The 214834-nt window shown below is 35.2% G+C and overlaps 7 protein-coding genes across 10 annotated transcripts; 5 read left to right on the forward strand and 2 right to left on the reverse strand.

Moving 5' to 3' along the window:
• The first annotated feature begins 37074 nt into the window (after window positions 1-37074).
• Window positions 37075-44276, forward strand: LOC128558350 (toll-like receptor 3). The gene is made up of 3 exons (XM_053547286.1): window positions 37075-37218; window positions 42843-43373; window positions 44105-44276. Exons 1-3 carry the CDS (start codon window positions 37214-37216, stop codon window positions 44274-44276), a joined length of 708 nt encoding a protein of 235 aa, XP_053403261.1. The 5' UTR covers window positions 37075-37213.
• A 72-nt stretch (window positions 44277-44348) lies between these two features.
• Window positions 44349-78456, reverse strand: LOC123555219 (uncharacterized). Its single transcript, XM_053547287.1, has 7 exons — window positions 78217-78456; window positions 72540-75411; window positions 70698-70770; window positions 64995-65201; window positions 57059-57235; window positions 54194-54307; window positions 44349-45352 (listed from the first exon to the last, which is right to left on the reverse strand). Exons 2-7 carry the CDS (start codon window positions 75237-75239, stop codon window positions 44349-44351), a joined length of 4275 nt encoding a protein of 1424 aa, XP_053403262.1. The 5' UTR covers window positions 75240-75411; window positions 78217-78456.
• An 870-nt stretch (window positions 78457-79326) lies between these two features.
• Window positions 79327-114871, forward strand: LOC123553875 (uncharacterized). 2 transcript variants are annotated; one of them, XM_053548703.1, is made up of 12 exons: window positions 79327-79855; window positions 95659-95848; window positions 96655-96781; window positions 97668-97810; window positions 99048-99171; window positions 99926-100011; window positions 100799-100925; window positions 102888-103010; window positions 103347-103467; window positions 110777-110865; window positions 111697-111796; window positions 112162-114871. In XM_053548703.1, the coding sequence occupies exons 1-12, from the start codon at window positions 79816-79818 to the stop codon at window positions 112215-112217; spliced, it is 1326 nt and encodes a 441-aa protein (XP_053404678.1). In that variant the 5' UTR covers window positions 79327-79815; the 3' UTR covers window positions 112218-114871. The 2 variants fall into 2 exon arrangements, with proteins under 2 accessions (XP_053404678.1, XP_045199520.2); XM_045343585.2 differs by lacking the exon at window positions 79327-79855 and adding an exon at window positions 95083-95387.
• On the reverse strand, window positions 103542-106804 carry LOC123553876 (uncharacterized). The gene has a single exon (XM_045343586.2). It carries the CDS (start codon window positions 106687-106689, stop codon window positions 105418-105420), a length of 1272 nt encoding a protein of 423 aa, XP_045199521.2. The 5' UTR covers window positions 106690-106804; the 3' UTR covers window positions 103542-105417.
• A 5013-nt stretch (window positions 114872-119884) lies between the features above and the next one.
• On the forward strand, window positions 119885-181825 carry LOC128558676 (uncharacterized). Of its 2 annotated transcripts, XM_053548706.1 has the most exons (5): window positions 119890-120159; window positions 121081-121174; window positions 121768-121836; window positions 123472-123508; window positions 181034-181825. In XM_053548706.1, exons 1-5 carry the CDS (start codon window positions 119941-119943, stop codon window positions 181038-181040), a joined length of 426 nt encoding a protein of 141 aa, XP_053404681.1. In that variant the 5' UTR covers window positions 119890-119940; the 3' UTR covers window positions 181041-181825. The 2 variants fall into 2 exon arrangements, with proteins under 2 accessions (XP_053404682.1, XP_053404681.1); XM_053548707.1 differs by lacking the exon at window positions 121768-121836 and having other exon boundaries at window positions 119885-120159; window positions 181034-181055.
• Window positions 137074-209344, forward strand: LOC128558675 (short-chain collagen C4-like). 2 transcript variants are annotated; one of them, XM_053548704.1, is made up of 5 exons: window positions 137074-137346; window positions 201317-201552; window positions 203568-203637; window positions 203948-204016; window positions 205643-209344. In XM_053548704.1, the coding sequence occupies exons 2-5, from the start codon at window positions 201346-201348 to the stop codon at window positions 206128-206130; spliced, it is 834 nt and encodes a 277-aa protein (XP_053404679.1). In that variant the 5' UTR covers window positions 137074-137346; window positions 201317-201345; the 3' UTR covers window positions 206131-209344. The 2 variants fall into 2 exon arrangements, with proteins under 2 accessions (XP_053404679.1, XP_053404680.1); XM_053548705.1 differs by lacking the exon at window positions 137074-137346 and adding an exon at window positions 198688-198744.
• On the forward strand, window positions 138911-144616 carry LOC123539670 (THAP domain-containing protein 6-like). Its single transcript, XM_045324389.2, has 2 exons — window positions 138911-143368; window positions 143715-144616. Exons 1-2 carry the CDS (start codon window positions 143176-143178, stop codon window positions 144593-144595), a joined length of 1074 nt encoding a protein of 357 aa, XP_045180324.2. The 5' UTR covers window positions 138911-143175; the 3' UTR covers window positions 144596-144616.
• Window positions 209345-214834: the final 5490 nt, after the last annotated feature.

The following is a 214834-nucleotide window of genomic DNA, read 5'->3' on the forward strand; positions in this document are numbered from 1 at the left end:
CGGTACACAACACTGTGCATGTGGTCCAAATTCGCAAAGCTGTAGCTTGAGAAATGTGAAAGTAGGTCACTAGATTAATTTCAAGGACAAAGTTCTTTGTACACAAAACTATGCGTGTGCATCAAGTTTGAAGGCTGTAGTTTGAGAAATTTGAAAGTAGGACTCTAGGTCAATCTTAAGGGCAAAGTTTATTTCGGTACACAAATCTATGCAAGTGGTCTAAATTTGAAGGCTGTAGCTTGAGAAATGTGAAAGAAGGTCACTAGGCCAAAATCAAGGTCAAATTACACTTCAGAACATAAATCTATGCATGTGGTCCAAATTCAAAGCCTGTACTTTCAAAAATGTGAAAGAAGGTCACTAGGTCAATGTTAAGGTCAAAGTTTGTTTTGGTACACAATCCTATGCTTGTGGTCTAAATATGAAGCCTGTAGCTACAGAAATGTGAAAGTAGGTCACTATGTCAATCTTAAGGTCAAAGTTCATTTCGGTACACAAAACTATGCAAGTTGTCCAAATTTGAAGGCTGTAGCTCGAGAAATGTGAAAGTAGGTCACTAGGTCAAAATCAAGGTCAAATTTTATTTCGGAACACAGAACTATGCATGTGGTCCAAATTTGAAGCCTGTATCTTCAAAAATATGAAAGTAGGTCACTAGGTCAATGTAAAGGTCAAGGTTTGTTTCGGTACACAAATCTATGCATGTGGTCCAAATTTGAAGGCTGTAGCTTGAGAAATGTGAAAGTAGGTCACTAGGTCAAAATCAAGGTCAAATTTCATTTCAGAACACGAAACTATGCATGTGGTCCAAATTTGAAGCCTGTACCTTCAAAAATGTGAAAGTAGGTCACTAGGTCAATGTAAAGGTCAAGGTTTGTTTCGGTACACAAAATTATGCATGTGGTCCAAATTTGAAGGCTGTAGCTTGAGAAATGTGAAAGTAGGTCACTAGGTCAAAATCAAGGTCAAATTTCATTTCAGAACATGAAACTATGCATGTGGTCCAAATTTGAAGCCTGTACCTTCAAAAATGTGAAAGTAGGTCACTAGGTCAATGTCAAGGTCAAAGTTTTTTTCAGTGCACAAAACTATGCATGTGGTCCAAATTTGAAGGCTGTAGCTACAGAAATGTGAAAGTAGGTCACTAGGTCAAAATCAAGGTCAACTCGTGTCAAGGTTCATCTTGCCACTCAAAACCATACATGTTGTCCAAATCTGAATGTTGTAAGTTACTGACAAGAAGATTTTAAAAGCTTTTCCATATACAAGTCTATATGAACCATGTGACCCCCAGGGCGGGGCCATATCTGACCTTTGGGGGATAATTTGAACAAGCTTTGTAGATAACCACTAGATGATGTCACATACAAAATATCAAAGCCCTAGGCCCTGTGGTTTTGAACAAGAGGTTTTTCAAAGTTTTTCCCTATATAAGTCTATATAAACCATGTGACCCCCAGGGGCGGGGCCATATTAGACCCCAGGGAAATAATTTGAATCATCTTGGTAGAGGACCACTAGATGATGCTTCATACCAAATATCAAAGCCCTAGGCTCTGTGGTTTTGGACAAGAAGATTTTCAAAGTTTTTCCCTATATAAATCTATGTAAATTATAGAAATAAACAAAGGGCCATAACTCATTCAAAAATTGTTGAACCAGTCTGATTTTCAGAAGGACACAACTAGGGTACCAATACATCATTCTGACAAAGTTTGGTCAAAATCCCCCTTGTAGTTTCTGAGGAGATGCGATAACGAGAAATTGTTAACGGAAGGACGGACGGAATGACGGATGGACGGACGGAAGGACGACGGACCACGGACGCAGAGTGATTTGAATAGCCCACCATCTGATGATGGTGGGCTAAAAACAAAAAAGTAGGTAAGTAGGTCAAGCTCAAAGTCAAGTGACCCCTTATTACTTGGGGTCATCAGGTAATTATAATAAAACAGTCTAGGAAATATGATCAGAAAATTTTTAAAGTATTTTTATGCCCCCAAAGGGAGGCATATAGTTTTTGAACCGTCTGTCCGTCTGTCAGTCTGTCCGCAATTTTCGTGTCCGGTCCATATCTTTGTCATCGATGGATGGATTTTCAAATAACTTGGCATGAATGTGTACCACAGTAAAACGACGTGTCGCGCGCAAGACCCAGGTCCGTAGCTCAAAGGTCAAGGTCACACTTAGACATTAAAGGATAGTGCATTGATGGGCGTGTCCGGTCCATATCTTTGTCATCGATGGATGGATTTTCAAATAACCTGGCATGAATGTGTACCACAGTAAGACGACGTGTCGCGCACAAGACCCAGGTCTGGAGCTCAAAGGTCAAGGTCACACATTAAAGGATAGTGCACTGATGGGCCTGTCCGGTCCATATCTTTGTCATCGATGGATGGATTTTCAAATAACTTGGCATGAATGTGTACCACAGTAAGACGACGTGTCTTGGTAGAGGACCACTAGATGATACTACGGGTACATACCAAATATAAAAGCCCTATGAACTGTGGTTTTGGACAAGAAGATTTTTTAAGCTTTTCCTTTTGGTTGCCATGGCAACCAGAGTTCTGCTTGGAATTCAATTTTTTGAACAATTTTGAAAGGGGGCCACCCAAGGATCATTCCTGTGAAATTTAGTGTAATTCTGCCCAGTGGTTTTCAAGAAGATTTTTTTAGAAACTGTTGACGGACACACGACGCACTACGCACAATGTACGCCGGATATAGAGCGGTCACAAAAGCTCACCAGGTGAGCTAAAAAACAATGCTTCACATAAATCATGTAGAAAATACAGCCACAAGGTTGTCCTAAGAAATGACCAAGTAACCTACTTTTTGATCTAGATCTTGGAACTTTACCTAGCCATCATTAAGACAAACTTTCTGACCTCATATGAATTTTTGAAATATTGAACATGATTTTTCTATGACTTCATCTACTGACCTATTATTTTACTTCTGAGATGACACAGTTTCAAACTTGACTTATATTGCATTAACACAAACATTCTGACCATGTTTCATACAGTCACTTCTTTCCCCGGTTTTAGATCTGGCAGTCCTTAAAAGGGATTAGAGATTTTCATTTGTTTCTTTGCTACTTGGGGTTTTTACACACTACTTTATTTCAGTCAAGTGACAAGTTGTTTAACTGTCACTGTACCATCACATATTACTATAAACTCCATATATCTCCTTTTGGTATTGTTGCGGAGTGGTGTCAATATGATCCGGTTGGGTATCAGTCAGTGGATGGTATCAGATAAGGATCTCGGGTTGTTGTTATCAGTCAGTGGAGTGGTGTCAGATAAGGATCTAGGGTTGTGGGTATGTCAGTGGAGTGGTGTCAGATAAGGATCTCGGGTTGTGGGTATGTCAGTGGAGTGGTGTCAGATAAGGATCTCGGGTTGTGGGTATTAGTCAGTGGAGTGGTGTCAGATAAGGATCTCGGGTTGTGGGTATGTCAGTGGAGTGGTCAGATAAGGATCTCGGGTTGTGGGTATTAGTCAGTGGAGTAGTGTCAGACATGTATCTTGGGTTGTGGGTATTAATCAGTGGAGTGGTGTCAGATAAGGACAGACAAGGTTTGACAAATTTTTGTGTTATTCTGACAAGTATGTTCAGAAGAGAAGATGTTTATGTAAGTAGAAGAGCCATCAAGTGATTTATGCGGAAAAGTTGTTATGCCCCCCTTCGAAGGTGGGGTATATTGTTTTGCAGATGTCAGTCGGTCCATAGACCATTCTGATTCCGGATGATAATTCAAGAACGCTTGGGCCTTAGATGATGAAAGTTAATATGAAGGTTGGTCAATACCAGCAGATAGCCCTTATTGATTTTGAGGTCAGTATGTCTAAGGTCAAGGTCACAGTGACCCAGAACAATAAAATGGTTTCCGGATGATATTTAAAGAACGCTTAGGCCTAGGATTATGAAAACTGATACGGAGGTTGGTAATGACCAGCAGATGACCTCTATTGATTTTGAGATCAGTAGGTCAAAGGTCAAGGTCACAGTCATCCGGAACAGTTTACCGTTTCCGGATGATATCTTGAGAACGCTTGGGCCTAGGATCATGAAACCTGATAGGGAGATTGATCATGACCAGCAGATGACCCCCTATTTATTTTGATGCCATTAGGTCAAAGGTTAAGGTCACAGGGACCTGGAACAGTTAAACCGTTTCCGGATGATAAGTTGCAGATGCTTTGGCCTAGGATCAAGAAACTTGATAGGGAGGTTGATCATGACCAGCATATGACCCCTATTGATCTTGATGTCAGTAGGTCAAAGGTCAAAGTCACAATGACCTGAACCAGTTAAACCATTTATGGACGATAAATTGAGAACCCTTGGGCCTAGGATCATGAAAGTTGATAGGAAGGTTGGTCATGACCTGCAGATGACCCTAATGACTTTGAGGTCAGTAGATCAAAGGTCAAGGTTACAGTGACCTGAAACTGTTAAACCGTTTCTGGATGATAAATTGAGAACGCTTGGGCCTAGGATCACGAAACTTGATAGGGAGGCTGATCATGACCAGCAGATGACCCTATTGATTTTGAGGTCAAAGGTCAAAACTTTAACCAAGGCCAACGCCAGGGTAAGTAGAATAGCTCAGACTATTCTTTGCTTAGTCCAGCTAAATATGCTTCAGATATTGACCAAAGCATTTTCCTGACCTTGACATTTGATCCCTTGAGACAAAAAACATTAAGGGGGACCTGCTAATCTTAGGCAGTAATTCTGTGACGTTATAAAAGAGCAGGCACACACATTCTTTAAAGCCTAAAGGTCAGTGTGAGGTTGACCTTTCACCTTTTGACCCATAAAATAATACAAATCATCTACTGACAAAGGCATGCTTTGGAGGACTTTAGTCAGCAGAAACAGTGTCCAGCCTCAAATTCACAATGACCTTGACCTTTTGCATAATGACTCTAAATTAACATGGTTTATCTACTGGACACAGCTACCATTCTACAATGTTCTATGAACTGTTTGAATACTGTGGCCAAACATTCTCAAGTTATTGATAAGAAATTATTTTCGGTCTCAATGTCACTGTAATCCTCACCTTTGCCCTGCTGAACCCAGATATATTGAATCATCCTTTTACCACAAGCAGTCATCCTATAAGTTTTGTGGAAGTAGGTCGAAGTGTTCTCAAATTACAAATCAGACTCGTGAACACAAAAAAATTATCTTATCACCACTGCATTAACACTGTATTCAACAATAACATACAGATCCTATTCTTCATTCTTTTCTAACGGTAACAACATGGTCGTAATACTTATACAGTAATAGCATGGTCATTTTATAATAAACAAAACAATACCTATCACTAATGGTGATGAATACCCCCAGACAGCAGCTTATTGTCAGAGGAACATGGGTATTGAAAATATGATACATTGCATTTGTATATCGTACAGGGAGAAAATGTACAAAGATGCACAAAATATGTTGAGCACAACAATGTAAGTTCAGAAAGACATTACAACAAGAGGACCATGAAGGCCCTGTATCACTCACCTGACCTGTTGACCTAAAGATCAAGAAGATTAACATTCTGACAAAGTTTCATTAAGATATGGTCATAGATGTGGTCTCTGGAGTGTTGACAAGCTTTTCTAGATTAGACCTGATGACTTAGTTTTTGACCCCACATGACCCAGATTCCAACTTGGCCTTAAGATCATCAAGAAAAACATTCTGACCAAGTTTCATGAAGATAAAGTCATTAATTTGACCTCAAGCTTTACTTCTGATTTGACATGGTGACCTAGTTTTTGACCCCTCATGACCCAGATTCGAACCTGACCTAGAGGTCATCCAGATAAACATTCTGATCAATATCCGTAAGTTTCAAACTTGAAATTAGGTTTCTAGAGTGTTAACAAGCTTTACCTTTGATCTGAACTGGTGATCTAGTTCTCGACCCCACTTGACTAAGATCGGAACTTGACCTAAAGATTATCAAGATTAACATTCTGACCAAGTTTTATTAAGATATGGTCATAAATGTGGCCTCTAGAGTGTTAACTAGCTTTTCCTATCATTTGACCTGGTGACCAAGTTTTTGACCCCACCTGACACAGATTTGATCTTGACCTAAAGGTCAGCAAGGTTAACATTCTGACCAAGTTTCATGAAGATACAATCATAAATGTGACCTCTAGTGTTAACAAGCTTTTCCTTTGATTTGACCCAGTGATCTGGTTTTTGACCCACCTTAACCAGATTTCATGCTGACCTAAAGATCATCAAGATTTACATTCTGACTAAGTTTCATGAAGATACAGTCATAAATATGGCTTCTAGAGTGTTAACAACTTTTCCTTTGATTTGACCTGGTGACCAAATTTTGACTCCGTATGACCCAGATTTGAATTTGATCTAAAGATCATCAAGATTAACATTCTGACCAAGTTTCTTGAAGATATAGTCATAAATGCGGCCTCTAATCACTAAGGGTCATCAACAAGCTTTTCCTTTGATTTGACCTGGTGGCCTAGTTTTTCAACCCAGATGACCCAATATTGAACTTGTCAAAGGTTTTATTAAGGGTAACATTCTGACCAAGTTTCATTAAGATTGAGCCAAAATTGTGACCTCTTGGAGTGTTAACAGTCAAATTGTTGATGACCGACGACAACTGATGAAACAGTGTTATCTTTTCTACAATAACCTTTTCCCGCTGATTATTATTAAGATCGACATATCTTCTGAATGTCACGTATAATAAGGAGTTAGTTTATAATATTTCGGCGTGCCTTCCATGATGTGCTTTCAGTAGACTGCGTGTACATAAGGATATATGTTGACGTTATATTTTCCTGTAAATAGAAATGCCGAACTGTCTTTAAGAAATGCTGAACTGTGTTTACAGTTACCAAAATACAAATTAAAAAAAAAACACAGACAACTAATTTTTGATTGGCCAACACGCTTGTCATTGTAAGAGTAAACGACAGCTTGTGACTGTGACATATATATCGTGGCGATATCAAACTGTCGGGGTTTTTTTTGTTTGAAGTTTTATAGTGAAACGCGGGCAAAGCGTAAAACGGGATAAATGTTCCTAAGGTATAATAACTTGGTATGTACCATTATTGTAAGTCCTCTATCAAATGGTTCCGCTTGGGCCTTCTGGGGGCCGCCAGAGCCAAAATCAGGAAACTTTAAATGCTTTCTTCTGATGAAACACCCGATCATCACTAACTTTGCCTTTAGCTTCCTCAGTATGGTCAGTTCTCAAATCTGTTCATATGAGTTAACATAGCCCGTTTTATGATTTACAATAAGCGGCTTCGGCCCAGTTTGGCCTCTTGTTAATATTTGAACCTCTGTTAGCTTTGTCATCATTCCTAAAAATCGTTTTCGTGGAATGAAATAATAGCATTTTATTACGTTTATATTTAAATAATGTAAAACATAATCTAGTTTTTTTAAGTACCTCAAAAAGGTTTCGACAATCAGGTTGACATACGACTTTTCATTTTTAGATTTAGTGTGTACACGTATTCAATGTTAAATAATACGACATCCTTCATGACGTTGCCTTTGAGGTGAAAGTAGCATGGTTGTCTGTTTGCACAAGAATCAAACACTTGCCGTGCAGGTGATCACAATATCAAGAAAAATGGTCCTAGGCGGTGTTGTCTTAGTATGACAGACCCTACTGCAGTCTGTTATAGCCGACGCTGCTAGTTGGAAATACCATGTTTAAAATATGGCATATTTCTACTATTATTGATCTTGGTTTGAAACATATCTGTTTCAGACTTAATGAACCTTGATGAAATGCTCATGTTTCACAGTCTATGCTACATATACACGCACAAATGCCAAGCGTTGACTGATTTAAAGCACTGAGCAAAGCAACACAGACAGAACCGCACGTCTCAAAGCAGGTCAGCCACAAAAAGAAACTAAATAGTGAAAAGATATAGCAGTTGGGATGATTAAAAAATACATCAACAGGTACGTTTTGATTATAAATTTTAAAGATATAACTATGGGAGAATTATTCATCGGTTTAAAAGAGATTCGGACATGCCAACCTTATTCTTAATCCTTTTCCAACTAGTTTGACAAGACAGATAAGATAAGATAAGATAAGATAAGATTTATTTAAAGTCGGCAAGACATCGAACAAGTACAACATAAGCTCATGTGAGCTTTTGAACCGACTACAGATTAACATATGGTATATATTAAAACAATTGTATAAAAGCTGCAATGATAATATGGGTTTTAGTGTTAACGAGTTAAATAGCATTTAGCACAATATACCACTAAAATATCTAAACAATCTTAAACTTTGACATATGCCTATATACGATGTCACTTAAAAGGAAGAAGATAAATCACAGATAAATAAATTTAATAAAAGACTCTTGTATAAAAATATTACCATAAGTAAAAATGGTTTTATGTCTAACATTAAGATCCATGATTAAGGTTAGTAAAAGATTGGCAGAAATCATAGCTTACAATATAAAAGTACAAAGCTTGCAACAAACAAGTACAAGAGCAAACAAAATACATAAGCAAGCGTGATGAAAGCAAAAACACATAGAAAGACCACTGACTGTAAGTGAAAAACATCTAAACAAACACAATCACGTGTACAACACAATTATAGCTAGGAAAACAGAATAAAATGAGTAGTTTGCAAAGCAGAATTACAGTACTCTATAGTAAAATTGTATCATACAAAGAAAAGTATAAAAAACAACAGTAAATCCCCGCCGGGGTAAGCTCTAACATGAGTGACAAATTACCAGACTGTATAAAGTAAACATATAAATTGGTTCACTCTGAGATATCAATACATCAACGTACCCGCTTGGACAATATTCGAAGGGAGAGATAGACAATGTGACAACCATTATTTTACATAAAGTAAAGTTGCAGTGAGAATTTATTTGACAGGGATTACTTTTATTTACACTGTCATGTGTCATTATTATGGTGGCTGATTTCTGCCATTTCGTGTTGGCGTGTTGGCAGGGCGAAAACACGACAGCACGAAAACTCGACAAAAGCCTAATTTGTCGAGTTTTCGTGTTGTCGTGTCGACGGGGCGAAAACACGATAAATTTTACGCGAAAACCCGACGTTTAAAGGGCACCGACACGACAGATTTATCTGCCGAGTTTTCGTGTTGGCGGGTATAAATATGTCATGTCGGCGCCCTTTATTTGTCGTGTTTTCGTGTTTTCTTGTCGGCGGGGCGGAAACACGACAACACGAAAACACGACAAATACCTAATTAATACATTATTTGTAGTATTTTCGTGTTTTCTTGTCGGCGGGGCGAAAACACGACAACACGAAAACACCTAATTAATACATTTTTTGTCGAGTTTTCGTGTTGTCGTATTTTCGCCCCGCCGACACGAAAACACGAAAACTCGACAAATTAGGTATTTGTAGTGTTTTTGTCCCGCCTACACGAAAACACGACAAATTCTTTTCAGACATCTCTTATAAAATGTAGAGTAATATGAAGAGTATGTGTAATTGACCTGGTTCCAGAAATATTTCATTGGGGTGCGGGGAGCGGCAACAGTTAAAGAATGATGGCGGCATCGGCGACCCGAGAGGGGTTACGTACGGAAAGGGTTAAACCCTCATGTTAGGTGGGTCAGGGCGTATCTGCCTTTAAATGTTTGAAATATATGTATAAAATGGTGGCCTCTGCTGCATTTTTGAGCCCAAATTTTGAGGTTCGGGGGTTGGGTATTTCGTGTGAATAAGTTAATCTTCATGGAGGCCCACGCATATATGTAATTATTTTCTTGTTGTACAGGGCCGGGTCCTGGGTAGGGGCCGATGGCCATGCCATCCCCAAACCCCAACCCAAACCCCAAAGTGACCTTTACTCGTCATTGTTGCACCCAACCCAACTACTTTGGCAAAGGAATAATATTGTTTTCACAATTTAGACCCAAAAATGCAACAGAGGCCATCATTTCATTCCTATATTTCAAAAATGTCCGTGAAGATACCCTCTGGCCCATAAATCGGAGGGCATGACCCCCTAACATATCTCAAAGTTTGGAAAGAAATGCAGCAGAGACCACCATTTTATATCTATTTTTCAAAAATGAGGAAAGAAAGACCCTGTGACTCCAGGTGGGGGTGGGGGGCGATAACCGTACCTCAAAATGTTTACCAGAAGCCAACATTTTATATATGTATTTCAAACATTTAAAAGCAGACACGCCCTGACCCACCTACTCCACTCGGTTCGCCGATGCCGCCTTCATTCTTTAACTGTTGCCGCCCCTCGCACCCCAAAGAAATATTTCTAGAACCGGATCAGTAATACATATACTTCGTTTGCTTAAAACGATAACTGACATCTGACATATTATTGTACTGTTTTATAATCTCCAATTTCCTAATGCATCTTTAAGGAATATAAATAATTTTTGAATTGGCGGTTCGTTCCAACAGAAAGAAAAATGCTTCTAAAACCCTTTGCCACTGGCTCCAGAATAACTCTACATTTTATAAGATATGTCTGAAAAGAATTGGTCGTGTTTTCGTGTTTTCGTGTCGGCGGGGCGAAAACACGACAACACGAAAACCCGACAAATACCTAATTTGCGTACATTGGGATGTATCGGGTAAAATGTCGGTGGAGATTAAAATTTACCATGCATTTGATTTCATCAGTTACGTGTTTATAATAGCATGTAATTCTTTTAGATAATCACGTTTGTGTTCTATCCTCATTAAGGCAACTAAGGTATATTAAAAACTACAAAATCTTTTAGTTGATTTAGTGAAAAAATCAACTTCGCTGGTATACCAGCGAGAGTTTGTAGGATGTTCTGCTGTTCTAAAAATAAACGAATGTGTGTTTACCTTCTGCAAGTCATGCATACTGATAAAAACATACATTCTAGCATAAAACTGCTGTTATTTTCACTTTTCGGGGGTGTTTTAACAGGAGAAAGCGTGTGTTAACAGAGAGATTCTCGCGCTCACGTGCTGTTATAACACCTTTTTATATATTCACGTTCCTAGGCAAAGCGTAAACGTATTACGGCCCCAAAACGGATAACTCAAAAGGAAATGACATCAACGTGAAAAAAAAAACAATGTAGACTTTGCCGCGCATTTCATGAAAATTTAATGACGTTGAGGGACAATATATTCATTTACCTGGTTTTTACGCGTTTTATGCTAGAATAGCGTTAGCGAAAGTATTTTTCGTGTTATAAAATCTTCAGAAGCCCTCGGGTACCAACCAATCCCTCGGGATTCTGCAGAAGTTATAACACGAAAAAACATGCGTTATCCACACAAGAGGTTTTTACTTTGTCTTGTTATACCTCTAAATATTTTCTTGAATGTTACTATTGCTTTATTATAACTGTTAGATTGTGCCGAGTTCAACCGGGATATTACAATTTTAACTGAATAAAAATGTACACAAATACTGTATTGTACATATTGTTAAATAACTTAGTGGTCAGGTTACCACAATGCTACATTTGTAATCCCATTCACTTGGTTTTGTTTACAAAGAGTAAGAGTATTGTCTGTTTGCCACTCCTCCCGGGGAAATTGACAGGTTTAAACTTCTTTCTCAGAGTCATCTTTGCAAAAAAGTATAGAATCAGACTTTTGGATTAACTGTTGTAAAAAGTTAAAAATGTACAAATATGCCAATTTTCTGAAAAATTCGTTCTACTGTTTTTATATGTTTTTCTAATGGGTCCCTGATGTTTAGATTGCATAAAGTAATAGAAAAGCCTGCCCTAACCCCATCTTGTGGCTTATATACCCCAGTTCTCCTTTTAACATTTTTAAATTAAATTAAATAAATAAACAAATTTAACACTTAGTTCGGTGTGCCAGCATGAAACCTCTTCAATGTTTTGTACAACCACACATTGACTTTAATACGTCCGTAATTTCTGTTTGATCACTCCATACAACTTTTGGCGGCGTATTAACATTTCAACTTGTTGAAATATTGTGGCTATTTAAGTGAGTTTATATACAAATGGCCGCTTCGAACCCACTAGTTTTGCTTTTTTATTCACCGTTTAAGCTGGTAACCCCACTAAATTGTGTTCTCGTTGTCAAGTTGTTTTAATTTCTGTACTTATTTTTGAGCATGCATTATGCAAGCATCGGAACATACAATGATATAAGGTATTCGCGTTTGACCAGACTGCCTTCCTGTCCTTTTTATGAAGATTCTCAGATTTGATATCAATTTTGATTTCATATTAATAGCACTAAAATGGAAATATATTTAGGTCAACGTCAACAATCGAATATTTGGGAAATACAATATATATATTGTGACAGTGGTTGAAGGTGATAAAATGTCATAATTTGATAAACTGTGTAATGACTAATCGCTATATACGTGAGAAGTAGGTAGTTGTGTACATACTTAACAAGTATTACCTTTAATGGCCGCCAATTTTAATTTGCCACGCCAATATGTGGCAAAAACAGCAAGTACTTCTGTACACGCTATCTTAAAAATTCTTTCGCAAAAGTAAAGTACTTCAAATTCTGATGCACGCCATACTTTTCAATTTGATTTTGTGCCACCAACAAAGCAGCAGTCAACATTAAAACTTAACTTTCCCATGGGAAATGCTATTTTCCCATAGAAATGCGGTCTTTTCCCATGGGAAATCCACTTTCCCATGGGAAAATAACTTTCCAATGGGAAGAACATGTGATAAATTTTCCCATGGGAAAGTGGATTTCCCATGGGAATTTCCCATGGGAAATATATTTGTTTCTTAAAATGATAAATCATTATCTTTTAAACTTATTCTACACCAGGCACATCATAACATGACTTTGGAAAAAGTTATTTGTCATTTTATTATTTTACAGATTTTCCCATGGGAAACCGTTCCCATATTTCGGCCATGTGAGGACGTTCCTATGGGAATCATTTCCTATGGGAAGACTTTTAGATTATTCCCATGGGAAATATTTCCTATGGGATATATTTCCCATGGGAAATATTTCCGACGGGAATGAATTCCGGTGGGAATATTTAATATAAAATAAATCATGTGTATAATTTTCCACAGAAAAATACTTTATAAGAAACTGAATATTCTAAACTGAATAATACATTTTTAGATATGGAAGTCTTCGATACTATCGTTTAAACTGGCATCAAATGGGAAATAGAGTATGTCAGATGGGAAATAGAGTATGATCATGTGTCTTCTACAGGCGATATTTCTTTTCACATTTACCTACTGCAAAATTACATCTAAACCACACTGCTGTGATCTGGAGTTACTTCTCGTACTAACCCTAATAATGCTGGACACGTTTGAGTCTCTCTTTGCGGCCAGTGTAAATCATGATCAACTTGCACATCCGTGCAGTCTGATCATGATCTGCCCTGTTCGCCAATCAGTCGGTATCCTTTTGTAAGCACCCCCTTAAACAGTTAATTGTACTGTCCAAAGTGAAAGATGGACAAGTTCGTTATAGAAATTCAGCGGGGTAAGGGCTAAAATAGAGTTTAATATTCTCTCTCTTCCTTATACGTTCTAATGCCAAAAAAATATCCAAAGCGAATAAAACAAACACTAGCTTTAATTTAAATCCCAAAGTCATACTCATATTCATTATGCATATTTCCTATAACCTATTTTTGTGTTTAGCATACAATAAAAACACTGTAAAACTACAAAACAAAAAAAAACAACAGTTTCTTTATAGTTTGTCTTTAAATTTAACAGAAATCTTTAAATGATTGTAAACATTTAAGAAGATGACATAATTCCTTTCAATTGTTTTCCCGCGAAAATATAGTTCTGGGTCTGTAATGAGACATGGAATCTTCTCTTTGATGCTGGTATCATGGAAGTGTGGTATTTTTTAAGTCTTATACAGTATAGTTGAGTTTGAAACATACAAATAACCGGCTTAAATTTGAAATAAAATTTACAGGTATGGTCGTTTAATTCACATGCATGGTGCAGGCAATCAGATATATAACTGGGGTACTATGAATTTATAAAAGAGTTTAACTTAATTCTTTCTTCAAATGTTTGGAAAAGGTTGTATGTACATTAATCTTCCTTTCTCCCAGTGTTTTAACTTTGTACTTATTACATATTTAGCATTTTAATTTTTCGTTTTCTCGGATATCTGCAGGCCCAGGCCTGCAGTGCCTCATAGAAGCTACGCCACTGGTTGGATGAACAGTAAGGCAAGTCTACTGTGACGTCATTCAGTTTTATGTCATTTGTGATGTCATTTTCAAATCGGACGCGATAGAAAAGTGTAGTGTGTTTTCAAAGCAGTAGTTTTATGGAAATTAATTTTGGAAAGAGTGATATCGAGGATAATTCTTTGAAATACAGTCAATGGGAAGGAAGAATTTTTAAATCGTAGAATACAGGTTATTTTTTTTGAGCCATGCGTATGAAAAATGGTGTAATCAACGCATTGTTTCATATGTATGGTGCAATTGATGCCTGAATATCAACTAGAGTGCCACTAACTGAGTGTAGAGTGGTGGAACCTATGCTCGCGGTATTTCGATGAATACGCTCTCTGCAGAAGCACAGATAAAAATATTTCATCATGCTATGTTCAACACCGACCAGTGGTGAAATGCCTTTACAACAAACGTAGCGATAGCCGCGCGTGCCGCTCACGTGACGTATACAGCAGCCGATACATTTTACGCAATCTGTATTCGTCGCACAAATCTCAGACAAATATGTCAAAATAACCCAACTAAATTTAGTTTTTTAGAAATCATGCATTACAGTCAGATGTAAGATACATTTAAGAGCAAGATGTGATGAATGTGACGCCTGGCTACACTACGAGTGCCTGTCGAACCATGAAAAGATCGATGTTGATCTTAGTATTTTGACAAAGTCCAAATGGCTTTTTCTGAGATGTAGGGAGGAGTAATTTTCCTACACACAAAAGAAGTGTCGGAAACATTAGTGAGTTATTCACGGTCGTTGTTTGAATCATTAATACTTGAACATTCTGTTTTTATATAACATTATTATACGTTTATAAGCTTTTTCCTAATAGTGACTCCATTTCTGTAAGGGAAATATACACATAGAGGCACATACTAAATTTTATCCTCATTTCTTTTGTTTTTCACATAATAAATGAGTAATGTTCTAAATATTATATTCGCATATGCTTGTTTGTTCATTTTTAGCCTGCTGAATGTTTTTTTTTCGCCCTTAGTTTAATAGATATAACATACCGCCAGCATAGGTTCCCTTCAGGGCGAATTTTCACTTTTTCACTTATGCCGTGTCGATAGCTCACGAGACGACTAAGTCACGTGATGACGCACATCAACAGTATGTTTCGATAATAGGAGGATAACTTTATGTTTTTGTATAGGCAAATCGAAATAATAATTTTTTCTTGTTTCTTAAAAAGATAATATATGTACAAAATACCGCGAGCATAGGTTCCACCACTCTAGTTGTTCGACATAGAGCAAAAATGAAGTTGTATTCCGATTGGACGGTGGAAAAATAAATGGGGAATTGATAATTTGTAAATCGCACCTTGGGATACAGTTAACTTGGAATTTGCAAGTTGCATGTGAGTAAATTTGTTTTCCTTGCATTTGAAATTTGTTTTGAATATACGAACTGTCCAATCTGTTGATCTTTCAAGGTACTTCAGTACAAACGACGATTATTCATTTTTAATTCCATTTTGAGTTGCTCCCCAAGTAATTCACGTGAACTTTCATGTTCTCCTCCTTTTTAGAGAGTAAACGCCAATGGCGGTCGATTTTTTACAACAGTGAGCTGCCGTTGGAAAAATATATTTGGCATTCATTTAGCAATTCGAGTACTTAGAGAAAAATCCTTGAAATTCTCGAGGGTGGCTTTTTTGTAGTATAACTAACGCTATTTACTTTACCGATAGCTGCACCAGTTTTGTCACCATGCATCCAAGTTGATGTTAACCGATGGGATGGGACAGACTTTAGTTACACGTTTTATAACATGCATAAACTAATAAGTAGTCACTGGGTTAATAAAAACAGCAAATGTAGTCAAAATAGGACAGTACAAACAAGAACACATACGTTACTTTTATACTTATTAGCTTACAAAGTTTTCTTAAGACTTAGTTCACTTATATTCATTTTTTGACACACAGGATGTACTTAAGACAAGAAAGGTTATCATATAAAGAAACGTGAACGCCTGTTTAATTCATTCAGCTTTATAAATAACTAGTAATAAACAGAATACGCACGGTTTCATTGGTTTTGTGTATCAGAATTCAGAATTTTGACACGATACTAAACGTAGCCGTACATGCTGAAAATTATAAAATAACTTTTTTTTAGATATTTACAGCCAGACATTGATTATTGTAGAGTACAGGAAGTAAAAAACTACAGCATAATATGGTCTACAATAAGGTTCATAGAACGTGTAAGAGTTGCTTTGAATTATTTAAAAACATGTGCGACTATACATGTATTTTTGGGGATTGATTTTTTAAAATTTTAATCTTGCTGCATGCAACTGATCCCACACTAAACCATTTGTGTTGGACATAGATTAACCCCAAAAGGTTATATCTGGAAAATGGTGGCCCATGATGGTATAAATCCCATTTCAATCCACAAAGCATACCTAAAACGCGCAGTCCAATGAATGCGTAACTATACATATTAAACAAGGGGTTATTTATCTTCCACCATGCACCAGTCATAGTGTCTCAATATTTCTTTTTGCAGAGACACTGTGCGTATTTTATTTGTTTCATCAACGTTAAGGTGAAGAAGGTGTAATGAGCGGGATTTTCAAAAAAAAGTTACATCCTAGATAACATACGTAGATAACAGCAAAAGTTGATCTTCACCCGATATACAATTATTGAAAAGATCAAATGCACACTTTTTACTCAAATGACGCCGAAATTTCACCTTTAAGCCTAGTCGGAAATAATTGTGACGTTGCCGTTTTCATGGCGATTAATTTAGTCTCGGGGGATTCATTTTATTTAAAACGTTTCTTTTTTCCATTTTACATAATATGCCAGTCGAAACCTACACGGTGATGTAATTTTCAAATACATACTCCCGCTATTCGCTGAAGGAATGCTTATTTTATGCAAAAATCATGCCAAAATCTTTCTATGAAATTACTGTTTCCATGCGGAATGACTAAGTAGTGTACAAAAACTGGTCCATATAAATTTTTAAAAAACTAATATTATCTTTTAAATTTATTTTATTGTAAAATGAGCAAATAAAAATCAGGGGTCACCGACTTCGTTTTCGCAGTACTGTCATAAACTTTACCCTACCCCCATTTTCTCGTGCATTTTTCAAACATAAAAAATCATAAGAAAATCATTTGATAAATCAATGAAATATACTTCTACCAGATAAATGTTTGCCCGCAACGACACTGACTGCACGCGAGTTTGTTAAGTGATAAGTTTGAGGCTGACTCTATGAAGTTGTAGCCATAAATCTTAGAATGTGTTGTTCCAAAATCTGACCTCTACGGAAATGACGTTTCTTGTATAAATTGGGAGCATGCATTTCCTGGTCCATAGAATTTTTTAAAAAGTTACACAATTATTTTAAAGGCATTTCTCAGCAAAATAACGAAAAAAAAGTCCTTGACTACCGACTTCGTTTTCGAGCTATGAAGTCGCAAAAAATGATAAAGTCTCAAATGGTGCTATGAGCGGCGTTTGACGTTGCGCATTTTCCCGCTTTTTTGACGTTACGCAAACGTCTTATTACTAAAACTGTGTATGCTGTTTGCAAATAGATATTTAGCAATTCCGTTTTAAAAAATCTAATATTTTCTAAAACATACTTTCATTCTTGTATTTCCAAATCATTATATTTCATAGTTGTCTTTATCACGTGAATATATGTGGTCATTTTCAAGTTACCTATTTAGATTGTACAATTGTGAGACAAAACACAATTATTAAGCAAGTGCATATACATGTACATATACAAATATATTTGGTCGGAAATAATCTGAATTTTCATTGTGTTCTGTGGTGAAAAGAAAGCCGTACATTTTTTTTTTGCATGAAATGTTAGGACATATTTCAAGAAGATGTGTTTTTAAGTGTATAATATACGGTGCAACTGGTGGTAAATGATTTCTTTGCATAGAGAATGTAACATTATGAAATATATCTTTTTATGTGCCCTGTCCAAGTTATGTTTGGTTGGGGCAAGTAGTGTTCCCCTCGCCCGTCCGTCCTTCAGTCCGAAATAGTGTCGAACTTATCTAAGAAAGTATTGATCCAGAGTAATCAAACCTTACAGGATTGTTATCAGTTTTTCAATTTGTGTATATAATGTTTTAATTTGATCTCACACAGTCAGACCGGTGTTATGGCCCTTGACGTAGTCGAAAATATACATAAAATTGTGCCGCATGTATCTTATTAAGTGCTTCAAGATTTTTGTTACATTTATTTAAAAAAAAAATGATAGAGAAATGAAACCATATAGGAATAATATGCAGCATGTAAAGTTGTAACATATTCAGGACTGAGCGACCGCCAAATACTTGCTTTTGCTATAATTTATCTTTTGGAACTATTGCATCTAAAAAAACCTGCTACAGAGATGTTGTCAGTAATAAATCTTGAGCAAGTTGATATCGTTAGGGAGTTCGAAAACAATTACAGTTAAATTGTCGGTAAATAATTACTACCTACAATACAAAACAAAACACAAACCTCAAAAGTTTTTCAGAACTTTATATTTTATGCATCTGATAAACTGCTATGGCTGTATGTTATACAGCAATGATATAAAATGTCTAATTGATAAATAAAACTTATACACATCAGCAGTCTTCAAAATATATATGAATTTTGACATGCCTTTCATAATTCTCTAGTGTACCCATTATCATATAGAAAAGACTTGCACATTTAAGTATGTTTTCCGACTGCTTGCGAACCCGTCGCGCATCTTCGGTTTTTTTCCGGAAGAATGCTCCGAAACGAGGCTATAATTTATGAATAGATGCAAACACCAACGATAATGTTTACAAACATAGGGAATTCAACATTTTTGTAATTCACAAAACTTCATGAAAATCAATCTTATAATACAGGTAATAAACAGCTATACTACAAGTTTTCTGGGGGATAATTTAGGCCCTTCCGAAATAAATGTGTGTTTCAAAACTTCATACGCAAACGTATTCAGTCAATCTTTTTTTCAGCATAGTTTTAAGAACATAGATCTAATATATGACACTGTCAATTTGAAACTAAAAAAAATGTATATCTCACATTTAAAAATAACCACCCATGTCAGCCAAAGAAAATACAAAAAAAAAGAAAGAAAAAAAAATATCATTCGTTTTTCTGCACATGTTTTGACTTCAAACGAATTGTGCACGGATAGTGTAATGTTTAGTAGTATATTTCAAAATGTGTAGTCTTTTTTAAAGATTTATTCTTTTTTATTCGTCTTTATTTGGCACCTATAACCACCAAGATTATCCAGCCGAGAATGAAAAAAAAAAAAAAAAAAAAGTTTCAAGTTTAGTTTCAAGTTTCAAGTTTATTCATTTAGTCATGGCATATTACATGCATGAGACTATAACAGTATAACATAACAAATAAAACATCAGTGTGGTTTCTTGTTGGTTTTTTTGTTGTTGTTTTTTTTGTATTTTTTGGGGGACTATGTAGTTTGGGTATAGTCACACTGCGCTGCCCACAAGGTGCACTTCTAGGCATTGCTCCAGGCATGGGCAGACATCAGGTTACAGCCGCCGACATTCCATAAGCCAACCGGGCAGTATATGAGTATGAAGAATTGAAACATGTCATGTGAGGTTTCGAACCTTTACCATTCGGCTATGGAGGCCTCTCTTGAAATTATGTAGAGAGTTCAAAAGTATGATTAAAGTATATCATGAAAGTTACTAAATATAATTACCGCAAGTTATTGTTTTGACCGATTGTGTGATTTGATTAATAAACTTTCTCTCAATAAAGGCACTGACCTACAAATTTTGGCTAAAAATGGTCTTTCTTTAAAATTGAAGTTCGGTCATACATACTATGGACATTAAAATTCGAGTTTTTATTTCTAAACTATCCTTAATCTACTCAATCAAGGAAAAAAGTCGGGAATCGAACCCTGGCCGCCACGGCAATGAAAATTTTCCTGCTGTCTTTAACAATATACACCACGGAGGAATATGTATACAATGACCCTTGAATGTAGATATTTAATAATTAGGCAGTTTACCTCAGTAAAACGTTACAAACGGTTTTCAATTTCCAGTGTAAAAGATAGTTAAGACAACTAGTTCTCATGTGTTTTAATAACATATAATCTGTCAGTAATTTATTCAAAGCTTTCTTAAGAGGTGTTAGCATTAATTTCTTGATACTGGTACCTAAAATTTCTCTTTTTTTTCTGTTGTCGTATGATCTCAAGGACAGTGCCTTTAATAATCAATATTTATTAGGTGTTATCATCATTTGAGCTGCGCCGTGAGCAAACCAACATAGTGGCTTTGCGACCAGCATGGATCCAGACCAGCCTGAGCATCCGCGCAGTCTGGTCAGGATCCACGCCGTTCGCTTTTAAAGCCTATTGCAATTAGAGAGACCATTAGTGAACAGCATGGATCCTGACCAGACTGTGCACAGGCTGGTCTGGATCCATGTTGGTCACAAAGCCACTATGTTGGTTTTCTCATGGCACGGCTCAATTTCCTTTTTCTACATTCAGGTCAAGCATTAACTAGTTACAGGAAATTACTGTAACTACATCTAAAGCATGATTTAACATGATAATAAACTACTGATACTTTTTGTTTCAAACACTCATTTCTACTTTATTTGCATATTAAAGATGATACATTTATGAAGTTTATTAAGGTATAAAGTTCATTAACACCTCTCCCTTTCATCTGGTAATAAAAGGTACTCATTGGCAAGCACTTCATTATACAGACTGTGAAGGTCATAAAGGATATTCTATGATCCAGGGCACTGGAGTCAATCAAGGGTTATGTTACATCATGAACACATTTGCAATGATCTCTAATGAGATGGTGATTATTATAGCTGGGATGAAAACTGCCTAGCTCAGATCGCATTAGTACAGTCGTTAGAGTCTGAGTAGACTGGCTCCCGTCCCTATGTTTGTTCTTATTTACATATATCAGTTTTCTTCATTAAGTGGGAAGTAACTCCGGAAGGTTGTATTTACATCGACATTTTTTATTGCCCCTGGCTCCAAACATAGGGACTGGTGAAAGTTGGCTACTAGTGTCACACAAATTTGTGAGACAAATTCCCATTAAATTCTTTCAGTGACAATCAGCTGCTATTACTGTGACCTGTTACCTAAAGGTTTCATGTGCTAACCGTCATTTAATGAGCCGCAGCTAATTTACCGATTTATGGCCTGCCCTGAGCTTGTATTGGCTTATCAGACAACGGGAATGTGCTTTTACATATTTATTAGAGGATCTGTGATCTTATAATCAAGAATTAAATAATATTAAACTTTATTTTTAACGATGAAATGGATGAAGCTATACTTAAAAGTTCCAAAAGTTGCAAAAGCTTAACTTTTGAAATTGCCCCATTTGCATTTGCTTTTTTCCATTATAACAGCACACAATGGACCATTATTGTTGAGTCACCTCTTGTACCTAGCCTGGCTCCCTGGCTGCATGGTTATTTTTTATATTAGTACTGGAAACATTTTATAAGAAATTTTTAAGCCTCTAAAATAGTACAGTTTTATCTGATGGCTGAACCATACAAACCTATGTTTGGAGCCAGGGGCAATAAAAAATGTTAATGTAGAAACATCCTTCTGAAGTTACTTCCCTCTTAATGAAGATACCTGATATATGTAAATAAGAACAAACATAGGGACGGGAGCCAGTCTATCTCTTGTACCTGAAGTGACGTCCCATAGCTCTGACATGCACTGGCCAAATTATGCCCCCTTTTGGACTTAGAAAGTCCTGGTAAACCCTTACCTAGCTAAATGTCTATAATGAACTTGTCCATCTTTCAATTTGGACAGTACCATTTACTGAAAGGGGTGCTTACTGACTGGATAGCGAACAGTGCAAGTCTTGATCAGACTGCACAGATGAGCAGGCATATCATGATCTACACTGGTCGCAAAGGCAGAATCAATCGTGTCCAGCATGATAAGGGTTAAAGTTTTGCGTGCTTGTTCTCATCTCCAGAACTAATGATAGTATGTTTTGAATTGAAACTACACATGTGTCTTCAGGTTTATAAAACTAGGTGATAGCATCAAGTTTCATAACTCTGACATGCAGTTTGGCTGAATTATGCCCCATTTTAGACTTAGAAAATTCTGGTTAAAGTAAATTTTGCATGAAGTTCCCATCTCAAAAAACGAATGCAGATACAGGATTGAAACTCTATAGATGTTTTAAACTTTTAAAATAGTGTAATATTCCTTCTTCTGGCAAAACAGTTTGAATAGTCGAGGCTCGAGCACTGGCTGTCTTTGGGACACTCAAACACAAAGACCGAAAATATTAATAAGAATATTTATAATTTAAACTCTCTATAACACATCACAGAACTGATTTAAAACTTTGTGCAAAATTTCATTAACTTAAGAGCTTTAAACTATGAACTCCAGCGTCTGTCATGTTGCCATTGGAAATAAAATTGAAAATAATCTATTGGCTTGGTGTCATCTAGAACTGGCTGTAACTGAAGACATCCCACTGTCGACAAAACAGATTTCAAGGCGCTGAGCACTTTTAAATTCACCAGCACCTTTCATTATTTGTTGTTGTTTTTTTCTTTGTTTAATAAAAAATTCATTTAAAATACAAACTTTTCTCCGTTGAAACAATATTAATACCAAACAGTCGCTCAGTTTATATGTACCAGTACAAGTCTGTTTTTTCTTGACCATGAAACAAGTGTTTTCTTTTCTGTTTTCTTTCATACCTCCACATAAAATACATTTGAACTTTTTTATGTGCGGGTTATTTTTACCATAACAGAAAACACTTTCTGTAGTTGGAGTTTCCATATTTAACATTTAATAAAATCTAAAAATTCATAAAACAGATCATGAGTTATGTCACCTCCAAATAATTATCCACATACAATATTTCACACTTACATTAACTAGTAAACTGTTGAATCATGAATGGTCTCAATACTATACTCTTCTAGAAAAAACAACAACTGATGCTTTCTCAAATGACCCTTATCTAACTGGTAAGGAGAACTTGTCATTACATTGGATAGTTAATTACTTTACAATTTATAGGGTTCTTAGTAGTTAACAGTTTACAGGGTTAACCTAGGGTTACATTGGCCAACTTTCACCAGGCTGTATGGTTTAAGCACCTTCTCGAGACAACACATAAAATACAAGAATGTAAATAGTTTAGAAAATAAATCAAATATTGCAATAAATGCCATTTATCAGCACGCAATTAAAAAGTCAACCAGCAATGTTCAATCACTGTGACACATGTACCGGAAACGCGAGTAGGACCACAGAACGCTGTAGCGCCCTAAAATAGGAACCCTTATGTATGAGTTACTAAGTCCTACGTAGGAGATACTATGTCCTACGTAGGAGATGCTAAGTCCTACGTAGGAGATACTACGTCCTACATAGGAGATATTAAGTACTACACAGGAGCTACTAAGTTCTACGTAGGAGATAATAACTCCTACGTAGTACTTAATATCTCCTACATAGGAGATACTATGTCCTACGTAGGAGATATTAAATACTACGTAGGAGATACTATGTCCTACGTAGGAGATACTAAGTACTACGTAGGAGATATTAAGTCCTACGTAGGAGATATAAGTCCTACGTAGGAGATACTATGTCCTACGTAGGAGATATTAAGTACTACGTAGGAGATACTTAGTCCTACGTAGGAGATACTAAGTCCTACGTAGGAGATACTAAGTACTACGTAGGAGATACTATGTCCTACGTAGGAGATACTAAGTACTACGTAGGAGATACTAAGTCCTACGCAGGAGATACTATGTCCTACGTAGGAGATACTAAGTCCTACGTAGGAGATACTATGTCCTACGTAGGAGATATTAAGTCCTACGTAGGAGATAGTAAGTCGTACGTATGACAAATTTAAATCTCTCTGCTGGCACCAGGACGCTTCCATACAATTTCGATATCTAGTATCAATGGCTGCTTTTTCAAATTTAAAACAGAGTTATCTATTGTGATAAATGGTGCTCATATCAACCAGCATCGCATCTTATTTGTGTACAATGTCAAAAATTCTCTATGAGTAGGTTCACTAGGAGGATCATCAACGCACAATACAATAGTGTTAAATTTTTCAAGCTGTTCTGTTAACGTATGTTTAAAAAAATGATTTTGATTTAAATTTACTTTATGCATCGATAACATAGCTTTCGATATCTTTATTAGGCAGAACCTTGAACTACTCATTGTTGGTTTATGACCAACAAACCAGGAATTAAAACGGCTCTCTTTATACGTCTTGTGCCTTATAAATGTCAGAGTTAGAAAAACAACTGGATGACAAAAAAAACATGTTTTGGTATGTTGTCTGGTATTCTGGGATCCTGTAGTCTATTCAATGTATCAAATGAAGGCTGCTTAATTTAGTGCTAGGGAGTGTCATTCATTACCGCTTAACACATTCGAACAGAGTGTTCTATTATTCTGCTTGGATATGTTCTATGCTTCCGAAAGACCTTCTTAAGACATATTATTTTCTTTGCTCGCAAATGTTTCATTTTGTTCAAGATCATAAAGAAAAAATCATAAAGACTGCTTGATGAGGTGTATTAAAGACATTACTATGAACCAGATTGTCTTCAAGCATAGCGAGTGTTCTCCCTGACGATTTGACCGAATAAATTTTCCCTGAAGATAATCGATCTCAGCCTTACATTCGTCGGTATAGTTAATAAATACAGAATTGGTTTGTTTTACTGAATGTCGTTGGATAACTAAAATACTGTTGCAAAACTAACAAGCAAATGTTCAGCGTTTGTTTGCGGTCACTGAAGATTATTGTAACATTTGATCACTTTCTCCTTCGAAAGAAAGAAGTAACACAAATGTGGGATTGTACTGACATAATTTACAGGAAACTCACCGCTTAGGTAAATAGGAGAGCGCATATCTACGTATCGCGGGGTCGTGAGTTCGATCCCCGGGCGGGTATATGTTCTCCGTGACGATTTGATAAAAGACGTTCTGTCTGAAATAATTCGTCTTCCACCTCTATTTCATGTGAGGAAGTTGGCAGTTACACGCAGAGAACAGGTTTGTGCTGGTACAGAATCCATGATAACTGATTAACTGTCCGCCATGTTGCGCACAGAATTGCAAGGGGAAATAGTGTATCTCGTTGACTGAGTTAATAGGAGGAAACAGTGTATGTCATCACATCGTATTCAACCTGTAACACCGATTTACGGTAACGGCGCCTAGTGTGCGGTTAAAGTAGCGTTTGAAAGCGCTTTGAACGACATGCAGAGAAAAAATTCCTTCTGATATCGCACCTACTTCATTGAAAAACGCTATTATCATACGGTTGAGAAAAGATAACACCACTACATTGTATCGGGCGTGTGACTTGGAAAAGGGCAAACGTTTAAACATTCGTGAGAACCAGCGTCGACAAGTGTTCCTATCGCATTTTTTGTGTGTTTTAGACAGATAAATTATAGCACAATTATTTACGTCGACCAAATTCGGGATTTTTAAAATAAAATTGACCAGCAATAACAAAAACGTATTTTGCGAGAGATTTTGACATGTTTTAAAAAGAAACGACGGGTGTGAAGCTGAACCATAAATAGTAAGAATTGGTGTTCGGTACCCATCAGCTAAACTTTTGAGTAAAATGTAAATATCTTTTACATGTTACACCTTTTTTTCGCTGAGTTTACTTCTAATGTTTCATCATTTACAAAGCACAACATATTTTGTGCTGAGAAATAGGAAATTTTTGTTCAAAGTAACTAGTAATTGTCATTCAACTTTTTTTATTTTATATATCATGCTTACTTAATAAGATACGAGTCTTATATACAAGAATATTACAAATGTAAGAGTTTAATGCATACGAAGGGGCAAATCGTGATTATGGAACAGATCATAGTATTGTTGAGTGTGAGTGATTAAAAGTAGCTGGTTTCCAATCATTTGCTTGAAAATTAGCTTTACATTCTAGCCTGACTAATAATTCCTGCATGCTAGAAGGTCATCCACCTTGTCTGCGATCGATATGTATGTATCTAAGTTATTTATAGTCACCGCTAGATAAACGTTTAGAGGACGAAACAAATTTATTTCAGATGACTGACTGAATGAAAAACAAACGCAGAGTAAATTTCTAGAGCATTACAATATGTGTTGACATGACAATGTATTCTCACAAATTAAAATAAATACTCATTTCAAAAGGGGTGGCACAAGTATACCTTTATTAGAACAACTTGATTTTTATTGGATAACATACGGGATAATATTGTCATCACAAGTCTTGGCATTATTAATTAAACTTTTAATACAGATATCCAATGCCCATCTTTATTTACTTCTTATTTAGAAATCCCTCACCATATGTATTGAACTTTACTAAACACATGAATTAAATGTATATACAGAGCTAATTTTATAATGTAACGTCAGAAGGTAACAATGACTTGCTTACAAAAGTTCAAGTTTTTCAGTGTCAGTACACATTCATCTACAAAAGTATTAATTTTCAATTCTTTCAATGTACATAACTGATTTGCTCGACTTTTCAAAGAATAGGTAGAGCTTTTGGACTCGCCCATGCGTCGGCGTCGGCGTCGGCGTCCTGATTTGGTTAAGTTTTGGTATGTAAGCTGGTATCTCAGTAACCACTTGCTTGTGGGAATGAATTCTTTACAAAATAATGCCCCTTGTAGGACTTAGAAACTTTTTTATTAAGGTTTTATATGTAAGCTGGTATCTCAGTACCCAGTGATTGGAATGAATTGAAACTTTACATACTAGTTACCTGTGATGATCTGACATGCAGGACACAACCCTGCTTTGCATTTTTTACAAAATTATGCCCCTTTTTCGACTTAGCAGTTCTTGGTAAACTTTTTGTGTGTAAGCTGATATGCTCAGTACCCACTAACAGGAATGAATTGAAACTTCACACAATTGACCTTGCCTCGAGCTGGTATGCACTGTACATGCTTCATAACCCTATTTCGCAATTTTACGAAATTCTGCCCCTTTTACGACTCATATTGCTGTTGAATAGTCGAGCGTTGCTGTCCTCCGACAGCTCTTGTTCTTTTACATTTACATACATTATACGCAGGCATTGTGCATACTTTCTAATATAAAATTCCGGTTTAGTTTAGCTTTAAACCTTCATGTAGTAAACCATATCACTAACGTAATCATATGCGCGTGCAGTTTGCGAAAGTCCATTACAATTATCTTTTTTAATGGATGACGAATATTACCTACGTAAACCATGTATTATTAGTTAAACATGCTAATAATTTTGACTATTGAAAAGCAAGCCATTTACTTAGTGTTTTGTACTTATAATAGCGTTTTAGTGAACACTTTCTGTGGTGGGAAAATGAACCATTTTATTATACAGTGTCTTAGTTGTCATTCTTCAGGGTCCATCTTCTTTCACAAGCGACTTACCAGCGTGCTATCCGTTACTGTCACGTGCATCATCATCAGTGAACCGTCGTGAAATTCATTACAACAAATTACTACCTCGGATTTACCTACAAATATATTTCTAAGCGTGACCGTGTTTGATTTTATCTCCGCCTGTATTATTTTAACCACTGTATTTTATTTAGTCATAATAAACACGATCATTATTTTTGGAGTTGTTGAATGCACATATTGAGTGTTTCTAACATGTTGTATTAGTGTTATCCACTTAGTGGCTCACGCACACTACAATAACCACTTGTCACAGCATTCCATGCTGTAAAAGAATGTAAAACGATAACGAAATAAGTGATTTTTAAGCGTATAAAGTGATTCCTGTTCTAAGACCTGAGAGTTGAGTTCTAAGAAACACATGCATTCAACCGTACTCGCTCCGTGTACTGAATGGTTAATATACACTTAACAAAGATTATTTGTATAAAAATAATTTTGCTGACCTAAAAATACAATAAAGTAGTTAAATAAATCATCAGGGATGCTTTTCACATTTGACTGAAATTATCAAACGTATAATCATTGGACTTCCGTTAAAATGGCGGATTGAACGCTTTCGTTTCGCGCAGGGAAATGATATGAATTTATATTCTTCCGTGGATCCTTGGGAGCTGAAATGAGAAATAAGAGAAGACAAAAAGCCAAGTTTTTATTGCTGATATGTAAGGACACTTTCTGAAATTTATTGAACTTCATTGATGTGTGATTCGCTATTGATATTGACATCTAGAGCGTGACGTTATAGTTGACTATTTTCAAATCCTCGTGAAAAACGTTCAACATATCCGCGCGCATAAATATTTTCAAAGTATACTTCTCAACAAAAGTTACACCGCTATATTATGAACTCTCATATAGGTAAACCTGTAACTGGCAGTCAGTTTTTATATGTATGAATACATTGAGGGTATTCTACATGTATATAAATGTAAATAATTCATTAAAGCGGGTTTGTCATAGGTGTTAGTAAGAGTACGTACCAAACTTATTTTGACAAAAAGCCTCTTCTAAAGTGAGCTTGTCACAGCTTTCTATTCTTGGTACACATAATTCAAGTATTCATTGATATACCACAATACCTAAATGTAAATCATCCATTCTAATATGATTGCCTCTGTTAAAACACTCTTACGCTAGAATGACGTCACGTTTACGTGCGGTGACGTCAAATATTTTGTTGCGACCATGAAAGAGCGCTTCTATATTTTATCTAGTGTTTGAGATTACGGGCATATTAGAATCGAAATAATTTATAGCACAAGCGTGCTTTAACACTATTTATACATTCGGGTGGTAATACGTCGTTCAAATAATTTCTACCTAGTCATTTGTTATACATATATGAATCCAGTTTTGATATACTACATTATATAAATGTAAATAATTCATTAAAGCGGGTTTGTCACAGTTGTAAATGAACTTACGTATCAAACATGTTTTGACAAAAAGCCTCTTTTAAAGCGAGCTTGTCACAGCTGACAATTCACTTGTTGATAGAGCTAGTTGTTACACATAATACAAGATTTTCAGTATTCATTGATGACATACTTTTTATCACAGATAACTCTGGAAAAATGCTGAAACTGGAATAACAGGAAAAATGTTTTTGGCTATCAAATCGCTCTATTTATCTGTGTCCTCATGTGTAAGGGTTAATTATTTTAAAACAGAGTGGTTCAATGTTAACTGTGGAGTAAGACAGGGTTGTAATTTGTCACCTATTTTATTTAATTTGTATATCAAATATCTGGTTTTCTATCTTAAATCATTAGGCATTGACATTTAAATTAATGACTCGTGTATTTGCATTCTTTTGTACGCTGATGATTTAGTCTTATTAGCTGAGAATGAAAAGGATCTCCAAACATTGTTAACAGCTTTGACTGATTGGTGTTCGCTTAATGGCATGCATATCAATGAAGCTAAGAGTAATATTGTACATTTTCGCCCTGTCTCAACTCCTAGATCTGAATATGAATTTAAATGTGGTTTTAAAAGTTTACAGTTTGCTGATAGATATACATACCTAGGGATATTGATACATGAATACTTTATAATATTACAGCTAAACATGTTGCTCAGAGTGCTAACCGTGCACTGGGTCTTCTTATTGCAAGATGTAAGTTAATTGATGGGGTTCTATATGATGTGTTTACTAAATTGTATGACTAGATTGTTTGGCCAGTTATTTGGCGAACTAAATCATTATCGTGCATCAACGCTGTGCAAAATCGTGCCATGATAATCCATATTTTGCAGTAGTGTGAGAAATGGCTTGGCAACCTTGTATTGTCCGTCAATGGAAAAATATTTCAAACTACTGGTGCCGCCTTTCTTGCATGAATCATACCGGGCTGAGTAAACGTATAGCACTCTGGGCTCAAAATAAATCTGGTACATCTTGTAGAAATTGGTACTTTATCGTTAAGAAACAATACCAGCATCTGAAAGTTAACAATTCTTGTAACCTGAATGACAATATAAGTAAGAATTATTTTGTAAAACTGGTGGACGAAAAATGTATGGATTTATTTGTTGTTGATTGGCTCGAGTCAGTTCATAGTCTAAGTGGCAGATCTGGTAGAGGTCGCAACAACCTTCGAACATACAAATTTTTTAAACTGGAATTTGACACTGAAATGTACTGTAAATTGATACTGCCTTTTAATCACAGGTCAGCTTTCAGTAAATTTCAACGTTGTGTTGCGCCGCTTATGACTGAAACTGTAAGATATATGAATCTATGTGTGAAAATTGCACTTCTCCTTTTTTTTTTTTTTGATATACAGGTAGTTGAGGATGAAAGCCATGCAGTTCTAGACTGTTCATTGTATGATTGTAGGTTTCCCTTCTTAGAAAAAACCTCTGTTGTTTGTGATAACTTTAAATTGCTATCTGAGACAAACCAGCTTATAACACTGTTCACTAATCCGGAATTGATACGTTTATGTGCCAAACCTGTTTTAAAATATTACAACAACGCAATTTTTTATCTTTGTAAAAAGTGATCTTAATGTACATGATCTTCTTTGTAAAATTATTGTGTTCTGTAAATATTGCAAATACTTGAGTACACTTTGACATTATCAAAGCAGGTGTGGATTTCTTCATGTAAATTGTTTAAAAGGTACTCTCTGGTTTTAATTATAGTAATATAATAGTTTAGCAACATTTACAGGGCGTAAGTTTCTTACTAGGAGTGTTATCATACCTGTATATGAATAATGATTTTTAGTCTCTTATAATTCTTTAGAATGACTATGTGCATTAGATTTTAAGTATTATGAATGTAAAATACGTATGTACATAGATGAAAGTTTTTATCGTAGTTCAGATTATCACTGCTAACCAGTTCACCCTTGATCTGATCATGGATGATATCTGCTTTTTAAGGCATTTTTTATAATGCGCATATAGTGCCACGGTTTTCAAATCTCAGTTTCTTAATAGTACTTAATTTATGACAGTTTTTTTAATATAAAGGTTAGCAAAGGTAATCTGACTTTTATGCAATGTAATTAGTCTATGAATGTAATCTGTTTTTGTGTCTCTTATAATTCATTTATTGAATGACCAATAACATGTTAGATACATTCGCTTATTATTATGTCAATTGTGAAAATTGTAACATGTATGTTGGATGAGTCTTAATTAAACTATATATATCTATAGATGACACTCAAATAAAGATTAAATGTAATATATGTAAATTCATTAAAGCGAGCTTGTCACACATGTCAATTAACTTGTTAACAATACTATAAAAATCTTGACAAGGAATCTTCTTTTCCTATTTAGTGGTATTAGTTTTTATACATGAATAAAAGATTTTTTAGTATTCATTGATTTACCACAATATACAAATGTAAATAATTCATTAAAGCGGTTTTGTCACGGCTGTCGACCAACTAATATGTTTTTCTTGTTGACAGTTCCATGCATATTTTGACAAAAATTCCTTTTATTAAAGCGAGTTTGTCACTTGTTGATAGTACTTTACAGATTTTGCTAGTTTAGCTTATCCACTGTTATTCATAAATACAAGAATTTAAGTATTTATTGACAATAAACAAAAACACATATATATGTAAACTCAAGTATTCATTGATGATATACAATAATATATTTTATATGTAAAATCATTACAGCTAGTTTGTCACATATGTCAACTAACTTTTTTCTAGTACTATACAGATTTAGAGTAGTTGTAATGATAAATAAATACAACTCGTTTTATGGCATATCTTACAATGTTTATATTTTGTCAACTTGTACCTTATTACTTTATCACTTATTTGTTTGGAAATACAAGTCTGCAAGAGTCTTCTCAGAAATATACAGTTACCAGAGGCAAATATAACGTTTCATTAATTGTATAGTAAAATTATCATTAAATCATAATTTCAATCATAGTTGCACTTTGAATCTTCAGAAAGTTCGTGTTCATCTTATGCAAGAAAATACTCTTTAATATCACTCCCTAGGAACTACTTCTAACTTCTCTACTCTCATTAGCGCTCATATTGTTGTTCCAATTTTTATATACTAGACTACATTCTCATAAATATTATATTTAAAGCTTCACTGTACTTTTGCGAAACAATTATTTTGCCTGTCCAATTTAGGAGAAGAACTCTATAAGACTTGTCTTTCATTCTAATCCTTTCCATCAACTGTACTTGTAATGTTTGTATATAAATACCATAATGTATATTGCTGGGAATAAAAATATGTTTAAACCAAACGTTTAATCGAAAGAAGTTAATCGTTTGACTTCCGAAATATTATTTTATTAAATAAAAAAGGTAACGTTTCTTGCCTAACGTGGGTAGTCAACGAAAGGAAGGATGATAGAACAACTTATTTCCAGCCGAGCCCATGGCAGGCTTCATATTTACCTCCCCAGCATTCAGTCTAGGCCGATACTGCTGGAAACAGTACAGATTTAAGTAAATCACACAGCACGGAACACTAGTTGGGATATCAGCCGCGACCGGGAAAAATAATAATTGTTGTATCGAGCCACGGCTATAAGTTTACATACGTTTTTTTGAAACCCAAAGTTGAATGGAAAGGATATGTAACAAACAAAACCCTTACGGCCGGAAATTCTAAATTATTCCACTAGAAGTATGAGATCAAAACCTCTTGTCTCAGTTCTTACAACAATTTTTTACTATAACTAGTGTATGTTATTTTTCCCATTTATTGATCACTTTGACTATTACAATTTGAACCTCTTTTGACATGTTTCATACAACAATAACACTCATGCTCATTCTCAACAAGCTACAATGCATAGAACAATCGTCCATTAAAACAGAAAAAGTAGAAAACCACAGGTCGCCCAACAGGACATAAACAACAAGAGCTGTCGGAGGACAGCAACGCTCGACTATTCAATAGCCTTGTCAATAGAATGAAAACAACAGTCGAAAAAGGGGCATAATTTTGTATAAATACAAAAAAATGTTATGAAACCTGCACAGTGCTTATCAGCTCATAACAGTGGACAAGTGTGTAAAGTTTCAATCCATTCCAATTAGTGGGTACTGTGATACCAGCTTGCATATAAGAATTTAACCAAAACCTGCTAAGTTAAAAAAGGGGCATCATTTTGTAAAATGCAAAGTAGAGTTATTGCACATTTGCACTGAATGTCATATCATCACAGTGAACAAGTGTGTGAAGTTTCAATCCTTTCTCAATAGTGGATACTGAGATACCAGCTTACATACTAAAACTTAACCAAAAACCGCTAAGTCAAAAAAAGGACATATTTTTAAAAAAAACACAACTGCAAATGAGTTATAGTGAGTGAGTTCGGTTTTACGGCGAATCGACACAAAATGGTCATATATCGCCGAGAAGAAGTCATATTGCAAACGCCAACTGTAAAGCATAAACATTGATGTAAAAATGTAAAGCATACCTAAAACATCCATGTAAAATGTAAATAACACTATCAATAATGTAAATTTAAACATATCTTAAAACATCCATGTAAAAATGTAAAGCATATCCAAGATTAGCCATGTAAAAATGTATATACGTATGTGTTAAAATATCAGCTGCAAACATAATAATATTGCAAGATGTAAATAAAAATATGAAATGTTACATTTTTTCATATATTCCTACCTGCTTTAAAACGATAAACTATTTCCGACTGAAACGTTTTCAAATAACTCTTTCAAAGATTGAATGTCATAATAAGCACTGCGTTGTGTAGCAAAGTCCAAACAGTCGATTAAAATATGTTTAATAGTTAGCGGTGTTTGACATGGTACACATTCGGGTTGATCTTCTTTATTGAAACGATAAGAATGAGTCAAACGTGTATGACCTATTCGACAGCGAGAAAGAACAAAGTGAGTTATGGGACCTGCTTAGCGCATGTCAGAGCATGACAGTGAACAAGTGTGTGAAGTTTCAATCCATTGCCATTAGTGAGTACTGAGATACGTGCTTACATACAAAACCTTAACCCAAAATTTCTAAGTCGTAAAAGGGGCATACTTTTGTAAAAAAGCAAAATAGGGTTATGGAACCTGTGCAGTCTAAGTCAGTTTATCACAGTGAATAAGTGTGTGAAGTTTCAATTTATTCCTACAAATGGTTACTGAGATAACACCTTACATACAAAAACTTTACCAAGTCGGGACGCGGACGCCGACGCCGAAGCACGGACGAGTCCAATAGCTCTACCATCTATGAAATGCTGCAGGCTTGGTTTAATTGAGCCGGTTAATGGACGGTAGTGGAAATGCAAGCTATCGTCCACGCCCTCTAGCTTACACATGATATAAAGTACAAGAATATAATTTAGAGACACCCGACGGCGGTGCACATGGAATCTTTAATGATACTCGGAGTACAATTCCATGAAAAAGCGGCATATTGTCCCCATTTAAATGATAGTGTTGCCCTAAACGAGAAAACGATGAGCAAAACTCGGGGAAACTGAGGTTTTGGAGCCTGCATATATGACAGAAACTGCCAAAGGACAAAATAAAACAAGAGGGTAATGATGACCCTGGATCGCTCACCAGCGTAATATGAGCTACATGTTTCAAATGTCAAACTGATGATTTTTAGAAATTTTTTGGAAAATTTTCCGATGTACAATCAAGTTACCCCTGGGGCGGGGCCAATTTTACCCCGGGGGTCATCATTTGAAAAATGTTTGTAGAAGTCTAATAGGCAATGTTACATATCGAATATCTAAGATCTAGGCCTTCTGGTTTATTTTAAGCAAATTTATGAAGATTTCCCTATGTACAATCAAGTAACCCCTGAGGCTGGGTCAATTTGACCCGGGGGGGGGGGGGGGGGGGGGGGTCAAAATTTGAACAAATTTTGTAGAGGTCCATTAGGCAATGCTACATGTCAAATATCTAAGCTCTAGGCCTTCTGGTTTATTTTTAGAAAATTTTGAAGATTGTTCTATGTACAATCAAGTAACCCCATGGGGCGGGGTCAATTTGACCCCGGGGGTCATGATTTGAACAAATTTTGTAGAAGTCTACTAGGCAATCCTACATGTCAAATATCTAAGATCTAGGCCTTTTAGTTTATTAAAATCAAGTGACCCCTGGGGCGGGGTCAATTTTGACCCTGGGGGTCATGATTTGAACAAATGTTGTAGAGGCCCACTAGGCAATGCTACATGTGAAATATCTAATCTCTAGGCCTTCTGGTTTATTTTAAGAAAATTTTTGAAGATTTTCATATGTAAAATCAAGTGACCCCCCAGGGCGGGGTCAATTTTGACCCCGGGGTCATGATTTGAATAATTTTAGTAGAAATCCACTAGGCAATGCTACATGTCAAATATCTAAGCTCTAGGGCTTCTGCTTTTTGAGAAGAAGATTTTTTAAGATTTTCCTATGTAAAATCAAGTTACCCCTGTGGCGGGGTCAATTTTGACCCCGGGGGTCATGATTTGATTTTTTTTGTAGAGGTCCACTAGGCAATGCTACATGTGAAATATCTAAGCTCTAGACCTTCTGGTTTATTTTTAGAAATTTTTTGAAGATTTTCATATGTAAAATCAAGTGACCCCTGGGGCGGGGTCAATTTTGACCCCGGGGTCATGATTTGAACAACTTTAGTAGAGGTCAACTAGGCAATGCTACATGTCAAATATCTAAGGTGTAGGGCTTCTGGTTTTTGAGAAGAAGATTTTTTAAGATTTTTCTATGTAGAATCAAGTGACCCCTGGGCGGGGTCAATTTTAACCCCAGGGTCATGATTTGAACAAAATTGGTAGAGGTCCACTAGGCAATGCTTCACACCAAATATCTAAGCCATAGGGCTCCTGGTTTTTGAGAAGAAGATTTTTAAAGTTTTTCCTTTTGGTTGCCATGGCAACCAGAGTTCTGCATGGAATTCAATTCTTTGAAAATATTTTAAAGAAGACCATCCAAAACACATCCCTGTGAAGTTTCATCAAAATTGGCCTGTTGGTTTAGGAGGAGATGTTGTTTAAAGGAAAGTGTGGACGGACGACGGACGGACGTACAACGGACGGACGGACGCCGGACGGTGAGCGATCACAATATCTCACCCTGAGCACTTTGTGCTCAGGTGAGCTAAAAAGCAGGTGCGATTAAACAATACCCAAAGCTATTAGAGCGTGAGTATTGGAACCTCCCAAGCCGAAATGTTCAAGCTGAAAAATTAATCAGTACACTAACACAACATAGCTCTAATACGCTGGTTTTTCATATTTTCAGTCTTTAAATTTTATTTTAAATGTCCTTTAGAAGCATAGAACGCAACCAAGAAAATAAAACAGACCTGATTTTGTTTAGAGGTTCTTTTGTTTGTTTGTTTGTTTGATTTGGGTTTAACGCCATTTTTCAACAGTATTTCAGTCATGTAACGGCGGGCAGTTAACCTAACCAGTGTTCCTGGATTCTGTACCAGTACAAACCTGTTCTCCGCAAGTAACTGCCAACTTCCCCACATGAATCAGAGGTGGAGGACTAATGATTTCAGATACAATGTCGTTTATCAAATAGTCACGGAGAGCATACGCCCCGGCCGAGGGACGAACTCACGACCCCGCGATCCGTAGACCAACGCTTTTACCTACTGAGCTAAGCGGGCGGGCTTGTTTAGAGGTTCTGATAGGTTTAACAAAGTAGGATTCAAAAATGACCTGTTGGGCGGAAGTTGTATACAATGTCATAAACTCTGCAGAACGATATCCAGTTAGTTTTAAATAAATACCGTTTGCTTTGTGATATGATTGCAATAACTTATCCTTATCAGAACAGTAATGTTAAAACTTGATTATCAGCTAAAATAATCCAACAAGGAAGTGAAAATCAGTAAGTGTTTTCGTTATCAACAGGTAGATTGCACAGTTCCCAGTCGATAAAACTAAATTGGATATTTACCGTTCTCAACTGATAAAACTGGATATCTAAAATGAGGTAGGAATTGTTTAAAATATAAATTGTTTAATATGTTATTACCTTTGTCATAAACAGTTTCTCAATTTATCCTTGTCCAGGATCGGGAATGTAACAGCCTTTCCAACCCAATTGACAACTAAGCATTAGCGAGGTTTCTTATCTGCGCTGTCCTGAGGATTGGGAATATAACAGCCTTTCCTTCCTTGAAGGTGCTGATGGAAATATCTAGCTCGAGGGTAACTATTTAGGTGGTAACGAGGCTGTGTCGGCTTTTCTTTTGCATACGCATATCTATTTTACCAGATTTATTTGAAAGTTTATCATACGGACAAGATAATTTGACATGTAGATGGATTTTGGGTCTGTCTGATGCAGATTTTGGTAACATATCCAGGCGTCCAGGTTAGTAAATATTGTCCGAATGAGAATAGCTACTGCGCACGGACATTTGTATTTCACTATATATATTCATCATTCAAAACAAACTGCTCAAATGCGGATATCATTTCTGATTTACCCGCCCGCTTAGCTCAGTAGGTAGAGCGTCGGTCTACGGATCGCGGGGTCGCGAGTTCGATCCTCGGGCGGGGCGTGTGTTCTCCGTGACTATTTGATAAACGACATTGTGTCTGAAATCATTAGTCCTCCACCTCTGATTCATGTGGGGAAGTTGGCAGTTACTTGCGGAGAACAGGTTTATACTGGTACAGAATCCAGGAACACTGGTTAGGTTAACTGCCCGCCGTTACATAACTGAAATACTGTTGAAAAACGGCGTTAAACCCAAAACAAACAAACAAACAAACATTTCTGATTTATATCGTCTTAAGTTATAAACTACTATTACAATGAATGGACACAAGATTTCAGATGTTGATGATTTCATGATTCAGAAACTTAACTAATACTTAAAAGGTTTATCAGATATGATACTGTATCAAGTTTAGTGGTGTAAGACAGTTTATGTAATCACATACACTTCTATCGTAACCTAAACACTATCATATACAAAAGTATCTTCAATTTTAAAACGTCTATAGCGGATTAAACCCCGCTAAATAAATCTTTGTGGTGTTTTAGTTTCTTAGATTTCACTACCTGGTAATATGGGAATAAGTTGCGTAAGTAAGTGAGTTGGATTTTACGGCGGATCGACACAGAAAAAATCACATATCGCCGAAAAAAGTTCTGTTGGAAATGTAATTAAGTCTGAAAACAACTCATGTAAAAACATATTAGAAGTGTAAAGATATTAACTGAATAATTAATAAAGTTGTATAAAGTGTGAATTAAAATATACACAAGTTGCAGTGTCATTGCAGATGTACACTGAACCATTTTAAAACCCAACACTTATTGTACATAACTCCAGTTTTTGGCTTACGTTGTGAAACAGATATTTTAAGAACGTCACATAAGATCTATATATACTTGAAAATAAAAACTGATTTTATTGTATTTTTCATTATCTATTGAAAACGATTAAGACACGCAGACATATTAACATTGAGCGTCAGGTATAAACCAAACAGCTCTCCAAATTTTTTTCGTTATCATTTTCGGAAATGATGCGAATTTTTCTAATACATTTTGTGTATTTAGAAATATTTCACCAAAACAACATGCTGTTTCGTTTAAACTTCAAAAGACGTATTGAAATCCACCCGATAGAACGTGGTACTTCGAAATTCCTGTTTGTGCCGTCAAATCACACCTATATACTTGAGATAGAAAAAGATCCGACATTACACAGACTAAATGTTTTAGGACCGACAGTTATTAAGGGAAGGAATTTTAATCATTATTGACCTCATATTTCATATCAAATTTATTGCTGACTGGAAACCATGATAAACCCATTTTTTTTACTCCGTTTTCACGCACAAATGATTTCAAAATTAAACATTAGAAAATATCCGAAACAGCTTTATCATTATTTTGATATCAAACATATTGCTCCAAATAGTCGCAATAAATTTTGATTGGACGTCAAAAGGTGCTAATTCTTTAAGCGGTTCTGCACTCAGTATAAAACAAAATGGGGGTTTTTGTAAAGTATCTTTTTTATTTTTGGTGATAAAGTGCAGGAACCTTCAAGAAAGCTGTCTGAGGAAAGAGCTTCAAACTTCTTTATGCAACTTCCTCACTTCTAAGTTCTAACTACCTCGCTTCTGACTACTGACTCCAATTTCTTCTCTTCTTTCTTATAACTTGCGAACTTCTCATTTCTTACTTACAGTTTCCGCACTTCTTACTTTTAACTTATTGACTTTTGACTTCCAACTTCTGCACTTTTACTTCCAACTTCTGACGCCCAATTTCCACTCTTTTGGCTTCCAACTTCTAAGTTCTAACTTCATGTCTTACTTTCAACTTTGAACTGACTTCCAACATCTGACTTTCAACTTCTACACTTCTGACTTCAAACTTCTGCCTTTCTGACTTATAACTTCCTTACGTCCGGTGTCCATGCTACTTTTTTCTATACTAAGAAGTAAGAAGTAAGAAAGTTGGAAGTCAGAAGTCAGGAAGTTAGAAACCAGAAGTGCAAAAGTTTGGAGTTGGAAGCTGGAAGTGCGTAAGTCAAGTGGGCCCAGTTGTTCGAAACTTTAATCGGCTGTTAAACTAACCGCCTGTTAAATTTTGATTCCAAATATGAGGCAAGATGTGAATCACTAGTATGATGTTTTAATTTTACTGTAAAGACGTTTCAGTGTTGATGATCCTTAAATTATAATATGTTTTAATAAAACTTCTAAAATGTCGAAATGTAACTCTAAAAGTTAATCGACCATTAGCTTAATCGCCTGTTAAAGTCTCGAACAACTGGGCCCAGGGCTTACATAGCTTTTAGCTACTTTTATACTACAAATGTAGCGGAATAAGTTCCCTGTGGAAAATATCGACATGAACTACTCAAGTTTGAACTTAAAACTTAAAAAACAATAGCGAAACTCTTCCGGTGAAAGCTGTTTAACTCAATGAAGACTCATTGTTACACGCTTAAACTTACCATTGTTACAAGCCACGTATTGTTCAATATTGTACGGTATTTTTTATACAAATACAAATTCATAAATTAATCATACTGGAAGTTTGATTTTGATGTTGGAAAGTTATAGACTTGTCTGTACATTAGGGGAATCAGCATGATTTGCTTTACTTTGTCGTACTAGTTTTATCTAATCAGAACGGTGTAGTGGTTGCGTTGTGGCCTGTCACATAGGCTGCTGGGTCTAGTATTGAATCATATTGAATTGAAAACATTACCTTAATAACGGACCGTTCCATTATCTAACATACTAAAGATAATAGGTAAGGGTAGATTTCTCGGAAGCACAGAACACCAAAAACACAGCCCCAGAGCCACGCATTTACATAGTAGGCCCACAACAAAAAGAATCTGTAATGGAAAAATATTTCAGACGGGTTGCTTAAAACATCCAACAAGTACATATGAATTTATGCTAAATATTGATGGAGGGAAGGAAATGATAAGGGGCGAAATGGGGCCGGGCTGGGGGTGTGGGGGGTGGGGGAATCCAAAGGGGAAAGTTGAACAAAGACGAACAACTACGATCAACTGAATAAAATAGAAAAACGAGCAAGCAACACATAAGAAAACAGTAGGGCACCGTTATAGACTCACAAGCATACAAACGCATATAGTAAACATCATGTAGTACGTGGCGACGTCACGTATCAACATCCTTTACGTCGTTTGTTTGTTAAGAATTTATTGCAAAATCTTCCGTTTTCGGCACATTTTAAAATAAATTTATTAATAGTAAAAGCGACAACTGAAGATTGTAATGGGCAGTTGAAGAATTTTCTTTATATTCTGAGTAAAGAAAATGTCAGGAAACATTGATTTGACCATGTTTCACATCAATTGTTCTGATATGACAAAGTCAAAGTAAGTGTCTTAATTTAAACTGACAATAAATTAGCATCCGGTTTAGCAGGAAGTAAATACAAAATATCTAAATAAAGTGTTTATAACTCATCGTACTGTAAAATACTTTATTTATCATGCTCACAAAATGTTAGTTACGTAAGCCACGTCATTGTTCTCAAATTATTATGTACGTCACTTCCAGCAACGTTAGAAAAAATGCTATCACTGGAAGAATATCTCGAACTAGTTTTTATCAACAGACCTCTGTATCTACGACTGAAAAACACAATATATGATGGAAATTCAATATCACTAGTAAAACCGACGGTGACTGGGTACTTGTTGATAGATATCAATATTATTCTAAACGTAAGTGTCTTTTAACTAGCTGTCTGAGAATAAAGATGCATTTCTTTGAACATGTGATCAAAGTAGCAATACCAAATGTTGAGAGCTGTATAAACCGAACATGAAACTCTGACGTTAACAAGTCAATGACGTCATTCAGAAATATGCACTTATATCAATTCCAAGTCAGCAATCTAAATAAAGACATATGTATATGCTAAAAAGATCTGTACCAACACGATATTAACAATTTGTATTGTCAAGTTTCAGCCTTATGCCTTTTTTTCTAAGATAAAAGAGTTAAATGGGAGTTAAATGTAACGTTAAATGGCGTGTTTATACATGGAGACAACCAATTGTTTTCCCATATACTTTCACTATACTCTGAATGGCAAAATACAAGCACTATATATTTGGCATATATTAGGTGAAGACTAATATACTACACCATGTTTCTATTGTAAAGATAGTTGTTTGTCTTTGTTTTTAAAACTTTACTGAAAAGAGCGTGACTGAATAACTTTACAAGTGCAATTCATTTGGTTTTTGGTACTTGAAACATGTGTAGATGTTAAGTTTTGATAGCGGGAATGGACGGTAGTTTGATTTTCCACTACCGTTCATGAACAGGCTCAATTACCGCGAGCCTGCAAGATTTCCATTTATGTCATGTTGGGCTACATGTTGTTTTCCACCTTTCATATTTCATAATCACAGCAGCGTTGTTCGTGTTGTAAGGCGGTCGTAAAAAGTATTCCCGTATATTCCGTCACAGCTGTTATATTTCGATCTCTTCAGATGATTCTGCACGAAATTTATGTTGTGTTACTGTACTGATTAATTTTTCAGTTTGAATATATCAGATTGTAAGGTTCTTTATATGGCCCAACACACCCGCTTTCATAGCTTTGGGTATTTTTCAGTCACCCTTTAAATATGGTGCCTGTTTTTTATTTTGTCTTTTGGCAGTTTCTGTGATATGCAGGCTCCATGACGTCAGATATGTACCACCGTATGAATGCATGTGCGGGTGTCTCTAAATTGTAGTCTGGTGTTGTAACATGTATAAATGTTGAGTTCTGCACAACTAGGAGCCAGAAGACGTGGACAGTCGTTTGCATTTCCACTACCATCCATGAACAGGCTCGACCAAAGCAACGTTTTCATTTATGTCGTGATGTGCGACCTGTTGTTTTTCACTTTTTTCGATTTTTATACGTCTAAATATATAACAAATATCATTCAGGTCTTAAATATATACACAGCCATAATACACTATTTAAGAGATTTGCTTTAAATAGACTGCTTTTTATGAAACACGACTATTCGTTTGCGATCTTTGAGGCAGTCCCTTTTGCATCTCAGTTCTCATACAACTGTTTGCTCTTCCTTTCAGGATTTGCTGGTTTGTGATCTTGTTCGCCTACGGAAGTGTGACATTTGGCTACATGACTATTCACAATGATAATAATGACAGAAGAAAAGTGACAAGGACATCTGACAATTGTGAGCTGTTGACCGTTGGCTCTACAGAATTGTATGCCGACTACAGTTATCGGGGTCTAACAAAAGTACCAGACCGTTTGCCGAACAATATTACATGTTTGAACATGGTTGGGAATATTTTAACTTCTTTAGCTGGATCGCCTTGGGGAAAGTACACTTCTCTTCGAAAATTATCATTGGCAAGAAACCGCATTGACGAACTTAGAGATCGAGATTTCGTCGGTTTGTCAAACCTTGAAATGCTCGATTTAAGTTTAGATAAAATACACTACCATGCGGTCCACGAATACGCCTTTAGGCATTTGGAGTCACTAAAGTATCTCGACCTTAAACAAAACATTACAAAATACAGCAGGGTGGAAACATATCCACAGTCATTGCAATATTTACGAAAATTGGAATTGAATTTTGATATTTTTTTGTTCTTTTTGCTTTATAAATGTTTTCTAGATAATATAATGTGCTATCTTAAAAACGTTTATTTCAATTATAACTCGTTGTTACATGTAACAGTCAGGAAAATTTCAAAACCAAACTTAATTGGCAACTTTTGTTAGAAAACACTATTCGGAGAAACATTTTTCAAAATGGTGGATATCCTGAAAAAAAAAAAAAAAACACCACTCGTACATCCTTTAAAATATTAAGAATTTAAAAAATCCAATAAAACAAGTGGAATATTGGAATATGTTCAAATATGGCAAACCGAATATTCGAATATTGATTTCAGTATTCGTTCCCATCCCTAATAACTACAGAAATACTTGGAGGATCCAGCTGGTTATTGAACTTGGTGGAGATATGCTGCCCATAAATATTTTGACCAATAAACTACTCAATTTAGAGGGAGGACACAGTCAGTTTTTGCAATTTTGAGTAATTCAAGGCCCATAACTGCAGAGCTACTGACAATAGCTGATGGTTATCAAAATTGGGTGAGATGTTAACACTGGGAAAAAATGCTCAAGTTAAAGAGCACAAACTAAATTTTTACAATTTAGAGTGATTGAAGGGCCATATAATTCCAAATCCACAAGGAAAATTTGGTTGGTCATGGTACATGATAAAGACATTATTCCATAAACATTGTGACCAAGTTTGGTGCACATTGGATAAGAATTGCTTTAGTACTATAGTTGAAAACTTAAAAAGGATGCCTTCCCCAGCCTGCAAGGAGTTTCTCACGCTAGGTGTTGTTTCACGGGCATATATAAATGGGCATAATTTAACCAAATTGACAGAAAGGTTTGTGAAGCCTAAGTCTTTCAATATGCATTATCATGGGGAAGACATGCATGGAATTTCTTTTAATTTCGATGAGTAATAACTGAGATATTATCTTCCTGCATACCATTAACATGCACAACATTGAGCAACAGCTCTTGTCACAGCTAGGTTAAAGTTGAACAATACCTTCATTATAATCATTCACATCATGTTGAACTGTCTGTTCTTGCCTGCACTTTTCCTTCACTTCTTTGTTGTAAGGCATTTTTACATCTTCATTTGCATTGTCATTTAACAGCTTCTCTTGCATATCCTGGGATGCCACCTCATTAATATCATTATTTTCAAAGTTTCCCATTACTGAATTATTTAGCAATTGAGATTCTCCAAAACTAACTGGTTCAATTAATGGTGTTCTGTCATCTCCCAAAGTCAATCCTTCACTATCGCTTAGGGAAGGTAAATCTGCAATACCGTCATAACTGTTACTATCATTTCTCAGAGTTTTATCATGTTGAAGTCTCACTTCACCTTCCATGTTGTCACTGGCTACTACATGACATGTAAGTGATTCACATGTCTGTTTTTCTAAATCAGTCTTTGTCACTGTACATGATTTCGCTTTTTTACTTTTTATTTTGAAATGTGTCCATTTCTTCCTTCTACACCTTTTTCTTACTCTCTTCTTGACTGTCTCATCCTCTCCAACCATATCCTCAATGTCATTTTGCTCGTATGAGCTTTGATCACTTTTATATTCCATGTTCCGCTTTATTTCATACCCAAGATTTTTAAGATGCCTTTTGCCTACCATCTTTCTCACAGAAGTTTGACTCGTTTCTTGTTTTTCACTGTCACTTTTACCTCTGGCGTCTTTATCTCTCTGTCGTGATTTTCTGGCATTGTTAAACTTTAGTCTAATTTTCTGTAATGTCCTCGTTCCTTTAAGTTCTTTATTAACTTTCTTCAAAGCACTCAAAGGTGCTGTACAATTAGAATCAATGTACTCATCCAGTATCTCCCTGAATATTCTGTTTTCATTATCAGTCCAGCGGAGACCGTCTCTAAAAGTAACAGCTGGATGCATCACATCTCCAGATATTACTAACGTCTTAAGCTGTGTTAATCCATCAAAGCCACAGTCCATTTCTTTTGCATCAGTCTGCCCTGTCACTTAAAAAGATAAACAAGAGCTGTCGCAGGAGACAGCGCACTCAACTATTTCGATGCTGGAGAGTGAAACTAGGGACAACTGAGAAAACAGGAGCTGTCACTGGAGTGTTTATGGACTCCAATGGTGGATGAAAATATTGAACAACAGCTTGAGTTTGTGTCAGAAATATCAAGTAACAAGAGAGGTAAAGATAAAGTGTATCAAAACACTATACAAGTATAATTCTAAGCAAAAAGGGGGCATTATTCATAAAATATTGGTGCAAGAGGTATGCATCTTGTGTCCTATAATGTGGGTGATGATGTGGAACAATTACTTCAAGTTTGAATCAAATGCATTTCATAATATGGAGATACTGTGAAATCATTTAAATTCGCTGACATGAAATTTCGCGCAAACGTGAAAAAGGACTGTTTTGCGCGGGCTTTAATTTGCACATTTTCAATTTTAGTAATGAAAAGATATAATTAAAAAATAATAATAGCACGGTCTTAAATTCGCGCATCAGTCCTAGCACAAAATACGCAAAAATTTGTCCTACGTGAATAAAAATGATTTCACAGTATAGTGAAAATGCATCAAAATTAACCTTAAATTCTAAGTAAAAGGGGGGCATAAATCATATAAAATTAATGCCAGAGTTATGCACCTTGTGTCATATGAAGTGGGCGATGATGTTCAACAATTATTTTTAAGTCTGAATCAAATCCATTCAGTAATAACAATGACAGAGTGTAAGTGCATCAAAACTTTAACCTGAAATTCTAAGTAAAAAGTGGGAATAATTCTTGAAAAATTTGTGCAAGGGGTATGCACCTTGTGTCATATGATGTGGGTAATGATGTTGAACAATTATTTTAAGTTTGAATCAAATCAATTCAATAATAATAGAGACAGAGTGAAAGTGCATCAAATCTTTAACCTGAAAATCTAAGTGAAAAGGGGGGATAAAATCATGAAATATTGGTGCCAGAGTTATGACACTTATGTCAAATGATGTGGGTGATGATGAGGAATAACTATTTTAAGTTTGAATAAAATCCATCTTGTAATTACAGAAATAAGAAGAACAAGAGCTGTCTCCATAGGATGACACATGCCCCCGATGGCACTTTGAATGAATAGTTATGGCCGATGTTAGAGTTTAGGACCTTTGACCTACGGACCTGGGTCATGCGCACGACACATCGTCTTACTGTGGTACACATTCATGCCCAATAATTTAACAAGAGGACCATGATGGTCCTGAATCGCTCACCTCTTCCCACATGACCCAGTTTTGAGTATGACGACGTTTTTTCTATTATTTGACATAGTGACCTAGTTTTTGAGCTCATGTGACTCAGTTTTGAACTTGACCTAGATATTATCAAGATAAAAATTCTGACCAATTTTCATGAAGATCCATTGAAAAATATGGTCTCTAGAGAGGTCACAAGGTTTTTCTATTATCTGACCTACTGACCTAGTTTTCGAAGGTACATGACCCTGTTTTGAACTTTACCTAGATATCATCAAGGTGAACATTCTCACTAATTTTCATGAAGATCTCATGAAAAATATGGCCTCTAGAGAGGTCACAAGGTTTTTTCTATTTTTATACCTACTGGCCTAGTTTTTGACCGCACGTGACCCAGTTTCGAAACTGACCTAGATATCATCAAGGTGAACATTCAGATCAATTTTCATGAAGATCCATTGAAAAATATGGTCTCTAGAGAAGTCAAAAGATTTTAATAATTTTAGACCTACTGACCTAGTTTTTGACCGAAGTTGACCCAGTTTCGAACTTGACCTAGATATCATCAAGATGAACATTCAGACCAACTTTCATACAGATCCCATAAAAAGTATGGCCTCTAGAGAGGTCACAAGGTTTTTTTATTATTTGACCTACTGACCTAGTTTTTTAAGGCACGTGACCCAGTTTCAAATTTGACCTAGATATCATCAAGGTGAACATTCTGACCAATATTAATGGAGATCCATTCACAAGTATGGCCTCTAGAGAGGTCACAAGGTTTTTCTATTTTTAGACCTACTGACCTAGTTTTTGACCGCACATGACCCTGTTTCGAACTTAACCTAGATATCATCAAGATGAACATTCAGACCAATTTTCATACAGATCCCATGAAAAATATGGCCTTTAGAGAGGTCACAAGGTTTTTCTATTATTTGACCTACTGACCTAGTTTTTGAAGGCACGTGACCCACTTTCGAACTTGACCTAGATATCATCAAGATGAACACTCAGACCAACTTTCATACAGATCCCGTAAAAAATATGGCCTCTAGAGAGGTCACAAGGTTTCTCTATTATCTGACCTACTGACCTAGTTTTTGAAGGCACGTGACCCAGTTTCGAACTTGACCTAGATATCATCAAGGTGAACATTCTGACCAATTTTCATGAAGATCTCATGAAATATATGGCCTCTAGAGAGGTCACAAGGTTTTTTCTATTTTTAGACCTACTGACCTAGTTTTTGACCGCACGTGACCCAGTTTCGAACTTGACCTAGATATCATCAAGATGAACATTCAGACCAACTTTCATACAGATCCCATGAAAAATATGGCCTTTAGAGAGGTCACAAGGTTTTTCTATTATTTGACCTACTGACCTAGTTTTTGAGGGCACATGACCCAGTTTCGAACTTGACCTAGATATCATCAAGGTGAACGTTCTGACTAATTTTCATGAAGATCTTGTGAAATATATGGGCTCTAGAGAGGTCACAAGGTTTTCTATTTTTAGACCTACTGACCTAGTTTTTGAAGGCACGTGACCCAGTTTCGAACTTGACCTAGATATCATCAAGGTGAACAATCTGACCAATTTTCATGAAGATCTTGTGAAATATATGGCCTCTAGAGAGGTCACAAGGTTTTTCTATTTTTAGACCTACTGACCTAGTTTTTGAAGGCACGTGACCCAGTTTCGAACTTGACCTAGATATCATCAAGATGAACATTCTGACCAACTTTCATAAAGATCCCATGAAAAATGTGACCTCTAGAGTGGTCACAAGCAAAAGTTTACGGACGGACGCACGGACGGACGGACGGACGACGGACACCGCGCGATCACAAAAGCTCACCTTGTCACTTTGTGACAGGTGAGCTAAAAATCCATGCATGAATGACAAAAATATGGACCGGACACGCCCATCAATGCACTATCATGAAATATGACCTTTAACGTCTAAGTGTGACCTTGACCTTTGAGCTACGGACCTGGGTCTTGCACGCGACACGTCGTCTTACGGTGGTACACATTCATGCCAAGTTATTTGAAAATCCATCCATGGATGACAAAGATATGGACCAGACACGAATGCACTATCATGAAAAATGACCTTTAACGTCTAAGTGTGACCTTGACCTTTGAGCTATGGACCTGGGTCTTGCGCGCGACACGTCGTCTTACTGTGGTACACATTCATGTCAAGTTATTTGAAGATCCATCCATGGATGACAAAGATATGGACTGGACACGAAAATTGCGGACAGACTGACAGACGGTTCAAAAACTATATGCCTCCCTTTGGGGGCATAAAAAGAGAAAGTGTAAAAAAAACTTTAACCAAGGTAGGGACTCGGAAAGACGACAACACCGGTCAAGTAGGATAGCTCCCTTATACTTCGTACAGTCAAGCTAAGAATGATAAACATTTTGTTTGTTTATCATTTTAAATTCGTTTTCGGATATGTTAATACAATAATTGATAAACAGATGCCCCAAAAAATACCTGAAAACAAGTACATGACATATTCTTACTACAAAGGTTGCAACATTTTCTTCTTTACGCAATATTTTGTAGACAACTTAAAGTAACAAGCATAAGGAGTACATTTATCATTTGAATGTCCATTTCTCAGTAATATACAGTAATAATTCAAATGCGGTTATAATGGAAACATATTCACAGATAAACATGAATACATCAGCATAACAAGAAACACGGCAATGCCACAAAACCAGGTTTTCAACACTTTTCATAAGAATAAACAAGTATACTGAATCACAGTGCACCACTTTAAAGCACAACCCTAACCCTAACCCTAAACCCTAACCATAACCCTATTTTTAGTAACAATGACCTTGACCTTGATCCCAGAAACCCCAAAATCAATCCCAAGCTACAACTTTATATAAGTTTTCTATACACCAAGTTTCATCATGATAGCTCATTCCTAAGTTAAGTTATTGACCGGAAACCCTTTTTCTATTTTAAGTAACAGTGACCTTGACCCCAGAAACCCCAAAATCAATCCCAGCCTTTGTCTTGATATAAGCTACATACATACAAAGTTTTATTCAAATATCTTTACCGAAACAAAAGTTATTGACTGGAAACACCAGTTTGACGACGCCGCCCATCCGCCCGCCCGACTAACGACATACCCCAATCTAATAACTCAGGTTTTCAACGAAAACCTGGTTATAAAAGTATCTTGCATAAAAAGCAACTTGCACTCTCTGTAAACTAGTGACATAGAGTACATGACTGTCAAAGAAAGGCTGCTTGCTTGATCCCGCTGTGAGGGAAATGTGTTCCTCAAAATGATTTTACCAGATGTTGAAGCCTTTCCATCTTCATTAGGTGGGGGGGGGGGGGGGGGGGGGGAGGAACAGTATTCTAATAATTTTAATAGTCTTGGTAATGGATGAACCAATAAACATTCATCAGTGAAAAACCGCTTGCTCGAGCATCGATGACTCAAGCACACAGGATTGCTCGAGCAATTCATGTACTGCCAATTCCTTTCTATTTTCTATGTGAAATTACCATGACTGGGCCAAGCATTAATAACTCGACTGCTCCAGCATGACACATGGTCCCTGTGTATTAATTTACTCTTTGTTGCTTCTGGCAAACTTGAACATGTGTCAAACTTTTTCATCCCTTCGGTGGTCAAAATGAATCTGTTAATTTATAACTTCTGCACACCATAAGAATTGCATGCATCTTTCTATTTCTGGACTATCTTAATTGTTTGTTTCTCGGTATATTTGATCTGATAATGTAAGTATTTTTTCCTATATAACTCATAAATATAACAGGTGACCCCCAGGGCAGGGCCTCATTTCACCCCAGAGGCATAATTTGAAAACAAGAGAACCATGATGGTCCTGAATCGCTCACCTGTCCCCATATGACCAAGTTTTGAGTATGTCATGGTTTTTTTCTATTATTTGATATAGTGACCTAGTTTTTGAGCTCATGTGACCCAGTTTTGAACTTGACCTAGATATCATTAAGATAAAAATTCTGACCAATTTTGATGAAGATCCATTGAAAAATATGGCCTCTAGAGAGGTCACAAGGTTTTTCTATTTTTAGACCTACTGACATAGTTTTTGACTGCACGTAACCCAGTTTCGAACATGATCTAGATATCATCAAGGTGAACATTCTGACCAATTTTCATGAAGATCCATTGAAAAATATGGCCTCTAGGGAGGTCACAAGGTTTTACTATTTTTATACCTACTGACCTAGTTTTTGACCGCATGTGACCCAGTTTCGAACTTGACCTAGATATCATCAAGATGAAGATTCTGACCAACTTTCATAAAGATCCCATGAAAACTGTGACCTCTAGAATGGTCACAAGCAAAAGTTTACTCATGCACGGACAATGGAGGCTGCGCGATCACAATGGCTCACCTTGTCACTTTGTGACCGGTGAGCTAAACGCTTGTTAGAGATCCACCAGACAATGCTACATACCAAATATCAAACGCCTAGGCCTTGAACTTTCAGACAAGAAGATCTTTTTTCTTTCTTATATAAGTCTATGTTAAACTTGGTACCCTGAGGGCAGGGCCTCTCTTCACCCTAGGGACATAATTTGAACAAATTTGGTAGAGAAACACTACGCTTTGTGGTTTTGTACAAGAAGATTTTTAAAGCTTTTCCTTTTGGTTGCCATGGCAACCAGTTCTGCAATTAAATTCTCTGAACAATTTTGAAAGGGGACCGCCAAAGGATCATTCCTGTGAAGTTAAGGAGTATAATTCTGCCTAAGTGGTTTTCAAAAAGAAGATTTTTTTTAGAAAATGTTGACAGACAGACGACACACGACGGACATCGAGCGGTCACAAAAGCTCTAAAAATCGGGCAAGTAGTTTCATACAAGAATTTTTTTTTAAAGTTTCCACTATATACAAAATTATAAGGAAAGTGACCACGCACTCTAGCAGCCATGCTTTTGGATGAATCGGTAATGAGGGTGACATGAGGACCATTTGTATGAAACTATTTCAAAATCAAACCATTGGTTTAGGAGGAAATATCGTTTGAAGTTTTTCTTTTAAAGCTCTGGCAGCCCCTATGTGCAAACAAGTGGAACCCCTTTAACAACTTTGGTAGAGGACCACCCAAGGAACATCATGGCAAGGTTTCATCAAAATCCATTCACTGGTTTTGGAGGAGATGTTTAAACACAAATGTTGACGACAGACGGACGACTTGGCGCACACACGCATGACAGATGACGGACGCAGCATGATAACAATAGCTCACCATGAGCACTTTTGCTTAGGTGAGCTAAAAATTAATGCACTATGCACGTTTTTTTGTGTGTATGTGTCGATAAACAAAAGTAACGGCGATGTAAATTACATATTACAATAGGTCGCACGTGCCAGTGAAATGGAAAATTACCGGCATGACATTTTGATATTTTTATGACTTTCTGATAAATTCCAGTCAGTACTGAATAAAAACAAGAGCTGTCGGAGGACAGCAACGCTCGACTATTTAACAGCCTTGTCGCTTGAATGAATAAGAAAGTCGAAAAAGGGGCATAATTTAGTAAAAAAGTAAAATAGGGTTATGGAACCTGCATAGTGCTTATCAGCTCATGACAGTGGACAAGTGTATGAAGTTTCAATCCATTCCCATTAGTGGGTACTGAGATACCAGCTTACATATAAGAATTTAACCCAAAAACTCCTAAGTTGAAAAAGGGGCATAATTTTGTAAAATGCAAAGTTGAGTTATTGACCCTTTGCACTGCACGTCATATCATGAAAGTGAACTAGTGTGTGAAGTTTCAATCCTTTCCCATTAGTGGATACTGAGATACCAGCTTACATACAAAAACTTAACCAAAAATTTCTATGTTGAAAAAGGGGCATAATTTTGTAAAAAATCAAAATAAAGTTATGGGACCTGCTTTGTGCATGTCAGATCATGACAGTGAACAAGTGTGTGAAGTTTCAATCCATTCCCATTAGTGAGTACTGAGATACCAGCTTACATACAAAACCTTAACCAAAAAATTCTAAGTCGAAAAAGGGGCATAATTTTGTAAAAAAGCAAAATAGAGTTATGGAACCTGTGCAATGTAAGTCAGTTTATCACAGTAAATAAGTGTGTGAAGTTTCAATCCATTCCCACAAGTGGTTACTGAGATACAAGCTTACATACAAAACCTTAACCAAAAATTTCTAAGTCAAAAAAGGGGCATAATTTTGTAAAAAAGCAAAACAGAGTTATGGAACCTGTGCAATGTAAGTCAGTTTATCACAGTGAATAAGTGTGTGAAGTTTCAATCCATTCCCACAAGTGGTTGCTGAGATACCAGCTTACATACAAAAACTTAACCAAATCGGGACGCGGACGCGGACGCAAACGCGGACGCCGACGCGGACGCCGACGCATGGGCGAGTCCAATAGCTCTACTATTCTATGAATAGTCGAGCTAACTAGAGCTATCACTAAAGGTGATGAATGTACCCCCTGCATGCACTGACACAGTACACTGCAATTTGACGCATACAAGACTGCATAATTATGTGGACTGTATATATATAGACTGTATGTATACAGTATAGTAACAAAAAACAAAGTCCCATAACTATGCAGAATATTTATCTAAAAGAATGTAACATGCACCATGCACAACTAGGGTTGATACTGATCACTTGTGTGCAGTTTCATTAAATTGTGTGTAAGGGTTTGATAGATTAGGCACGCACAAGATTGCATATGCAGACTGTATATACATAGTATGTTAACAAGAAACAAAGTCCCATAACTCTGCAATTTTTGTCGCTGAAAGAACCTAACATGCCCCATGCACAACTACTGTTGTTACTGATCACTTGTGTGAAGTTTCATTAAATTGTGTCAAGGGGATGAGGAGAGATGGTTCGCACAAGATTGTGTCTATGTATATAGTATAGTAACAAAAAAACAAAGTCCAATAACTCTGCAAATTTTTTTTCTAAAAGAACCTAACATGCCCCATGCACAACTACTGTTGGTACTGATCATTTGTGTGAAGTTTCATTAAATTGTGCCAAGGGGATGAGGAGAGATGGTGCGCACAAGATTGTGTCTATGTATATAGTATAGTAACATAAAAACAAAGTCCCATAACTCTGCAAATTTTTTTTCTAAAAGAACCTAACATGGCCCATGCACAACTACTGTTGGTACTGATCACTTGTGTGAAGTTTCATTAAATTCCGTTCAGGGGATAAGGAGAGATGGTGCGCACAAGATTGCGTCTTCGGACAGACGGACAGACAGACAGACAGACCTGAAACCAGTATACCCCCCCTTACAACTTTGTTGCCGGGGGGTACAATAAATAACCGATGCAACTTGAGCATTTTGCTCATCCCCTTGTGACCTTGAGCAAGCGGTATCTCACTATACAATTTCAGAAGAGGTGACTTGAAACATAAAAACTTATGTTGCAAATTTGTCTCAGTCTTTGAAAAGTGTCTACAAAACCATTCAAAAAGCATAAACACTTATGTTGCAAATTTGTCTCAGTCTTTGAAAAGTGTCTACAAAACCATTCAAAAAGCTTACCAAAGTCCTCAATCTTTAACTTCTCTTTTAGTGAGTGACGTTTTTCTCTATGCCTGTTCAGTAAACTAAGACCGGTAAACTGCCGTGGACAGTTTGAACATGAGAATCTTTTATCTGTTAAATATATAAATAACACGACACATATAAAACAAGTTTGTAAGCAATTTAACATTTAAGTACCATCTAACATTATATCATTTGCATACATGCACTATATTCACAAAAGAACATAATGTTTCTTCTTTTTTCACAAAAGGTATCTTCAAAGAATGTCAATCATGATGCAAATATATGTGCCAGATAATATGATAATTTTGTACACTGTCTTAATACAGCCAATTCAAACTAGACTGTATGTTGCCAATGCAGTAATTTTGTTTATTACATACCTACTTAAAAACTCTATTAAGTTTGGCTGGAACCTGAAACGTCAATGTTTTTCCATATTGACTTTCAAATTTCATGTTGGGTGTGTGACGTCAGTTTATGTATGCCGTCACGTTTCAAAGTTCTTTAGCAACAATGTTTTCAATATCGCTCAGGCTTAATAACAAACTTCAATCATTTATACATGTATCCTAATTTTAAGTATAGATGTGTATGTAATAAATTATTATTAGATTTGCAACAAGAAATATGAAAATGTTCTTTCACAGAATAATATTTCTCTCCTAGAGACACACAGTATTTTCGCTGCAGAACATGTGCATATTTCTTGATGCGAATCTAATTAGAGCTGTCCCAGGAGTGACTAATTATATCCGCACAATACGGCCTTGTCGAAGAAGTAAGCTAATGCCAAAGTTGAACCTCATAATCAATAGAGGTCATCTGCTGGTCATGATCAACATAACTATCAAGTTTCTTGATCCTAGGCCAAAGCATTCTCAAGTTGTCATCTGAAAATGGTTTAACTGTTCAAGGTGACTGTGACCTTGACCTTTGACCTACTGACCTCAAAATCAATAGGAGTCATCTCCTGGTCATGACCAACCATCCTATCAACTTTCATGATCCTAGGCCAATGTATTCTCAAGTTATCGTCTGGATATGGTTTAACTGTTCCAGGTCACTGTGACCTTGACCTTTAATCTACTAACCTCAAAATCAATAAGGGCCATTTGCTTGTCATGACCAATCTCCATATCAACTTTTGTGTTCCTAGGCCCAAGTGTTTTCAAGTTATCATTCAACTGTTCCTGGTCATTGTGTCCTTAATCCTTGACCTACTGACCTCAAAGTCATATCTGACCTGTATTTTATGATGTTACAACCGTGTACCACTATTTAATATCCTAGGCCCATGCATTCTCAAGTTATCATCTGGAAACTGTTGAACAGTTTCGGGTCATTGGGACCTTGATCAACTGACCTCAAAGTTGGTCTTGTGTTTTATGTTATTACACCTGTTTACCAAAATTTACAAGCCTTGGCCCAAACCTTTTCAAGTAATTATCCGGAAACTGTTTAACTGTTCCAGGTCATTGTGACCTTGATCTTTGACCTACTGACCTCAAAGTCGATCATGACCTGTATTTTATGATGTAACACCTATGTACCAAAATTTATTCCAGCATAAAACTGCTGTTATTGTCACATTAACTGGAGAGAAAATGTATGTTAACAGAGAGATTCGCGTGCTTATGCGCTGTTATTACACCTTTCTACATATTATGCACATCCTGTGGCAAAGCTTATACATATTACGGCCTCAAAAGGGATAATTCAAAAGGAAATGACTTCAGCGTGAAACAAGAGATCACAGCGTGATCTTAGTGCCCACTATTGAGCCGTTTTTTTATGTTCCAAATTTCAAGACTAGCTCAAGGTCAAAATTCATTTCGGTACACAACAATGCGCATGTGGTCCATGCGTGTGGTCCAAATTTGAAAGCTGTAGCTTGAGAAATGTGAAAGTAGGTCACTAGATCAATTTCAAAGTCAAAGTTCATTCCGGTACACAAAACTATTCATGTGCTTCAAATTTGAAGGCTGTAACTTGAGAAATGTGAAAGTAGTTACTAGGTAAAAATCAATGTCAAAACTTCAATTCAGAACACAAAACTATCCAAGTGGTCCAAATTTGAAGCATGTAGCTTCAAAAGAGATCACAGAGTGATCCTGGCACCCACCATTGAGCCATTTTTAGAAGTTCCAAATTTCAAGACTAGCTCAAGGTCAAAAGCAAGGTCAAAGTTCATTTCAGTATAACTGTGCATGTGTTCCAAATTTGAAAGCTGTAGCTTGAGAAATGTGAAAGTAGGCCACTAGATCATTTTCAAGGTAGCGGTAACTGTCAAAGGCCTAGGCCCTGTGGTTTTGGACAAGAAGTGTTTCAACATTTTTCCCTATATAAATCTATGTAAATTATAAAAATAAACAAAGGGCTTTAACTTATTCAAAAATTGCTGAACTGGTCTGATTTTCAGGGGGACACAACTAGGGTACCAATACATCATTCTGTCAAAGATTGGTCAAAATCCCCCCAGTAGTTTCTAAGGAGATGCAATAATGAGAAATTGTTAACAGACAGACGGATGGACCACGGACGCAGAGTGATTTGAATAGCCCACCATCTGATGATGGTGGGCTAAAAACAACATAGACATTACTGTTCGTGTTATAACATCTTCTAAATCTCTCGGGAATCGTTGTAAATCTATAAGTATAGTCTCAATGCAGCAACTACATGTGCCTGGTGTGCTAAAAACAAGTTTTAAACACTTTGTTTTAACGTAATTCCAGAATAAAAAAAGAGTGTGGTGTATTTTTAATATATTGAAAAAGTAAAGGCAACTAAAATTTAAAATTCAAAATTTAATGTGCACTACTACAAGATGTAAACATGATAAAGAATAAGCTGTACCTGTATGTCTCTGTATATGGCTATCAAGCTGGACTTTGTATCTATATCTTGCCTCACAGCCAGGCACAGAACAAACCCATAATACCGTTAAGTCATGGACTTTATCTATATGGACTTTGAGGTGATCTGCACGTTTGAAGGTGGCATCGCACGCATGACAACTAAACGGTCTGGACCCTTGAAATATAATGTAATATTGTATAATTATACCAGCATGAACATTATTCGACAGGCCTTTAACAAGTAAAGGATGTAACATGCATGTTGTACCACAGTAAAGTGGTCTTAATATTTCTCTACGGCCAGTAATAAAAAAGTTACAATAAAATCTATTTATAGTAATAACAAAGGGACGAAATTCTAAAAACAATGGTGCCTCAGAGTGGTGAACATTTGGTCCAAGTTACATCAAAATCCCTCCATGCATGAAGGAGAAATGCTCTGGACAAAGTCATTTTTGACTTTGACCTTTGATCTCTAAATAATTATGTCCTTGACCTTAGACCTAGGGACCTGGTTCTTGCGCATGACAATCTGTCTTATGTTGGTGAACATTTGTGCCAAGTTACATCAAAATCCCTTCATGCATGAAGAAGAAATGCTCCAGACAAAGTCATTCTTGTGTCTGACCTTTGGTTTCTAAGTGTGACCTTGACATTAGACCCTGGACATGAATGAAGAAGAAATGTTCCAAAGTCATTCTTGTGTCTGACCTTTTGTCTCTAAGTGTGACCTTGACATTAGACCTTGGTCCTTGATTTTGCACATGACATGTTGTCTCATCCAAGGGAATATTTTGCTTGACAAAGTTATAGACCGGACAGGAAGAAAATCGTATTGACCTTTGATTTCAAAGTGTGACCTTGACCTTTAAGCTAGGGTTCTGGGTGTTGCGCATGAAAAGTCGACTCATCATGGGGAACATTTATGCCAAGTAATATTGTTATCCCTTGATGGATGACAGAGTTCTGGATTGGACAGGAAAAAAACCTTATTGACCTTTGACCCCCAATTGTGACCTTGATCTTTGAGCTAGGGGTCCAGGATTTGTGCAGGACACATTGTCTCATCATGGGGACACTTGTGCCAAGTGATATTAAAGTCCCTTAATGAATGTCAGAGTTATGGACCTGACACGAAACAGACCATGTTCATGCTATGTTAACATTTGACTGCTAAGTGTGAACTTAACCTTTGAGCTAGGGGTCTGAAAGTTGTGCATGACACATCATCTTATTATGAGGTACATTTGTGCCAAATCCCTTCATGGATGGGAGAGTTACGGACCAGACAGGAAAAAAGCCCTGTTGACCTTTGACATCTAATTGTGACCTTGACCTTTGAGCTAGGGGTCCTGGTTTTGCGCATGACACATTGTCTCATCCTGGGGAGCATTTGTGCCAAGTAATATTAAAATCCCTTCATGGATGGGAGAGTTATGGACTGGACAGGAAACGAGCTGTCGGACAGCAACGCTTGACTATTCAACAGCCTTGTCAATTGAATGAATACAAGTCGAAAAAGGTGCATAATTTTTTAGAAATGGGGAAATTATGGAATCTTCTCAGTGCTTATCAGCTCATAAAGTGAACAAGTGCATGAAGTTTCACTCCTTTTCCATAAGTGGATACTGAAATAGCAGCTTACATACAAAAACTTAACCAAAAACTGCTAAGTCAAAAAAGGGGCAAAATTTTGAAAAAAAATGCAAAGTAGAATTATGGGACCTACAAAGTGCATGTCAGATCATGAAAGTGAACAAGTGTGTGAAGTTTCAATCCATTCCCATTAATGGGTACTGAGATACCAGCTTACATACAAACCCTTAACCAAGAATTTCTAAGTCGAGAAGGAGGCATAATTTTGTAAACAAGAGCTGTCCGATGACAGCGCGCTCGACTATTCGAAGCATTGATTGAAGAATGGGGTCAAAATATTTCCACGGATATTCAGACAAAAGAAATAAATAGATTAGACAAACAATGTTCCTGTATTTCTTTGATTTCGATAACTCTTGCACTAAATGGCAATGTATGAGCTAATTTCAAAGTCCAAAAAGGGCCATAATTCAGTCAAAATAGTTATGTACTCCTGTCTACAGATGGAAATCATAATGATAAACAAGTGTTCAAAGTTTAAAAGCCATATGTCAAATAGTTTTGACAAAACATGGACTTGTATGAAAACAGAACCAATTTAAAAGTCCAAAAAGGGCCATAATTCAGCCAAAATATATGACAGAGTTATGTACTCTTTCTTACAGACAGACACTATTATACTAAACAAGTGATAAAAGTTTCGAAGCCATATGTCAAACACTTTACAAAAAATATGAACTGGTACGAAAAACTTAACCAAGATTTCTAAGTCAAAAGGGGCCATAATTCAGCCAAAATCCCTGAAGGAGTTATGTACTCTTGCCTATAACTGGACATGGTGATGGTAAACAGGTGTTGAAAGTTTCAAAGCTTTATCTCAAAAGACTTTGTCAAAATATGAACTGGGACGGAATATTAACCCAGATTTCAAAGTCAAAAAGGGCCATAATTCAGCCAAAATCCTTGATGGAGTTATGTGCTCTTGCCTATAACTGGACATGGTGATGGTAAACAAGTGTTGAAAGTTTCAAAGCTTTATCTCAAAAGACTTTGTCTAAATATGAACTGGTACGAAAAACTTAACCAAGATTTCTAAGTCGAAAGGGGCCATAATTCAGCCAAAATCCCTGATGGAGTTATGTACTCTTGCCTATAACTGGCCATGGTGATGGTAAACAAGTGTTGAAAATTTCAAAGCTTTGTCTTAAAAGACTTTGTCAAAATATGAACTGGTACGAAACACTTAACCATCATTTCTAAGTCAAAAGGGGCCATAATTCAGCCAAAAACCTTGATGGAGTTATGTGCTCTTGCCTATAACTGGCCATGATGATGGTAAACAAGTGTTGAAAGTTTCAAAGCTTTATCTCAAAAGACTTTGTCAAAATGTGGACTGGTACGGAAAACTTAACCAAGGTGTGACGCCGACGCCGTGGTGAGTAGGATAGCTCTACTTATTCTTCGAATAGTCGAGCTAAAAAGGGCCATAATTCAACCAAAATAGATGACAGAGTTATGTTCTCTTTCCTACAGATAGGGACTATTATACTAAACAAGTGATAAAAGTTTCAAAGCCATATGTCAAACACTTTACAAAAAATATAAACTGGTACGAAAAACTTAACCAAGATTTCTAAGTCAAAAGGGGCCATAATTCAGCCAAAATCCTTGATGGAGTTATGTACTCTTGCCTATAACTGGACATGGTTATGGTAAACAGGTGCTGAAAGTTTCAAAGCTTTATCTCAAAAGACTTTGTCAAAATATGAACTGGTACGAAATATTAACCCAGATTTCTAAGTCAAAAAGGGTCATAATTCAGCCAAAATCCTTGATGGAGTTATGTGCTCTTGCCTGTAACTGGACATGGTGATGGTAAACAAGAGTTGAAAGTTTCAAAGCTTTATCTCAAAAGACTTTGTCAAAATATGAACTGGTACGAAAAACTTAACCATGATTTCTAAGTCAAAAGGGGCCATAATTCAGCCAAAATCCTTGATGGAGTTATGTGCTCTTGCCTATAACTGGCCATGATGATGGTAAACAAGTGTTGAAAGTTTCAAAGCTTTATTTCAAAAGACTTTTTCAAAATGTGGACTGGTACGAAAAACTTAACACAAGGTGTGACGCCGACACCGACGCTGACGCCGTGGTGAGTAGGATAGCTCTACTTATTCTTCAAATAGTCGAGCTAAAAAGCAAAATAGAGTTACAGAACCTGTGCAATGTAGGTCAGTTTATCACAGTGAATAAGTGTGTGAAGTTTCATTCCGTTCCCACAAGTGGTTACTGAGATACCAGTTTACATACAAAACCGTAACCAAGAATTTTTAAGTTGAAAAAGAGGCATAATTTTGTGAAAAAGCAAAACAGAGTTATGGAACCTGTGCAATGTAGGTCAGCTTATCACAGTGAACAAGTGTGTGAAGTTTTAATCCATTCCCACAAGTGGTTACTGAGATACCAGCTTACATACAAAACCTTAACCAAATCGGGACACTGAGGCCGACGCGGATGCCGATGCATGGGTGAGTCCAATAGCTCTACTATTCGTTGAATACCGTAGTCGAGCTAAAAAGCCCTGTTGACCTTTGACCTCCAACTGTGACCTTGACTTTTGAGCTAGGGGTCCGTGTTTTGCGTATGACATGTCGTCTTATCATGGGGAACATTTGTGCCAAGTAATATTAAAATCCCTTCATGGATGACAGAGTTTTGGACCGGACACGAAATTGCGGACGGACGGATGGACGGGATGACGGAAAAGTGCATTCCTAAAGTCCTCGAAACTGGTTTTCAACCAGTAGGGGACTAATAAAGAACAAGATACAATAGTTTTGTACTCAGCTCTCAATGTTGTCAATTTTGAGATACCTGGGACACAAACTTGTACGCCCTAAATGCACATTTTTGTTTTAGTCGAGGCCAGAGTGAAATCCCCATCCCCCCAAACATTTGGTGGCACAACTTCACAAATAAGATAATATTCCTTATCAATATCATGATTCTTGGTGAAATATGTTTTTTAAAATATATACAACACAAACTTTAATAACACTATATATGTATTTAAGGGCATAGCTTGATGTCTTTCTCACATAAACAAATACTTTACCAGAAACACAATTCTGAACCCAAAGCAGTAAAAGGCAAGTGATTCAGGTCAGCAGCCGTCACCTCTCAGCCACTGTAGCCTCAAGTGTGACACTCACCTTGTTTAAGCAAGCACCATTGGTCTTTCAGGTAACACAACATCAAATGATAAAATGGCATGAGAACATCAAATCATAATGAAAGTTTCATAATAGTTTATATAGCAATCCAATAAAGTACTTATACTACCAGACAAAAAAAGTCCCCTGTGACCTTGACCTGTGAGCTAGGAATCAGGGTCATACATACAGCACATTAGCTACCGTATTTTCCGGATAATAGGCCGCTGCACCGTATTAGCCGCAGCCATATATTTTACCTATATCAGAAATAAAATTTAACGTATAGGCCACTCCGGGATATTGGCCGCGGCCTATACGCCACTAAGCGGCCAACATAACCATGTCGTATAAAAACTGTCCTCGATAAATAGTCATTGAAATCGGTTGTATTTTTAGGTAATTACACTTTGTAATCTGTCAGATGTAGTGAACTGTTAAGTCCGAATGTAAGTTTCTTGAGCTGTTTATAAAGGCCCTCTCGGCAAAATTGTCCATTCTATACATTTAACATGATTCGACTGGCTTTCAAAGTGCAAGGGAAAAATTAAAACTGTTGCATAGGCCGCATGAAAGGCCCATTTAGAAAAAATAAATTGACGTATAGGCTGCTTCGACGCATAGGCCGCACCCCTGAAAATTTCACTTTTTTAAACGTATAGGCCGCGGCCTATTGTCCGGAAAATACGGTACTTAGAATGAATGTGTGTGACAAGTTATCGGAATATCTATTAATGCATTATATATCAACCAAAAAGGATCTTAAATAATTCGCCACATAGTGTGACCTTTTTCCCCCCAAGTTAGGGTTGCATACTGCAATTAAGAGGGTCATTGACGCTAAAGCCCTCAATTGTGTACATCGCTTTAAGTGTGTTTGTAAGACATAATGGTACAACTACAGAGTTAGGTTTTTTTGTATGTAAGACTGTGTTTTATATACATGTCACACACATTTTTTATCCTAGGGCAAATAATTTGAACAATGACGGTAAACAGTAAAACCCTGATATCAGATGCCAATTATCAAGGCTATAGCTTTTTTGGATTCAGAGAAGAACATTCTTATATATAAGCCTATACATGTAGTAAGTACATATCACACACAGGGACATGGCTATTTTTGAACTTAGGGCAATCATTTGGACATTTATGCTAGAGAATCAAACCCTTATATCTCATGCCAAATATCAAAGCTCTTCTTCAGAAGATTTTTGAAAACATATTTTTAACTAAAAAGACCCATATTTTCAATGAACCGGAACCATTTGAACAATTTTGAAAGAGAGCTACCCAGAGATCATTTGTGTAAAGTTTCATCAAAATCCATTTGTGTGAAATTATTTTAAAATCGGGCCAGCAGTTTCACACTAGATCACTTTAAAAGTTTCCACTATATACATATAGGAAAAAGTGACCACTCCCTCTGGTGGCCATGTTTTTTGATGAATCAAAATAATTTTAATAATCTTGGCAGATGGTCACACGAGGACCATTTGTGTAAAATCATTTTAATACTGAGCTAGCAGTTTTGCACAAGGAGATTTTCAAAATTTCCACTATATACATAATGGAAAAGTGTCTACGCCTCTGGCAGCCATATATGTTATGAATCAAAATAACTTGAACAATCTAGGTAGAGGGTCAAACAAGGACATGTTTTTTTGAGGAATGTCATACAAGGACAGTCTGTATGAATTTTATATAAGAAGATCTTCTAAGTTTCTACTATTTACATATAGAGAAAAGTGACCACGCCCCCTGGCAGTCATGTTTTTTGTCGAACCAGAATAATTTAAACAATCTTGGTAGAGTGGCAGAAGGTCACACAAGGACCATTTGTGTTAAAATAATTTTAAAATCTAGTTAGCAGCTTCACACAAGAAGATCTTAAAAATTTCCACTATTTACATAATTATATGGAAAAGTGACCATGCTTCCTGGCGTCCATGCTTTTTTAAGAATTGCTTTAATTTTAAGAATCTTGGTAAAGGGTGAAATAAGACCATTTGTGTAAAATTATATGAAAATAGGGCCAGTAGTTTCACACAAGAAGATTTTTAAAGTTTCCACTATATACATGCAGGGAAAAGCGACCACATCCTCCAGCGGCCATGTTTTTTGACGAATCAATAAATTTGAACAATCTTGGTAGAGAGTGACATAAGGACCATTTGTGTGAAATTATTTTAAAATCAGACCATCGATTTAGGAGGAGATGTTTTTGAAGATTTTTCTATTTTTAGCTCTGATGGCCATGTTTTTTGACAAATCAATATTAGTTGAACAATCTTGGTAGAAGGTGGCATAAGGACCATTTTGTGTGAAATTATTTCGCACGACAGACAACGGACACAGCTTGATCACAATAGCTCATCCTGAGCATTGTTCAGGTGACCTAAAAAGAGGCACAATTTTGTAAAAAAGCAAAATAGTGTTATGGAACGTGTGCAATGTAAGTCAGTTTATCACAGTAAATAAGTGTGTGAAGTTTCAATCCATTCCCACAAGTGGTTACTGAGATACTAGCTTGCATACAAAAACTTAAAACTTAAACAAACTGGGATGCAGATGCCGACACTGACACACGGGAGTCCAATAGCTATTCTTTTAATAGTCAAGCTAAAAACATATTCTCTTCTTCTGGTGATCTTCCAACCAAGCACGACAAAGTTCTAGGAAAAACAAGATTTTTGAACACACAAATATTCTCAGACAGAGGGACAAACATACATACACATCCATACACAGACAGAGATAATACTATATACACCAACTCAATATTTTAATGGCAGGGGCATAAAAAGATAATGGTCATGTGGTATTTTCATTGATAACACAATTTTGGAAAATATTCAAAAACAGAAAACCAAAATCGTTTAAGCCTACTTGTCACTGGTCAAAAAAATATAAGCCTATTTGCCAACAATTATAGAAAACTCTGACTTTTGAAACTGCTGGTCTTAAGTGATGCTGAAAATTTTTATCGAACAGAGTGGAGTTGATTCATGGCATGTTTTGCATTTCCACTGAAAGGAACCAAGCTTAGCTCTAAATCATCTGAATACTGGATATAAAAGATGACATCAGGTCAACAAATCATACATAATCTTAACCACAACATACCTTTATGAACAAGCTCATGTCTGTCTAATAAATGCTGATTTCTAAATTTCTTTTTGCAAACAGGACACTGGACTTGTTTCTTGCTTCGATGTACACTGGAAAGATGACAACTAAAGCTAACTCTGGTAGTATACTCCTTTCCACACACTGAACAAGGAAATTTTCCTTTCTCTCCATGAACATAGCGCTGGTGATTATACAAGCTATCTGTAAAACAAGAGCTTATAAACATGTATTGCCCCTTGATGCATTCAGTAATTGCACAAGGACCAGAAATTATTTGGTCACTGTGTAGTTGGCGTTTGACATACTGACCTCAAATCAATAACAAGATCTGGTAGAACACAAAATATCTCCCTTGATGCATTCAGTAACTGCACAAGGAACAGAAATTATTTGGTCACTGTGCACTGAACATTTGACAAACTGACCAAATCAATAATTATGTGTCATTTACCAGACATAAGTGACCTCTTTATCAAATGTTATTTTAAACCAAAGCATTCCCTAGTTATTTGGAAACTAGAATGTGTCTGTAGGACACTGGGTGTGCCCCCCCCCACCCCCACTGGTACATTTGTCACAAATAAGGAGAAATAATTCAAATGTTTGCAGTCTTAATGGGGTATAGCCTCAACAAACATTTTATGAAAAGGATTCATTATTCTAGGCCATATACTTTTTGAGCTATGAGCATCACAAACAAAAAATCCACTATTTTGGCTATTTCAAGGGCCGTAACTTTGTAATAAATGCTAAGATTCTCAGGAAGAATGCCAAGTGTGCAAGGATACATCATGATGAAGACCTAAGCAAGGTGTCATAAATTTACATCAAATACTTTCTGAGCTAGACACATAATTAGGTGAAAATGTGCATTTTTTACTATTTCAGGGGCCATAATTTTAAAAATAGGGGGTGGAGCCAGCCAAAAAATAAGAGGTGTGCAAGTTTATATCATGATAAAGACTTTATATTACATACTTTTTGAACTAGGTGCATCACAAGGAGAAAATGTGTATTTTTGACTATTTCAGGGCCCATAATTCTTAAAAAGGGTGCGGACCAAAATGAACAAGAGGACCATGATGGTCCTGAATCGCTCACCTCTTCCCACATGACCCAGTTTTGAATATGACATCGTTTTTTCTATTATTTGACATAGTGACCTAGTTTTTGAGCTCATGTGACCCAGTTTTGAACTTGACCTAGATATTATCAAGATAAAAATTCTGACCAATTTTCATGAAAATCCATTGAAAAATATGGTCTCTAGAGAGGTCACAAGGTTTTTCTATTATTTGACCTATTGACCTAGTTTTCGAAGGTACGTGACCCTGTTTTGAACTTTACCTAGATATCATCAAGGTGAACATTCTCACTCATTTTCATGAAGATCTCATGAAAAATATGGCCTCTAGAGAGGTCACAAGGTTTTTCTATTTTTATACCTACTGGCCTAGTTTTTGACCGCACGTGACCCAGTTTCAAAACTGACCTAGATATCATCAAGGTGAACATTCAGATCAATTTTCATGAAGATCCATTGAAAAATATGGCCTCTAGAGAGGTCAAAAGATTTCAATAATTTTAGACCTACTGACCTAGTTTTTGACCACACGTGACCCAGTTTCGAAACTGACCTAGATATCATCAAGATGAACATTCAGATCAACTTTCATACAGATCCCATGAAAAGTATGGCCTCAAGAGAGGTCACAAGGTTTTTTTATTATTTGACCTACTGACCTAGTTTTTTAAGGCACGTGACCTAGTTTCAAACTTGACCTAGATATCATCAAGGTGAACATTCTGACCAATTTTTATGGAGATCCATTCACAAGTATGGACTCTAGAGAGGTCACAAGGTTTTTCTATTTTTAGACCTACTGACCTAGTTTTTGACCGCACATGACCCTGTTTCGAACTTGACCTAGATATCATCAAGATGAACATTCAGACCAATTTTCATACAGATCCCATGAAAAATATGGCCTTTAATGAGGTCAGAAGGTTTTTCTATTATTTGACCTACTGACCTAGTTTTTGAAGGCACGTGACCCACTTTCGAACTTGACCTAGATATCATCAAGATGAACATTCAGACCAACTTTCATACAGATCCCATGAAAAATATGGCCTCTAGAGAGGTCACAAGGTTTTTTTACTATTTGACCTACTGACCTAGTTTTTGAAGGCACGTGACCCACTTTCGAACCTGACCTAGATATCATCAAGGTGAACATTCTGACCAATTTTCATGAAGATCTCATGAAATATACGGCCTCTAGAGAGGTCAAAAGGTTTTTCTATTTTTAGATCTACTGACCTAGTTTTTGACCGAATGTGACCCAGTTTCGAACTTGACCTAGATATCATCAAGATGAACATTCAGACCAACTTTCATACAGATCCCATGAAAAATATGGCCTCTAGAGAGGTCACAAGGTTTTTCTATTATTTGACCTACTGACCTAGTTTTTAAAGGCATGTGACCCACTTTCGAACTTGATCTAGATATCATCAAGGTGAACGTTCTGACCAATTTTCATGAAGATCTTATGAAATATATGGCCTCTAGAGAGGTCACAAGGTTTTTCTATTTTTAGAACTACTGACCTAGTTTTAGACGGCACGTAACCCAGTTTCGAACTTGACCTAGATATCATCAAGATGAACATTCTGACCAATTTTCATGAAGATCTTGTGAAATATATGGCCTCTAGAGAGGTCACAAGGTTTTTCTATTTTTAGACCTACTGACCTAGTTTTTTATGGCACGTGACCCAGTTTCGAACTTGACCTAGATATCATCAAGATGAACATTCTGACCAACTTTCATAAAGATCCCATGAAAAATGTGACCTCTAGAGTGGTCACAAGCAAAAGTTTACGGACGCACGGACTGACGGACGGACGACGGACACCGCGCGATCACAAAAGCTCACCTTGTCACTTTGTGACAGGTGAGCTAAAAATAGGAGGTGCTGAAGTTCATATCATGGTTAAGACTCATGCAAGGTTTCATGAATCTATATCAAACACTTTTTGAGCTAGGTGTGTCACAAGGTGAAAATGTGCATTTTTGACTATTTCAGGGGTCATAACTCTGAAAATAGGGGACGAAAAATAGGAGGTGCTCAAGTTCATATCATGATTAAGACTCATGCAAGGTTTCATCAATTTATATCAAATACTTTTTGAGCTAAGCGCATCACAAGGTGAAAATGTGCATTTTTGACTATTTCAGGGGCCATAACTCAGAAAATAGGGGGTGAAGCCAGACGAAAAATAGGAGGTGCACAAGTTCATATCATGATAAAGACTCATGCAAGGTTTCATCAAGTTATATTAAATACTTTTTGAGCTAGGCGCATCACAAGGTGAAAATGTGCATTTTTGACTATTTCAAGGGCCATAACTCAGAAAATAGGGAGCGGAGCCAGACGAAAAATAGGAGGTGCGCAAGTTAATATCAAGATTAAGACTCATGCAAGGTTTCATGAATCTATATCAAACACTTTTGAGCTAAGCGTGTCACAAGGTGAAAATGTGCATTTTTGACTATTTCAGGGGCCATAACTCTGAAAATAGGGGACGGAGCCAGACGAAAAATAAGAGATGCTCAAGTTCATATCATGATTAAGACTCATGCAAGGTTTCATCAATTTATATCAAATACTTTTTGAGCTAAGTGCGTCACAAGATGAAAATGTGAATTTTTGACTATTTCAGGGGCCATAACTCAGAAAATAGGGGGCGGAGCCAGACGAAAAATAAAAGGTGCGCAAGTTCATATCATGATAAAGACTCATGCAGGTTTCATCAATTTATATCAAATACTTTTTGAGCTAGGCGCGTCACAAGGAGAAAATGTGCATTTTTGACTATTTCAGGGGCCATAACTCAGAAAATAGGGGGCGGAGCCAGACGAAAAAAATAAGAGATGTGCAAGTTCATATCATGATAAAGACTCATGCAAGGTTCCATCAATTTATATCAAATACTTTTTGAGCTAGGCGCGTCACAAGGTGAAAATGTGCATTTTTGACTATTTCAGGGGCCATAACTCAGAAAATAGGGGGAGGAGCCAGACAAAAAATAGGAGGTGCGCAAGTTAATATCATGATTAAGACTCATGCAAGGTTTCATGAATCTGTATCAAACACTTTTGAGCTAGGTGTGTCACAAGGTGAAAATGTGCATTTTTGACTATTTCAGGGGCCATAACTCTGAAAATTGGGGGTGAAGCCAGACGAAAAATAGGAGGTGCGCAAGTTCATATCATGATAAAGACTCATGCAAGGTTTAATCAATTTATATCAAATACTTTTTGAGCTAGGCATGTCACGAACTTCGGATGGACGGACGGATGCACGCACGGACAAGACCAAATCTATATGCCCCCACCACTCATGGGGGGGGGGGGGCACAGACCTTGATATTTAATCTACTGACCTCAATATCAATAGGGGTCAGATGCTGGGCATGATCAACCTACCTATCAATTATGGGTCATTTACCAGTCATAAGTAAACTCTGTATCAAATATGATCTAAGACCAAAGCATCATCCGCTTCTTTGGCAAAAAAGTTCTGTTCTGGGTCAATGTGACCTTGACCTTTAACCTACTGACCTCAAAGTCAATAGGGGTCATCTGCTGGTCATGATCAACCTCCCTATCAAGTTTCATGATCTTTGGTCCAATCATTATAAAATTATCATCCAGAAACAGTTTAACTGTTCAGGATCACTGTGACCTTGACCTTTGACCTCAAAATCAATAGGGGTATTCTGCTGGTCATGATCAACATCCCTATTAACTTTCATGATCCTTAGGCAAAAGTGTTCATCAGGAAATTGTTTTACTGTTCCGTGTCACTGTGACTTTGACCTTTGACATACCGACCAAAAAATCAAAAGGGGTCATCTGCTGGTCATGATTAACATCCCATGATCATTAGGCGCAAGTTTTCTAAAGTATTCAAGATTACTGTGACCTTGACCTTTGACCTTCTGATGTCAAAAACTATTGGGATTATCTGTTGGTCATGAACAGCTCGAGTGTTCTTGTGTTATAATATGAAAATTGTTTAAATGTTCCAGGTCACTGTCACCTTGACCTTTGACTTACTGACCCCAAAATCTATAGGGGTCATTTGCAAGTCATGACCAACCTCCCTATCAACTTTGAGTTATCTTTCAGAAAGGGATTGGTCTATGGACACACCGACCATACAATGTACCAAACAACATCTTTAAAACAATATACCCCCTCTTTGAAGAATGAAATAAAGAGCTGACAATGCTGTTTATGTTATGGCAGGCAGTTCACCTAATCCATGTTCCTGGATTCTGTACCAGTACAAACCTGTTATCTGCAAGAAACTGCCTGCCAACTTCCCAGATGAATCAGAGGTGGAAGACAAATGATTTCAGACACAATGTCTATTATCTAATCATCATGGAGAACATATGCCTTGCCTTGTGATCAAACTCACAACCAGACATCTATTTATGTGCTCTCTTCAGGTGGGCTGATAAACATCTACATTTTTTTTTAAATCAATACAAGTATTTATCTGGCTGTGTGATGATGTCATAGAGTTGTGTAGAGTCTGCAAGCATACAATCTATTACTTTATGGTATACACAGATGTTAACAATTGATAAGCATTTAACTGGAAATGTGTGTTCACTTACATGTAGATGGGTATATTCCTCCACAAACTTCACAGGGATAAGACTGGGATGTATGGTAATTTTTCACATGTGCCTAGAGGAATATTATAATATATTTACCACATTTTATAACATTATAGTATTAATATTTCATTAATTCATAATGTCTAGCAATAGGACAAGACAATCACTATTTGATACAACCTCATTTCTTTAATTACAATTTCTTTATATATATAATATATATATATATATATATATATATATATATTCGGGACTGAAATGGTAAACCGGTTAACCGAGTACCTGCTCGGTGTTCCAAGTATCGATTATGACATTTAGTAATCGAGTACTCAAAAATACAAAAATAAAGAAAAAGACTAGAAACATGTCAATTTTAACGTGGCCGTTTAAAGTGTCTACCTGTCATCTTTTTGATCAATTTCCCAGATTATACAAACACGAAGGTGTGAACTGATGCAGAATGGCCAATAATGATCGCTGAGAGGTATCACAAGTTTGCAAAATCATGATCAGTTATGCCGCTTATTTTAGTACCGCTTCTATAATAAACAATTAGAAAATCACACCACACCTCTGTGCAAATGTTAAAATCAGTGGTATATCATAAAGAACATTATTCTTTATAATTTAAAAAGTAAACAGTCAAGTCCAATTTTTTACCGACTTCACAGATTGTTAACATTTTATTGGTTGCTGATATATAAAAAAATTACAATAATAAATGAACTATTAAAATACTCAATTTTCATAATTATGTCTTCATGTAATTATTTACACCTGTATCCAACATTAAAAAAACCCAAAACAAAGCAGTTCCTTCAAAACCAGAATATCAAAGTGGCTGGACACAAGCTTCCATTATGTTATTTTTTTTTATATTAATTTTAATTAATTAGAATCTAACTGAATTAAATTTAATATTAATTTTGTCCTAAGCTACTGGGAAGTCCATCTGTGCCTAGAAAGGCTCCGACAAGACATGAGGCCAAAATGGGCTTAAGTGCTTCAGACCAAGGTTAGTGAGTGAACATCCATTACGTATTCATTAAAGTTCTTTAAATGTCTTTCACTGAGCTATGAAAAACTATTCAATTTTGACTAAATTTGAGTTCAAACAAAAATGTTATGGACCAAATTTGGTGAAGATCCGTCAAGTGGCTCATGAGGAAAAGTTTTTCTAAAGATCTATTCATCTTTACCTAAGGTAACCACTGCCTTCAGCCTAGGGGGAAACATATTAAAAATTTTATGCAGGTCCATGCAAGGATCATGACGGGCTTAGATAAACAAAGGTCCATCCATTGGTTCATAAGAATTCAGACTTTTCTATTGTTGAGCAAACTTGAGAGAGGTCTTTACCCCTTATCCTGCTAAATTTTTATAATGAACTTCTCCATCTTTCAATATGGACAGTTCCATTAACTGTTAAAGGGGTGCTTACAAAAAAAGATACTGACTGAACGGCGAACAGTGCAGATCTTGATCAGACTGCATGGATGTACAAGGCTGATCATGATCTACACTGGTCGTTGATGACTCAGACTGATGAAAGCTAGGTTTACATTTACCTACTTTTTTCTAAGGCTGTATATTTCAAACAGACACTGGTTTAACCCTTACCCCGCTGAATTTCTATAATGAACTTGTCCGACTTCCAATTTGGACGGTACCATTAACTGTTAAAAGGGATGAATACCAAAAAGATACTGGCTGAATGGCAAACACTGCAGGTCATGATTAGACTGCACAGATTTGCAGGCTGATCATAACCTGAACTGGTCACAAAGGCAGAATCAATTGAATCCAGCAAGAGAAAGTTTAATGACATAGAGGTTATACCTTCAAATATGAAGCCTTTATTTGTTTTGAGCAAACAGTACATTTTACGAGGTTCTCTTGTTTCTTCCTGTTGTCTTCCAGCATCTCATCTTGCTTCCTTTTTTCATATTCTTGAAATTCTTTCAAAAATTCTGGCATGTTTGTTTTGAACAATTCTGGATTTATATCTCTGAACTGTCTAAACAAAGTACGAGTTGACTCGATTTTGGTTGTTTCCCTGTTACTTGTTACTTTGGCATCTTTTTGCACTTTTTGCTTTTCCTTGACTACTTTCTTTCTTTTTTCAAACACTGGAGCAGTTTTCTTTAGAAGCTCTAGCTGGTCACTAAATTCCTGTGTGATATTAATCTCATGGCATTCGTAACAATCACTGACATGTCTGATAAAATCATTCCTAAAGAAAAAATGTTTACATGCATTACACATGAGCTTTAGTTCTGGAAATGGCTGTATGCTAAAACCACAAAATTTGTATTTTTTCTCTTGTGATATTTTAATTTTGACCACTCTTGAACCTGGACTACAATTCCTTTTCATAAACCGTAAAAGTAAGTTTAATCGATGCCGGAACTTAGAATTGTACTCGGGCTGTTTATGATGGATCTTTTGACTGTGTCCTGCAATCGCACCTTTAATGAATTTCTTCAAACAAAATTGACACTGTACATACAACTTCTGTCCTTGAATCAACTTAAACCCATACTGATAAAATACAAATGATTCCTTACTAATGCGAGGTACATATAATTCAACCTCTTTTTTTCTGTCTCGATTTTCATTGGTTGATTTCAGCTTGCAATCTTTACCATCTTTTGTAGCTAATTCTTCAACAGTTTTTATATTATTTTCATTTGCACCAGTTTTAATAAAGTCTGATGAAGAATGTCTTTGACTTACATGCTCAACAGCATAGTTACCCTCTACTATCTTTCCTGTATTTGTGTTGAAATGCTGGTTTTCCAATTCTGAATTAATACTTTCTGTCCTGTCTGAATCACTGTTTTGGTTTTCACCTTCATTATATTCTTTATTATAAACAACTTGCCATTCATCTTGCATCTGATTAAACTGAACACCATGAGAGTTTAATTTCTTAGAATAGTTATGCTCATCCTGAATAACGTCTGTTTCTGCGATATCCAGCTTATGTGATATATTATCACCTTCTCTGTGACCTCTGTCATGCATATACAGATCATAACATTGCCTGCTATAACTGGTCCCAAGTTCTTGGTTACCATTATTATCCACTTGACTAACACTGACTAACTCATCAAATCTATCATCATATATATTAACAGAATCTTCTTTTATATCTTCTAGTTCTTTCATGTATATGTTTTCCAGCTCAACATATCCATTTTTCTCTTTTCTGCAATGCTTATTACCTATAAGCAGAACAGGTGTAACATTGTATTGAGTATTTTCGTTGGGAACTGTTTCAAGCTTCTTGTTTTCAGAATCAGTGATTGCTTCACTAGAATCTTTTGAACATTCAGGAACACACGAGTCTGTCCAATTTACAGTAACTGATGATGTAGGTAGTGATACTACTCCTGCTGAAGAGGGACAAAACATGCTCTGTTTTCCTACTCTTGCATCAGATTTCTGTTTAGCTGAGCTAGAGTCATGTCTCCCTAAATCAACTTGTTGTATTCCATCTAGCATTATGGAAGGTAAAGAAATATTTAAATAATTAGGAGAACTGGTTTGTGTCTCTTTCTGAACTTGTTTAGCATTACTTCCTGCAATATCATTAACTGCTATTTCATTACTTTTCACATTATTACTTGAACATCCTATTCTAAAAATCATGACCTGCGATCCATGAGCATTATTTTTAGCAGTACTCTTTTCTAGCATTGTTTTTGGAAGGATAGCAACAGGTTTTTGAGGTTTTGCTAATTTTTGCATTTGACACGATTTGCGTCTACCTTTCTGTTTGTCTGTACATGCATTTTTCACTGGGCTTTCAATGACTTTTCTAGCCTGTTCTAAACTTTGTTGTGGAAACTTTACAGCCTCGCTTTGTCTTTTATGTATGTCTGCATGTGCTCTATTCACTTGTTTTCCAATGATTTTCACAGAATGGTCTAAACTTTGTTCAGAAAGTTTTGTCAACCTGTTTTCATCTCCCTGTATGTCTCCATGTGCAATATTCACTTGTTTTTCAATGACTTTCATGGAATGGTCAACATTATCTTCAGGAGGTTTAACTGACACATTTTCTTCTCCATGTATGTCTCCACACGCAATATTCACTTGTTTTCCAATGATTTTCACAGAATGGTCTAAACTTTGTTCAGGAGGTTTTGTAAACCTGTTTTCAGCTCCCTGTATGTCAGCACATGTAATGTTCACTTGTTTTCCTTTGATTTTTACTCTTTGTTCAAAAGGCTTTGTCGACATACTTTCTTCTTCTTTTATCTCTGTGCATATATCTTTCTTTGGGTATTCACTTAATTCCTTAGACTGTTTTACATTCTGTTCTGCAAGCTCTGTTGACTTGCATGTACTTGTTTGTACATCTGAACATGTACTTCCAGCAGGCTGTGCAAGCAAGAGACCATTCTCTGACAAATATACACTGTATAGGTATCCTGGTTTATTGACACCTTTAATAAGATGAGAATGCAAGGTACACAAAGAAGAAAAAAACTTCTTACATGCATCACACTGGGTTGGTCTGTGACAAGACATGACAATGTACCTGTAGTTGCACCATAAATTGCTGTTCTTTGTACTATTCTCTTGTTTTGACTGAAAAATCAACACTGTCTTGATTTCCTTGAGTGTAATATGTTGGAGCCACTTGTCTAATTTGTTCTATTTCAAATCCAAAAAAAGATCAAAGTGTCTTCATTTACGTGCTCTGAAACATAAAAAAGTTAATAAAATTTGTGACATAATCAGATCATGTTTTAGATTAATATATTAACATTTTAAAGATGTATGCATTTACACCAAACTAGTTTATATTTTACTGTTGGAATTATGAATTAACATTGCTTGTATTACATAAAATATATTTAATTAATTAATAAGCAAAGAAATACTGACATACATGGTATGACAGACAGGTCTAAGACAATGAGATAGAAGGTTTTGCACCCAGGGATACACCGATATACTTCCATGAAAATTTCTGATTTCTGAATAATTTAAATCTAAATGTAATGTAAAATCATTTCTAATATACCAAAGAGCTATAAAAATAAACAGATCGGCAACTTCAAAGGCATATAGAGCAAATCTCGCCAACATCCCATGGCAACTGAATGAGATCTTGTTGTAAGCGTCTGTTGATCACGATTGATCAAGTCAGCAAACGCTTTGAAATAAGATCACTTTCGGATCGTTTGTTTATAATGATAATGGTGCTTTTTTAATGTTATTAGTATTTTCTACATGGGGAATAAATGAATTTTTGATTGGACGTCTGAAAAATCAACAGTTTTCGTTTGAAAAATGGACTCGACTCAGTTTAATATGCACTGGGTGACTACCGCCAGTTTTATACTTCAGTAAACGTCTGTTGATTTGATCATGATTGATAAAGTTGGCAAACGCTTTGAAAAAAGATAACACGCTAACACGAGATGACGTTGGATTATCCCCAGTTGCCATTCTGTATTTTATAGTTCTTTGAATATACTAACTTTTACTAGGTGCATTTTGACGTACAGTATTTGTCTGAGATTTGCGCTATGAAAACAGATTGCATAAAATGTATCGACTCCGGTGTACGCCACATAAGCCGCACGCGCAGCTATCGCTATGTTTGTTGTAAAGGCATATGATCAATGGTTGATGTTGAACATAGCATGATAAAATTTTTCATCGGGCAGCACAAAATACCCAAATCTACCAAAATCTTACCAAAATCTACCCAAATCTTGACAGGAATGATCAAATCTTTGTAGATTATGCATTTATTTAACATATTTTAACATAAATACATCATTTTGATGGACTATACCGAGAGCTAACTAGAAACATCGGTGTTGAATTGAAATTGCTCAGTATTTGCAAATATCACCGTCAATTATTCTTACACAGTGTACGAAATTCAGATTTGAATCTACACGCCCGTTTGGGCTACCAGATAGGAAATTTTCCAGGTCCAACACAAATTTCACTAGCCCGAACTTTAACTCCAGTTCTCCATTTAATTTTTGAACCATATAACATTTTGTTTTACAGACATCTGTGCATGTTTGAAGGAATAAGAAAAGACATTTATGTTTGCCATGTATTCAAACAATTTTAACTCTGGATACTTCAGTCAAGATCAGCATCGCCAGAGTCCCAAATCATCTGACATGTCACTCCTTGCCAAACAAAATCTAACCTCAACACCCAATTTTTTAGGATCCGCACTACCCAACTACCGCTACTCAGACTGTTGACAATTTGCATGATGTGAAAATGAGTGTCGTATATACACACATGCTGATAGCATAATTTAAGCTCTGTCTACTTCAGGTAATCAGGTACTTGTGAGATTTTCGAGAGAAGTGTGAAAGCGAATCAGATTATCCATTACAACAGAGGTGGTTGTATTAAGCCAATTAGCGCAGTGGTTACATCTTTGACACTTTGCGTTTGATTGTCAACACTTGCAGTGCAAAAGGCAATAATTCAATAAGTGTTCCTCACTCTGGACAATGCATGATGCATTCTTGAACAGTAAGTGTTTGTAATGGAGATCGTATGAAATCACTATGCTATACACATTTAATTTGCATGTTTGTTTTTTTTAAATCACATTAGGAAAATTTGGTAGCCTGGTCGGGCTCGTGTCTGCGGAAAATCGGTAGCCTGAGCTGAAATTCAGTTGCCACAGGCTATCAGACTACTGCAAATTTCGAACACAGCTTACATGGGTGGTGAACGTAAGAATAATTGACTGTGATATTTACAAATTACCCCATCTGGGTTGTTCTTCAAACATATTTTTTTTTTTAAATTTCATTTACTTCAAAACTGTGTAATAAAGGGAAAAGATAATAGATCTTTGTCATTATTGATGAATTATATAAATGTTTTGCAATCACTGTTTTGGATGACAAGTGCGACGGGATATGATATCAGCATTCCTGTGTGCTTATTTAAATATCTGTATATTATAATACAAATGAATGTTGGGGACTTCGGTTTCCCTGGATTGAGAAGTATTTTCTCGATCTAAGCACTGTCTCTTGTTCGAAAGACAAACTGTCATTCAGTCAAATGACTGTATTTAGCTTAAGTGTTGAAATAGCATAAAACAACCATTACATTACAGTGGCATTATTAATTCATTTAAACTACTTGTTATACCAAGTAAATTTTACAAGAAGCACATATTCATATGAGATTGCTTAAGCATTATAATGCCTAAACGAAATTCTCAAATAATTTCAATTTTGAAAATTTTAAAAGGAAAGATAATTTTCTACCTAAATTGCGCACTCGAAAGTGCTCAGAGTTTTAGTTAATCTTTCGATCTAAAGACATTTTGTCTCTCGATTGAGAGACATATGTTTAGATTTAGAGAATGTCTCCCAATCCTGGGGTGAAGTCTTTGACCTGTGCATGTGTAAACAGGATAATTTTCCTTTCTGTTATATTCTTGTGTTTTTTAAGTGTGCTTAACTTCTTTAACCAATGCAAACTTTAAAAAAAAAAATCTTACCAATATCGACTATTTGACTTGCAGCAAAGTATTCTGTAAACTTCATGAAGGCATGTCTTGGAAAGTCAACTAATGAAAATATATATTTGTATGTTTTAGTGACATGGGACTGCTCCAGTGATAAGACAATTTTGTCCGTTTCAGCAACAGATGATAGTTTTCCAATAAGGTCTGGCTGCTCTGGCATAATGTCAAAATTTTGTGTTGTGTCTCTTGCTTTAAGCGATTATTTATGGATTCTGCATTGTTGTTAGTCCAAAGTTTTGGAATTGTCTTGTCTTTTAAAGGTTTATAAACTAAGTCGCATCATTTCTCTGCTGAGAATTTTTCATAATATTGTTAAAATTTTGGGAATTTGTTCAGGTGTACAAATCGTCTTCATGCTGGAGATTTTCACAAGGCCACTAGTTTCATAAAAAAATGGAAGTGTCTAGTCGTCCGGTAACCAGACGCCTAGCATTTACCCTGGGGATTTTCTAGTCATCTGGTAATAGATTTCTCAGTGAATAAGCAGTGTTCTGGTTTAATTTTATCTGATATTTATTGAAGATATCAATATCTATATGCAAACAGAAATTTGTTTGAATACATACCAAAGTGTATTTTAAATTTTCTCGATAAATTTACTGCCTTTTCAGCCGATAAAATGGAAGTTTACAAAAATCAATAATAACGAAATGAACATAGGTGGATGATCGTGTCATTGTCATCTTGCTCTATTATTAGATGAGCACCGAACTATGCATTGGCATTATTATGTTTTCTATTTGTTACTCTTGTTTTTATTACGAAATTTTATTATGAGTGTATGTCTGAGACATAAATAAATAGACGTATTTTTGGTATTTGAATGTTTGCATACAACAGAATGACAATATGAGAATAAAAAACAATTAAGTTACTTTAATATAGTTCTATAAATAAACGTCGGATTTCAATATTTTACGATTTTGACATTTCATATAGTCCGACGTTTTATCGAAATTATAAATTTCCCTTTAGAGCATTCCGCAAAACATCTTGTGGAAGGTTTTACAAGTTCACGATGGAAATGACTGAAAAGCAATAACTAAATACCAACAACGGACAAAGAAACCTATTTTACACACCAATTGAACATACTGTCTTACTGAAAATATTGAAGATCTGTCCGCATGCTCAAAGTGTAATTTACATCCATGCACTTTCACAACACAACACGCAACTGTCAAATCTTCTTATTATAAAGAATGATTTTACACGAAAAAATAGTCTCATGGTCGGTTTTGAAAAAAAATGCGGCCGGTTACTAACGTATTGTCTATGTACTAGTATGTAGTATGCATATGTTTATAACTGATGGGTGTAAACCAGCATTTATTGATTTCAATTTAATTAAAAGTTATTTCAATCAATTATTAGTTCATATCAAAGCAGTTTGAAAGGCTAGTCCACGTGTATTCGGCGGTACACATGCGCTGAATAATGGCCGCAGACTTTTCACTAGTGCCGTATGCTAAACGTATTTTTCGTCTAAGCATGTATAATTGATTCTATATATTTATTCACTGTTGTATTGTTCATGATATTTCATTAAATTACGCTAGAAGAATCTGTGTAATGTGTCAGGGAAGTGACTGGAGGTGCAGTTTTAGTTACGGTAAACCAATATATATCGTGTTGGAGATTTTCCTATATTACACTTCAATAAAATAAGGTTGAAATCTGTGCTATGCAAACGGCTGTCATTCGATTAAACTTGACACAGGGACATGTTGAACGTCCAAATATTAAAAGGCGCCCTGGGCAAGTTTAATGTTATTGAACTAAGTTAAACTTAATGACCTAAACCACATCCATGTAAATAAAAAAAGAAGAAAAAAACCAGATATGATCACTGAGAAATCAATTACCGGACGACTAGAAAATCGCCAGGGGAAATGCTAGTCGTCCGGTTACAGTTTGTTCGCCAGTTCCGACGGACATTTTATATCAATGCGCGTAAATTAAAGAGAGCGATTTGCACTGTTAATATTACAATACATATTAATTAGGTGTAAAGTCCTTTATTAAAATCAATATTTATTTATTGTCAAATATATCAGTATTTATAAAAAACAGATGAAGTTACTCGCAGCCGATTTATCTGGTTCCGTTGCATGTTCGCCGGTTCCGTCGTATTTTTATACTTCCATGTAAATTAAGCGAGGGGCATCCGAAAGGAAATTTACAAATCATTTAAGATAGCTCAACACTCTTAAGTGCTCAGAAGTGCAAAATACAAATCAAAGTACACATCAAAATATATATGAAAGCCTGTTCTGTTATTATATCATCTTGGAAAAAATAACCCAATAGAAAGTTATGTTTGAGATGACAATAAAAATTGTAAGAATATAGCGATCTACAGTAAGACTATTATTAAATAAAACCAACAGTGAACACTTTGTGAAAGGTAGGTGTGTAATATATCTAATACAAATATGTATGATGAGATAATGCTGTCTTGCTTTGGTGCGGGTGCCAGCTATTAAAGCGTTCACATCAAGCATGCATGGAAGGCCAAGCTCAATAAAGACCGTCAGCTGAATCTTAAAATTTTAAACATTTAAATTCCTGTTTGTCAGTTTAAATGTGAATTTTAATATATTAAAACGGATATGGTGGCTTTGTCAGAAAAAAGGTCCAATGAGAAGCAACAGTCATACCAGAGCTTTCATCCATGGTCTATGAAATGCTAATTAATTAATGGAAGTATGTTTAATGATAAACCAGATACTCATGAACATGGGGGCTATGACGATGGCTTTAGTCTGCTGTTTTTGGAATCTGAGAATGCAATGTTTTATGTATTTCAAGAATAACAAGAGCTGTCCATAAGACAGCCAAGCTCGACTAATCGAAATATTGTCACAGAAGCTGGAAATTATTACCCAAAATGTTAAATATCAAAAGAGTTTTAAGTTCAAAAGGGGACATATCAGAGTTATGGGACTTGATGCTATCAACTAGTTTTATAACCCCGAAGAAACATGTTAAGTTTCAATTCAATATCTGCATTAGTTTTGGGGATAGTAACTTGCATGTAAAACTTTAACCAGAATTTTCTAAGTCCAAAAGGGGGCATAATTTGCTCAAAATACATGTTAAGAGTTATGGAACTTGACCCAGTGAGGTAGGTAATTGATCTAGAAAAAGAATAAATAAGTTCCAAATCTATATGCCTTTTAGTAATAGCTGTATGTACTTGCACGCAAAACTTTAACCAGAATTTTCTAAGTCCAAAAGGGGGCATAATTTGGCCAAAATACATGCCAGAGTTATGGGACTTGACCCAGTGAGGTAGGTAATTGATCTAGAAAAAGAAAAAATAAGTTTCAAATCTATATGCCTTTTAGTAATAGCTGTATGTACTTGCACGCAAAACTTTAACCAGAATTTTCTAAGTCCAAAAGGGGGCATAATTTGGCCAAAATACATGCCAGAGTTATGGGACTTGACCCAGTGAGGTAGGTAATTGATCTAGAAAAAGAAAAAATAAGTTTCAAATCTATATGCCTTTTAGTAATAGCTGTATGTACTTGCACGCAAAACTTTAACCAGAATTTTCTAAGTCCAAAAGGGGCATAATTTGGCCAAAATGAAGGTCAGAGTTATGGGACTTGGTGCTATCAACTAGTTTTATAACCCCGAAGACACATGTGAAGTTTCAATTCAATATCTGCATTAGTTTTGGAGATAGTAACTTGCATGTAAAACTTTAACCAGAATTTTCTAAGTCCAAAAGGGGGCATAATTTGCTCAAAATACATGTTAGAGTTATGGAACTTGACCCAGTGAGGTTGGTAATTGACCTAGAAAAAGAATAAATAAGTTTCAAAGCTATATGCCTTTAAATGATAGCTGTATGTACTTGCATGCAAAAACTTAACCAAGGTGTGACGCCGACGCCGACGCCGACGCCAGGGTGAGTAGAATAGCTAGACTATTCTTCGAATAGTCGAGCTAAAAACCACTTTTTTACATGTGTATGCCTTTATTTCATACATATCATTTACAGCAAAACATGTTTAAAATTCTACCTGTGACAGTGTCATTTACATAAAGCAAAGTTGATATAAATTATATAGCATGAATAATGTAGTATGAAACAAACTTTGGCTAGAATGAATGGAAAACCATATAATGGTAATACATAAAATGGAGAAATGATAATGTCATTTTTTCTTTCTTTCAAGAATACATTAAAATACAGGTCCTTGACAATTTATATTTTCTACTAGCTGGTACTTCATCATTTAGACCTAGTCTTCTTCTCAGAAATCTCAAATCATGGAAGTCTATATCCTTGGATGCTATAATTACAAAACTACCATCATGAAATTTATTCATATATAACTTAAGGTATAGGTCCATGTTTCGGCGAAAAAAGTTCGAACGTCACCAAATCATAGAAAGAAAGCATTGTTTAACATGAAAATATAACAGCATATAAAACATTTATATTATTGTACAAAACCATTGTTAATTTATTCATAAATGTATTGAATTCCGGAAAGGGACTACATGAAGGGGCCACACTTCTGGACAGTCCAGCGCCTTTAAAAACTCACCATTTTTAAAAAAGCTGTTACACGTCTTCGTTTTGATGCATTTGCAACATCGTGCGAGTGTTTAAACTTTACACAACTAGGTAAAACATCGTTTTGACAATTGTTTACATTTATTTCTTTACAAATGGCATTCTTATTTAAAGGGGGGCAACTCATTTAGAATATTTTAAGTATCCAACTCCGTAGGACAGAACAGTAAAACATGTATTGGACAGATAAGTTGTGTGTCAAGATGCTGTTCATTCGCTAAAAAAATCTGTTGCTTTGTGATATACTGCTAAACCTTAAAAATCAATATTGACGGCCTTCCAATGTGATTTTCTTTATCACTTTTAATGCCTTCTTTTGTGCAGCTTTAATAATAATACTCTGTGCAGACCAGTTTTGAGGGGGAGGGGTTCTGTTGCAATTAGACATTGCATCTAATACAAACCAAAATATTACAAATGTGTTAAAATGCCTATAGTAACATAGCAAATATGTCAGGTGATATTACAATTTTAACATTTGTTAATACTGCCCAGACAGACAAACAGACAAGCTTAAAAGCAGACTGGCTCATTAGAATTTAATTCAAGAAGGCAAGTTAATGTTTGTAACATATGCTTTGCAAAGAATAATGGAATCAGCTGTTTTTTGGTTCCCCCTTCTGGAAACCTCTTCCATACGGCATTTCATCAACACATCCATTGGAACTGGAGAAAAGCGATACATTGTAAACTACACATGTTTAGTAACTTCTGAAGATATTTTTCAAGATTTTTTTTCTGTGTTAAATACAGACAAAATAAAAGAACAATCTGATAAAAAAAAAAAAGAAATGGAATTTGTTTCTTACAAAAAATAACTGCTTCGTGTAAAATTTTCTTTCAAAATGCGTAACTTGGACACCGTCAATTTACACCCATTTGGCGCAATATAATTCATATTTTGTTTAACTTTAAAACAACTCTGAGAGATGAAATTTCTAGGAATAGTTACTTGTTAATGGAGGATAATAAAGCAATAGTTTGATCATTGATATCTTATTGTTTACTCGATATTAATTCCGAATTCTTCGGAACCGACGGAACCGGCAAACTAACTGTAGGCCTACCATCATGTGTTATTTGCATGGGTGAAAGTATGGAATATTGAAAATCCTGAAAAATTTGCTGGGGGCTTGGGGGCCATTAGGGCCCCCGGTGGTTCCAGGGCAAAGCCCTGGTAGGGGGGCCAGGGGGGCAAAGCCCCCCGGAAGCTTCTGAGAATTAGTGACTTTGAACGCTTAGAACAGCCCTATTCTACCCTTATATGTGTGCCAAAAATTTACTTATTATATTGCACAAAATGCATGATTTTCAGTCAACAGTAACTTTTCTAAGTCAAGGACTTGTTTCAACTATATACCCTCAACATATTTTTGTAAGATTCAGACTGAAACTACCTGAAAATTCTAGCAACATTTTTGTTTTTTCATGCCACCATATTTTAATGTTTTGGCACAACATTCACAAAATGCAGACCCTGCAATATCCGGTTTTCGTAGCCAAAGACCCCATCGATCACCATCAGTGTCACATTCAGATAGCCAAGCCCATCTCCATTTGTTACCATGTTTGCTTTCTAAGTCCTAAGTATTGTACGCTGGCGGTAAAAACATTATTTTTCACGCACTAACCCGTGCAGCACTAATTACGGCGTGTTAATCCCCTAAAGAAATCTTGATCTTCCTCCTGTTCCTTGTGGAAAGATTGATACTTAGGAGATAAAAAGCGTGCAAACCGTAGAAATCAAGACATGCGTGTGCAAGTCCGTGCAAACTTAGACGCGGCAACTTTTAGGCGCACGTGAAAGTCATGAAAAACGTGAGTGAATAGTTATATAAACGGTCGTCTAAAATGATGTTTTAAAACAAACAGTTGAAGTAAATTTCGGTACGTAACGGGATCGAGCAATCATCACTGCAATATTTTTTATAAAAGTGACTTTTCCGTGGTTGACGCTTGTTTTATAATTGGAACTCTTTACAAGGTGTGTATAATAAAATCCAGACATCACGAAAGTTGCCAAAAATGGCCGACATTCGGTCCTGCACTGCCGGGACGAACATTAAATATGAAAAAAAACAGGAATCTTGCTTCCTTTTATCAGTATGCAGCTGTTAATTATTTTTCTTGTATCCTATCTGATCTAGATTGCTTTGGATTCGAAAATCCCGAAAAATAATTATCAACCCACCGCTGTTCAAAGCGGAAAAAAACATTAACAATTATCGGTAAATATTCTGTTGATAAAATAAGTACTGGCCTTGTTTTTGTCATCAGTTAAAACCCCCTTAAAGAGCTAAAAGAAATGTGTCGGTATCATGGCATCTGGAGATCAAAGTTGCCAGAGATTGTCATGGCATTACGTCATGTTTTCGCGCCATGTGACACATCACTGTCTGATCGTACCGCCTCGGTTCTTTAAAACAGTAAAAAAGTATCTTCTTTAATTTTTTTAAAAGCGAATGTGCAATATCCCGTATAAACTGACAGGTAAATGTGTCAAACGACCTATTTGCCCTAAATTTTTTTACATTATTGTTTGAGAAGAATATCTCACATAGTGTCGTGTCAAAAATAAATCTACAAATATTCATTTACTTATCAAACTTATTTAAAACCACAGCGACAACATACTGCTTTATTTTAAAACCATATTTCTATTTACGTTCACAAGGTCACGTAACCTATTCTGCCGCATTACACAGAAATCTGTTTGCCAAAAATTGTTTTACTCATGTAGTGAAATAGCTGCCGCTTTTTTATTATTTTAGATTTTTTAATTCTGTTTTTTGTACTTTCTTGTCAAAAGTCTGAATTTTATGACCATAGAATGTAGTATTTATTTACTTTTAGAAATAAATAAATATTTAAGATCGCGCTGTTTGAAATTTTACAAATAAATGTATGAAAATTCGATCGTTTTTATAGACTTTTGCCTACATTTCTGTCGATATCTTATTAAAATCGTTATAGAATTCAAACTGTATTACTTCTCAAGCGAAGTTGAAAATTTGAAGCGATTATATTAAAAAATGAATGCACTACGCACGTTTTTTGTGTACGTGTCGATAAACAAAAGTAACGGCGATCTAGCCTAAATTAGATATTATTATTACGATAGGTCGCACGTGTTCGTGGAATGGAAAATTACTGGTGTGACGTTTTGATATCTTTACGATTCGCGGGTAAATTCCAGTCAATCCAGGTTATTTTTAGGGATGTAATTTCTGCATTTGGTAAAGTTACGAGGTAAAATCCACGCGTCCGATCGGATGAGCATACAGAGAGGTCCACTCGTCCCTATCCCGACTTTAACTCACCAATACTCGTACAAGACATAACTCGCAATATACGAGGCGGCTACATGTGCATGCAAGAAATCGATAAATGCATGCTGCAGACAAAAGTCCGTGCAAATTCTGACGCGCGGGAACTTTTCAGCGCATGTAAAATTTATGAAAAACGTAACAGTTGTTTTCATTGAAGTACAGCGCCTATGCGGGCCAATCAAAATTGTCGTTACATATTGACGATATGCGAGATGCGCTGCAAACAGCAAATATGATAAACAGAGTCGATTGTGTTTGTCGCCGATTGACTGATTTTTCAAGCTTTGTTGATTGATGACACAATACCAACACCCTCCCCTCCCCCCCCCCCACCCCCCGAATTTCGACACGAATTTCGACCCGGATTTAGAAGATTTGGAAAAACGATCCCGGCCGAGATGGAAAATCCGGAACTTCCGGAGTATTCCGGAAAACTTTCACCCATGTATTTGTTTTACAAATACATTCTCGATATCGACATTATGGATAAAATCCCGTTTTCCGGTATTAACCACTAATAAACGCCCGTTCCCGTTTTCACGGTGAGGGGGGTATCGGCCATTACGCTACATGGCGGTAGTGTTTAGATTATCCTTTTTTAAAGTTTTAAACAAAGAAAATGAATAAAAAAAGTATTTGAGATTATCATTAAACATTGTTGTAATTAAGATATAGCCAAAATATACTCAAAGTTTACTTTATTTTTGAAATTTTACCTTTTATTCTACACTGCCACTTCCGTGGCTTGATACCGAAGGTGTGAAATTATTTGCATTTTTCAAGATAGATTATTTTTGCACAAAAAATGTTGCCAAAGTCGTAGAATAGTATTTCCATTGTGAGAAAGTAAGATCTTTCATAAATTCTTATCTTCTGGCAAAAATAATCGCTAATATTGTACACGGTCTTTATATCGGTTAATCTCGCCAATCCCCCTGACCCTATGTACGGAAATACCGGAAAACGGGATTTATCAATAATGTCGATATGGTCAATAGGCTCATGGAATATTGGGTATTGTTTGGTTTTCTACTTATAACTGTCTATTTTTAAAAGACATTGCTGTTACAGAAAAATCTCCATAAATTGATTGTTCTGTCAAAGCTAGGTAAGATTTGGGTATTTCGCGCCGCCGATTTCTCTGTGCTTCTGCAAGAGTTCTATTTATCCAGATGTCGCGAGCATAAAGGAATACCGCGAGCATAGGTTCAAGCACCTGTCACAAACCAATCAACTTACCTATGGGCAAACTGTGACCAAATGAATGTGTGAAGTAAGCTTTTACCATAAATATAAATTTTGACCATTTGACGAATTTGCAATTGTTTAAATCAAAGGGAGTTAACTGTGAAATTCATAGTATTTGGATCCGTCAAAAGGTTACAACACACTAAATTGTTCTACAGACAGGTAGCAGGCTACACTTCGAAATTTGCCCCCACCCCCAATATTTGTAATAATTAGAACTTCGTGATTTTGGATGTTTGTAAATTAAGGTGAGAGATAATGATTGTTTATTCTTTAGAAAATTTAAACAGCCGATACAGTACATATAAAATCCTGATGTCAGTTGTAAAACTAAATTTTAACTGCTGCTAGCTTTGTATAAATCGATGTAGGTCACAACCAGTTAAATAGTTTTCCCTATATATTCTATATAAAACTGACATTTTTTTTAAAGAGCTTCCAAACATAGCTAGACCCATTTCAGAGAACAAATCCTTACCTCATTTAAAAAGAGTTATGATAAAACTGATATAAAATGAAGAGAAAAGTAGGGGTCGTGTATCTTCTAAGAGAGATTTCTCTGGTCACATTTGCTTACTGTAAACTGACATCTTCTAGCCAGAGCTGGTTTTTGCCCTATTTCATAAATTTTCACTATGATTTGCATGCAAATTACACACTAACACTTTGAAATATACCAAATGTCTCCTCTGAAAGGTATATATTGGCAAAATTTAGAGTGTAAATGTGCATTTTTAAAAAAAATACACCAAAAACAGTGAAAATGTGATTTTTTGGTTTTTATCTCTTTTTTTTGCAGCAAAAGTTCAATGAAATGCTCATTTTTTACCAAAATCTGACCAAACTAGTCCATTTATATCAATATCTGGACAAATCTCAATTTTTGCCCACATTTCTTATAGATCACAACCAGTTAAATAGTTTTCCCTATATATTCTATATAAAACTGACATTTTTTAAAGAGCTTCCAAACATAGCTAAACCCATTTCAGAGAACAAATCCTTACCTCATTTTAAAGAGTTATGATAAAACTGATATAAAATGAAGAGAAAAGTAGAGGTTATATATCTTCTAAGAGAGATTTCTATGGTCACATTTTCTTACTGTAAACTGACATCAAAATCACACTGCTGTGACCTGGGAGTACTACTCATACTACAACTGAGATTCACTTCACCAAATGCAACCTGCTGTCACATTTTCCTACCAAAATGTCACAAGTACATCCACAATGAAATTTAAACAGAAACTAGCTTTAATTTAGACCTCTGTTGCCATGCCAAGTGAAAAATTAGTGTTCAAATACCTGGCAGCCATTACACAGATGGCTCCGACGCTGGTTCCTTTAGTATAGTTAGGCCATGAGCCTTACGTAATGCAATTGAATCGCCCCTATCTACGGTGTTCCGTTTGGACAATCGTGACTTTTTATTTAATACAAAACCGCGATGCACAATGGTACGCTGACGAAAACGCGATGGCGTGATGGCACGATGATGAAACAACGACTGTACGATGGTGAAAACGCGAGGGCACGATGATGAAATCGCGGTGGTGCGACGGTAAAATGGTGAAATGTCGATGTAATATTGCATTTTCTTCATTGTACCATCGCGTTTTCACCATCGCACCATCGCGTTTTCATCATCGTACTATCGTGCTAGTGCATTTTCACCATCGTACCATTACATTTGACCATTGTGCCATTGTGTTATCATCATCGTACCATCATGGTATCACCATCGTACCATCGCGTTTTCACCATCGTACCATCGCATTTTCATCATCGTGCCATCGCGTTATCGTAATCGTACCATCGTAGTTTCACCATCGAATCATCGCGTTTTCACCAGCGTACCATCGCCCTCCGGTTAGAAATGCGTAGTCCCGTGCACTTGTATTTTTGTCAACAATAAATGAATGTACCTCAATATTTTTTTGTGAGAAGAAATTTACCATTTAGTCTCTGCTGTTTTGTAAAATCTTTTACAAAGTGTTCAGTGCTCAGTCCATTAAAACTATAAAATCTCCAAGGCCACGTCCTTTATATTTTATGTATGCATGAAAGGAAATAAAAAGCCGGGTGTAATAGTCACATGGTATTATTCAAACTCAGTTATACTGACTAAAGTTTAGGGTTAGGTTTAACATAAGTTTAGTATTGTACACTCAATGTGTGCGTACACTCAATGCGGGAGATTTAATGCCGACCCAATTCTTGAACCTGAAAAGTCAAGTCGACCTCATACTCCTTGACTTTTCAAAGGCGTTCGATATGGTCAACCACGAAAAACCTCTCTACAAGCTGCATTTCTATGGTGTAAGGGGTCAAACTCTTAAATGGATTAAAGCTTTCCTTGATAACAGGTCACAGTCAGTAGTAGTTAATGGGTTCACATCAGGCACCATACCTGTCTCCTCAGATGTTCCCTTAGGCTTCGGTCCTCGGGCCGCTCTGATTTCTTATCTATATCAACGATCTACCTGACTTTGTTAAACACTCTAAAGTTCGATTCTTTGCTGATGACACGGCTATCTACCTTCCTCTGACTGTCTCTTCTCATTCAAGCCTTCTACAACAAGACTAACAGCAATTGGAACCCTGGGAAACAAAATGGGACATGAAATTCAATCCATCTAAATGCCAAGTATTACAGATCGCTAAACGTAAAACACCTATACCAACACAGTACCTCTTACACAATACCATTTTACAAACAGTACCATCTGCAAAATACTTTGGCATAACTATATCACACAACCTTACATGGAATGATCACATTGACAACGTCACCAAAAAAGCAAATCAAACATTGGGTTTTCTAAGACGTAACATCAAATTGCACTCAGAAGGGTTAAAATCACAAGCATACAAAACACTCGTACGGCCCCAGCTTGAGTACAGTTCCACTGTGTGGTCCCCCACTCTGATACTCTGATGGATCAGCTTGAGTCTGTGCAGCGCAGGGTTGCACGCTGGGGCCAAGTGTGCATGATCACGACCGTACATCCAGTGTAGACAACATGATGACTTCCCTAAATTGGCGACGCATTTCACTCCGTCGCATTGAACAGCGCCTGGTTATGTTTTATAACATCTTGCATAACCAGGTCGCCATCCCACTACCGGACTACCTAACACCCAATACTAGATTTTCCAGAACCAGAACCACTCATTCCCAGGCATTCGTTCAATTATCACCCTCATCCAACTGTCATAAATTTTCATTCTTCCCTCGTACAGTATATCATTGAAATGCCTTGCCTTCAGATGTTGTCAACTCGTCTGGGCCAGTGTTAAGTCAGGCTGTAAGCCAGATTGAGCAGATCGCCCTGTTTTAACCTGTTTTTAACTATTCTCCTTATGGCTTTTTACCACTACTTTTTACTCTTTTAACATTCTTGCTAGCTGAAGCGCAAAGTCTAGGTTCCCGGCATGTGTTTGACTGAATAGAAGACAGATAGATAGAGTCACCTTGGCGCGGGAAATTCAAATCACGGAAGGGCTCCGTGCTTGTTGATTGATACCCAGGAATAATTTTACTATTTTGTGGGAAAAAAACCGATGTGGATGGGTCCACATTCCGTTTACATCCTGTAGTTCAGTAGGGACTATTAAATTGAGAAATGCAATAAAATTAGGCATTGTTCCTGCAGCGGGATCATTGCAGGCTGTTCAAAAAGTGCAAAAATAATGATTTTGGCATGCTATTTTTAATGGATGGTGTAAAACTTTCGTTTCGTTTTCTTGTATGAGAGTCTTGATTTTGCCATTAATTAAAAGCACAAAACATGCACGCAATTTATAAAATGGCCACCCTGATTCTGCTCATTAGGGAAGTGCAATATTGAGGCCGTGCCCAAAATTTTTTAATCTAAGTATACCCTACTACCACAGTTTAAGGACGGATTACACCAAACCGGAAGTGACTACTCAGTGTTACTTGTGAAGTAGTCCAAAATGTAATTTCATGCTATGGATGAAATCTGGAAGGAGGTGACAGTTATATTTTTGGCTTAGTTTTATTGCTTTTTGTAATGAGGAAAGATCTAGACCATTTTCATTGTGAATTTCCTGAAATAAGATTCTTTTTCTTTGCGAAAAATGTCTACATACGCTTAATTGCTAAACGGCTGTTTTCATTGGGGGCATTTTTAGAGGGTGATGTTTCTCAGGACAGATTATTTCTCTTATATTCAACATAACATGTCCATATTTTTCTATCTTTGATAAGAAGACATGTCATACTAAATGACCATGTACCATGGTTTTCATATCGTTGAAATGCTGTAAAGTGCTGAAAATGAGTTCTGAATATTTGATTGTTAACATGAAATAAAGAAGGAATTGAATTAGTAGACTGTAACATTAAAGGTTACAATGCAATAGCTGTTCTTCTTTATCTATATAAATTGACATATTTCCAAATGACCGCAGCACACACCAGGGCCCATTTTAAATGACTGTAGCTGATATTGTCTTGAAGAATATTGTCAGTGCAGAATAAAAATCAAAAGAAAAGTGGGGTTCATGTTTGATGCCAGAAAACATTTTTAGTCAAACACACAATCTGCAAATAAGCTAAAAATGAATGAGACCACAAATTGTAGTGGTGGTGTATGATCTGAGTTTCCATGAAAAAATCTGTCATACTGTTATTTCATTATAATAATGCTACCTACAATCAAGCATAGATTTTCCATTTGACTGTGTCTAGCACACATCAGGACACGTTCTAAATATCTGTAACGTACATTTTCTTGAAGAATATTGTGTCAATGCTGCATAAAAATAAAAAAAAAATCAAAAGAAAAGTGGGGGTCATGTTTGATGCAAGAAAATTATTTTTAGTCAAATACACAAACTGCAAAATCAGCTAAAAATGATACCCCAAAATGTAGTGATGGTGTATGATCTAAGTTTCTATGAAAATCACAATGACAAATGTTTATTTGATGAAGTGGCCACTGACCCACAATCTATGTGATCAGAAATGAATTGCTTGCATTTGGGGAAGGCCGTAACGACGTGTTATAACAGACGAGTAAGGGAAAATAGCTGGTGGCCTGTAACCTGTAAAAAAGCTGGAACATGTTATGTCCAAGTTCAATACAGCTAAAGCTTACGGTCACAGATCTGTCGGAAATTATGTTAATAAAAAACGTTTCGTGCAAAAATACGCGCTAAAAGATTTGAATATTTTGTTTTAAATTTTAGTCTAATATTGGAAACCCATGCTTTTTTGACTGAACTTTTTTCGGACCAAAAAGGCTCATTATCATGTAATGCCCAAAAATATTCAAAATCAATCGACTTAGCTTTTATTTCTTATGGAATTAATCACATTTCTGCGTTCAAACATAAACTAATGCAAGTTACTCAATCTTTTGTGAAAAAATGCAATGAAATGATGATAAGGCCTACTTTTGGATGTGTGAATTAGCAGGTACCTTAACAGAACTACCAAAATAATTTTAAAATCCAGCAAGTCTTTGCATTTCACGCTTTTCGTGCACCGTTATCTTATCTACAAAAATTTTTAATATTACTAAAATACTTCTTCGAGAAAGTCTGAGAAGTCTGCAAAAATTGATCTATAAACACCAATTACATGCACATGAAAAACCTGACATCCTTAACGTGCAATACATGCCTGCAAAGACGACACATCCGATCCCATTTGTACACTGTTCAATCCTCTGGAAGGGAGCTCAGTCACTCCAGAAAGAACCGAGAACGTACTGTGCGACACCAACCTAAGTACTGTGCGATACCAACCTAAGTACTGTGCGACACCATCCTAAGTACTGTGCGAAACCAACCTAGGTTCTGTGTGAAACTAACCTAGGTACTGTGTAACACCAACCTAAGCAACTCTGGTCCAGACCCTGAAATTGAGCGTATCCTGTCAGATTGTGCAAGTTAGCTGTACAAACACTGACGATGATCTACGGCATGTCACTTGTATGGACCGTTCCTGTTGGTGCTATTCCAAGGTTACCGCAATTTTCAAGACAGGTGCTCGCCAAGATGCTGCGCACAATTTATGGACCAGTCACACGTAACCAGAATCTGCTGCAAGCTGCTGGGGCATGTAATATAATGCAGCATCATTAATTAGCCAGATGATCCACCAAGTCCTTGATAACTGCAAACTGGGCTTCTTGGTACGGCCATTTGATGAAAAAGTCGACCACTATGGCATCTGGGAAAACACGTACACATCAACGGATATATTCATTCCTCAGCAGGAGGACCAAGTACCGCTTGGTGTTGTAATGGAGACTAGTTCCGAATGTAGTTTACGCAGTTAAGTCTCTAGAGCAGCGTTGTCTGTCATGCTGTACAGGTACACCTTCCGAAGATAGCACTGCATATAAGTAGTGAAGAGTGAAGCTATCCTTCTGCTATATTTTTCCATTACGGTTTCTGTTTGTTGCGGGCCTACTTTGCGATACATATCTCTATGACTGTGTTTGGGTGTTATGCGCTACAGGGAAATCTACTCTTACCTTTTATTTTTTCGTGTATTTGTAACAGAACCAGTAAATATTACAATACCTTCTACCCAAACGTTAGACTAGCCACTAGACTGATAATAAGGAATTTGTAACAAAATGTCCGACTTTTGTGATTTTTCTTTTATTTCATGTAAGAGTGACAAATGCCAGTCTATTTTCAAGATATTTTTCTTAGAGAACTGATTGAACATAGCCATGAGAAAACCAACATAGTGATAGTGCGTTTGCGACCAGCATGGAGCCAGACGAGCCTGTGCGACCGCGCAGTCTGGTTAGGATCCATGCTGTTCGCTCTCAAAGCCTATTGGAATTAGAGAAACTGTTAGCGAACAGCATGGATCCTGCGCAGTCGATCCTGACCAGACTGCGCGGATGCGCAGTCTGGTCTGGATCCATGGTGGTCGCAAACGCACTATGTTGGTTTTCTCATGGCGAGGATCAAAATGTTTAGTAAAATCTAAAATGTCATAAACTAATTCTATCATCTGTCATCGAACAACAGAAATATCCTTTTAATAAAGCCTTAATTGAAATCATCATTACCCCTGTGATAATATCATTTAGAACTGTAAACATTCAAGTACATTTTCAAAGAAAAACTACTTGAATGTTTATCATCTTTATTCATTGTTTCGTAGGCCACAAATTGAGCTCTATATTTAAGGATCATTTCCTACATAGAATACATATTACGATGCACTATCAAAATATTTTTTTCAATAACAGCATCTTGGACCTTCTGAGAAAAAATCTAATAATTGTAACTGATGACATGTAGATACTACTATTATACACTGTATTTATGGACACTACAGTTCCTATTTCACCAGAGATTAAAATGAACTAGTCAATGATGCATGTTTATCTGCTATTATATCTGAAGGAGTTTAGTATTGAGGATGAACAAAACATGCTGATGAATATCAATAACTTTCACATTTTAAGCAATTTTCAAATCAAGTATAATTGAAAGAAATGGTTAAAATGCTAAACAAGATAATCCATGTATTTTCATTTGACATTTGCGACACTTACAAATGAATTTCTGTCCTGTTTTGCGGTAAATATATCATTATCAGTATTTTCTAAATTGTTATCTAAGGCGAATGTATACAATGTTGTACATGTATTAATGATAACCAGCACATATTAATGTGTTCACAATATGTGAAAGTAAATAATAATAAATTCATACAGTTCAGATTATAATGGATTCAATTTTGAAATAACGTTTTGTTTAAATTAACTACAGTTCACAAATGTATATCGGTGCGCGGAGAGGATTGGAAATACAAAAGGCAAAAAAACAAGCAGTTCATCTCCCTTTGTATACATGTGAATATTTGAAATCACATGGAAATGTTTGAGGGTACATGTTCAGCAAGAGCCTGTCGAACCATCTTTGGAGGAATATTGGTTCATTTGTGTCTAGGGATTTTCTATATATTTGGTAAAAACGTTTGGTTTTTTCAATTCACTTGTTTTCTTAAACACTTAACGTGTATAAATATACGACTGTCTCTGAAATACGTTCGTCAAAACATTCACTAACGACTGTACAGTTTGACTAGTATGGCTTTTGCCTACACTCAAACCGCGTGTTACTGATCTATGTGTCCCTATACTAGAAGTGACTGATGTATACTGACGAATTTTAACTACATGTTTATTCATACTATGCCGTTTGCATTTAGACTACATTTTGTTCTCTTTATATTTAGGTAATATAAGTCCATATATGATCTCGTACCTGCGTAACAGAACCAGTGAGCATACGTTGAGCAATGTGGACAGTTTGTGGATTAACAACGCCGCACAGGTCGTTACGCCATTCGCAGTAACTATTGGTGGATTGATTGACAGACGTCTGGGAGTTAGAATCGCTACGGCAACCGGTTGTATCATTTTCTGGTAACGTAGACCGAAGGTTAAACTACTTCTTCATTTAGGGTCTCTTAAAGTAAAACGTGACAAACTCCGAGATACATAAAAGCAAACCTTGGTATCACTATACAAGTACATGCCAGTCAAGTTGGTAAAAGTGCAAACATTGCTCGTGCAAATGCTAACACTCTGAGCATTAGTGTCGATGAAAGACTGTATATATATATATTCCATAACATATACATTTTAACATTAGGAAGCATGGCTTTTATTATACAGAAAAGTATTCATTAACTATATAACGTTAGATCTAATATGAATACGAGGGCGAGCTCGGCCAGTATAAAAAACCCAGCATTATGAAAATTTCGACGTTACGAGCTTTGAGTCGTGATTAACTGAAAAACTCGCCCACTATAGAACCCATAAATGTTTTTTAATTTTTAGACGGCATATTGAAAACTATTGTGCTCTTATCCCCACTTTCGCTTCAGTGACGACTTTTATCAGCTCGTAACCTTTGCAGTTATTACAACTGGAATTAACACTTGAATTTACTAAACAGGATCCGTGTTTTTTTTGTGATTTATATTAAGTAATAAATGTTATAAACTCAATATTACCGTGTAATTGATTAACATAATCTTAATTGCTTTCATAACTTTACACTGAACAGTCGTATTGAACTTTGACTGTCCTAAGTCCACTAACCATGTAATACATACTAACATAGGTCAGGCAATCGTTTATTACTAACATTCAAATAAAGTCATATTTCAGAAATTGTATTACAGACTGTCATACGAAAGTCTTGGTTTTATTAATTATTTCAGTTCCGGAGTTGCACTCACATATTTTACTATCAAGAAATCTCTTGTAATGGTAGCTTTGTCCTACGGAGCTCTAGCAAACTTCGGGTCTTTTATTGCATATGGACCACCAGCACAGTGTGCTGTAAAGGTAGTATCAGTACACTTCGCTTACGTGTCATAGCATTTTCCATAACATAGCCTGATAAAATATGTCTAAAGCTTATGAAGCAGCATTTTCAAAATGAAAGTTGTTTTAGCTGTTACGCATATATAAATACTGTTCGTCCGTCCACTCACAACCCCCATCCCCGCCATTTTTCCGGACGATAACATTTTGATAGATGACATTTGAAGAATGAACAGTGCATTAGACCCGTTACACAATCGTGAATACATTACAATCAACCTCCTATAATAGTTTATGTTTTTAAAGCAATGACCTTACAAATGTCAATAAGCTTGGCGTAATGGTAAGTGACAATTAGGTAAAGAGCAGTGCATAAAACTTTGAACAGTTTTAGAACTATATAATTGTTGTACTTAATTTATGAAAAAGATGTTGGTGATATTAAGGCTTTCTCCAAGGCTGCTTTCCAGTTTTAACGACAGTAAAGTGGTTTTAAAGGAGTTGGAATCATATTACTGACGCATATCCAGTTTGCCTCTTGTATGAATGTACAATGCATACTAGTAATGCCCCATTATAACTCACAAAACTTTATTGACTGAATATTCTTTCAACAGTTTCATATAGGTTTTCAATGTTAGCATTTATAAACATATTTATCATTATTCTTTTGCTTGCCAGTTACATATTCTGTTGATATCAGATACGATATGAGAGCACCTGCTCAGTACGTGTACCTTTAGACAATTTTCTTAATGCTCAAAACCATGAAATTTCTTTTGCAGTATAAATATTGTCTTAAATTACTCTTCCTTTGATATTGTAATGACTTTTGCCTCCACACTTGTAAGAAGACCACCATTCGAAACGGGTATGTCATTTTATAGTTTAAATCTTTTATACTTAGTGGTTTCCTAAAAGACCTGGTTTTGCTGCCGGGCTGATAGTGTGCGGTTCTGGAGGCGGGGCTCTGATTTTCAACCAGGTCGTTACAATGTATATAAATCCAGGTAACCTATCTCCAGATCTTGAAACAGCAGATGGGGAAAAGTAAGTGGATAACATTTATATAAATAGAAAGTATATTCTAGGTCTTGGCTTCAAGCAACGACCGACTTGTTTTAAAACAAATCAGGGACAATAACTCTTGTCGTATTAGATTCGAAATCGAAAAAAATGGCACCGGATTGATAACATTTAAAGCAGCAATTCAATATTTTGAAAAGTTTGTCGGTATTTTAAGCCTCTCCTCTTCCCCCAATAAAACAAACAGTTGAAAAGTCATATTGATATCAGCAAAAAAGTTTATTTTCCACGTAATCATATATTAACCTTTGTCATGCTTAGTTGTTTCAAGCAAGAGCTGTCGGAATGCCAGGGACAGGCGTTCAATAATAAGCGAATGATTAGAAGGAGTTTAATGGGTGTAATGAAACCAACATCGAAAGCTCTACCATAATTCTTTAACCTGAAAGCAACAACGATGGGAGCGGAGACGCCAGGACTAATATAATTACCCTAATTATTCTTCGAATAGTCGACTGAAAATGGTAGCAGGCCATTAGGCCTATAAATACTCAAACCAAATATCAATATCAACTCAACGTGGCTTTGATATGGCCGCTGGAGGAAGGACGGACAGACAGACAGGCGGACGGTAGAACACAATAACAAAGTCACAACTGTATCCCTTTTCCGCGAAGGGTAAATGTGGTGACATTCATGATATTATCACAAGTGATCGCATTTTTAGACCAATTAAAGAAGTGTAACACATATAACTAAACTTGCATACAAAACATTTGCGAACTTAGACCTACCCTGATTCATATTTGAACAAAGTGTAACAGGTATCCAAGAGTGTTGTCGTATTAGTGGCGATTGGAGGACATTGTTCCTTAATAATTTATATCAAGGAGTTGACTTTTTACTGATTTTGTAGAATAAAAAATAAAAAATTAAAGAGGTGTCCAGTATTGAAAACAACTTATGACGTGACAGTAGTACATGTTTAATCCTTGGAAAAGCTTGCAATATAATTGAGCCGCGCCATGAGAAAACCAACACAGCGCGTTTGCGACCAGCATGGATCCAGACCAGCCTGCGCATCCACGCATTCTGGTCAGGATCCATGCTGTTCGCTTTCAAAGCCTATTGCAATTAGAGAAACCGTCAGCGAACAGCAGCTGGGTCTGGATTCATGCTGGTCGCAAATGGACTACGTTGGTTTTCTCATGGTGCGGCTCAGTTTAGAATAAATATATTCATGCACAATACATCTTTACAGATATTTCACAGACAAGGATGTATTAGACAGAATACCAAAAGTGTTTCTATTGCTGGCAGGGATCTATGTTTGTCTACAATGTATTGGAATTCTTCTTTTAACAACAAGACCTACAGACACGGAAGTATGCAACTTTGAATATTTACTTCATGCTTTCAGTGTACATTATCGCTAATGTCTATTTCCAGATAGCAAAGTTTATAAAATGAACCAATGTCGTTCATATTTTTTTCTGTATGATTCCATATCCTGTATGGTTCCATATCCTGCCAGTTTTTAGTTTTGTTTGTTTTCGGTTTAGTATCGTCTTTATGTAACAGCGGCCACTTAATCTTATCACAGTTCTTATAGAGTTTGTACCAGTACAAACTTGCTCTCTGCAAGTAATTGCCAACTTTTCCACATGGAGCTATAGGGACGAATGCTTTGAGACATAATGTCTTCTGTCATGCATATCGCCCTAAGATCGAGCTCACAACGACATGAACTATATATCCGCGCTTTTTCTATAGGTATAAACAGGCAATTTTCCATAAGCCCGCTGGACGAGTTTTTCAGTACAGTACGGATTAACGCATGACCGTAATTGCTTGGTAACTGTGACGCCAACAAACATTCTGTAAATTGATACACGTGGCACATGCAACATAGCAACTTCCATTTGTTCGGTTTAATACAATGAAGTCATATGCTGCAATGGCAGATGGAAACCTGAAATATCATTACAAATGCACACTGTCATAATATGTGTGAATGTGTTTTTTTCGCCCTTTGAAATATGAATTTTTATATGGATATTTAGTTTGCTACAGACAGTTAACCAGTCTACTACATGAGCGCTTACCTATGTGTAAGTTTCAGTGTAAACATTTTTTCAGTTGGCCCGGAGGTGCCAGTATAACAGAGAGAAGAATGAGCACGACGGAAATGAGGAAGATTCACCGCTGGTCGATGTCACACACAAGTAAGAATGATATTCTACCAACAATTACCGACACAAACTATAGTGATACACTTAACGGTGTTTTGGAAAACTTATAACTAACATCCTATATGTATATGTTGAATAAATTCATCTGCATGTATTGTCAAGGGCGATCTAGGATTTGGGGTCAGAAGGGGTAAGATCACCACAGAGGACCTTTTAATAAAATTTGATAAAAATAGTGAATCTGTTTAATATGTTGGCCTATCCACACGCCTGCACGATCTATCGCCGGTAGTACTTCCGTACTGACGGATTGCCTTCCGGTAAGGCATAAAACTGACAAAACACTGGGGAAGAAAGGAAAGTTGTAGTAGGTTTTGATCTTCCTTTGTAGCTCTGGAGGAGTCATTAAATAATATAAGGTGGAGTCTATCCATTATACATTTAGTACACCAAACGTCCCGATAATTGATTCATTAGAGTTTTATATTTGCATGCACTGCACTGTTGTGCAGAGACGTTTAATGCACGTAAGACTATCATTTTGACTACTTCTCCAGATGTGAAATAAAAATAGAAAAAAACCTACTGCAACTTTTTTCCAGTGTTTAATTTTTTTGCGATGACGGATGTCTCAGTTAAGCTCGTTCTATGATTGTGCCAAGTTTCAGATGTACAATAAAGACATATTTTTATCAGATCATTCTGAGCAGTTCACGCTTTGGCTTGAAATGAATTTCAATCCTTAACTTCTGTAACTACGCGTATTTTTTTAAGTGGTAAGGACAGACCAGAAAATTGGAAATATTTTATCTTTTTCCAGAGCTATAGAGAAAGTGCAGATGAAGACGGTTTTGTATAAGATGCTAACTGATAAAAATGCCTACATCTGGTGGATAATTTTGTTTAATTTGTATGGAGGAATGACTATAGCAAATGGCTTGTACAAGGTAGAGACACCATTACTTTCTATAAACCACTTGATACAGCGCGATACGGGGCCTAATTCTCACAATCAACCTAAGGTTAGTTTAACTAGCCAATTAATGACTAGCTAATGTTCTGGCAAGTGGTGGTAAGCCTCGATTAGTTAAACTAACCAATGCCCACTATTACCCTGGAACTGCAAGCTTAGTTAAACTAACCAATGCCCACTTTCACCCTGGAACTGCAAGCGGCGGTTAGTTAAATTAACCAATGCCCACTATTACCCTGGAACTGCAAGCGGCGGTTAGTTAAACTAGCCAATGCCCACTATTACCCTGGAACTGCAAGCGGCGGTTAGTTAAACTAGCCAATGCCCACTATTACCCTGGAACTGCAAGCGGCGGTTAGTTAAACTAACCAATGCCCACTATTACCCTGGAACTGCAAGCGGCGGTTAGTTAAACTAGCCAATGTCGATTATTAGTTAAAGTAGCAAATATTCACTATTTACCTAAGCGGCGATTAGTTTAACATGCAAACAATGGAGGACGAACAAGAAAATATTATATCTATTTATTGGCATCTGACCATTTTTAAAGTTGGGACACACGGGGAGGACGTATCAAACATACAAAACCCCTTTACAAATTGTATCCTATAATCTTATTACCGCTGACCATTCGCCTATGATATTGTCGTTACTCAATAATCTCTGTAATTTATACATATCGGCCTGATTTTAAAGTATCTGTTGAACTAACCTCTCAGTTCGGCATGTGCTTTTGAATTGGTAAGTTACCTATATGCTAAAGTTAACAAGCCAGTGTTGGTTATTATTTCGTATTCGTATGTAAAACACGAATCGTTTGGTATTTTCTGCATCATAGGTCTACATTAATAAATATACTTGCAGTGGTCTAGGTTTCTAAACATAAGAAATGATATGTCCCAATCAGTGATATGTCGTTGAAGAAAATTATTGTTTTGAGTTCAGATGGAAGGAATTATATCACGAGCGCGCAGCCCGAGTGATATACTAGTATCTATACGCATATAAACGAGAAACAATGATTTTAGTCGAAAGCAAATCACTGGGATATATTATTTCGATTATAACACGATATCAAAGATTGCTATGTACATCCTTGACGGCATCTACAAAATATTTGCCTGTTTTGTGTGGGTTTCTTTTCCAGCGGAGTCTTATCATGGAAACATTCAACTATTGGTACAAACTACAAGCCGTTTTATTTATATTTTAATCATTTAAAACTACTCGTTCATACATGGAGTGAATAAATCGAAATTCTTCAGTTGCATAGAATTCGATATAATTCATGTCTTACATTGAAAAAGAGTAAAAACCATATCAAATATTTCTAAATCCGTGTGCCATTTCTGTTTTATCGTAGACGTTTTACTATTTCCGTAACGTTGATTTTGGTTTTACACTGGCCCTTGGCTCATGTCAGTAAGTTTATACGAAAGGTCATTTTTTGCAGAAAACATAGAATTAACATTGTTGGAATCATGTGAAGTAAACCCCATATGATATAGTTTAATCATATTTTATTGTATATATACATACTCTATTCACACATATACAACAGGCATACATAAATACATCAATGTAAATATACAGAAGGGTTTGACCAGAATTTATCACAACACTATCGTGGGCCCTCCCCTGGACTCCATATGAATACATCTATTATGTATGATATTCCATTTAGCTACCCATGCACAATATGAAAGTAATGTATTTTGTTGAGTTAAAATATAACATCTATTCATACAATAAATGGTACCTTTGAAATTAGCCAAAGTATTAGCCGACAACTCGGACCAATTGTTAGGAAGACCCGGACCAAGTTGTTTTGGATTCCGAATCTAAACAGTACATTAATGCAAGGAAGACCTATACTAAATTTTAATATTTACAATGTAATTTGTTTTAAACAATAACTGAAATAAATGTCTTTTAGGTTTACGGTCAAACTTTCATCGCTGACGATCATTTTATTGCACTGATTGGTTCACTTTCTGCTGTATTCAACTGTGTATTCCGACCAGTCTGGGGAATGATGATGGACAAATATGGCTTCCAGGTAAGAGATAATCGGTGTACCGTTTTCTGTGTGCACGTCGTTTTCATTTATTAAGGGTGTTTTTAAAGTGTAACAGAAGTAATTTGCGAAGAGATATCACGGTACGAATAGAATTGAAAAGAGCACTCGATGTTTTTTTCTTTATGAATTTGAAGGTTCAGTTTATCACAATTGATTTAAAACATAATTCATAGGACACAGGAATAAAATAACTTAATCTAAAATAACTTACAATAGATATTGTATTCAATAGATGATTAGAAACTCCTTGAAAATATCGTTTGTTACGATTTCTTGTAAGAGAGTATGGGTTTCATGTTTTTTTTCCATTCAAAGGTAGCGGTAAAGCTTGCGTCCGCATGCTTCGTATGTCTTAGTTGTACCATTATGCACACAGAAACACTAGGCAAGGTGGCTTTTCTTCTTTGGATTTGTGGGATGTACGGTAGTTCCTGTTGTAAGTACATTAATGCGCTTTATTCGTTTCCGATTAAAAGCATCAAGTCAGTTTGCGTCAGTGTTATTAAATAGTGTTTGACCTTTAGCTTGCTGACAGCAAGTGAGTGATTTTGCCTTAGCGCCCAGTGCAGACCAAGATCAGCGTACACGTCCATTCAGGTTGATCATAGTCTGCACTGTCCCCTATTCAGCCAGTAAATTTTTAGTGAACACCCCTTTAAATGGTGTTGTACTGACCAAATAAATTAATTTAAAAAATAATACTAAAGACTTTATTTAAGGAGGAAGCACAGTTGGTCTTGGACCAGTCTTCCATGTGGACCTCCATTCTAGACACATTTACATGATAGTATTTACAAAACATGAAAAAAGTTAACCATCTGTATTAAAACATCATGTGAAAAAAGCATTAATGTCCAAAATATATAATCATGTGTACATCTTGTGCTTTCAAATTTTTAACTTCTTTTAAATATTTATGTACAGACACAGATTTGCTAATAGAAGTTTAAGTTTATTCACTGATGAATAAAAGAAAAAATTGACACAGATATCAAACATTGAAAGCAGTGATTAACAAACTAAGTGTAATTCTAAAATAAAATGTACAAAAACTATGTTGTCTGTAAAACAAAAAATATAACACTTAACGCAAGTAAGAATAAAATGATTTACAGAATAAATACAGAATAGGATGAATAATATCTTGTTTTAAGATACATTTTGTACATCTTTTTAAATTCGCTAAGGGTAGGAGCATATTTAACAGTGTCAGGTAAGGAGTTCCAGATTTAGATTTCCTGTACATTTCAAGATTAGGAATATAGAATAATTCTGTTTGTGATCTAAGATTTCGTGTGTGTATATCTGAAATGCATTGAAAATTTGGTAACATCCGCACAAGACCTGTTACAGGACATTTATACCAACCTGTAACTCTGACATTTTGTTGGGAATATGAATAAAAAGTCCCCTTTTCACGGCGGAGACCCAGTTGTGTTTATTATGCATTTATTCACTGTAGGTATTCGGAACGTACACATCCATCACACATATTGCTGTCAAGTTTTGGTTTTAATGGGATGTGTTCTTTGAACATTCTTGATGGATTGTTTTCCTTTGATTTTGGTTTAGTTTAGTTAAATCATATTTTATGGTAATTATCACACAAAACATTATGGTCAATGACATAAAGACAATTATATACAGATACATATGTAAATATATATACAACAGCAAACTATCATTACATCAAGATATATATAATGCTACTACTGTATACATTAAGAAATATTCGGTAACTTTGCAAAGGTGCGATAATACAAAAAGGTTGGAATTTGATTTTGGTAGTTTCTATTTAGGAAAAATAAACACTCCGGTAGCCATAGTAAGGTTTTCAAACACAGTGTACTACATGAAACGTGATGAAAATAGTTATCAGTATCAGATATCATATATTATGTATAATTTACCAGAACTGAACAGACGCATATAAACTACCCGCATGTAGAATATAACAGATTCTATGCGAAGCTGACAAATTCAAATGTTACTGAAGAACATGATTCCTGTAAGTGTTAATCGTCTTGTAAACAACATTCTGTAAAAACCATAGCTTGAATATGTACCATCACCATGTTAGTGCAATAACGTTACATAATATAGTATTAGAAGTAATTTATTTAAACTAATTGAGACACTGAAACTATAAGTTGTAATATATAACACTAGATAAAATACAAAATCAGACTACAATAAATCTCATGGAACTTGATGACACATACATATAAACATGTGTTTTTCTTGTTTGTGTAAATACACTGTAAGTATTTAAACTTTAGTTAAAAGAAAACTTCAATTATTTCGCGTCTGAGGTTTAGCTATTACAGAATTATATCAAAGTTTTGCTATGTCGTAGCCATATTGCATGCACTTTGTTTCCTTGGCTCTAATCATCTGCAGAAACTAAGAACCCCGTGAAAATAGTAGAACGGTCATTGTAGATTCTGTCATATTCCTCACAGTTGTCAACATATACAGTATCACCTTTGCTAAGATGCAGTACTGCTGCTGCAGTCGCTGGGTAGGAATTAATTGAATCGTGGTCATGTTTTCTCACATACAGTTCCATTACTTGTTGCGAGTTTTCAAACATTTGGCAATTAAAATTGTCGTAAGGTGGATCATTCCTAATAGACAACGTGACCACAAAATGATAAATCCCGGGAATACTGCACGTAAATTTCCCGGTTGTACTGCTGTAGTCATTACCAGTGTTTTCTATTACGGTAGGAAATCTAACCAATCCAGTGGCCTCCCCAGCAATTCCGTATGCCATAAATGCTACTCTGTGACCTGGACAGCGCTTTAAAACACAACTCCCAGTCTGCCTAGTGTTACCCTCACATTGTCTACCAAGAACGGAAGGTGAGGGACTAGAACATGTCCTTGATCTTTGTGTAATACCACTTCCACAAGAAACGCTGCAAGTACTCCAATCACCCCAGTGTGTCCAGCCACCATTTATTCTCTCTTTCACGACGATGTCATCAAGAGTTGTTATCTTCCTGTCTGTATTGCTTAAACGCTGATTCAGGTGATTTGTTATGTCTCTTATGTTTTTACTTATTTCTAGCTTAATGTCATCTTGAAATGTAGATACATTTATATGCACATTGCTGACTAGGTCCTCTGTCTGTCCTTTAATTTCCGTTAACTTTTTATTTATGCCCTGCTCGAAAATTTCTTCAGCTGTACTGATATTTTCAATGCTGTTACCAATTCTTATAGTTGTTTCAGCTTTGAAGTTCTCGAATGTCTCTTTCATATCATCCATTTGGCTTTCCATACTTGAAATAAATTGCATTCTTTCTAGCTTTTCAGCCGCTATCGTGTTCTTCAAGATAATGTCCATATTTTTTCCTTTGTCTTCTTGTGTTTCTCTGACTAAGGCATTAAGTTTCTTGTCTATATTTACAATATTTGTTTCAATTTTTGCAAGACGGTCCACAAAAAGCGTATTAGCTGTTCCCGGTGATGCAGATAAAGTTCTCTGTCTTGCTTCTAATTTACGAAGTTTTGCAGATTCCAGCTTTTGTTCTAACAGAACTTGCTGGACAATTCCCTTGAGGACGTCAATCTCTTGGCAGTCACAGATTTCATCACAATTTATCACAAAAATATTTATCGCTAGAATTGATAGATGAAGTAAAAGAAACATGTTTCCGATTTATTTATATATAAAGACAAGCTAAATCAAGCAGAAGTCAAACTTATTTTACTACTACAAGCGTACTGCTGAATGATCACCACGCAGTGAGAATATTTAAGGAAGACTTATAGTACGAGGCCTAGGTTTTATAAACGTTCGGTTTGTATTCCGGTGCTACGACGGTCTTTCAATAAATCATGCAACTGCCTATATATATACATTTAGAGTAAAAGTACTGCTTTACGCTGTAGGATATTTCTAAAGAAACATACGAAGCAAGGATAAACAAATTCTATAGATAGGTTTTTATTTTCACGTGACATATATCCTAGGTACGTTGCTGCGATGTTCTCATATCTGGAGAGGAATCAGAGATGACCGCAACTGCAAATATCACTTTTTATCATTTTTGTATACTGCAGGCTTTTCAGTAAATTATAGAAATATTAGAAAGAATTAGAGTGAAAATGCATTTGGTATTTTCACGGTGAAAATGTCACTTGTAAGAAAACTATGAAACGTTTAAAACACGAAATAAAAGGAAAAGCTGTTTGTTTTACTTTTAAGACCAAAATATCTTTCACTTACAATCCCTATCATATTATTCGCATTCATGTCTAGGTCTTTCGATCCTACACTGAAACCTATATCCTCTATATATTATAAGAACTGGCCTTAGCCGTGAACTAACCTAATTACAAACATCCGGTATTCCGAGAACATCACGCGATTCACTGACTTTGTTTTTGTTCAAGTGTTTTAACCTTGTACAATGTTGTTTGTACCTCAGTCACACATACGGCGCGGAGAGCTACGTCTAGCCACGGATAGAAACGTAGTAATCCGTATCGATCCGTACCGGAGCCGTACGGATTGGTACGGATTGATACGGACTACTACATAAAGGTACGGCTCAGGTACGGATCGATACAGATTACTACGTTTCTATCCGTGGCTAGACGTAGCTATCCGCGTCTGCATATTCGAAAGATTTCATCGTTACAAATAAAATCTAACTGAAAAAGCAAATAACAACAATGTCATGAAATATCGCGCGCAAATGATATTATTATTCTGCTCAAATAATTTCAATTCAAATGTTGTCATCTGGTATATGAACAAAATTATTGATAAACAAAAATACGTGAAAATTACGTTGTATGCCTGAATCATGTTTTAAAACCTAAACCTTTTTTTTTCATATAACTCTATTGATATTAAATATTAAGAAAATGCCCATTTTACAATGACTATTAAACAGTCATCTGGTTGCAAAATATTTTTATATACATTCATACTTATACTGGTGTAGTTTCGGTTTACAAATAACACTCGAGATGCTCGTTGTTTAATTGGTTGGTTTATTTTGAGTAATTTGTATAAACCCAGCTGATATTCCTACTTGAAACATGAACTATCTGGAGAACAAGACCAAAGCTGATTTTTCTAAAGCCTTGCCACTTTTTTGTAAAATGTTAAATGAATGAATACAATATAATATTTATAAACAAATGCAAAGGGACATAAATTTTGCTGAAATGTAAGTCATAGAACTTTCCCCAATTATGATACTACTACTTACATACAAAACGATGTCAAAAGTTGCCGAAAGTCGAAAAAGGGCATAACTTTGTAAAAAGTCAAAATAGAATAATATACGGTGTCCCGTTAGGACCATCCTGCTATCGCTGGCACCTCATTTATTCGCGATGCAACGACAATACATCACACGATGTTGCTGACAGTACTAAAGCACGATGATGATGAAGTGAAGGCACGATGTCGGAGACTCGATACTACGATGGCACGATGGTGATGAAGCAATGTTACGACAGCACGATGACGCGATATTACTTCGCATTTTCATCATTGAGCCTTCGGTTCACTCCATCATTATCGTGCCATTGTACGATCGTGTTATCGCAGTCGTGTTATCACCTGTCTGACATGTCAAAGGGGTCAACGGTCATTGTAGAGTTTTTGCGGCCATAACTTTGACAAGTACTGAGCAATCTTAATTTTTGTGCATAATTGTTCCCCCAGTGAGACATTGCTCTATCACCGTGATGTCATCGTAGTATCACGTCTTCGCCACGAAGATGATAACACGACAGCGATGACACGATGGTGATGTCAGGACAATACGATAACACGACGATGATGGAGTAAATGCACGATGACGAAAACGCGAAGTAATATCGCATCTTCGTCATCTTGCTGTCGTAGCATCGCTCCGTCACCATCGGATCATCGTAGTATTGCGTCGTCGTCATCGTACCTTTGCGTCTTCATCATCGTGCCTTCTCTCCATCAGCGATAGCACGATGGCCCTAACGGGACCCCGTAGCTATGCATGTTTGATCACCACAACGAGCAAGCGTTTGTAGTCTCAATTCATAATCACTTGTGGTTACTGTCAGATACAAACTTTGCACTTAGCCAAAAACTGTCATGTTGAAATCAGGGCTAAACCTTGTGAAAAGATTAAACCCATAATGTATATGTCAGATCATCACAGTCAAAAAGTGTTTGAAATTTCTGCGAAATTTCTGTGAATGCCTTTAGCTGTTGCTAAGGGACAAACGTAACCAATTGGAACGCTGAGACAGACGAATATATGGTTGCAATAATGTTATTATACAATGTACTAGTATACGATAACAGATCGTAACGTCAACAATATATATAAATGGAATTTTTGGATGACATGGTTGTAGGATCGTACGGTCGTTTTGCATGACCCTTTACTTTTTTTCTAAATTATATAATGCAATTTTTGTTTTAAACACTTCGTAAGATACAGTCGCACCTATCTGTTATATGTTTTATTCTTTGATGTTTTTCTAAATAAATAATAATGATTATTTATGATGATGATAATTATTATAATCATATCTCGCACATATAGTGGGAGAGACATATTGATTTAGAGTTGTCAGTCCGTCTGTCCATCTGTCCGTCTGTCATAAAGTATGTCCCCGCAACTCCTCCGATACCACTTGACGGATTTATACCAAACTTCACAAGAGTGATCATTTTCAAGCTTAGTTGTGCTTTTCACATATTTTTGGTTCGATTAGTTTTACCGGAGTTATGGCCACTTCTCTTACATAATTAGAAGGATTTTCAACAAGCCTTACAGGAGTGATCAGTGCCAAGTCATCGACATGTTCAGCTTCTATGATTTTAAGGGGAGCCCTATAAGGGGAGCAACTTCTCTTATGTGCCATTTGGCAGATTTCTACAAAACCTTACAGAAGTTATCAGTGCCAAGCCTTGTTATACATACCATTGGCATGTTCTGGTTCAGTGATTTTCAGCAGAGTTATGGCACTTGATTTGTCATATCTACAGTGTTTACACTACTTGCTGCATACAATTAGACTGAATTTCCCCAAACCTCACGAGTGATAAGTGTGATATAATCGTCATGTTCTGATTAAATGATTTTCAGTGCAGACCCTTGATTTGTAAAATTCTTTGCTCTGTGCTACTTCTATACCACTTGTTCGAATCCACCAAACTTCACAGGAGTTACCACTGCAATGCCTAGTTGTGTACTTCATTAGAATGTCATGGTTCAGTGATTTCCATAGGAGTTATGGTCTTCATTTTGTGGCATTTTGCAATTTTCGCAGGGTAAGTTGTGGTAGACATACGTTCCTCGTGAAAAACAATCTGTAGTTATCATTGTTACAAATCATAGCAATTAATGCATGCAATTTCATCAACAAGATCACACAGTTGGTCAAAATAATGAATGGTGGGTAATTTTGTAGGGTAACTTCGTTACTAAGCTTATTAATGATAATGTTATTTATTTACAAGCATACAAACGTATGTTTTTCCATGGAGAAAGGACATTTGAGATCACTCTCAAGTGAGTCTCCACACAGCAGAGGTGTTTCGTTTTCCGTGCCAATGTAGATGCAAGTTACGGTTCATGCATTTCGTATCGGTACCTTGTTAAGTGATTTTTTTTTATAGAATTTTACGCCTCGTAGACAATTGTTTTTCAGGAGTTTCTGTCACTTTTCCGTCTTGTAAATGAGATAAACCATTGTAAAAGTTGTATCCTATCTTTATTACCATTTAGGTGTTATGTCCATTGGCCCAGCAACACTAGCAGAGTTATTTGGTGTGGAGTATATGGCCATCAATATGGGATTCACGTTCAGCGCTGTGGTAAGTGTTTGACATTTACAATAATTAAATAACAGAAACCAGAAAAGGATTTTTATTTGTCTTATGCATATGAGGTTTACACATAAAAAATCCAAATAGAAAGGCTGTTCAATGTTCTAAATAAAAAGCCCAATTTACTAATGTTTTGTTCGGTATGACCGACTTTAAATAGCTGTCCTAACTATATATGCTACAGACAAATGGAAGCAAACTGTTTGCTACATAGAATATGTATAAAAAGGCATATTGTCTTTTGTTTGAATAAACTATCTATCAATCTATACCCTCAATCAATCCACTTTCGTTATCATCGGTTCAGAAAGAGAACTACAGAAATATTTCCGACAAAAAATACGAAATGTGTCAAGATTCTATCATTTTAGAATTTGTTTTACAGTGTGTCATAACTACGGTAATATTATTAATTCATTACTTTTAAGCAATTTCTGAAATCATGACCCGTGTCTCCATATTGAACGCCCTGAAAAAAAAGCCATACTTTCATCGTTGAATACCTTGAATCCATGTTTTTTCTTTTGTCGAACGCTCAGAAGTACATAGATTCCCTTTTGAACACTAAAACTATAGATTCATTGTTGAACACCATGAAAAAGTACATGATACCTTAAAAAGAAAACATGAATTTCTTGTTGAACACCCTAGGAAAATATTTTGCTTGCTGAGCACATGGATTCCGTGTTGAAACCCCTAAGAAATGAAAAACACACTCATCTTTGTTTAACAACCTGAAAATGTAAATTGATTTTTTGTCGAAGCTCCTGAAAAATCATTTCATAACTGTACTCCCTAAAAATGTACTGTATATTTTAGACAGCGGCTGCACTGACAGTAGGTTTTATTGGGCTCGATCTTCAGAATATTTTAGGCTGGCACGGACTATTTCTACTGACTGGTTTCATGGGTGCTACAGGTATACATTGCATGTTGGTACGACGAAGCAGTCATGCTAAATTTCTACTTTTGCGAAATATGATAGACGTTCACTAGATTTCTGACCAGATACAAAGTTAAAGAGTTCTGTCTGACCGGGATTCCAGCCCGCGGCCGTCTCACCCCGTGACCTCCGGAAATGGCGTGAGATGGTCTGCCACTGCACTTTCCCATTATGTGTATTTGTAGTGTTCAATTAGAACAAATCGTAAACAAAAAAGAAACAAGAATCCAAACTTACTTACAGTAATTACTTCTCGTAAATGTCACTTACATACTAGTATAGAGTCCGCGTCTTTTTTCATAATCTCAAGATGATACTTCTAGCTTGATTTAAAATTTCAGCATTTTTCGTCACTTTCCTTTTTGATGGACGAGATGCGGAAGGCAACCTTATATGAACAATTCATTGGTCAAAGTGGCGGAAGAGTTTCAACGGCTCAAGATAGACATAGTTCTAACACAAACTATTCAAGTATCAAACAATATATCATGGACATTTTTTAAAAGCATCTCAATTCTGAACCAGTGATGCCAAATATCTAAGCTCTAGGCAAAGGTTTCAGACAACAATTTTCTTTTAGTATTTCCTGTATACGTTTGTGTAAACGAAGTGAACCCCATGGATGGAGCAAACTGATACGGAACAACTACACAGTGCTACAAGCCAAATATTTAAACTCCGTTCGTACGGTTTTAGAGGGCTAACCTGCAATTGAACAAAACGTCAGGACATGACGAAATAAACCATTGTATGTTAAAAGAGACAGCATAAAAATCAAACAATTCAAACACCTTTCAATATCTTATTTAACATGTCTACAAAAATGTATTTACCCAAATTACTGGAAAAAAGGTAAAGTCATGCTATGTTCTTTTCCCTTGCGGGAAGAAAACGTCCTATTCCTCTGTTTGAAAATACTCAGAATTTGTCGAACATCATAAACATCTTGGCGTAAGGCTGTCCAAAGATATATCTACTTGGCATGAACACATATCTAATAAAATGTAAATTCGGCATAAAAAATACTAGTATCTATGAGAACGTTGACATTTACTTTGAAATTACAAAACAAATGGCCTTAATGCTGGTACTTCACACTAATGATCTTTATTCATTTTTGGGTCGAATAGCATTTTCTTTTTTTTTTCGAAACACTCGTAAATGTGTCATTATTAACAAAGACAAAAACCCACCTACCTCGATTTTGTATATATTGACGCGCAACACCAGCACCGGACGTCGCGCAACCCTTTTTAAGCGTATTCACAGCGGGCATTGGATTGTGCGTTTACCACCCGTGCTTGGCCCACGTACCATTTAATTATGTTGATACTGCACGAGTTAACCCATAACAGTACCCGCTGCTTCGATGTGGATGTTTTCTACTTCGTCTTTTTTTTCATAACTCGCACAGTATGAGAGAAGCATATTCTAGGACTGGTCTCAAATGTGCTATAAACGAAACTGGTTTCTCTTTCTGATCGTAGAAAATACAAAAATTGATTTTAGTTTACAAAGGAAAAACGTGATATCTAGCCAACAGATTTACTCGATTTCTTCCCATTGAAGGGAATGATTTGAACCCATATAATTTAAGAAACAATGTCGATTTTTTAAATTTTAGCTAGGTGTATTGAAATTTGTTCTCGGTCCACTATTTCCTCTGCAATAAAATTATGGAATGAGCTGAATATCGAAACTCGCCAGCTGCCAATTCTTTCGGCTTTCAAAAATAAACTTAAAGATATTTTAAGCCTTTACAATTCCCTTCTTTTTAATTAATAGGGCGTAAAAAAGTTTGTTTCCGGTATCCCGACCTAACCTAAATTTTGGACCCGACCCTCAATGTTTTTATGGCCTTGGAGAATATTTTTTTCAACTTTTTAACAAAAAAAAACAAAACAAAAAAAAAAAAAAATCCGACCCACCTAGCCTGTTTTTTAGGCCTAGGTGACAAACGCTGACGCTACACGCCCGAACATGAAACAAATGTAGTAACCTTTTGTAATCCAAATGGATAAAATTGCGGATCCGAAACGGAAGATGCAGAATACGAAATCTTTAGATGTACATGTTTTTTTTACACCGAAGAGAAAAGCTTCTTGCGAAAACAAGATTATTCCATCCATCAAAAACACAATACTTCATAATGTTACCCCTATGTCCTGTTGTCATTGTTATCTTAATTTCTGAGTCTTGTGATTTCCGTGTAGACATTCTGGGATGTGGAGAGCGTAGCAGTTTCTTTTTCTCTTTAACAAAAGTATCATTATCATGATTATATAATTCGAGATCATGTTATTATTATCATCCTTCTTTTTAATTTTATTAGTATCATTGAAATACATTGTGATATTTTTAAGGAATTTTAAAACTAATGCATTCGATCATTTTTCATTTGCTATTAGTGCTACGCATTTAGGAAGAACTAAATTCTTATTGTAATAACTTATATTCACTAGTTGTTTATATCATTTAGATTATCTTAGAAAGTAAATATCAACTAACACATGTTTGGAAAGGTCTTTGAATGTTGAAAGGTTTGAAAGTAGAACTAATCATATAGCTTATGACCCGTCTAGAAAACAATATAAGCCACTAAAGAGAGTAACTTGTTTATTGAAGAAATAATTTTTAAATAGGTATATATCACTTGAATGTTATATCAATAGGTAAAATTTCGTAATAGCCAGTAAAATGGTGTCAAACATTATGTAAATTTTGAATATGTCTGTTTGTATTTATAGCCGTTACTGGAACCATGCACAATTATATTAGTGGGCAGATACAGCAGGTCCTCCAGTTGCAGAACATTCCATGATTCTTTAGTATGTAAGGTGAAATGCATTCATACACGAGACTCTTATCACAATATTAGTAAATCTAGGATCGAACTCATCATCCCTGGTTTTGTAGTCAGATATTGTTACCACTGGACCGCTGTATACGCTCTTACATTTGAATATATTGTTGTGCTACCATTTTATACTCGGTGAACATATTTGACTCACCTGGATATAATGTGGTTTCTATTAAAATCAAAGGAATCAATTATTTTGCTCCTTATTGAAATCATTTACGAATCACGAATTATTTAGGCAAGGTAGCCAGGGAAATAAAATATATACGAGATATTTGTCTCACCAGCTATACGTTTTAACATAGGACATTTTACATCGTATGTCAGCTAGTCTAAGACATAGTCACCTTAGCGATTGAACCAATTTCATTGTTCGAGATACTTGTGTTGGCACACACCTGGGTCTTATAACTCGTATCCTGACAAAATGGTTAGCGGTTAAAATTTACATCTTAGTGCTGACCCGTCCCGATGTGTGCATTGACCTTAAATATTTGCTACAAAACAACAACAAGTTTCAATTTATGTTGTTCTGTAACCACGTCAATGCATGTTATACAACAAATGAAACGTTTATCAAATAACAAAATCAGCTGATTATGATTTTACATGGCTACAGTTTCTATTTGTGGTGAGCCTGTATTGCGTTGTATGGCCCTGGCAGTGTTTGCTGTGCTCTGTGCTTCCGGGAAATCTAACTTTAACTGCAGTATGCTGAAAATCACAGGCATTTTAATTTTCTCAGTTGATACATTTGGATCTGACGCGAACCGTGTCCACCACTTAGAACGTTACCTTGAGCATACACATGCTGAGACAAATCACGTGTTTACAACGAAGTTCTAATTAATTTGAACATAACGTATACTATTTACTTGAAACAACCATTAAAATAAATTATGTTAACTTCTATTTTGCCCGTCTCACGTAAAGCGCTATTTGGAAATTGTGAACACCCTTCCTATATAATACTTTATAGTCGCTTAAAAACTGATAAAGTGAACAAACATCACATTACCTAACTGTAAATGGGATTGGTCAACTAGTACATTCTCGTCCGGGATACATTTGCTTTAATTATGACATTTTTCGTAAGTGGCGTACTTTACTCGTCCAGGGTCCTCCCCAAGCTCTTGATTTATTTTTTATTTATGCTACATATAATAAATGCTACAGTTTCAGAAGCTGTTCCATATTATTCTTTTAATTCATCACCTCAGTTTACTTATATAAATGATATGTTTAGCGTGATAAATTGCTAAAAAGTGTACCCGGCTATAATTCCACAGAGCCCAGCTATAACAAAATCCTGGGGAGAACCCTGTCGTCCACCCTTAACAACTTACTATTATTTATTTATTCAAGTCTCATCCATATACAATTAGTTGCATAAAACTATACAATAATTTATATTGTATTTTGTAATGGACACCTTAGTAAATTGTTGCCCCGGGGCGGTTTCCACGTGATCGTGCGTGCGACGCTTGAGGGTGGCTGTTGGCGCAAACTGATAACATGCAGCGCGTTATTTATATTTAGTCTCATTTCGCACCTTAATTTCACTATCTTAATTTGAATTTAAAACTAGAAATAACTTGAAAGAAATCATGCTTTGGTTTATAACATGTTAATTATCGGGGAAATGAATTAGTATATGCTTTCAAATCCTGTAGAACATAAGTGCTAGTATCACAGTAAACGCATTGTGGAGCGTATGTAAAACGCACAGTATAGCGTATGTGCTGGTAATCCCAATAAACGCATAGTGGAGCGTATGTGCAAGTAATCTCAATAAACGCATAGTGGATCGTATGTACAAGTAATCCCAGTAAACGCATAGTGGAGCGTATGTGCAAGTAATCCCAGTAAACGCATAGTGGAACGTATGTGCAAGTAATCTCAATAATTGCATAGTGGAGCGTATGTGCGAGTAATCTCAGTAAACGCATGATAGATCAGACGTGCTAGTAACCCCAGTAAATGCATAGTGGAGCATAAGTGCTAGTAATCCCAGTAAACGAATACTAAAGCATAAGTGCTAGTAATCCCAGTAAACGCATAGTAGAGCATGAGCTAGAAGTCCCAGAAAAGACATAGTGAAGCGTATGTGCTAGTAATCCCAGTTAATGCATAGTATAGCATAAGTGCTAGTAATACCAGTAAACGCATAATGGAGGGTATGTGCTAGTCATCACAGTAAACAAATAGTAGAGCACAAGGGCTAGTAATTCCAGTAAACGCATAGTGGAGCATAAATGCTGGCAATCCCAGTGAACGCATAGTGGGGCGTATGTGCCAGTAATCTAAGTAAACGTATACTAGAGCGTATGTACTAGTAATCCCAGTAAATGCATAGTAGAACATAAGTGCTAGTAATCCCAGTAAACGCATAGTGGAGTATAAGTGCTAGTAATCTCAGTAAACGCATAGTAGGGTATAAGTGCTAGTAATCCAAGTAAACGCATAATGGAGCATATGTGCTAGTAATCTCAGTAAACGAATAGTAGAACATAAGTGTTAGTAATCCGAGTGAACGCATAGTGGAGCGTATGTTTTAGTAATCCCAGTAAACACATAATGGAGAGTATGCGCTAGTAATCCAGGTAAACGAATAGTAGAGCGTAAGTGCTAGTAATCCCAGTAAAAGCATAGTAGATTACAAGTGCTGATAATCCCAGTAAATGCATAGTGGAGCGTATGTGTTAGTAATCCCTGTAAACGCATACAGGTAGTGAAGCATATGTACTAGTAATCCCAGTGAACGCATAGTGGGGCGTTTGTGCTAGTAATCCCAGTAAACACTTAGTTGAGCGTAAAATTCTAGTATTCCAAGTAAACGCATAATGGAGAGTAAGTGCTTGTAATCCCAGTAAACGCACAGCAGAGCGTAAAGCGCTAATAATCCAGGTAAACGCATAATAGAGAGTAAGTGCTAGTAATCACAGTAAAGGCATAGTAGAGCGTGAGTGCTAGTAATCCAAGTAAACGCATAGTATAGAGTAAGTGCTAGTAATCCCAGTAAACGCATAATAGAGCGTAAAGTGTTAATACTCCGAGTAAAGGCATAATGGAACGTAAAATGCTAGTGATCACAGTAAATTCATAGTAGAGCGTATGTTCTATTTATTCCAGTATAAGCATAGTTGAGCGTAAATGCTAGTAATCCCAGTAAACGCATAATGGAGCATAAAGCGATAGCAATCCAAGTAAATGCACAGTGGAGCGTTAAGTGCTAGTGATCCCAGTAAATGCATAGTAAAGCGTAAAGTGTAAGTAATCCCAGTAAACCCAAAGTGGTGCATAAAGCGCATGAAATCCCAGTTACCGCATAGTAGAGCGTAAAGTGCTAGTAATTCCAATAAATGCAAAGCAGGACATAAATGCCCTATTATGCGTTTACTGGGATTACAAGCATTTACGCTCAACTATGCTTATATTGGAATAAATAGAACATACGCTCTACTATGTATTTACTCCATTTTGTGCATTTAGAGATGTCATTAAACGCATAGTAGAGCGTAAAGTGTTAGTAATCCCAGTAAGCACAAAATGGAGCGTAAAATGCTGGTGATTCCAGTAACGCATACTAGAGTGTAAAGTGTCAGTGATCTCAGTAAACGCATAGGAGAGCATAAAGCGCTTGAAATTCTAGTAAGTGTTAGTTACCCATGCAACGCACAGTCTTGTGTAAAGTGCTAGTAATTCCAGCAAACGCATAAAGGCTAAGTAATCCCTGCAAATGCATAGTGGAGTATAAAGTGTTAGCAATTCCAGCAAGCGTATAGTTGACCGTATGTGCTAGTAATCCCAGTAAACGCATAATAGAACATAAGTGCTAGTAATCACAGTAAACGCAGATTGGATCGTAAGTGCTAGTAATCCCAGCAAACGAATAGTGGAGTGTAAAGTGTCAATAATCCAAGTAAGCGCATAGTGGAGAGTAAGTGCTAGAAATCTCTGCAAACGCATAGCAAGGGCCGAAAAGAAATTTGTGATTTTGTAGAGTGTATGGTGAATAGTAGAGAACATAACTTTTAGACCAAGTAAATCACACAAGCGTAGGTTAGTTAAAACTGCTATAAACGCCAGCTGTTGCCTCTTGGTCTTGGAGAATGCTTCAAGATGAATTTCCATATGCTGTATGTTTGTCAATGAAACCCTAGTAAGGGAGAGAAGTGGAGAAGGGTGGAAGAAAGGGGTTCTGGGTGGGGGCGTTGAGTGGTGGTGAATGAACTTTCCAAAACCGGATGTGGACGTGAGTCTAAGAAATCAAATATCTTTAGTTTAGTTATTTGAAGAGCAATTCAAATTATTGCCGGAGGCGTCACATGAACCTTTTCAGTTGAGTTGGAATTGCTTCACCTGCCCAGTTCGCTTCAACACCAGTGTTTGGGCGTAATCCTCATATCTGAGACATTGGTTTATTTGAAATTTTATAACTAGGTTTACGGACAATATCAAAGTTGTCACGCTGAAGATTGGAAATAAACTGCAAAACTAATGTCAAGGACTTTGACGTCGTAACTGTAGAATGATCGGATCAAGTGTCAAGAGATTATATAAGTATGGTTTGGCCAATAGTTTTGCAGGAAATAGCCAACGAGGAACACTAAAATGAATCATGGTAATCGATTCGATGTAGCCTGAAAAAACAACGCATATGACACAGGGAAGTACTTGAAGTACTTCAGTTACCGTATGTTGTCCTAGTTTTGTCACAATTTAATTTAGAGTAAACATCCATATAATGTCCGAGTGCTTAATTTCGTAGCACCCCGATATCCCTGAGTTAGTTAGCTGAACGGTAAGAAACATATAAAACGAAGGACAGATGAAAATAAACTGGAATCATTTAGAACCGTCAAATAAATACTTCTTCTTCGAAAAAAATGTTATAATATTTCTTTGTTGAAAAAATGTCAAAGGTTAAGTTCATAAAAAAACGAAACGAGTAATACCGTTGAAACAATAGATTTGGCAACGGAACGGCGTTATTTGAGCCATGCCATGAGAAAACCAACATAGTGGCTTTGCGACAAGCATGGATCCAGACCAGCCTGCGCATCCGCGCAGTCTGGTCAGGATCCATGCTGTTCGCTAACAGTATCTGTAATTCGAATAGGCATTGAAAGCTAACAGCATGGATCCTGACCAGACTGGTCTGGATCCATGCTGGTCGCAAAGTCACTATGTTGGTTTTCTCATGACACGACTCATTTTTGTTTTTCATTTTTACTTTTATTTTCATCATTTTACTAAAATGGATTCTGAACAGAGAAAACCTTTTACCTCATACATGAAAAAGAAAATACGTTTATGTGTGTTCGCTGTAGGAATCATGTTTTTGATGTCTGCTATACCGTACAGTGTTTTATTACATCGGGAAAACGGAAGTAGAATTAACAAAATTCTAAAAGATATGGAAACACTTGAATACCGGATGTCCTCGCAAAATTTGGACTTCTCGCTGAAAAGTCAGGTATGGTTTTTGATAGACCATTGTTTGCTTCACCAGGCATTCTTCCCTGGTTTGCAAGAAGCAGTTATAACTAGATTATTCATCTTTCATATTATTTACAAAATAATTCTAAAGTGATTATAATGTTTATTCTTTAAAAATAATGTCAAAGGGCTTATTAATTCATAAGAAAATAGCCAATAAAATACTTTTGGCTTTAATTTCACTACAACTCGATACATTATGAACAGAAAATCGTACCTAAGAATGATAAAAAATCATGCAGTTTTTTTTTTGAGAAATGTACATATGTAAAGCTGCCATGGCTGGTATTATTTTTGCTTCTCGTTAAAATGAGTTAAAAATTAGTTCAACAGCCCGATATAAATTTTTTAGAGTTTTACAAAATAACAAAGCTGAGCCTATTTAGAAATTCAAACTTATGTTTATTTTTATTTTTTAAATTTGTTTCAATTAGTTAACACAAAAAACTATAAAAATGTATTTTTTTACTTCTTTGGTTAACATTCAATAAATCATACATGTATACACTTGTCCCAAATGAAAGAAAAAGAAGAAATATCCGACACTTAGCAATTTACTAACAAAGACAAAAATGGCATTCACAATGTAAGTAAGTAGGTAAGTAAGTAGGTAGGTAAGTAGGTAGTTAGGTATGTAGGTAGGTGTAAGTAAGTATAGGAATGGAGGTTGGTAAGTAAGTTAGTATATTTTGTAAGTAAGTTACTAAGTAAGTAAGTAAGTAGGTATTACTAAGTAAGTTACTTTAGTAAGTAAGTCAGTAAATAAGTGAGTGAATGAATGGTTACTGTAACAAACAATTAATATACCTACTTACTTAAATACTTATCGTATGAACTACAATGCATGATATGAATGCACATAATTAATGAAAGTCTTACGAATTTTAATATTTTTCAGCAATTTGAAAGAGGTAATCAAGCTGAAGACAGAAGAAAGAGGGATGTGGATGAGCATGAAGAACCGAAGCATGTACCTCATTTATATGAGTCAGGTAATTCAACTCATGATGATATATATTTCAAATTGACATTATTTTATTCACATAAGCATTTATTATGGTACTAGTCCAAATGTGTAAGGCCGAATTATATACGACTTATTAATATTATCAGGAACAAACGAAACGAATACCTTACTCCGTTCAAACAAAAAAAAAACAAAAAAAGAGACATTTAGAAATGATTCAACAAAGATTTTTACATGCAATCTGGGATTAAATTGATTTCTAAAATGTAAGCAATGGTCATTTAATTTCAGAAAATTCCCATGTGTTTGTCTTAAGTACTGTGGTAAAACTTGCTTATCATCCCTAATGTACGGTGTTCCGTTAGGGCCAGCGCCTGCTCCCTTTGAACGCGAAGCGCGACAGTACGATGGTGACAACACGACAGTACGATGGCGAAGCGCAACAGTACGATGATGATAGTCCGTCGTACTGTCGCATTTCGCCATAGTACTGTCGCTCTTCACCATCGTTCTGTCGCGTATAGGACTTAATCACCTGTACATGTATGTCATAAACTGTAAATAAGAAATGTAAATATGTCAGCTCCTAGAGTTTATTTATGTAATTATATATCGAAGGTGGTGCGCTATATGTAAGATGGGGACGAACATCATGTCCAGACAATTATACAGAATTAGTATATGACGGTATGTATTTGCGATTTATCTAGACTAATATTTGGGGTTTAGACCAGCTACGACCTTGTTCTGATCTAGATAAAAGACCGATGGTTATTCCTATCATTTAAAAAGGTGGATTGGTTTGAATTAAAATGTTTTTTGGAGCTGTCATTGTGTTGGTCCATGGTCTTTGTTGTATTTGGCAAAATTATGGACCAGGGCAGGGTCGTTGCTGATCCAAAGACTAAGTACCTGTGGATTAATATAAAAACAGAAGGATTAAAACATTGCTTCTTAGGTTTTTTTTACTTGGTTTAAACTTCTAACATGACTCGATTTGATCTCCATTTAAACAAAGAAGGATTCAAGCTGTGTATATTCTGCGATAAACAACGGTTGACGCGCGGACCGGTAAGAGAGCATCATGACGTCAATTATGACGTCAAATTGCCGCATGACGTCCGATACATTACTCCTCGGGTAAATGAAGTCCAGCATAATATCTATCAAAATATGTCAATGAGCATGTCAGAATGAAAACAATCAAGGCCTTCTTGTGATGTATCGTCTAATTTACCACGGTTCATCGTTCAAATGCTTCAGTATTTAATTCAGTTCCTACGCATCTGAACTTTGAACCGTGATAAATCAGACGATAAACCACTCGAAGGCCTTGATTATTTGTTAATTATATCATAACACTGTGATCGTGACCGACATGTCAACGTGACAAACATTTTTTTTATGACAAAATTTAATATGACCGCACCGGATGCTGTCCTTCCAGCCTTACTATGACTTTAAGAATTCAGTATACCAAATAGTTAAACATTTATCATCCAGATTTTCGGTCAGCGATAAGTAACGCAAATTTCGCAATGTCTTTTTCAAATAGCTTTAGTTTGTACTCACATGAAAAACTGACAGGTTATAATATCTCGCCCAGGTTACCTACCCTCTGGCCGCGTAATGATTGTTGTTTTGTCCAGTAACTAATTGTTTTGACAAGCTGACTAAATAGGAATCATGACATGTTATTTACTAATGGACTTTCTGCGTGCCTTTCTTCGGGAAAAACAATTTAGTCATTCTGGTAAGCAGATTTCCTTAAATACCACTAATTTTGAGATAGAATTTCAGTATCATTCTGGTACTCGGGTTAGATACGTATGTCCGATACACGCATAATGAATAAGTTAGGCTAGGACCGAGGCACTTAACGTTGAAGTATTTATGTCGAAGAATAGGAGTTCTGTTAATAACTGAGAATATGTTAGAGAATCATGTTAGAGAATTATGAATAAAGACAGTGATGTATATATTATCGTAGAACTTAGTACAATATTAAATAGTAGTTGAACAGTTGTTGTTGTTGCTGCAGTTTAGTAGCTTGAACCTTTAGACCCTGTCACACCACAATTAATCTGTCAAGCAGCCTGTAGGCCTCGTGTTTGAAACCCGGTGCGGCAGCCGAGATCGCATTTCTCCATATTACACCAGTGCTGTCTTGTCGAGAATTGTAATATGACTCAAATATGTTTACTGTTTAGCTACACTCGAGTCATAATGAATTCATTTAGATCAAATGTACCGTTTAGTCAAACTTAAATACATTGTTCTACATCAAACCTTTATCACATTTTTTTTGTTAAATTTCTATAGATATTGTGGGTGGATCTTGGTATGGAACAATATTAGGGTAAAAATTGTATGTTGCTTTCGTACTCATGTAAGCCACTATTTTACACAGTGGCATCAACATTTTGACATTTGAAAATGCATCTTGCATTCTTATATGCCCATATCTCTATATCATACTAGTATAGTTACATGTGACCTTCTGCATAAGTCTGCAATATTTATCTTGTTTTTGGACATGCTGCAGTGTGACATGCTACATTCGATGCATTGGCAGGTGGTAAACTTACATCGTACATTATGCATGCATTTCTGTTGTATATTTGCAGACGATAAGAAATAAATTGGTTCCTGGAATGTGTGGATGAAACATTTTAACTTTGGCGAATGTGCTAACGTATTGCGATTTTTTCTATCTTTAATGAAATTAGACATTTAAAAGTTGTGTTATTGCTTCACGTTTCTGTTATACACATTTCTCGTGAAAAGATGCTCATTCGAACAAATGAACGGTTGACCACTTTATCCCTAAGTTTGCACTTCACATGTCGCTAAGCCGAATACAACATAGCATAACGCAGCATGCAATGTAGCATGTCATGTTATTGCACCAGAGGGCGCTTCGTGCTCGGGAGCTTCCGCTAAACCACGGAAAAATACGACACTGCGTATCGTGGCTACGTGTCCGGTAACCGGACCTTTAAACCTGTTTGATTTGTCATGGCGTCCATTAATCAAGTTAGAAAAATCCGGTGTATCATCAAGCCTGTACACATGTTATTTTATTGTATAAAATATAGATTCTTGTATTTTATAAGTCTTATACCGTTCTCTAAAAGTAGCATTAAAAGCTATAAGATCCATGAACTTTTTTTTTCATCCTTGAAAGCCGCCCTTTAAATTGTTAGTCATGTTATATATCTGTATTTCGCACTCTATAAATAGCTTTACATCATGGTGTAGTGGATGCAGCGTCCGCCTTGTAAACTATATATCGCAAGCTCGAACCGAGCTGCCGACATAATAATTTTTTTTTCTTGTGTCCGGTTCTTTTTAGTTCTGAAACATGATAAACATGATGGAAAATGAACATAAGGATTAAACACCATGAATGGCTGACCCATGGATTTTGCGAACCATCTCAATAAGGTGAACACTTGGCCTAAATTGCAAGAAAATCATTCAAGTGGCAAACAGAAAAGGAAGGGACAGGAAATTGAAGGCTCAAACATTTAAGTTGTGACCTTGACCTTGAGCTGGCATTGGTGAATTTTGAATTCTGCACATCGTATTGATAAGGTGAATACTACAGCCAAGTTATCATAAAATCCTTCAAGGGGTTAAGGAGATAGCGGACACAAAACGGAAGGCTCAAAACTTGACCTTGAGTTGTGACCTTGATCTTGAGCTGACAATGCTGACTCTGAGTTCTGCACATCGTCTTGATGAGGTGATCAATTGACCCAAGTTTCATGAAAATCCGTCAAGGGGTTTAAGTAATAATGAGCAATAATCTGGGAACTTTAAGTACACATTCAAGATCAAAGAATCTGGTGTTTAAATTGTCTTTTCCTTGTAATTTATCTATTCAGAAGGTAAAGTTTGTTTTCGATTACTTAATACTGCAAGATTCTAGATTTGAGCATGAAACAAAAAAGTTAAGGAAATACCAGAAAGTTGCAGTCATCTTTATATTTTTATATTCATAATTGTACATTATGTCAACACAAACAGATAATTAACAAATAAAAGGAAACACATATAAATTCTCTTTAAAAATGACATAGCATAAATCTATTATTATACAGTATGATATAAATGAATAACTTCTTAAAATCTATCTTTTACTTGCAGACTGTTAAAGATATGCATGCTCATTTAAAAGCAACATCGCGTATCATATACTTTGTCCGAGATAAAAAGGTCCGTCACATAAAGTTAGATCCCGACAGAAATGTGTGTTAAATTGTCTTTTATAAAATTGAAGGTACTGACCTCCAAAAATACTTTTCTTTCACCGAACCCGGACCGCCGCGGCAATAAATAAGGTTTTCGCTGTCGCTACCAATAGCGCTATGGATGATTTTGTGTTTAATGCGCGTTAAATCGAGGCAGTTTACCTTGAGTAAAGCATAACAAACGCTTTTCGATTTTCATCGTAAAATTAGTAAAAACAACTATTTCTCATATGTTTTCATTATAGTCTGTCAGAATTAAGTTTCAAAGCATTCTTCAGAAATATAGCATTAATTTCCAGATTTCTAGCAAAAACACGAGTGCCATGATGGCCCTATATATCGCTCACCAGAGTTAATCTGGCCTACTGACCTAGTTTTTGACCCCACATGACCAAGAGTTGAACTTGACCTAAAGATCGTCACAAACATTCTGATTAAATTTCATTAAGATTTGGTTACAACTGTGGCCTCTAGAGATTTCACAAGCTTTTCCTTTGATTTGACCGGGTGACCTAGTTTTTGACCTCACATGACCCAGATTCGAACTTGACCTAGAAATGATTAAGACAAACATTCGACCCAAGTTTAATAAAGATTGAGTTACAACTGTGGCCTACCGCCTCGGTAGCCTAGTGGTAGAGCGTCCGCTTTGAGTGCGGGAGGTCGTGGGTTCAATCCCCGGCCGCGTCATACCAAAGACGTAAACAATGGTACTAGAAGCTTCCTCGCTTGGCGCTCAGCATTAAGAGTTGATAGTGCTAGGACTGGTCAGCTTTGTGTCAGTATAATGTGACTGGGTGGGGTATCATGCCACGTGTCTACGGCGTGATATTCCAGTGAGGCAGCACTATAAAGTTGGGCATTGTGCTCACTGCTACAAGTAGACACCGTCGTTTATATGACTGAAAAATTGTTGAAAAAGACATTAAACCCGAACACATACACACACACACACACGCACACACATACGCACACACACACACGCACACACATGTAAACGCTATCAGTCGGGGATTTAAGTTATAAACCTACCAACTGGGAACTTCTTTATTTCTGCAGCTGCAGTCATCATATTTCTATCAACTCTTATTCTTATCATTTTTAAATTATCCAACGCTTTAGATTAAAGCTATCTTCAATTGTTAAGCAATACTTTTTTCCACATTTAAACCAACTGAGGTAAATGTGTAACAAACCGGGTGTTTGTGTACCGGCGAAATGTGGAACTGTGTATTTCAACAAAATGGGGAATTAGTGTAAAGACTAAATGAGGTACAAGTGTATAACTAAACGGGTGCGTGTGTATAGTTGAAACGAGGAACTAGCTATTAAAATGGTGTATGCGGAAGCACCTGTTACATAACATATATATGAGTAAGTCAATCGAGGGATTTAATTTGATTTGATGGGTTTAACGCCATTTTTAAACAGTATTTCAGTTATGTCAAGTGGGTAGTTTACCCACATACCCAACTTTTTTCTTCTTAGGCGTCTTATCAAGCCATCCGCAGCGGGGTGCGAGAACAGCCGCCGCAGAAACTTTCCGATATCAGACAGACCTGAGATTTACATTGAAATATAGAAGGATTAAATTTTGTTTCGACCATTCTTATTTCCTGTTCTGACATTTAAATTTATCACTGTTCCTACCATAAAATTCATTTTCTTATCTTTCCACTGGTGTATTTTTTTATTAATGTAACACTATTTCTTCTTGCTTCCAATTTCATTTGAAACCAACCATAGTATTTCTCTATATAACCTATATAAAATGCAAGCAAAACACGTTTTTCGCTTACTTTAAAGGACATTTAATACTGTTTCTCCTCTGAAACAAATTTTATCACTGTTATGACGTGAAAGTATAACAAACAAAAATAATGATGATATAAAAATATTTAAAGTAATTTAATAGCATCTTGCTTCCATTTGCATTTAAAAACGGCTAAAATTGCACTTTAGCCACTCTGTCCAAAATGTCCGAGTTATGTTCGGTTAGCTGATAAGATTCTCTGTCTTGCTTGAAGTAGTAGAGGCAAAGATATTAGAACTATTATAGCTGGAATACCATTGGAAAGCTTAAGTTTTTTGGCTGATTGTTTAAAAAATTAAAAGATAAAATATTGCCTTTATCCCATTTTGCGTTACATGTCGTTTATTTTATGTAAAAAAAAGAAAATGGTGTCAAAAATTACTGTGTATTTCGTTAAAAGTCAGTCATGTGTCATTGTTACAGTCAAAAATGTAAATTGTCTCAACCACGTGTCATTGAAATATTCGATCTTAGAATATAACAGATTTAAAATGTAAAAAATTACAGTTTATAGTTTTGTAAATTGTACATCCACGCTTCACTGTGACTGACAGAATATATCGGTTGCATTTTTGTAAAAGTGAAATTAGTGCGTGCGAAATAAAAATAGTATAACGTGCACATTCAGTATAGAATTAAACAAAATCAGAATTCTAAACTGTTTTACAGGGTTTTCGCTTCTATTACTGTTTATCACAATCGGATCAGTACATAACAGAATAAATCACAGCTATACCAACATACGACTGTATTAATTTTACTGTTATTATATGTATTACCAGATTGCTATATGATATAATGGACTAATACATAAATTTAGCACTACTGGAAGTATATAAAATATTCTATTGATTCGAGTGTTTAATTGTAATTATCATGTTTACAGTCGAACAAATAGTTGTCAAAACTTTTCTAAGTTTAAATGTGAACAATGACCTGACATGACATATCTTTTAACTTGATATCTTTTTATTTAAAATAGATTTTAATATTACAGTAATTTTGATTTTAAAGTAAAATATCATATAGAATGTTGGCTGTTTTGCTTGTTATATATAAGCGTGTAATGTGTTTCTGATTAATAACAAAGTAGCTGTCAGCATGACAATATGATAAAACTTCTGTTAACACAGCAGGTATCCGCGCCTGTATAAGGGTCAGCTATAAAAAGAAAAATTTCATGATGAAAAGAAATGAAAGAAAATGAACTGGATGTTTAATTAAATCATCATATTTCTATCCTAAAAATATATCCTAAAACGTTGACTTTTTCGAAATTATTGAATACTTTTGATCACAGAATTGCGAGTTTACACAACTGCATGCAGTGTGTGCTATCCATACGGATATATACAACCCCAGATGTTCTGTTGCGCAACATATCATACTTGATTAACTAAGCAAATGCAAATGCAACAGTGGTCTGATAAACCTAAAATTTTAGTACTTAAAATTATGTGACCAGTGTCTTAAATTTTTATTCTTTCTGTACTGTTACATACTGTAAATACATGTGTTTAAGTTGCTGCAAGTTAAAGTTTCCACAATGCCAGACTGCCTTAGTCCATTTCATAGCCTGTACTCAAAAATGAACTTTCATTTAATAAAATCGAAAGAAAGCCTTGAAGCAAAATGTTATTTTAACACTAAATGTTACAAATCGAGTTTTAAAAGCTTTTGATGAATCAAAATTTTCTTATACGGATATCTTTACAATTTAAATGTTTTTAATTAAAATTTCAATCACATATCACTGATGAAATGATTTTTTTATCATTACAATTCATATGATCATAATTACATCATAGCTATCTTTTCATAAGGTTGGTTATTATTTGAGGTGATCATGAAAATATTTTATCCTGTAAAATTCTTGCATTAATTATACGGACTCCCATTTCGTCTTTCCTTTTCTTTTATAGATGATAACAACAACACTGTTTATTTGTGAAAAGTAGCCTGGGTTCCAGTCTGTTGATTTTTCATGTGTTTCTGTTCTACTGTTAGAAACTAAACGGGCCAGTAACAGCAACTTTCTCATACACATAAGATAGCGCGTATGTTATGACAAAGCAAAAATTATCACCGACTGAATCTCAGGCTAGGTGATAAGATACGTTATGTTACCAAACGGGTAGATAAGGGGAGAAACTCGCATATCTAATTCTTCTTATCAACGGTAAATACAGGGTACTGTCCCTTGATGAAAGAAGACTTTAGTTTGACATGAACAATCGTTCCTGGAAAGATCCACTACTAGTACCCATCCTCCGTAAGAAACTGTTATCTGCCTTACATGAAGGGATACGGTCGGTTGCAGGGATCGATCCCATGCCCCTTTATCAGTGAGAGATTACAGTGAGTTTAAGTCAGCGACTCTAACTACCCGAGCACATAGGCGGTCAGTCAATAGAGGAAAGTCTATATTCTGTTTGTAAGTACATGTAGTACGTCAATCCTTCAACATTCTATCAAAGTTGTCTATGTCAGATGTTTACATTAAAATAACTGTTTATGAAAAGACATAACAGCTAACAACAGGTGATAATTGTTAAATTTTTGTAAAAGGTTTTACATTTCAAAATTTATATCTCCAAGGTTTGTTTAATAAACACACTTGTTGGTAAGGCTCTATGGGTAGGGAAGTGTGAAGCTCAGTAAAATGACCTCAAGGGGAGGGGTGCGATCAGGACTGTTTATTACAATAAGGCTGTTGTTATTATTATTGTCATCATTAATATTGTTGTAATAACTATTATTATTATCATTATTATGTACAACGCCATTGAATATATCATTGTATAAAAATAGACGTTTAATCATATTATTCACATTCAGTTTCAGTTTTTAGAACAGTCGAAGAACGAACTAGATGCATAATGCAGAGATATAATATAGCACAAAACAGCATCTGTTTGTATCAATTTTATGTTTCAGTTACTTTGCATTGCTTATAAGAATTGTTGAACTTCGATATTAAGTAATATTGTATATTGTAGTTCCTTCTTCATGTTTTAACTAAAATTTTCCATTAGGCATTCACAAAGCTGTGCTAAGCAGCAGACAATTTTTACTTCAATTCTGTCTAAATAAAAGAACCGATTTACAGACACAATATGGTAGACCAATATGCTACCATTTGCAGTTGTATTCTACTCGTTCCTAACACGCACGCTTTGCTCAGAAAGTAGAGCGTCTGTCTACGGATGGCGGGGTCGCGAGTTCGATCCTCGTGCGGGGCGTATGTTCTCCGTGACTATTGGATAAACGACATTGTGTCTGAAATCATTAGTCCTCCACCTCTGATTCATGTGGGGAAGTTGGCAGTTACTTGCGGAGAACAGGTTTGTACTGGTACAGAGTCCAGGAACACTGGTTAGGTTAACTGCCCGCCATTACATGACCTAAATACTGTTGAAAAACGGCGTTAAACCCAAAACAAACAAACAAATCTACTCGTTCCAAAGACAGTATTAACAGTCAAAACATATTAGTGGTTCCTATAAAAATCATTCGGATTAAGGAAATCATGTATATTCAAGTACAACAAAAAATAACAGGCAACTTACCACTGAGATTATCTCCCAATCGGGGTAATATTATAATAAACATATTTTTCAGTTGTTGTGTTCCTACCTTTGAAATATTGTATTATTATACAACTGTATATACATTGTATACATTATATGAATTTAAACTCTAGTGCCGTTTGCTATTTAATCATGATACGTTTCAAAAAAGTAAGGTATTACAAAATTAAGACGAAAACAATAGAGTTATCGAGGTAATTAATTTGAATAAGATAGCACATAACCTTAAATCAGGAAGTATAACAGTGACAAAGCATTTATTTTTATCCGATAACAGGCAAACGAAAACTTGATTTTCTTAGAAAAAGACTTTTGCGCATATTTGCAAAGTAAAATTTCAGGTTTGATATGTGGAAACCAGAATCAAATATCGGAGAATCGTTCATTCAACCTCCGCAGTGATACGCAGTCCCTGATTTTTGCATGAAAATCGTTATTTCTTGCCTGAGAAAGTCGCAATTAATATTAACAATTATTAAGAATTAAAGAAATGTTCAACATTTTTGGTTACCAATATATTTTTGTATAAGAAGTTTTTGTTTCTGTCTTATTTTTAGAAAACCAGGCTTCACTAGTACGTTTACTTTACACAGTTAATCATTCAGAATTTGTGAGGGTCATAGGTTCGGATCCCATTTCCCAATTTTGTGACGATTTTCCTTTTTGAAACTGAACATGATTTAATTGCAAGCAATACTTACTAGAGTTTCAATCACGAAAATGTATATATAGTATAATTACAAAGGTAGGAGAATGAAAACTGAAGAAACAGCTGAATTTACCGCAATACAAAGTATATTAGTATTTTCTATCAAATGCAGACGTATGTAACACTTTCATGTAGTAATGCTCGTGTAAAAATCATTTTGATCAAGGAAGAGTAAAATGAATTAGTCATAGGTATTTTAAATGCATTTCATATTGTTTTTGTTTTATCTAAACCGTATTTTCATGATTATGATATATTTGTGTTTCCCAGATAAAAAAAAAGAAGTATTTCAATGCTATTAATACCTGTAAAGCATATGTATGCCACTGTCAAAACTAAAATAAATGTTCTTGCACCCATAATAAATACAGCGTTAGTGTGTCATCGAATAGGGAAATGTCTTATTTTGTGTTGGTCAGTTTCATGAATAAAGTATCTATCTATCTACATCTTTCACCCAACCGTCGATTTCCGACTATCACTGGGCGGCGCTGTCAGAGAAACAGTTGTTAAAGAACTGATATGTTACAATGTTAAAAGAATAAAAGCTAAAAAAGACAGTATGCTACAGTTAAAATGGGACAGAGGCAACAGAATTACATACTGACCACCGCCAGCCTCTCTCTAAAGATACTGAGACTGGGGCTAGATTTAACATGAGTTGGTAGGGAGTTCCAGAGTCGGATGGTCCTAGGGAAGTAGGAGTTAGAAAAGTACTGAGTGTGAGACATGGGGATTAAGTAATTTAGGTTTCTAGTTGGAATAAGATGAGATTGGTCGACTGCAACTGTCTGGGTCCTTATTTTATAAAACATTACTAATGAATTGTGTAACCTTCTATATTGGAGTGTATTCCATTCTAAGGTTTTCAGCATTTGTGTAACACTACTGGTGTAACTGTAGTCATACATGACGTACCTAGCAGCTGACCTTTGGACATTTTCGACTTTGCTAGTGAGGGTTTTTTGCCAAGGATGCCAGACGCTTGAACAGTACTCAAGTTGAGGGCGGACATAGGTGTTATAGGCAGCAATTTTGACCTTTTTATTATCAGTTTTGACATTTCGTTGTATGAAGCGAAGAGTGGAAGTTGCTTTGGAAGTGATACTGTCAATGTGTTTGGACCAGTTTAGATCTTTGGAAATGGTTATGCCTAAGTATTTAGCTGCCTCACAAGTTTTTAACTCTATGTTGTGAAGTTTGTAGGGTAGACTACAGGATTTTTCTTTCTAAAAATTCTAAGGACTTCACACTTGTCCGGGTTGAACTCCATGGACCATGTCTTCTCCCAGGTTTCTAAGCTAATCAGGTCTTGTTGCAGAGATATACTATCTGAAATGGAGTTAATGGTAAGGTATATTATGGTGTCATCTGCAAACATTCTTGCGTTACATTTGACGGAATCTGGTAAGTCATTGATATATACCAGGAAGAGACATGGCCCAAGAACAGACCCCTGGGGAACTCCAGACAGTACAGGAAGTTCACTGGAAAAATGACCATCAACAGCGACTTTCTGGAGCGGTTGGACAGGAAAGATTTGACCCATTTGGTAATTTGTGGGTTGACACCAAGGCTTTGTAGTTTATAAATTAGTCTAATGTGATCGACCTTGTCAAACGCCTTGGAGAAGTCCATGACAATAACATCTGTTTGTTGACCCTGTTCAGTGTTATTGTAAAGTTCCTGAGTGAAATTAATGAGCAGTGTCTCACAACTGTGACCTGATCTAAAGCCGTGCTGGAACTGGCTAAGTAGCTTATGCTTGTCAAAATAGGTCATAAGATTGGAAACAACAATGTGTTCAAGGAGTTTGGAAGCAATGCAAGTTAGGGAAATTGGGCGATAGTTACTAGGTTTAGACTTGGGACCTTTTTTAAATACGGGGGCTACGGTGGCTTTTTTCCAATCACTGGGTACTAGGCCAGATTCGAGAGATAACCTGTATATATGGGCAAGTACAGGAGCAATTTCATGGTGGAGTTCTTTTAGGATGCGTGGGGATAATTCATCAGGTCCTGAGGCTTTATGTGGGGATAGGCCATAGAGCAGTTTTTCCACACCTTCAGTGGTGACCTGGATCTTATTCATCATGGAGACTGGGGATGAGAGGACGTTGGAACATATATGCTTCAGACTAAGGGGCTGGGGAGGGGAAAAGACAGATTCAAATTGTTTGTTTAAGATAGTAGCCTTTTGGATGGGGTCTGTGTAGGTAAGACCATCTGATTTAAGGGGGCAATGCCGACATTTTCTTTTTTGTTGTGCTTGATGAAGCTGTAAAACTTTTTGTTTTTACCAGGTTGTGAGTCATGGTCAAATATGACACTTTCCATATATGACCAGTATTGGGCTCTTATTTGCTTCTGGATAGAAGACTTAAGGGATTTGAATCTTTGTTGGCGGCTGAGGAGGGAGATTTGTGTAGTTTCTGGTACAGTTTATCACGCTTATGTATAAGCCTGATAATTCTCGGGGTTAACCATGGCAAGTCGGCACGGGGTTTAGACATTTTAGATGGAATGTGTTTTGACTGGGATTCATTAAGGCAGTCCTTGAATGAATTCCACGCTACTTCAGGGTCTGAATGGTTTTCGGTGAAAAAGCTAGCACCAAAAGCCTTCATGTCAGATTTTAGCCCTTCCCAATTAGCCTTCGTGTAGAGTTTTATAGGGCGTCTAGGTTGGGTTGGGCGGCCCCTATTAAGATTCAATTCATGAAATATAATATCATGATCCGAGGTGGCTAGACTCGGTAGGGATTTAACCAAGTGAACATGGGATGGATGGTTTGTAAAGAAGAGATCAAGGGTGTTGGATAACCTAGTTGGGATCTTAACTATTTGTTCAAGATTATAATGGGAATATCTTTCAATAAATTCTTCATAAAAGGATCTGTTTTTACAAGTTTGTTTAGGGGACTCTTTTGACCAGTCAATGTCGGGGAGATTGAAGTCTCCAAGTAGCCATACTATGCTGCCCTTGGGTATTTTACTTAGGGATAACCAGAGTTGGGATAGGGAGTCGGCATCTAACTCTTGGGGTTTATAGTAGGCTCCGACAAAGATATCTTTAAGGCCAGTGATGGTAATTTTGGCCCAGGTTATGTTGCATGAAGTCTTGAGGTCTGGTTGTTCTTGGCTGATCAGTGAGTTAGATATAGCTATCATCACTCCTCCACCTTGACCTTCACTCCTGTCATCCCTATATACCTTATAATTAAGATTATAAATAATCTTATATGTAACAATGAATAATGTCGTTATATATTTGAAAGCTTTCTATTCAATAGAAATCCCTTTTTGACACAGCCCCGGCAATAAAACTTCTGTTTTCAAGTTTCGATTAACGATTAGTACATGTGTGATAAGTTATGAAGATATCGGAATTCATTCAATGCATAACTTATTGTATTTTCTGACACCTTGCAGGCGCGTAGCTACCTATACGCCAGTACGCCCTTGAATCCATATAATTTTGCCATTTTTTTTATTTTTTATTTCTTTTTTTACATCTTTATCCTAGATCTAGACTGGATGTGTTCCAGTTTAAGTAATTAGTGTACTATATATATAGGTGTTAGTTTTAGAACATGTCCATGGCCGTAGCGAGAGACTAAATTTTACCGAGGCAACTGAGTACGCACATTTGTTCATGGTTGTTGGGTAAATTTGAGCGGTAAGGCAAAGGGACGACAGTCAGATGGGTTAGTTAGGGAGGTTGTGTCCAACACTCTCTCCCATAGGAAGGTTTGTGGGGGATCCCCCAAGAAAAGTAGATAGTTTGATAAAAACACACTTTGTTGCGCTGTTGTTACAATTAAAAGAAAAAACATTACCCGTTTACTCCGCGATCTACCCCGAGTACTTATACCGATTTGTGGTTCGTTTGTAATGTGTCTCTCTTGCGATGGAGGTCACAAGACCTACTTTTTGGGAGGTGTATGAAGAATATTCTTCTTGATGACGCTTATTCGAGTAAAATTAAATGTAAAAATGTTCAAACCATTTTCCCTATTAAATTCCGTCTAATGTTGCTCTCATGCTGAAAAGGATAATAAGTTTTCTCTAAAAAGGTTCTTCTTTCATACAATGACTAGGTGGATATCATTATAACTCACAACAGAGATAAGTGCAAAATGCGTATCAAATCATCAATACATTATTTGTGACGTTAACTTAGAATTAAACCTCATTAGGTTGAAAAAGAACATTCAAATATATATTAATTGATGATTACAGCATAAATGAAGTTCCATCAATTGATCATGAAACCACATAACCCCGCGGCATTACCTATCGTCTGCATATAACGCTTCAACAGTAACTTAGCGCTTCATATTCTTCAAAGTTAGTGAAAATAAACCGCACGGTTGTCCCATCAATGATATTTTGATAAAATGAAATACATATGATATAAACTAAAATGATAAATAATTAAGTTTCAAGTGATTTTGCTTTTGGCACCAACAAATTCGTCGGTTTATTTTGAATCTAAACCATGCTTTGAAATCAGATTAGGGTTGGAAAAAAAAGAATTTTTATTGTAGGAAAGTAAACATAAAATCGCCAGAAAACGTAGGATGTAAACTTTTCTTGTGGATTTTTTTTGCTCCGGTTGTAAGTGCCCAAGTACAAAATGACGATGCGAAGTGCGCGAATTTCAATTCGGAATCCGAATGTTACACGCATGAAAAATGCAATCCTTGTGAATGTTTGGTAATAACTATTTGGTACGTTTTAACACGCCTATTTTATTACATATATAGGGTGTCAAAGCGTAGCGCAACCAGTTCTGAAGCTATTCAGCGGGAGGATGTGAAAAAGGGAATCCACTTCCCTTTGTGCAGGTCAGTTGAATCTCCCCAAGGGTGAAGATTCTGGGAAAAGAAAGCGACTGGTCAGTATGACCGGAGTAGATCTATAATGCACATGGCAGGCACGTAACTCAACATACTAACATACGCACAGACACATCGTCATTTTTCGACAATAAAATATAAAAAAAAAGAAAATCAATAAATAAAATTTAAAGGCTGAAGAGATGAGGTGTAAGATGAAATAAGGATTCAGAGACTTTTTGTCACGCATTTAATGTTAAACTGCGATAGATGTATACATTACATCCTGCCGTAGCGGTCACCTACAGGTATTAATTAAGGAGCTATTCTAGTATCATAACTTTTTATTATTATAAAATACTCGTACAGTTTTGAAGGAATGGTAAGTATAAACGTGCAACAAGAAGTTTCTGTCTCTTAATATCATTAGAAAGCAGCTGTCAACAGCTTTTTTTCTCATTTTGTTTTACAAATGCAATGACGCTGCAGCTTATGTGCATATAACATAGTAATGTGATCCAAGCAACTGAAACGCAAAATACTTCGTTTGCAGCATTCATTTCGCTATTTACATTTGAAAGCAATTTATCCATTGTATTGTAAAAACATTTTTCTGTATTTAGCCGCAATGTTTCGATTATGATACAAATGTATCTGATATGATATACTGTCATTTTTACACAGTAAACATATTTTGACCGCCATTATGTCTGATAAATCTTTTGAAGATTACTAAAATTTCTTCATTGACGTGTCTGAATGATGAAAGGATCATGAAAGGATATCAAATTATGTTTATCTGTCATCCACTTTTTGCAATAGTGGTAAAACTTATTTTGACATAAACCAGTATGGTATCATCTACATTTGAGCACGGTGAACATTTACAGTGAAATTAAAGTGCGCGACTACAATAGAAATTATTATATGAATCACAATTGTGTAATATTTACTAAGCTATAGGATTAGGAGTACCAAAATCTGCATAAGGTAAATATAAAACATTTATTTTGACCGTATCCCGTAGTTTCAGATATGTATATTAAACCGAATGTTTTATCACTCACTGAACTAGCTTATAAATAACATTAAAAAGTGGAACATTTTAATTGAACGACTGAAAAATCGAGATCTTATTTTTTTTAACATGTCCTCGTAAGTAGGAGTCCGAAATAGATGCAATAATTTACGCAATGATTTGTAACAGTTTTTATTGAGGGGAGCAGATTGAGATATGTGGTATTTAAGATCAAACAAAGTAGTCAAGCTACAGCCCTGTATTTACTTCTGAAATTTACAAATCTACAAAAATACAGTTTACTAATATATGCGCAAACGCTGGCACTAGCTTCATACCCTCGCCTGATCTTATCATTGCTTCTTTCGATCTTTTATCCCCCATTTTTAGGCTTTGATTGCAAATGTTACTTAGCGCAATGAGCAGAGCGAGTGTACAACGCTACGCACCCGGGGAGACATCTAAAGGCTGGTATTTTCAGATGATGATGAGCCTGGGGAATATTGAAAACACTAATCTGAAATGCGCACTTTGAACAACCGTAGTACGATACTGAAATATCTCACATACGTCACACAGTTACAAGTGACGTCGTAGATATATGCTATAGTTTGTTCCATAGTTTTTATAACACATCTTTTCGAATAATACTTTCCAAACCGAGATCAGATTCTTGAAGAACGGCTGGTAATTCATACAGCTAAGGCAAAACAAAACTTGGTTACCAAAAATAGTCGCCTTGAAAAAAATCCACTGAGGCAACTGAGGCAGAAAAAATCGACCGAGGCAGAGGAGGCAGAAAAATTGACCGAGGCAAGTGCCTCGGTTGCCTCAGTTGTCGCTACGGCCATGCATGTCTGGGTATTGGTGGTGGTATTATTGTTTTGTTTTTTAATGTTTAAGGTGTTACTTTCCAGAGTTCCAAATTTCAAATAGATGTTATAAAAATGTTTTAATACTGTTTTAATACTGCAAGTTATTAATTTACGAATTCATCCACAAGGATTCCAGCGGTTTCCATTCCTGAATTACACACAATACATCCAAGGGGACAACTGTCACGGCCATAGACTGTCTATACTCTACTTTTTATCATTAAAAACAACATAATAAAATTATTTAAAACTTATTAAAATCCGCTATAAACTTTACACGCACGATGCAGCTATAGGTAATTTAACAGAAATTTGTTTGACAACACTCACTGTTCACTATTAAAGATTTTTCTATTCTGTTTTTGGTATCTTCTGCCCAAATATAAATTACATTTATTTACTACAAAAACGAAATAGCTATTTACGATCGCGCTGTATGAAATTTTACAGGTAATTTTTTTAAAAACAAGATCTGTCGGAGGACAGCAACGCTCGACTATTCAACAGCCTTGTCAATTGAATGAATATAAAAGTCAATAAAAGGGGCATAATTTTGTAAAAATGGGAAAAAGGGTTATGGAACCTTCGCAGAGCTTATCAGCTCATAAAGTGAACAAGTGCGTGAAGTTTCAATCCTTTCCCATAAGTGGATACTGAAATACCAGCTTACATACAAAAACTTAACCAAAAACTGCTAAGTCGAAAAAGGGGCATAATTTTGAAAAAATGCAAAGTAGAGTTAAGGGACCTACACAGTGCATGTCAGATCTTGACAGTGAACAAGTGTGTGAAGTTTCAATCCATTCCCATTAGTGGGTACTGAGATACCAGCTTACATACAAAGCCTTAACCAAGAATTTCTATGTCGAAAAGGGGACATAATTTTGTAAAAAAGCAAAATGGAGTTATGGAACCTGTCCAATGTAGGTCAGTTTATCACAGTGAATAAGTGTGTGAAATTTCAATCCATTCCCACAAGTGGTTACTGAGATACCAGCTTACATACAAAACCTTAACCAAGAATTTCTAAGTCGAAAAGGGGACATAATTTAGTAAAAATGCAAAATAGAGTTATGGAACCTGTGCAGTGTAGGTCAGTTTATCATAGTGAATAAGTGTGTGAAGTTTCAATCCATTCCCACAAGTGGTTACTGAGATACCAGCTTACATACAAAACCTTAACCAGGAATTTCTAAGTTGAAAAAGGGGCATAATTTTGTAAAAAAGCAAAACAGAGTTATGGAACCTGTGCAATGTAGGTCAGTTTATCACAGTGAATAAGTGTGTGGAGTTTCAATCCATTCCCACAAGTGGTTACTGAGATACCAGCTTACATACAAAACCTTAACCATATCGGGACGCGGACGCCGACGCGGACGCGGACGCCGACGCATGGGTGAGTCCAATAGCTCTACTATTCTTTGAATAGTCGAGCTAAAAATCGGTTGTTTCTATTTATTTTTGCTTAACATTCTGCTATTATCTTATCAAAATTGCCTTCAATTTTCTAGCGGTGCTGAAAGTTTCAGGTGATAATATTAAATAATGAATACATTATCACTGTGTAAGTAACGCCTAAATTTTGCGGTGTGTACTTCATCACTACTGGACTTGCCTACGGTTGCCGGTGTCCCGGACTGTGCGCTTGTATGCCACCATAGGTCCCTAACACATACACAAAAGAATGCTTTTAATGTTTGTTTTGTAATGTTCTTAATTGTGTCCTTCAAAACGTTATTTTGAGGCCATTTATATTAGTTCTATTTAGATTAAAGATTATACTGTTTAAAATTTGCTAAAATTGAGTAAAATTCGATAAAATTGGTAAATTTTGATAAAATCAGAATCGGCCTTTGCCGAAAAATGTCAACACAAAGACTCGGATTTCTGACTTTTATTTGTACCAAAATATCTTTAAAATTCTGTTCTAAAATTAAAGTTAAAAATAATTTAGTTAAAACCGATGACCATCTTTGCCGAAATGTAAAGTGGGTGCGAGCTTTTGTCTCCTAATTTTTAAAATCATGGTCTGAAATTGGGTTATATATGGCTTAAAATTTGTATTGGTTTATAAGGTTTCTTCAATAAGAGCTACCATAAATTGTAAAATTTTAATCGGTAATATCAACAATAAGAGCTTGAAATATTATATAATTTTCTGCAAACGATTTTTTCGCCGGGGGCTCTGCCCTGGACCCGATAGGGACCTAAGCGGTCCCCATACCCCTCACCTTTTTGGTGAATCCTCTTTTCTTTAGGCCTTCCTACGCGCCTGCCTTAGGAACTCATCTGTAGATTACTGTTATTGTTTCTATTTCATCAGCACTGTCAGTTCAATCACCAATCATTTTCGCTCTTCGTTCCAAAAAAAAAAAAAAAAAATACCACATTAAGTGCTACCGCAATATACATACGGTATGATATATCATTGAATGTACAAAACTGATCATCAAACAAAATTTCTTAAAACGTCGTTTTTCTACGGACCTGCAGCTGAAGAAAATATCATGTGCAGATTATTGTATACCATTATTCATACTTATAGTTGAAAGATAGGAATGTCAGTGGCAGGAAAAATTCTCCTTTTGGTCAGTGAGCATTATGTATTGTAAAAATTACCCTTGGTATGTGTAGCATGCTGAGACTTTGAGATTTCAAACTTTACACATATACGAGACCGTCAATGATAACACTATATATACCAATGGCCTCGACAAACAGAAACTTTCGTTTTTGTGTTACAACTTTTTTGTTTGTGTAATTCTAAAAGCGATAGTTTACAAAGGTAAGACGCTTATTAAAATACAGCAAATCATAGAAGGTTCTATAGAACTATAAGTATCAAAATAATGTGCTTCAGGTTACATATTCTGGTGACAATTTTCTACAGGATATATCTGTCCGTAACGTGAACATCTAATTTTATTAAGTTGTTTTTGTTGTTGTTGTTGTTGTTGTTGTGTTTTTTTTGCATAGGACTATAAACTAAATATTGTTTTGTTGTTGTTTCCATGTGTTTAGTTGATGTCTCACGATCTCCATATTTTGACAAATGCTAATAAACCCGTGCAGCCGCAGCATTATCATTTTATTAGAACCGTCGTAAACTACAAATATTTCGGACATGTACAACACATGTCGTAGCCAATGCTTTGTTGAAACATTTGTGTAACATGAATTTTTATACATGGCGATAGCTGAACAAAAACCGTGCGAAAATAGCATGAACATTCCGTGTTAAGATAATTGCACGAGTTAGCTATGATCTAGGCTTGTTTAAACAGTATTAACAACGTACTGGAGTTAGATGCTTGTGACCTTTTCTTTGATGTGTGGTAGATTATATCAATCAGATAAAGTACTAGTATTATGATTTATGTGGTCTCTAAATTTGACAAATATTTCATAAAATATGTTAAAATATGTTAAAATATCGCGGCTTTGCAATATTTATTACTGTTGACATCAATAATTGCATTACTAGTAGACAGCTGATTATATAAACATCGTAGGAGGTAATGAACATTAAAAATGCAGCCGTTTTGCAAATTCAGCTCAGTTATTTGAGAGGTATTTTTATCTACTTTACTTTTGGCAGACCAAAAACTCTGTATTTTATTGCTAAGCTGTTGGAGTGAAGTTAGAGGTATGCAACTTATTTCTTTCCCTTAACCAAGAGGAAGCCTCGAGAGACATGCAAACTTTGGCCTTTTAACAATAATAAGCACCTATGTCTGATGAAGATGAATAAGCCCGATACCCTAAATTAAACGGTATTAAAAATGCATTATATGCAATGTAAATATCAACTTTTTACTCGAACTAACCGCTCTTTGGCGGAGACAAATATAAGTTAGTGCGAATATTTACAAAATACATGAATAAAACATAGCTGAAAAATATAATTATTGCATTTCAAAAAAAACAACTAAGGTACTGGCTTTGTGAATGAACAAGTATTGTTCAATCAGTAGTGTTATATGGCCAAATAAAACGAACTGATTTGGCCGACAACCTTCTCTTTTTTTTCGCTAGAAATTTAGTGTAAAGTTTATTTTCTATCAAAAATCTTAAAGTACTGCTGCACCTATACAGGAAATAATTAAGATTATTCGATAGCTTTTATTGATATGATAAATACCAGAATGTTGAAGAATTTAAAAAGAATTGGCTTAATTATGAAATCGAACATAATCCCCAAACAGGGCACAGGAACCGTGTGAATCCCGCTGAAATACCAGTGTCTGTTCGGGTGCCCATACCTGCACCCTATAAATAATATAATATAATAATATAAGCAAGTTCATTGAAAATAAGTATTCATGCCGGATTTAAGTTGCAAGTCGTAAATTTCAGTTTACCGGTATTAGAGATTTTCAACTTACTTCGACGCGGACTGTGGACAGCGGACTGCGTACTTACAGTAAGGGTTTTCTCAAAATATTTAAAGGTTCGCAAGAAAGAAAACATACTTATGATATATATGTTTCTTTTACCTATATATCTTCATTGTAGAAATAAGTATATTGTGATATAATTATACAATACATACGTTTGAAAATATATGAATAGTGAACAGGCTACATTTAACATACGTAATCGCAAATTTCAGATGTCATCTAAATACTCAGTCGCATTTTACTTGCCGTTAGCATGTTCTTCAAATATCCGTATGCTTTAACATTTTGTTTTGATATCGAGACATTTCTGGCGTTACCTATCTTTCGTGCGACTCGAACTACACGATATGTGAAGTTCGAACCCACGTATTCTCGGCTTCACACATCCGGGTATTTTGGTCGATAAGAGTTACGCGCCCCTTGACGACTGGGTTAAACAAATGCCATTTTCGCTGTATAGTACTGTTAAGACCGGAAGATATCTATTGATTTTCTCAATATATTGGACGATTCTGAAATAATAAATATGCCAAATACTTGCTGTGCCGTTGGTTGTAGTAACCACGGCAGAATGCTAAAGAAATTATCGTTTTTCACATTTCCAAATGATGAAGAACGGAGGGAAAAGTGGATCAGTGCTGTGAAACAAGTAAATTCAGATGGTACAAAATGGCTACCTAGCAAATACACAGTATTATGCAGCGACCATTTCATTCAAGGTATTTTTATTTATTTTTTTTTTCAGTTTAAGGTTAGATGTAATTAAATGGGTGTAGTTATTTCATAGCTATTATTAGAATCACTGCCATCTGATTGTATGAACTGTAACTGTGTAATATTTCTCCTGTTTCTGTTGTTAAAGAAATGTCATTTCAAATTTAAAAAAATGTATGACAATGCAATCTTTTTGCTTTATCATAAAGTTCGAAAAACTGTATTTCCAACATTACGGCGAATGAAATAAATAAATTATCATACTATATTCATAGATGATCTACAGACAGTACAGTACATGTTTTTATATCTGCTGTTACAGTATTCATACTTTTTTCCATTTCTCTCTAGGGAAACCCAACAGAGACCCGGCACATCCGGATTTTGTACCTTCATTATTCGGGTATGTAAAGACGACACCAAAGGAGACCGACGCAAAATTGAAAAGATTCGCTAGTGCTGTTAAACGCAAAATAGCTTTCAGCACTCCCATTCCTGCTAAACGTCAGCGGAAAGTATTATCCCCTTTGGTAGAGAATGTAGAAGAAGTATACTTCGCAACACCTCTGAATTCAAAAACTGGATACGATAGAGACATCAACAATACTGAACGCTACCAGTATGACTTTGAAATAAACAGTCTTAGAACAGAGAAAGACAACCTAAAATCTGAAAATAATCACCTGAAGGAGGAAGTTAAATGTGCTAACTTGAGTTATAAAAGTGTAGTTGATGATGATGACAGGTGTAAATTTTACACTGGGTTGTCATGGGAAACATTCTTGGTTACATTTCAGTTTTTAGCCTCTTTTGTGAAGGCAGCCCCAATTAACAGAAAGGTGGTTTTAGAGGATCAGCTTTTTATGACATTATTTAAACTAAGACATGACATGGCTTTTGAGATTTTTGCTGATTTGAAGGATGTTTCAGTGGCTACTGTTAGTAATATATTTTGGAAGTGGATAAACTTGATACATGCTAAATCAAATTTTCTGATAAAATGGCCAGAACGGGAAACTCTGGTTGCCACACTACCCGTTCCTTTCAAAATGAAATTTATGAGACATACCTCAGTTATTGACTGTTTTGAAATATTCATCGAAAGGCCTAAAAATTTGAAGGCACGTGCAAAATGTTACTCGATTTACAAGAAACACAGCACAGTTAAAGTGTTTATAGTATGGAAGTTTGCGGGTGTCCGACCACAGTTGGTGGTTCAAAATGCCTCATGAGGGTCCCGTGCTCAGTTTGGGGTTCGCTACGGGGTATAATCTCACCCCAAGTGTTTTACGTGTGTGATTGAAATTCGACATACCGCTCACACGTAGTCCCTAGCTAAAGAGCTATATGGGTAGAATACGATGTACTATTAATCGTATAAGACAAGCTGGTTCTCACTGAATGAGTTTTAAATATATTTACGGGTTAAAGTCTGTAAAAAGTGTATCATATACCCCCAGCCTGGGTTAGTTTTTTACACTTAAAATCAAGTAGGATTGACTGATTTTACCAGGAAAACAATATCCTGACGCAAAAGTGCTTTCGACCCGAAGGTCTTCTTCCGTTGCTATAAAATCTGAATCCTAAGTTGTATGAGATATTTTCAGTATATATCAAATATCGGTACTTTATGAGGGTTCCGATTTATTATAGCCTTTTCTACAATTAGTTATATAGGTGTAGGTGCATATAACTATTTACGCTGGTGTTGCTTAAGGTTTATATAATTTTGAAGGGTAGGTTCCTTCCCTCTAGATTAAATTTCTAGAGCAAGCCTAATAATGGCTTGTATGCACATGCACTTTAAATAAATGCACTTAAGATAAATCAGGGTAGGTTCCTGAATACCCAGAAAAAAGAAAATTTCTGGGATAATTTGTAATCACTATAAGCGAGGTAGGTTCTCGTATAAATATAGTGAGTTGGAGAATAAACAAATTACAAAAAAATAACGTTTTAAGAAACGTTAGAGATTTATTCCGTAGGTAAGTATTTCTAGAACAATAAAATGCCAAGTATGTCTGGCAAATGCACTGTTCTACTGAATCAATAAGACTGTGAGGCTATTTTAAGTATTTCTTGCGGACACCACATAAATCGATATTAGTGATGTATTATTAGTCATGGTGAGATTTTTTCTTTCAAGATCATATGGTATAAATGCAGACTAATTGATGTATTAGATGAACACCCGTGACGGTGATTCTCAAAGGCGGCCGCCACTGATAGACTAATTGATCAGTCGTTGTTTCGTAAGTGTATACTGGTGAAAGGATTTCAAGAATTCTTTCTAAGGCGCGTTAGATTAAATAAATAACATTCGCCTAATCAAATTATCCCACGTGAAACGTCTATATTGCGTTAATTTTCAGCAAACTTTGTATGTTACGGCTTTCGGATTAACATATTAAATATTGTTGAACAGTCTATTGGGTAATAAGACAATCCTGAGTAAACTTTGTAATGCACTAGCATATGACAAGACCCGTAAATTTAATTGTTTTCTTTGGAAGATTTATATGTGTTTGTCAAACTATTTAGATTCACTTGTTTATGTTTTATACCACCAACAAAATATATTTCGCCCCGTCTCTATATTATGTTTATTAGTTTAATTAATCTAGAGATGTTTTTACACCCAATTAGTTTGTTTCATTTTAGCATGTCTTTAAATAATCTATCTCCGTTTTCATGTTTAAATTATTTTGTCTTTTTTTAGTTTAATATTTCTTCGTTCTTTTCACATAATAATTTGTTTAATATTCAGACTTTATTTATTCCGAACTATTTTCTTTGTCCATTCAGATCTTATTCATTCATTCATTCATTCATTCATTTATTTATTTATTTATTTATTTGTTTGTTTATTTATTTGTTTATTTGTTTATTTGTTTCTTTATTTAATTATTTACTTATTTATTTATTAATTTGATTACGTATTTATTTATTTACTTATTTATTTATTTATTTATTTCTGGACTGTTTATCAAGGTCTGGACTATGTTTTCAGTATTTTATTGTGTGACAATATCCTGAGAGGCCCACTTTCGATCTGTGTGGGTAGCCCTGAAAAGGGCTGGGTAAGAAATCTCAGTTTCTGGCGGCTATTTTTGTGGCGTCTGTTGCGCCATTGTTTCCTTCAGAGTCCTGGCTATCAAAGCAACCATTGTCGTCATATTTTCGTCCTGCTTTTCTTGGATCATTTTCGCCATATCACTGACCAAGTCTTTTTCTTCCGGAGGGTTGTTTTCTCTTTCCTTGGCTTCCATTTCGAGCGCCTGTAGATGTATGTCAATAATTTCCCTACATTTAGTCTTCGTTTCTTCTAAAACCTCATCGTTTTACTAAAGAGAACCTCCTTATTCGGTGCAAGATGGCAGTTTGTCGGTCATGGTAAGAAAAATCGTTTCTCAAGTGACTTTTGGAAGTACGTCTTCCAGTCTCTGGCAAGGCGTTGGTCATCGATCGCTTTTGCAACCACTTTTCCTCTGTCCGTGCCATCATGGTTTAAGAGTTCTGGCGGAGTAGCCTTAGGAAGATGCAGTCCAAGGTCTCTGGAGTAAGGTGTCGGTCTACCTCTACGGCTAGCGTTGCCTCTGGCTCTGAACGAACGTCTTTGCGAGTGCATTTTAATCAGTTGTTTGTAAGATGTTTGAACAAACAAGATAATTACTCCTTTTAAAAGTAAACTTGTCTTGTATGTTCCATCCCGATTGGTCAACGTGATTAGCCAATCAGAGCATATCTTTGGTATCTGATCTCAGTTTTCTGCCCTAGCTTAAAAATCATTGGATAACACAGTAGGGAATATCCGTCAATATCCCTTTTATCATATTATCCAGATGTTAATGTGCCAAAATAGGCGGAGACACATTTTTAATTCATTAAATTCATGTTTCTTATTAACTTTAATTTCTTTTCCCTTTCTATTAAAATTAAAAAGTTTTATTGAACTTTTTAAACATATTAAAGTAGTATGTAGTTAAGAAGGTTATAAGCATCAATTCTATACCGTTTTTGTAATATCACTAAAATAGCATTTAGGAATAGGCATGTGCTCATTATGTATGATATTTAAATATAGTATCGAATAAATATATAGGTTAATAATTTTTGTCCGTAATAAGCAGACTTTATCAATTCAGTCACTTATACTTCACTTTGAATAAAATCGCATTTTGAAAGGTTTAAACACATTTTTCGTTTTATTCCCTTTTCATCTTTTCGTTGATTATGATTTATTTAGTTTTTAATCAGATTTCATTTTTATTGTTTAAGTTGTTCGTATTTTATTAATTGTGTTCCACAGAAATGAGTCAATACTTTGTTAATTTGTTTATGTTTCATTTCAATCAATCAATCAATCAATCAATCAACCAAACAGTCAGTCAGTCAATCACTTCATCACTCAGTCAAGCAGTCAGTGAAGGATCATTCATTTATGCTCGAACAAGCACTTGATGATTGTTTATTTCATATATCATCCTTATTCATTCAATCAATCAATCAATCAAACACATGATTAATCAGTCGGTTAGGCTTTAATCAATCATCATTTTTTCATTTAGATATTAAATGCGTAAGCAGAAATGCAGGTGTCACTGCAGTGTGTAACCGTTTAGTTCATTCACATAATGTCATTTGTTGGTATTTGTTCGTTCTTACATCAGCAACTCAATCCGTCAGTCAATCAACTAATCAATCAGCAAATCAACCCATTTATCAATCAGTCTATTAGTCGTTTAAGTAATTTCTCTTCATTCCGTTTTTTAAACACATTAACAAAATGCTCATTTATTCAGTAAATCAGTAGATTTAATATATATGTATATATATTCAATCAATCAGTCAGTACTCATTCAGTCAATCAATCAGCCCTCGTATTAGAGTCTAAAAAGTCAACCACCAGGTCTGCATCATACAGAGTCGATCAATAGATAAATAAATCAATCACTCAAGAAGTCAGTCAGTAAGACAATCATCAATCAGTCAGTTACACCATTGATTGATCAGTCAATCAATCAATCAGTCATTCAATCGGTAAACAAGTCAGTCACTGATCTGTTTCCTAGAGATTATTTATATGCTATCTTTTGAAATAATACTTATCAGTTGTTCTAAGTCATCTGAATCTGACTGTGTATCAGATAATTTCGCTCTTACTAGAGAGTCTTTTAAATTTTTCTCTCTTTTGAATGCGATCATTGGTTTATCTGGGAAGACATTTTTTAAGTATGGATCCTTCTCAATTATTTCCCAGTGTTTGATCAAGCTCGCCCGTAATCCGTATACGTGCGGGTTGTATTTTGTGACAAGTATTGGGGGTATGACTTTTTTGATCGATTTCGATTTCGCTTTAAGATATTCTTGTCTGTCAGAATGGTTTATTTGTTCATATATTGAATTAAATTCGTGCTTGCTGTACCCTCTACTCATAATTTTTCTTTAAATAGTTGCGCTCTAATTTCGTAATCTTCTTTATTTGTAGAGGTTCTCACGAAACGTAAGAGTTCGCCCTTGATTAGGCCGGTAAATACATTTTCTGGGTGTGACGATTGACGGTGTATGTATTGGAACTTATCACTCGGTTTTGTATACGGTTTAAAGTCTAATATGTTCTCAGAGTTGAAGCGTTTTCCTTTAAACACAATGACGTCTAAGAAGATGCCTTCTGTGTAAGACACGTTATATTTGAATTTAAGGGTGTTGTGTAGCTTATTTGCATTTTCAAAGAAGTATTTCGCCTCGTGTATGCTTCCCGTAAATATAGCAAATACGTCATCTCTAAATCTTAACCACGTAAATATTTTACCGTTGGCCATATTAAGTATTTTTTTTCTCAAGTTGATATATGACAATGTCGCAAATATTTGGAGAGGCGCGATGGCCCATGGCTACGCCTCTGCACTGATAGAAATTTTCTCCATTGAATTTAAAATTGTTGCATTTAATAGATAATTCTAACAGTTTCGTGAAGGACTCCAATGACGGTCTTTTAATACCTTTAATCATTGTGTATTTACTGTCGTTTTGTGACAGTGTGCGTCTAACTAAGTCAACCGCTTCGTCATGTATAATGTTCGTATACATACTTTCGTAGTCGAGGGTGATTATTAAGGAGTCTTTAGGTACTCTGATTTTTTCAATTTTTCTAATAAAATCGGATGTGTCCTTAATATAGGTCTCCTGTTGAAGCACGAATGGTTGCAGAAAGTGATCAACAAATTGAGATATTTTTTCAACAGGACACTCATTTGCCGATATAATTGGTCTTCCTTTAGTGGGTGGGTCTGTATGTATTTTGTTTAATAAATAAAGTTCTGCTGTTTTCGTAGGATTGTAAGTTGGATTTAGGTAATAGAACTGTTTTTCAGAAATTTCGTTTTTCCTGACAAGTTCTATAAGTACGTTATGTACTTCTTTGATAATTGAGGGTGTAATATCCCTCGTCATTTTTGTGTAGTGTACACTAGAATTTAATTGTCTCATTCCTTCCGTTATATATTTTTCTCTACTAAAAATGACAGTAGAATTTCCTTTGTCGCTCAACGCTAGCCGTAGAGGTAGACCGACACCTTACTCCAGAGACCTTGGACTGCATCTTCCTAAGGCTACTCCGCCAGAACTCTTAAACCATGATGGCACAGACAGAGGAAAAGTGGTTGCAAAAGCGATCGATGACCAACGCCTTGCCAGAGACTGGAAGACGTACTTCCAAAAGTCACTTGAGAAACGATTTTTCTTACCACGACCGACAAACTGCCATCTTGCACCGAATAAGGAGGTTCTCTTTAGTAAAATCGATGAGGTTTTGGAAGAAACGAAGACTAAATGTAGGGAAATTATTGACCTACATCTACAGGCGTTCGAAATGGAAGCCAAGGAAAGAGAAAACAACCCTCCGGAAGAAAAAGACTTGGTCAGTGATATGGCGAAAATGATCCAAGAAAAGCAGGACGAAAATATGACGACAATGGTTGCTTTGATAGCCAGGACTCTGATGGAAACAATGGCGCAACAGACGCCACAAAAATAGCCGCCAGAAACTGAGATTTCTTACCCAGCCCTTTTCAGGGCTACCCACACAGATCGAAAGTGGGCCTCTCAGGATATTGTCACACAATAAAATACTGAAAACATAGTCCAGACCTTGATAAACAGTCCAGAAATAAATAAATAAATAAATAAATAAATAAATAAATAAATAGATAAATACGTAATCAAATAAATAAGTAAATAAAGAAACAAATAAACAAATAAATAAATCAATAAACAAATAAATAAATAAATAAATAAATAAATAAATAAATGAATGAATGAATAAGATCTGAATGGACAAAGAAAAAAGGTCGGAATAAATAAAGTCTGACTATTAAACAAAAGCTAAAATGATTATATAAAAAGAACGAAGAAATATTAAACTAAAAAAAGACAAAATAATTTAAACATGAAAACGGAGATAGATTATTTAAAGGCATGCTAAAATGAAACAAACGAATTTGGTGTAAAAACATCTCTAGATTAATTAAACCATTAAACATAATATAGAGACAGGGCGAAATATATTTTGTTGGTGGTATAAAACATAAACAAGTGAATCTAAATAGTTTGACAAACACATATAAATCTTCCAAAGAAAACAATTAAATTTACGGGTTTTGTAATATGCTAGTGCATTACAAAGTTTACTCAGGATTGTCTTATTACCCAATAGACTGTTCAACAATATTTAATATGTTAATCCGAAAGCCGTAACATACAAAGTTTGCTGAAAATTAACGCAGTATAGACGTTTCACGTGGGATAACTTGATTAGGCGAATTTTATTTATTTAATCAACCGCGCCTTAGAAAGAATTCTTGAAATCCTTTCACTAGTATACACTTACGAAACAACGACTGATCAATTATCAGTGGCGGCCGCCTTTGAGAATCACCGTCACGGGTGTTCATCTAATACACCAATTAGTCTGCATTTATACCATATGATCTTGAAAGAAAAAATCTCACCATGACTAATAATACATCACTAATATCGATTTATGTGGTGTCCGCAAGAAATACTTAAAATAGCCTCACAGTCTTATTGATTCAGTAGAACAGTGCATTTGCCAGACATACTTGGCATTTTATTGTTCTAGAAAGACTTACTTACGGAATAAATCTCTAACGTTTCATAAAACGTTGTTTTTTTTTTGTAATTTGTTTATTCTCCAACTCACTATATTTATACGAGAACCTACCTCGCTTATAGTGATTACAAATTATCCCAGAAATTTTCTTTTTTCTGGGTATTCAGGAACCTACCCTGATTTATCTTAAGTGCATTTATTTATAGTGCATGTGCATACAAGCCATTATTAGGCTTGCTCTAGAAATTTAATCTAGAGGGAAGGAACCTACCCTTCAAAATTATATAAACCTTACGCAACACCAGCGTAAATAGTTATATGCACTTACACCTATATAACTAATTTTAACCGCAAATATATTTAAAACTCATTCAGTGAGAACCAGCTTGTCTTATACGATTAATAATACATCGTATTCTACCCATATAGCTCTTTAGCTAGGGACTACGTGTGAGCGGTATGCCGAATTTCAATCACACACGTAAAACACTTGGGGTGAGATTAAACCCCGTGGGGCAACCCCAAACTGGGCACGGGACCCTCATGAGGCATTTTGAACCACCAACTGTGGTCGGACACCCGCAAACCCCCATACTATGCATGGGGGTGCAGGGTCTCTGATGTTGAAATTGTCAGAAGTTCCGGTTTCATTGACACAAAGTACCACTTACCCAACGATCAGATTTTAGCCGACAGAGGATTTACGCTTTAGGATGATTTTGCCGCAGCTTGCTGCGCAGAACTTATTATACCATCATTTACAAAGGGTAAGAAACAATTGTCAGCCCAAGAAGTTGAGACATCACGGAAAATTAGCAGTGTCAGAATACATATTGAGAGAGTTATAGGTCTGATGAAACACAGATTTAAAATGTTACAAGGAACACTTCCAATTACTTTGATAAAATCTCCAAATGATGAGGCTGATGGTAAGGATTTAGCTAGAATTGATAAACTGTTGCGTTTCTGTGCTATCCTGGTAAATATGGGTGATGGGATCATTTACAATGAAAAAGAATAAAGAACTACATCTGAAATATGTCAGAATTTTATAATTCATTGTGATGCAAAAGTGAACATTTTCACAGCAAATACATTTTCAGGGTTTCTGTGATTATTCTATGTTTTAACATAACAGAAATAACACACACGTGTTAATGTCATGCTTAACAATTTGTACCTTCTATCATGATGTGGCTCATTTTCCAGTAAGCTGTGAAAATTGTGTCTTTTTATCACTTAAATCTTTAAACAAAGTTTCCTATTAATTGATTGCTATAATTTATCCTCAGTGAGGGTAGTGTGTCATTTTTCACCAAAATAATTTCACTTTTGCATTAAAGTTAATTGCTTTTTATGGGATTTTTTCTTGCATCTAGGACACAGCCAGAACCCTTTTGGTTCTCTCTTCAGTTTCAAGCAATGCAAATGGAACCATTGCACTGAACAGTCAGGATTGTCACATCCAACATATTTTTGGTCATCTTCTGGTTTTTGGCACAAACAGTAAAGCTTCAATGGCTGTTCAGCATCTTTTTCACACTCATAAGTTTTAGAATTTCCATGTGCATGTTTGCGGTAAAATGCATGAAAGGTACATTAAATCACATTTTTCAAGCATCTTTGTTATAAATTCATCATCGCGCTGTACATGTGTCACAAACACAAACTTAGGAGCCCAGACTACAAAATCACAACATTGTAAACATACATCTGTAACTGTACTTGACTGAAATATTTATGTTATTTATACTTATTGTTCTAAATGTAGCAGTCTGCATTTGTCAAAAAGGCCTGTAAGTCATTGTCTTTAGCTGAAAAAGGGCATTTTACTTCAACTATTCTTTTGCCGTGACAGTCACACGACATTATACTGTCTGCACTCGCGCCTAAGTAAGGTCTCTCCTTGGAGATCTGGAACCCTTCCTTTTTCATGTGAATATTGACATGTCCCGGATTTGAAAAATTTAGGACTTGTTTGTAAGACTTTAGACCAGATTCCTCATGTTCATTTCCCCACTCAATTGCTTCTGTCTGAAGCGGAGTTTTTCTTGGATTACAAATTTGATCAACAGCACATTTCGAAGGGTTGTTTGGGTCTGTCCGGATAATAGCATGCACTGTTGATGAAGTGATCCTTCCTGTCCGCTGCTCATGCCACACCATGTTTGAGCTCTGGCCTGCTGTAGTAATGTTTTCAAAGTTTATTTCTTCATCTGTCAATTTCATGTCATTTAGAATATTCTCACATTTTTTCCAAGCTCAGCAGGTTGTAATAGTAAATTTTCTTCTTTGTATAGAGATGTTAGGGGTAAGGGAAGTTTAGGGTCACGTTTAGGTTTTTTTGACCAGTGAAAATCATCAGAATAACCACTGAAACAACTAAGCAAAACCGGTTTATTTTTTAAGTTTTTTAGGGACGAAAAGAAGTTGTGTTTTTCCTCTTCAGTTGCCTGCTGATAAATAATTTTCCTTTTTCTGTTGCGGTGTTTTGCCTTATTTATTGCTTTCTCAGTGAAGAAATTGATTTTTGATATTGTGATGGTTTGACAAAGGCCTTCAGTAATGCATGTTGACTATTAGATGGCTTGTATGATAATACTGTCTCAACCCAACCAGACTTGAAGTAATTATGGGCTTCCAGACTCTTGTAGTTTTTCATGCTGTCTCTTGTGTAGACACCTGCAAAATTTTAGCTTGTTAAATCTCTTAAGAACAAGTGAATGAAGTATTGCCATGCAATACAAAGTCCCCTACTGGAAGGCACCTTATTGTTTCTACTGCAGTATAACATAATGAATTGATATATGTCAATGATGTATAAACAATATTGTACTATATATACAATATGTTATAACAAAACACTTGGATTAAAATTTGCATACATGAAAAACCTATAGTTGCTTTCATATGTATCTATTTTGGCCAATTATGAAAAAGTTATCATATAAGTTATCTATAGTAACAACAAAGGGAAATTAATAACAAAAAATTAAAAAATGAAATCTATTAAAAAAAATATATTACAAGTCCGCACAAAACAAACTCTTTACCAGGTAGAGATAGGTCAAAATACATCTAAAAATTCAATGTAACATGCATGTTGTACCACAGAAAAGTGGTCTCGATTTTTCCCTACGGTCAGTAATAAAAAAAGTAACAATATAATCTATTTATAGTAAAAACAAAGGGAGGTAATTCTTAAAAAATATTGTGCCTCATGGCAATGAACGTTTGTGCCAAGTTACATCAAAATCTATCCATGCATGGAGAAGAAATGCTCTGGACAAAGTCATTCTTAAATGTAACATTTGACCTCTAAGTATGACCTTGACCTTAAACCTAGAGACCTGGTCCTTGCGCCTGACAATCCATCTCATAGTGGTGAACATTTGTGCCAAGTTTCATCAAAATCTCTCCATGCATGAAGAAGAAATGCTCCAGACATAGTCATTTTTGTATCTGACCTTTGGCCTCTGAGTGTGACCTTGACCTTAGACTTAGGGCCCGGGTTTTGCACATGACATGTTGTTTCATCCAGGGAAATATTTATGCCAACTGATTTTTCAATCATGCCTTGCATGACAAAGTTGTAGACCAGACAGGAAAAAAATCCTACTGACCTTTGATCTCAGTGTGACCTTGACCTTTAAGCCAGGTTTCTGGGTGTTGCGCATGACACGTCAGCTCATCATGGGAAACATCTGTGCCAAGTAATATTAAAATTCCTTCATGGATGGCAGAGTTATGGACCGGACAGGAAAAAAGGCCTGTTGACATTTGACCTCCAATTGTGACCTTGACCTTTGAGCTAGGGGTCTGGGTCTTGCACATGACATGTCGTCTCCTCATGGGAAACATTTGTGCCAAGTGATATTAAAATTCTTTAATGAATGACAGAGTTATGTACCCGACACGAAGCAGACCCTGTTATTGCCATGTTAACATTAAACTGCTAAGTTGACATTGATCTTTGAGCTAGGGGTCTGAAAGTTGGGCATGACACATAATATAATATTAAAATCCCTTCATGGATGGGAGAGTTATGGACCGGACAGGAGAAAAGCCCTGTTGACCTTTGACCTCCAATTGTGACCTTGACCTTTGAGATAGGGATCCAGGTCTTGCGCATCACACGTCGTCTCATCATGGGGAACATTTGTGCCAAGTAATATTAAAATCCCTTCATGGATGACAGAGTTATGGACCGGACAAGAAATTGCGGACGGACGGACGGGCGGAAGGACGGACAGAATGACGGAAAAGCGCATTCCTATAGTCCCCGAAACTGGTTTTCAACCAGTAGGGGACTAATAAAAGTATGTGTTTGCAAACATTTTAGAATGAATGTCATAAAAGTTAATCTTTTACTCAAAGTCAAATCTCACCAATTATTGATTTAATCTTGCATGTAATATTTTGTGATTGCTCGTTGATCAGGCAGCACATTGGGGGGTGTTCCTGTTTGTCGTTTCCATTGTTAATTTGAGCTACTCCACGTGCTGTATGACATGTGTTAAAACAACACAACAATTAACAACGGCTGTCATTAAATGGCAATTTATGCGAAATGAGATGATAAAGATCAAGTTTAATTGTACTGGTATGTTTTTAAGTAGAAGAAAGATTCCTTTAACTTCATACCATTACACTCTTATACAATAGTTAAGTTTTTAATTTATCACCAATCAACCGTGATGCCTAAGGTATATTATGTTCGCCGCTTTCTGCGCGCGTATCAAGTGATAATTAAATATTAAATAAAAGAACAATTACTTAAACATATTAATGTTGATAACATCTAAAGACTAAAAAAATACTTTAGAAATACTTAAGTAGATTTTTGTAGCTCTGGTGCGATTTCGTCTAGACTAGATGTATAATGAACATAGTCTGTCTATACAATATACTTACTAAACGTTTATTGTAACAGTAAGTTTTTTGCTCATTTATAATACTTCACCTTAAATAATATGTTCATGCATTAAAAAACTACAATTTGAAACATGGATTTGAAGATAACCGCGACTCCAATAATCAAAGCCTTGAGATGTCTGGTGGTTGCGGGTTTTGCTAGAGTTGTTTTCATTTTAAATGCAAATCTATAAATATACATGTGTAAGAAACAAATACTAATGTGCCTCATATCTAAGATAAACTCTGCCTGACCTTACATGAACAGCTGCAAGTCAGTGATGTAACCATGAGCTGGAATACCTAATCATTGACAGATCTTATAAAATCTAAATGGCCAGTGTGAATGGATAGTGGATGAATAAGAACTACTTGATCATTGACAATTCATCCGCATTGTTCATGAATGGGACTACTTTGTGTAGCACATGAACATCCTTTGGATGTGATTTGGATCAAATAAAGATACTACATGATTGTCAGAAATACACTTAACTTTGGTAGCGGGATAAACCCGCAACCAAAAACAGTTTGGTTTTAATTTGTGTTCGTCCATACGATTCCTAAACTTGTTTTCCTAGCAACAAGATAAGAAAAAAGCAGTACAAAATATTATTGTGAAAAAAATAATTCAGCATTCTGAACAAAATGAAAGTCCGTTTAATTTTTGTTGCATAGTATAAATACAATGTTCTGGTAGACTTCTGTATGGAAAAAGTCATTGTCTTTCATTACTTTTGATAATTGTAGAATGTTCCATAAGATAGAAGTTTTAATGAAATAAGATAGAAGTTTTTATGAAATATCTTGAATGATTTCGTTCAACATTTTGTCTACACATACAGGAAGTCCTCATACATATATCTTTCATCCCCGTCACCCCGTTACCATAATTTAGCGACAACGTCCTGAATTAGTTATGTATCAGCATGTTTGAAAATAAAAAAAGAACAGAATATCTAAAAAAAAAAATATTCAGCATTCTGAATAAAATGAAAGTCCGTTTATTTTTTGTTGCATAGTATAAATACAATGTTCTGGTAGACTTCTGTATGGAAAAAGTCATTGTCTTTCATTACTTTTGATAACTGTAGAATGTTCCATAAGATAGAAGTTTTAATGAAATATCTTGAATGATTTCGTTCAACATTTTGTCTACACATACAGGAAGTTCTCATACATATATCTTTCATCCCCGTCACCCCGTTACCATAATTTAGCGACAATGTCCTGAATTAGTTATATATCAGCATGTTTGAAAATAAAAAAAGAATAGAATATCTGAAACATTACCATAATTTAGCGGCAACATCCTGAATCAGTTACGTATCAGCATGTTTGAAAATAATAAAAAAAAGGTATAGCCACTTCGTATTTATAAACATAATCTGATATCAGATTTTAAAAAATGATCAAGACAGGCTCGGTCTTGATGACTGAGGTCACGCAAAGACATTTTCATTTTGACATTTTGAGTCATACTTTAGACAATGGAACATTTTCATTGATATCAAAATGGCATGTTAGTTTAAGTTTTAAATTCATGACTATTTTCAAGTAACTATTCAGTAAGGATTGTTATATCTCAGCTGGAATTTAATCTTTAATTACCTTTAAAACTTGCTGTAAAAATCTCAATTAAAACCCAGCTGAGACCGGAGATTGTTTTTTACGCGTCCAAGGTCAAAGTTTCGATCATATTCCAAAATGTTTTATGGCCAGTCATGCATAGAATTGTCAACAAAATCAAATGTTGACCTAGTCAACCCCAGTGGCACTATCTGACCAATTCTGTGTGGTCATCTGATACAACCAGCTTAGTAGTCGAGACTAGCCTTTTATCATTATTGACAAAGCCTTTTTAGTCAAGTACCTTTTCGAACATATGCATATATATATATGTATGGTATGAGTAGATACTCTGCTTCAGGGAACTTGAACAAAGATTTAAACTCATGAAAACTCAAGGTCTATATTGGTTTAAAACTCATAATGTAGCCATCATGTATATCAAGATAGGGTGGCCGGGAAAACTGAATGAATTCAGTACCGTATAAAACTGAATTGTAGGGTTTGAAATGGTTAATAATATATTATAGCACGTGTGCCATTTTTTTTTACTGCGGTGCGTTAAAATGTCATGCATCTTATCGTGCATATTCAAAATTGTGCGTCGTACAGTACGTAGCAGTTCAGCGTCGCGAGTACAATAATACGAAACACCATGTTTCCATAAACACTATATACATTCTTTGATACCAAATATTCAATTATTATAATAAGTAATCACTTGTAACATATGTTGCTGTGATCCCCTACGCTTAAGGGGCAGCCTGAGCTAAAATAGGCGAACCTCTTGCGGCGCAGGGGAAGAGTGTCTGTCTTCTCACCAGGAGGTCCTTGGTTCAAATCCTGGGTTATAGGGTATGTTGATCGTTGAATCAACAGCCATTTTCACTGCTAGCGAATACTGGCTAGGACTTCGCGAACTTGACAGCAAACATATAAATAAGTTGCAGCACTTCTAATAAAAAAGAACAAGCTTGATACAGATCCTCTAGCTTCTTGTTCATAAATACGGTAGTCCAAAGATTTGAACAGATGCATTAAACAAAAAGCAATATAAAAGGTATAAAAGGGTAAACAATTTATGCTCCCACGCTGTAAAGAATACTTGTAAGACAAAATATATCGGCAATTCATATACAGTAAGACGGATATTAATAAATTTTATAACTGCCTTTCTCAGATATTTTAAATGGAAACAGTATTACGGCATTAAAACCGGATGCTAAATATGCCACTGTTCAGTTATGCATAACTTCCTCATATACAGTTTGAGAAAACCCCTATAGTAAGCCCGCAGTCCGTGGTCCGCAGTACGTGTCGAAGTAAGTTGAAAATCTCTATTAGGCCGTTTGTATACCGAATGAATTACCATAAGTAAATTTAAAATAAAGAAATAAATGATATCAATAATTTAGAATAATTAACGAAATGTAAATAAATATATACATGTTGTTTATGATATAAAGACTTTAGAAGAGTTAACGAAATGCAAATAAAGTGGAAAAAGTATACTTATTCGAACAAAATTTGTTCAGTACGTTCATATTGCTTTTCTCTGAGCGGGTTCAAACGATTTTTTTAACAATATAGACTTTGAAATATAGCTGTAGTGATGTCATCTGTTAACATATTGCATTAACCGTTGTGAATTCTTTATAGATCTAATACTGACAAATATTTCCGGAAAAAGCAGTGCATATATAAGCACCGCTTGAAGTTGAAAGTTTGTAAAATGAATATATATTGATAGATTATAAATAAACTGTGTATTTTGAGTGATACTCCTGAATATTATAATAATTTCAATTCAATAGTTCTATTATCAAACATTTTATTAACATGGCAACAACGAAATGGCGAAACGATACGCCGGACAAGATATTTGAAAACATAGATACATAATTATCGTCTTGTGAAGATGAAAACATATATAATTGGTAATTAATTAATTATCAACATAATTATTTCACACACGAGCTTAAAATGACGAAAACATGTGTTAAGTCAGTGATAATGATTTAAACCTTGGTGTGTATGTACTACGAGTTGTATACAGGTTAACTGGGGAACTGCAGAAAATTGCGAAGGATACACACTCCGGTAAAATTCTAATTGTGTGTGAGATATGTGTATGACTAGAACCTGCAAACCGGGGAATAAATTTCTATCGCTCAGAATAGGCTCAAATTTCGAGAGATGACTAAATTCAATGTCAGGATTAACGTGGCATTGTTAGATTGAACTGGGGAATTCTCCGGTTCGTAGCGTATCCCCGGTTTGTTGGAGCGTATTCATACGAAATTACCCAGTTGGCTATGTTCACACACGCACACACACACACACACACACACACACACACACACACATGTAAACGCAACCAATCGGGGATTTAAGTTATAAACCTACCAACTGGGACTTCTTTATTTCTGCAGCTGCAGCCATCATATTTCTATCAACTCTTATTCTTATCATTTTTAAATTATACGAGGCTTAAGATTAAAGCTATCTTCAACTGTTAAGAAATGAGTTTTTTCACATTCAAAACGGGGAATGTTGTGTTTAAACCAGCTGAGGTAAATGTGTAACAAACCGGGTGTTTGTGTATCGACGAAATGTGGAACTGTGTGTTTCAACAAAACGGGAAATTAGTGTAAAGACTAAATGAGGTACAAGTGTATAACTAAACGGGTGCGTGTGTATAGCTGAAACGAGGAACTAGCTATTAAAATGGTGTATGCGGAAGCACCTGTTACATAACATATATATGAGTAAGTCAGTCGAGGGATTTAGTTTGATTTGATGAATTTAACGCCATTTTAAACAGTATTTCAGTTATGTCAAGCGGGCAGTTTATCCAACAATCGTTCCTGGAAAGATCCACTGCTAGTACCCATCCTCCGTAAGAAACTGTCATCTTCCTTACATGAAGTGATAGGGTCGGTTGCAGGGATCGATCCCATGCCCCTTAATCAGTGAGAGATTATAGTGATTTTAAGTCAGCGACTCTAACCACCCGAACACAGCGACGGTCAGTCAATAGAGGAAAATCTATATTCTATTTGTAAGTACATGTAGTACGTCAATCCTTCGACATTCAATAAAAAATGTCAGATGTTTACATTAAAATAACTGTTTATGAAAAGAATTAGAACAATCAAAAAACGAACTAGATGCATGATGCAGAGATATAATATAGCACAAAACAGCATCTGTTTGTATCAATTTCATGTTTCAGTCACTTTGCATTGCTTACAAGAATTGTTGAACTTCGATATTAAGTATTGTAGTTCCTTCTTCATGTTTTAACTAAAATTTTCCATAAGGCATTCACAAAACTGTGCTAGGCAGTCAATTTTCCCGTCAATTCTGTCTAAATAAAAGAACTGATTTACAGGCATAATATTGTAGACCAACATGTTACCATTTGCAGTTGTATTCTACTCGTTCCAAAGACAGTCAGGCGCGTAGCTGCTTTTACGCAGATACGCAACTGCTTAGTCAAAATCTGGCAAGCATACACAAACTGGCTACTTTATTTGATTGCAATAAGAAGTCTATATCATTCAACGATTGCTTCATACGCAATCGTTGCTTGCTTATATATTGTTTAAAGTACAGTAAACTGAAGTAAAAGCAAACTGGTTTTTATAATTGGTTGATTTATCGTGCATTGAAATCCCGCAATAATTGTCTTTGTAGTTTTATAACAATTTAGGTACAGTCATTATCCTACTATTTGATTGCTTATTTTGTAATAATCCTGACCATGTGAAATATTACATTCACACGCCGCCTACGCTAACGGTTTAAAGAGTCAAATTTCTATAATAAAATTATAATATAATGTCAAAACTTGATACACTGTTCGTTGAGAAATCGGCAAAGAGACATTTTTTTAATGCTAAAAGCTTTTGAATAGGACAATTTGTATATCACTGCAGACGTAATTTGTCACGCATAATATTTTCAGATATCATAGATATATCTTATAATTGTACTATAAAATTATCAATTATTCCATGGTCCCAATGTTGTAGAAAATAAAATATAAAAGAAATCAAATAATTACACCTAGTTAAATCCTACGCGTATTGCCAAGGTTTGACACCGGTACAAGTCATACGATATTACAGTATCTGATAACCAATTCACAGTGAGATAAATATGTTCTTTCTTTATAACTGGTGATTACATTTTTTTCAATGGCCTTATAGGTAACTAAATTATAGTATTATATTTCAGAAGACCTTAAACAACATTCTAAAAACATTGCCCAATCAAGATTTTTGTTTAATACTTGGTTTTAGATGTCGTTGAGATTATATCAACAATCACGCTATGTTTTTAATATTTTTCTATGATTCAATATTGTTGGTAAAATGTCTACCCAATGTTAATGTTAAAGCCTGAAATTTTCGTTTTTTCGCACTTCGCCATTGTGATCTCTCGCTTCTCCGTCATGAGCAGGCGATAAAATGCACCATTTGCCGTTCTCACATTGATAAATAATCAAGGGGAGGATACACCGACGCCCCCCGCCCCCATTACGTCTGCGTACTATGAAAAATGCCCTAGCTACGCGCCTGACAGTATTAACAGTCAAAACATATTAGTGGTTTCTATAAAAATCATTCGGATTAAGGAAATTTTGTATATTCGAGTACAACAAAAAATAACAGGCAACTTACCACTGAGATTATCTCCCAATCGGGGTAATATTATTCTTGCCTACCTATCGGGGAAAGTATACATTTATCCGAGCACGCGCCGGGGAACGATATTCCTGTCTTTCCCTAGGGAAAACACTTGTCTAAAATAGCGTGCACTAAGGTGACGTTACATAGTACTGGTACGATTTGACGTCATAAACTTTATAAATAATGTCAGGAAATACCAAAAACCTATTTGTCTCAACGATCTATTTTGAATATGATAGGCAAGAAAAATGATCTAACATGTCTGCCTGTGTAAGACAGCTGTTTTCCCTACCCTCGGGACAGCATGGATAAAAAACCTCGCTAACGCTCGGTTTTCCATTCCACACTGTCCCTCGGGTAGGGAAAACCCCGTCTTACACAGGCAGGCATGTAAGATCCTTATAAACATATTTTTCAGTTGTTGTGTTCCTACCTTTGAAATATTGTATAATTATACAGCTGTATATACATGTACATTGTATACATTATATGGTTTTAAACTTTAGTGCCGTTTGCTATTTAATCATGATAAGTTTCAAAAAGTCAGGTATTACAAAATGGTAAAAAATGACGTTCCCAGGGTAGGATATGAACCCATGACCCTCGCTGAGAGTGACGGCAAATTTGTGTTAAAATTAAGACGAAAACAATAGAGTTATCAAGGTGATTAATTTGAATAAGATAGCACATAACCTTAAATCAGGAAGAATAACAGTGAAAAAGCATTTATTTTTATCCGTTAACGAAAAGTTGACTTTCTTAGAAAAAGACTTTTGCGCATATTTGCAAAGTAAAATTTCAGGTTTGATATGTGGACACAAGAATCAAATATCGGGGAATCGTTCATTCAACCTCCGCAATGATACGCAGTGCCTGATTTTTGCGTGAAAATCGTTATTTCTTGTCTGACAAAATCGCAAATAATATTAACAAAGAATTAAACAAACAACATGTTGGTTACCAATATATTTTCGTATAAGAAGTTTTTGTTTCTATCTTATTTTTAGAAAACCAGGCTTCACTAGTACGATTACTTTACACAGTTAATCTTTCAGAATTTGTGAGGGATCCCACTCTGAGAAAATCTTTTTCCCAATTTTGTGGCGATTTTCCTTTTTGAAACTGAACATGATTTAATTGCAAGCAATACTTACTAGAGTTTCAAGCACAAAAACGTATATATAGCATAATTACAAAGGTAGGAGAAAGAAAACTGAAGAAACAGCTGAATTTACCGTAATACAAAGTATATAAGTATTTTCTATCAAATGCAGACGTATAAAACACTTTCATGTAGTAATGCTCGTGTAAAAATCATTCTGATCAAGGAAGAGTAAAATGAATCAGTCATAGGTATTTTAAATGCATTTGATATTGTTTTTGTTTTATCTAAACTTCTATGTACAAAGTATTTTCATGATTTTGATATATTTGTGTTTCCCAGAAAAAAGAAGTATTTCAGTGCTATTAATACCAGTAAAGCATATGTATGCCACTGTACTTGCACTCATAATAAATACAGCGTTAGTGTGTCATCGAATAGGGAAATGTCTTATTTTTTGTTGGACAGTTACATGCATAAAGTATGAAATAATCTTACATGTAACAATGAATAATGTCGTTGTGTATTTGAAAGCCTTCTATTCAATAAAAATCCTTTTTTGTCACAGCCCCGGCAATAAAATTTCTGTTTTCAAGTTTCCATTAACGATAAGTACATGTGTGATAAGTTATGAAGATATCGGATATCATTCAATGCATAACATATTGTGTTTTCTGACACCTTGGGGACTCATCTGTTTCTTGTTTCTTTTTTTCATTAGCACTGTCAGTTCAATCACCAGTCATTTTCGCTCTTCGTTTCCAAAAAATACAACATTAAGTGCTACCGCAATATACATACGGTATGATATATCATTGGATGTACAAAACTGATCATCAAACACAATTTCTTAAAATGTCGTTTTTCTACAGACCTGAAGTTGAAGCAAATATCATGTGCAGATAATTGTATGTCAAATTCATACTTATAGTTGAAAGATAGGAATGTCAGTGGCAGGAAAAATTCTCCTTTTGGTCAGTGAGCATAATGTATTGTAAAAATTACCCTTGGTATGTGTAGCACGCTGAGACTTTGAGATTTCATACTTTACACATATACGAGACCGTCAATGATACACTTCATACATCAATAGCCTCGACAAACAGAAACATTCGTTTTTGTGTTACAACTTTTTTGTTTGTATAATTTTAAAAGCGATAGTTTACAAAGGTAAGATGCTTATCATAGACTTATCATAGACTGTTCTGTAGAACTATAAGTATTAAAATAATGTGCTTCATGTTGCAGGTTCTAGTGACAATTTTTCTACAGGATATATCTATCCGTAACGTGAATATCTAATTTTATGAAGGTTTTTTTTTCTTTATTTTTTTTTGCATAATAATATAAGCTAAAATTGTTTTGTTGTTGTTTTCCATGTGTTTAATTGTATCACGATCTCCATATTTTGACAAATGTTAATAAACCCGTGCAGCCGCAGCATTATCATTTTATTAGAACCGTCGTAAACTACAAATATTTCGGACATGTACAACACATTTTGTTGCCTATGCTTTGTTGAAACATTTTTGTGACATGAATTTTTATACATGGCGATCACTGAACAAAATACGCGCGAAAAATAGCATGAAAATTCCGTGTTAAGATAATCGCACGAGTTAGCTATGATCTAGGCTTGTTTAAACAGTATTAACAACGTACTGGAGTCAGATCCTTGTGACCCTTTCTTTGATGTGTGGTAGATAATATCAATCAGATAATGCACTAGTGTTATGATTTATGTGGTCTCTAAATTTGACAAATACTTCATAAATAAAACTGTGTTAAAATATTTCGGCTTTGCAGTATTTATTTCTGTTGACATAAATAATTGCATTACTATTAGACAGCTGATTATATAAACATCGTTGGAGGTAATGAACATAAAAAATGCAGCCGTTTTGCAAATGCAGGACAGTAATTTGAGAGGTATTAGTATCTACTTTACTTTTGGGAGACCAAAAACTCTGTATTTTATTCCTAAACTGTTGGAGTGAAGTTAGAGGTATGCAACTTATTTCTTTGCCTTAACCAAAAGGAAGCCTTGAGAGACATGCAAACTTTGGCCTTTTAACAATAATAAGCACCTATGTTGGCTGATTATGAATAAACCAGAGACCCTAATTTAAACGTTATTAAAAATGCAACATATGCAATGTAAAAATCAACTTTGTACTCGAAGTAACCGCTATTTGGCGGAGACAAATATAAGTTAGTGCGCATATTTACAGAATACATGAATAAAACATAGCTGAAAAATATAATTATTGCATTTCAAAAAAGCTAAGGTTCTGGGTTTGTGAATGAACAAGCATTGTTCAATCAGTAGTGTTATATTGCCAAGTAAAAAGAACTGATTTGGCCGACAACCTTTTTTTTCGCTAGAAATTTAGTGTAAAGTTTTTTTTTCTATTGAAAAATCTTAAAGTACTGCTGTACCTATACAGGAAATAATTAAGATTATTCGATAGCTTTTATTGATATGATAAATACCACTCAATTATTTTATATATAGATGAAGGTTTGAAATGTTGAAGAATTTAAAAAGAATTGGCTTAATTATGAAACCGCACATAATCACCAAACAGGACACAGGAATCGTGTGAATCCCGCTGAAATACCAGTGACTCTTCTGTTGCCGATACCTGCACCCTATAAATAATACTTAGCAAGATCATTAAAAATAAGTATTCATGCCGGATTGAAGTTGCAAGTCGTAAATTTCAGTTTACCGGTAATAGGCCGTTTGTATACCGAATGAATTACCATAAGTAAATTTGAAATGAAGAAATAAATTATATCGATAATTTAGAAGAATTAACGAAATGTAAATAAAGATATATATGATACCAAGAATTTAGAAGAGTTAACGAAATGCAAATAAAGTGGAAAAAGTATATTAATTCGAACAAAATTTATTCAATACGTTCATATTTCTTTTCTTTGAGCCGGTGCAAACGACCTTTTTAACAACAGTAGACTTTGAGATATAGCTGTAGTGGTGTCATCTGTTTATATATTGCATTAACCGTTGTAAATTCTTTATAGATCTAATACTGACAGATATTTCCGGAAAAAGCAATGCATTTATAAGCACCGCTTGAACTTGAAAGTTTGTAAAATGAATATATAGTGATAGATCATAAATAAACTGTATATTTTGAGTGATGCTCCTGAATATTGTAATATTTTAATACAATATTTCTATTATCAAACATTTTATTAACATGGCAATAACAGCAAAATGGTGAAACGATAAGCCGGACAAGGTATTCGGAAACATAGATATCGTCTTGTGAAAGTGAAAACGTATCTAATTGGTAATTAATTAATGATCAACATTATTATTTCACCCATGAGCTTAAAATGACGAAAACATGTGTTAAATCAGTGATAATGATTTAAACCTTGGTGTGTATGTATTACGAGTTGTATACAGGTTAACTGGGGAACTGCAGAAAATTGCGAAGGTTACACACTCTGGTAAAATTCTAATTGTGTGTGAGATATGTGTATGACTAGAACCTGCAAACCGGGGAATAAATTTTTATCGCTCAGAATAGGCTCAAATTTCGAGAGATGACTAATTTCAAGGTCAGGATTAACGTGGCATTGTTAGATTGAACCGGGGAATTCCCCGGTTCGTGGCGTATCCCCGCTTTGTTGGTGTGTATTCATACGAAATTACCCAGTTGACTATGTTTACAAACACACACACGTACACACACACACACACACGTACACGCACCCGCACCCGCACCCGCACACGCACACGCACACGCACACGCACACGCACACGCACACGCACACGCACACGCACACACACACACACACACACACACACACAACTATGGCCACTTTATAAAGTGTTCACAAGTTTTTCCTTTGATTTGACCAGGTGACCAAGTTTTTGATCCCACCTACTGACCTAGTTTTTGACCCCGCATATTCCAGTTTCGAACTTGACCTAGAGATCATCAAGACTAACAATCTGACCAAGTTTCATAAAGGTAGGGTCTCTAGAGTGTTCACAAGCTTTTCCTTTGATCTGACCTGGTGACCTAGTTTTTGACCCCACATAACCCAGTTTCAAAGTTGACCTAGAGATCATCAAGACTAATATTTTGACCAAGTTTCATAAAGATTGGGTGAAACTTGTGGTCTCTAGAGTGTTCAAAAGCATTTTCTTTGATCTAACCTACTGACCTAGTTTTTGATCTTGACCTAGAGATCATCAGGACAATCAATCTGACCAAGTTTCATAAAGATTGGGTTACAATTGTGGCCTCTAGAGTGTTCACAAGGCAAATGTTGACGCACGATGCAAGACGCACGCCGACGGACGCCGGTCATTCACAACAGCTCACCTTGAAAAATCTTCTTTTTTTTGTTGTCGAACGATCTGGAAGCCAGTGCCATGATTCAATATAATTTCACGTTGTTTTAATTTCATTTGTTTTTCATAGTTTTTTGTGTTGCTTCTTGTACTCCTCAACATCTTTAGATTTGGGTAACATCCAATTATGTTGCCGTCTGCTCTGAAGAAGAAAATAACAGGAAGGGGAGTTAATCAGTACTCGACAACACCAAGTTTGAAAAACTAACATGTCTACATACTGAAAAAGGACAAACTTAAAGTCTCCCTCACATTGGCAATAACTCCAGAATAAATAACCGGACATAGAAGTCATGATAATATGCAAATGTCCACTTCATGCTGATGGTGTATATATGAAGATTCATTTCAATTGGAGGAATAAAAAGAATAAATGGGACATGGTAATACGGAACTTGTCATATCATAAAGAAACATGTTTTGCCGAACTGATTCCTTTATACCTGATAAAAGTGACTTTGGTGTGTTCGTATCACAAAGCTATTCACAAATATATATATGTACTTTCGATTCAGATAAAACTGTAAACAATGCTGATCAGAGTTCACAGTACCAGAATATTCTCTGTAATTTTATTGTAAATGATGGTTTTTCTGTCCTAGATGAAAAGCTTAATAGTCCTGATACGAATGTTGATGACGTTCTAGAAACCTTTACAAATTGTTTGCTTAAGTTAAGATTATAATATTAGAGGAAAATTGTTAATTTCAATCCAGGCTATTTACAATACAGTTAGGATGTCGGTTAAATGTAAATCTGGCTTAACAGAAAGCTTTAACAGCTCTGTCGGGCTCAGACAGGGTTGCAACTTAAGCCCCATTTTATTTTCTTTATATATAAATGATTTGGAAAAAGAAATATCACGTTCGAATAATCACGGAATACAACTTTGTCCTTCATTAATCGAATTATTTTTGATAATGTTCGCTGATGATGTTGCATTAATGGCAGATACGGTAGTGGGATTGCATAGACAGTTAAACTCCTTGAAAAAGTTTTGCAATGAAAGTAAACTTAAAGTCAATATCAATAAAACAAAGGTGTTAGTGTTTAAAAAAGGCGGTATATTATCTAGTAAAGAACTAGAAATGTGTCCATAGGACACAGATGCCCCCACTACGTGACAAAGGACACAAATGTTTTCCTAGGTCAGGGGCCGTAACTCCTACAATACTGAATACCAACATTCCTGTAAACTTTGGTGACTCTAGGTCAAATACTTCTGGAGCTACGCGCTACACAACATTAAAATGACAAACTTTTAACTAAGTCAGGGGCCATAACTCCTACATGACTGAATGAATCCGGACGCGAAACCCCAGGTGCACAACTACACATGCTGACCAACATTCCTGTAAACTTTGGTGACTCTAGGTCAAATATACTCAGCAAAAGTTCTAACTCCACACCTAAAATTTTGGAAATATCTCGCTAACCTTTGGCAATATTTCAACAAAATTTGGACACTATATAGATCAAATATTCAATAAAAGTAATTCATGAATCAGTTGCATAAAATGGCAAATTCATTGAATGGCGAACAATTTTAACAGTACAATCCCCAAAATGAAAAGTCACACATCCGATTTCTTAGTACATCGTGTGCACTCCGACAGCATTAATAACGGCTGTGCACATTGAACGCATAGATCGAATGAACGGTCGGATACGCCCCTTTGGAATAGCATTCCATGTTCTTACAACAGCATTTTGTAGTTCACGGAGATTGCGAGGAATATGTCTCAGACTCCTGACTCTTCGCCCAAGTTCATCCTACAGGTGTTCAATGGGGTTCAAGTCAAGAGACTTTGAACACCACGGTAGCACACGAATGTTGTTTTCGTTTCAACTAGTTTCCGAATATGATTTCATATAAGACATGTTGTTTAGGCGTATACCTCTCGGTTTGATATGCCACTCTGGACCATTCCGACGGCACACCCTCTCTTATCTAACGTCTCCCGGCGCATACTTGTGGAAACAGCAAACTTTTATGTTTTTCACTGTTGACTGATCACACAGATTTCGTATACACATATTTTGGATCGTGTAGAGCGACCGGTAGATATCTAAACATGAAAAGCACGTAATGCAAGTAGTATAAGAATTACAGGAATTAGCGCAGTTGACCTTATTTAACCTTTAGTCCTTGGTCCGAACTGACCAATGCCGGACAATTTAAAACCCACAGGTTTTAAACCCAGTAAAATGTTTTAAACACATATGATATAGATGAGTTTACAGAACAGAATATATTGTTTGAAAGAAAAAAGATTTACTGATAATATAAATCCTTATTATGTTACAGCAAAAAACGGGAAAAGAATGATAATGGCTACCTGTTCGTCTTGTGGAAAAATGAAATCAAAGTTTGTTAAAAGTACTATCACAGCAGGTGATTTGGATATTCATAAAGCCATGTTACCTTTATTACCTAAGAAAGGTTTAACACTCCCAGGATATAACTATTGTGGGCCAGGAAATCCTTTAGATAACGGACCCCCTGTTAACAAACTAGACGCAGTATGTACGGACCATGACTTTTGCTACGACAACGATGTAAATGCTTTCCAACTTAAATAACACTAAATCAAAAACATTTGGAGAAAAGATTGCAAAACATTTAGTTGTAAACCCTGCAATTAAAACGAAATATAAACTTGGTCTCGGACAAAAACGAAAGTCAAAAAACGGGAAAAGGGGGTAGAGTATTTACTTGGACGTAAGTCCTTGGAAGCTAAGAGCTTACTCAAAAAGACCCCCGAAATCACATGGAGCGGTGAATTAGCAGAAGAATTACACAAACCAATTAGAAGAAAATTTAGGAAACGAAGAGTGATTGTCCATGACATTGATGACACTTGGTCTGCTGATTTAGTTGACATGCAAGCTTTTTCAAAATATAATAAAGGAGTAAAATACTTGTTAACCGTTATTGATATATTCAGTAAATATGCTTGGGTTATTCCATTAAAGAATAAAACTGGAGAATCTGTTACTGAAGCATTTAATAAAATAATTTTAAAAGGTAGAACACCAACAAATTTATGGGTAGATGAAGGAAAAGAATTTTATAATAAAAAGTTTGAATAATTTTTGAATAAAAATAAGATTAATATGTATCATACATTTAATGAAGGAAAAGCTGTAGTTATTGAAAGATTTAATAGAAGTTTAAAAAGAATAATGTGGAAATATTTTACAGCAAATAATACTTATACTTATTTAGATAATTTGCAGGATATGGTTGATAAATATAAAAAAACAAAACATTCTAGTATAAAAATGACACCAACCGAAGCCAGTAAAAGCTTAAATAAAGGTACTGTTTACTTTAACTTATATGGTAATTTAAAGATACCAAAGAGTAAACCAAAATTTAAAATTGGTGATCGAGTTCGCTTAAGCAAACTGAAAAAACATTTTGAAAAAGGATATACACCAAACTGGACAGAGGAGATATTTATAATTTATGGAATTAATAATACAAATCCAAGAACATACACTATAAAAGATTTAAATGATGAAATAATTCAGGGTTCATTTTATGAACAAGAACTTTTACCTACTAAACAAGAGGTTTTTAGAATAGAAAAAGTTATTAGACGAGACTATAAGAAAAAACAAGCTTTAGTAAAATGGAAAGGTTATAGTGAAACATTTGATAGTTGGGTTCCGTTTAGTGAATTGGAAGAAATTTAAATTTAAAATATATTATATAAATGAGTAATAAAAATCTAATTTCTAATGGAATAGAAACAATAGATCAATTAATAGACCACTTAACTAAACTTCTGCTGCATATAGAAAAAGTTATGTTTTGTGGAAGAGTAAATACAGGATTACAGATTACAGCAGGTATTTTTGGTGTCTCGGCTGCATTAGCACTTGTTCAAGCTATCCCTATATTTGTAGCAGTTGCTGGCGCTGCTCTATCAATTATTACTATATTTATTAATAGACTAAAAGTTGAAAACAAAAAAGCTATTTTAAAATGTAAAACAACTAATAACAAAAGCACGGATCGGAAAAGTAAGCAAAGAAGATCCAAATACAGTTATTCAGGATATTTTTACAATACTGTTAGAAATGCAGAAAGAAAAAAACTATTCAACACCTCTTGAAATGCATATGAAGGAATTTAAACTTAACGGATATAAAAATAAAAAAGGAGAGGAGTTGTATTAAAGATTTTTTTCTATAAGTATTTTATATAAATGAGAAGAATTATATCAGTTGAAGGTAATATTGCATCAGGAAAAAGTACGTTTTTAGATGTTATTAAAGAATATAATCCTAATTTTAATATAATTCCAGAACCAATTCATGAATGGCAAAATGTTATGGACTCTGATTATAATTCATATAACCTTTTTGAACTTGCCGCTCAAGAACCTTCCAAATATTTATTTCCTTTTCAGCTAACAACTTTAAACAGTCATATAAAAATGTTATCTTCTGCTAAACAGTTTAATGGTGTTTCTGTCCTCGAACGTTGCTATTTAACTAACAGTAACGTTTTTACAAAACAACATCACGACAACGGTGTTATAAATGAGCCCGAGTGGGCAGTATACAATCTTTTATTAACTGATCATATTATAAAACGCTGCGGAAAAAACCCAATTGATGGATGTGTTTATGTTAAAACCGACCCAGAAATATGTTTTCAAAGACTTCAAAAAAGAAACAGAACTGAAGAAAACAGAGTTTGTTTAGATTATTTAGAAAAACTACATAAATTACATGAAGAATGGTTAAACAGAATGTTTCAAGAAGATATTAAAATTTTAACAGTTGATAACAATTTAGAAAAAATAACTTTAAAATCTTACTCAAAAGATATAGATAATATTACCTATTTTTTAAGGTGGTTCGCGGGGTTCCTACCAAAATTTCGAAGTATGAGATATAAGACTGATATTAAGTATGTATGTACTAACATCTCCTGTCTTTCATTTGGAGAAAAAAGAAAATCGTTCCGAGTCCACATTTCCTTTGAAGAGCGCCACCTGGCGGCATATGTATTTTTCAAGGGAAATCGCCGTTTTACTGTAATAATCTCATTAAAATTAATGTTATTACATTTTTTCAAACTCAGGAATATAGCTAAATTCAATGTTATTGTGTATATGTTGCGTTTTGTAAATTATTTCATTTGGAAAATGCTTAGATAAAGAGATATCCGTAGTAGGGGTGGGGAAAAATAGCGAAAATATTCAATGTATTTCATGGCCGTTTAGCCGAAATAAAATAAAACGGAACGGTCAAAGTTCTTGATTTTTAAATATATTCTTCTTTAATAATTTCTGAACCAGAAAATAAAATAAAGATAGGGGGTCTTCACGGCAGATTTTTTGCAAATTTACTTTTATTTGTATTGGTAATGTAAAATTTGTGACGTTGATACACAATGACGGCGTTAACGTCGCGCAAACGCTGATTTCATTATGTCTTTCATTGATATAAACAGGACCTTTAGAGTTTACAAAAATCTTTAGAATCTTTTTTATTTGAATATATTCACATGATGTACATTGTTGCGTATTTTGCAGTCAAAGTATATTTATCTAGGAATATATATCAGAGTCAGTTAAAGCTACTTGCCCACAGTTTCGGTGAAATTATTCAACATGTTCATGTTCATAAGTGGTTGAATTTTTTTATGAAAATGTTTAATCTTCCATAACTCGCGTATCTGACTCCGTATTTAAGGGTTAGTGAAGTATTGGGGGACGGGGGTGGGGGTGTAGGAAAAAATCTTATCAGTTTATCCGCTATGAATTAAAACGGAGTCACAATTCTTTATTTTCAAACATAGGTTTCTTTAATTATTCCCCGACAAGAAAATAGAAAAAAAAGTGTGATTTGCAAATTTACATTGAGCCGCGCCATGTGAAAACCAACATAGTGGCTTTGCGACCAGCATGGATCCAGACTCCAGGCTGTTCGCTTTCAAAGCCTATTGCAATTAGAGAAACTGTTAGCGAACAGCATGGATCCCGACCAGACTGCGCGGATGCAAAACCATTATGTTGGTTTTCTCATGGCGCGGCTCATTTTACCTTTTGTATGAAATGTTTAAGTGCGAAACTGAACGACACTCCTTATTGTTTCAATATTTCAAGTGACTAGCTAACAACGAAGATACAAGATACGAAATGTGGTGAAACTGTTTTCCAGACAAAAATGAAATACATTTTTAACGAAAAAGAACATTTTGAAGGGTGGCTAAAACATCAATATGTTTCTTTTTTGTTATGATATGTAACTTTATTTAGAGGTTTTGATTTTCATTATAATTCTAATTGTGTATTATATTTATTGCTTTTTAAACCTATATTGAATATTTTCAATAAATAAAATCATGGAATCTTAAGCATATGATGGATAAATGAGATAATGCCTCTTACGGTAAAAATGTACTTCAGTCTGTGAACTTGAAACCGTTACTTGAATAAAGCTCATTTTGGTGCCGCTTAGTGCATTAAATTTATAACGTCAACGTGAATGCACAATGCAAACCGTATTGAGGGAAAACTTGCTTCAAAATGACACAATAAAAATAAAACTCTAACTCATTTCGCTTCAAAACATTCAGAAAATAATATAAAACAGATACAGTCGACGCAGACGATATTTTAGGATGGAAAGATGGAAGAAGGGTGGTTTAACTGAGGCTGCTCTTGCGAAAGGTTTAGAGGCATGCGTTCATTGTTCAGACCCGCTGTTTCTGTCAGATGTTTTCAAGGAAAAGCACTTTCGACATGGTTCACTGTTGTACATACAAAAAGTTTCGATTATAGAATTTGGGCGGCAAATTGGGATCATTCTTATTTGATGAAGGTTTTATTCCAAAATCGAAGTATGGTATTCCAGTGCTGAATGTAATATCAAAAAAGTAACCACTATGATTTCATCTCGTGCATTTCTTTTGGTGTTTCAAAATTTAAAAAAAACGGATAAAACTAAAAAATAAATGAAACCACCATTTACATGTACTTTGAAATGTTTTCGCCAGAATGCTGAAAACAAAATATTTGACTGGTATTTAGTGTAAAAGTGCATTTTGACGCAGATGCGAATAAATTCGGATATTTCAGGATTGCAACTCACTGCAACTGTAGACCTGGAACGCCTGTATAAATTACAGACCCCGGTATATACCGGATTCAAGCAATTTGAATGAAAATTATCTTTAATGTATATATTTTGTGACCATTGTAATACTAACCCTAACCTTTTGTCAGTATATTATACATATTATACACTAAATGCATGCTGTCGTACAATAATTTGCGTATTTTTGCCGTGCGCTCCGATTGATAATCAGTTCAAGACATGAGCAGAGGACCGCTCCAGCTGAGACAGACTGCAATGAGCAACACCGCATAAAGAATGTCCGTGACACTGAGCGCAAAGTGAACAGAAGTTACGATATGCAAGCATCAAATGGGGATTTTACATTTATGCGTTTTGAAGCGCCTTGTCAGATTTTTCTGTTGATTTTATTTTCACAGTTTTGCATATCATGGATCACAATTGTATCATAATTAAAATGATTATAGTGAAGTCTACAAACAACCACCGACTGGATATATTCCTTAATGAATTACTGTGATCATTGCGTTGGAGATCCATGGCTTAAAAATGTACCATGAATTGATTGCAGTGAAGTCTTCATGCATTAAGTTAGCTCTAAAACTGTTTCAAAAATGGATAAAACAATTTAGCAGATGCGTATTGGTTGCACGCAATGCTAATTTCGACGCCAGTATTCAGAAATCCATGTGAATGTAGTATCTGTTCTTGCAGACAGCTAGTCTAATAGAATTTGAGACGGGCTGAAATTTTAATACCCTGACAGAAACGGCAAGGGTGTCCGTGGTCATCATTTTTAAATGACATTTTACATAATAATATAAACAAAATAATTAACGTCTTTAAGGAAATTGTTGAACTGTCATGAAAGTATATTTCTAGATGATATACTTAGATTGTAAATTACTTAACACTGTGAATCTATTTAGTAAAAATATTTCATTTTTGTGTACTTTCATCATCCTGCGTATACAAAAATGTATCTTTAAAGGACATAATGAACAAAACGTTTGTGTGACGTTAACACCATAAAAGACGTATCAACGTCACAATATTTACATTACCAAAACAAATAAAAAGTAAATTTGCAAAAAATCTACCGTGAAGATCCCCTATCTTTATTTTATTTTCTGGTTGAGAAATGATTAAAGAAGAATATATTTGAAAATCAAGAACTTTGACCGTTCCGTTTTATTTTATTTCGGCTAAACGGCCATGAAACACATTGAATATTTTCGCCATTTTTCCCCACCCGTACTACGGATATCTCTTTATTTAAGCATTTTCTAAATGAACTAATTTACAAAATGCAACATGTAAACAATAACATTGAATTTAGCTATATTCTTGAGTTTGAAAAAATGTAATAACATTAATTTCAATGCGATTATTACAGGAAAACGGCGTTTTCCCTTGAAAAATACATATGCCGCTAGGTGGCGCTCTTCAAAGGAAATGTAGACTCGGAACGATTTTCTTTTTTCTCCAAATGCAAGACAGGATATGTTAGTACATACAGACTTAATATCAGTCTTATATCTCATACTTCGAAATTTTGGTAGGAACCCCGCGAACCACCTTAAATGTTCTTTAGGTGCGTTGTTAAAGATATTTTTTTCTTTAAGTATATTATATAATGGTTAATAGAAAAGTAGACAGAATGATTATGCCAAAATTATCTAGCACTTTAGGAGAAATAATGAATCCAGACAATAATTCATATAAAAAAGTTCTTAAAAGAAGAAATGTTATTAAATCAAAACTTGATCAAATAGTTAGTAATGAATATAAAAATCATGTCATTGATAAATTACAAAATGTTATAGATCCTTATCTATTAGAAAGGAATTTATTTGAATGGGACTGTGGTTGTTTAATGTTAGAAGAGGAAAGTTATGTATGATTATGTGATTGTCCTAAACCGAATAATCACCGAAACAATCCTAAAAAAGTTATTACAACCGATTGTAGTACTAATGAAGAAAAAATATATAAAAACACTTATGTAGCATCTAAAGACCTTGATATTAATCCGGGGTTAATAAAAATGTGCTGCGAAGGGAAAAACAGAGTAAAAAGTGGAATATCAAAAACTAATGGAAAAAGATATAAATTTAAATATTTCATTTCTTCTTAAACTTTGTTTTTTAACCTTTTTTGCTTAACGATTTTTTTTTCTAAATATAATATATAGATGGAAATTGAGATATCAAAAAATCAATATATTAAGAAATTTGAAATTAAGATTGAATATAGACAAGATCCAAAAGATCAATTATATTTAACTATAAATGACTCTTATGAACTACTTAAATCTGAACTTAAAACTTTAAAAGGTATAAAAATAAACGTTGTTTTAAAAATAACTTTTGTAAAAATGAGTGCAACAGATACAATATATAAATCAGCTTATTTTCAATCAAAGGCTTTAGAAATATTTAACACAAACGAAATAAAAACACTTTACGTCAAGCTTTTGATGAAATAATGAATAGAATTGGTAATTGGATTTCAGAAGGAAGTGGCTGGAGAATAGAGTCAGTTGATGCTCATTATATAAATAGATATAAATATACATCACTGGCTGCTTCAAGTTATTTAGAGTTACCAAAGAAATTACAACATCCGATGAAACGATTGATAAATATAAAGAATGAAGAAAATGAATGTTTTAGATGGTGTCATTTAGCCTACAAATTGCCTACAACAAAAGATCCCCAAAGAGTTTCACAATATAAGAAACATATAAACGATCTTGATTATACTGGAATTAAATTTCCTGTAACATTAAATCAAATACCTAAAATAGAAGTTTTAAATGATATTTCATTTAATATATTTGGATATGAAGAACCTACGAGCGTTTATCCATTGTACATATCAAAATACCATTATTCCGAAAGGTGTGACATGTTGTTAATTGGTAATAACGAAAAAACACAGCGAATCTCACCAAAGGCTTCACCGGCGGTGCAACATTATGTTTGGATAAAAGACTTTAATAGATTAATGTGTAACGTAACCAAAGATCGGCATAAAAAACATTTTTGTAAATGCTGCCTGCAGCAGTTTTCTCAAGAAAGAATATTAAATGAACACATACCAAATTGTTTAGCTATTAATGGTGTTCAAACTGTAAAACTGCCAAAAGAGGGAAGTAAAGTACAATTTAAAAATTATCATAAAGGTTTAGCAGTACCTTTTGTAATTTATGCTGATTTTGAATCAATAACTAAAAAAGTTTTAACTGCTTTACCATCACCTGAATCTTCATTTACTGAACCATATCAAAATCATATAGATTGTGGTTACGGCTATAAAGTTGTTTGTTGTTATGACGATCAATATACTAAACCAACTAAGATTTACAGAGGTCCTAATGCAGTTTATAAGTTTATTGAAAAAATGCTTGAGGAAGAGGAATATTGTAAGGAAATATTTAAAGAACATTTTAACAAAGATTTGAGAATGTCTAAAAAAGATGAAAGTGAATTTAAAAAACAAAAGTTTTGTCATATTTGTGAAAAAGAATATATAGAAGGCGAAGTGCCAGTCCGTGACCACTGCCATATAACAGGAAAATTCAGAGGAAGTGCTCACTCAGAATGTAATATTAATTTTAGACTAACACACACAATTCCTGTTATTTTTCATAATTTAAGAGGTTTAGCTTGGGATGCAATGTTAAAAATGACTGGAATAAGTCTGGATTTAATAACTGATATTGATATGTATCTTTTTATTGAAAGGGGACCGAGAGGAGGAATAAGTTATATTTCAAACAGATACAGTAAAGCAAACAATAAATATATGAAAGATTATGATCCTAAATTAGAATCTAAATACATTATGTACCTCGACGCCAATAATCTTTATGGTTGGGCCATATGTTGACCTTTGCCCTCTGGAAACTTTAAATTTATATCCGAAAAACAATTCAAGAAATTAATTGCAAAAGGTAAAACTAACTTTATAGTTGAATGTGATCTTGAATATCCAAAAGAATTACATACTGTACATAATGATTATCCTTTGGCTCCTGAAAAAAATCAAAATACCAGACGAATGGCTTTCAAATTATAGTAAAAATATTAAAACAGAATTTGAAATAGGAAAAAGTAATGTAAAAAAATTAGTTCGAACTTTAATGAAAAAACAAAATTATGTTGTTCATTATAAAAATTTTGAACTATATAAACAATTAGGGTTAAAAGTAACAAAAATACGTAGAATATTAACTTTTGACGAAAGTCTTTGGTTAAAAAAATATATTGATTTTAATACTCAAAAAAGATCTAAAGCAAAAAATTCGTTTGAAAAGGACTTTTTTAAGTTAATGAACAATTCTGTATTCGGTAAGACGATGGAGAATTTACGCAAAAGAATCAATATTAACCCATGATGAAAACCTTTTATTAAAATATATTGCCAAACCTTCATTTGTTAGTCCAACGATGTTTAACAAGAATTTGTTTGGTATTCATAGAATAAAAGAAAGCTTGTTATTAAACAGACCTTGTTATGTTGGAATGTGCATTCTAGATTTGTCAAAATATTTAATGTATGATTTCATTATGATTATATTAAGGAAAAGTACAAAATCTCAACAAAGCTTTTATTCACTGACACTGATTCATTATGTTATGAAATAAAAACCAAAGATGCATATGAGGATTTTTATAAAGACAAAGATTTATTTGATAATAGTGATTACGATAGTAATTCAAAATTTTATTTCAACAATAATAAAAAAGTAATTGGAAAATTCAAAGATGAAGCTGCTGGCATTCCCATTGTTGAATTTATTGGATAAAGAAGTATTATGTATTCATATTTATTACAAAATGAAGTTAACATTAAAAAATGTAAAGGAATTAAAAAACATGTTGTTAAAAAAACAATAGTTCATAAAAATTACAAAGACACTTTGTTTAATTCAACCCAAAGTAATCACACCTTTAATGTTATTCGTTCTGATAAACACAATCTTTCCAGTTATGTTATAAATAAAACATCTTTATCATGTTATGACGATAAAAGATATATTCTTGATAATGGTATTAATACATTAGCCTACGGAGCTTCAGCTCCTTATGAGCTTTAGCTCAGCTCGGTCACAGAACCATAAATTGTTAACTGAATATTCTTAACGTTTAAAGAATTAATATAAATTACATCATTTGTTTGAAATTGATTTGCATAATTAATAGAAAAAGATCCATTTTTTCTGTTATTTTTTACATTGTAACTTTGAAGAATTTTATTTTCTTTGCTTTTTAATTCCAATTTCGCTTCTCCTTTATCTAATTTAATTGCATCAACAAGAATAATTAAAATGCAATTATGCTTGATTCTTACATTATTACCATTTTGAACCAAACCAGGACTAGCATTTACAACTTTCCATTGAAATAATCCAGCAACATCTTCTGTTGCAGATGTTAAAAACAATGGAGGTTTTCTTATTATCTGTTTTTCTATTTTATCTACTTTTTCATTTATATTACTGAATATTCCCATTATATTAATTATTCCAGTTAAATAAAAACACAGTAATTAATTAAAACTTTAAATAATGTTTTAATTCAAAAGTTTACTTTCTTTATAATTTATATATTCCTCCAATATGTAGAATTTGACATAACTATCTGGCAAAAGATAAAATCCTGTATCGAAGGATGTTGGATTTTCGTTATAAGGAATAATGTCAAACATTGTCTTTTCTGTTAGATAAATTTTGATTTTTTTTTTCATACACAGATACTGACGGATTGTTACTGAACATATATACTATATCAGCGTCACTGAGGTCACTGATGTTACTGATGTCACTAACCACAGGTGTTATATTTACTCCCCCGGAAGGAAATTCACCGATAAAACCCTCTCGCCACCACCTAAAAACTAAATGTGATATTGGGCATGCTGCTTCCCCCCTTACATTTGACTTTAAATAAAACCTAGTATCTATTATATAAATTCCGGCTTTTTTGACTGAAAACACATTTTTAAAGGTACATCCGGTACAGCTAGTTTATATTCTTGGTTTATGTTTATAAAATCTTTATAATCTACGACATTTCCAGATTCCAAATTAAATAAATCAAAATAGCCCACATTAACCAGGCCTTTCCCTTCAATATAATCCACATCCACCAAAGTATATAATGATAATATCCAGACACCGTGGCTATCATAATACTTTCTCATTAATATTGATATGCGAGAATATCTTTTAAGGCCGTCGAGTGATATTTTATAATCATCTTTACTTTTGTATTCAAAAAGAAACACGTCCTACTTTTTCTAGTTCTTTTTTTTTATTGCTTTATATTCATTTTCATGTTCAAGAATTACTTCAGCTAAATCATCAAGTCGTTTTGTTGTAGCTACATCAAAGGCAGACAAATTGTCAACAGTATTTTTTGTTCTAGCTAATTGTGTTTCTTGTTTTAAAAAACATTATATATATTGTCTATTCTTCTTTCAAAAACAACGTCTTGATTATCATATGCATCTAGCTGATCATTAATTATGTCAATTGCTTTAGCATTAGCAGTGATTGATTCTCCTTGTTTAGCTGATATTTCAACTACAGAGTCCAGATCATTTATTATTTTTTAGTTTTATCATTAAATTCATTAATATCTTTTTGTAACAGACCTGTAAGTTTACTTAAGTCTGCGTACTTTAAATTGTGACGTGTGTCAACAGTACTAATCAAGATCCGAAGTTGTTTCTTAAATTTTTCTATTTTAGAATTAAGCTCTTTTTTAAGGTTATCTAATGCTGTGTCATGGTCATCACCTCTTTGTGAAGCTGCCTTTTCCAGTTCAGATTTATATTCTGCAAATTTATTTGAAAATGTATCGAGTAAATCTTGATTCCCTTTTACCATTTCAGTATTTAGTTTATTTATGTCTGTTCTGATTTCTAACTGATACATATTTTGTAACTTTTCCTCAGCTTCAATAATCTTGTCTTTTAGTTCTTCATGTTTAATTATACTATCTTTTAATTCCTGAACTTGATTGTATAACATTTCAAAATTGGTTCTAAATACTTCTTTTATGTTGTCATCTGTCAAATCAGATTTCTCTTCAAGTTCTTTAATAGAATCAACCATAGCTTTCATTTCTTCTTCAATTTTACCTTGTAATTGAACTATTAATAATTTACTCTTTTTAAAATCTTTTGTTAATTTTTCAGTATTCTTTACTTCTGCTTCTAGTGTCTGTTTTATACTTTTAATATCTTCAAGCTTATAATCATCTATTACACTTTGAATTTTTTTATACATAAACCGTCTTGAAACTGCATCGTTGGGTTTATCTGGATTTCCTAGGTTGATTATTTCATTACCTCCCATATCTAATGCTCTGTTCATTGTGTTATCAAGTTCCTTATTTCTGTGAAGATACGATTCCGTTTCCTTTTTAAGTTTTTTGAATTGTTTTCTATTAGCATAATCACTTAAATCAATATCAAATTTAACTTTACTTATACTGTCAGGTTCACTTATTTGTTTTACATCATTAAAAGCTCCCATCTATATAATTCCTGTAAAGTATTTTCTTAAAAACTTCCTTGGTTTGTCAATATATAAGAAATCATATTTTTGTTTTGTTGCATTAGCAAAAGAGTTAGGGTTAATATTTTGTTCATTACAAATCATATCATTTTCCCTTTTACCTGGACTTTCAAATAAAATATAATGTGAACAGTTAATCCGAATATCTTTTGGTGTTTTATAGTAAGACTGACTTAAATAAATAACACAACTGTTTTTGTGACGCCCTTCAATCCGTTTCCTTTTTAAGTTTTTTGAATTGTTTTCTATTAGCATAATCATTTAAATCAATATCAAATTTAACTTTACTTATACTGTCAGGTTCACTTATTTGTTTTACATCATTAAAAGCTCCCATCTATATAATTCCTGTAAAGTTTTTTCTTAAAAACTTCCTTGGTTTGTCAATATATAAGAAATCATATTTTTGTTTTGTTGCATTAGCAAAAGAGTTAGGGTTAATATTTTGTTCATTACAAATCATATCATTTTCCCTTTTACCTGGACTTTCAAATAAAATATAATGTGAACAGTTAATCCGAATATCTTTTGGTATTTTATAGTAAGACTGACTTAAATAAATAACACAACTGTTTTTGTGACGCCCTTGAATAAAGTACTTTGTTATTTCATTCTGAACCTTTTTATCTTCACATGCAAAATCATCAAATATTACTACTTTTTGTTTTTCTGATTCAAGATCATCACAGGGTTCAGTTTGGTTGGGATCAGCCGAATATTCAAGTATTTCATTTGGATCTACTTTAATTCTTTTTGCAATTCCATTTAAGAAATTAATTAAATCCTGATATTTAGATTGTTCTAGGTTTTTAGCATATAGGTATAATTTATCATAATATATAAGAGGTTTGCGTAGCATATGCATTAATGTATTTGTTTTTCCAGATCCAGAAGATCCACATATTAACATTCTAAAAAATGAATCTGGGATAAAAGGATATTGCTTAATTTGCTTAAAGTTATTAGATTTATCACTTTTTGTATCATAATTTGGAATTTTTCATTATATAATAATATTACATTATCTTACAATATCTTACAATATCTTACATTATTTTACATTATCTTACATTATTATATAAATGTTAGCAAAACTTAAAGAAATAAGAGAACTAAACAACCTAGTTGAACAAAAAGTAAACACTAAAAGAGAAGAAATAAGAAGAGAAAAAATAAGAAAAGCTACTAGTCAAGAAATGTATAATGAAATTTATAAACCAATTACTGAAGGAATAGAAAGTCAAAAAGAAAAATCATCAAGTCAGTTAAAAGCATTACCTGGAATTAAGGAGCAATTAGCGTTACTTCCAAAAAGGTTTGTTGATAAAATACAAGAAGTAGAACAACAACAAAAATTAGCAAATTTATTGGAAGAACCACCCCCGGAGGTACTACAACAACCATTATTACCACCAATGCGACAAAAACTAGACGAAAAAGAGACTGATATACTGGAAGATTATTATAGCAGAGAAAATGAATTTCTTAAAAATCAACTTATGGGTTTGGATGATGAAAATAATGAGTTTGAAGACACTAAAGAATTTCCTGAAGAAATGTTATATAAAAAATATCAGGATAAATTAGCAGAAGAAATAGATGAAACAACAGATGAATCAGAAGAAATTGGTGCAATGTCGTTCGATCCGGCGGTATTAAATAAAGAAATTGATTTAAAACTTTTAGGTGAAAAATATAACACACCACAAGAAGTGTTTGGATATTTTCATAGCAAATCTAAAACTCCTGATGAAAGAATGACTAAGGAAGAATTAGATAATATCATAAAAAATATATCAAAGGATATAAAAAAATTGGGTAATGACTCTGGTGCAGTAACTAGAAAGAAAACCCCCACAGATCTTGATCTAAAGCAAAAGAAAGCAATTATAGCTGAGTCGGATAATTTAAAAAAAATATAGAGAAACCATTGGAGATATTCTAAAACAAGGAAAAATATATGGGAAAAGGAATAAAACATCACAATCCGTATAAAGTTTCACCAAATGGACATTATGGTAATTTAATTATTAACTTAAATAAACTTTACGGACAAAACAAATTAATTGCTAAGGATCAAAGAACTGGAAAAGAAGTAATTAACACTAAAGTAGATAATGATTTGATTGATTTGATTAATAAAAGATATAATAATAAAAAACATTCAATCCATTCTAGAAAAATATTTAAAGAATTAACAGAAAAATCAGGATTACCTATCAATAAAAGATCTATGAAATTTAAGAAAGTAATCAGAGGACAAGGTTATGACGTTTGTCCGTGTAATCCAGAAGAATTGGTTAATGACTTGGAGTTAATTTGTGGTTCAATTGATGCCGGAAATAATAATGAAGAACTAAAAAATGAAGGTATTAGGGTAGTAGACCAATTATTAAAAATGAATAAATTGTTACCAGAACAACATGAAATGTTATATAAAAAATATTTTTCTTGAATATATAAATGGAACAAAAAATAGTCTTAAGTTCTGAAACAGTTAAAGATGATAATAAAAATACTCCAAGTGATTTTACAATCAGATTTAATTGTTCTTTAATTTTAGATAAAAATAAAACTTATGTTCTTGGTTTGGATAGTATTAACACTATGACCTATTCTTGGCATAATATTAGTGATGAATATGACAATAAAAGAATTCGTTACAATAATGGTAAAGAATGGAAAGATATTATATTTCAAAATGGTTCTTAACGTTACACAGATATTAATAATTATATCAAAGAAACCTTAATGACCAATGGTGATTATGAATTTGATAAATCAGACATTGCTCCAATAAGTTTGGAATTTGATTTAAGTAGTTTTAAGATTTTGATTTCAATTCATGATAAATTTATGTTGGATTTAAGAATGTCAAATTTTCATACATTGCTTGGATTTGAGAAAAAAGCATTGAGAAATACTGAATGGGGAACTACAACACCAAATATAACTAACTCTGTGGATACAATTTACATTCACTGTGATCTTATTGATAATTCACTTGTTGATGGTAATTTTAGTGATATTATCTATGCTTTAAGTACTGCAGATTAATCAAGAGCTTATCCTTTTACAAAAGAACCAAACAGAGTTGGAAATTCTGAAATTAATAAAAATATTATAAATTCAATAATAATATATATTACAGATGTATTTGGTAGAATAATCAGTTTTAATGGGGTTGAAACAAGTTTATTTCTCAATTAATTCGGTTTGCCAGAGCGTGTAGTCATGTCAAGCATTTCAATGAACGTAATCAATATATTACAGGTAAACTTCTTCAGCAAGGCTACCGTTATTACAAATTGCGTAAATATTTTGCTAAATTTTATTATCGTAATTCTGATTTAGTTTTAAAATTCAATAGTAATTTAAAGACACTTCTGCGAGAAGGTATTTCTAAACCCGTTTTTTATGGGGATGTGGTTTACAAACTTCGTAAGATCTTGGGTCACGGTAATTTTCCAAATGTATTTGGAAAGATTATCAAACGTTTTATTAAAAGAGGTTACGACCCAACTGTTTTGAGACATACCGCATGTTTAGTGTTCAACCCGTTTACAGTTGGACACTACGCTTCCCTCTTTGATTGCGTCTGACGGAAGAGGGGGAGGACTCTATGATAAGCAGTTTTAAATCCTACCAGGACTGAACTGTTTTGATATTTGTCTTCTGGCCTGTTTCGTCGGGCCCTTAAGGGTGTTTCTCTTGTTGCTCTGTCTTCTGAAAAGGCATTGAGTACATACGTTTTTGGTTCTTAAGGTTTGTTTTTTATATATTTATACACGAGCATTTTTGTGTTTTACATGCCATGCCTTTTTGTTTCCATTACGTGTGTAAGAGATTCACCTGGAGGGGATTACTTTTATTTACACTGTCCCATGTCTTTGGAACATGGTGGGGGTAAGAGTGAGGTTAGGTGCACCATAAACCGGTTTAAGCTCCCCAGTGGTGTTTTTGCCACTGACCGTTCCAAGGCGGTGCCCCACTGTGTTCCTTTGTTTGTTCGTTTCTTCTTATGTGTTGGCTTTGTGTGCGTGTGTGTTGTTCGTTTTGTCCTTATGTGTTGGCTTTAGGTGTGTGTGTGTGTATGTGTGTGTGTGGTGCACGCGTCTGCGTGCTGGGGGTTTCGTTTTGAGGAGGTTGCGTTTTTGGTGCGTGGTATTCCCTGTTTGATATTTTTCTTTGTTTTTTTCTTACACTAATATTAAAAGAAATATGAAATTATAAATTTTAGTTTTATATAATGTACAAGAAAGTTTATGACAAAAATAAAGGAATATTTATTTATGTTGATACTCAAACGGGAGAAGAAAATATACAAGGCTCAGGTATCTTCGACACTTTAACAAAATTGTTTTCAAGTGGAGTTGCATCTTCAATTAGCACAGCTGGAAAAAAAGCTCTGGAAACTGCAGGAAAAGCCGCGCTAGAAAGTGGAACAAAACAGGTTGGAACGGAAGTCGGAAATTTAGCTGCTAATAAAATTGTTGAAAAAATTAAAAAGAAAACTTCGGCAGTTGGTAATTTAATTGCTAAGGAATTACAAAAAACAAATTCAAATAATGAGGAGGAGGATATTAATATAAGATTAAATAGATTATTGTCAGGTTCTGGGACTTCAGCTCAGCGTAAACGTATTAACAGATTAATTTATAAAAGATAAAATAATATATAATATACATGTTTAGAACAAAACCGTATTGTGAAAGATACGAACTAACTCCTATTCAATTAGATACAGCTTTAATTTCTGTCTTGGGAAATAATGTTAAACAACAAAAAAGTGGGTATCACTTTACAATTAATGAAAGAAGTTCATATTTTGACTGGTTTAATGGTTATTTTGAAGTAAGTTTTAAAGTAAATAAACTTGCTAATGGTAATAATTATGCTGACGGAGATCAAATTGCTTAATAATGCAGCTTCATTAATTAATCAGCTTATAGTAAAACAAAATGGAAAAATTGTTTATGATTGTAATAATTTATACAAGGTAATAAATGTAAAGGATTTAGTTGAACTATCTAAGGATTATGCAGAATCAACTGGAACAAATGAATTTATTTATTTAGATACTACTGCTACTGCTGTTACTGATGAATAAAGGCTTTGCTTTTAGAAAAGGATTAATCCAGGGTGGTAGTGAGGTAAATGCTAAAATTCCATTAAATAATTATTCATTTTTTCAGGGTTTGGAACAAAACATGTTACCATCAAGTCAAATACAAATAACACTTCAATTAACAAATGATGATGAATTAATTTTTAGAGCTAATGCTGCTGATCCAGGTAGGGTAATTGTAACTAGATTAATTTTGTGGGTTCCACGTTTAATTTTTAATCCATATGGAATTAATTTAATTTCTGAAAGATATATGAAAGCAACGAGTTGGAAATACCTTCGTGAAATGATTTCACAGTCAACTGATACGCAACAGGTTAATACGACTTTTAGAATAACAGCTGGTGTAACAAAACCCGAACATGTGTTTGTTTATTTACAACGACCTGATAAAAGTAATTCACAAGAACATAATCCACATCTATTAGATACGTTTCAAGCTAATGCTGCAGATAATGATTGTAGGCTGGAATCTTGTCGTCTTGAAGTTGGTAATGGTGTTTTTTATCCGAAAACGGAATATACAAGTATATCAAGAATTTATGATGATGTTCTTAATTATTATTATAAACAAAGTAACGAAACTACTGGAAGTCTTTAAATAGATTTAATTTTCAAAGTTTGTTTGGATTTGTTCATTTTAACTTAGAATTCAAAAAGGAAGGAATGACAGAAGATCCTAAGCATATCACATTACACTTACGTTTAAATACACTTCCCACTGCAAGATATCGTATTTATGCAATTGTATTGTATTAAGAAACAGTTAAAATAAATACTATTGGAAATGAACTTATTATTGTGTAAATAAAATATAAATTTAATATATAATGGTATCAAATTATATTGAATATAAAGTTAACCTTACAGATGGACAAAAGAAACATTTAGCACAGGCTTATAATAATAAAATTCCACATACGTTTAGATTAAAACATGAACAATTACGTGGAAACTTCCCTTTACTTTTAACAAAAACACAAATTAATCAAATTGAAAAGTCTATTAAAAACAATAAGGGATTAGAAATTACAATTTAAAAAAAACAATTGTCCAGTCAAGGTCAAAATGGTGGATTTTTAGGAGCTTTGGCTGGTTTGTTAGGAAAAACAATTCTTCCAATGGCAGCAAAAATAGCTCCAAAAATATTAGCTCCTCTAGGCATCGGTGCTTTGTCAGGACTTGCCAGTACTGGTGTTAGTAAAATATTTGGAAATGGTATGATTTCGGTAGCTAATGATAAGAAAAATATTATATCACACTATCTTACATCTAATCAAAGAAAGCAACTAGTAGGATCTGGAGTGATTAAATTAACACAAAAACAAAAAGAAGACGGAGGGTTCCTTGGTATGCTGGCTGCTAGTCTCGGAATACCTTTGATTACATCTTTGTTAAGTGGTAAAGGTATACAAATTGATTCTCAACGGAGACCTTACAGACGAATTCCGATAGTAAAAAAAATAAAATTTATAAACAAACCTATTTCTAACTTTGAAATTGAACAATGGATAAAACAATTAAAAATTAAAAACTTTAGGGGTGTATTTAGTAGAAATAATCTACCAAAATCAAAAGGATTAAAGACCGAATGTGGAATAATCAATTTAGATGACTATGTTGGATCTGGAACACGTTGGGTTTGTTACTTGAATACTTTGTACTTTGATCCGTTTGGACTTCCTCTGCCGAAAGAAGTAATCAAATATATACCCGGAGTCAAGTATAACAACATACAATATCAAAACAAAACAAGTACACTCTGTGGTTATTATTGTTTATTTTTCATAAAAATGTTACAAGATGGTATAAATATTTATAATTTATTGTATAAAACACTGAGAGTAAACAATGTAAAACATAATGAACAAACAATTATAAATTATTTTAATAAAAAAAGTTGAAATGTATCAAAAACATAATATTCTTTACTACTAACAAAAATGTACCCATAAACGTTATATTCCATACTACTCCCAAAAGCGTATATTCAATCATGCGTATGCCTATGGCATACTCTTATGGTTGAGTAATTCTCAAAACATGGAAGTATTAAGATGTTCAGCCATGTGTAGGATTATACCATAATCATACGGTTGAGTGATTCTCACAACATGGAAGTATTATGATGTTCAGTCATACGTGTGATTGTTCTACAATCCTACGGTTGAATAACTACTGTAAAATAAAGTTTCATTCCTTCAATTCTACCGTTGTATGGTTTTTATACTAGCAAAGAAAGTCCTAGTGTATCGTCTGATACAATATGGCAGAATGTTCTGGGTGTGTATGGTACTAAATCCTTTCTTTTCATTTCTCAATAATATTTTCACATATCCTTTGTTATTAGAGTCTAAAATCATATCCTTTTTATTCGATTTTATTAATTGACCGACTGTTTTTCAAGTTTGGCATATTTGTAGACAGTTAGCAGTTCGCTGGGCGTAATTTATCCGAATTTCAGACATGTCGTTTAGTAAGTTCGTAATATTTCTCACAGTATAACGAATTCCATTCTTGTATCATGTGGTTGTCAGAGTAAGTACCCGTCCCCCTCCAAATACGCAGTTAAAACTAAAGGCACCTTTGTAGAAATCTCGAATAATCATATCTTTGCAGTGTTCTTATAAGTCCTTTCTTTAATTATTTAACTTTATAAGACATATCCTTTGTTATAACTGTTTAAAATAGCATTCCATTCCTTTATCTAAGTTGATAAATTTTCGACGTATAATACAACGCCATATTGAAAAGAATAATCTAGCAATATCGATTGTCACTCCATGCGGTAAGCTCTCTCGATTGGATAAATTTGTATGGGGATTTAGAAACTGTCTTATTTACTAACCTGATTAAGCGTGGTAGTCTGCCTGTGTTAACCGATATGTTTACATTGTAAACCTGTTGCGGGTTATGAAATAGGTTGATGTTGTTTTTTCAGTATGGGTTTTAAAGTTTCTTATGGCTTTTTAATGAAATATATTTTATATAAAATATGTTTTCTCTGCTTTGTTCATACCTGCGGAAGTTAAATCAGAGGTTTTTACAAAGTGTAGTAAAAACATGTGGTTTTTGAATTGTCCGGCATTGGTCAGTCCGGACCAAGGACTAAAGGTTAAATAAGGTCAACTGCGCTAATTCCTGTAATTCTTATACTGCTAATGTACGTGCACGGTGGAAATCAATGAATGAGAGGGTATTTGTTTAAAATAATATCGATTATTTGTAGGACGATACGTAGGTACTTAGCAGACGACATATAGATATGTTACCGGCTATAACAAGAAAAAATATTCATATTTCAAAAATGTGGAGTTAGAACTTTTGCTGAGTGTACTTTTGGAACTACATGCGACACAACACTAAAATGACCAATTTTTACTGAGTCAGGGGCCATAACTCCTACACGACTGAATGAATCCGGACGCGAATCCCCAGGTGCACAACTACACATGCTGACCAACATTCCTGTAAAGATTTGTGACTCTAGGTCAAATACTTTTGGAGCTAGGCACGACACAACATTCCCGGAAGGACGGACGGACGGAGGACGGACGGAAGGAAGGACGGACGGACGGACGGACGGACGGACGGACAAGGGGAAATCTATATGTACCCCCACCCCACAAAAAGTGGGGGCATAAAAATGATATTATAATAGGAGACAGCTAGAATGTGTTTCAGGTTTCACATATGTAGGTATTTATTTCAGTCAGACACATTCATTGTATAAAATGGCAGAACAAAACGCATTGAAGGCTAAGAAAGTTTTGAATACACTGTTTACAAATGTGTTTAAACTATCAAATCTGGGTACGACGACATTTTTTAAAATTTTTGATACGAAAATAAGTCCTATTTTACTATATGGCTGTGAGTTATGGGGTCTGGTAAACATAAATGTTGTTGAGGCTGTCCAAATATATTCTTGTAAACGGTTTTTAAATGCATCTAATAACGCTTCTAATGCGGCAGTTATGGGAGAATTAGGTCGTTACCCTTTGCATATTACGACATCTGTACGGTGTATTAAGTACTGGTTTAGAATTTTGGAATGTAAGAAAGATCGTTACATATACCTTTGTTATTTAATGCTTAAAATGTATGATGAACTTGGTTATGAAAATTGGGTAACAAAATTACGTACACACCTTTATAGAAAAGGTTTTGGTTTTGTATGGGAAGCACAGTCTGTTGGTGATAAAAAAGTATTTCTAAGCGAGTACACTAAGCGTTTACGGGATGAATATAGGCAATTATGGAGTCTGGAATGTGAAAGTAATACTAAACTTAAAGTTCCTATAAGCACTATAAAACAAATTTTGGTCTGGAACCATATGTTAATTGTATTGATTTTATAAAATATAAACGGTCACTTGTTAATTTTAGAGCATCATCGCATTGCGTTATGATAGAAGTTGGTAGACATGAAGGAATATCACGTGAAGAGAGATTTTGTAAACATTGTCCGGATGAAATTGAAAATGAATTCCACTTCTTATTTATTTGTCCTTTGTATTCAGAAATAAGAGATACATACATTCCACGCAAATTCACTTTTTTACCCCACTTTGTTGAAGTTTAATATACTTTTAGCCAGTAAAAATGAAACATTAATAAGAAATGTTTATATGTATACTATAGCGGGTAAACGACTATTGATTGATGTTTTGTAACTGTGTTGTATATATGTATGTGGGCCGGAGGCCTTTTGTACAATAAATTCTGAATCTGAATCTATAGTCATTCAGCCTCTACCTTTAATTCAGTTATGTTAGGAGCGGAGAACATTAAGTACCGGTACAGAACCCAGAAAGACTGTTGAGCGAATAAATTACAGACCCCCAGCTTTATTCCGTTTTTTTTTCCGAAAGTTAGAAAATGCATACGGGCTCTTCTAATGCAGTTTATGTTAAGAAACGGAGAACAGCAAGAACCGGTACAGAAGCAAGAAACAGTGATATAAGTTACATGCCTCCAGCTTTATTTCATTTTTTTTTTCGAAAGTTAGAAAATGATTTCATTAAAAAAAACATTTCTACAGTGACTCCGTTCATATTTCAGAAGATTTAGTTTCACTAAAACACACTTTAGTATATAAAATATATAGAAACTTGTGACGCTATAACTGAAATGTGATAAAAATAGAAGAAATTAAGCTGTACATTTGTTTTTCATTAACATTAAAATGTTTCAATGGTTAATCATTTTTATTTTCTCAATACTAGTTAAACATGAGAGCCAAACTATCACAATATACACCCGTCACAGAATATTACTTTTGATTTATTGAGTACTATTCCTATTCAGCAGACTAGTTGTCAGTTTTCTAAACGTTGACGGATTCCAGAGCCTCGAGGACTATACTGTTTGTTATTGAACTTGGCCAATATAACATGCTCATAAACATTATGCCTAAGTTTGATTAAGATTGGATATGATAAACGAGGGACACTTCCAATATTGCGATTTTCTTGTTAAAGGGCTATTATTCAAGAATGCCTTAGAGTATTATTAGGTTATCGAGTCTGAGATTTTATGCTCATAAACATTGTGACAAGGTTGGTGAACATTGGATTAAGAGTACCTAAGTAACAGTTTACAATCAGTCTGTCATTTTTTTTGAAGTTTTAGTAATCCATCGGCCGTAATACAACAGACATTGGGATAATCCAGCTGACTGCTAAACTTTGCCGAGATATGATACCAAGATACACTGTAACATTGAATAAAAACTGCTCAAGTTAGAAAACGGACAACTTTAGTGATCACATAATACGTCCCGTTTCGAAGCGGGGGTATAAAATGATATTTTGATATTAATCATCCTTCAGTATGGCCATTTTTACTTTTTTCAGCATAACAAAACTAAATGCTGTTAAAAATATTCATTAAAGCAATACTTAATAAACGCATTCTTAACAAATGCAAAATGCTTAAAACGTTCAATCTTTTTAGAATTATCTAAAGGCTTAAAACATTTATAAACATACACACCTTGTAGATATCAAAACACCAGCAATTTGTGATGAACTTTCAGGTACATTATCCAAATGTCTCCACAGTTCACGTGAGACAAATGCTGACCACAGTGCTCTGAAGAAAAAAATCCTGTAAAATACATATCAGGTACTGCAAAACACCAAAATACAAAGGCACAAAGAAAATTTGACAGATATTCATGGCAGGTTTCAGATAAGAAAATGTCCTACAGTAGCGAAATGTTAATCAAAATGTGCACACTGACATTTTACATGTAATTGTGTATATTATATATTTTATTAACACTAAAAAGACAGTGAAAAAGTCCTTGTAATGCTAATCTGAAAATGCTGATTATTTTCTCTGAGACACTTTAGAAACATGCTTTGTCCTCACTAAGTTTCTTTCAAATCAAGCAGTTTTCCCCCAAAACTCACTCATTTAGCTCAATACTTATAGTAGGGATCATAGCACAAATCTACTGATCTTGGGTTTTTGAGTTCGATCCCCAGGCGGGGCGTATGTTCTCCGTGACGATTTGATAAATGACGTGTCTGATATCATTCGTCCCCCATTTCTGATTCATGTGGGGAAGTTGGCAGTTACTTGTGGAGAACAGGTTTGTACTGGTACAGAATCCAGGAACACTGGTTAGGTTAACTGTCCGCTGTTACTTAACTGAAATACTGCTGAAAAATGGCGTTGCAGACGAATATACACTTACAATATTTTGCCCAAATCTATTTCGGAATTTCCTCTGAATTTTTTCAGCCGAGTGGAGGAAGGAGATGGGAGAGGGAAGAAGGTGGGACACGGGTTATCTAGCACTAGATTGGGCCTGTCACTCCGCTCCTCCCAAACCTCCCCTACGTAAACTCTGTAGAAAATGGAACGAATATTTGTGTTAAATCAGCCCAATATGACAATAGGTTGGGTGAGGTCAATAACGTTTGTTTACATTTGAAATTAACTGAATTATCATATAACAGCTAAAAGTGTACTCACATTTCTGAAAATGTTCAGTATCATGTCTCCTTTGAATAAGTAACAGAAGTCCAACCACAGGAGTCTGAAATTCTATCAATAAGACCATAGAAGTCTATCTTTACAAAAAATACCCCCCTTATATATAAAATAAACACCAGGAATGAAACGTCAAAAACCCAGGGTCCCCTGAAAATACGCTCGGAACACAGGGTGACCGCAATTTAGCGAGCGTGGTGAAGAAATAACACTAAAATACACCTACCACACTCAACAGCATTCAAATCTGATACACTTTACAAGAGTAATCAAACATTTTCTGAGGTTTTCTGAGATTTTCAGCTGTCGCCGAAGCCATTCGCTGACGTCACAACAACAATAACAATTACAGCGCCGAGACAAAGATAAAATACTTATTTTATCCTTTAAAATTTGTACTTCGAGTAAATAAGTATTAGAATATTTATATGTTTACATCAGTCTATAATATCCCCTAGATTCCTTTTGCAATAAAAAAGATAATTTACAAAATTTGATTGGGAATAACCCGTAAAGGGAGGTTACTCTTGGGATAATCCATTTTTCGATGCAGCGGAATATCTAAATTTCAGTAGTAAAATTTGATTCTTGGTGTACAATGACTTTTTTGAATAGAGAAATATGAAAATGTGTGTTATGTAATTTGAAGGTAAGACAGTATGGGAATTGCTACTTTCTAATTTTATCCCGGCGCTGTAATTGTTGTTATTGTTGTGACGTCAGCGAATGGCTTCGGCGACAGCTAAAAATCTTGGAAAATCTCAGAAAATGTCTGATTACTCTCGTGAAGTGTATCAGATTTGAATACTGTCGAGTGTGGTAGGTGTATTTTAGTGTTATTTCTTCACCACGCTCGCTAAATTGCGATCACCCTGTGTTCCGTGCGTATTTTCAGGGGACCCTGGGTTTTTGACGTTTCATTCCTGGTGTTTATTTTATATATATAGAGGGTATTTTTTGTAAAGACAGACTTGTATGGTCTTATTGATAGAATTTCAGACTCCTGTGGTCCAACTAATTTGACGCGATACTAGGAAATATTGTGATATTTTTTATATGGGCAATATCCCCATTTAGATTGCCCGTCAGCGTCACAAATATAAAACAATATGAACGTGTAATTATTTGGACTAGTACACAGGTGTTGACATAATTTTTTTCTGTAGGCTATTTATAGCGCGCTATTTATATATCCGATTAAAGGTAGAGTCTCGAAAAATATACTCAATTCACTTAGATTCAAATAGGAATATATGGTGTTAGTCCGGTTACCGGACGTGTAGTCTTAACACTCTCGGTACAGTTCGTGTGTTTCCGTACAAAGTGGTTATCTCCACCTGAACAAGAATTTAAGAATGCATTGAAATTAATTCATAACCTGCTCCTTGCAATCACATACTTAAGGAACCGCTTAAGTTGTTTTCACCCATTGACGCTCCAAGAAGGCACGATGTAAGTAACCACTAGTTGAGTATGATGAAGTAGTATGTCAGATTACAGCATGTCCGAAAGCTAGATGTTATCTTCATCAATAAGTATACACCATTGACGGTCAAAGAAGGCACGATGTACGGAACCACTAGTCAATATGATGAAGTAGTATATCAGATTACAGCATGTCCGAAAGCGAGACGAATATATGAAGCAAGCAAGATCAAATCAAGCTGAATATCAAATAAAGGCATGTACATGTAAGAATGCAAAATGGGATTCCGAATGTCAAAATCAAGCAGTCAACTTGTTAGACAGAGACACGCGTACGCAAGAAGGCAATATGCAATTTTTGCCTATATTGTTCCGTATCTTGGCATGATCATCAAGGAGCTGCTACAAATATCCAATGCTTGCCACACAACCCTGTCTGGGGCCGTTTCACAAGTGGCGCTGGGAATGCCTTCATGTATGGCGTGGAATATAATGATGGAATGGTTGGCATAATGGATTTAGTCAAGGTTGAAAACAATTTACAAAATCAAAATGTCCCATGTGCCGTTTGCCGAAGCAGTATTAGAGTTAGCTCACTGGTGGTTCCCGGGAAGAACGATTGCTTCGACGGCTGGCATCTAGAATATAATGGATATCTCATGGCTGGTCACCATGGCTCCAAAGCTGGTACCCAATATATCTTCGTAGATGAATCACCGGAAGCAGACCCAGCTGGTTACAGAGACGAAGACGGAGCTTTACTTCATAGAGTTACAGCTCAGTGCGGGTCTTTGCCTTGCCCGAGATACGTTCAAAACAGGGAATTTACATGTGCAGTTTGCACAAAATAGCGTGCATTACACTTCCCACTTACTGTACTGGAAAGGATAATTGTCAGTATAAATCACATAGTGGTTAATGTATTTTCATCACTACCCCACGATCAAAATGACTTATTTTAAAATCATTGTAAGCAATGGATAGTCATGGGAATGTTTGCAACAAAACCCCACGGTTTTCTCCAGAATTAACAAAGATACTCTGGAATCCAATTTCTGCAATAAAAGTATATTGGTTTAGTTGTATTGCTCACTTTTCAAATTAGAAAACAGTTTCATTATGACCACTCGCCTCATTTAAAGAAAAACTTTATTACACGAAAGTCATATTGCGTTAAATCGAAAATTAGTCTTTTGTCATAAAACCGGTCAATAATAACGACAACGGTGTTTCTTATTTTGGAGAAAGCGAAAGTGCATGTGTGTTCGGGCTTAACGTCTTTTCCAACACCTTTTTAGTCCTATAAACGACGGAGGAAACCGCGAAAGTGTTGATCTTTAAAAAACATATATTTTAGCTACTGTTCTTATCTCCCTGGGGCCGAAATGCGACTATAAGCGTTATATTTTCTACCCCCGTAGCGTCGGTATCCGACTATACGCGCGTTATCAGGACTGCCCAGGACGGCAATTGACGAGTACAGTCGCGGCACCGAGATCATGCTGACTGTGACATGTACTTGTTAATTTTTGATAATCTTGGCAAAAGCAAAATTAATTTGCATACTGGGTATTATTTCTTAGATGTTATAATTAGTGCTAATTAGTTCCCTTGTTAAAATAAGTGTTTTGAAATTATGCGGCCATGTAAAGACGAAATCCACTGTGTTTCTTTCATACTGTATTTCAAAGGAGTAAAATAATGTCGTCTGCCAAAAATCTTTCTTAAAATAGAGAAAATATTCATTATCATGCAGCTTCTGTCATATCAGTTCCGTTGGATGATGATTCAGACGATGAAATTCCATTATCAGAGAAATGAATGGTCGGAAAAAGTTAAGTTTGAAATATTTGTACACTTTCATCGAATACGACACAAACGGAAAAACATGAACACAACTAAACATATTTTATAAAATACTAAAACAACGTGACTAAATAAACATCTGATTGTAAATCTAATAATCTTAAAAAGACTTTCAAAGGTAAATGTAAATATTACAACTTAACTGTCTCAGCGCGTGTCACAAAAGGTTTGTGTACATGTATACATCAAAATTAACCAGGATCGATATTCACACAAAAACGGGTGTCAATTTTAAGTATGCTTATGTAAATATTCTTTGTAAATATTACATTTCTATTAATTGGACCTCAATATCTTTACGTGTGAAAAAGTAAGAGAACCAGAAACGTTCAAATATTTTTAACGCAGTAGGTTCGTTAAAACTGTGAATATTTCAAAGTGAAAATATTTTCTATTTGGATATAGGTTACGGATGAAATAGGATATAAGAATATTTTTTCAAACTTCGAAGATTTTGTAAGTTTATTTTAATTTTCACCCATGATTCCCTGCATGATTTCAATTGACTGCATGCGCGTGAGATTGTGATAAGATCAGAAAATGTTCATCTCGCCACAGCAGATATGTAACGATATCGACCTCAGGGAGGGAGTTAATTATGGTGGATAAATATGTCGTGTCGGTACCCGCTAATCGACGTGTTTTCGCCTCGCCAACAAGCAAGGACATGGCAGAAATCAACCATCATACCTTATTTACTTGTTTTTCATGGAGAACATTCAATTTTATTATATTTTGATTTTCACTTAAGCTAGTACTAGAGTTGAGAAGGGTGTTGCACATTTCATAACTTCTCGTCAGTACGCTCAGTTGCATCGAGACTACTATAACGTTGCTTGGTTGCATTCCATGCTTCAGTACGCTTAGTTGTATCGAGACTACTATAACGTTGCTTGGTTGCACTCCATGCTTCAATACACTCAGTTGCATCGAGATTACTATAACGTTGCTTGGTTGCACTCCATGTTTCAATACGCTCAGTTGTATCGAGACTGCTATAACGTTGCTTGGTTGCACTCCATGCTTCAATACGCTCAGTTGTATCGAGACTGCTATAACGTTGCTTGGTTGCACTCCATGCTTCAATACTCTCAGTTGTATCGAGACTGCTATTAACGTTGCTTGGTTGCACTCCATGCTTCGATACGCTCAGGTGTATCGAGACTACTATAACGTTGCTTGGTTGCACTCCATGCTTCAATACGCTCAGTTATATCGAGACTACTATAACGTTGCTTGGTTGAACTCCATGCTTCAAAAGGCTCAGTTATATCGAGACTACTATAACGTTGCTTGGTTGCACTCCATGCTTCAATACGCTCAGTTATATTGAGACTACTATAACGTTGCTTGGTTGCATTCCATACTTCCAAAGGATCTTTTCCCCGCTCGCTCAGCTCAGTAGGGAGAGCGTTGGTCTACGGATCGCGGGGTCGCGAGTTCGATCCCCGGGCGGGGCGTATGTTCTCCGTGACGATTTGATAAAAGACATTGTGTCTGAAATCATTCGTCATCCACCTCTGATAATTCATGCGGGGAAGTTGGCAGTTACTTGCGGAGAACAAGCAAGGACATGGCAGAAATCAACCATCATACCTTATTTACTTGTTTTTCATGGAGAACATTCAATTTTATTATATTTTGATTTTCACTTAAGCTAGTACTAGAGTTGAGAAGGGTGTTGCACATTTCATAACTTCTCGTCAGTACGCTCAGTTGCATCGAGACTACTATAACGTTGCTTGGTTGCATTCCATGCTTCAGTACGCTTAGTTGTATCGAGACTACTATAACGTTGCTTGGTTGCACTCCATGCTTCAATACACTCAGTTGCATCGAGATTACTATAACGTTGCTTGGTTGCACTCCATGTTTCAATACGCTCAGTTGTATCGAGACTGCTATAACGTTGCTTGGTTGCACTCCATGCTTCAATACGCTCAGTTGTATCGAGACTGCTATAACGTTGCTTGGTTGCACTCCATGCTTCAATACTCTCAGTTGTATCGAGACTGCTATTAACGTTGCTTGGTTGCACTCCATGCTTCGATACGCTCAGGTGTATCGAGACTACTATAACGTTGCTTGGTTGCACTCCATGCTTCAATACGCTCAGTTATATCGAGACTACTATAATGTTGCTTGGTTGCACTCCATGCTTCAATACGCTCAGTTATATTGAGACTACTATAACGTTGCTTGGTTGCATTCCATACTTCCAAAGGATCTTTTCCCCGCTCGCTCAGCTCAGTAGGGAGAGCGTTGGTCTACGGATCGCGGGGTCGCGAGTTCGATCCCCGGGCGGGGCGTATGTTCTCCGTGACGATTTGATAAAAGACATTGTGTCTGAAATCATTCGTCATCCACCTCTGATAATTCATGCGGGGAAGTTGGCAGTTACTTGCGGAGAACAGGTTTGTACTGGTGCAGAATCAAGGAACGGCGTTAAACCCAAAACAAACAAAGGATCTTCTCAAAGATTTTATTTCGTTTTCCTTTGTCGTATTTTTGTTATTATCTTTCTTCATTATTATTTCACATAACAACTTTAGAGTAAATATCTGATTATAGGCAATGTAACATTTTGTATGTAAAAATGTGCAGTTTTAGTACAGTCATTTCAGTCATTGCTAACATGTATCATCAACACTCAAACAGTTGTACAGGTTGTCATATAACATTTTCTTCCGTCTTCCTTTATATGAACTCCTTTGTCTTATTTTCAATTTTACACGCATGTTTGCAGATAAAAATCAGTTCGTCTTTGTTCCCTTGCGGACTCAGTGGAATATATCACCAAGACAGTTTGATAAATCTGTTGGTTTGATACAAATGTAAACTTGTAAAATTCTTTTAGTTGAAAGCACTAGTCCAGATTTACTGCAACACCAGGTGCTATAAAAAGAGACTAAATTCAAGAAATTCGTTTGAAGGACATAATTTTATTGAATTAATGTTATTTCTTTTGTAACTAAAAAATAGCACAAAGAAGTCGAAATCGTTCGTAAAGCATATTTTGTTCTTTCAGGACTGGAAAAATATACATAGCTTTCCATAATGAAAACAGCAAGTTTCTTTTCGCTCTTGAAACACAATGGTCACGTTTTACTATCATTGTCTGGAATAGGCTGTCTGGTACTATCTTTGTTTTTGATTGCGTCGTTTAACAGCGAAAGTGATCGGAGGTACAACGAGATATTGGATCATCTTGCAGAAATGAAAAAAGGAGGAGGTTCCATGAACACGGACATTTCGTTAAAACATGTAAGATTCTTCTTCTTTACCTTAAAAAGGCATGAGTTTACTGTTGTCAAAGTTATGAAAGCGATAAAACGTGTATTAACTGAAAAATAAATAATTAGTGTTTAGACTTGATTGTTTTTTAAGGTTAAGAAATAAGATATTATAGAATATATATTTGGAAATACCGTCAACACGATGAAAAGTTTATATGTACTGATTTCAAGAGGAAATCAGACATAGCCCAAACCAATTATTCAGTATAACCGAGTCGATTAAGTATATTTCTGCATAAATATATAACTTTCAGTTCCATTTTGTCATATTCTGTAAAATTATAGATCAAATATTGTAGCACTTATTCTTTGTTTTATGGATAGAATAACTTAACTTTATAGTTAGCGTGTATTTTAAGGGAACATATGATGCTGTAATGCTAAATTGCTTGTTGTTTTTTTCCATCAACGGATCTCGGTAGACAGCTTTCGTCCTAATCGCTGAATCGTTAGAATTCACTTAATCACTTTGTTTTCGCTTTAATGTATCCGCAGAATCCCGAAGGATAGTTCAATGCACGTGTTATCGCTTCTTGCATAAAACACAACAAGTGCTGGAAATATCAGAATGTAAATAAAAAGGCATACTAAAATATGCAAGACACATACCTTCCGGCTTCGGCAAAAGCTGACCCGTGGTCCATTTTTGTGCCACCCCCCATGAGTGGTGGGGGCATATAGATTTGCTCTTGTCCGTCCGTCCTTCCGAGAATGTTGTGTCGCGCCTAGCTCCAAAAGTATTTGACGTAGAGTCACAAAACTTTACAGGAATGTTGGTCAGCATGTGTAGTTGTGCACCTGGGATTTCGCGTCCGGATTTATTCAGTCGTTTAGGAGTTATGGCCCCTGACTGTGTAAAAATTGGTCATTTTAGTGTTGTGTCGCGCCTAGCTCCAAAAGTATTTGACGTAGAGTCACAAAACTTTGCAGGAATGTTGGTCAGCATATGTAGTTGTGCACCTAGGGTTTCGCGTCCGGATTCATTCAGTCGTGTAGGAGATATGGCCCCTGACTTAGTAAAAAATTGGTCATTTTAATGTTTTGTGTCGCGCGTAGCTCCAAAAGTATTTGACCTAGAGTCACCAAAGTTTACAGGAATGTTTGTCAGCATATGCAGTTGTGCACCTGGGGTTTCGCGTCCGGATTCATTCAGTTGTGTAGGAGTTATGGCCCCTGACTTATTTTGTTTTTTTAAGTTTTTTTCATTACACAAGACCAGACTTCTTGTCCAGACTTATTCAAAAAAAAAAGTTTGTGAAACATGTATGTTAAAATGTACTTGACCTAGAATCATAAAACATTAGAGGATTGTTTTATAGCCTGTGAAGTGTTCTCTATAGGATTTTACTCAGCTAGGCCAGAGATATGGTTAACTTAGTGAAAAATACACATAAGGTTCTTAAAAGTTTGTGTTGCAAACATCTTAAAAACTATTTAACCTGAGTCATAAAACCATGTTACAGTGGCAGGAGTGTGTGTGGGGGGTGGGGAGGGGGGGGGGGGGGGAGGTCACCTGTGTCCTATGGACACACATCTAGTTTTTGTTTACGTTGGATCCAGAAGAGCATATCCTATCTGTTCATTCACACTTGATTATGGATAAATGAAAGAACGTTTATAAGTTTGAAAATAAAAAGAAAAGAAAACCAAACAAAAAAAAAAAAAAAAAAAAAAAAAGAAAAAAAGAAACGTGGCGATCACTGTCAAAATTTTACACTTTTGCGGAAGTGAATGTTGTTTTAAATGTTTGAAGATTGATAATTGATATAAACTGACTGGACAGTTTTTGCAAGTACGTGTTCTTGAAATTTCATTTGATATAGATATATACTTTTTCTTTGAGAAATAAAGCCAAAATAATACTAGCAAAAAAATCTTCCAAAATTTTTTTGAGGCACTGAAGGCCAAGACTTTCCCATAATACATTCGTCTATACGATAACTCCATGTTAAAACATGAAATTAAGTACGGCTAATTTTGCAGGAAGGACTGAAAGGGAAATTCAGAATAAAGAGAGAGGATACTGAAAGTGAAAATCGTACACCGAGTAAAGGTATTTACCCAATTTAAAATTATATTATAAGTAGTTAGGGCAATACATTACGATGTTTTCAGATACTATAGAGGCATGAGAATAATAAACTTGTTATTAAGTAACCTTTCTATGCGGATTTCCAACGCCAATGTCACTAAAAACTAGATAAATATATACTCTTACCATTTGCTAAGGGACTAAAAATTATTTCAAAATTTTGACCGTAAAAGGCGCAGAATTCGTTGCAATGTTCTTGTATTGCACAGACCAATTATTTGTGTTTGACTTTTCCAATATTTATTTTATGTCGTAATTGGATATATTTCAGGCGGTGCAGTATATATCAGGTGGGGCCGTAAAACATGCCCAGAGAACGGCACAGAATTAGTGTACCAAGGTAAATATCATGTAATCAAGATTATTTTCCCACATTTAGTCTCGTATGGCATTTATACTTTAAGTGAATGTCAAATTCATATTATTTTGCTTAAGCGAAGATATAAATACCCTCACCATTTGACTAAACGTTAATAAGGCAATAAACGATATTTAGTACATATCTGCTTGGTTACAAGTACTTCGATTGCTTTTGAATTTATCATCAGTAAACGATTTAATTGGAATCGAAATTTGATCAACAATAATTCTAGTTACTTAATGTTTGTTTTATCAGAAATGGAATGTGAAACATCTTTTAGGACATGTAAGCAGTGCTTTTCTTAAAATATGTAAATTTTAGGAAAGAAATGTACACATTTTTTAAGGTGTTAAAAATTTGAAATGAAAAATATATTTAAAGCGACTTTCCACAGAACAATTACATTTCGTTACAGGGAAAAATGTTCTACATGTACGTGGTCAAATACTTTGTTTTCAATATTTTGAAGCTGTGAAAATTGTTAAAATCGGCATTCTTTTAGACATTTAGATGGGAAATACATACTTTCAAAGATTTCAATGGGAAATACCACGAAACCACTAACTGTCGTCCACGACACTTAAGCAATTATAAAAAAATTGCAATAAAATTTGAACTTTATAAAAAAGGTCAATTAACCTCGGCACATGCGCAGATATCTGTTTCAGATGTAAACAATGCCAATGTCGGGATGCAAGAAACCGAGACAAAAACGATTAACGATTATGTGGGGAAAAAACACTTCAAAACCAAAACATACAAATTAAGGTCAAATTATGTAAATGAAATATTGAAACTACTGCTCGCGCCGCCTTTGTTGATTGGTTACATCCGAGGAGTTTCCGACGAATGAGAAATCCGACGAAAATACTATATTTTCAGTTTCACGTTCTAAAAATAGGTTTCCATACTCCATGAAAAATCAGTAATTGAAATTTAGATATGCAAAGTTTGAAATCGTAAAAAAAAGACATAAATGCTTGCAATTCCATGGAAGTTAACTTTAAACTGTAATTTGCCAATATTCAAGATATTTTTAATTTGCTGTTGTCACTAGAGACATTTACGCGTAAAAAATTATTTGTTTACGGTATCCCGACCTACCCTAAATTTTTGGCCTGATCTTAAATTTTTTTATGGCCTTGGAGATTTTTTTTTCAACTGCACTTTTTATGCTTTAAACATGGCCAGTGATGTTAGAAATCAACTTACTGATGATCTAAAGGCATTACCCGCTTACTTGCATTCATTTTTTGACACAAAATAATTTCCGAAAAGCCTCCCTTAATAAAAAAAATATTCCAAAAAAAAAAAAAGGATTTTCCGACCTACCTACCTTAACTTTTTTAGCATGTTACCGGAAACAAAGAATTTTTTTAGGCCTTAGACAGATGTATAATTCATATCTGACTCTTGCAAAAAAAGGAAACCGAAGTTAAACGGTACAACCCTGAAACGGACTTGTTGTCATACACGATAATATTCAAGATAAAATAACATAAATGAACATTTCGATAAGTGAAAGAAAATTGTTCTATATTTTCCTAGTCTTGCTTTTCGAATCAGTCAGCAATATGATAAAGCTATTTTTATAAATTATCACAGGTTTCGGTGCCGGTTCATGGCACGAAAGCTATGGTGCCGCTACCAATCTTCAGTGTCTACCCAATAATCCTGTTTGGGGTCGTTATACTGACAAAGCCGGGTCTGCATATATATATGGTATGGAGTTCAAGGAGACACTCGATGGACTTATAGACACATCCAACTTTCAGAAACCGTTAACTAATCACAATGTCCCTTGTGCTGTTTGCCGAAGCAAGGAAAGGATAAGTTCGTTTATGGTCCCCGCGAGGTTTGCCTGTTACAATGGCTGGCATCTAGAATACCACGGATATCTTATGGCTGGTTCCTCTAGTTCAAAGTCTGGTACCCAGTATATCTGCGTTGATGAAGCACCTGAAGCGGACGATTCCGGTTACAGAGTCGAAAATGGAGCCCTTCTGTACAAAGTTACAGGCCAGTGTGGTTCAATGCCGTGTCCAAAATACGTACAAAACCGAGAACTTGCATGTGCTGTTTGCACGAAATGAAATAAGCGGATAATGTATTTTTTCTGTGTATTACATGATTTATTTGTAGATTGAAGATTCATTACTGTAAAATAACAATACATTTTCCCAAAAGAATTGTTCCGGATAGATAATATCAAAAATGCCTACAGGTATATGTTTCTTAACGTTTACCTTTTTCTTGCTCTGAAAACTGGGTAACGACATTGAAGACGAAGACATCGCAATAGAATTTGTTCTTTTTATGCCCGCTGCTCAGAGTAAAAGCGAAAAGATGAATCCAAAATTGACGATAGATATGTATTTTATTAATTTATTAATTTAGACCTCTTGCGCTCTCTCCCTTCCAACACATAAACTTTACTTAGTAAAATGTAGTACATGCTCCTAATCAGACATAAACTTTATTACATAAAATGTAGTTCCTGCACCCAGTCAGAAATAAACTGTACTAAATGAAATGTAGTTCCTGTCCCAAATCAGATATAAACGTTATTAAAAATGTAGTTCCAGTTAATCTACCATAAAGAGATCACCGTTTGTTTCATTTTTAAACTTTTTGCGCGGCTTATATTAATGACTTTGTTTTATATTACGAATTTGTTTTGTATCATTTCTGTGTATTTAATACCATAACATATGATAACTTATTCTAATTGTTAGAAAATATATTATCGCCTTTGTTTTCAGTAACGTCAGTGTTAAACTAAAAGTCAATAAACACGTTGAAAGAGGTTGAAAGAGGCTACACAGGGAGTATTTAAAAAAACAAAAAGTATTTCAGTCCTTGTAAGACGTTCAGATGAGAAAATATTTGTTCTGGATTGATTCCAATTCTAAATATACTCGCCGTAAGTAATTGCCAACTTCCCAACAAAAAGAAAAAGCGGAAACCGATGACTTTAGACGGTTATGTCCTTGCTGGAAACAGCAACTTACGGCACGAGGAACGGATCGTTTGATTGTTATCTTATTATAGGAATAAGCAAGATAAAATACTGGACCAAACATCTGTACGGGTAAATCAGTCATCAGAAGCATGATGAATAAAGGATGCACAATATTAAATACGTATATCCAAATCTCTTTTCTGTCTGTATACAATAAACCAAGGTTTCTCCTTATGTTTGTGTAGTCGTTGGGAGATATTTTGTAAGTTATAAAATATATTGTCGTAAAAGAATAGCCGGTTGAAAAGGGAATGAAAACGTTATCTGAGTATCTGCGCTTCAATCAAACAAGAAATGTCTATAAAAAGACAAACGGCGTAGAGGTTATATATTTGGCGCATGGAAAAATCAACCTCCACAATTCTAATTACTCGATAAAGTTCTCAGTTTTGATAAAAGTTAAAGCAAACTTCAAATTGAAGTCAGTGGACCATTTGCAGGTTGGGAGAACTTCAATAACATTAATAGGTAAGTACTTACAGATATGATGGAATAGTGATTTGTTTAATTTATACTGTTGTTGTTTGCATAGTCATTATTTTCATGAAATTTAAGGTTATTTTAGCTGACATACTGGCCTCAATTGATGTAGTTATTCTTTTCGTCTGCACTTACCAGAGCGAGGCTCCAGTTGGGAACGATCCCTGGTGTCAAATTATGTAGGGAATACTCAGTTTCGCGAACTGATAACAAAATATTGTAATAACAAAGTTTTCTGCTTTTTCTGCTTTATTTCTACTAAGAACATGAATTTGCCGGGTATGTGAAACCCCGTACAATGCGAAACTCGGTACACTGACTCTACATTTACAGCCATCCAACACCCTTCTGATGATAAATTACTAAAGACTTTAAAATTAGAATAAATCATTTCAGTTTTGGGTTACAAAACTAATTCTAACACGATCCGATTCATTTTCCTATTAAACAAGCAAGGCTGAAAACAGTGAATTATTATATAACAATTTACTGTTCTGACTTCACAATTATTACGTAATAGCGTCAAACGGCATAGCGGCGCGCTGGAAAAGAAAGCAATTGAAAACGGGCAAATATTTAATGAATGCCGTCAAGGTCCTTGGTAACGTGTTAGAATCAAAATAATATATCTTATTTAGTGATTTCCTCTTGAATAAAATCATTGTTTGTCGTTCAGATGCGTATTATTATAGATCTAACACTCGGGCTGCACCGTCGTGATATAATCCCTTCGCATCTTAAGATACTTCCGCAAATTGAAATTAGAAATTTATGTGAAAAATCAGAATCCTCGAAACAGCTTTCGAAATACAATGTACATCTTATGTCAGCTAGTCTAAGACATAGTCACTTTAACATTTCATTGTTCAAGATACTTGTGTTGGCACACACCTGTGTCTTATAACTCGTATCCTGACAAAATGGTTAGGGGTTTAAATTTACATAATAGTGCTGACCCATCCCGATGTGTGCATTGGCCTTAAATATTTTCTACGAAACAACAGCAAGCTTCAATTTATGTTGTTGTCTAACCACGTCAATGCATGTCACTATTTCCTAATTTGTCCAAAATACACAGATCTCCGACCTGAACTACTTACTACGATCTCCCAACATTGTAACCCCTCTATTAATGTTATCTTAAACGGTGATATTTCACTATCTCTCGATTCCAATATAACAATTTTTAATGCCGTTCAAAAATACAGTAGAGAAACAAAACGATTTTAGCAATAGCTAGTTAAGATGTAATGTTGCATAAAATACAATTGCATCTATATATGTATACACGTCATATCTAAACATTATCATTATCTAAACATGTTGATTATTTGATTGATTCAGCTATTTTCTTCACACTTTATCCTTATCGTTCATCCGTTTATCCTTTTTTCTTTTACGTGTTTTAGTTTTTTACTACTCTAAATTTAGTTTGGTGTTAAACTTACATTTTACACTTACCATTTTAAATCAGTATCAAATATCTCTTTAAATGCGATTTGCTTGTTATTTCATATCAAGTGTTTCTGAATTCTACTTTTCAAATTCATTGCTATATGTCTGAAATATGTTGTCATATTTAAACTCTTATTGTACTTTACAAAAGCACTTTTTGGTTTATTAAAATGTGTCATCTTTTCATGTATTATATATAATACTGTATTAACTGGAAAATAATTGTGCCATGAATAAACATGTAATTTTATGTAATAAGGAGAGGACAACTGTAAGCTAATATAGCTTTCTGTCCAATTCCTGGAATGTTGTATTGTAAATGTTTCGGAATAAAAATATGTTTAAACTAATGCATGTTATACAACAAATGAAACGTTTATCAAATAACAAAATCAGCTGATTATGATTTTACATGACTACGGTTTCTATTTGTGGTGAGCCTGTCCTGGGATGTATGGCACTAGCAGTGTTTACTGTGCTCTGTGCTTCCAGGAAATTTAACTTTAACTGCAGTATGCTGAACACCACAGACATTTTCATTTTATCAGTTGATACATTTGGATCTGACGCGAACCGTGTCCACCACTTAGAACGTTACGTTGAGCTTACACATGCTGAGACAAATCACGTGTTTACAACGAAGTTCTATTTAATTTGAACATAAAGTATACTAATTACTTGTTAAATCTTATTTTCGATAATTGACTCCGAGTAAAGGCATAATGGAACGTAAAATGCTAGTGATCACAGTAAATACATAGTAGAGCGTATGTTCTATTTATTCCAGTATAAGCATAGTTGAGCGTAAATGCTAGTAATCCCAGTAAACGCATAGTAGAGCATAAAGCGTTAGCAATCCAAGTAAATGCACAGTGGAGCGTTAAATGCTAGTGATCCCAGTAAATGCTTAGTAAAGCATAAAGTGTAAGTAATCCCAGTAAACCCAAAGTGGTGCATAAAGCGCTTGAAATCCAAGTAGAGCGTAAAGTGCTAGTAATTCCAATAAATGCAAAGCAGGGCATGAAATGCTAGAGATGTCATTAAACGCATAGTAGAGCGTAAAGTGTTAGTAATCCCAGTAAGCACAAAATGGAGCGTAAAATGCTGGTGATTCCAGTAAACGCATACTAGAGCGTAAAGTGTCAGTGATCTAAGTTAACGCATAGGAGAGCATAAAGCGCTTGAAATTCTAGTAAGTGTTAGTTATCCATGCAACGCACAGTCTTGTGTAAAGTGCTAGTAATTCCAGCAAACGCATAAAGGAATGTAAATGCTAAGTAATCCCTGCAAATGCATAGTGGAGTATAAAGTGTTAGCAATTCCAGCAAGCGTATAGTTGACCGTATGTGCTAGTAATCCCAGTAAACGCATAATAGAACATAAGTGCTAGTAATCACAGTAAACACAGATTTGATCGTAAGTGCTAGTAATCCCAGCAAACGAATAGTGGAGTGTAAAGTGTCAATAATCCTAGTAAGCGCATAGTGGAGCGGAAGTGCTAGAAATCTCTGCAAACGCATAGTAGAGCGTGAAGTGTTAGTAATTCTTGCAAACGCATAACAAGGGACGAAAAGAAATTTGTGATTTTGTAGAGTGTGTGGTGAATAGTAGAGAACACAAATTTTAGGCCAATTAAATTACACAAGCGTAGGTTAGTTAAAACTGCTATAAACGACAGCTGTTGCATCTAGGTCTTGGAGAATGCTTCAAGATAAATTTCCATAAGCTGTATGTTTGTCAATGAAAACCCTAGTAAGGGAGGGAAGCTGAGAAGGGTGGGAGACAGGGATTTTGGGTGGGTTGGGTTTGGGGGCGTTGAGTGGTGGTGAATGAACTTTCCAAAACCGGATGTGGACGTGAGTCTAAGAAATCAAATATCTTTAGTTTAGTTATTTGAAGAGCAATTCAAATTATTGCCGGAGGCGTCGCATGAACCTTTTCATTTGAGTTGGATTTGCTCCACCTGCCCAGCCCGCATCAGCACCAGTGTTTGGGCGTAATCCTCATATCGGAGACATTACTTTATTTGAAATTTTTTAACTAGGTTTACGGCCAGTATCAAAGTTGTCACGCTGAAGATTGGAAATACACTGCAAAACTAATGTCAAGGACTTTGACGTCATAACTGTAGAATGATAGGATCAATTGTCAAGAGATTATTTAAGTATGGTTTGGCCAATAGTTTTGCAGGAAATAGCCAACGAGGAACACTAAAATGAATCATGGTGATCGATTTGATGTAGCCTGAATAACAACGCATATGACACAGGGAAGTACTTCAGTTACCGTATGCTGTCTTAATTTTTTCACAATTTAATTTAGAGTAATCATCCATATAATGTCCGAGTGCTTAATTTCGTAGAACCCCGATATCCCTGAGTTAGTTAGCTGAACGGTAAGAAACATATAAAACGAAGGACAGATGAAAATAAACTGGAATCATTTAGAGCCGTCAAATAAATACTTCTTCTTCGAAAAAAATGTTATAATATTTCTTTGTTGAAAAAATGTCAAAGGTGAAGTTCATAAAAGAATGAAACGAGTAATACCGTTGAAACAATAGAATTGGCAACGGAACGGCGTTATTTGAGCCGTGCCATGAGAAAACCAACATAGTGGCTCAAGATCCATGCTGTTCGCTAACAGTATCTGTAATTCGAATAGGCTTTGAAAGCAAACAACATGGATCCTGACCAGACTGCGCAGTCTGGTCAGGATCCATGCTGGTCGCAAAGCCACTATGTTGGTTTTCTCATGACACAGCTCATTTTTGTTTTTCATTTTCACTTTTACTTTCCTCATTTTACTAAAATGGATTCTGAACAGAGAAAACCTTATACCTCATACATGAAAAAGAAAATACGTTTATGTGTGTTGGCTGTAGGAATCATGTTTTTGGGGGCAATGCCCCCAGATTTAACAGACCGTCTTTCAATTTTCTTGTCGAGCTTATGACCAACCTGACAACACACAGAAAACAAGTTCCAAAGTATTTACCAGACATAGCTTTAATGTTGCATTTTGCAATTATATTTTTGATCCAGATATGATTAAATAGATCTACACATTTTATATTAACAACAGTCTCTGAAGAAAACTAAACTGCATTATAAATATAAATTATAATAGATCTACTTAAGCGTAAGAATAATAAAGACGCTTGATTTGATCACGTGATCGATTCTGAAACCGACACTTGTTTTGATCATGAGACCTATTCTGAAATCCAATAACTAGTTTCAATACGCTCTTCTTGATTCTGCGTAAAAATAGCAACTACTAAGGAATTGCAACGCCACTTATAAGCCGATAAATTATTGACTTTTTCATCGCCGTGCCTCGACACCGTTGTGGATGTGTATGTTGGAGAAACTTTATCAGTTTGCGGCGATCACTACCGTTTATCAGTAGGCGAATCTATAAATATGCGGCAACATCCTATAGATCCCGATTCCGATCTGTTAAAATATCTTTTCCGTGCAGGTGTTATTTCTAAAATATTATTTCAGAAAATGCAGTGCTGAAATGAAATACTTTTCACATGTCTAAGAAATTTTTTTCAAGAGATATGTTATTTATAAAAATTAATACTATATAAAAATAATAATAAAAAAAACAGTGTTTCACTTGAAATAGAATAGGCAGAAAAAATTCATTACTTATTCGTCAGTTTGAATTTATGACTTATTTGGTTAGGGGAAATTAATTTGACAGTTTGATCTTTTATAATTATCATATTATCTAATCGGCAGTAGATTTTTTTCTCTCATTGTTTGAATTCGTAAAATCAACTATGAATAGATTACTTCTGTTTTACACCAACTATTAAGAACATTTTAAAGCTTAAAGGCATATTTATGTACTTAGTCGGACCGTCCTTATTCGTGATTGTATATTATGTATAATTATATATTTTGATCTCGAAATCAGCTGTAAATCGTTAATCAGAATGTCTTGTCCACACAAGCTGCATAAAAATGAACAGAATTTCAAATAGTTACTAAAATTTAATACACAATTGCACGGTGCATATCCATATCGGCGGACTCTTTGCGAATTATGCTTTATCGGCGGTTTCCTGCGTCGGCACCGGCGATTCTTTGCTATAAACAGGTTGGCAGTTATAAAAAGTCAGATATACACACCAAATTAATTAAGCTATAATGTTTCCAAATAGTCATTAGCATAGAGTCTCTCTGTGCGTAATGCAGGGAGCCTGTATGTGCATAAAAAAAGGGGAAAAAAAACTGGTATGCAGAGAGACCGACGGTGCCACGACAAAACCGAAAGTAAGGGGTTTTGAAAAATTCCATTTATATTTCGGCATATTTATCTTTATTATTTGGAAGAATATTGATAAATGAATACAAATAGTGCGCTTGATATGTATGATATCAAAGCAAAAACTGGTTAAAGACTGTGAAAAATGTCGGGCTAGTGTTCCATGTCAGTACACCATCAACAAATTTCATCGGGTAGCGAGTAAAATCGCTGATAAATGAAAAGTAAACACTACAAAACATAGAAATGACAGTCTAATGTTCCGTGCTCTAGTTATTTTTTAGCAGCATACCTATGATCATGGATGGCAGCTCGATTCTTCGCCTCCCATACAAACCTGGGCACTGTTTATAGCAAAAAAAATAGTCGGTGCCGACGCAAAGAAACCGCCGATATAGCAGATTTCGCAAAGAGACCGTCGATATGGATATGCACTGAATTGGAGAGAGCATCCTGAATATACATGTCATCTAGGGAAGGTTTGAATCCATAGACATGTTGTCAAAAGTTACGGCATCAGAATCTTGCGGGCATGCAGTCATTTCAATAGCAATCACCACGCCACCGCAAATCGGGAGATATTTTTTTTACTTTTTCCAGAAATCCAACCTCACTATAGGGCCAGTAGAAACGCGCTTATTCTGGAAAAGTACAGCATTTCCCAAACTGAACATGTGCCCGATTCTTTAGTCTAAAGATCAGAACATTACGTATATGACGTGTTTAACATATAATGTTCGGGAAAATCCTTGAAAAAGGACCGAAGAAAAAGTTAATTCCCAGAGTTTTATATAAAAAAACGCCATATACGCTGATCAAATGGTATTTATCTACAGGAAAATTATCGTTTAACGTAAAGAGTGCGCTAAATACTGTTATTATTGCGCGTACATATACGTATTTTATCATTTTTCAGACCGACTATTTTTTGCTGTGGGAGGTAATCAGCCATTCCGCGATGATAACTTGCCGCAGGTGCCCGTTATATTTTGGCCTCATTTTCTTGGTAATTATCCCTGCAGATGTACATTTATGTTACCAGTTTAATGTATTTCATCTATCTGAGGGTGCAAATGGTTTCTGATGGTGGTATTCGAAGGAAGAACCACCAGAAATCTTGTTCTTTTTCCACAGGCGTTTCGTATCCTAATTTACTCGAACCTAACTGTATAGGTTATAACACACTAAATAGTTGTTGTTCTTTATTCTATATAAAACTAACCTATTTCCAATGACCGCAGCACACATCAGGACCCATTTTAAATTTCTGTAACTTACATTTTCTTGAAGAATATTGTCAGGGCTAACTAAAAATCAAAAGAAAAGTGGGGGTCATGTTTGATGCAAGAAAAATAATTTCAGTCAAACACACAAACTGCAAAATCAGCTAAAAAATGAGACCCCAAATTATACTGGTGGTGTAAGATCTAAGTTTCCATGAAAAATTTTGTCATGATGTTATTTCATTGTGAAAATGCTACCTACATGTCAAGCATAGATCTGTCATGTGATTTTAGCCAAAAAAATGCAAAGAAAATACGGAAAAAAGCTCTACAGAG

The sequence above is a fragment of the Mercenaria mercenaria genome, chromosome 7 (genome assembly GCF_021730395.1).
Source record: "Mercenaria mercenaria strain notata chromosome 7, MADL_Memer_1, whole genome shotgun sequence".
NCBI lineage: Eukaryota > Metazoa > Mollusca > Bivalvia > Venerida > Veneridae > Mercenaria > Mercenaria mercenaria.

Excerpts from the sequence above, each read along its gene's own strand:
- LOC128558350 (XM_053547286.1), top strand. Across the intron at positions 43,374-44,104 it reads TTGAATTTTGATATTTTTTT|GATGCCTTCCCCAGCCTGCA; the intron begins GTTCTTTTTGCT and ends AAACTTAAAAAG.
- LOC123555219 (XM_053547287.1), bottom strand. The coding sequence starts at position 75,239 with ATGTCTTGTCACAGACCAACCCAGTGTGATGCATGTAAGAAGTTTTTT. Across the intron at positions 65,202-70,697 it reads AGGAATATACCCATCTACAT|ATAGCTTGTATAATCACCAG; the intron begins GTAAGTGAACAC and ends CTTGTTTTACAG. Across the intron at positions 57,236-64,994 it reads ACATGAGCTTGTTCATAAAG|GGTCCAGACCGTTTAGTTGT; the intron begins GTATGTTGTGGT and ends TTATATTTCAAG.
- LOC123553875 (XM_045343585.2), top strand. The coding sequence starts at position 95,291 with ATGGAAATGTTTGAGGGTACATGTTCAGCAAGAGCCTGTCGAACCATC. Across the intron at positions 99,172-99,925 it reads CAAGACCTACAGACACGGAA|TTGGCCCGGAGGTGCCAGTA; the intron begins GTATGCAACTTT and ends ACATTTTTTCAG. Across the intron at positions 103,468-110,776 it reads GATGTACGGTAGTTCCTGTT|GTGTTATGTCCATTGGCCCA; the intron begins GTAAGTACATTA and ends ATTACCATTTAG.
- LOC123553876 (XM_045343586.2), bottom strand. The coding sequence starts at position 106,689 with ATGTTTCTTTTACTTCATCTATCAATTCTAGCGATAAATATTTTTGTG.
- LOC128558676 (XM_053548706.1), top strand. The coding sequence starts at position 119,941 with ATGGATTCTGAACAGAGAAAACCTTTTACCTCATACATGAAAAAGAAA. Across the intron at positions 120,160-121,080 it reads ACTTCTCGCTGAAAAGTCAG|CAATTTGAAAGAGGTAATCA; the intron begins GTATGGTTTTTG and ends AATATTTTTCAG. Across the intron at positions 121,837-123,471 it reads TACAGAATTAGTATATGACG|ATATTGTGGGTGGATCTTGG; the intron begins GTATGTATTTGC and ends AAATTTCTATAG.
- LOC123539670 (XM_045324389.2), top strand. The coding sequence starts at position 143,176 with ATGCCAAATACTTGCTGTGCCGTTGGTTGTAGTAACCACGGCAGAATG. Across the intron at positions 143,369-143,714 it reads CAGCGACCATTTCATTCAAG|GGAAACCCAACAGAGACCCG; the intron begins GTATTTTTATTT and ends ATTTCTCTCTAG.
- LOC128558675 (XM_053548704.1), top strand. The coding sequence starts at position 201,346 with ATGAAAACAGCAAGTTTCTTTTCGCTCTTGAAACACAATGGTCACGTT. Across the intron at positions 201,553-203,567 it reads CGGACATTTCGTTAAAACAT|GAAGGACTGAAAGGGAAATT; the intron begins GTAAGATTCTTC and ends CTAATTTTGCAG. Across the intron at positions 204,017-205,642 it reads CACAGAATTAGTGTACCAAG|GTTTCGGTGCCGGTTCATGG; the intron begins GTAAATATCATG and ends AAATTATCACAG.